Here is a 230443-nt window from a genome sequence, read left to right on the forward strand (position 1 = left end):
CTCCAGGGCCGCGCTCCCTCCAGGGCCGTGCTTCCTCCAGGGCCGTGCTCCCTCCAGGGCCGTGCTCCCTCCAGGGCTTGCAGCCCTCTGCAAAGCAAGTAGGGGCAGGCCTGGCCTGGGCACCATGGGAAGAAGAGGGACTTTATGTTACCCCTGAGCAGGGGCTGGCCACATTTCCATACCCTGCCAGGGCAGTGCTGGAGGCAGTTTTGCTTTACGGTTGAGCTCGCACCTGAAACCACAGCTCCTAAACAGCCTCAAGCCTCGAGCACACCCTGCTCCTCAGGGTTCCTGCCCCTTGCTCCCCTTCCCACCGCCTCATCTACTTAGTCGCAGACCCAAAGTCTCTCCCTTTTTAACAAGGCAACCCCCAAACTGCCTACCCTACCTCCCCAACCCCCAAACAAAACCCTGCGGGGGGGACATGCTGCTGAAATCCAGCTCCCTGAGACTGCTCTAGTGCTCACAGAGCCTCTGGGGGGTTACAAGCCACCTCAAATACAGCAGGAGGGAAACAGCCCTTGCTGCTGCTGGGGACCAGTGCCCCGTGGAAAGCTGCAACTGCCCCAGTCTGTCCGCAGAAAGGCACGGTCTGTTAGATGCTGCGGTGGGAGGGAAACAGGTCAGCTGGAGAGGTATGCAGACAGGGGAGCGGGGATGGCTGGAGGGGTGGCAAGGCAGCAGGAGGGTGGCTGAGGGCAGGAGGGGAGAGGAAAGGCTGGAGGACAGGGAGGAGAGTGGAGAGGGTGATGAGGTGCAGGATGACGTGGGAGATGTAATCTAAGGCAGGGCTGTCCAGAGCCTCCAGGCTGGGAACCAGGTGATTGAACACGATCTGGGGGAAGCAGATGCCTTCACAGCACCTGCGGTGCGGCCCCCACCCAGAGGTTACAGAGCTCATTAGCTCGCTGCCAAAGTGCTCTGAATCAATGCAACCCACGTGTGAAAGGCTGAACACCAAAGGAAGAAGTTTGCACAAGCGTTGCTCCATACAGTAGTGTTGACAAGCTGGAATAAGAGACTTTCTCTTCTTCCTTACCTGGTGCGATGCTGGGACAGCATGGCGGGGGTTTATGCTTCTGTTTTCCCCAGCAGGACCAGAGGCCTGAGCCGGTGGCCGGGGGGATGCTAGTCCCTTGGCACGGTGTGAATGAGTGATGGTTTGCAAAGGCACCTGTGCAGCTCCGTGGCCTTCTTCCCGTGTTCAGGTAGGGGCTGTGGGCAGAACAGTATTTTCCCAAGCGTGCTCAGCCTGAGAGTCAAGTACTTCTCTGTCCTCCGTAATTTTTTTGCAAAATGATTCTACCAGAAACATCTAGCCCAGGAAGTGATTTCATGAGGAAACAGCCAAAGATGAGAATCTGAACCAGATAAAACCCCAGCTCATTAGCATAGGATTAAGCACAGGATTTGCCCCAGCTTGATAGTGTTATTGTGCTTGTAATTAAAAGTCTTTTTTCTTCTGATGGCAAAGATAACATTCTAAGTGTGCCGACCATAATCCAAATCAGTCTTCTGATTTATACTATATGCTATACTTTAGCCTGCATATATCCTGGAACACCAAATACCTCTGAGAAATATATACCATCCTATTGCTGTCAACAAAGCATCATTGCTAGTGGCAAAAATTCACTGTTTACGTGTTCAGCTCATGTTTTTTCTTTGCTGCTGCTGGATATCACAGCAGAAACTGATGGTAACCTTTTCAGTGTGGTGGTGGCTTTGCCAGGAGAGCTCATGACCCTCAAATATTTTAGATCATGTGAGATCGTGTGTAAGGGACAGAGAAAAAGGAGATTCCTCTTCTCTGTAAATTCTACTTCTTAAAATTTCAAAATCTGACATTACCTCCTACATCACCCACATTGTCCAGATCCCCTCCACCCCATCCAAAGCAACCAATAGCCCACAGCACCTCCCTCCTTGTCACTACGAGTATTGACAGTATAGCTTAGGAAGAAACAGAGAGTATTTACAAAGTAAAATATGAAGTTTCTACACTGGCAAGTGAGGAACCAGGTGGGTTAAATTAATCTCTTGAGGTGCGTCCCACACTAAAGGATGAGGCCATGTCACACTTTCTTCCCAAGGGAGACTGTTAGACACTGCACCTGCTATGCTGAACATGGCACACCAGTCCTAAGGATCTCATCTTTGGCAAAAAGAGCTGTATCACCATATTGCCTTCAGCATTTCCAGGGAGAGCAGACAGGGAGCCACTCTGAGGGGCAAGTCAATAACTGCCTCACCGCACAAGTAGAGATAGGGGAGATAACCTTGGTGGGAGGCTCAACAATAGCCAGGGCTGGCCCACATCCCTTCTCTCTGCCCCTGTACATGCTCTTGGTTGCCTCTGGCAGGCCCTGTTTCCTCCTCTTGTGCCAACCACCTCCCAGCAGGCAGGGGAATAGGTCAACCCAGTTTCCCAGAATAGAGACATATCCTTCTCCTTCTGTACCACAACTAGCTGCTGTCACCTTTGGGAGTTGTTATCCTCCCTGCACAGGAAAAATACAGTGAAGGGAAGAGGCTTACGTCCCACACAGGTTTAGGAAAGAGCTATCTTCTAGTCCAGGGGAGCAGAATGTGAGCCCCACTGTCTCCAATGACCACTCCAGCTCAAGAAAGCAAAACCTGTAATGCTACTGCAGATTTCATGGCCTTCAACAGCTACTGATAAGACATTAAAAGCTACTTCAGATAAATCAAACTAAAAAATAGCCCTAGATTGGCTCATGGCTTCAATACTTATTAAGAATTTATGCCTGCCAGTCCAAAGTTTGCAGTAAGAGATGTTTCTTAGTGACCAGGGAGTAGGTATGTAAATAGTGAATTAGCAAAATGTCCGGATGACACAGAATTTTTTAGGTTACTCAAGACTATGGGGAGCTACGACATGTTCCAGAAAGACTTGACCAGACAGCATGATGGAAGATGAAATTCAGTGTAGACATGTGCAAGCTAATGCACACTGCAGGAAATTAAGTTTTCATACATGCCAAGGGACTGTGAATTAGTGATGAGAGGCATTATGGTGGACACACAATGCCTTCAGTGAAGATGGCTGCTCAAAGTATAGCCCAGGTCAGAAAATGAATGAGGGAAAATTCAGCTATCTAAAGGTGAGTGGGCTGGTACTTACATTGGAGAAACCTTCTGGGTCAGGCTGGAACATAATTTAAAGCTACCTGGGAATGAGGCAGCTCTGGAATCAATTCTCTCTCTTTGCCTCAGCCAGGTCCTCCAGGGTTCACGTTTTACACATCGAGAAGGTCAGAATTAGTTGTCAAGCCTTGTAAAAGATCTGGACCTCACTGAATTCTTTATCCACCCATGAAGACCTTGAAAAGTGATAGATATCCTGACAAAGGCTCAAACTTGGCAATTAAATTCTCATGAGCTGGAATTAGAAAAGGTGTCCCACTTACATGAATAGATTGCATAAATTGTATTTGGAAATAGTTTCAACAGGATAGGTTCCCTGGGTTTTGCTGTGAATGAGCTAAATGCTCCCTCAACATAAAGCACTATTGCAGTATCACCAAAAACAAATCCCCCTTACAGTGTGGAGTGGGAAATAGAAGACCTTTTTTTTTTTTTCCTTTAATACAATAGGCATAAAACAATGGCTGGGAATGAAAGCCCTGTAAATTAATTTGTATTATAATTTCTGCAACGCCTTTGTATATAAATGGAAGTTATGTACATAATTTATGGAGGATGGTATACGTGAATTTGAGTCTCAGACCCCTTCAAACACACTCGCTCAAGCATGATGTGTAGAACACTAACACTCTCAGACAGTGTGCAGATTGCAGTAGTAAAAAAACCCCTCGCTCTAATGCTGTGTCTTACAATAATAAATGCAGGAATTAGAGGTTTTTACCTCTCTGTAAATAAATTATGCATATGTAGTTTTAAATTAACCAAATTAAATGATTAAAGACACTCCATTCCTTCATAAACTTGTCTCGGGAGTAAGGAATGCAGCATACAAGCAGAGGTCTCTGGTTCCTCTGAGCCTCACTGTTTCATTTGAAGCAATCTTAGATGCACTTCCTTTCCTCCCAGCTTTGCAAGGATAGAAGGTGTTTTATTTCCCTTCAGCTAATTATTTTCAGATAAATGCAAGTGTTGAGATTAGAAGCACCACTTTTGTTTGCATGCCCTTGGTGGGGTGTTGCAGGTGCTGGAGAAGTACCTCATGGCTCCTCAGAAGTCAGCCTGTCCACAACCACTGGTTCCAACATTTCTGCCTCTGGATTTAACCAAGGGAGTCAAATAGGCGCAGCTCTTCAGGACTGGGCTGGCAGTGTAAATGGACGACATTCCCGAAATGCAGGTCCATAGCGCCTTCTCTGCACAAAGTACCATTGTGGTATGTCGTGGTTTAACCTCAGTCAGTCGGCAACTGAGCACCACACAGCCGCTCGCTCACTCCCCCTCCCCCCGGTGGGATGAGGGAGAGAATTGGAAGAGCACAAGTGAGAAAAACTCATGGGCTGAGATAAAAACAGTTTAATAATTGAAATAAAATAATAATAACAATAATAATATAATAATAATAGTAATACACAAAGCAAGTGATGCACAGTGCAATTGCTCACCACCCGCCGACCGATGCCCAGCCAGTCCCCGAGCAGCGGCCCCCCCGGCCAGCTTTCCCCAGTTTATGTACTGAGCATGACGTCCCATGGTATGGAATGTCCCTTTGGCCAGTTGGGGTCAGCTGTCCTGGCTGTGCCCCCTCCCAGCTTCTTGTGCACCTCCAGCCTTCTCAGTCGGTAGAGCATGGGAAACTAAAAAGTCCTTGACTAGTGTAAGCACTGCTTAGCAACAGCTAAACCATCGGTGTGTTATCAACATTGTTCTCATCCTAAATCCAAAACACAGCACTGTACCAGCTACTAGGAAGGAAATTAACTCTATCCCTGCCAAAACTAGGACAGGTATTTTGTCAGTGACGACATGATTTGTCACGGTACGTGGCAGCATGGTACATGGTACCATGATTCACACTTGGCTACAAACGTTGCCCATTTTAATGTGGGAGGGAGTTTAGGCCATAGCTCAAGACACTCATTTCTTACTAATTTCCTGAAATGGCACTGTAGCCTAAACTTACCAGTCTCAAGGAGAAGAAACTGCAGAGATTGGAAGAGTGTTTCTTTCCCAGCATTACCGGTGCTGTCCTACCACCATATTACCAAACAGGGCTTGACTCTGCTGCATCCCAGATATCAAATTAGTTTGGTTCTTCCAGGGAATCTCTGGACAGTATCTATTACTCTCAAAGCACTTAGCTCAAAATGCTGATCTTTTTATAGGTGGAGAAGCAGCCACAGAAAAACACAGCACCTTTCTCAAGGTCAGAGGGTAGAGCAGTGGAAGAGCTGGGACACTTGACTCTCAGTGTGCATCCCACTCCTGAGCAGCACCACCTCCACACGCTGTGGTCATTTCATCAGCTGAGCCACTGCAAGGTGGTGTTTAAACTTTGCTCAACAACCCCGAGTAACTTGGTTCCTAGACAGCTCAAGCATTTACAGATGTTAAAACTTCCCAAGGCTGTGTTATCAGAAGGGTCTGCTGAAATCTGCACGTTAAAAAAAAAAATCAGGAATGTCCACATAATATAGCTTTCAACTGGATTTTACACATCTCTGCTAGAGGAGTACACAAGCTTGTCGCTCTGTGTAAAAATGTGTATTTTAGTGCAACTCTCTCCACACAAATCAGCTCAAATGCTGATGCTCGAAGCAGTGTGAAAGCAGAAGGAGTTTAAGTGAAGGCAGTGCAGGTTCGTCACAGTTCACAGAGCTTGCTAATATTTCTTCTTTAATTGCACCTGTAACCAAACTGTGCTGATACATGCTTTCATTCACTGCATTTTGACTGTGTTTTCCCTTGCTATAAAACCAGCCCCAGCTTTAACGAGTTGCATGTAAGACAGCAATATCTCTCAAACCATTGGTGTTTTGGAGAAGAACCCCGTTTTCAACAGCAGAAGGAACTGACTCTTCACATCCACATCAACAGGGCTTCGGGAAGCAGCTCCTAAGTACAGGCAGTGGGATCAAGAAGCATAACTGGTTTTAAACTGTAACTTTATGAGTTTATGAATGGGATTATAGATAAATATGAAAACCAGTAGCTTCAGGGAACCAGATTTACTAATACAGAGGTTTCTGCCCATCCTCAGTACAGTAAGCATGCCACCCATCTTGGAATTAGGGTAGCTGTTCCAAGGTAACTAAATATTAAGACTTCTATGATTAAGACACAAGGTAGTTACAATGGACTCAAAACAAAATGAAAAGAGTTATTTTGAACTTAAAAAAAAAAGTATTTATTCACTCGGTTTAAGCTTTGGAGGAAAGTAGGGAGCAATTTTCATCTCAGAGTGTTAATAATGAATCTGCTTGATCCTATGCAAACAAGGTTCAAACTTCTTCCAAGATATTTTTTTAAATGCTATATAAATCTGTCATTGAGATCCTTACTGCAAGTTCCTGAGTACAAATACAGCCTCATGGTGAAATGAAGATTATTAGCTCATTTTGTTCATAGCGTGAACCAGGGGTTTTGGATATTAATGGAGCATATACACTGGAAAGAGTTGTGATCTTTCATTTAGAAGTGTTCTCTTCCAGAGCTTTACACCTCTCACTAGCTGACTTGTCATTAGGATTTGGAACAGTGGAATGTAATGTTCACACAAAATAATGACAGGCCGTTAGGCTACAAGCTCTTTGGAATTTGTTTCTAGTGTGATGGGTCACCAATCTGCCTGTGGCCTCCAGCATCAGTACAATACAAATAATTAGCATCACATTTTCCTTTTCCCAGCCGTTTGCAAAACTTACTAGTGTGCATTTTCAACATCACAAGAAGCTGCTACAAGCTGACATCCATGTGTGCACACCAAAATGTGAATCGCGTGGCTGTAAAAACCAGGAAATACTTCACACTTTTAAATCACCTAGGTTCTTGGATTCTGTGTGTGAAGGACATATGTGAAGGACAAAGACTACAGCATCTGTGACAGCAGGTACACAATTGTGTGGCTGGAAGAAAACGCAGGAAGAATTGAGAAAAAAAAAGTCTGAAAAACAGAGGACATGAAAAGCATGGCTCAGAATGGAGAGGGGTGTCAGGCCTGTATCCCACTCAGATCAGATCCCACTCTTACTTGCTCAACTTCAGGTCACTCATGGCCATGGTCTTTTCTGCAGGTGAGCTTCAATACAGCAACTCAGGCAATAACACAGGGGTTGTCTAGTGGAGTTAAAGAGGAACTAAATGTGTATGGGCTGAGCTTAACCCTCATCTTCAGTGGGAGGTGAACAGGGCCTAATCCCACTTTTTGTGTCACTTCACAATGTGTTAGGAAGCATTGGAAACTGAGGGAGGGTAGGTAATAATCCAGGCCAAGCTACTTTCAGCAAACACATACAAGAAAATATTTGTGTAAAATTAATCTAAATATTCTATAACATTGGTAGAAAACAGAGACTTTAAAGACTTTCCTCACTCATCAGAACTTTCCCATTCTCCTTTGCTTGGTCTCTACCCATTTCCCACTCCCCAGGGAGTGCTTCTGCAGTGCAACTTCAGTCCTTAACTCCAGAAACCGCTTTAGGTGAGCAGCTCCTACTTGTCCTGGTTTCAGCAGGGATAAAGTTAATTTTCTTCCTAGTAGCTGGTACAGTGCTGTGTTTTGGATTTAGGATGAGAACAATGTTGATAACACACCGATGGTTTAGCTGTTGCTAAGCAGTGCTTACACTAGCCAAGGACTTTTCAGCATCCCATGCTCTACCGACTGAGAAGGCTGGAGGTGCACAAGAAGCTGGGAGGGGGCACAGCCAGGACAGCTGACCCCAACTGGCCAAAGGGACATTCCATACCATGGGATGTCATGCTCAGTACATAAACTGGGGAAAGCTGGCCGGGGGGGCCGCTGCTTGGGGATGGGCTGGGCATCAGTCAGCGGGTGGTGAGCAATTGCATTGTGCATCACTTGCTTTGTATATTATTATTATTATTATTATTATTATTACATTATTATTATTATTATTTTATTTCAATTATTAAACTGTTTTTATCTCAGCCCATGAGTTTTTCTCACTTGTGCTCTTCCAATTCTCTCCCCCATCCCACCGGGGCCGGGGGGAAGTGAGCGAGCAGCTGTGTGGTGCTCAATTGCCGACTGACTGAGTTTAAACCACGACACTACTGCCCTTCCAGAAGTTCCCAGTTGTTAAAACGAGATCTGACTTAGCCTTCCTCTGTCACCAAAGGCCTGCCACCCATCAGTTCTTCATACAAGCATGTTTAAAACCTGCATACATTTTGAGACTTGTAAGTCAATTTGAAGGTTCAATTTGTCTTTGAGACTCCACTCACTCTTCTCCATTGTGAAGGCTTGCGCGGTCCCTGGTAAGAAACCATACAGCTCTAACACAGCTTGCGAACGTCTCTGCCCTGACACAGCCTGACTGAGCAGAAGCATTTCTTTCAGACCATTTTTAGGAGACACGTGCCTCAAGAATTGCCTCGTGCAGATGATCCATGTTCTTCCTTACTGAATGACTGTACAAACTAACTGCGGAGCATGAACATATTTAACAAGAGCCATAAACACCCATGCTGTACAGTCCTTGTCCACAGTAAAAAGTGAAAGTACCTGGAGAGACAAGTTCTGATTCAACCCACTATTGGGAAAACTGAATTTGGAGCTGAACTTCACAAACTTTGCAAGCAGTTCTGTACTGTTGTTTTTCTAAAATTATGACTAAATGTGAAAAGTGTGGAGTTTAGCAATCTCTGTTCCAAAAAAATGTACTGGAGAACATGTCCCTATTTTTATCTACGTAAGTAAAAATATTCCAGAAGACATTAAACTTGACTATAGAGCTTCTTGTCAGAACATGGCATGCAGCACACGAACTTAGGAAGATTAAAAAAAACCCAACACTGGACTTACAGAAATAACAAAATTCATCTGAAAAAAGAATTGAAGATGACATAACAATTTCAGGCACAATAAGCAAAGATAATCACGGAGCTCTTACATTCCGGTCCAATTGCTAAAATGGGATCATGAAACCTGAGAATGTTTTAATGCGCCTGAACCCAAAGCCAGATGTCTAGAAATCAGAATACAGGCTCCACCTGTGAACTGTGGAAACTATCATCGATAGTAGTGATTCAAACAATGAGCAAGGAACTCAACGGGAGATTCAAAGAAGCACTAAGACAAAGAGGACTACTGAAACACTTTGATATTTGACCAGGCAAAATGGCAATTAAAACCATAAATACCACCATAAACAGCCTTGGTGTTACAAGTACCAGCATATATTCCAGTGGAGGAATCTTTGAAGAGTGCTGAAAAATTAGAGGAACACAGAGGGGACACCTCAAAATGACACTCAGGCTGGAGGAAACAGCTTACAATGGGAGGCTTTCTTTGTCTATCTCATCAAAAGAAGAAGCCTGGGAGGTAAACTGGATTATTCCATACAAGTATATTCACAGAGGGAAATTTCCAGGGACTAGAAAGAGAGCTTTTGCATCCAGCAGAACAAAGCAGTACAAAATCTACCATTAGGACCTGAAACAATAGGAAAATATTTTTTTTGAATGTGAGAGTGATTAAACGTCAAAACAAGCTGCAAAGAATAGCAATGCAATCACCATCTTTTCCTATCTTTGTATCAACATTGGATGCCTTTGTCTTAGCCAAATGCACATTATGGACATGTACCGGGCAACTGGATATAATTGAGGAGGTCAGAGTCACTGATCTAGTGGACCCTTCCAGCCTTAAGGTATAAATCTAGAGTTGGAGTGGTTACTCCTAGTGCATTCTGGAAAGGATATAGTAGCTTCTGCTTGTGCTTCAGGGCTTTCATCAATCTCTTTAAAGGATCAGGATAAGGATCTTCACAGAAGCGGTTTCCCAAATCTGCAGGTTCCTGAGCTACTTGCCCTACATTTCCATTAAGCATCAGTAGTGTAGATCCTGCCTCCTTGTGCTTCATCTGTCTTTTTCATGGTCTTTTCAGCTACCTGGACCGTGCCTCTTCAGACATGTCCCTAGCTGATAGCAACTGACTGGGTTGTGTCTGCAAGACTTCTCATTCCTACAAAATTATCCAAGATTCAGAGTTCAGCTTGTTTCTATAGGTGTTCCTCTGCAGTCCAGGGTTAGCTAATGAACACCTCGATTACAGCATTTGTGAGAGACGATTTACATTTTTTCATTAAAAATGTCACTGGAAGTCCAGTCTTCCCATGCTACAATATTTGAAGCCACTGCCAACAGCATACACGGCTGATATTAATTAAAGTAGAAGATGACAGCACTTGGAAAATGAACACTTTTCTCTACTCAGATAAATGACCTTTAACAAGTGCTTGTTCTTTAGTTAGACTAGGTCATTACTAGAGATTACCAAACATTTTCAAGAAAACTGGAATCTCTGACTCATCTTCAGCTTTAAATTTGAATGCTGAAAAGTGATGGAGACTCTTCTCCATGCGGTACACAGTGTTGTCTACCACTGTCACTAGCTTGCCCCACCACAACAGACAGCTCGTAATCCCCGAGTATCATTTTGCTCTGAGCAGCAGGAGAAGGGAGGTGGTGAGCTTCATTTTCTCCCTCATAAATACAGCCTTTCCTTTGCTGTGCAGAATCAGGCTTGGGAAGATTGAAGACGACCATCCCCTGGCAGAGTTCCTTTTATCATCAACGCACAGGTTATGGAAAATGGAAGAAAAGTAAGCTTGCAGTCTGTGATGGTGGCACGGGTTGCAGCCATGACCAAAATACAGGCAGAGTAAATTTCAAATAGCTGCACGGCTGCACCTAATCCCTGGTAGGGGTATCTTCTCTTCACCATGGCTTCCCTCCGGGGCAGTGAAACTGCAGTTGGTTGTGATCTGAGCTCCCAATGCCATGGTTCTTCCTAGTTTCCTCTAGGGTGCCGTCCTCCTTACAACACTGGAGTTCCAGAGTGTTCTGCTGGAAGAAATCAATTTGGAGAGACTCTCTGTGCTCGTATCTCACACAGTTGCACACACGAGTTCATGGAACTGAGGGCAAAGCTGCAAGCATGACACACACCATGCGGAAGAAAGGGCAGTCACTGTTCCAGTACTTCTGGACAAGATGGGGTGAGGGAAACAAAAATCTCCCATCCAACTGCTTTGTTCAGAGGGGAGGGCTTCCCACCACACTCCACAGCTAGTGGGCTCCATCAAATCCTGCAGCTTGCTCCTTTCTGTGTGAGACATTAAATGGAGGTGCTGGGCATACACCGTGCTGAGAAATTATGCTGCAGTTTAAGACAGTCAGAACAGAGGGCCTGCTTAGGAAGCAGTTTGAAATTATTGAGAGCAGCACTTCACATTTCCACAGCAGAAGCCTTTATAGGCTGGAAGTCTCAAACCTTGATCACTTTCAATTGAACCACTTATAAAAAATGTGCACTGCTGGAATATTTTAAATGACTGTGTGCAATGTGTACTGACTGAACATTAGGGGCTTCAATTAAATAACAGTTCAGAACATAATGAACTGAAAAATTTCACACTCTCTAAAGTGAGATAAGTATGAAGTGAAGGAGAGAGAATTAAGAAATAGTGCTCTGCACGTGGTACCAGCCACTGCCTGATGAGATTCAGGCAGAAACACAACAGAATAGCTTGTTAATTAGGGGTTCTTTCCAGACCCTTCAGAGGGCACAGGAAATGGTCAGGTCCTTTTTTAAAAAAAAGGGTGACACTACTCGTGCTGAAATCAGGGATGCACCTACCCTGTGAGTTTGGCTCGGTCATGTCTGAAGTTAGGCACTCCTGGATGCACATTTAGAGTCAGCTGTTCCCTGCTGTGGGATGAACGGATTGTCTGGAGCCCGTGTCTAAGGTTCTGGCCTGAGATTCAGCTAACACCAAGTCCTTCTGCAGTTCTTACATTTACTAATGAAATAATCTTCTCCTGTGACCCACCTGAGCCAGACAGAAGTAGTACAACGTCTGAAACTCTGCTTACAGATATGGAGGATGATGCAACGAAGACTGTCCATGCTGTAGTTTTCTCTGCATGTCAATGAAAGGAGAAAGAGGGACAGCCATGGTAGAGATCCTGCACCACAGTGTGAGGCGCTTGCTCCAGAACACTGTAGCATGCTTTACAAAGGAAAAAACTGGCACTTGGAGTGCCAACATACTGTGGTTTTGGAAGCACTGACTTCAAACAAGGGCTATTCTCTGTTTGTTCCGTGGCTGGTTTGTTAGCTTTGGAGGTAAATCCCTTTACAGACTTCCCATGATCTCTAAAGTACACTTATTTGGTTTGAAACGGAACAAAATGAGATCTCATTCCAATAAGTATCGTATTTATCCCTTTACCAGAGAGAGGGCACGGGTGTCTTTAGAGATCTTGCAAATAGGAAAGATGTTAAAAAAATCCCAACAAACCTAAACAAACAGGAAAATTGACACACTTAGGCTTATTAGGCTTAACATTTCTGTGTTTGAGGTTACGTTTACAACTGACTCATTACTATTGCTCTATCTGTATTATTTTATCCCAGCCTTTTCAACCACCTCAGCGGCACCTGCTCTATGCTCGTTCTCCTCCTTCATATTAGTAACTGGTGAGGTCCTATAGTCAAATGCCAGCTGACCAAAGCAGCTGCACTCTCTAGGAGCCTGTGAAGGCTGAAGATGATGAACAGCCGTATCAACCTCTACTGATGTTGGTGTACCACTTACATGCTCCATTTTGACTGGTAACTAAACCAAAAAGGTCAGAAAGGTGAAAAGCATGTGGACCTTATTTAGTGGCTATTTCAAGTGGTAGAGAGTTAACTCAACGTGCCAGCAAGTGTTCCTGGGGATATCGAGAATCAGGTGGGAGTCAGGAGCCTGCATTTATTCCAGTTTACTTGATATAAACCCAGCATATGAAAAAACTGGAGCAGACTACAAAAGCCATTTATAAGCATATGTGGTAAGTTTAATGATTTAGGAGTTCTACAAAAATTGTAAGTATGCTCTGATCTTCAAAAAAAGGTTTTCAAATAAAATAAAATAGGACAGAAACTTATGCACACTTCCTCAAGCTCCATATTGCCAAACTGATGAGTCTGTTATCAAAGACTCGGTCTGACTGGTCTTTGGAGGAATGTAGGAAATCCAGCTCAGACCACTGAACTTCCATTTTGTCATGCATAGAAAAAGCATCAAAAGCAATGCAAAAACCTTTCTCCTTAGACAACTGCGTAATTACCTGCCCATGGGATAAGATTCTACCTTCCCTCCTCAATTTGAATCTGCTTGTAATCTTAGGGCTGAGGGCTAATTATCTTCTTAATTTTGTCTATTTCCTTTAACAGAAATCTGAAGCATTAAGACCAATGCTTTGCCTTTTCAAACTCCTCCTGAGTGGTGGGTTTCTTGTTTTGTTTGCTATAGCACGAAGTGTCAGTGGTCAACTACGTTTTGTTGGGTCAGTTTGAGGTTCCCTGCCCTTCAGACTGCTCCTGGTCCTCCTACGTAGAGAAGGATGAATGGGACTGTGGCTGGACGAAAAAGCAACTTTCCAATCCAGATCCAAGTTTGTTCTTCAATTTGCAGCAAAATTCATTCTTGACCATTTGCAGCGAAGGACAAAAAGTTATTAAGATATTGATCACTTTGAATATTTTGCTTCAACATTTCAAAGAAATGGGTTGAAGTCTTTAAATCATACTAGCTTACACTCTTAAATAAAAGGTCATTTCAAACCCAAATCAGAGGTTTTAAATTTAAGTGGCTTTTGTGAACAAGGCATGCTTTTCTTCTGGCTCTCACGTTTGACCATGAACTGTGACTGGGGCTGTCTCCACATGGTTTTTCTGTAGGCTAACAACATATGAGTTTATGAAGCAGGTCTGTCCCTAAAGCAGGGCACTACCTGGCTGGTGTTTTTCATGGGACTCAGCAATCTCTGAGATTTCCACTCTTTTGTCAAATTTGAAGCTGAGCAACAAATTCTTAACACTTAAGCCTTAATCAACTTAAGAAACAAGTAACATGTAGGGAAATGCAGAGAGATCATGTCACTGCCCAGGTTGTGTTTCTTTAACAAATCAGCCTTGAAACATCAAAATAGGGATGCTTTGACAGATTCAATCTTTCCAGAAGTATTCTACACGTGGAAGACGTGCTAAATCTCACCCTTTCCTGCAGATATGTGCAGTTTAGACCAATACCTTCCTGAGAGAACATTTTGTCACTAAATCAACCAGCTATGCCTTTCCCTACAGCACCGTTCATTGCTTTGCATATCTGTATCACAACTACTCTTTACCTTAAAAAGCCTTTAGAGGGTCTCATATAGAAGCTCCACCTTGATTTTGTCATCTATATTTGGCTTTTTATATCTTGGAAATAGGATGACCAGACCGTATCATTATGTGTTCTTCAGTGCTTTCCAAGCTAACACTTTATTTGCATTTGCCATCACCGAACCCAGAGAAGAAGTCTCGATCAGAACAGGTACAATTACACCTGTGAATGCCAGCCTGTCCTTGGGGGAGGCTTAGCATTGCTGTTACAGCATTACTTTCTTCCCGCAATCCATGGCTAGGGAGAAAAAAACCCCATTGCTTAATGATCTTCCATTTCTAAAGATGAACTGCTTATTTTAGTAAACATTTGTTCTAAAAAGTAGCAGGCACATTTTTTTTCTCTTTCTAGAAACAATCTTGTAGTTTGTTCACAAAACTATTTCACATGATCCTGAAAACATTTAACAAAGGCATCTCTCGTGACCAGAACCACACGTTCAGGCTCTGCCACCCTATTGTAGCCCCTTCTTCATCTCAGAAAAGTACTGCAAAAATTCAGCTTTGTGAGAGCTGCGAGGCATTTGGAAACCATTGGGAGAAAACGTGCCATGAAAGTGAATGTCCTCACTGCTTGATGCAAATATATGTTAAGCAATAAAATCCTTGTTCCTAAATAGGCTTGTCTTGTTTTGATATTCAAGGATATGAAAAAAGACACACACACTTCTCATTTAATCCTGCCAAGATATAAAGCTTGCCTATTTTTATATAGTTGCCCAATATGGACAACAAAAATAGCTTTCTTAATAAAGAGAAAGAAGAGGAAAAGGCTAGCTCATTTCTTGTGATGCAAAATCACGAGGTCCACCTCAAGACTGCACATCATTTTTAGGCTGAAGTTCTACCTGTTGAACCTCATTTCACTGAGGAGAAATGCTGCTCCTTCTTGAAACTCAGCTTAAGATGACTGTACTGTTCTGTCAGAGACTATTACTACTCCCAAAAGTAAAATCTGAAGAAAAGATTAATATACTTTGCCGAGAGTAAGCTGGATAACTATCATTGTGCTGCATATTTGCTTCTCATGGCAGATGATATTTGATCATTTGAAATGATTACTTAGCTTTAGCTGAAAATCTTTTGAATCAAGTGGCTATAAATCATCTGTCCCTCAAGTATTGCTACTAACTAGTGAGCATTTAGACAGCATTAGCGCAGGCTAATAACTCCTTTCAAAGGGAGAAGGGGCAGAGAGTATCACAAGTGTGTGTGCGCGTGTGTTTGTGTGTAAAAACCTCTGGGGACAATGCAAGAGTTTTTAAAGCAACAGCTAAACATCTCCCATGAAAAATAAGCCACGAGTGCCAAACTGTATTGCAGTATTTTAAACTCAAAAGCCACACTTTTTTTCCAGGGGAGAAATAATTTCATCTAATCTTGAGTGATGATATTAGAATATGAATGTTGTGCAATTACATTGGTGCATGTGTTAATAGTGCCAGATACCTCATACCCCTGTACTTGAAGTGAGCCTCTTCAGAAGCCCAGAGCTGCAGCTTCCACAAAACAGGACTGACAATTTGTGACAATATCTCCATTTCTAAGGTTTGGCTAATAGTACTTGTACTACTTCATGAAAAAATTATACAGGAAACTATTATTTTCAATACACAACTTCTTATTCTTTGAAAGATTTGTGTGTCATTCCCGCATTAAAGTGTTCAGCATCAACCTATAAAACTGCTGCAGCAATACTCCAGGACTCACAATCTTAGTCAATACCTAAAAACTATGCGAAAATGTATGTGAAAAATAGGTTTCCAAAAATCACTCAGCACTGACATAATACTAAAGGTGCAATGATTTTATTAACATAGAAAATAACTACTTCTGATTCATCTGCAAACACTTTTTCAATGGGTGATACAATTTAAAATTAATAAATATGCTGTTTGATGGATATTTTTCAGAGGTTTCAAAAACGACAACATAATTCAGCTCTAATTTTTAAGTGACAGCTTAAGAGACCCAACATACCAATGTATTCTTTAGGAACTGATGCCACCACACAGAACCAAGGGTTTATTTTTATCTAATCCTGTGGCTCATTGAAATGCAGATATTATTAAAATGCAGTAGAACTAGGCTTTGGCCATCTGAAAACACCACCACCGTTTCCTTATTCACTTTTTGCTTGTTTATGTCTTTCAGCTGTGGCTAGATGCTGCTTTAGAGCTGTGGGAAAAATCACATGTATACATGAAAAAAATTAAAGGGACAAATTATGGATTTGCATAATTAGAAGCTAAGGTAGAGTAAGTTAACAGGGATGTTAGTGGAAATGATTTTAAACAGCTTACTGTGATCTATACTTTTCCTGTAGTCTGTTTTACGCTATTCCTTTTACTTCAAATCCATAGCAGTTCTGGTCCTTTTGTTACTAACCGTTCAATAGTATCTTGACAGCAGAACTACATCTTCGTTCTCATTTAATAACTATTTATCATTCTGTATCTGCCCATTTTCAAGAAGGAATAAAGTTAAGTGTTCCAGAAATTGGAAAAAATTGAAACTTGACCTTTATTAAGTGGGTTAATTGTCACAATCTCAGCATGTATGAAATTAATGACCAAAAAGTGGAACTTCAGAGTTTCAGAAGACTAGGTTAATGTCCAAAAAAGTCTAAACTCTGACCTTCTTGACATATGCCAAAAGAAACAGCCACCCTAATAAATTACTACCTGTGTGCAATTACAATAAACCATTCCTAGCATCCAATCACTTGAATTAATTGCTGCAAGGCAGTGGGGCTTTCTTACAGATATTCAGGTTAATCTAAAAATTCCTTTGCAGTTCATAGGAGGCTGTTTGTGCACGCCTCTTTCAGTATGGAGATTCAGTTTTAATATTTCATACCTTTGCACCACAAATCTGTATACAACCCCACTTATTAGCGCTGAAATTAGGAGCCTTGGCTGAGTTACTAACAGCACAGAAAGTGGTGAACCAGCATGGAATAATGCAAAGGGAAATGAATTTGCTTTAACCCATACCATGAAACAATTGCTGGATGCAGGACACCTATGTAGTTCCCAAATTTCAGCCTTACAGAGGAGAAACAGACAACTTTTGCAAATATGACAACAAACGGCAGAATATTTAAATCAAACAGCATTCACAAAAAGAAATACTCTATTTGCATGGAACCAAGTCAGCAGCAGAACGCAAAACCTGCTGACTTCCATGCCACCATGTCAAATAGATGAATTGGCCAGGAGGACAGCCAGTATTTCTCCTATGGATAGCAAGTGCATCTAGGGAATGGGTAGGTGCCCCAGCCTGACACAAAGCAAGAGGTTACCCGGCCGGTAACATCTATAAGTGAAACAAGGCACCACGCTGGCATTAGGCTACTGTTGGTCTTGTCACACAGAGGAAGAGCAGTGGGATGCTACAGAGAAACTTATTTTTTGCACCCGTTGATTCTATTTGGAGGACAAATGACTTGTATGTTCAGGGCTGTCAAGTTGGCCCAGTTTCCAAGAACAATATATGCTTAATATTAAATAAAATCAAAAGTTTTTAAGTTCAGTTATGTAATTCTGGTGGTATCTGAATCTGTGCATAAGTAATGCTGATTCAGTTGGGAAATCAACATTCCTCACACACACAGGATTTTATTCCCTATCCTCATGCAGATTTTAAACACCTTTCTGAAGAAGCAAAGTCAAGTCTCAAAGGGCTACGGATCTGTTTCACTCCAGTTCACGTAAAGCTGCTCAAAGGCACAAGTTGTGGTGGTCAGCATTACCTATTTTGCCACGTCTGAACTGGATTTAACTTGAAAATGATTGTCTAATTTCTCCAAATTGGGAAGTTAAAAATAATAATTCTGCGTTGACATACCCAAAAATCTTTAAATAATAAAAATCAGAAAAACAGAAATAAAAGGAGGTCAGAGCGCAGTTAACAGAAGGAATCACCTGGAAGATGGAAGGCTCGGGTTCAAAAGCCTCTTCTGTGCTTGATCAACTTTCTATAATAAAATAGTCCTATACACAAAAATATTATTTGGACAAAGGTCCCCAAGTCTAGACACATTACGTTTCAGGTGAGTGTCCTGAATACAACACTATCTTCTATTTTCATATTGCTCTCTGTGGCTTTGTCCAATCCTTCCATGCTGGATTCATAAAGCTTTTCCTTACCCCCTCGGTGTTGAGTAGTTCTCCCACAACGGCAGAGGAGCAAGTTAACGGACAACAGCGACTCCAACCCAGACTTCACTCAGGTTGCCCTCAGCACTGACAACAAGGCAAGCAGCCACTTACATCTGTTCTTCATTGCCAGATTAACACATTACAACAGTTTGTAATTCATACGCTTTCACCTGTTCCTAGGGAAAGTGAAGCCCTTGTCCAATTGTGAAATGTACGGCTTGCTTAAAAATCCACAGTAATTACAGTACAGTATTTCTACTATCCTCTTTTTTGAACACTCACTGAAATAATTCCTAAACTTCTTATCCTTCAGGATAGCAACCACTGCCTCCGAGACAAGCTAGCTAGTGTTCAGCTGTCCAGCTTTTATTTTCCACTTAAGAACATCTCCTTGCTTTCCTCCCCTATCTAGCGTAGTTTTTCATGATGAAAAATGGCACCAGCTCCAGCTGTTAAGGCTTCCTAGCATGAGAGACAAAGGCAGAAGTCAAATGCTTTCTGGTTTCCAACCATTCCAGTACAGACTGTGCAACCCTTTCTGGGCAATGCAAACACTGACGACCAATGTGATTGCTTTTGTAAACTGCCAGGTCCAGTTCATGCTGCTACCAATGTAAAAAAAAAAAAAAAAAAAAAAATTATTTAATTTGTAAGTGAAGTTCTATGTCTATGTACACTGAAAATAAAGGCCACTGTTAATGACTAAAGACAGCATACAAGGCAAAAATCGCATTTTGTTAGAAGTCCATGAGTACCCTACACCACCCAATGTACACCGCTACACAAAACAGCTTATTCAAGCATATTAATCCAGGAGTGTAAGTACTAGAGCACTCCATACTCAGCAAAAGGCTACAAAAAAGGGGAAAAAAAATGGGTGTTTTGGTTTCTGCTTGGTACCATAGGATAGGCGCTTCGGACTTTGGCAAAATTGCAATTTGTGGTTTTCACTAAACAAATTATCATAGATAGATTTCACTTGTATTACTAAAGCTCAAGTTTATGGCATTTACACAAACTCTATAGCAGTCGTTCAGTTTTGAAATACGTTGAATACACCAGTGAACCTAAGGAGACATAAACCCCAAAAGAATACAGGACCATTTGTGGCTTTTTTTTCTTAAGTATGGGTTGCAATTTATTTATTTTAACTGAAAAATCCTCCACATGGTTTCCAAACTTGTGGCATTTGTTAGGAAATAGATGTAGAAACCGAGAAATCCTAAGGAAGCTCTTCTAACCATGAGTCACCAATTTACATGCTGTTCTTTGTACAGCAAGCAATGCACTCGAAGAAGGAAGCATGTTAGAAACTGGAGGTTTTTAAAAGACGTGTAGATGAGGCGCTTAGGGACATGGTTTAGTGGGCATGGTGGTGTTGGGTTGACGGTTGGACTCGATGATCTTAGAGGTCTCTTCCAACCTCAATGATTCTATGATTCTATGATTCTATTAAATATAGATGGTAATTATGTGAAAATCATGTGGTCATATCTGACTTCAACAAGGATCAGTTAAAAATCTTCTAGAGAAAAAGGAACAATGGGTGTTGCTTTATCAGATAAATTTGGTAGAGCGATGTTTTTTCTGAACACTCCTGTTTGGCACAGAGTACGAGAAATAGCAAGGACTGACTTTCAGTCTGTAAAATCAGAAAAAAGAGCAGTGGATTTTGGGAGCATCTTTACTGCATCAGACTGAAACACTTCAAATTACCTTTCATAATTACTTCATGTGCCTTTCGATAAAATAAGGGTGATAGAAGTGGCAGCAGCAGATACTAAATAGCGTTTCTAAAGACGTGAACTAGAGAAGAACAGTTTGCGTAACCTAAAGCTTCCAGTGTACCTTTAAAGAGGCAAGTTTCTTGACTCCATGATGATCATTCCCCTCTAAAGGCAAATTAGCCTCAAGAATGCAGCTACTGTTGAGTTGCATAGGTTTTCTGTCCATGCCGCCTTTTAACAATGTCCAAAGGAAGGAATACTTATTTTAGCCAAGATGCTAAAACACAACTTATTTTAGCCAAGATGCTAAACCATCTTACCTCCACAGCCAGAAGGCTCTCAGCTCTCGTGTGCTCATGACAGCACTTAAGCTAAGGTTGAGTTTATATACTTTACAAGCATTTTTTCCAGAGTGGAGGTTGCTGCTCAATTTTGTACATTTATCAACAGGGCTCTACGGACATCGTCTTGCAGTATAGAGCCAAAGTAGTTATAGGTTGTTAAGGAAACGATTAATCAGTAGGCAGGTTCATGCAAAATTCAGAAGGGCTCTTTTTCCCCTCTTTTGTTTTTGGAGAACAGTCCGAGAAATCCAAGTGATGTCTTTCTTACAGGAATACTTCAGATAGCTAGCTAAACAGAAGCAAGATTTGGCATTTAGCCTGGGATTAGTGTGAACAGCCTCTTAACCAAACATTATGAAGAAAGTTAACTTTAAAATGCTTTGAAAGGTCTGTTTTCATGACAGATGGTAATAAGGGCTCATCAGTGCCAATTTTTTTTGTTTCCACCTCAGTTTTCAAAAGCTTAAGTTTTAGGTTAGTGCTTCTGAGAAACCATTACATGCATAGAGGAAAAATGCAAATTACAAAATTAGATTACTCACTATTTTTATTGTGTACAACGTGTTTTTCTAAATAACGCTAACACGAAGAGTAAGAATTTGACCGTGTGCTTCATAGACCACTTTCCCTTTCTGTTTACTAGAATCCCTCTTTTTTATTTGCCAGCTATTTCTCCTTTAATCTGTACACCTGGACAGTTATTCCTCTCTCCACAGACCCCAAAAGATACAGCAGTCAGGAGCAGGCAGAGGTTTTGTTTGTATAATACACTCACTAGGGAAGACATGGTAGAACTATATTTTATTCAAGAAAACCCACACATTCTGTCCTGTGGTGACCACAGGCTTTGCTAAGCCATAGATATCAGCAAATACTGGAACAAAATACAGTGTATCAGATTGAATCAAAGCATTTAAATTCTGAATTACAGTTATAATTTTCAGGGAAGGCTAGTTTCAGGATTGCATCATAGTATCTAGTACAACGTTGTGCAATGTAAGTGGCAGAAACAGAAATGGAATATTGGTCCTAATAAATACCGAAATGTAACGACTTTTGTGTGACATTTAAACTGTCAAGACAACAATTCATAACATTCTACCAAAGGCAGCGTATAGTTACAAAAATACTGGTCCAGCATCTTGTTAGTGGTGAAGCAATATCCAAGGTGCAATGGCAACGTGCCATTCTTAGTGAAATATTTTTTTAAAAAACTATTTTTTCTATTTTCCCCGCACTGATACTAGCCAAACACCAAAACTGCTATGACAACCTGAAAGGAAGTCACTACTTGTCATGTGTATTGCACCAAAGATTTATGCAAGAACACATTTTCCAAGCTGCAGTATAAAAGAAGCAAAACCTAATAAAACTATGAATATGCCAAAAGACATTTTACTGCAGCTGATCTCGGATGAGCAGGTTGCAACATCTATTGAGCTTTAAACAATTGTCCAAGCTTGTCCATCCATTATCTTGAACTTAAGGATACAAAGGTAAAAGACAAAGTCCTTGAGGACAGAATTAAATCACTTTATACTCCTCTCCATTCACCCACAAAATAAAAATATTCCACCCTCCTCTCCTCCCAATACCCAGGTAATTTCAAAGTCGATCCTTGGAATTACCATTGTTCTGACATTGCACTGTGCTAGGATTGTATTGTTTCCACCTAGAAGTTAAAACATACAGTATGAGGGTGACCAAAACTGCTGGAGACAGTAGACCTGCTTAACTTGTGGAGGTACCCCAAGAAATGTGCATCAGACAGAGACGCAATCTGAATGGCAAAGCGTACTGCAGACTTGGCTGCGGTCTGGACTTGGGCCAAAAATACATTAGCCTGCCTGCCATTTCATTCAAGAAAACAGCATCAATCAATATCTTAAGCAAAAGATGAAGTTGAGTAAGATCAGGTAACCATGTCACATTCAGTGTTACATCCAACAACACAGAAATGAAGGAGTAGCAGACAGGAATGTTAATCATATTTTCCTTTTAATAATGGTTTAGTCAAAAGTGTAGCTTTGAAAATCTCTAGCTAGTTGTGAAAACCTGAAGAAGCTGGGAAGTGACCTCACTTTGAACAGTACAGTTTAAAGCTACGGCTTGGCCTATCTGCTTTCAAACTCTCCAGTAGTACTGCCAACCTCGTAAATAAAAGGTACCGCCTGGAAATAAAAAGAAGTCAGCCTTTAAAAGTTGGTGAATGTTGTATTGTAGCAGCCTAACTCTGACTGAAGAAGAAAGATGAGATATTTTTATACAGTAAACAAAAGACAAAGTAAACTGAAATCTTCAGAGATCACTTTAAGTGTATATAATTTGGATTCTCATCAACATTTAAAACTACCAATCATAAGGTTGCCACCTTACCTTTTTCTGGACTGGCATACCTGATTTTAAGCAGGTTTTTCTCCAGTCTCCCAAGTTTCTGATCCTCTTATCCAGTTTTCTGCTGTACTGCTCTCCCACCTTCATGCTGAATACCGAGTCAGTCCTGCCTTCTGCTTTTCTTGGCAGGAGGCAGAGCAAGCTTTTAATTTCGGTAGTCAGAGTGACAGAACAACAAAAGCACAGCAGATAGAAGAGCTTAATTCTTCCCCAGGAAGAAAATACATTTGGTTCAACATAGGGCTGCAAAATCTTCCAAAGGCACCTCTTTCCCCAGTTTTTGCCTGAAAGCAAGATGGCAATCTTAATTTAAAAGGGATGCTAAATCTTTTAAATAACTTAAAAATTCATTTTTATATAAAGCAGCAATAACATTTTTCTCTGCAGAAAGAGAAATGTTAACAAAGAAACACACCAACATAAATGCACTGTTCATAAACTTCAGCTAATTTAATTTCACAAGAAAGTAAAATTTTAGGACTATTCTTTAACCTCATCAGTACTTTCTGAAGAAGATTCTTTGGCATCTTCAGTCTCTCTGTTGCTTTTCTCTTTATTTAGATTTTGACTTTCTGATTTGGTGCCATTAAATAGAGAGTTTTCACCATTTACAAACCCATTCTCTGTGACTTCAGCATCAATAGCTTCATCAATCTTCAAGTCCCCTTGCTCTTCCACATCTTCTAGGTTTCTCAAGACAATAGGGAGTCTAGAGTCTGCCACAGTGTTCTCCAACAAGGCAATATTGCTCTCTTCATATTTAGGAAGCGGAGCTCCATCTGCCATTTGTTTGGTATAATACTCTCGGCTAGCAGCTGCACTCTTTACTGCTTTCTCCAAGATCTCTTTTTCACCTAAGCGCAATTTGATAGCCATTATCGCATGTGAAGTAAGATCATGGGTCTCCAAGAAGGACTTATCATCCTGTTAGAAAAGCAAAAGCAAGTTTGTTAGTAACAACCAAAGCAATAAAAAAATCCCGCAACTTTTCTCTCTATGCGTTAACAGTAAGTGACACTAGGTTCTTCAGGCTGAACCAAATGGACATAGATGAATGAGGGGGTCTGCATGGAGTCCCAGTGAAATTTGTCAAGAATTCACAAAGAAGCCAAAAATTTCTCCACACAGATCAGCCTGCATAACAAGCAAAGTCAGGAGACTTCACAAATATATGAAACATGTAGGTTCACTTATACGCTCGCAATAGTAGCACATTTCTTTGCAGACTGGAGAATGCAACTAATAGCAAGTTGAAACTGATTGCCCATTTCACTTGCAGAGAAAAAGCAGGTAGCCTCTATTTGGAGAATCAGAGAAAAAATATATTAACAAAATTACATTAACAAAATTTTCTTTTTTGCAGTCTTACTTGATTTTCCTTAGGTAATGCAAACCTGTTTCTACACTTTAAAAAGTACAGAATGAATTATGTACTAACATTCAGATTAAAGTTTGTAAAGTCAAGATGGGGGACAAAATATCTTTCCCTACAATCATAACACAAAACATTTCAAGCATTTAAATTACATATCGTGACAATTTTACCTCCACAGTTGTTTTATAGGTTTTCAAAAGAAGGGATGCTCTAGCTTCTAGGAATGTCCAAAGTTTAACTTCATTGTCCCAGCTAACGGGAAACTCGGAGTTCCCCAGAGTGAAGATTTTGTCAATGGCATGCTCGCCTATCAAGTGTTCCTTCAGCTCTTCTGCAATAAGTATAAAACCAATCTGTTAAAAACAATCTCATCATTCACTTTGTCAGTTGATAAACTGCAGAAAGATTTATTTTCAATAGTATAGCTTTGAGTAGCTAACAAAAAACCCTCTCCTCAAATAAGAATTATCAGATATGCTGGTTATTTCTAGGATTCTCCTCAAAGAGGCAACTGGAAGTCTTGAGGTTAGCAGAAAATGGACCTTCTGCTCCACTCTGAAATAAAGATATTTTATATACCACAGCCTCTTAGACACAGCGTAACTCTGTGACAGTGAGATGGAATGTTTTCTATAATACTTGATAAACAAAAGGGAGCAATTCTTTAAAGAGTTCAGCAAACTTTTTGCTAATAAAAGGAACAGGCCAGAGTGTGCAAATAGCAATGGAATTATTTTTCCTATTCTTTTAGTAATCTTTTTCAGTAGCAGAAACTCCCTATGGTTGGTCAGAAGAGATATCCATCAAACAAACCTCACACAGAGTAGAAAATGTTTAATCAGCTCCTTGACATTACACAAATTCCATTAATCTTTTAATTACCAAATTTCACTCCTGCAAAACAGCTATCACAAAATTCACGAACCACTTGCATGTAGTTTCTCAATAAAGTTTTCTTATACAGTATTTAAGACATATGAATAATCTGAGCACAATCATGTATCAGAGTAATGCAATTAAAATGTTTACTAGCTATATTTTCTTCTCTGAGCCAAAATTCACCCCCTCATCAGCATCCTAAAATTTTCTTTACTTGAATTTACTTCCCTGAAGTGGTCAGGCAGTTAGACTAGATGATCGTTGTAAGTCCCTTCCAACTGAGTTATTCTATTCTATGCTAATTTCTTAGTAAGTTCTAAACGATGGATGACAGGATGCAGTGAAGGCATGACACTAAATAACATACGTTGTTTTTATTGAAGAAAGCAAATAGAGCACACGCAAAAACTTAACTTCAGTATTCCTACTGGTATTAAAATCCACATCATCCACACAGCATCCCTAACTGCAAGGGAATTCTCTCACTGTCATGAAAAACTGTCACATCTATAACCTCCAAAACTGCATCTAACCAGCAAGCAACTATTACAAGCAATTAATCAGAAGTTTCACATGCACAAATTAGGTGAATATTTATTAATTGTACATATATTTTCCCCATAAAACCCCCTAACATAAGAGAAACGCTACAAAGACAGTTTGCAAATACATAAGTTGGTTTTAGATTACAAATTGCCAAAATATTGGAAATACTCAACTTTGAAATGTCTCTTCCATATTTCTCCTACAGTACAGAATATTCCAACTCCATACCTAGATGATTCTAGCAGTGATGGCTAATATGCTGTGATTTTAAGCATGTTAACCCTGTTCTGTGAACCATTTTTAAACCTAAGAACTAAAGATCAAGCTCCAAAACTCACTCATTCACAACAGCCTGGGAGATTAAAAAAAAAGAAAAAAAAAATTTGCATCACCTCATGCTTTAGGAATTCCAGAAACATCTTACCTTCACTCATACAAAACACTCGAAGGAAAGCCAAAAGCTGGGCAGAGATTGGAGGCTCAGTGGAGTGCAAGGCAAAAACACTAGAACTAATAAAAGAAACAATCAAACAGCAACAGTAAATGCAAGTTCTATTGTCATACCTTTAAGGCCTTTTATGTTGAAATAAGTTCAAAGTATACAACAAATGCACTGTTACAAAAGTAACTTTTAAAAAATTAGTTAATACTAGTTCAAACTGAGGAAGAGCTTCCTTAACCTGTATCTGAAAAGAATAATTATCTCTACAATTTTACACTTACAATTATTTTTATACGGCTTTCATAATAAATTCATGAAAATGCAATGTTTCACGTTTGCTGCTCCTAACAGTACCCTCTGGACTGAAAAGACTAAAAGAAAATGCTGTGGTTCACATACTGAGCATCATAGTATGTCTGCAAGGGATAGGAAAGAAAGAAAAACCACAGATTGCTTCAAATTAATCCTCGCCCTGTTTTTGCTCAAATGGTTATTAAAGCAAAGGCTTTTTTCCTTATATATGGTCCAAATTAGATGACAATATAGCTCAGAGAACTTCTGTAAATATTATTACAGTAACTTTAATTTGCTATACAAACAGGAGAAATATTACACCTAAGAAAACTATCACAGAACAGCTTCATATATGCTCTACTGGGCACTATATACTTTGGAAATGTTTTAAAAAAACCCATGGCATTGTGTTTTACTTACGTTGGGATACCAGCACGAGCTAAGACCTCTGCCTTCATAGCATACAGCCTGTCACTTTTACTCACGCCAAGCTTTATTTTCACTCTGTCATGTGAATTATTATCAAAGAAAAAACCACTGTGGATCACAAATTCAGCGTTTGACCGAGTGCCATAAAAAATGTAAATCTAGAAGGATGAAAAGAGAAGTGAAGGGACAGGAAAAAAGCTTAAGATCAGCTCACAAAACTGACATAATTTGAAAGTTATTTCCTGAAAAAGTTACTATTCTGAGTACAAGGTATATTTGGTTATATAAAGAAACACGCTTTGTTTTCTGGTATCGATTCAAATGCTGTATATAGTGTGGCAATATACTTTAGACGTAGATGTAAACATATCCCTGTAACAGAGACTTTGAAAGGAGAGAAGAGGTTCTTATTCTATACTTTAAAATAAAAATGCTTTTTCTCACACTGTCATAAAATATCAGTATATGGAAATAAGCTTTCAAAGATACTGTGCCTTTTAAAGGCTAAAAAATCTGAGACAAGGAGGGCCCATTAAAAGAAACAGTGTTTCTGGGGTCATTTCCCCCCCCATATGTCCACCCAAAAAAGTAACCTACACTGCTGATGGATCAACTTTGCTTTTGTTTTAATGTTACCTTAAGGCATGGATATACCAAAGTATATCATACAGAGGGATTTGATCTGTGTTCAGCCAGTATTTATTTTTGTGTTATACTCTGAACTCTTTATCTAAAGCAAATAGGTTACTTTAATTCACATTAAAAAAGAAGTTCCTAAATATAACCTGCAAAAAGTGTTTAATTCAGGGCTAGGCTGTATGAAGTACATGGGACAAGAGCTCAGAGTAGCAATTGTCTTCTCCCGCATCAAGAGGATGTTTTCCCTTTTTGTTTGATAACGGAATTGTCAATCGAAAAAAAAAGTTTCAACAGTTACAGAACTCCCTTCTTAACCTTAGGATACAGCAATACTCTGGATACCTGTAAGCTTCCACTCCTCTCTAGCTGACAGAGAAAGGCACAGTGTTCTCTTAAGGGCTCAACAACACTAACGATGCCATTTACTTTCTTTGTTTTCAATTTTAGATTAGAACTATTTATCCTAAGCACTAAATGCTTAAATGTTATATTAAATTATAGTAAACATTATACTGTAACACACTCGTAAAATGAACAAGTGACCTGCCTAGGTATGTTAAAGCAGTGGTTAAGGAGAGAGTTGCTAACCCTCTCAAGTTTTAAAACCACTGTGATACATCTCATATTAAACTAAAAGTCGCTTATGTGTAGATTATACAGTACGCTCTCACACTCTAAGACTGTTTTACAAAAAAGCCAATTAAACACAATGAGAAAGTTGCTTTATTCAAGGCCAGTGTTTGATAGATTCTGTGGACTTCTGCTGCCTCACATTCTTTAGTAGTAAAAGCGAGGATCATACATTCTTCCTGCTGAAACTGTAAGAAATAACATCTGCACAGTATGTTAAGAGACTGAAGCATTATATAATTAAAGTGCTTTAATGATGTCAATAACAGTTAAAGTTTGCACAGAAATTTAAAAAAAATCTGATAAATAGCAGACGAAGTGAAATTACTAAAATAAAATCGAAATAGAGGAAGCCTCTATAATTGAAATGGAGAGAGCAGCCAGAACAGCTATATGACACATCCATTGCCAGCTGTGGAAAATTATAAATTGGATCACTTCTGGAAAAACTGTGGACCCCTTTTAACTCATCATACCAGTATTGGAAAAAACAGCAAATATTTGACTACCATAACCAATTCTAAGAGCAACACAAAAAATATACAATCACTGTAAACCCCAGCATAGCAATGAGGATAAATACACCTCTGGAAAGACATACTTAAAAAAATTTTTCAGACACATCTTTGTTAAAAAAGAAGGTAACAATACATAAGAAAAATGAAAATCAAAATATTATTAAGTGTAAGACTGGCAAAATAATACACTAAAGGTAATAACTCTGAGACTGAGTTACAAAACATTTCAGGATGTTTCACAGCCAAAGTCTTTTACTGGCCATACTGACTACAGTTGCACAAGTAGTAGGAAAAACCGAGTGCTACTACACTTGAGGGCTTAGGCTGGCTGCTGACACAGCACAGGAACCCTCCTACCAGAGATTTCCTACACTCCTGGAACCACTGTCTTCAGTGCATCAATAGTTTTAGCACTCATTTTTGTTTCTTAGCAGTTCTGAACAAAATACTGGATTCTGAGCTGTTTCTCGCATCTTTGCAAGACTTGCCCTTTGGTACTTTCGTTTCAGGATGAAGGGGCGTGTACATGTGTGCATGCCTGCGTGAAAGGGAGGGACTATATTTTTAGGTCCTTTCTCATTTTCACTAAGGATGGGAATGGCAACATGGGTAAAATGACTGGCAACTATACTGCATTTAACCTCTTGTTAAATGAAGACTAACAAGAAACAAACCAACAACATTTTTAAGAAAGACTGTACCATTTGCTATTGCAGACAAAGTGACACCCCACATCTAAAATATATTTATCTTTGGTCCTTTGGGTTATGGCCTTTTATTAATCACATCCAGAATACCAAACTCAGTGTCCGTGTATGTGCATTTACCAGAAATTAAATATTTCAACTAGTTCTCTAAAATATGAGGAATCAAAACTCTCCTAAAGTTGGGGTCTACCAAGTGATCGAAAATATTTTATTCTGAAAAATGTGCACTTACTTAGTTTGGTAGTATTTTCACACAAAATTAGCTCAGCATAATAAAATTCAAATGTAGCAGGGCTTAATCCACACCACTCTGCTATTAAAATTTTGTAGGGAGTTACCAAGCGTCCACAAAACTTAAAGAACAATTATGTGGATAATTGTTCACACTACCTTACCTGTTCTCCAGCCTTGAAATCTTGGAGCGCTACACATTCACACCGGTCATCTTCTAAATTGTAGCCTGTAGTGATCTATCCAAGGAAAGAGTAACAAAAGCACCTTTAGAGTTTTATATTTATCTCCTCCACCATTGACAAAACATTGTCGTATTGGAAACAGATATTAACAATAGCAATTGCATAGATTTCTTTCTCTGCACAATATGATATAGCTGGTAGTAATTGTTTTATGATTCCTGAGTAATCTCTTTTTAAAAAACCTCTGCATTAAAGAAATCTAAGGGAAGAAATAACTTACCTGAAGTGAACGGAAGGTTCTGAGGAAAGTACCCTCCCATAGACCACAGACAATCCTGTGCTAGAGCCGGCAGCTTCTTATAAAGTTCTGGAGTTTTCAGTCACTCCCATGAGGCCCAAGGGAGCAAGGCACTGACAGCTCTATATGCTGTGCTTTATCCTTCAATTGCCAGCACATTTTGACCTCTCAATGAAAAAGGATTAGATAACCGTGGATCTTTAGGGTATACAATCTTCAGAGAATTATAATTTACTTGCAAATAGTCCCTTTATCTAAAGTTAAGTAATACTCTTAAAATGCTAAAAGGATTTTTTTGATGGTAGCAGGCAATGGAAGAGGATAAATTCTCTTAAGAAATCTGTACTTCTCCAAAAAGAATTACAAAACTGTAAAGTGGTCACATGAACAAGTAAAGCTATCCTAAAAATGTAATACTTTTTAAAAGTGACAAACAGCATGTTCTTGAATAGTATTACCAAAGATGCAGGCACAGGTGCAGCCGCAGGATGGACCATAAACTGCTGAACAATCAGGAAGCAACTTTTATGGTAGGTATTCTGAATTCAGTACTGACAGAGCTAACTTATGGAAAAATACGCTCTGGACCTGGGGAAAAACCTAGAAGCCAAAGATTCTCAGCCTTTGTAAATGAAAACATACTTCTTTATAAGCTGACTTACGTGTGAGTTGTGGTATACCCTGATTCCCATCTTGGATGCAGTTTGTCCGAAGACAGAACTCCATGGATTATTTTGACAGCTTGGTTGATGGTTTACATGTTAATAGTTTTACGCTGCTTGCATCGTCAAGCGTGCATTTGTCAGCCAAAACAGTGCTTTCAAAGTGAGCATGGGGAACTTGTCTATGATGCAGCAAATCCAAAATGGCAGCCACAAGCACGGGCAGCCTGGCCCTGCGGAGGCTGGCAGAACTCCTCTGCATGCGGATGCCATCACTTCAGGTCTATTAATAGGTTTGTGGTATGTTGAGATCAGAAGAGAACACGAGAGTCATGCAATACGGCCTACTGGAAAACACAGGCTGTAGTACTTAAAAACACAGAAATTCCTGTACATTCACTATGCTGGACTGAACAATTTTTAATTAAGATCTCTCGTTTAGAAGATTATCTAACCCTGAATTGCAGGTTGCAAGTGCTAGAGGATTTACCTTCGCTATGACAAATGTACCTTCCAAGTTCAAATACAGTCATCTCAGGAAAAACTGCAACTTCCATTTAAAAAAGGGAACTCTTGACAGCACTTGACCCGTCCTGAAATTTTCTTAGCGTGTAAACTCAATGAAATACTTCTGAATGTGAAAACTCTATTCCAGTTCTTGAAATGCCTGTGGAACAGGCTTTCAAGGACTGGGGAAATTCCAGTATGTTAAGAAAAGGATTCTGTCAGTTTAAGCATGCTTCACTAGAGTACTGCTAGTTTTGGGGATTGTTTTTTCTTTTTGCCTTTTCTTTTTTAAAAAAAAACCACACCAGCAGCACTTCTGAAAGGCTTTTCTATAAAGCATAATGGAGTGCTAGACTCTTATTTCCTCTTTCTTTTAATAGCAGTCACGTAAGAGAATTAACAGGGTGTTTACTTCTCTTCCCACATGATAGCTGACAAATTGCATCCCTTCAGTTTCATTTCTGAAGCAGACTGATACATGAATTTCAAGTTGTGTATAAAGCATGCAATAGTCTGCTTGGTCAGTGATTAAGGATGGACCCAGCCCAACAGGCAGAATGTAGCTTATTTAAAGCTCTGGCAGAACTGGTAATCAACCTCTGACTGTCAAAATACGATCCCACTAAAGAATAACAATGAGAAATGCATGAAGACAACCATTTTGATATACTTCTTAGAGGCAGGTTGATCTAATTAATAGTGTCAGAAGCAAGAAAAAGCTGGATGGACCTAGCTCCAGTTAAAACCCAAAGAACATTTTATTATCTAGCTCATGGAAAGGGAAAAGCTGGATGGACCTAGCTCCAGTTAAAACCCAAAGAACATTTTATTATCTAGCTCATGGAAAGGGAAAAGCTGGATGGACCCAGCTCCAGTTAAAACCCAAAGAACATTTTATTATCTAGCTCATGGAAAGGGGCCCCGTGGAATAAAGCAAGAACAGTGATCTATAGTAGCTGATTGACCCAAGAAGTATTTCAGCACTACGTTTGGAATAGACTAGACAGGGGCGCATACAATGCCATCTTTTGTTTCATACTTTCTGCAATGAAGAACAATTCCCTTCATGTATTTTAAAGGCATGTGCTATGATTAGAGCAAACCCCACCCTCATCTCACTCTACAATAATATAAACTACAATACAATTACTTACAGTTATCTTAGCAGTTTTTTCCCTATTTCTAATAGTACAAGGAAACTAACACACAGCAGAAATAGGTTTAGTAGCTTTTCTTAGCCCATTATCAATATTACAGTTGTCTATCTTTCCTAAATCTATACCCATCTAAACTAGTTTCTGTAGAAATATGAAACAAATGAGTAAAGTCTGTATATACACACAAAATATTTAAGTTCAGTTCAGCACGCCCCCGCCCTTTAGGATACACTTCAGCATAAAAATGCTTCCAACCCTGATATACTACTGCACTAGCAGGTTTGGCTCCAGAGGCTGGCTCCATATCAAATCCATTGTTAAAGAGCATAACAAAAATAAAAATTACTTTATCAATTTAAATAGAAGTTTGAATGATTAAAACAACATAACTAGCTGCTCTTTTAATATAGGCTACTTAATTTTTTCCCTTCCAGAACCTTAATTCTCTTCCTCTTTCCTCTAATCCCAACTTTGAAGGCATTCATTAAGAGTTGTCTAATGAATACAGACAAGTCTCTGCAAAAGCATCTGAAAGAGATGCCCAGCAGGAAAAGGGTACAGGGAGTACTGATACTTGCAGCTAAGACTTATATTAAAAAAATATACATTTCTGAATTTTAAGCAATTTTCCTTACATTGGAGACTCTCACACAAGCTTTATTGCTAAATCAAAGTTATGAGATTGCATAACAAATAGTGAAAGGCAAGAATCGCTGTTAAAGAACATGTAATCACCTTTTAATAGGGAAAAATAAATAAATAAAAAACCCCAGACACTTGCAACTTTGTAGCCTAGCCTACCATGCTATATTTGGTACAGTCATAGTAACAATAAATTAGCTAAATGTCAAGAGAAAAACAACTTGCTTTACAATTTGTTCATTTAAACCAGGCTTTTCTTATACCAACGATACTAACACATGCTGCTATCCCAACACTCGGGTCAACTCTCCCACAACAGAACCCGATTACTTGAATAGTATGGTCATATTCACTGCTTACAATAAATACTACTATCTACTGGAAACACAATTAGAGCGTATGAATTTTGAAGCGTACACAAGACTGGCTAAATAACATCTATAAACAATCCTCTTACGGGTTTCCATTTCCTCACTTCAACATTAACTAGCTTGTTAATGAAATCAAGACCTCATCTTCTGAACTAGCTCACATAAGCCAAAATGTCAGCAGGTCTGACTTTCTATATACATATGTCACCTTTTAAATGTTTAATACGCCCTAAAGTAGTATTTTTGCATTTTGTTTCTTTGATGTAGTAACAGATGTACTGTTTTTGTTGAACTAGGCTTTGTTCTTCTTGTTGCTGTCTCCATAACAAGGCTCTTTGGGCATGGTTAGGAGAGCAGGCAGATATTTCTTAGTTGCAAATTTCTCACCACTTTCCCTAGTGGTTCCTCCCTACAAGAGGCAACCACCATCATTGTCTGCTTTCGATTCTCAGAACAAATCTGTCCAGTATTGTCAATCTTTTTCAGCCCATCAGAAACAAAACTCCATGTCAGAAGAATATTCAAACTTGGCTGGAAAGAAAAGCATCATGTAACTGAAAACTTTTAAAGGCACATTATGTGTGTATATATGTAAGAGACATAACTTTATGCAAGTATGCAAGCACTTCTAAACTCTTCTCTAGATGAAGAAAGTTCTCCCTGAAAAGCTATTGTAAGACATTTAAGAAAATGACAAATCTTTCTTTCAGATATTAGTTTTTTAGGGTCACTTGGGAAGATAAAATACCTGTGTTAAGAACCATAATGAAAAGTGTTATTAAACTGTTCTACAGCAGTTGAAAGGCTTAATACTTAAGCCCTAAAGCCTTTCAGCAACACTGAAGAAATCCTTACCAGTCCATTAGTATGATTACACATGTCCCATAAAGGTATTAGAGCCAATGTAACTCTGGAACCATCTTCTGTTGGAATCTGGTTCTGCCGTGTCATAACAGAGGAAACTGCCCATCTACAAAAATTAAAAACATTAGATGGTCAATGTTCAAAACAACATTACATGACTGGCTGCAGTCCAACCTGAACCAATCATTTAGGCTGGGAGTTTCCAAACTTAGTTTTCTTAAAGATCACACTGACTATAGTAACAGCAGAAGGCGATACCACTTGCAGGAGAAGCAGCAGCTCCTAGATTTCCAAGACATGCACATAGACCAGTTCCCAAATCAGGATGGCAATCCCACCCCACTTCTGCACTCTTTGCAACAGAACCTTCATACCTTCCATTACCTCAACCAGGATCCACTCCCATGTCACCTTCTACTTCCCCAACCCTACAATGCACACATACCTCTCACCACACATCCCAAACCTGGGGGCAGATATTCCTGCAGGCTTCAGAGTAGTTCACAGCTACTGCTTGGCAGCAGTAGCTCTCATCTATGTGCAGACACTTGTAAGAGCCAGGATGTATTTTTCCCCTCATTCCCTAAAAAGCTTATGTACTACATGAACTGGAAACCAGTGTCATCACCTGACACATGCATGATATTTTGGTAATCGCTTCTCTTCAGTTTGCGAACTTTTGGCTTAGATCAGTATTGCTAAATTTTCTGCTTAACAGAATAAAGAGGAAAAAAAAGCCCCAATACCCCAAACAGATATCCAGGTAAAAAGAATGAAGAAAGTATAACATAGTTTAGCACACAGACATCATTCAAAACCCTTCAAACTCAGGTTAAGCAAAGGCAATGCCAGCTACCTATCAAGAATCTCCAGAAAAGCTGAACATTTCAGTACATTCTAAAATTTCATTTTTATTTTATTTCAGACAGAGGGAAAAAGAATAATCTTAGTTGCACTATGTTCTGGCCTTAATACATATGTTTGTGGTGGCTTTTTTGGGGGGGGTGGGGGGCGGGAGGAAGAAACGAACACCACCAGAAGGTCAAAATAATTTTAACTCCCACTGACTCCACTACTAACAAGTATTTAATATACAGAATTAGACTTTCAGAAGGATTTTTTCAGAAAGACTAGAGATTGCTTAGAAAGATACCATCGAATTGAAATCTACTTAATTTCTAAAAAAGCAAGTTAAAATTGTGGATAATTCTAATATACAAACACTGTTTGAAACATAATAGCAGTATGTTTCTTTTTAATTGTTGTACTTCATCTGCAAAATTTTAGACCACTTCACATGTAAGTTGGCGTGTTTCTCTGACCCTATAAGTGAAGGAGGCATGCTTTGGAAATCCCACTTTCATAGACTTATCCAGAAGTACAACTAGGCTAAAAAAAATCCCTGTAAGACTTCATGAATGCCTTTTATTCATGCTATTTTAATCACTTAACAGAATTAAAGCTCTCGTTATCTTAATTATTCTTATTTTTATCTTAATTATGTCACCCCCTATAGCACCTCCAAGTGACACTCATGCTTCATGTGTACAGCTTAAGTTCTCCAGCTCTCCTGTTCAACAGCCAGTATAAATATTAGTTTTTACTCCTATGTGCTGGTAAAGCCTTTTAGAAAAAAAGAAATTAAAAAAAAAATCCCAAAACCCAAACCTCCTGCAACGTCAACTGAATTTTTTTAAGAAACAATGAATTACCTTACTAATCTCAGACTATGTGTGCCAGTTGGCTAAATAACTGCTCATCATGACTATTCCTTTGTAACAATTAAAATCTGCATATTTATTTTACTTTCTTCTTTATTAAGAAAGTGTATTAGTATCAAATCCTACATTTAACATTTCAATAACAATAGGGCTTTCCCACCAATGAAGCATTTCCAGGGTCCCACAGTTCACTGTATTAAAAAAAAAAAAAAAAAAGAATTCAAAGACAGACCAACCTGTAGTCGTCATAAGTGAAAGAATCCTTTAAGGGCAGTTTGCTGGCATTAGGATGGGTCTGGGAAATGCAAGTTTCAGAAAAAGGTGAAAAGGGAAAGAAAAGCGAAATCAGAAATCAGTCAGCAGAATTTCATTATTTAGCTGCCTAACAGATCCTAACAAGAGCCAAATGAAGCAGGAGGCGTCCAGCCGCGCTACAGAGGGATCATCATGCTATTATGCTCTCATACATCACTGTCAACTTAATTTGTTGTGCCCAGCAGCCGCCATAAATCTGTTTCTTCATATTTCAAGACTGGAACCCACAGACATCGTACAAAAATAGAAAATTTAAGGTGGACTGAGTATGTGAAGGTGAAACAAAAACCCAGTCTGTGGTGCAGGGTGGGGGAAAGAAATCAGACAATAAGCACATATTAGGTTTCACTAACTTCCACATTTTTCCTTTTCTCTGGGATATCAGTAAGGTATTTCACAAATGCAAGTAAAAATTATACATACAAGATTTTCAATTTTTCCTCGATACCTGTAAAGGTTTTATTCAGTATGAGGTGCACTACACCTCCGAAATAAAACAGATTAAGACATTTAAATAGTTTTGGTGACAAACATCAATTAGATAGTACCTACATTAAGTCATCTACACACACTCCCATCTAAAAGTGGAGCAATGCCATTTGAGAATGCATACAACGTAGCTGTCATTAACAAGCACAATATTTAGATTTTAAAAAGGCTTTAAGAAGCTGTAATACCTGTTACTTTTCTGATCAATTAACTTATTAAAAGTTTCAAAAATACAGGTAGCTTAAAGCCCACACTCGCACACTTTCTTCAGAACTCTGTCCCAATTCATAAATGGAAAGCCATGATAGCACAAATTTTAATCTTCAGGTTCAATTGGGTCTCAGAGATGAACTGAAGTAAATGATCAAACGGTTATTTCAGAAGATACAAACGATTTTTTGCATAGCTCTATCTTTGCAACACTCTTAATGCATGAAGCTCCATGTAGTATGCAGTTTTTTACTCTTGATGCATTAGCATCACAAGTGCATGGTAATTTATCATTTCTCACTGTAATGTACTTGCTGGCACTGTGTGCAGGACAGTAGGGGATGAGGTAAAAGTGGCTCAAACCGTAAATCAATTACAAAACAAAAGCTTGTGCTCAGTGCGCAATTTTAGGCAAATTATATATTACAAAAGAGTGCCAATTGGGTGTGAGGTCCCAGGTGTCTGTTCTCCCTCAGCCCCTCCAGTTAACCCTTTGGATGGACTTTCTCTGAAACATGACAGAAGCGAATTCCAGCCACTGCTGCCCCTTCTCTCATTTCTTTTTTTCTTTTTAAAGCACCCTACGTTTCCATATGATTTTTCATTCACGTCGATGATAGATATGGTCACTGAAGAACAAATTCCCTCGCATTTAGTTGCAGCAACACATTTTACAGAGTTATTTCTTCTCGCAAAAACATTCAGCACAAAACCAGAACTGAAACCCAAACCAATAAATCTCAGGAGGTATCTTCACTGCAGTAGAACAGTTCAGACTCGATTCCAGAAAAGAACGTAGCCTTCAACTGGAAATAACAATTCTTAAAAACAAACACCGCCCTATATTACTTCTTTATGACAATTTAGTTTTGACTTTTATTGCTAGCATCATTAACCTGTTTTACAGTAGCTTGATAAACTAAGCAGGGCAAGTCAACACCGACAGCGAGACACACAAGCCTATCGGTTTCACTTTAAAAATTTTGTAACATTTTCATCTGTTACATTACTATTGGTTGTGAGAAGTCGGAATCCCATTCCGCACCTGAAGTTTTAAAGAAGGTATTTTACACGAACGGAGACGTTGGGATCCCTTAAAAACCCGGACCGTCACCGTTCCGGTTCTTCGCAGACCACGCGCTTAACTTGCGCGAAAGCAAGCCCCGCTTAGCTCCGCTGCTCCCAAACCGCATCTCCCGGCGCGTTCCCCGCCCGCCCGCGAAGAGGCCGCGCCGCTGCCGCGGCCGAGTGGCCGGCGGTGCCGCGGCCCCGCGCAGCCCGCACGGGCCGGCACTGCCACCTGCCGGTGCCGCCGCGGCCTGCGCGCCGCCGCCCGGCCCCGGCCCCGGCCCCGGCCCCGGCCCCGGCCCAGCAGCCGACGCCTCCTCGAGCCGTGCTGCCCTTCTCCCCCGGCTTGGGAGGGCGAGAAACACAAAGCCAAAATGAAGCTCCTCCCTGGCGGCCCTGAGGTACCGTTCCAGCATTCTGAAGTCCTACCTTTGGATAACTTACCTTTAGTGCAAATGAACGCTGCCTGACTTCAAACTGAGGGTCTGGCAAGTTTATCGCAGGAGAAAGACCCCGGGTATGCAAATAGATAACCCCTGTCCTTCCCCTCTGCCCTTTTCGGCTTCCTCCCTCTTCCCAAACAAGCACTTTCAACGCAATAAGTTATTCTGCAAACGGCAGTAATTACTATGGTCGTAACGCACTAAAAGTAAAAAGGCACTACAGCGACTACGAAGTGTAAAAGTGATTTTTACAGACTAAACGCAATGCATGTCCACAGTTCCTACTAACGCTCCATACAGGGAGCGGCCAGCCAACACGCTCAACCCTAACTCGGAGCAAATACCTATAGGAAGCAAGATACAGACATGCTGCCATTGTCCTCTCCGTGAGAAAGATCTGTATTAAACCAGCAGATTGCTGTGAGGTTAATTGTTCATTTGACATAAGTAGCCCCCTCTGTAACGAGTCAGCTTGAACACGCAACCCATGGGAAAGATTCTGGATGCCACCAAAGGCTCTGTAACCCTCCCCATTTGTAAATCTGTGAAACTTAGGGACTGCCCCTATATGGAGACCATCCAGACATAGTTCACATAAAACCACTAGTAAATTACAATAAAGGACAAAATACATAGTCTTAAAAGACACAAGGCAGAATAAAATCCCAGTGTACATCATTACCATATTTATAACATCCCGTGGTACGATATTCTAGTAGCTATTTCAAAGTTAAGATACGTCAGCATATTTGATCATGTTAGATTTCTGACTTGGACTATTTTACTACGTAAGTTAAAAACCCTATAGATTACAAGAATCTGAAGACACACAAAAAAGAACAATATTCTGATTAAAAAATTGATTTAGTATGCAGCTTCTCTTTATAGTCCCTTGGTAAAAATGAAATCTCCCTAACAAACACTTAATAAAACCTGTCAATATATCTAGAAAGAAAAATGACACAAATGCATTAAGTATTAAATACCCTTGAAAAAAGTCACATATTCCATGAATTTTTGATGTACTATCTTGACATTAATGTAAAACCTTGATATTTATAATTGACAGATATTTAATAAAGTATAGAAGATGACTGCTGCACAGCATGCAAATTGCTCAGGCTGATCAAAAAAGATACAGACATATTTAAACTAAACAAACACTTAATACGTAAAAAAAAAATCAGATCTAGCTTTTACAGGTTCACGCAGCTAGGTCTCTACAGATTAGCTTTGAAATGTGACATTATCCACTACACAAACCCTAATTTTAACTTATCAAGTCTGTATGAAGTAGTTTCAGAAAGTTAGGAGGGGAAGCTTTAAATAAAAAATGGGAACATGAAAATGTGAATGTATTCATTTAGATGCAGGTCCTGACATTCTACTGAAAGAGTTATTATAAAGAACAAATACCATCTATTTAGTTACCCTTTCTGTGAAAATATTGTCAGAGCTGGCAATCAGGGTGATGACCACTGCAAAAACAAATAGTGGCATGCTGAATTTCATTTTCCTCCTGATACTGCTATTCCTAAAAAAAAAAATAAAAAAAAAATGCTTCTTCCCCTTCAGTGTTCCAAGCCTTCTTTGAGACATTTGGAGGATATCTCAAAATAACCAGAAATATTAAAAAGTAACAGTGATTGCTGCCAGATTGTCTGCAGCCACTGCGGAAAGAGACAGACTGTTATTCTAGTCACCTAAAACACTATCAGACTAGAAGCCAGTTACTCAGTATGGCAACCAGAGAAAAGGCTGGAGGGGGGGGGGGAGGGAAAAAAGACACTTTCAGACATTTTTCTCTTTCTGGAAGCAGTAATATCCAGTGGTTTGTGTCTCACGTTCAATGTCTCACAAGAAAGCACAACTCCTGATGCCTGCGTAGGGGCCTTTAGCACTAATAATTTCTCCATCCTATTTTTGGATGGACATCACAAGATAATGATTCTCAAGTCTTATCAACTACATGCTAGAGGACTCCCCCACTTTTGAGAAGGCTTGTTTTTATTTGGACAGCATGAAGGCTTCAATTGTAGAAAGGGTGGGTGCCTTTCCAGCTGAGAAGCCATCATAACCTTCACTTCTGCTATCCAGCCTACAAGGGCATTACCCTCCTGTAAAAGAGTGGCCAGACTATTAGAGGCACTAACCCCTTACCCCATTCAATCACAAAATGTCAAAGCTCATTTATCAGAGCTCCTAATCTTGACAAGGAACTTCCATTAAAATTAGCTTAATATTTGTTTGTTTACCAAGTGATGCAAAGTACAAGTCCTACTACTGTAACATGCAATAAAATGTCTGAGTAAGTTAAAAAAGTACAAAAGTTTACACAGTGTTAAATTTGTGTTCATATCTATGGTACTAGATGTCCTGAAAAGAATTGATTTATTTTGGTGTGAAGTCATATTGGCTAGTATATTCCTTCGTACCATTAGCCATTATATACTCCGAGTAAGAAAAAAATTAATTGAATCACTGGATGTGATAAAAGTTAGTGGGTTGGTTTTTTTTAAAGACACCACCTCTCAGCTAAGATAAGCTGACCATCGGAGTAATCTACTACTCCACTGTAATATATAACTAAAAAAAAAAAAAGAAGAAAAAAAAATCCTTGTGTTTGTTGGTTTCCTGAGTTTGTAGACACAGAGATGGTTGGATTTCTGTGAAGAATATTTCAAGTACTCATAAGTCCAAAGCAAAGTTGTGGGCAATCACTACCTCAATATTACTAAATCAGATTTCAACATTCTCAAAAAACTCTTGTGTACCGCTTAAGTAGAGACAGCTCCATTTCTGTCTCAGGAAAGCATCATACCAAGTGTTGAGATTATACTGAGGCCATCACTCCACCCCCCTCCCAGCCCCCAAAACACTAAGGGTACTTCAAACAGTTACAGCCAAAACCAGTCCAAGCTTCCACCTTGTTAACTTTCATTCGTTTGAACATAAAGCCCAAGGGTTTGTTCCTTTTGACCAAACAATTTTTTTCCTCCCCTTCTTTGCAGATTCTCCCTTCTTTCCAATGTACTCATTAACATGGAGAGATTTCGTTATGAGCCTTGTTGGATGCTACTTGATGGTTTCAGGCCAATGTGTAGGTGTACAAAAACACAAACACACACACCACACACACACTTTCCGGGCCAGAAGCAGGAAGATCTGTCAGCATTTGCTGGTTACTGTCCCTTTCCCAGCTCTGGAAATCCTTTGAAGCAGCAGCCTTGAAGAGAAACTCCTCTCTGTGGAGCTGCTGAGGCTTTAACTGCCCTAAAGCTAAGTAAAATAAAGAATTCAGAATGGAGGATCCTAGCGATCTACAGGGAAACAAGAATTCGCTTCTTCCATTGGACATATGCTGCCAAACGTAACAAGGGAAAGCCAGTTCACTGTACAGGACAGGGGCAATGCCAAAGATTATTTTACTTTGTAATAACAGTTTATAACTACAGAGGCATGCTCTGGAATTTTCAAACAGCCCAATTCATGAAGCACTAGGAATTACATCCACAAACCTGTGCTGTTATATGACTTTTCTAATGGAAGAAAGATCATCCCACTTTGCAAAACCTAACAGAACAAATCTTAAAATTAAAATGGTACCACAGGATTGAAACTTATTAAATCTAAATAACATTCTTGCTTATTCTTTATGCCAGCAATTTTTATTTACTTTCTGCCAATATACACAAGAAAGCACTGTTCCAGACTATTAGGGGATTCATGCAGCGGAAGCAGAGTGAAATGACTCCTTCTGGTGCAATGGAATTTAACTGCACAGTCCCTTTTTCTGTACCTTCTACCTGCAAAAATTGTTCTTAGTTAATGAGACTGCAGTGGCACAACAGACAACTCAAACCATGGCATCAACTACTAACTCAAGGGTCTGAAGGACTGACAACCCCACTTCACATGCAAAGTGGACATCAGCATTTGGCTGACGGAGTACACAGAAATAATTTTGAACTCACTGCAAACAAGTACCCTGCCTACAACCCTGTGGCATCTCCTTTATTAAATAGAGGCAAGACAGTGATGGACTTTTTAACATCTACTTCTTGATCACTCCATTTACAGAATACTTCTTAATATACAGAATTCTAAAATACTAATCTTTCCCAGAAAAGAAGGCACTCAGATATGACATTTAAATTAGTGACCAAGTTTTCTATACCTTTTGCTGTCCTTTCAACAAAATCAGTTAGAGCTGAATACAGCCCCACTAAGGGCTGAACAGATGAAGCGGGAGAAGCAAGCTGGCCTGAGACGGGACATGTTTTGCAATAAGACAGCCTCCCCAGTCCTTCCCATCCCCGTTCACGTAACAGAAAGACACACTAGGTCCATTATCTCCTGTGGTAAATCTCTTCATGAAATAGGAGTTAAGTGTATATGTTTAGCCTTACATTGATAGGGTCAGTCCATAGTACTTCATTCACACAGGTACTGTAAGATAGCTACAGTAAGGAGTTTCCTTGCAAAGGTCAATGCCTGCATACTAGGACCTATCATTTACTCTTCGGGGTCTTCCTGAGGTACAAGGTTTACCTTGATCATTTTGTTTAGTGCAACATGTGCACTATGTTCATACACAAATTCATCACACAACTCTACTATTAATTCAGTGAATCACAAGCCACAAAGATGGAAAGCCTGAAGTGAACTGCTTTAAAAGGACAGGGATAGTATTTCCTATTCACAACCACTCCACATCCAAAGAATTTCCTAACAAGCATTAATATTATGCAGTATGGCCAAAGTTTTGTTACCTGTGAATCAACTACTCAAGGTTACAGATAAATCATACCAGGAGCCACTTAGGTGGAAGCTTGGATCATGATCATCTTATAACCAAGGTACCGCACTGCACAACCGGCATGGCACGCGGGGCATGGTAAGTCCCAGAACCAGATGTACTGGGACTATAGCGCACACACATCCAAAACTAAAAACTTACCGCTTCCTCTTCAACTCTCATTCAAACCATAGTACAAGAAAATAAACTTTGGTTTACTTAGCAACATATCAATCTCCTACTGTGTGGAGTATTAGCATTGGGTCTGACTGAAGAGGATAATCCACTTTGTAATTTAGTTAAATTACTAATTTTAACAAAGATAAGTCCCCTGTATAATTTTGCAGTGCTTAAAGAATACATCCTTTGAGTATTCCATTCTAAGAAACATCAGCTTGTTATCATATTTTAAATTTATGGAACATTTGTAACTGCTGTTATATCAGGAAAAATATTAAATCTGCACAATAAGTACAAACTTTATATGAGAAAGTATACTTGTAAGTGCATGATGATCTCCTGATGTCTGCTGAGGCACCCACTTCCACAGAAGACACAGACATCATCTCTGGGGATAAACTCAACTGCCCCAGAAAGTGCAACTCAGTTAAAAAATAAAAATAAAAGCAACTAACAGAAAAGCAAACAAAAAACCCTCTCCACTCTGTTGGCTGTAAAAACAGATGCTTGTCTGCATTCTCAACTAGGAAAGTGGTTGAGAACCCTATCTTCCAAAAAAATGCTTTAAAAGCCCATAATACTAACAAGAGAACGTATTATTCCTCCCAAACGTGGTTTAAACTGTGCAGACACAAATTTTGTTTAGCACTGGCATATACGCTTTGAAGTACATCTCTGTTTCTCTAGAGGAAAGAGGGCATTTAGGCTAGTATAACAGAATCCAAACCATTCAGAATATAAAATAAATTAAAACCTACTGATTAGGAGATCTTAACAATGAATGTCCAAAGAAAGATAACATCTATATTTAAAGTGAAAGACATGTTTTATCCTGTCTGTCCTCCTCCAACTTTAAAATATTCTGACTCTAAGAAATAGCAGACACCAAGTGGGACGTGCCTGTATTTCAATCTAGGCCAGCACAGTCCAACTGGCGCCCATCAGCTGAATCTGGACCACAGGATGCCTCCATATGGCCTGCCACCTTTTCCTTGGAGGAGATAGGGAACAGCTGTTTGAGGAGCAAATGCTGCCCGAACAGCCAAACACCTCCTCCTGTGTCCGGCTGGCTCCAAGCCCAGAGCTGTCGCCGTGTTCCTGTGGAAGGCAAGGAAGGAACGGGGGAAGAAGGCAGCAGACCTCCTACCCACGCAAGGACTTGAGCTCTTCATTTGTCTGAGGCGGACAGACACAACCCAGCGAAGCCTGTAGCTGCTTCTGTGATGGAGAGAGGCAGCCACAGGAATGGCCCAACGAAGCCCCAGGATCTGCCGTTGCTGTCATCATAGCCGGGGGTGGGATATACCAGAAGTGACACAAAAATCAGGAATTTGGCGCATGTTTGAGAAGTCTAAACTACCTTACGGTAGATACACTAAGTGGCACAGTACAAGCATACAGTCAATCTTCAGTTTGCTGCCAGCAAAACAGATTAATACAATATTTTGTCCCTCACAGAGAGGAAAAACAGAAAGGCGTAAATATATTCCATTATTAACTGCCTATTGATTTATTATTGATCAAGCAGAACAACTCAGGCGTTGAAATTCAGACAAAGCAAATTAAATAGCAACACTATTTTACCTTTGTAACTGCCCACTCAATGGAATTTTAAATCTCTCCTTAAGGTGACATATATAGTAGACAAATAAACAAAAAAGAAAGATTTTATAAGGTTTACAACTGTGCCATCCTTCTTCCACCCATTTTTTACAGTGTCACTGACATCACTTCTGAAAAAAGCTATTTGAATGGCATGCCAATGAGTATAAATCAAGTAGGGGGGAAAACCGAGAACCCTAAGGACCTACCTGGTACGTGATCAAAACTGCATTCTGCTTCCAAATACATTTGCTTTGGACTGCATATTGGTTGAGCACTTTAGAAGCATTAAAATATTCTCTATTATATCAACTTAAAAATAATAAACAACTTCCAAACATTTGAACAGTTTAGAGTGTTTTAAAAAGCAGTATACTTGTCTGCATTCCACTCAAACATTATTTAGCATATGAAAGTTAAATGAAGGTATCTTAAAGCCAAGTACAGAGAGACACCAGACATTCTACTTCACGCTGACCTGGAAAATCATATGCTTATTGGAATAGGATAGATGAGAAACAGTACAGAAAAATAACCTAAGAGCAGCGTAAGTCATATTGAAAGTATCATCACAACTTCAAAAATTGGTGTTAAAATTAAGCTAGAGATGTGAAATCTCACCTAATATACCCAATATTGAAGAGTCAAATGTGATACCAGACTTTAAAGATGCTATAATATTATTTTGAGATTTAGAACTTAATGTGTTAAAACATCCTAACTAAAATGATATTCCAGTGCCCAACAGCTAATAACTGGATTTTAGAATTTCATTCACGCTAAATCAATTAGTCAAATTTTATATGAATAATAAATCAAATTTAGTATCTGATCAAAAGGGATTACAGCCTCCAGGAAATTAAGTTCTCTGTCCAATAGGGCACACAAACAGATCAAAACATCTTTGGATAGATTACTGCAAGGATTTTATTCACAATGGGACTACAGTAACACTTTCACAAGCACTGTCCAGGTGTCAATACACACTAGTCAGAAAACTGGTATAAGAGTGTTCCTGTGCAACACTGGATACAAACCAGACTACGGACACTATCTAAAAGTATTAATGACTTCTACCAAATAGATTCTATTAAAAAAAAAAAAAAAAAGGTGTGATTCATGGGGCAACTTCTGCCTTCTTGAGTTACAGTAGCTTGACAGAAGGCAAAGAAAGCATTTGCAAGTATTTGCTCATTAACTTAGCAAAGAAACATAAAACTGAGTCAGAGAAAATTAAATGTACTTGCTAAAATGTTACTTAAACAGGTGACTTTGCTTTCTCCATTTGGTTTAATTCTAAAATTCTTACTTACCGATCTCTCTTGTACTGGGGAGCCCAGCACTGGACACAGTACTCTGGGTGTGGCCTTACCAGTGCTGAGTAGAGGGGAAGGATCACCTCCCTCAACATGCTGACAGCACTCCTAATACAGCCCAGGATGCCATTGGCCCTTTTTGCTGCAAGGGCACATTGCCGGCTCATGTTCAACTTGGCCCCCAACATATTCATGGGATTATTCCACCCCAGGTGCAGGACTTTGCACTTCTTGTTGAACTTCAACTGTCAGCCCATTTCTCCAGCCTGTCAAGGTCCCGCTGGATGGCACCTTGCCAGGGATCGAAGTGAGGCTGACAGGCTTGTAGTTTCCTGGGTCCTCCTTCCTGAGTATAGGAGTGGCATTTGCTTTCTTCCAGTCCTCAGGCACCTCTTCTAATCATCACGATCACTCAAAGATCACTGAGAGTCACAGAATACTTTGGGTTGGAAGGGACCTCTAAAGGTCATTTAGTCCAACCCCCCTGCCGTGGGCAGGGACAGCTTCAACTACATCAGGTTGCTCAGAGCCCCGTCCAACCTGACCTGGAATGTTTCCAGGGATGGGGCATCCACCACCTCTCTGGGCAACCTGTGCCAGTGCCTCACCATCCTCAGCGTAAAAAATTTCTTCCTTATATCTAGCCTAAATCTACCCCCCTTTAGTTTAAAGCCATTCCCCCTTGTCCTGTTGCAACAGGCCCTGCTAAAAAGTTTGCCGCCATCTTTTTTATAAGCCCCCTTTAAGTACTGACAGGCTGCAATAAGGTCTCCCCAAAGCCTTCTCTTCTCTAGGCTGAACAACCCCAACTCTCTCAGCCTTTCTTCACAGGAGAGGTGTTCCATCCCCCTGATCATTTTCGTGGCCCTCTTCTGGACTCGCTCCAACAGGTCCGTGTCTTTCTTATGCTGAGAGCTCCAGAGCTGGACGTAGTACTCCAGGTGGGGTCTCACCAGAGCAGAGTAGAGGGGCAGAATCACCTCGCTCAACCTGCTGGCCATGCTTCTTTTGATGCAGCCCAGGATACGGTTGGCCTTCTGGGCTGTGAGCGCACATTGCTGGCTCATGTCCAGCTTTTCATCCACCAGCACCCTCAAGTCCTTCTCGGCAGGGCTGCTCTCAATCCCTTCATCCCCCAGCCTGTATTCATACCGGGGGTTGCCCCGACCCAGGGGCAGGACCTTGCACTTGGCCTTATTGAACCTCATGAGGTTCACACGGGCCCACTTCTCAAGCTTGCCCAGTTCCCTCTGGATGGCATCCTGTCCCTCAGGTGTGTGTCACCTCACAATAACATCGGCCAGCACCCTCAGCACTTGTGGGTGCATCCCATCAGGGCCCATGGACTTGTGTATGTCTGGTTTGGTTAATTATTCCCTGACCTGATCCTCTTCCACCAAGGGTACATCTTCATTGCTCCAGCCTTTCCCTCCTGGTGTCTGGGACCTGGGATACCTGAAGGCCAGTCTTGCTAGTAAAGACTGAGGCAAAGAAGGCATTCGGTACCTCAGCTTTTCCCACGTTCTGTGTCACCAGGTCCCCTGCCCCATTCAGCAGCAGGCCCACATTTTCCCTAGTCTTCCTTTTGTCACCTGTGTACTTATAGAAGCCCTTTTGGTTGCCTTTGACATCCCTTGCCAGGTTCAATTCCTGCTGGGCTTTAGCTTTCCTAACCTCATCCCTGGATGATTGGACAATGTCTCTGTATTCCTCCCAGGTTACCTGTCCCTACTTCCACCCTCTGTATGCTTACTTTTTGTGTTTGAGTGTTGCCAGGATCTCCTTTTTCATCCATGCAGGCCTCCTCGTATTTTTGCCTGACTTCCTGCTCATTGGGATGGACTGCTCTTGAACTTGGAGGAGGTTATCCTTCGATATTAACCATGTTTTCTTTCTTGGGTCCCTCTTCCCTCCACAGCCTTATCCCATGGGACTCTTCCAAGCAGATCCGTGAAGAGGCCAATACTGCTCTCCTGAAGTCCACAGCATTTTGACCTTGCTTTTTGCTCTGCTCCCTCCTCTCAGGATCCTGAACTCCACCATCTCATGGTCATTGCAGCCAAGGCTGTCTTCAACCTTCACATCCCCAACAAACCCTTCCTTGTTTGTAAGTATGATGTCCATGAATGCGAATAGCACCTCTCCTCATTGGCACCTCTATTGCTTGGGTCAGGAAGTTGTCATCGATGCCCTCCACGAACTTCCTGGATTGCTTATACCCTGCTATGTTGTCCCTTTAACAGATATTGAGTGGTTGAAGACTCCCATGAGGACCAGGGCCTGCAAATGTGAGGCTGTTTCTAGCTGTCTGTAGAAGGCCTCATCCACTCCTTCCTTCCTCCTGATCAGGTAGCCTATAGCAGACGCCCACTACAATGTCATCCATATTGTGTTTTTTACAGATAGCTAGCTTGCTGGTGCCCTTCAGAAAAATCTGCAATCCCCCAGTGGTCCAGAGACTACAGGCTGAAAACACTGTCTAAATCAATGCCAAACTGCCATCCTGGACAGTTCTGCAAAACTGATCCTTTTTCCAGCACGTGAGAGGAAGCTACATACAGGTACTACTTACACGTAGAGTGTCACTGAATGCATACAGCTGGCTACCATGGCAAAAGCTATGGCCAGCTGATGGGCTCTGCTGGTTTCAGAATTACCACTTCAAAGATTTTAACAGTTAACTAAAATTATCATAAAACTGTCTTTTAGTAAGGCAGGTAATAACAGCCTTTACTATACCTGGGGAAAAGATACAGCACCGCTTCAGACCCATAGTGTCCAAAATGTAAATAGAGTTTAGGCACTTCCACCTTCTCTAAGAGCACTCCTTGTCTTGATGCTTTGTTTTGATTTAAAAAAACTTCTCTGTAGTAGACTACAAACAGGCACGCAGGTGCAACTGAAAGTCAAACATGAAGACTACTGCATATTCTTTTAAAAAAGGTTCAAACTTGGTTGCATTTTCTTTAGGAATATAATCTCACTGTGAATGTCTGTAAACTATATGGCTCCCTCTTGTGCCTATTAGACAACATTTCAGTGTACAAAAAAAAAATTTAACATTAAGCCATAAATATTTGGGCTCTGTTCACCCTTCGGTAGGCGTGCAATGCCCATAAATGTTAATGGAAGTCACACGCATACCTTCCAGGGGAAGAGAAAACCTGCAGTTCACAAAATTTCTCTTTGGAACAAACTACAAAAACATCTTGCAAACTACAAGTCTGCTGCAATGAAAGTACTCTTTTGACCATTCGCTGTATTTTGATAGCAATGCAGAGGCCAAATACACCTTTAACGTACATCTGTAAGAACTTTTAACTATTTTTTAGTTATCAAATTACATATGTTTAGAAAGGTGTCAGTATGGTTTATAGAGCCTGGCTAACATGCTCAAGGGTTTATTTTTGTCTACTCAACATCCCACCTGTTTCTGCTTATCAAACCAGACTACAGTTTAGCTTGCAACAGCTGTGAAATTCATAAATCTGCCCATTCTTCATGTGTATCCAGACTAAGCACTTGGAGAAAGAGTTAGAACTGCAGCATTCTGAGAAAGCCACCCTTATGGAGAAGCTAGGGAAATAAAACAGACCAGCACTTGTCAAACAACGTTTAAAACTGCACACCTATCAGAAGCCAAATTATTTTAATAACAGTCTAGCAATCCTATTTGTAAAGAAAATGAAGCATTTGAAGAAATTATTTGTTAACCCTTTTATTCCCCCAGTCATTAGAAACATTTTGCAGACTAAAAATGCTGCAAAGGAATTAAAATATTTTGCCTGCACAAAATATTCCCTTTTTCAGTGTCTTCAAACAAAACACCTTTTATTTCAAGATGCTACTAGTTTTACTTTCTGCAGTAGAATAGCTATCAAGAAAGTAAATGCAGTTATATGATTTTTGTATTACAAAAAGTGTATTTGTAAATTTTTGAAAATATTAGTCTGCATACCTGAAGCAATATCAAATTCCTGGTTATACAGGACAGCTTTCACCAAAACACTTATGCTAAAGCAGTAGTAGTACTGAATGAAATCATGGTATACAAAAATCTAACATTCACTTTCATAAAGATTGCAGAGTACACTGCCTTCTTTAATAGGAAAGTGGTTTTGCTTTGCTTTTTTTCATTTACATGATGAATTTTTCTCTCCCCACCTCTTCTTTCCTCTTCCATATGCTCATGAATTACCCTTAGCACCAGTATTTTGTGGGTCAACTTTGTTCATAAAATGATATGAGTGCATGCAAGATGATACTAAAATTCATTTCAGCTTTTCTGAATAATGAAAAATGGTACTTTGTTGTAGGGAAGCAAGAGGCTTTTTTTTCCTCTATGAACTTTTTTCCTCCACCATTTCATAAATTACAAGCTCTTATTTTTGAGAGCAGAAACAGAAATCAAAGAGTTTTAAAACTTTTCCATGAGTTTTCATTAAAAGCATTAATAATAGGTACCCAGTACATTCACTTGGCACTCCTGGAGCCAGCTGAAATTATATATCTTCCTAATGTGACATTTACTGAATACTTGTAAAGAAACGTTCAGCTGAAATTGCAGTTATGTGGCAGTGCTGAAGCATGGCACCAAACAAGCAGAACACACCTAAGATTTACCTAATCTTTATTACCACTCATTCTCCAAAGAACAAGTAAATAAAGCAAATGATTCCTACCTGATCTACCTTCATGCTCACTTTCAACATGAAACAACAGCTGTATTATATAAGAACATAAAACAAGCAATAAAAGCATTTGTCAGGAGAACAACAAAAAAAAAAATCTGGTCTAGATTTCTGACCACAAGTGACCAGAACCTACATTTTAACAGTTCATACAGAAGGCAACAGTACAATACTAAACACTTTCTTGGGTATACTAATATAAAGCTCAAAGAGAAGATAGCCATTTATTTAAACACTATTTCCACACAGGTTTCCCATTGCTGCAGATCAAACTGAACTGAATCAGTCTCAACAAGATCAGACTGAGAAGTCTTTCTCCATGAGTTGCCATATCAGCTTCCATAGAATTGCAAATGTAAAACAGAAAATTTAACAGTGCAGAATATTAAAGGCTTGTTACCATGTACAGCACATCACCATCACTGGGGTTCTAAAGACAGTCTTTCTTTGCTCAAACTGTAGCCTTTCTTAACAGTCAACAGCATGGACCTTCATGCAGAATATAAATTATTTTTTAGTGAAACATTCTTTTGACCACATTAGCTTAAATGCTACACAAATGATCTTTGATTAGTTTTAAGAGACAATAAGAGAAATAGCGTGTATTTGCCATCCTTAAGCAGATTACGTGCCACATGAAACTTTCATAAACAAAAAATGTTTTTGTCAAACATTTAAGTTGCTTCTCACATAACAGATATCTCATGCTTCAATTGATGTTACACCACTGCATTTTACATAAATTCTTCAGTTGTGCTTGTATCACTTTGATATCATTTTACATGTATTCATCAATCACTGACAAGCGGTTCTGAAATACTGGACACATGGCAGTCAACATCCAGGGTTTCATTCCAGATCTCATTTCTCTGTAAAACTGTATTTCAGGGGGGTTTTAATTAATGTTGTGACCACATAACCTCTCACATAATACGCCTAGTGCAGGATTAGTCAATGAAAATGATGGAACTAGTCATAGTGATAGCTTAGCTATCTGATTAAGTACTGCAACAACATGAATAGCAGTTGGAAGAATTGGATAATGTTACACAATATTCTGCTAGTAACTCTTTAAAAACAGTAGAACTATTTAGGGGTAAAAAGATATTCTAAAGAAATAAAATTTAGGAGTTCTGTTTGCTCAGGCAGTATACTTTGAGAAAAAAAGTGAAAAGCTGGAAGGTCAAGTGTGGACTGGCAGCCTAGAATAGCACATGGCAAGAAAAGAGAGTTGGCTAAACTATCGTTTCCTGAATTGTGACACCTGGAAGGAAGAATTTTGTTCCTTCCTGATATTAAAGCCATTGTTCCTACCCTACTCCTTGCCTCAAAATGAGGTGCATCTTCTTTGGTTTTCACCCAATATTTTCAATGACTTTAGTTTTCAAAGTGTATCCCTCCTTATACTTGGTATATTGACACCTTGTCTGAAACATGAAGTTCTTCAAACACCAAACAGCTATGCAAAATAATTTAACTTTTGTTGACTTAAAACAGTTAATAGAAAAGCTTTGGAACTCTGATAACGTTAAAGGAGAATAGAATTGCTTAATGTCTTCTGACCTCTCCTATGGCCAAAAAAAAAAAGTCCCTAGATCACACAATTGTGGAAATTCAGCACATAGAGTCTCATGCTTTTTACACAGATTGTGCCACAAAAAGCTTTGGATGTTTGGAGATTGAGCACTACCGTGACAACAACACATCACCGTTCGCTTACAACATCAATTATGTCTAGACATCAGTCAGAGTAACAATTCTATCTTAGAAACTCAATTTAAATCATTACTTCAGAACATGATGAAAAGTTCACCCTTCTCAAGCCTCCCCATACTCAAATTGTTACCAGATGGGTTTATCTTTGTATTTGAAAGCAATCAAAATAATTATGTTAAATAGAATAGAAAACAATAGGTAATCCATGGTCATTGGAAATACAACATATACAATGGTTTTATTCTATGTCAATTAACCATTATAATTTTACTTTGTTTACTGCAAATTATACATTTTTCAAAGAGTCATAGAGGCATAGGTTGTAGATCTCTGCAGGTCACCTAGCCCAGCTTCCCACAGGCAAACTTCTGGAGTTTGGCTACCAGTAGCAAGTTGAAAGCAATAATTGGATCATCCCTTATCTCCTTTTCCTCAGAATAAACAAATCCAGCTCCCTCAGTCTCTCCTTGTATGGATGAAGGGCTGAAGCAAATGACATCTTAATAGCCCTCCCCTGATCTCATTCCAGTTTATCAACATCTCTTGTACTGGTGGGCCCAAAACTGTACAGTATTCCAGATGAAGCCTCACCCAATGCCAAACAAAGGGCAGTAATCACTCCTCTCAATCAACTAAATACATTCTTACATATTCATAAGCCTACTGAACTGCCAAATTTTAACAGCAGTTCAAAAAACAGCAGGAAATTGCTTTAATGGTTCAAACCTCTAAGAGTAATACACTTGCTCTATTATTTAGCATCACTATTTTCACACCTTCCTCAACAATCATCATGAGAACAACATATACTATATGCTACATTTAAGATGCTTACCTGAATAACTTTGTAGAAATAGGCATACTGTCGCGCTGTATTTTTATATTGGCTAAAAACATCATGTATGGCCTGAGTTGACTGAAGATACTGCACTTCATCTTCTTCAAAATAGAGAGGAGTATCATATTCAGTGGGGAGTGTCTGGATGTAGGGCAGCCAGAAAGAGCTGGGGTTGGCTCGCTCACAAAGAAGATGGAATGCCAACGTTATATTGCCCATGGCTTGAAGAATTCGATCTTGAGAATACAGGGATCCTGAATTAATCCAGAAAGGTGAGGCACTAAATTAATTGTCCATGGAAAATATAATCCTATGTTCACTTTAAATGAACATGATGAGATAACATGTAAGAATTTTCAACAAAAAAAAAGTTTTTCAGGTTTCTAAAATATTTAGCTGCCCACATTGTATTATGCTGCAAGTTATTTGACACAGTAAATGCCTCATGTACAATTGCATGATGTAAGTCATGAAGAAACTAGAACAATACTCTCAGTACCTCAGAACATTTTATCTCCAAGTGTTATACAAGCTACATGATGTGTTCAAAATAACACACACACTTCTGGAGATATCGAGTGTGCTCAGCCAGAAACAAAGAGGAAAATTAAATTCTTTCCACTGACACTTCAAGCTTCTAGGTATTCCAAACCTGATGGTCGACATGATAAGCAAGTCCTGTAATAAAGGAGATCAGCTAAAAAAAGAAAGTCTCCTACTGAATGATCCCATACATATCAACTTCTTGCTTAAGAACTTCCTTAAGCTCTTACCTAATACTGAATTTTTAGCTGACTCAACTGTCATCAACAGTTTTCTAGGAACCCATAGAAACAATTCTTCAGCCTACAGAAAGGAAAAAATGCATAGATGGTCAGTTAGCATTTATATGATATGCCAAGTGTCTCAAATATACATCGTCTTTAAATTACAGGTTTTTTCTTTTTTTTTTTTTAAATTATTCTGAATCAATATTCTTCCTTCTCTTCCACTGCAAATTAAACAAACATGCTATGCTTCATATTGCGGTAACCAAATGTTCCAATCTGCATTACACAAAGCTTAAAATAAAGACACTTAAGTTTACAAAATAAAGTGCTTCAGTTTGGAACTGCTAATGTGTAGATTGCCCACACAACCTCAAAACTACCAGATACATTATATTGCTATTAATTACGTGATCAAATATTTTCTCCCAGTCGAGGTTTTTTCACATTGTCCATTCTTATTTTAGAAGAACTGTTCAGGATTTTTACCAACCAGTAAAAAATAAGTAAAATAAGTAGCCTTATTAACCATGTGCTACCAAAGCCCTAAAATTAATATAATATGCTCATTTTCTAATATTCTTTCTACAACAGCTGATTGTTCTTCAAAGCTGTTTCCCATCTGTAAAATGGGAATGGAAAGAGGCAATCTTGAATGCTTACCTTTTAACTGTTATCTAACTGTGTGTGTCTATATTCCTGACCTGATGATCAAAAGATATTCTTTATAATTATCAGGTAATTTTGTTTTTTTCATTTTCACTGGAAAATAAGTATTGCATAACTCTTTCTGAGGCAAAAAGACCAGTGCTTTAAAAGAAGGGACATGAAAGAAGAGAGAGATGTGACTAAGTAGTTAGAAAACATGGAAGAGAGGGATACATCAATGGGGTAGAGTACTCTGGTGATTATGTAAAGAGTATAGGCAACATAAAGAAAAAAAAAGACTGATTAAAAATTCACAGTACTAACCAATAGTCATCAAAAATAATACTAAATTTTATCAACAATTTTATTTCTCAAGTACACAGAGCTGAGAGCGTTTCAGAACAGCAGTTTCATAAGCAGTCAAAAGAGGAAAGGGAAGGTGGTGAGTGTTTCAGAGCTCTGCAGCTACATTCCAAACACGATTTTCTAATCTAAGTCAAATGTTCACATGCTCACCTTTATCTCTCTTGTTGCTTTCAAACCAAACCCCTCCTCTTCAAAGTTAGCTATTTCAAAACCCTCTGTGGATGCTCCATTTTCAGTTGCCCACCTTATCAATTCAGGGAAATAGTCATCTCTTTTTCCATCAAAGACAACAGACAAACCTATATACAAAATTTATTAAAAAACAAATGGAGAAATAAGAGGATCTAGAAAGATAAGGAAGTTCAATATAAAAGCATATGTAAAAAGCTATCTGCTATCCCACAGCAGTTCTACTTTGAAGTAGCTGAGTCAGAACTGGTCTTTGTTAAGTGTTACTCAACAGCATACAAATGTCATACCCAATTTTTGTCAACTTAAATATTCTGCCAAATTGGCTTACCAGTCATCTTAAAAACACAACCACCTAAACTGAGCTGTGATGAAATATGAAGCTCCCCTCCTCTTTCCCTGTTAAATAAGCTGAGCAAAAATATTTCCCAGCTTAATACTGATGATAAATGCAATCACCACAACATGTTAATACAGACCCAAGGAGGAATTTGAGAGGCAAGCTGCAATTTCATTTATTCGGCACTGGAAATTATGATAAGCAGATCTCAGGCTCCTTCTCTCACATACAAGGCAGTTGCTTTCTCCTGTAGCACAAGGATCTACTAAAATAACTAAGGTCTGGTCATCCTTCTGACATCACAAAGCTCGTCCACATTTTTACACTTGGCTTCTCCAACAGGCATGTGGTCCACTAGTGAAATCGCAACTCTCATTCATTTCCTCAGCTTTCTCCTTAACCTTCATCTGATTTGAACCTATGCATTATGGTTCCCAGCTATACTCTGCCAGCTTTTCTGTACCTCTTTGCCTCTGTGTTCTCTTCAACCCAAACTCTAGTGTCAGATCACATTAAAAGTGTCCAAACACCCCTGAAATGCTCAGGCCATTTTATGAGTGACAAAATGTCATCAGCAAGTTGCTTACATACAGAGATATTATTAACCTTTTAATCTAAAGATGTATTTAAGAAAGTAGCATTAGTGTATTTGAAATCTTCCCCGCCTCCAAATCACGCATTTCAAGCCCCAGAACCAATCAAATCTGCAGTTAACATAAAAGTGCAAGTATCATCTAAAACTATAGTCTTTGATGATGCAGTATAAAAACTTGATATTGATAAAGTATTTTTTTGAATGCAACGAGAATGTGGTGCACAGTGTTTTGGCTTTTTTTTAAAAAAAACAAGCTAGCATTTCTCCTTTATTTCATAGTCCCTTCAGTATGCTATTTTCTGTGGAATATATTCAGAGCTAAGGCCTCACAAATCTAATAAGACTAGTTGCATAGCTTCTGCAGAACTTGATAGGTGTTTATACTGTCTAGGACTTTGCTCTTTTGATTTCCAGCATTGACTACTGTATAAGGCTACTGGAAGCTTTTAACATCCAGCTTGTATTTGGAACCATTCTCTAAGCATCTCTGAAATTCTGCCTCTGTTCCTCATATATGATGTGGTCCAATACTTCCCACATTTTTCCAAATTAAAGAGAAAAGCAGCTCCTTTAAATTACAAGCACTATTGGGGAACAATTTATTTTTATACTGAACAAAATATAGTTTGAAATACTATACTGATTAAAATCTATACTGAAAAATTAGCTTTATTTAAAATTTTGCTAATGAGTCAAACAAGAAAAAATTTTAGGAAGTAAAAATATTCAGTTTCAAATTAAGAGTTTTCTATAATCAAGATCATTTTAGTTCACATTATGCAACCCAGTGTTCTATTCAAGAAAAGCACAAAGTATGACACTTTAGGCAATATATAGTCATTTGTACATCTTAGCGTTCCCAAAAGCAATTTATACTTCCTTTACTAATTGTTTAAAGCTCTTATTAAGCTAGAAAACTATGTAGTATAAATTACTACGTTCCATTAAAAACTAGTTTAGTTTTTAAAGACACCATACTATTCATACTCACTATGTATGTAAAAATGCTACATTAAAAGCCATTTGTATGTCAACAGTGCTGTGCTTAGTAGGTTTTGCATCTTTCAAGGTAAAAAATATGTCCTATTAACATAATACGGTTATACTAATTCTACCACTTCTGCCAGCAGCCATTTTCCCCATGAATGTTTCGATCTTTCTGGCACAGAAGAAAGATATAGTGAACAGCCCAACCCCAGCACTAACTCTGTTCTTGTTAACCTGAATTACATTTTACCGTAACATATGTATTACATCATAAAAACCAAGACATGTACCACACGTTCATAGAAGCCATAGGACAGCAAAACAATGAATCAAGTTCACCTCTACAGAGCTACAGGATGCAGTCACTCAAAACAGTATCATTTATTCTTCCATATGCCCTCTGCCAATAACTGATGTTCAGAGGTTTAAAAGTCCTTTATGAAATAAGATTCTGATGCGTTAGTCAAAATTATTAAAAACAGGTGTGAAAAGGACATTCCAAGCCTTTAAGTACAGCCTTTGCTTTTTCAAGCAAGTACATGAACCACTCAAGCGCCATTTTAAATGCAGTCTGGCTTTTTTGTTATCACCATGTAAATATCAGAGAAGAAATAATTGTTATTTCCCTGCCATTAAAATACAACAGCCATAAAAAAAGGTTAATTTTCCTAAAAGTACACAAAAAAGCATTTTTTAGAGCATACCTCCAAATAAAAACAAAGCTAATATGAAAATAAAGTATCAACAACAGTGAGTTGTTGTAGAACATACCAGAGGAAAACTGTTCTAATCTGAAAAATAAGCATACCTTAAACTTAGGAATATTGGCAATAAAACTCCATATTAACTGTGGTACCATAAGTATTTCTTCATTTTAATTATGTGCTTGATTTATAGCATATAGATTTATTAGCTGATGTATTTATTTTGTGCATTTATATATTTTTATTTTGTCATAATTTAATGTCATGATGTTGAATTGCTGAAACTGTTTCCATGTCCAGTAAAGTGTTCAGGTTAAAATAAAATAGTTATAAAATCAAATTTAAAATGTTCAGATTTATAGAGGCAGAGGGGGAGACTATGCAATCAGGAATCAAAAAGGCCTATTATTCTCAAAGGATTTTTACTTCTAGTCCTTCAGATTGTCATCTCATCACAATCTCAAGCTCTTTTTTCTACTTATCGAACAGAATTATCACAGGATCACCTGTCTGTGATATTAACTCAGAATTATAAGTATTAAAATGCTTAATGCCAGTGGTCATGCCCACCAGAATATTTCAGAAACACTTGCAAGCGTAAAAAGCAACTGCATGTCAGAGAATTAAGATTTTTATCCCATAATAATAGGATTGCATAATATTTATATAGTAATGACAACAAATATTCCTTTTAGCTGTCAACAGACAATTCTTTAGGCAAATCAATACTCTGAGCCACCCTTATCTTACAGTCTTTCACATTTACCTTTTTGCTTTTTGCGAATTTTCTCAACAAGTGAACGAATCTGTACATATTCTTCCCATTCCTTACCAGGACCTGGGGTAGGACTGCTGCATTCTGGAAATAAAAATGCCAAATAAAAATGTTTTAATAAAGAGAGTGTGTGTGTATATATATATTTATATTTTAACATCAGAGAAAAGGTCATGCTTTCACAGCAACTTTAACTGAACCTTAGTATTACTTGTCCTTCAAACATGTTTACATGGGAAACACTATAATCTCCATTGTTATAAATATCCCATTCTTTGAACTGTAATTATTAGACACTTTTAAAATTTTCACAGTATAACTTGCCTCAAGTTATTTTATTTTCTTTTTTTTCTTAATATTCTTTCAGATTTAAGAAATTCCAAATGTTTAAAAAGCTAGGAAGAAAAAAAGGTAAGCAACCAGACCATTAAGTAGATAGTCTCTCAGATAAGACAAACAAACAAAAAAAAGTCTCTGTTTTCAATAATCCAAGCAAAACACTCTGTTTACATTAGCCTGCTTGCCCTCATTCTTGCTGTAATGAAAGCAGATGATAAGAGCACAGAGCTTACCTTAAGTAATTGAGAAATTTGCTGGTACATATATTTGACCTGCCTAGTCAATATTGTTTTCATAGATGCATGTGTACTGGAAGGACAAGCAAAGGAATACTTAGGCAAGCTTTAGCTTTAGATTATATCCACAGCATCTCTGACAACATTCTAAATGCCAGTGTGTGGATTTCTTGATCTAAGCTGCATAAATCCAAGTGGACAGCTGAAGATTACCTTGCTCAACTGATATGAAAAATCTTTGTGTTTAATAAAATATGGAAGCTTGACAAAAAGAACAGCTGATACTCGTCTTTGCTTAGAAAATTAGATCTACGTTTTATTTTTGGTAGCAAAGCAGAGGCCAATTGTAGCATAAGCATCAAACTGCTCTGCCAACTCCTTGTCTCTTCTTTGTGAGCAATGCTAAAGAAGAATTCTAATTTTTCTAACGCAACATTTAGATGTGTCCAGGATATGAAAATTTGGACTTGTGTTTCAACAAGAAGTGTAGCTCAGCACAGTTACTAATGACAGTAGAAAAAGTGAACAGTATTTTAGCATCATCGTATGAAATTATGCTCTGCTTTTCATATTTACTAGAAATAATGGATAAGTTCCAAGTTCCTCAACAAGTGAAACAACTTTTGGTCTATACACAAGAACTAAGCACTACAAAAAGTTTCCAATCAACAACAAAATTTTTACTTAAGCAACAAAAATATCAGTGCAATTGAACTGAGTTGTATTGCTGCTTTCCACAGTTAATTTCTCTACTCTGATATCACTTCAAAGTATTGTTCAAATGATAAATAGAAACAGTGCAATTCTTGACGTTTACAAGAAAAACATTTTTGACAAAGCTTCAATGTCAAGTTATCTAGAGTAGGGTTTTTTTAATCTAATCTCCCCCAGTGTTTATGCATGTGTTGAGATGTAAAGCCAAAAGCTGCCAGAAAGATGGTATGTCCAATACATACACATATAAATAGGCCAATAACAGTATATACTGAGATAGATACTGTAAGATACATACTATACTATCTTAAGCAGGCTGAAATAGCAAGCTTGGCCACTTACAGGAAATTAATAGAATTCACTGGCTTCAACAAGAGAACGTTTTTGAGTGGCCTGCACACCACCCCTTTTCCCAGAGAGGCATAAAAACGAAACTTACTTTGCAATAACTCACTAATTAGATTCAACATTTCCTTTGGAGATACTGTCGCTGTGGCTCCTGTACCTGACTTCTGAGTTTTTACTCGGCTCTTCTTCCCCATCTTCCAACTAAAACAGATTAAGAAGCACACTGTCACCAACTATTAAGAAACAAAATACAATAATGATGAATGGACAAGATCTTCTCTTATTAGTCACTTAAAAAAAAAGAGGATGAGGAGTTGTTTCTGGCACATATATACGTGCAAGTACTATTTGCATGGCCTGAATGTAAGACAACCATACAGTGCAATCTGAAACAATATTTCATGTAGTTGCACATTAATTACCTCAGGGTAATTAGAAACTAGAAATCTTAGAGAGAAAAAAAACATTCAGATCACTTGCAAATTCATTAGTTGTGAACAAATATTATGGATACTGAAGTATCCATGCTATATAAAACCAGGTTATTTTACCTCATCAGCTCCACTGCAGACATCAGCTGAATTAGTATTTGTGACTGCACTAAAGTAGTAATTCAAAATGAATAGAAAATTAGTATTCAATTTCAAAATAAAAATCAAAATATCATATGTATATCTTTACAGCAGCTTCTTGTGGTTCAAGATAACTAGTTAAAGAAAATTTATTTTCAGTTACCACAATAAATGGAACATCATCCTAGGCTGGTTTTCCAATATTCAGAGCCCTTTATTTCATGGAGGACTTAAATCACACAACATCTACTGGAAGGGCAGCATAGCAGGGCATGAAATATCCAGGGAATTTCTCGCATGCACTAGGAGCAATTTTTGATGCTGGCACTGAACAGGCTCCTAGAGGAGGGTTTGTGCAGGATCTGGAACTCATGAATAAGGTAGAACTGCTCATGCATATGACGGCCAACAGCAGCCTCGGATGCAGTAATTGTGAAATGGTAGTGTAAGACCTTGAGGAAAGAAAGGAAGGAAAGAAGCAAACTAAAGGCTCTGGACTCACAACAGTGGAGTTGGGGCTTGCTCAGGGAATAGTAAGCAGAATGCCCTGGGAAGCTATAAAGGAGCCCATGACAACCAGTCATCTTCCTGAACTCTCTTCTCGGAGCACAAAAACAAACCTTCCCAACACGCAAGAAAATCAGCAGGCACAGCAGGAGGCCAGCTGACTGTACATGGGACTCCTCACTGACTGAGCTCAAATGAAACAGAAACATATGTAAAGTGGAAGCAGGGACAGGCAACTGGAGGAGAATATAGATGCGCTGTCTGGGCAAGCAAAGACTGAATTAGGGAGGCCAAAGCTTGTCTGGAGTTGATATTGAAGAGAGATGTGAAAGGCAAGAAGAAATGCTTCTACAGGTACACCATCAGCAAAAGACAAATCGGGGAAAGTGTAATTCAGCTGCTAAATGCAGCAACCTAGTGATGAAAGGTACAGAAAAAGCTGAGGTACCCAATACCTTGGGCATGGTCTTTACCAGCAAGGTCTGCTATTAGGCTTCCCAGGTTTCCGCATCTAGTAGCAAACCTTGAGGGAGAGGAGCTATCAAGTTAAAGGCTATTTAGGTAAGCTGGACCTACACAAGTACGTAGGACCAGATGGGAAACATCCAAGGTACTGAGAATGCTAGCTGATGTCACTGCAGGGCTGCTGGCTATCATCTTTGAAAAGTCATGGTGATTGCCTATGACGGGAAACAGGTAACTTAAAAAACAAACAAACAAAACCCAACAGAAAAGCAAGGTGGGGGCAGAAGGGGATAGTGAATGCAGGGAACTAGATAGTAGTCAGTCTCACCTCATTTGCTGTAGAAAACATAGAGCAAGTCCTAAAGTGAAGCTATTTCCAGGCATGATGGACGTGAATGTGACTGGGATCAGACAACAGACTTCTAAAGGCAAACCATATACAACCAACCTGACTGCCTTCTGAAGAAATAAGTGGCTCTGTTGACCAGGGAGAATCAGTGGTTGCCAGTTGCTTTGACTTAAGCAAGGCTTTTAACACTGTCTTCCATAGCATCCTGGTTGTCAAACTGAGGAGACATGGACTGAATAGGTAGACAAAAAATTCCTTGGACCATGAGGTTCAAAGAGTTGTGGTCAATAATTGTAAGTCTAACTGCCAACTGGTTAGGCACAGTATTCTTCAGTGGTCAGTACTGGTCGACACCTTCATCAGATTTGGACATTAGGACAGAAAGCATCCGCAGCAAATTTACAGATGATATAAAAGAGAGAAAGCAGTCAACATGTTGGAAGGCAGGGCCACCATTCAGAGGGACCTCAACAAACTGGAGGAAGTGGTCAACAGGAACTATTATAAAGTTAAACAAAGGCAAATGTAAAGTGTCCTGCATTTGGGAAGGAAAAAACCCTATACAGCATTACAGCTGCAGACTGGACAGGCAGCAGCTCTGCAGAAAAGGACTTGGAGACTGCAGACAGCAAGTTGAACATAAGCCAGCAGTGCACCCTTAAAGCAATGAAAACTAACCGTAGTTTGAGCTGCATAAGCAAGAGCATAAACAGCACATCAAGGGAATTAATTATTCCCTTCTGCTTGGCACTGGTGAAGCCACATTTAGAGTGCTGTACAGTTTTGGGCCATGCAGCACAGGAGGTACTGGCAAACTGGAGCACGTCCAGAGGAAGGCCTTTAAAATAGCAAAAGGGCTGACACATGAGATGAAAGACATGATGAAGGAGTTGGGTTTGTTCAGTCTGGGGAAGAAAAGGAGCCCACTACTGTCTTCACCTATGTAACGGGGAGTTAATACAGAGGGTGGAGGCAGATTCTTCTCAGGCAAGCACAGCAAAAGGTCAACAGGCAACCGTCACATGATGCTGCAAAGGAAATTCCAAATAGATATAAGGAAACTCCTCACCATGAGGGTGGTTGAGCACTGGAACAGGATAGAGTTTTAACAGTATCTCCAAGAACCTTGGAGAATTTAAAAATTTGACTCAGCAAGGCCCTAAGCAACGTGATTTAACTTTGAAATTAAAGCAGAAAATTGAGCCTCTCAATCTCCAGAGGTCCCTTCCCATCTACATTTTTCTATGATTCTACGTGTTACTGCAACTGATGTTTTCACCTCTATATGGGCAGCCTATGTTGTCTATATGGTATATAATATCTTCCTGTACAGTATAGAAGATTCTATGTCCAGTCACTTCGCAGTGAGAGGGGAGTCAGACACATTCAGATAACTTCAGACATCTGAAAGATTTCAACTGCCCAAGTTATCAAGATCACCTCAGCCATAGCAGCTTTAAGTTACTCGGCAGTGTGTGATAAAATCCATAAAAATGCTAAAAATCACTGTACAGAAGTAGTACTTTGAATTCCAGGTGTTCTGAGCACTCTGTTATATAGATAAGAGGGATCCTTTTATCCTTGGTCAGTGTAGCTAGCTTACTCAAAATGAAATGTTTCCTCTCGCACTCTATCAAAAAGTTTTGTTCTTTGGCAGCTGGTATTAATATTGGAATATATTGATCAGCAGCTGAAAAGCTGCTTCTCCACACTGACCAAGGCTAAACAATTGCAATCCATAAGTTAAGTAACTGTATACAACAGTTCATTTAAATACAAATGCTATACATTAAAAAAATTCTAGTGGGAAAGGTACATAAATCGATGGGCCGAGGCCAACTGTATGAGATTCAACAAGGCCAAGTGCCGGGTCCTGCACCTCGGCCACAACAACCCCATGCAGCGCTACAGGCTTGGGGAAGAGTGGCTGGAAAGCTGCCTGGCGGAAAAGAACCTGGGGGTGTTGGTCGACAGCCGGCTGAACATGAGCCGGCAGTGTGCCCAGGCGGCCAAGAAGGCCAATGGCATCCTGGCCTGTATCAGAAATAGTGTGGCCAGCAGGAGTAGGGAAGTGATCGTGCCCCTGTACTCGGCACTGGTGAGGCCGCACCTCGAATACTGTGTTTAGTTTTGGGCCCCTCACTACAAGAAGGACATCGAGGTGCTGGAGCGTGTCCAGAGAAGGGCAACGAGGCTGGTGAAGGGTCTGGAGAACAAGTCTTATGAGGAGCGGCTGAGGGAACTGGGGTTGTTTAGCCTGGAGAAGAGGAGGCTGAGGGGAGACCTCATCGCTCTCTACAACTACCTGAAAAGAGGTTGTAGCGAGGTGGGGGTCGGTCTCTTCTCCCAAGTAACAAGCGATAGGACGAGAGGAAACGGCCTCAAGTTGCACCAGGGGAGGTTTAGATTGGACGTGAGGAAAAATTTATTTACTGAAAGAGTGGTTAAACATTGGAAGAGGCTGTCCAGGGAAGTGGTTCAGTCCCCATCCCTGGACGTATTTAAAAGACATGTAGATGAGGTGCTTAAGGACATGGTTTAGTAGGCATGGTGGTGGTGGGTTGATGGTTGGACTCGATCTTAGAGATCTTTTCCAACTGATTCTATGATTCTATGATCTGGCTGCTTTCATTTTCCATTAAGATTAGCATGAACAAGAAACTGCCAAGCCCAAGACTTATTTTAAATAGTAACTTTGAATGATCAGGAAGAAAGTTAAGATTAACATTGTTAACTTATTAATTCAAAATTAAAGGAGCTCAAAACTGACTGAAAAGACACCACCTCATAACAAAAGGGGGAAAAAAAAAAATCTAAGGCAAACCTATAAGGTGTTTTCAAAAAGGAAGGCAAACAAACCAAATTCTTCCATCTTCCAACACTAAACAATGCAAGAAACAAGACTATCCCTGAGTACATGGAGACTGAAGTCCTGGGGCATAACCCCCCGCCCCCAATTTTAGCACTCTCTAGTAGATATCAGAGGCTCAAACAACCCATCTGCACAGCTTAATTTTATCAGTCCCCCTTGAGTTGCATAACTTTCCCAATAGAGTTTCTACCATGAAAAGCCCTCATGTGCAGGCTGGTAAGGAGAGATCCTGCAGATTCAATGTGGGAATCACACTGGCTAGTCACATCCCTTGAAGTTTGTAAATGAACACTGGAAATCCTTTTGAGAGACATTGCTCCACTACAAGCAATTCTATCTGATAGGAGATTTTATAACATTTTTCAGCTCATATGAAGCAGGGAGTAACGCTTATTGAGATCCATGTTGAATTTATAATAGTACAAACTGGAAATAGGATCAATATAAATGGCCCACCTGCCATAATACAGTGTAAGACAAAGACATCGAAGAAAATACCAACAAAAAAAGAACTTAAAGTTTATTTTCATGGTCTTCCCATTATAAACCTTTTCCTTTTTTTTCCTAGTAATTTTCTCATACCACTAAAAAGATAAACGGAGTGCTTGGTACAGGAGGCCACCTTCACAAAGACTTCATTTGCACATCACCTATTCACTTGAGCGTTCCCCTCTCCCATATGCCATTTATTTTAGACCCTTCTGCTCTTAAGAGAAATCAAGTCAGATGGGTCTGTAATGAATCCAACAGCAGGTTTGGGGACAGAGTCCAAAATCTTCAGGGCAAGAACAATGCAGTTCTGTGTTGATGCATACAAATGGTTTTCTACATTCCCTCTAAGCACAATCCCCTGCACCTGTAGAATCATCAGAAAATTAAGGCACTCACACAGTGTATTCTATGTTACAAGTTATAAATTATGATGACATAGTTTATATCAATCAAGATGCTCATAAATATTAAGATAAATAAGCTGAACAACTGAAATTATTTTGAAGGAGTTGGTTTCTCATTTCTAAGAACAAAGTATGTTTATTGACCAATAAATTGAGGAAGAGCAGTCTAAGTAAATGTTCTGTGTACACAACTACCAAAATACTGTGGGCTTTTTTTTTTTCTTTTAAGTTGTATTTAGAGGAAGAATCTGCTTGGAGTATAAACATCCATCAGTAGATTTTTTATAAGAAAAAACCCAAAGACAACTGTGCACATATTATATAAGGAGACATGACAAGCGCCACCATGCAATCAGAACAATGATACACCGATTCCTGAAGCTGTGTGAATATGGTACACGGTTAGCACTACATTTTTAATTTTCCCCATATGAAACGTTAGCAATGAGAACCTATTTTTGCAGTGAAAGCATTGCCAAGAGCTATGTCTAAAGATAAAGCTGATTTTAGATTATGTGGACTTCAGCTTCCCAAATATGACAAAAAGAAAAATTTGAACAACATTAAGTATTTGCATTACTATCATCGGTGAATATTGTTTTAGAGGCAAAAAATAATCTCTAGCTGAAATCTGTTCTATGCAAGTAAGAAATTCAAGGCTAATACAAGATCTTTCTCAGCTCCTACTGCTCAGATAACATGCAGCAAAAACATCATAGGAAAAAACAAGTTCGGTGAACACAACTCATTAGATTGATGGCACCATAATCAGAAATGCATTTTTTCAGTAGGATGCTACCAGTATATGAACATGAAATAAGCTCTGTAAGTATCTTTGATCTCTCCTTTGATGCATGTATCTTGTCTAAACTATTGCTTCTTCGTCATCAGAATTTCTATAGAGAAAATATTCTGCATGCATGATTAAATCAGCAAGTCTATCTCACACAAAAAAGCAAAACCAGCACACTGATGTCGTGAGATATCTTGTTATGGAAGTATTTCCTTTTAAGGAATCATCTGTCTTAATCAAAACTGTACTTTTTTATCTAATTCCCAATCAGAAAAATAGGTCTCCGCTTCCTACATTACTCATCTCCATTCACTGCTCAGTTACATGAAACAGATAAAACCATTTAAAATCTAATGTGTCTGACAGATGTATTGTTTAGTAAAAGCTGTAATTTGAAAGGAATTGCTGCTATACATGGTTGTCCAGAAAACATATTCCAGATACCAAACTAGCAGAGCAGCCTCATAAAAAATCACATAATGTATTTTATATAATATATAAAAATAGATCATGAAACTTTTTTCAAAATTTCTGAAAACACAACATATAATCTGATTTCACATTTGGCAAAAAACAGTTTAGTTGAGCAATGCTCTCTACCATATTTAACCAGCAAATGATGAGTTATACTGATAACATAAGACCCAATATGGAGAAAGTAAATGTGGTTCCTTTATGGAACTACTTTTTGTAATTAAAATTACATCAGTAAAATTATAGTTCATGAAAAAGATTTTACAGTTAGGTTTCAATTCTACTGAAATCCCTGAAATTCCAAAAAGATTAACTTCAGAAAAAACAGTATTTTTTAATTTGAAATAAAATTTCAGATATGAAGCATCTTTTTTGCAAGTGACTGAAACTATTGTTTAGAAAGAAAAAGTATAAGCCTGCTTCTCAACACAGCAATGAAAGGACAGCCTGTTTGCCAGTACATGCATGACAACAGAAACAGCAATATAAAAATATAGCTGCATGACATGTGGAGAAAAAAACAAAACAAAAAAATCCTTCAGGACTGAGATGAACAGCAGACTTCATAAATATCTGAAGCAGCAACACACATTTCAGTGGAAAAGTGGTTTGGGCTTTTTTTTTTTTTGCAAGTTTGCTTTTCTGGTTGTCTTCTGGTGAATATTTTTTAAGTACTATGCCATGTTTCCTTTCAAGTGAACATTGCTGAAAATTCCTGAAAGCATTCTGCAAAGAGAGAGTATGCTGACAGCAATGATGAATAAGCTTGGTAACACACAACACAGCCACATTTCCAAATATAGTGTATCAGCTGGCTTGGCAAAAAGAATCATGCCAAAACTGGCAGTGAGGGGTGTAAATGATCCATCTCCCCCCTCTAATACTGCTATCAAAGAGCAATTGTGTTGTGTCAGACTTTGAGCCCGTTTCCGCATCACACACAAATAAAATTTTAATGAGCTGTAAAAAAATTCCCCCCCCCCTTGACTTACAGCTTTAAAAAGTGAGCATGTTCACCTAACAGCTTTAGAAGGTAACCATGAGAAGTCTGTACAAAAATCCCAAAAGTACTAAAGAATTGCCACCAAGTGCATGTGTTTGCTTTTGTTTTGGTTTGTTTGGGGGTTTTTTTTTGGAAAAAAACCCCACATGACTGCTAAAACATTTTATTTAAGAAAGCTAATACTTATGGTATTAGAGAACTTGACCACATCACAGGATCACCTTTCCTTATGGAAACAATGCCAAGCTTGAATGATAAAACATGGATCTTCCCTAACAATACTTCAGAAAAAACAATCCATTTAATCATTAACAAAAACTCCCAGCTTTTCACATTCACATGACCACCAAGAAGTTCATTGCAGCACTATGTAGAGCTGCAGTTAAATCTGATAGGAAAAAAACTATCATAAGGCACTATAAAGGTACCCACCTCTCACTCATTGGGTAAAAATACAAGCTTTCAACCTTTGTTAGAAAACTGTGAATATAATCATTGTGCTAAGCAAACACCATATTAATTTTTAAGTATTTAACTGTGTTAGCTTTAAACAATTTATCCTACATGATGCAGAATATATGAAGTCCTATTTCTTCTGGATGTGCATCTCCCTTTCTTATACAAACCTTTTCCAATGGTCCCAGAATCCTTGCAGTGCTCTCAGTTACCCTCCTCATCTCTTCCGGGACTCCACATTGCTTTCAGTTCCCTCCCCACATGACCTTACAAGGCAAGCAGCATCTTCTTTTGCAGGTTTTGATATAACTGCGCATGCTGGGCAAAAACATCAGCACACACATTGATTGACTAACAGGCCAAGCAGATAAACTGTTCTCAACACAGCTTTCCCTCTAGCAAGCAGACCAACTTATGTTTGAGTTCTCCCACTCTGTCAAACTTGATTAAAAACGTCCAACAAGTTGATGGGTGAAGCAGAAAGAACTGACTGGCAGACAGACCTGACATGATCCTATAAGCCTTATTTGCTTCAGCTATTACTTTTTACTTTACAGAGTAGTAAACCAGCTTCTCAAAAACACGCTGAGCTTTTACAATAACAACCAAGTTAGGAATTCCCACAGCAAGAGTTATCCTTTCAAGTTTAACTTTGCTTCAAGGACTCAGTATATTTCCAATGCAGTATCTTAACATTGTATCTTCTTTAATTCAGATCCTTGTAGATGCTAATTACATTATGTTCTCATTACATAATAGTTCCCACCCCACGCATCTTCTTGGCATATACTAGCACAGAAGGTGAGGGGTGCAGATCTAGAATCAGTATTAGAAGGACAGATATGGGTCAACAAGGGCAGACAAGGAGAAGACGAGGGAATTCTCAAACCATGCAAAGAGCACGGAGAGGTGAGTGTAGTAGGTGGTTGTGGGATATGTTCCTTGGCTGCATCGAGAGGGAGGACAGATGAGTAGGATGTACACAAACCAGGCTTGCAATTTTTTTTTTCCTAGTTTGATTGCCTAGACTAAGTCATTTTCCCCTCTACTTCAGAGGGGGAAGTGTATCATCTCTTGTATCAACATATGTTGAGCAGCCGGGGTCTTAAGGGACAAGCTTAATGCTTATAGGCAGTTGACAGGAGTTCTCCAATCTGTATGTAGGAGAACACAGTTTTACACTTGATATGACCAGGTTTACGGGGAATGTGATCTTTTGCTTCCACTGATCAAGTGTTTTTTTTTTTCTCCTAAACTTGAATCTTATGACTGCGGGTAAAAAGATAAACACATTTTATAGCAAATAGAAAGCATGAAAGCAAGAAGTGTAAGAACAGTGTGGGTGGAGGAAGAAATCTATGATCTTTAAGAAATATTCAGTTTATACATTTACAATGAACACTATGTTTGCTTGTGAAAACCACCTACCTCATGTCACTTGGAAACCACATTAACACTCTCATCACTCCTAAGGTATTAATCTAGATGTTCCCACTAAATAAACGACTAATTAGTTACTGATTCAATCCCTTTCCCCCTCAGCTCTCAATCTCTCACCTTCGCTGTACTACACCCCTTCTCTTCTTGCTGTTGATTCTCCTCTCCCACCACTGCCCTTTCCTTTTTCTTCCATTTCTTCATTTCCTCTATAAACTAGCCCTAAAAGCTCTACTAAATACGGTGTCTTACAGTTCATTGTGTTTGCGTACTTTCTTTCTCCAGCACGTTTCTGTTCTTCTATTTAGGTTGTAAGCTCTTTTGGAAGTGGGACCTCCTGTGATTATAGAGTGCTTATAACAAGACAGCTTTTTTTGTTTTTAAAACAGGATCTGAAGTATTACCATAACACTGATAATGCTGACAAAAATAACCTGCAGAAAATACTAATAAGATTAATGATAGAAAAGCCCATACTGTTTCCACTTTGTATTTTAAGTGAATGCAATCGTATGTAAATTTATGTTTCCCAAGAACTCCCTTAGCCATAACCCACACTATTTCATTCTTTAAGAGCTAGCTTTGATACACTTGCTCCTTGTGGCAAGATGCTGTACTCTGAACCAGTCCAATGCACAGCCCAGCAAATAGAGTGCCCTAGGTTCTTCTGCTCTCCCAAAACAACTTGCACCCCTGAAATGCAGTTCCTTCCTGAAAGTTAAGACTGTAAACTCTCTCCTATATAAAATATAACTGCCATGCTTAGATTTTTCATCTGATCTTCAAGTCAAGAATGCTGTCTCCAGCAGCAGCCCACAGCTCCAGACATGCGTATTCTGCAGGACGAGGGAGATCCTGGCACACACATATATTGGTTACACCCTGCAGTTTTCTTCCAGTTCCATCTTATGAGATTCTGCTTACCATTCCTCCCTCCTTTTCTAGTGTCTGCTCCCCAGATTCAAGACACCATAAAGTCACAGGGCTTCTTCCTCAGTCTTGATTAAAAAGAATTCACCACATCCCCCAGTATCTTCCCATCTCTAAAGAACAGCACTGAGCACCATCCACCACCTCCTGGAGGAATAGTGAGAATAGAGGTTGCTTTGCTCTGTTTCTTTTCAAAGTCTACAGTTTTCATCCTCATCTTAGTCATCATTATTTCTCTTCTCCCCCCAGCCTGTCTTTTACCAGAGGAAAAGTAACAGTGGCAGCAACCAAGAGAGGGTACTTAGAGAGCTACAGGAAAAGCACGACAGAGGGATTTTTCTCCAGTATGTTCACCCAGCTTCTTGCGGCCCAAGCTGCACCGTAGTAAGCTTCCCTTCTTCATGAGGTTGTGAAGTTACCCAGGTCAGCTTCTCCTACTGCATACAGAATTTCAGTTTTATTTTCCTTTCAAAGGCCTGATTTAGCCACATGACCCATTTGTAATGGGACTCCACACACTTCCTCTCTCAGGTAAAGAGAGTGAAATAGGTTGTCCCTGTCACTTCTTAACAAGAACAGTCTTCCTGAGATAAGCTCTCTGCAAGCCTCATGTTTTTTTGATTCAGGTATTCCTCCCCACACCTTTCCTCTTCTTTCACAATCAGTTAGCAGATGGATTTTATCCCATTCAGGAGGTAGGTAACTTTTAATCTCTACCTCCACTCTCTGGGCTACTTGCTTCTCCCAAACACCTATCTTCAAGAAATCTACCAAGCACAGTGGCTGTAAGCTCTGCTATTCCTTAAAGTAGGAACAGTATCATATCAAAAGTACAATCATCTAAAATTAACCAATTAAGACTGATTAAGAATAAATTCTTAAACACTGAATGAGCAAAAACAACCGGGGGGGGGGGGGAGGGGGGGGGAGACCAGTACTGAAAATGTTTCTCAAATTTTCACTAATGAAAAGAACTTACTGGCAAAAAAAATCATTAGAAACATATGTCTATATTCTTAATGCTTCCAAATGAATGCTTTATTTCTCTTCCTACAGGATGGGTTTGAGTACAGTTACAGTATATGCATTTGTCACTACTTTAAAAACAGGTAATGTCAGCTAAGTAATGTCAGCTAAGTACATCAAAAACCACTGTGAGATAACATTTTTGCTTTTGTACTTACACAGAAAAATCCAGTTCATGCAAAGCATCTTTTTCAAAAGATCCTACTTTTACTTAATTCTACAGCTGGGCTGTTTACTAAGGCATAAGACAGTCGCATGACTGACTTGTGTTTCAATAAACCCAGATGTAAAATACATTTTGATTGTTTATGAGAACACCGCTTACATATTTTATGCTCAAAGAGCTGTTTGCTCTGACTGTGTAATCCCAAAAGCAACCCCCTCAACATATACAAGAAACTTTAAAAAGGTTTGGTCCACAAAAGGAATGAGATTAGTTGTTGTCAAGGGCTACCCTCCCATCACTCACGTAAGAAAATTTCCCCAAACTGTAAAACCATAAATACAGAAATGTCAATACTGCCCCAAATATTTATTAGCTAGTATGTCATAGCTATGCAAGACTTGTAGTTAGAAAGTTACCTTGGTTTAACCTATTATCCTGTACACATACATCAGGAAATAAACATACTAGACAATGTTTAATTTCAAATGTTCAAATGCTAAGACATGAACTAATGACTACATGCTACCTAAGCCTGTGATTTGTAAAGATCCAAAAATTCCGTAAGTTTCCAAAATAGCTCCTGTGATAGCTTAACACAACATGTTCTACTTCCCATTGCAACCTGCCAACAATGCTCAAAATCACTTTAGTGCATCATTTCAGGCAGTGACTTCTTGAACCATGCTAGCATGCTCACAAACAGTAAGTGTACTTACTTCACAGGGTAAATACAGGATAGTCACTAAAACTACTTTACGTAAACCTTAATATCAATGATGACTTACGTGATCAAGAGCTAGGACCTTTTACCACTGTTCCCTATACTTTGCTTAGAGACAGACAAAGTGACAATGGTAAGAAAATCAGTCATTGCTGATGACTATGAAGTCATGAGTAAAAGTTAAAATTCAGCAAAACTAAGTTAACAGAGGTGCAACAAAACAGTACAGCACTCACTACATTGCTGCAAAGTGAACAACTAAGACCAGAAGTTCAGTCCCCATTCAAGACAGCAGACATGCTTTGAGATATTGACAAAGCCTTGGATGCAATTTAAAACTTTAGGATGATGGTATCTAACCACACATCATTTCAATGGGAATTGGTTTTTTTAACCCAAAATGTACATTTCACATGGGTCAGCCCTCACTGCAACTGCTTCTTAGTCACTAAGAATCATAATTTTAACTACCAAAAAAGAGGCAGCACCTCTTTAAAGGGGTGGAAGAACTTCTAACAAGAGGTTAATCCATTCCTACATGTATTACTTAAAAAGAGTGTGAGTGTGTGTAACATCAGAAGTATTTTGTATGTAAATTCTCTAGGATGCACAAAGAAGATGCATATTGGATATATATCACTATATATTACTGCATCTGCTTCACATAACAGCTAGGGCAGAAGAAACTGAGCCTGGCTGAATAGCAGAAAAAATTTCTTGGGTATCACTGCATAGATTTTTTTTTTTAAAGTCCTTTTTAATTGCATTATAGTCAATGGCATACATAATAGTAAACTAGGCAATAACATATATTCCAATTAACTGGACTGTCTCCAAGGAAGAGATTTAAAGCTGAAGATTCTTAATGCCAAGGACTACTGTTTAATTGCAACAATAATTCCACCTAACTGGAACGCCCTCAAGCAACCTAGTAGCAATTGGGCCCACGATTACTTCTATGCACTGAAAAATTCTCGACCCGTTCTGTTTATTTTTCGTCTTAACACCTTTGCCTACCCTCTGCTTTCTACACATATCGCAACTCCAATATGATTTACTATTGCCTGTTAGGCTGCTCCCTTTCAATCAGGTAATTACGTAGGGCCATCATACTGACAACCCACATCTCCAATCACGGCATAGGCAGCAGATCCTATAAAAGTGCTCGCCACAGTTTCTGGGCCCTTCTAATATAACTAATCCACATGTCAAAATTTCTCCTCCAAGCAGCTAGGTGATGCAGATGTAACTGTACATCAGATATGCCACGTCTTTTCATTCAAAAGGGCTTCCTACCCACACAGTCCTTGCAATACTTACATGAAGTGACAAAAAAAATTCTTGCAAATTTCTAACAAAAAGAAGGAAGGAAAGATGATATCCACAGCAGAAAACAAGTTTCTACAAGCTTTAAGACCTGTTCTATGCTATGTGGCAGCATATGTGATTTTTGCCCTCAAAATGAGTTTCATTATACAGTCATGTGTTGTAACAACTTAAATTGGCTGAATGCTTCAATACCACTGCTGGAACCAAAAAAACCCGCTTAAGAACCTATATTTGGACACTGAAATGACACTACCCAGAGTGCATGATTAAATTGTGCTTGAAGTTATAAATATCTGAATTCAGCTACAGTTTTGTGTTGTTTCCTGGAATACCCTGTCCTTACAGAAGAGAATCTAAGCAGTTTTAAAATAACTGCTGTATTTTTCTCTAGCTAAGACTGAAGCACAGCTGTTCCATCAAGCTTCTGCCCACAGCATATTAACTCCCTAAAGGTGTGCTCAGAGATGGTACTGCTGGCACTTCACCCTGACCAGTACAGAAGTGTCCATTCAATGCATAATCAATGCCAAGGACCTCCAGGCTGCAGCCAGGAACCACAGTACAAACTAGTGTGAAGAAGAAAAAGATAACAGTATGGAGAATTCCAGTGGGAATTTGTGTGCCTTTTCTTAACCTTTCTAGGACACATGGGAATATCTACGCCAGTTAATGTGCTTGCTGTTAAATGATGTTGTGTGCCTTGTACAATTCTGAAAGTCACCAGACAGCTCATGTTGAAAGAGGATTGAGTTTATGGTAGCCGGGAGGAAAAAAGAAGTTTGGAGTGGTCTTCCACCTCCGCGAGAGCATGCTGCACTTTTTCACACCAAAATAGTACACCTACCTGTGTTCCTGCTGCAGGTGTGGAGTGACATCAGCTATCAGTATATAAAAAAATATCACTGGTCATTCTTGGAAATAACAAATCAGCATTACTATCATTCATTCCATATATACCCATGTGAAGTTTGAGGAAAATTGAGCTCTTCGTTATATGGTAAGGTTGTGCAATGGTTGCCAATGTGTAAATTGTAGCAGTGCACAGATTTACTGCAATGCAAATGATAAAAAGAGCAGCTCCAGAGTATTTCTTAATAGCTGAAAGGAAAAACTTTCCCAATAAAATTATTACAGACCTGCCCTGTAGCAGGTGCTAATGATTAGGGGCTTTTTTTTCTGGGGAACCCTCACTGAAGAGACCACAGCCCTCAAGCCCAGTTACGATTACGCTTCAAGATACTGTAATTTTAATGTCCTTAGAAAACACCCATGGCAGACCAAGCACTCAGCATTTCTAAATCCCAAAAGAATACTATTTTTACAGTTTGGAGAGGAACTTCTGACAACATTTAAGTGCTATGCACATTGTAAAAAAAAGAATTTAAGAAGCTTCTGCTATGAATGCCTGATAAATGATGTAATTGAGGGCTTAAGAACAGTTAGAAAGCCTTCCAAACCCACTTGCCTTAAGCCCACTCCCTATCTAGTGGTTAAAATGGTGACTATTCTAGAAAGTATGACTAGAAGTTTCAGGCAAAATACTAGCAGTTTTCTGACGTTTTTATTCTAGACCTTGAAAATGAAGGAGCAGGTTCCTCCAAGCCCCTTTTTATCTCCTGGCATTCACAGTCAGCAACTTGAGCCCTTAAGAGTCTCCTCCATGTTTACTTGAACTAGTGACACTGCAGTGGTTTGAAATAAGAAAGCTTTTAACATAGGAATTTACTGGGCTGTCAGGAACAAGAAACATGCAGCAATATTAAGTATTACTTGGCTTCACCCTGAGCTTTCAGATGTTTGATATAGTAATAACCAAAATGTATACAGACCACAAGGCACTGTAAACTACCATCAGCTTCTCAGAATTTTAATCCTCACAATTCAGAAGAACTATGGTAGAACTGCTTGGTAGCACTTTTTTTTTTTATGTTTGCAGGTGACAAAACAGACCAAAGCAGAAATATTTTGAACATTTATTTTAGCACACACAGAGTAAATACATTGCCCCCTCCAGTCCCAGAACACATCCGGGAAGGCCACACCACTTTCTGGACAAAGCCCTGTTCTCTGTATTAAGGGAGAATGATTGAACAGCATCTTTTCACAAGATAACTGCCTCAAGTATACTAATGCACTGTTAACATGCCTGCTGAAAATCAGTTTTCCTACCCTGCCTTGTTTTGATGCAAACCACTAGCCATGCCACCAACCTATCCCTCTGACCCCTAGGCAGACCATGTACCAAAACCCAGAGTAGGGCTGACCAGACCCTACAAGTGATATTCCAAAGTGTTCAGATAAGGAGCTGCAACCATTTCTATAGTCCCCCTACGAACCCCTAGGAAGCCTGGGTATCTCTTGCCTCTGAAGTCTCAGTTTAGAGGGGTCAATGTTCTTATTTCTAACTACCTACATTCCAATTTTCCTGGGGCTACCTCATTCCTGCACTGCCAGCATAGATAACCCACTTTCCTCAGATTCCAACAGTTTGGACCTTCAACAGTCCCAGGCCTCTGGAGATGCAGCACTTACCAATCTCATCTTAGACCTGCATGGCTTCCTGTGCCGCAGCAAGGAGCCACAGCTCAAGAAGCAGCTTGAAGGCCTGGTGCCACAGCTAGAGGCCTGTCTCCTTCACCAGGAATACTGCTGTTTCTTCTTCTCCAGTAAAGGACCATGAACCGCACATTGCATTAACGAGCAAGCCACATCCGAAACACTTGCAAGATGAAATTTATATCCATCAGCCCAGAGTGAAAATTTGCTCCTACCTCATACTCTCAAGAACAAGAGAAAAAGCAGCAGAATGACTCCTGACGAGAGTGGCTGATACTGTTAATATTCTGCTTCCCAGTTCTTGTAGCTGAGTTTCCCGCTTCCACAAACAGAACCACTATCTACTAGTCTGGCAAATTTCTAGATAGAGACAGATGACTTCCACTCCAACCAATTCTTCCTTATAGAACACAAAGGACAAACTGAATATGAACACCGTGACTATTATCATAGAGAAGCCGCTCCTGACATCTTGCTGCATGTGATATTGGTAAATCTCTATCCACCAGCAAAAAATGCATTCTGGGAGCAGCAGTACTTTCCAAAACTAGACTGCTCACGTCCTATGCCTTAGGCCAACGTGTCACATACTGTCAGCGCAGAAGTCTGCAGAAACGTGCTCAAACCAGCTTTTTGTTATTAACCTGATCTGGCATTTCTGAGAGTTTTCTGGAAAAGATACAACTTTATCTTTACAGAAGGTAAAATGTTCCTCAAAGTTGCACAGAATTTTGCTTTCCTCAAGTACAACAGTAAACCCTGGTAAAACAAATTAAAGCTGCATCACTACACTAACTTCCCGACTTCAAAGTAGGCATATACTGTACCTTTAAGACTATGACCTTTGTTTAAGAGTTTGCAAGTTTTTGGCTGTTCATATCATTATATGAAACTCTGCACTGTACCTCCAAGCCACTTGCATAGACCAACTACAAGACACCACAAAATAAAGTGAGCAGTTATCGCATTAGGCTGTTGTTTCATTTTAGTCTTCTAAATGCCCAAACTCAAAGTGCAATGGGACAGGTTTTTTATATTCAGACATTGATTCAAAGATTTAATAAGCCAGAGAAACAGGCTGTACAAGCCAGGCATCTTACAGTGGCAGAAAGAAATCACAACATTATCTGTCATTGTCTTGAAAGCAGGAATTCTGTTTTTTAATAGAGCATTGAGGAATGCAAAAATTGTAATTTCATGAACCCTTATAGAGCTCACTATTATTCCCAAGCATCAGCTAGGAACAAAGTGAGAAATAACTGCTTGAATGCTGACTTTTAGAAAAAGGGGCAGAGAACAGATACCAATCTGAATCTGACAACCACATGAAAACCCAACAGTCATTTTCTGCAACTCTAAGCTTTAAAGTTATATCAGCTTCTTCGCTGTATCAGCACACAACGCCTCTCAAATTGGTCTGACAACATCCATTTTACTTGCTCCTGACTGACAGAATCAGGTGCAGCATACTCCAGAGGGAATGGATGCTTCTCTATTTTAAGGAGAGTTAATATATTAATATGCTATCAACGCAACTCTGCTTAGCAAAGTGGAAGATTAAACGTTGTTGCTGGTCATCCAAAGTAGACAGCCATTTTTCCTTCTTCACCAGCCAACCCTTGCTACTGTCTGCAAGTCTAAAAATACTATTCCAGCAAGCGAAGTTCCTTGAGGAAAGAAATTTGTCCATGCATAGCTCAGCTTCCTGATGAGACCCACTTTATTTGGGGAAGGCAGCTTCCAAAGAAAAGATTATCCAGTTGCAAGATCATAGATACATATAAGACAGCCTCCAAACATTAAGACATACCAGGAATATCCAAACCCGGGCAGTATTACCCTCCACAGTGAGCAGTAGTAGTTACAGAAGTGCTGCTGGCTTAGAGAGGTTAGCAATGGAGTACCACAAAAAGACTGTTGAAATGTATTAGTCTCATCAAGTTCCTGAATACCAGCAGCTCTAGCCATGCCACCTGGAAGCTCACAGACCACCCAGATGCCACAGCCTGTACAAGGCAATGGAGCATTGATTCAGAAGGGTGTGAGCCTATTTTGAAAAGTCAATTTATGTAAAAAAACCCCTAAAAACTGGACAAATGGGTCACAGGCTTTTAGATACACACCAGTAGCTATTTCCTAGTAACATGTTCAACAAAAACAACCTATGCAGATGCATTAAAGAAATGCTTTTGTATCAAGGGTTCAATTGGTAGAACTTAATAAATTAACCTGTAAATAGGCACAGGGCATCAGCAAAGACTGGAAGATCTGAACATTTTATCACTGGTTTTGAAGAATTAAGCACCCCAACTTTGTGAACATTAATATCAACCTCTATTCCATTCCATTAATAGTCAATGGAAAAGCATATTGGCAACAATTCATTACATCCCAATGAAAATCTGGAAAACCAGTTTTAAGAACAGAATAAGGTGTAGTGTCTATCAAAGCAGTAAAACAGAACCATTTTGACAAACACTGAAATGCTGCCTACGCAGGTATTAAAAATGTAACAAAAATCATCCATATGCCTGATCAGAACACTTTCACCTTTAGACAAAAGTTTTCAAAGTGATAAATCATAGTCTGTTGTATTTATTAAAAAAGTAGCATCAAATGCTCCAACAAATCTTACATAGCTTCCCGGAACCAGAGATTTGGTACAAGAGGATAACTCGGTATTTGCTAACGTGGGCATCTGTTCTTGGTTTCACAAAATGTGCTCTAGTGGCCTACTACTTTCACCTCTTCTAAGAGCATGCAATTGATGGATGGAAAGAAAGCTATTCTGCTACCACTTCATCATTTTTAAGATCTGTAAAGAGGTGAAACTTTCAATGATTACTTCCTCCAAGCTCAGGAATGGTCCATCCCTACATGCAGGATGTTAAGCAAAGGTGGCAGGAGGCCTGCATGAATGAACAAGATGCTCCTGACAAAACTCAAACAAAGAAACAGAAGGGGTGGAAGCAGGGCCAGGTGACCCAGGAGGAAGCAAGACACTGTTTGAGCATGCAGGGATGGGGTTAGGAAAGCCAAAGCCCACTTGGAGTTGAATCTGGCAAGGGACATGAAATACAAGACGGACAGTAAGAATGGCTTCTACAGGTGCATCAGGAGCTAATGGAAGGTAAGACTAGGCAAGGTGTGAGCCTGCTGCTGAATGGGGCAGGGGACCTGCTGACAAAGGACACAGAAAAAAGACTTTGGTACTCTATGCCTTCTTCACTGATAAGGCCTGCTTTCAGGAATTCCAGGCCCTGAGACCTGGTATAAGAAAGACTTATCCTCAGTGAAAGAGGATCAGGAAAAGAAACATTTAGACAAACTTTAAAAAAAACTCAACACTACTCCAGGTGTGGCCTCACCAGTGCTGAGTGGAGGGAAGCTGTTGAAGCAAGGAAACTTGGAAACCATTCCCAAACATATGAAGGGCAAGGTGATTGGGAATAGTCAGCATGGATTTCTGAAGGCAAAGTCATGCCTGAACAACTTTGTAACCTTGATGGGAGAGCAGTGGATGTCGTTCATCTCTACTTTAGTAAGGCTTTTGACACTGTCTACCATCACATCCTCATAGACAAGCTGATGAAGTACCAACTAAGTAAGTTGACAGTGAGGTGGACTGAAAACTGGCTGCACTGCTGGTTGTGATGTCAAAAGGTTGTGATGAATGGCACGAAGTCCAGCTGGAGGCCAGTCACAGTGGTGTACGCCAGAGATTAATACTGGGACCAACACTGTTTACCATCTTCACTGATGACTTGGACAATGGGACAGAGTATACATACAGATTCACAAATTATATAATTGCAGACCTCCTTTCAGTGCAGTTTGATCACACTCTTAACAGAAAGAACTGAAAAGCAACTTATTAGAACTGATACAGTCTACAGTCCATCTTCAGCTACAAAGACAATTTTGGCAGACATTAACGCCCTAGCTGAAAACCATGGTGGTTCAAGCACTGCTGTCCAGGCACTTCCAGGACAGGTCAGCCAATTCCTTCAGAGATATTGGGAAGACATCCAAGAAAATACAGGAAGTAGATACTAATCTGCCATCCCCTAATATATAACATAACAGCCTTTAACTTTGGGCTCAAAAAATCCTTCTGAAAAGTAAATCTCTCAAATTAGAATTTATATTCTATTTTGATTTTTAATAGAATATTAGCAGCTACAGTCTCAGAAACATGCCTTTTGCTTTATGTCTGCCTTATGTATTACTTAGACGGGGTTACATGCTCTGCTTCAGAGGATTACATGCTCTGCTTCAGAGCATGTAAACACCTGTTCGCATGTACTCACTGGAGATAAAACTGATCTCAAGCACAGTCATTCACATCTCGGCATGCTTCAGCCCAGGCTAGAAAGACAGGTGGAATCCTCCCTGCAGCTGACAGGTCTGCTGCTCTACCCTGGTAACAAATCCCAGAATTGAAATGCAAGACTTCGGTGCTAATTCTTCCTTACTTCAAAGACAGAAAGCACGTTAGCAGACTTGCTGAACAGTATGGGAAATGGTAAAGGACAGACAGGGATAAATAGATGGAGCAACTGGAATAGTCATTTGGTGGAAGAGATGCAGGCAAGAGCCAATGTAGGGCACAGTAGCTAAAAACAGAAAAAGGGAGCACAGAAGGTTACAGCAGAGGAAGGGCAAGAGCAAGAGCAAAGCAATGTTAAAACACTCTTGGGCACTGAACTTGCCTTTTAATTACTACAACACAGGCCTCTTCAAAGTCTAGCTCCAAATACACAAAACTAAAGCCAGACAACACTAATGGGGCATTTTTACAGTATGAAGGAGAACTCCTAGTGTACTTTATTTAGATTTGAGAGGTCCTTTCTCACATTTTACACTCAGTCATTTCTCATATTTTACACTAGTCTTGGTTAAAACATTATTAAACATCTAAAACCAGGCCTAGGAAGCTGAAGTCTCTCTAATAAATTAGCTGGCAATGGACAGCCAGAATTAAATTAATAATCCCGTTTGCTATAAAAAGCTGTACCATCACAGGTTTGCCAACATTAGCACAAGTCTAAAGCATCTGGAAGAGAAGGAAGATTGAACCACTGCTGTATACACTGCATGCATCTACCCTGCAAAGAACAAACTTTATTAATCTCATTCCGGTTTCAGGTTAAAGAAAGAATGATGGTATATAAATATTACTGTGTTACTGGGAAGAAGCCACTCTGCAGAGTAATATCAAAAGAAGTCACTAAAAATCAACTAAATGTTTATTTGATGCACTTAAAAAACACCACCTCCAACAAATTTAGCTAATTGTTGGGAAGCAACTTCCAAAGACATTTAGTCTTTAATTAGAATCAAAGAGAACGCGTCTTGACATATTCTGACTTGGGATGCTCAAGATACTCCTAGATCTACTAAAAAAATGTAAGTACTGTCAGTTTGACATTATTCCCACACACACATTGCAGTTGAACCTAGTTAGATACTAAACACAAGACTGCCTCATAAATTAAATATAAACTTCTGGTAAGAAATTATTAATTTGAAGGTAACACAAAATGCTAAAGGGCAAAGAAAAACGGCTACATCCAAGACAACATCCCAAAGAAGTGTATTTCATAATTACTATCACTTATCAGCTTTCTAATTCTGAACTATTACATTAATAACTACAGGATTCTCCCTATGTCCCCCTACCTTCTATTAAAGCTTTCTTAGGCAGAAGGAGTGCTTCTTACTATAAACACCTCACTGATCTTCTAGGGAAGATAGCTTACTAGCTGCCCCACAGGAATCAACTCAAGCTCTTCCTTAATGATTAATAACTCCCCTTGCATCTCTTTTGAACCAGGTCCTCAGACAACTATTTGACCAGAAAAGAAAAAATATTTACTCTTTGCAGAAAAGAAGCAGTAAATGGACTGTTAAACTCTACCACTTTGCCAACCTACTTTTGTAATTTCATTTCTTGTTTGAGTTTAGCTCCTCCTGAAGACTCCCACAGACTTTTTGTTCCAAATTCCTTTTGAGCAGAATTAAAAACCTAATGTACTGTTTTTATTTGCATGTCTCTAAATATGCTCTTCATTTAGAAAATATTAACCTCACTTTATAAAATAGAACACCTAATTGAAAGTGAAGCAAGTCACTCCGACTTCAGTCATCAGCATGGACAGACCTAACAGAACAGCCCAGGCCTCCAAAAACACTGGATGCTTAAGCCACGGGCATCGCGATGTGTCCTTTAACAAGCACTGAACACTGTCATTCTGGTAGCAAAGATGCAGATCCCCCAAGATCTCTAACACCCTTAAACTGCCTCTTTCTTTCAGAGAGCAACCATTAGAACACTCATTTGCTGAAAACTACCCAATGCATCAGTTTAACAGTATAACCAGCACCACGATGATAAAGTATGTAATACTTTAGATGCAGTAGACATGTCTAAGTTCATTATATTTATTACAATAAAAATATCATCAAGATGTACACTTTTCCACATGCAGAGAGACATAATATGGCTTATTTTTAAATTATGTACAATATTTAAATCAGAAGTCTATTTCAAGACTCAGATCTGACTTCAGCTACAGATCAGGCCATCTCTAACTGGGAACAGTAACATACAGATTACAAGTGATTTCAGCGCTTGCAGCATTTCTTCCCCCAACACCCTAAATCTATTTCTAGGCACACCATGCCAAGGATGCATTTCCAACTGTACTTCAACATATACTTCAATCCAGCTTGCTAAACATAACTGAAAGCTCTATTAAAGCACAAGCTGGCATGCTTGAATCTCTACCATATTAAATTACTTAACTGAGCAAAAATATCGGGAAACACCCCCGCCTTTGTGCCCATCACGCCATTCCCTCCAACAACTTGTACACTGGCTTACTATTTCATAGCAGGAACCAGACACCGGACATGCAGAATGCTACAGCTGTTTACTCACCTACAAAACACTATGTTTCGCTTTACAGTTACAAGCTTACAACAACTGAAAGCAGAAGACACTTGTGAGACATAAAGCTAACATTAGTAGCAATTTTCACCAAACAAAGCTGTCACCTGAAAAGACAGGTGCTTACGTTACATGCTCTTAGAAGGGACAAAGGCAATTTGCTTTCAACTTTATCTCATGAGCAAGCTTAGGTTCCAAGGACAAGTCCATCCAAAAGAGCAGATACCAAGCTCGGGAGAAGAGCAGCCTTGAACTAAGCTGCAAGGGACAACTTCCAAGAAGAAGAACTGAGCTTGTCCTGACAGCTAAATATTGCCTTTGGGTAAAAACTCAAATGCCACTTTAATTCAAAATTTAGGAAGTTGCTAAGAATGAAAGACAAATGCAAAGCACAGCCTCAGCTTAAGCAACTCTCAGCAAGTGCTGCTGGGTAAGAAGGAAGATGAGGAAGGGTTCACAAGAAGTTCCATCTCAGCAGCTGCTGTAGTAACAGGGGGAGGCTGAAACACCTAGGCTGTTTCAGGAGTAACACCCCTTGTAGATAAACAGTTTAAATGATTTATTCTGATTTTAAAACCCACCTTTTTTCCTCCAAAAGTTTAACCCCTTTACTAAAGCAGGTGGCAGACCGGGTGAGAAAAGGAAAGAAACCAGAGCACTCTTTTCCTGCCAGAGGAGGACTCTGAGAAGCCACAGAGCAGCAGAAACGCTCCTGAGCCAGACCCCGAGAGCTGGAGGTACGGGAGGCTCTCTGGAAAGCTGAAGGAGTAGGAGTAGGGAGTATTCAAGATGTGTCACACATAAAAAAAGGAATTACATCACGGGGAAAGCAGTTTTAGGCCGTTTGTTTTACTCTGGTTTCTGATCAGCCTCTCGGGGGGATGGGACAAGGGAAGCGAGCACGAAGACGCGAGTGTCACCGCCTCGCTCACTTCAAACCCGCGCGGACCGGGTCGAAACGAGACCGACCCGCCCACGGCGGGGCAGGAGAGCGAGCCGGCGGCGGGCCGCGGAGCGCAACGCCAACCGCCTCCGGCGGGTCAGCGGGAGCGAGGAACGCCGCGGCGAGTGGGCGCCGGGCGCCGGCCCCCCGCTCCCCCCAGCCAGCGGGACGGAGGCTGCAGCTCCCCGGGGGAAGAGGCGGCGCTGGGCGGGCGCAGCCCCGCACGCGGAGGGGCGTGGCGCGTGGGCGCCCCGCGCGTGGGGCAACGGCCGCCCGGGCCGCCGCGGCCGCCAGGCGGGGGAGCAGGCCGGGGCCGCGGGGGAAGGAGGGGGCGGCGAGGCCTGGGGCGGCGAGGCCTGGGCCCGCGGAGCGTGCCCCGGGGCGGTGGGGGGGGTCCGGAAAGAGTGGCGCCTCCCGCGGGAAGGGAGGCGGCGGGGCCGGCCGCGGCGGGGCGAGGCCCCCGGGCGGGCTGAGAGGAAGGGCCCGGACCCCGCCGGGCCGGGGGGGGGGGGGGGGGGGCCTGGCCGAGGGGCGACCGGCTCAGGCAGGGGAGGGGGCCTCGGGCAAGGCCCCGCCTTACCTCCCGCGCGGCGGCAGCTCCTGCCTCGCCTGCTGGGAGCGGCGCGGAGCCCGAGCCCCTCGCGCCGGACGCCGCTGCCCGCGGGTGGGGAGGCGGCGGCCGAGCTCGCCCCAGCCCCGCACTCCCGGCCCGGCCCGGCCCCGCCCCCTCCCTCGCCCCGCCGCCGCCATTGGCCCAGCCGCGTCCAGCCGGAAGGCCCCACCCCCTCCGGGACCCGTGGCGGCCAATCCCCAGCGACCACCCCTTCGCCTTCGCTACCGGTCTTAAAAAAGGGCATGGCGGCTCCCCCATTGGCTGGGATTTAACCCATGCCTTCAGATTCCTACTGGCTGTCACGGCTTGCAATCTTCTCCCTCCGGCTTTCTGATTGGCCTACTCCAGGACTACGGGCGCACGTCGCCCGCCTGCTTCTCGCGCTTAGCAGCCGCTGAAGGAGACGGGATTGGCCGGGGGGGTGGGGGTTGCCGCTTCTCATTGGCCGCTAGGCAAGCAGGGGCTTCGTCCTCGCGCGCTGTGCCCTTGTGACGCCGATGTGATGACGCATGAGCGGCCTGGCCTGCTTCCCAAGATGGCGGCGCGCAGGGCGCGGAGGCTACGCTGTCGTTAGAGGCTCCGCGCTCCGGTGGGGTTTCCTCTCCCGCGCGTGGCCTGTGAGTCTGCCGCGCCCGCGTGGGGCCGCGGGGCGCCGGCGGCCGGGGCCGCCCGCCCCCCCCCCCTCCCTCCCGGGCCGCCCGCTGGCGAGAGCTGGGGCCTGAGGAAGAGGGGAAGGGAGCGGGGAGGCCGGGGCGGGGAGCGAGCGCCTCCCCGGGCACCGGCAGCCTCGTCTGCGTCGGGCGGGCGGGCCGGGTCTGGGAGGAGCTGAACGCCCGCGCCGGTTTGGGGGCTGTAGGGGACGGAGCTGGGCTCTCGGTCGGCTGGTTCGTCTAAGGTGGGATGTAAAAAAGCCGGGATCGAGTTCCTGAAATCTTCTCTGTATTAGCGGCGTGCGTAAAAAGGCAGAAGAAAAACTTTCGTCATTATTTTCGGTCGTTACGGTTTGGATTGGGATGCTTGAGGTGGTTCGTTTAGGATGTCTTCGGGTTGACGGTTTTTATTCCTGATTTTGTATTCGGGAATGCTTTCGCTGCTTATAGAAGCAGGTCTCGTCGCTTCGGGCGATTTTAGTGTTAATTGGGTTTTAAGCTGTTCAGAGCGTTAGGAAGCAAAATAGTTTGTAAGGAAGAAGAACCGTAACAGTTGTAAAAAATAATGCTTTCTTGGTAAATATGATGGGAAGGTGCGGTCGTGGCCCGGCGCTCTTGTGTTGGTTCTGGAAACAGTTTTAAGTAGCCATTTACTTATTTGTGGCAGAGTTTGGATTGGTCTGTGACCGGTACCATTAGTTGTGAAGGTTCTTCCAAAACCAACGTGGAACAAAGACAGTTTCCTTTATTCTGAAAAAGAGAAACTTTTTGAAGTTGAGCAATAGGCTCATTGCAGGCATCGTTTTTCTGGCAGTCATGTGATCTTCCTTCCGGTTTCAGAAGGGAAACATCTGGAAAATTAACAGCTTAAAATTAAGAGTTTTAAGTTTGGGTCGTCTTCTGACTGTTTTGCGTAGAGCAAATATATTGCATCATATGTTAATGACTATTTGTTATGCGAACCTTTGCAGGTGACCGCGGTAACTTGTGCATAGTATCCGTAGTTTATTGAATTACAGTAAGAGTGGTTTTGTGCCTGAAAGAAATAAAGGCAGCAAGACAGTCTTCGTTCTGTCTTTAAATTGAGGCATGTCTGAACATCAGTCATAAACACCAGAAAGTTGCCTGCAGAGCTTTGTGATGTAAATATACATACACGAAGTGCTGGTAAACACAGGAAGGTAGCACAATCTCTGAGTGCAGTCAACTGCTTTGTTTTGGGGACGATTTTGGATGCCACCTTACCCTACAGACTCACATCAGTTGTCTTGATCTTGGTATGTGAAAGAACACTACTTTTGTTACCTTTTTTTCCTTCAGGTAATACAAGTACAGACCACTTTACAAAGCTTTTTGCCAAGTGGTTGCTGCTATCTTACCACCCAGGGATATTCGGGAGACCAAGTGGGTATTTAAGTTGCCATTGAGACTGACCTAATGAATGTGTTTCCTAGTTAGGAATAGTGAGTTGGTCCCTCCCCCCCCCCAACTTTTCAAATCTTGCTGCTACCATCACTGAGTTGTTTTTCCTTATTTTGTGGACAAAGTGGGTGAAAGTTGTTCTTCCAAGAAGTAGCAGATATTGTTGATAATGCATTCTTGAAGTCTCTTTATTAAATAGGTAATAGCAAAGATAACCTATGTCTATTTCTTTGAATTGAATTTGCAGTATATGGGGAGGATAAGGGCAAGGTTAAATATTACTTGTCTTTGAGCGTAGAAAAAGTCCCTTCCAACGGGCAAGGCTAAACACTATTCCTCTTTACTCATCTTTGAGTAGGGGGGAAGTCCCCTCCATTTTTAAAGAAATCCTTTTGTCTTTTCGTAAAGGTTCTGAAGCGACTATCTGAAGACTTCCTTTTTGAAAACTTAAAAAGCAAGAACAATTCTGTTTTAATAAATGAAGGAGAATAAAGAAAATTCCAGCCCTTCTGTGAACTTGGCAAACCTGGACCATACAAAACCATGTTGGTACTGGGATAAGAAAGATTTGGCACATACACCGTCACAGCTAGAAGGGCTTGATCCAGCTACTGAGGCACGATACCGCAGAGAGGGGGCCAGATTCATATTCGATGTGGGAACACGTTTAGGGTTGTATCCTTTAAACTCGTCTTGGTATGAAATGTCTTTATGAATGGGGATTTTCAGAATAAAATGTACAAGAGGTGTCATGTGCTTAGTTAGCTGTTCAAATGTTTCTTAATCATTAGTCAGAAATCTTTTTGAGTTTACTTGCCTTTTGATGTAATGTGTTCCTATGCAATTTTTATCCATTTGTTGGATAAACAAGGTTTCAAGTGAACCATTTTGGCAATAGAGAAGTAAGGTGATACGGACTTGCCAATTACGGATAACTTTTGGCAGTTACAAAACTCGGTCTCTTACTACATGAATCTACGTAACTTCTCAAATTTTGAATTTTGCATTCATTTTTCTACATATTTTGCCTCTGAGGCTTCTAACCTCTGCCTCCCCCCTCTTGCATTTTGGTGTTTGTTTTTTTTTTTGTTTAGGTTGGGATTTACAACTTTGTATATATTAGTAAGTTCTCCCCACTGTCCCACTCTCTCATAGACTGCTGCTTAAACTTTTTGCTTCCTATATTCCTATGCTGTTTTTAATCTCCTCAGTTCTTTGTTTAATAAAACCTGGTGAAGATGAAATTTTACTCTTCTCCTTAAAGAGAAGAGTAGGGAGCATGTTCAGATTTTATTTGTATTTGTAGGTGTGAATAGTTAGTAACTTTCCTCCACGCCAACACTTTAATGTGAAGTGGTGATTGTTCTGTTCCTTCATGTACGTACTGCTGGTTTTGACCTTCTCTGAAGCAGGTACAGTTTAACACGAGGATGACCTTGCATGGATCCTCCTATAAACATGATCGGGACTTTGCATGCCTCCAATAAATGCTTTAGGTATCAACTGCATCTGGGCTGAATCATAGTATTTACACAGCCTTAAGGGGTTTTGTGGCTTTTTTTCCTAAAGCTCCTGTTTTACTTGCAGTGTTTTCTAATGGGTCACTGAACGGACAATTACTTGAGGTACTTGATAACAGCAGAATGTATCTTTTCCTTTGTGCATGTTTGGTTTTAAATTTGTTTTATGTCCTGTTTGAAAGTCCTTATTCTGCACCACAGACATTATGATACTCTAGCAACCGGAATAATTTATTTCCATCGGTTTTATATGTTTCATTCCTTCAAACAATTCCCAAGATATGTAAGTATTTGCAATATTGATGACTTAATGCAGTGATTGCACTAGGCATGGACTATTTGAAATGGTGATAAGTCACTTGGATACTACTGCTGGCCACCACTCTGAATGATGAAAAATAAGCACTATGTCTTTCAATCATTACAGCTTAAAATACACTGTTGTTGCTTGTTTACACATTTCTATTTATGGTTAGAAACATATTTATATTGACATTGCAGTTATGTCTTGCTGATACTGTTCTTTAGAAAGATTAACAGCTATACTTCTGGCACTCCTGTATTGGCTAAAAGAAAAAAAAAAAAGTATACCACCATCTTAACACTGCTTGACAGACAATGCTGAACCAGGACAAATTCTGCTTTGGGTTTCTGACCTTGAAATAAAGTCATATAAAACAGACAGTCCTCCAAATTCTGTATTTTTCCTTTGAGAAAGTAAAAGTTTAAATTAACAGTATAATAAAATTAGAAATTAATATGCGTATTAAGTCTTTCTTGGGAAACTTCTACAGAACTGTTAATGGAAACTGACAGTGCTTTTACAATGCTATACTGTATTGCATATCTACATGCAGACAACTTTTTGAAAGCACTTTCTTTTTTAGGTGACAGGAGCCTGCTGTCTCTTCCTAGCAGGAAAAGTTGAAGAAACACCTAAGAAATGTAAAGATATAATTAAAACAGCTCGTAGCTTGCTAAATGATGTACAGTTTGGACAGTTTGGAGATGACCCAAAGGTAAAAATAGCCATGTTGAAATCGATTTCATCCTATCGTACTCCAGCAAAGTGACATACATTCATTAGAGCACTGGTTGATTTTCAGTTGTTCTAAATTAAATTATACGTTCAGCATGCATTTATGGCTCTTTTGGTTAACGTGGTAGGTAACTACAAAAATAATTGTTGCTAATACAAGTACCTTTGGGAGCCTACTGGGGTAATTGTTTGTATAAAAAGTTTACATCTGATTTCATGTAAACCCTGATGTTATTTTGCAAATTAAAGTAAATTTGAGTAATTCTGATCAGAGCTAGAAATGTCATCAAGACATAAATCATATTTGACAGTGTTAGTATCATTTTAGGAAGCAATCAATAGCAAATCTTAAGTCAAGTAAGAGAACTACATCTCAAAAGTATTGAGATGTTTCCTGTTGAGGTTATTTGACTTAGCAAAACTATGCTTCTCTCAAAATTTGCTTATTATAAATAGCAGAAGGATCTGAAACTTGGGAGAGCAGCATGGTGAGAGCTTACCTTTTTGTTGTGATTTTGTATATTTGGCACGTTCATGCTGTGTCTGGTTCAGTTCTTTCCTACATGGAAGAAAAGGAATTTTAAACAACACATACCCCTCTTCTGACTCAAATAAATGTGAAGAAAAAGTATCTGGGTTTAAAAGAATGTTTTAAGTTGGAGAGATTTCTCTTCTCCTTGGAGACAAACCCTAATCAAGCAAAAGCAGACAGACATGTTTGCCGGGAGATGCTATGTAGTCATGCTTTATACCAGCATAAAATATTTGTGAGTAAAAGAAGGAATAATATTGTGGTTACCTTGGAACATTCTCTAGGAAGAAGTGATGGTCCTCGAAAGAATCTTACTACAAACAATAAAGTTTGATTTGCAAGTGGAACATCCCTACCAATTTCTTCTCAAGTATGCCAAACAACTCAAAGGTAAAATATTACAGGGTGAGCAAGTAATGCCTGTTACTAATTTTCAGAACTTAATTTACATTGCCAGTGCAAGAATATTCTATTCCAAACTGTCCTTCCTAATTTTATTTCTTACAACTTTTCTGATTGTTTTTCAGGAGACAAAAATAAAATTCAGAAACTGGTTCAAATGGCGTGGACATTTGTCAATGACAGGTAAGATACTTCTAGGAGACCGTTGGAAAGTGAAATAGTTACTGTTGCTTACTTTATTCTGGGATTAGATATTTCTTTGACAAATGTTTGTTACATGTTTTCTGCTTGTTATAGGTTTTCTTGATAGTGTTCATCAGTTTTTCTTTCCATCATTACCATGATGGTTCCATTGAGCAGGGAATCTAGGATGAATATAGAAGTAGACCATTAAGACCTTTGCAATTTTGTGGTAATGATTTACTGCTGCATTAAAAAAAAGTTACTGTTTGAAAGGGCCAAACCAAATTATAGGTCTCCAGGATAGAAGCTGGCTTATTGCCCAATCTGAGATATGTGGCACATTCTGAGAAAAGAATTCACTTCCCAATTCCATCATGTTGGTCAATATATATATATTTTTTTTTAAAAACGATATTTTGGTAATGGTAAACTAGCCATTAAATTCAGTGAGGAATATAGTTTTTAGCGCTAGATTTACAATTTCTTGAATAATGGATTTGCAATACAAGGATGACATAAATTACCAGGAATGTGTGTAGAAGTACTTTTCATGTGTAGTGTGGTATTGGAGAAAAGAAAACCAAACAAAACAACTCGATACACTTTAGTCGTCTTAAGGAGGATTCTACAGAGCTGGGCAAGTTAATTCACCAAGGATGGTTAGATGTAGTTTTTAATTAGCAAATCCTTAAGAAAATGTGTAAGTGGCCTGACTGTTCAGAAGTGCTAAATACATTGCTTTCAGTCATACCTGCAGCAGTAGAACACCATTAAAAAAGAGGTGCATTTTTATTCATATGCCTAATTTGAAGTAGCCCAGTGTGGGTTCAGATTCTGTAGATGTCACCTAAACTCTCCAAATTAATTTGAGCAAAAGGTTGCTTAGTGTATTTGGATGTCAAAAGATGTTTACTTCAGCTGCTGTCAGTCTTGTAGGTGATGATCTTACAGGTGGAACAAAAATACAGCTTGTCTGTCACTGTTAAGTTTGTCAGGGAAAAATTCTGTTATGTATCCATCAAACTTTGGACACTACTCTACTTGGAATTAGATGGTGTTTAATAATTGAAGAAATGTAATAATTAAAGGAAATGCACTTCAGGAAAACATTAGTATGAAGTTGGAGTGGTTGTTTCCAACAATACTTATCTCTGTTCTTGAGAGGCTGTCCTGTGCTTACTTAATAGGCACCATATTAGAAGTGTACTTGTTTTCTAGGATCCTGGGAAAATATTTCTGTACTTTGCACTACAGGCCTTTAGAATAGGGGGTTCTGTTTTTATGCAGCCGCAGTACACCCCCCAAGTAAATGTCATGAAAGTAATAATAAGAAATCAGTGTTTTAAGAGCTAGTTCTTGTGTCTTTTTTTACTGTTTACTGCTGACCTGATTCTGCCAGTGTTTAAGTATCCCATTGGCCTTCAGTTACATGTAGCCCACTGGAGAGAAAATGGATTTAAACCACTGTCTAGGCTGCTATTTTGAGGCATTTAGGGACATAATGAATTCATCAGTGAATTCGCAGAAACTTAGCTGGCTAGCTGGATCTAAAATTGTTTAAGCAGATCCTATGTTACAGAATCTATGGAAAAAAAAGAAAGAAAAAAGAAAAATTTTGTAATTTAAAGTTAATATCAGGAAACAGTAACTTTGATTATGACAGGAACTTACTCGGTTAACATCAATAATACCAATAATATCAGTTATTTTAGCATTAGCTTTAACAAAGGCTATTCAAGAGATAACCTTTTACAGATTATACAGCTTGATCTAAAACTTGCATCATGCTTGACAAGTTGCTTTACAAGTTCACGTTGGCTGTTCTGTGGGATTTTTTTTAGTACTTGTTTACGTTTTATTGAAACACATTTGGAAACTCTAAAATCCAAATGTGGGCATCATTCCCTAACCAGTGTAATGCAGTGACAGCACGCTTGTGTGGCAACGGACATGAACACTATATTTGGTTAACACTACAGGTGAGACTACAGTGGAATGTAGCTGCCCATGCTTGGAATATAATGCTGTCTTTTCCCTCTTCTTCCACACCCATATAGTGTTAGGTTTTCTATTTTTAAACTCCGAACTTGATGTTCCTATGCGGTGTATTGCTTCTGTAGGCATATGCCCTCTGTATTATCTGTGTAAAATTACCTTGTTTCATGATAGCAGTAGTGCAGAAACAGTTTAGTTTTGTAAACTCTTTTGTTTAACAAGGCTCTTAATTAAAATTGTCTGAGATGTTAAAGCGTGGTGGGATTTTATACCCTGTTAATTATAGCTGTCGTACATCAAAGTGTTGGACTTTGACAATCAGAATTATCTTCAGGGTTGTGTTTTGTTCTGCGTTTTTTATATTCCAGTCTCTGCACTACACTGTCACTGCAGTGGGAACCTGAGATCATAGCTGTTGCAGTTATGTACTTAGCAGGCCGTTTGTGTAAGTTTGAAATACAGGAATGGACATCGAAACCAATGTACAGACGATGGTGGGAGCAATTTGTCCAAGATGTTCCTGTTGATGTTCTGGAAGGTATGAAAAACATTTGCCACAAACAGAGGAGTATTTCCTTTAACTGTGTGACCTAGATCATAAGTAAATGCAAATTGCTTTCTATCTAGGTTTTAGTCAAAATAATCGTGTAGAGTATGAAACTCAGGTCATATGTGCTATGCCTTAACCGGGTTTTTAAATTAAACTTATTAGACTGGCTTAGTCTGGAAGCATATTTAGTTACTATGATTAGTATTCTGGTCAATATTTGCTTTACGACTTGTTTAGTTTATAACACAGCTAATTAGCTGCAAAGTTGTCCTGGTGTGTGTTTTCTAACTTTTTAATAATTCCCTTCTCCCCATTTTAAATAAGCAGCTCTACAAACACTGGAACTTATGGAGCCTGGTTTCCGGTGGTTTTCTCATTGATGATTGACCTCTTTAACCAAATTATGCTAGGTCTTTTTTTTTTTTTTTTAATGGCGTACCATGACTGAGGAACAGATGATGGGGGATGAATTCTGGTGTGTGTGTGTGAATTCTCATAGGGGATGAATTACAGATCTTTTTCATCAATACAGATATCTTAATACTATTCCCTTTGTGTGTATATATTCTCATATTTACCTGCTGGACAGAACCCCAGGAAGTTCATAAAATAAAGCAGGACCTTTCTTGACTCTTTTTAAGTAAATTGTGGTTATGTGGCCACTAATTTGTCTTCATTAAAGTTTTGACTGACTTACCCAGTACAAGTGTTGGGCTAAGCATACTTCTAGGTCCATAAATTGCTTTAGAAACCACCTTTAAAAATTGATGCTTGTCACAACCTGGCATTGGGTTCTAAGGAATTTTTAGGTGAAATGTTATGTGTTGCTGTTCAGGTGGTTTAGCCTTTGTTGCTCTTAGAACTTTTAGGTGAATACCATACAGTTCTGATGATTTCTTAAATGGTTACCTGCTCTGTATTATGGCTTTTTTCAGAGTTCCTTCAGTTTCAGATAGATCTTCTGCTGAATCCTTGTCAAAGAAGGTTGTAGAATGGGAATCTCTCCAGTTTCTGCTACTGCATTAGTGAATGCTCATGGAAAGAACTCATTTGGCTTTTCTAGAAAGGTTTTCTTTTCCTTGAGTGCTGCTCTTGCACCTGGTTATCAGTTGGTCCTACATGTTTTCTTACAAACCTTTAGCTCCTAACCTGTTGGAAGAAGAATTTAGTACTAGTCCTTTACTTAGTTTCCTGAAACTTTTTTGACCAGCCTAACTAGACGTGTGTTTTAACATATAATCTTCTTTCACTCACTTTCTTACTGTATTACTGTCCTGTTGTTACACAGTTACCTGGGTCTCCAAGCACACAGTAATGACATATGGTATATTAATACCAAGACACTTTGTTCTTCTTCTGCAAGGTGTGCATATACACCTACATATTGTTCAGCATAGGCAGAAGAAACTCAGAAATGCAAGTATAAATTGAAAAATAGTCTGTTTTAAAAAAGTCAAATCTGTGGTCATTATAACAGTGAGTAATACTTGCAATGAATTTTTCTGAAGTTGATGTCCAGTAAAAAGCTTAGTTGATAATTGTGTATTAAATGTACACTTGTTCATTATAGGGGTATAACCTTTTGGATTTTTTTTTTTTAAAGACATCTGTCATCAGATCCTGGATCTATACTCACAGGGAAAACAGCAAATGCCTCATCATACTCCTCACCAGTTGCAGCAGCCACCATCTCTTCAATCTACACCACAGGCACCTACGGTACAGCAATCCCAGCAATCCCAGAGTTCAGAGCAATCACAGACTCAGCAGCAAAAAGAGTCACAACAGTCAGCACAACAACAGCAGCAGCAGCAGCAGCAAACACAAGCACAGCAATCTAAAAAGCCCTCTCCCCAGTCAAGTCCTCCTAGACAGATTAAAAGACCAGCAGTAAGTTTAACTTTAACTTGTGTTTTATTTTCAAGCTGACCTGATGTCCATTTGATTTAAAGGCTGCAGTGTGCAGCAGACTTGTGTTTGCTTTAAGAATGAGCCTGGTAATTAATTTTGTATGGAGACTTCCATTGGCTTTATGGCAAGTATGTTAGTGTAGAATAGCCTTTACAGTTTTGGCATACCACATTCTTATTCCACTTGAGGCAAAACCAGTGGAGAGACTTTTAAATCAGCATGAGCTATTAAGGTTCTAACTGTTCGTGGTTCTGTGCTACCAAATTTCATTGTTTTCGCTATTAAGCAGGCTTCATTTAGGGAAGGTCTCTTGTGCCATACTTGAATGTAGAGATGTGCACAATGCTCATGAATACATTATTTGACTCTCTGGTCTTTGATTACAAATGTAAGAGAATGGTGGCTTCTAAAAGTATGTCAAAATTCTTAGAAAAAGTCTTTCAAAATAATCTAATAACAGTAGAAGCCTATAAATTCATCATACATCAAAGTCTCACTTTGTCTGTATTATTACCTCATCATTGAAAATAAGAAGGTACATTGGCAGCTGGATAATATCACAAGTACTCCCGAGTGCTTTTCCACAGTCATCAAGTTCAAATGAAGTTTTCAGACTTTAATCTACACTTTGTGTTTTTTTATTTTTCACTTGTAAGTTACCAAAAAAAAAAAAAAAAGTGTTAAAGTGTTACCCAAATCTTCTTGCATGTACTTAGTAAGAAGAGTGTTTTCAGAAGTAAAATCTTTGGAACAAGTCCATTTAGGAAGTATATTTTGTACAGCTTTTACAGCTTTTGCTCTAACTTGTAATTAATGCATGCCCAAACTAGAGAACAGACATCAAGGGGAAAAAAAACCCACAAACAAAACCAAAAACCCAGGAAGAAGCAACAAATGATAGAATGAAATGGAATTGGAAGAGTGCAGCATCTTCATGATAGCAGCCTCGCAAAAAAGATAAATATGTAACTCTGTAAAACTTTGGTCTTATAATTGCAAGATATAACCTACTACTAGAGGAAAAAATCTGCACTGAAATACATAGTTCCTGCACTGAACTGTAGAGTTGTTCAGGATAGAAAGGTGATAAAATGTGTTAATTAGCTTGAAAATTGGGAGAGCTCTTTACAGGTAGTATGTCTGTCTTTTCATACTTTTTCTGTCATCAGCACAAATTCTGCTTGGGTTGTCCGATCTCTAGGGCGTGGAAGTCTTTTCTTATTTTTCTTGTCCCCCTGTACTCAGCACTGGTGAGGCCGCACCTCGAATACTGTGTTCAGTTTTGGGCCCCTCACTGCTAGAAAGACATTGAGGTGCTGGAGCATGTCCAGAGAAGGGCAACGAGGCTGGTGAGGGGTCTGGAGAACAAGTCTTCTGAGGAGCGGCTGAGGGAACTGGGACTGTTTAGCCTGGAGAAAAGGAGGCTGAGGGGAGACCTCATCGCTCTCTACAACTACCTGAAAGGAGGTTGTAGCGAGGTGGGTGTCGGTCTCTTCTCCCAAGTAACAAGTGATAGGACAAGAAGAAATGGCCTCAAGTTGCTCCAGGGGAGGGTTAGAATAGATAGTAGGAAAAATTTCTTCACCGAAAGGGTTGTCAAGCATTGGAAGAGGCTGCCCAGGAAAGTGGTTGAGTCACCATCCCTAGAGGTGTTTAAAAGACGTGTAGATGTGGTGCTTAGGGACATGGTTTAGTGATGGACTTGGCAGTGCTAGGTTAGTGGTTGGACTCGATGATCTTAAAGGTCTTTTCCAACATAAATGATTCTGTGATTCTTCAACAAAAATGCCTGGGACGGTTTGGCACATCAGTAACTAAATAACAATTTGGATTTTTCTATGTGTGTCCATGAGATTCTAAGTTGTTATGAATGCTTGTTCATTCATTTAAGGCTCTACCTTTACAGCACTACTGATTTCACACCATCCCATGTGTTAATGAACTACCTCATGGAAAAAAGTGATGCCTTTTGCATGAATAGTATCTGTTGTTCTTTAACAATCGCCTCTGGTCAAGCCCTCAGAGCAACTTACCTTTTCTTGAAATTAAGTTTGAGGTCCATCACCTAATAAATAAGGAAGTGAATAGTACAGATAAAAAGGTAAGTCCTGGTGCACTGTAGGCATCCAGAACAAATATAAAGCAAAGGGTGACTCAGTAGGAGTTTTGTAGAACAGCACAAACAGCATGAATTTGAGAAAAGCAGATGTGATTATCTGAAATCATTCTTTTTCCAGAAAGCAGTCTAGGAGAACAAGATGTGTAGTGTTTGAAAGATGTACTTGGTGCTTCTAAAGTGTTCTTCAGTTAGATGTACCATAAAACTTACTTAAAATGTTTGCCTCCTTCTATAAATAGGGCTTTGCATGACCTCTCCTTTGGTTTGTACAGAACATAAATACACTTTGCTCCTGGAGGCCAGATTTTCCATTTACATGAAGGTAATGGAGTTGTAAGAGTTCTACTGAGCCAAGATACTTTTAAGCAGCTGAGGCATTGGCCCATGACTTAGAGACCCATACCAGAATCTGCATATCCTCTACATCTCTAGTGGTGAAGAGCACTTGAATGTTCAGTTGACTTCACTAAAAATACACTGGTGAATCATTAGAAGTAAATAGTATATTTAGTTTGATTAAACTAGAAATTATTAGTGGGAACAATTTTAATGCACGTAGAAACAGCACTAAAAGAACAGTTCCATTGTGGTATGGATTGAGCTTATTATGAAAGTATTAAATAACAATCAGCATGCTAATAAATAATGTTGACCCTGGGATGTCATGGCTGGAGCAATACAAACTACAGTGCAGTAGAAGGACCAAAAAAAAGCTCATCTCTGTTTTAGCAGCTGCCATTATTAAAGAAGTGATTTAAATTTTTATAGGCTTTGAGTTTGTTGCTTCTTGATTCCTTCCCCCCTGCATGCCCTCCCTCCCCCCCCCCCCCAGCATAAATACAGTTTAAACTGACGTTTGTTCTTCTGTCACAGGAGCTATTTGGCTCCCGTTACTTGTTCCATTCTAATGGTGTACCTCAATGACATTATTTTCTGAATGTTGCTCCATGTTAACAAATGCACAATAATTGAATTGCTTGCCACTTGCAGTGATCAACTGACTTCACAGAGTGAGTGACTTTTGGAAATGTTGCAATAAGTAGCAGAGACTTGCTTCTGTTTGAAAGTGCGGGGAGATCTGATGTTTGGATGCAGTTTTACAGGCAAGGAATTTAGTGCTAGAAAATTGAGAAAAGACTACCCAAGTAAAATGAAGGCAGCAGATGGGTCTGTGAGAGTCACCAAGAAAAGTATGTATGTTTGGAATGGGAAGATAAAGATCGTCCTTAAAAAGCAGGAGAGCAGATGGAAGGTGGCTGGAGATGAATTGAAATGACTATGAAAGGAATATAAGAATGAGGTAGCCTCAAGCAGGCCTTGGGTACCTTTGTATTGGACAGCAAAAATCTTGAGAATACCCATCAGAATTAAGGAAAATTCATTGTTCAAGTTGAAGTGAAATGTATGTCCATTCTTACTGTGGAAAGTAAAGTGATGGGAACTGAGCAACAGTTCATGAAGGTAAAGCCACTAGAGGTAAATAGTGCCTTAAAAAAACCCTTTCATTCAAAAGACAGAGAATCTATGTACCGTACCCCTCTGATTCTTATCATTAATTTTAAATACATTTGTAACTAAGCTTAATTTACTTAAAATTTCAGTTAGGTTTTCTGCTTTTCTCAAAGACCATCAACTAGCCATCTCAGTTGGGCTAAGTAAGCTGGAAAGATTTTTCTTACTCCCTTGTCTGTGATTCTTTAAGAAAACCACAACAAAACAACAACAACAAAAAAAAACAACCAAAAACTTGTGATTGGAAGGATGATGTGAGGTTTTGTGGGTTTTGCTCAGTGTGCATAATTTTCTTTTTCTGGCATAACATTTGGCTTTTATGCAATGCTTTCCATCTGAAGGCTTCTGAAATGTTTTGCACTGAGCAACACTTTCACTGCCCTCCTGTCCTGGTAAATAAAGCATAAAGGGCTGAAGTGATTTTGGCAAAGGTTGAATGATAGGTCAAAGCAGAATCGGGAACAGAGGCCAAGTCTCTTGCTTTCAGCTCAGTGAACAGTGTACAGGACCATGACGTATGTGCAGTGGGTGATAAATAAATTAAACGAGATGTAATACTCAACAGCGAGAACAGCAGCAAATGCTTTATCTAAAATAGCTGCTATTTTTTCAGTCTTTTCACTCTGCCAGTTAAGCTCGGCTTTCCCAATGTGATTTGACTTTGTTCAGTTTGTGTTGCATCTGTCTGAAGAGATTGGACATTATTAGCCTCCTAATAAAAATATAGGAACAAATAAAGGCTTTGTCCTGCCTCCTTTCAGGGGAGGGAGGAGGAAACTGGTTCCGAGTTGGAAACTGGTTCTGGTTTAGTCAGATCTGTACAAAACCTCTTCAGCAGGCTTTAAGATGTTTCCTATTTTGCTCACTTGTTACCATTTTAAAATGTTTTGTATTTTGCAATGGTTTTATTTCCATCTTTTTTTTTTTTTTTTTTAAAAAAAACAGGCTGTATCTCCAAAAGAAGAAACAAAGACATCAGGTAAGTGTTAATGTTCTATTCATATTGCTTTCATTTTACTGTTTTAACCAGAATAAGTCATTTGCTGACATGCGCTTTGTTTGCTTACAGGCTTGGCAGTTCTAAACTAGTTTGATCCTAATAAAGTGTCTTTAAATATATACTGCAACTATTTTTAAAATGTTCCTAACTGCAAAACTTGAAAAAATGGAGTATAACTGTGCTCCAGGAGTCCCTTAATACAGTCTATTCAGTAGAAGTCTTGCTAAACTACTCAACTCTCAATGTATAACTCCATGCATCATTTGGGGTAGTTCTTCAGCAAGCTGTGGGACCTTGAAGTGACTGAAAGTACCATGTCATTAAATAGCTGCACTAATAATAAGTCTGTTGGTAATCAGTGACATTTGTAATCGGTTGTTGGCATGGCTGCCAGTAAAAGGCATTTTGTATCAATATATAATCTAGCTTAAGAAATGCTTCACTGCAGTGATCGCATCTAGTTCTTTTCTTTTGTTCGTTTGTTTGGGGTTTTTTCCTTCATTTTGCTGGTTTTGGAACAATGTATTTCAGGATAGCTAGGATGGGATTCTGCAACCTTTCCTAAGCAAGTCTGGCACTTCTCCCTCTCTGGCTCTGCAGATAGATTCCAGAGAGCTGTCTCTTCTCCCTCCTCTCTCCTGTGCAATTGCCATTTTGTTTGATTTCTAGACCCACGTTCCCCTAGCAGAGCATAGTTCAACTTCTTCTGAGATTTGTTTAACTATTTACAAGTTACAGTTTTGTGCTAGAAAATGTACACGTGCTCATCTTCACTTACGTACTGTTACTGGGACAATTTGTCTCTAGTTACAAAATACATAGCTTGAACTTGTAGGCATGTGTTCTTTTGGAAGACTTGTATGTGATACTTGATGCCACTTTATTTATACGAAGGTCTTGATTTTAGTTTTCTTTATTAAACATACCTAGTATATATGATTTCCACTGTACTTTTGCATAGTGTAACATGATATGATAATCATTAGCATGAGACCAGAGTTGGAATTTGGAAAATATTGCAGAGCAATAGCCAATTAGGAACTTCCCAATGTTTTTTAGAACCACCACCACCATCTAAAATTCCTAAAATTGAAACTTCACATCCACCAATACCTCCTGCACATCCGCCTCCAGGTAAGCTTTTATTTTGTTAAACACATTTACTCTTGCCGTTAATTGCCTTGCTTTTCATTCAGATGGTGGTAACGGTGTGGGGGCAGGGGCTGTTGCCTTGATTAATCAGCTTGGCAAGTAAAAGCATTAGGAAGAAGCTCTAGAGAGAGTTTCATCTTAGTAGCACAAGCTTTTCCAGACAGAAGCAAAAAAGTCATGATGGAAACAAGACTATACTAGGTGGACAAAGGCGAAACAGAGCTGTGACTGTTAAAGGCATAGAAGACTAAAACTTACTGTCACTAGCAGGCGCAAAAAGGGACTTACATCCTCAAAGGGATGGCAGATGCCGTATTCTATTACTAGAGTAGCTTCCACCTGTCCTATAGAAGTCCTCCACGTTACATTTTTAGTATAGAAATTCTGCAGGTGTGTAACTTTAAACAATAAGGGTGATACTTTCTTTGCTGTGTCCCAAAAGAGGACTTTCATCTGCCAGAGAACTTTTAACACTGCACACATGCCTTATGTTTGCAAAATAAACTGTACTGTTGTAAAAATGTGCTTCCAGCGCCTTGATGCATTAGCTGTCCTTCCAGTGACCCTTAAATATGACATAAATATTTTATAGAGCATGGTCCATAATGTAACTATAAGATGACAGTTTCTAACAGGGAACCACCAGAGAGAAAAACAGTGCTCTGAAATATAGTAGGACCATTTTTCCCATTTGTTAAAATCTAATTAAGAATGAAAAGGTTCTTCTAAATATCACGTTCATTGTTCCTTCAGTTGTTAAAGCTTGAATGCACATTTTGCATCCAGAATGATTCTGAAAATGGGCAAATGGGGAAATTATTGCCTGTTACAATTTAGGAGCTAGAAGTCATTGAAATCATAGGTACCACAGCCAGCATACCCACCTTGCATGATCTAATTATGTAGCTGTCCTAGGGGACAATTTTGCTGTTAAAATTATGACTGCTTAGGTAAGATAAATCCTATTTAGGCAGGTAATGAATTTGTTTCCCTTGTTATCTAAAATTTTCCTCTTAGAATTTGTTTTATACAAGCAAATCATTGTATAAGCACTGAAACATTTTCAGAACAGTCTTTAGAGGCCAACTCTTGTCTTTTGGGGCTCCGAGGAAGAATCAGCTGAAAACTAAGAATGTTTATTGACCAAATGAACAGAAGTACTAGAAGGTGGATTTATCTCAAATTCCATTTAGCATCGTCAGTTTAGTTGTTGTATGTCACTGGAAATGACTGCCCTATATCTGCTTCTAAATAACTTTTCTTACTGAACAATGTTTTAGATGTTTATATATACAAGCAAGATGGATGTCAAGATGCCCCAAACTCTTTTTTGCTGGGCATTTAAATACTGACTGTATGACCGTAGAGAGATGTTGCCATTAGGTCAGTCGTCTTATTGTGGTATTCCTTACTTTATAAAGCCTGCATTAAGAGGGGGAAAAAAAATACTTTAAGATTCTTATTTAAAGAGAAGACAGCTTAAAGCATGTTCTTCCCAGAAATGGCCAAGTATAATTCTGTAAAATTCTGACCTTTTTATGAACTTCCCCAGACTGTCAGGTACTGAGTTCCCTGAAACTAATCAGTGCAACAAAGCTGATCAGATTTCATGTCCCAAGCAATCTATCGCACTTTCTTACTTACCCTCTGGTTTTCTTTCATTTGGTAAACGGGTTTAGAACTGAGTGTTAAAGACTTGAGACTTTGGCCTGTATTCTCAAATAATATTTCCCAACATGGGAGTCAAGTGAAGTGCAGAGGGTAATCCCAGGCCACCTCCTGGACTATAAAAGAGGCAGAAGAGAGGCCTGGACTAAATAAGATTGAAGCACTGATCAAAAGATTTTTGGTATCTTGGGTCCCATGACTTTTTAAATCTGTTAGTTGTGATTCTGTCCATCTAGACTGCTAATTTCTGCTGATTGTAGAACAATATTTAAATTATAAGAAAACAGTAATAAGAATGGAAGATGTATTTAACTTTTAGAATGGGAAAAACTGAACTTGGAGCTTTGTTATGCAGCTTAGGTATTTTCTAGTGATAGAAGGTCTGACTGGATACCATATGGCATTCAGAGACTTAGAGAATTGAGTCCTCTTTTGATATGTTAACTGGAAGAAAAATACCAAGTATTCAGAAGCTGTTATTGCCACTAGCCTTCAAAAAAATAAATGACATTTTCTCTTCCAGAGCGCAAGCCTCCTTTGACAACTGCAGTTTCAATGGGAGAGGCAGAGCAATCTACTACTGTGGACTCAGTAGATGTGCCAAAGGTCCAGATTCCTCCCCCTGCTCATCCTGCCCCAGTACATCAACCTCCACCTCTGCCGCATCGTCCCCCACCCCCACCCCCCACCAGTTATATTACAGGGATGTCTACTACAAATTCCTACATGTCAGGGGAGGGTTATCAAAGTCTTCAGTCAATGATGAAAACAGAAGGACCAACTTACGGAGCTTTACCACCGGCCTATGGACCACCAACTCATCTACCGTATCATCCTCATGTCTATCCTCCCAACCCTCCACCACCAGTTCCACCTCCACCCCCTACTTCATTCCCCCCGCCCAATATTCCACCTCCTACTCCTGGATATCCTCCTCCACCTACATACAACCCTAATTTCCCTCCTCCAAGACTGCCTCCAACTCATGCAGTACCACCTCATCCACCTCCAGGGCTGGGAATGCCACCAGCTAGTTACCCCCCGCCTACTGTTCCCCCAGGTGGACAGCCACCTGTACCACCTCCAATTCCACCACCTGGTATGCCACCTGTAGCAGGACTTGGACGTGCTACATGGATGAGATAGCATGAGGTACTTTGCACGATATCCTTTATGTTGACTAGGCAGGAGTAGCTAGCCAAAACCTACTTTGTAAAGATGAAGAGGAGGATAATTTGTATAATTTAGATGAAGAAATGAGGCAGTGAAATGACAATTTAGCTGATCTGTTTGCAGTATTGTTTATGGTGAGTTATATAGGCTTCTAGATTTTAATCAGCTTTGCAGTATCTATTCTAACTTTATACATTTGACTTAAGTTTAAATTGTCTTGAGTTATTCCAGCACTGGATTACTTTGTACTAGCAAAACCAGCCATATTGGCTCAATTATATCAGTAAGAAGAAAATTTCCTTCTAGAAATCAGTGCCTATTTTTGAGTATCAAAATAGCCAGATACCATGAAATTTTATCTATAGTAAAACTTCATTTTTAGTAATAATTAAACCAACACAATGTCAAGCATAAAAGCTACTTTATTTAAGAGAGATTCTGAATGCTAGCTGACTGGAATCATTTTGAGGTGTTTGCGTTGCTGATATTTTTGTTTTGGAATGTACTGGTATCTTAAAGTATTGTATGTTTACACCTATTTGCAAATTCCTGTACATAATATATATATTTTCTAAGTGTGAAAGTCTGAATGTAACAGCCTACTGTGATGTACATCCTGGTTATAAATGGGACTACTTTGTTCACATCTACCCAAATAAAATTGGTTCTGAATTTGGTGGACTTCCAGGTTTTTCATAGTAGTTCAGAATTCATAACTACGGTACTTACTGCAAGATATTTCAGCAGTGGTCTCCCAAATCTTATTCATCAGTTTATTTAAAAAGAATGTATTTTATTTTATTCAACTAGAAGTATACACTATCACAATCAATCTCTTACTTCATTTTTACTAAAATATTTCAAATGAATCAAAAAAATCTGTACTATTACTTTCCCTCCCCAAAAAAGCCAGAGTGGTTCAATAATAGGTAAAAACGCGTGCTAAGGTCTAAAGAATTTTGCTATATACACAACAGCAGGTGCTAACTTTTCCAGTTCTTTGTAAATAATATACAGAAAATATAGCAGGGCTGTAAGATCACAGGTTTAACAGAAATCAAACTTTAAACTGATTTCTAAAGCAGCACAAATAGACTTTCCCCACATTATGAAAAATATACAATTTTATCACTTTACAGTCATGCACTTTGAAAAAGATCAGTAGTACTCTTCCCCCACAGTTTCTAAAAAGATAAAAGGTCACTTTAACACTGATTTCGTTTAATATCTAATATTTGGATAAAAATGTGCCATTCTCAAACAAGGTTGTGCTCAGCAGTCTTATCAAGGTGCAAAGAGCCGACTGAAGCTGGTTACACCACAGCATTTCAGCAACTTTTATGGAAATGCCATTCACTTCAGCCACTCCAACAGAAGTCAAGGATGCGATTTTACCTTCCTTAAGCAAGCAAAGTCCATTTGCAAACAATGGATGCTTTCTTGGCCAGAGGATTGCAGAACCCAGGGCTTCAATCTTGAGGAAATTAACTTGGACTGTTGCCCCAAATATATCAATGTAATGGCCGCTATTTCAAGGGATGCTCCCCTCCAACTTGATGTTCAAAGCTCCTCCGGTAGTTTTCACTGAAGACTTAGCGCACAGGTAAGTGAATTTAATTACGCATATAAAACATCTTTTTAGACAACTGAAAATTCAGCACCCAAGTCATCCTGTAAAGTCATTGAGTGTCATTTTACCCCAGGAAGATACTTCATAGCTCAAATGGAGCTAAGTATGAAGAGTAGCAAGCCTAAAATCCCCCCAAAATAACACCCCAACGTACAGCACTGTCATGTTCTTGTGCAAAATCAATGATGCACGTCTTACATTGAAGATTTGTGCTGCCAAATAGAATCTTAAAGAAACAGGATATACCCTAAGAGCATCAAGACTCTTCAGCTGAACTACTGGCTACCCTGTAAACTGGCTCTTCAGGATTTGCAGTGCTAATGGACCTCAACTGCACCGCTATTTCCCTTGTAGGTGAGATCCGCAGGTGGAACAAAACAAGCTTTGCTTGAAGTCGTTGAACAGATTTTGAGAGAGATGTGATAGCAGGGAATATCTGAATGAGAATTACATAGCTGGTGAGACTAGTAATCTGATTAGTATAGCTCTTGTCTTGTTGAGAGGACCTGCTAGTCTAATATACTCCTAAAATAGCAAGCACGTCAACACAATTAACTCCCTACAAGTGCTGGCAACATTTGCATTGCTTTAGTTAAAATTCACTGACATAAATGAACCTTGTTCCCAATATGCTTAAATCCTCTGCTTAATCCAGTGATGAGATGCCACCAAAATTAAAATGGGCTTTCAAGCAGATAGATTAAAGTAACCCTCTATTCGACATCAGATGTTAAGGAAGAATGATGCCTCTGCTTTACATCACCTTTTCTGGTACGAAAATCTCAAGGTATAAATGTACAGGAGGAAGACAAGTAATCAATGGTGACTAGAAACTGGAGGTCAAAACAAAAAGCAAAGAAGAGGAAATCCGGGATCCTCTAAAGATGTCCTATTTTAAAGGAGACAGACAAACTCTAGAATGGATTTTTCCAGACACATTGGATGTAAATATTATTAGACTTACAGTTAGCTAGCTCAGCGTTCACTGACTGAGCAGTAGTAAGAAATAAACTACTGGTGAGTGTGTGAGTGAGAGCATGCGTGTGTGTGTTTTGGGGGTGGTCTTTGGGGTTTTTTTCAAACAACCTACTCATCTTGACTGTTACATTTTTATTTCTGCAATGAATAATGAGGTGGTGCTTACCCTTACTGATTACTATGTATTTTGGTTGTATGCCTTCTCTGTGTTTTTTACTGGTTACAGATCTCGGCTCTGACGCTCCAAATTACCCAGGCAGCTGGATTATTGTATGCCATGGGACCAATTACCTTTCATAACTTGCAGCATGGGCTCCTGGGTATTGTTATCGGTGCTCCATGTTAATACAATACCACAAGTCAAGAACTGAACTGGTAGAACAAATTAATTTAAGAGGAAGAACCTGTCCAGCTAATTCAGCTGTCTGTAGCTGTGACTGATTCTTACGGAGAATAAAAAGAAAGTGATGGTGTTTGAGGTCACTAAATCTTCAAACTAATCACTAAAATCGATACAACTTTTGAAGAGGAGGCTTTGATCTTTTCACATGCCTGTCTTTAAAATTATTTTACATCAATTATTTTAATAACCAAGCCCCGCTTCCTTGGACTGTTGGGAAAGAACATTAATAAAATACAGGGACAGCTGCTGTGACAACTTGGAAAAGAAGGGGGTCAAATTCTTACAACTATACAAGCAGCTACTCCACAATAGCAAAATATAAGTCCAATTGTTTTATATACAGCTATTAGAAGAAGGAAAAACCCACTTGTTTTGGTTCATTAACAAAAATAAAGCTTGAATGGCAGGAAGTAGTCTCACCCGACAGCCCGTGTTAATGGAGTTTTTATTCAGCTCTGCAAGGTGGTTGTTTGGTTACCTTACACAGGAACCAGTATAGGTGAGGGCTCCAGCAAGAACATTTTAAAAAAAAAAAAACCCAAATCTTCCTTATGTGAAAGATGAGCTGCTTTCGAAGATCCTGTGAAAGCCGTAAGCACTGTTAGGACGGCAGTTTCTGCTGAATTATTTTGTAGTAAAAGCTTTACAGGAAAAGTGTTGCCATATTTGTAGGGAATACTGGTGTGTGGCTAAGTGACTTCAGTTCATTCACATTACGACTGCAGAAATCTTGTGTTATTTGTTCATGAAAAATAGTTCATTAACAGCTGATACGGAGTCTCAAGCCTTTCTGTACGCTTGTGTGATGAGTACCACTGTACAATGTACAGAGTGGTACCAGTGTTTTTGGATCACCACTCAATATTGTACACAGCACCTTGTGAAAACAGTTGCATGTCATTCTTCAAAATAAGGACCTCCAAAAAAGGTGTTAGCAGCTCAGGAGCTTGGCAGGCAGTAAGCCAACAAATTCAAATTGCTTTTTCCTTGGAAAGTGCTGCCTGGAGCCACTAACCCAGCTATGAATCATTGACAAGCGGGTGGACCGGAGCGATACAAACTGTGACTTCTCCACAGGTTAAGGGTTCTTCTTGTTCCTCTTAGAAATTCTCTCGAGTTAGTTAATTCTACAAACAGACCATTACAACAAAGCAGGTTTGAACTACGATACAAATGATGCAAGTCTGGCATTATTGGATGGTTACCCATTGAACAGTAGTTCCAGAGCACCACAGCCTGGAAATCAGGCCTTTAGCTGCCATATTTACACTATTGTTACAAAAAAAGCAAAAAAAAAAAAAAAAAAAAAGCAAAAAGGAAACCCTGAAAAAAACTCAACCCCAACTCCCAAAGAACAGGCAGCCAGAAACGCTGAGCTCTGCCTCTTTAGTCTTCACAGAATCAATCGCGTCCAGCCTCCGGGACAGTGTTCCTACAAGGGACCCTTGAACTGGTTTCCTGAAAGATGTTGCCTGATGGAGGGTTTGGAGCTCGCAGCATCACCCAGCTTTCGCCAGACAACCTGTAAGAAAAAATAAAGGGGTAAGGGAGAGAAAGACAGGAATTAAAAAAACCCAAAGCCTCCGATGAGTTGCAGTATTTTCATAATTGCAGTCTGAAAGTTCCTAGAACTGGGCTGTAATTCTCAGCAGAGCCACTGGATGGCATCTGTGCACCAGTTTCCAAGGGAAAAACATTGATGCATTTTTCTAATTAGTCTCTCTTGAAATAAGAACCATTTTTGCCTGGGGTAACAGTATAAAACAAATACACTAGGTTCAGAAGTTAAGTTCAATGGTAGGTCAACCCTGCCATGCTTACAGAAATGATGTTACCATGAACAGACAAGATAATGAAAAAGATAATGATTAAAATTTTATATACATATATATATATGACTTTCTAAAAACATACATTTTATCAGTCTAGGTCCACTGGGGTAAGAAAGGCTATTTTTTAAAAAAATAAGAAACTGCAAAGCACTTCACAGCTGCCTTGAGTCTACATAAAATGAATATTTAAAGAAAAAAACAGCTGATGATACACAAACAGAAATGAGTCCATTTGGGAGGATGAAGTTATGGCGTTTTACCTTTCCCCCTGCAGGGCTACAAGGGAATGTGGCATTAAGCAGACAAAAATATCCTAAAAAGCAGGCCCTCGTTCACTCTGGTTTTGGCTTTGCTTATAGGGATCCAGCAACCAAAGCGAAGTGCCTCGGCCCTTGCCAAGGATGCTTGCAGTGATCTAGCTCTGCAAGAGGCACTTGTGTTCTTTACACCCTCTTTTTAGGGTTGAGGTGGTTTTCAGAATTTAAACAGAGGGTTAGGCTCCTCTCTGCTGCTGCGGGGCACTAAACGATGCCACCTGGGCTGACTTCCAATGTGGACTTCTAAAAGAGAAGGCTCCATAAGCATCCCCCTCCCTGCTGTGGGCACTGCTGGTACTGTTGAACAGCACATCCCCGGCTGCAGGTGACATGCAGCTTGAGCCATATTCTAACAGAAATGCCAAACTCTTTGTTCAAAGCCAAAGCGTGGCCAAGGTGCTTTGAAGCTGGAGGCAGTGCCACAGCAGCAGACACCACAGAGCAGAGGTTTGGTACGAACACTCACCGTACAGGACGTGGCAAGCTCAGTTAACAGTGTGGTTGCCCAACATGTTGGCAGTGCTAAAAGCACCCCACACACCATGATGCTGTTCAACAGCTTCAGACATGAGTATTCTCCCTCTGATGTTATCTAATGGTTTAGGCTCAAACCCATTCAAGATGTACAGCTTTAAAGACAGCAACCAGTTGCTGCTCAGCCCAATCCGAGTCCCTAAGGACACACTTGGAGTCAACTGCTAACAGGACTCTCCAAACCAGGGAGAGCCCTTTGCACAGCTCTTGGTCAGCTAGACTAGCTACTCTGCACCCTTGAAGGCAGCAGAGTGGGAAGTATCTGCTGAGCAAAGGCTGCTCCATGCAGTGAACGAGGCACTCGGGTTACTGATACCCAAAGCAGTGGTCAGCAGAGCCTCCACTCTTCCCTTGTGCCTGTGGATCCCGCATCAAACAGGGCTTGTACGCAGCAGACCCCTGCTCTCTGTACTTCTAAGACCACAAAAGAAACCCCTAGAGCTGCTGAGAGGAGTTATTACATTGCACATTTCACGAACAATCGCCTTCTCCTTTTCACTCAGGTCTTCTTCATAGTTGTCTTGCATTTGCCTGTCCAAATTTTCATGGACCTCAAGGACCTACAAAAAACAATATCACAAAAGCATTATGCTCCTCAAATAATTAAGTGTCCCTAACAACCTCATTAACCAGTAGTTAAATTGGCAGGATTCACAAAGCCTTGAGAGTCAGAGCACTGCAAAGACGAGCATGACACCAAGTTGGGTGCCTCCATCCTCTCCCTTCCCTGGTGATGGCATGCCTCTGTCCCACCACCTGCTGTGGTGTCGTGTGGCTGCCACCACAGTCCTGGGGGACCATGTGATAATTGGCAGCGACTTGCCTGTGCCCACAAACACATCTCTTCAAGGAAGGCTGCTGGTGGCCCCACCTTCCAGGCAGCTCCCCCAAGGCAATCCCCCGCAACTCATGCTCCCTCCATTCCCCTCTTCCGCAGGAGCGGAGCTTCTCCACTCCTTTCTGCTTATCCGAGTCATGGGGCAACTGTGGTCAGCCCAGGCCAGCAGCTTTTAGGTCTAACAGGGTTTTAGCCATCAGGGAAAGAGGCAAACAGGTTTGTACCACTGAAAAGCAGAGTATTACCCACAGCTTAAGTGTGTGGTCTCCAATCAGCCATGAACTTTTAGATCTTAAACAGACACGGCCAATTTCACTCACCTTTTGGCTGAAAATTGTTTTTAACCTATTTAGTTTCTCAAGGGAACCCCTCAGAAGCCACGATGACAGTGAGCAAGAGACAGGCTGTTAGCACAGAGCCCTGGGACTCAAGAGATACCGATTTGATTCCCAGCTCTTACCCACTCCCTCTTCGAGCTGGATGCAGCCAGGCTGCGAAGAGGATGGGAAACGGGGAAAAAACAGTATTGCCTCCCAAGACCCTGCGTGCTGACCGCAGCCCTCTGAAGGCGCCGTCCCCACCGAGTGCTGAGTGCCGTGGTGAATCTGGGTCACCCTCTCCTTGTGCCACAGACGCCCTCTGAAAATGGAGATAATCACCTCGACTCCCCAAGCTTTACTTTAATCTCCGTCAGCACTGTTTCCACCCACAGCACATGCCCTGTAAAGGTAAGGGAATAGGTGGCCCTTGGCTGGGGCTGGCACACACGCGCATCCCCTGCCCACACACCCACAGCCAGGATTGCAGCCACAGCTACAGGGTAACATTTACCGGCTGTTCAATGAGTTCAGCTGGTACAAACGCTGATGAATACAGGCCATACCTACAAAGTGCTGGCGCCAGGCCTGTCTGCTCCTCCACAAGCAGCTCCGTTTTGCTGTCTTTCCTCTCATGCCTGGCTACAGGCAGCGGGCCCAGGTACATGCCTGCAGCACACTGCCTGCAGGAGCCTCTGGAGGAGTGAGGCATCGCCTTTCCTTTCCCTCCTGCTCATGACTACGGGGCTTTTCCCATGATATTAATGGGAGGAAAGCACTGCAAAAATGGAGACATGGCTGCAAAAGCATAGGAATAGCCTGAAAGGGAGGGGGGAAAGGATTTGAGACTCTCCAAGGAGGCTCTGCTCTGCAGCTCGGAGGGCATCTCCAAGCGGGCTTTCCCGGATCTGGGAAGAACCAGGTTTCATTGCAGAGATAGAGAGGTTACAGCTCCAGCACTGACACCCCAGACCTGACACGTCCAGTGCTCGTGTTTGTGGGCCCCCTGGTTGCCACTCAGCCTGGTGGCTGGGCCACACTTGCAGATTTGCCTTGGGAAGACAAGTAAACATGCTCTGAAAGGAGCTCAGGACACTGCAAAAAAAGTGGAAACATCCTGCCTGTCACTTATTTTCTTAGATTTCAGGTTGACAATGTTTGAAAATGGAAAAAATCTGATTTTTAACGTCTTTCTTTTAAATAGCACTTGGAGACATGCTCCCCAAGCACAGATCCCCAGGCCACACATGGCTGGTAAGACGTACGTCTATGTGGTTGCAGTGTCCCACCACGTGCTGCCCACACCCTGCACCTCTGTAGCAGCTGGGAGCCAGCCCCAGCCCCCCACGTCCCGCCTGGGGCACGCACCGTCCCGGCCACCCCCGCAGAACACCTCCAGGGAGACAGTGCCTGGCTGCGGCCAGGTGGTCCCTCGATCACAGAGATGAGGCTGCCTGGGGCTAAGGGCAGCCTTCGCTTCCCACTGGAAACACACTGACCCACAGAATACCCCCTCCAACACATCTGCATGCATTCAGATAGCTCCTCTGGACAGGCATGTAGCACAAGTTGGGCATATCACAGCGCAGGACTGCCTCGAGATCTTACTGCTGCATCTGTGCTGACCCACATACCTCACCCAGGGCCACTGATGAGCAAGATGGTCAGCTCCATGTGCCGCGTCAAAGCTCCTGGAATCACCCAATGCCATCAAACAGCACGTGGTCTTAGTCACCTCGATACATCCACACGCATATACAGCTGTACAGCAGGTGTATTTGTGTGCGTAAGTATTCCTACACCTCCTAGGGAAGTACAGAGCTAGATTCAGTGCAAGGATGGGCTTCACCCTTTGCTGAGGTAGGCAGCACCGGCTGCTCCACAAAACTGGATACCAGGGTAGATTATCCTCTGGTCTGCCTCAGCACAGCAATCCTGCAGTACTCAAACTGTGTTACAAACAAAAATAGGTCATTCTCCTAGGGCCCTTAACCTACTTCTAAAATGTACCAGCTAGTTTAACCAACATAGCTGGGACCAATCTTTGCACAAATAAGAATTATCCACATCCTTTCTAAGAGGAGGGGAAGGGCAAGAGGGATGCAAAAGGCATGTACGTGCTGACAAAGAGAGCATCTATTTTTTGCTAAAGAGAAGGCAATTAATTATTGATCCAGCTGGACTTGCCCATCGAACTCGTTCATCTGGAGTCAGTGTGCCTCTGACTCTCAGCTGCAAAGGCAGCAGCCTGCAGGATCACATCCCCGTGTGGAGCGCCAGGGCTGCCTGACTGGCAGCTAAGCACCGTCTGTGTCCACAGGGCAAGTGTCAAGGACAACCATGGTTTAGATTAGTTAAAGATCACGTCAGCTCCAGCCTCTGCCTTCACCTGCCATCAATCTTGTAGGCACAAGAGTCTCAGCGTACAAAAATAAACTGTTTTTCTATGACTTGCGCTTAAACTAAAACCGCATTGCCTAGTCCAGGAGGTGTGGAAGGGTGGTGCAGCCCATTTCTGTCAGTGGAAATGTCTTTTAATGGTGTAAGCCAGGCAGAGCTGGAGCTGAAAGCTGATCAGACGGAAGTTATGGTTGTATTTAATTTCTGAATGACTTGGGACTCATTTACCCTGGAAACTATCCTGCTCCCCAGGCCCACCCCACGTCTGGGTAGGCACTTTGTAAAGATGCGTTAGCATCTTGGGCATGGGAAAAAGGGATTTGGAGGGATAAAACTCAACGGCCTATCCTGGAAAGGCATGCTGGAAAAAAATACACTCTGAAGAGTGAAATCACCTCCTGAAGAAAGACAGGAAGGCCTCTTAGTGCTGACCCAGCCCCAGCCATTCTCAGATCCTGCCAGGCGCCGCCTCAGCTGTTTAGAAGGACCAGGTTAATGTTCTTCTGATTACACTGCTGGGGACTATGGACGTGCCTTCACATAAATTGTCTATGGCTTAGCTGAAGTTCAAGGACTGTGGATTCAGTGTGGATCTAAGAAACTGGGGTATATCCTCCTGTGACTTCTGCCACATCCCAACCCCGCAGCCTACAGAAAACAGACAAGCGTACCCCAGGCTCAAAGCGGCTCACGCCATCCCCTCCTTTTTGCTCTTCGTCAAGCTGCACTGACAGCACTTGGTCCTTTGCAGATGCACCAGCGCTATGTGATCTCCCTGGGTAAAACGCCAGCCGGCGAGAGCAGCCTGCTCTGCTCGGGCACGGGGCAATTCCCCGTGCAGGGGAATGGGGCTGGACTGGGTAACGCTGCTCTTCTGCCTGGGGATGCCATCTCCTGAAGACAACCTGCATCTCGCTCTCGATGAGCACACTGGCTCGTCTGGTTTTCTCCCTGCCGATACGTAAACTGTGAGGAACACCTCGGGTATATTTAGTTCTCCTTCATGACTGCACTGACGTCTGTGACCAAGGCAGTGCCACCTCAAAGTCACCCAGTCCATCACATCCACCTCCCTGCTGACTTGCTGTACTGGCCCCGCATGACCACGCAATGCATATTTAAAAAACAAACAAAAAAACCTCACCAAAGAGTCGGGATGACTGCAGTAAAGCTTTGGAAGGGAAACTGAAAGTTGAGGTAAGCGTTTCTGTACCAGGAAGCACTCTGAGATTGAGGGATGCTTTCTGAAGGGTGCAAGCCTCACTGATTTTCTTGATTTATAAGTCAACTGGACAAAACATTGGGGAACACAGCATCCTGCTTCGGCAAGGGAACAGTCTATATGCCCTGCTAGGCTTTTTCCCTAGTTTTGGCAGGGCCAAATCCTGCCTTACCCAACATCAGAAGGAGTGACTGATCACCTGCTCGATGGCTCTGCGCACATGGGAGAGGTCCAGGCTGCTGCTGCAGGGGGAGTTGGGTTATAGGCTAAATGTTGATCTCGTACATTTGTCTCCTCCTCACCTCCCCATGTCTTTAGCAGGTTTGCTCAATTCCTAAGAAAAGTGCTTTGATGTTCAGCGAGATACTGAGCTGTAGCATATGTACCTTTTATTCTCGTTAGCAAAAACAGCTGTTAGGAGTGCCAACCTGTCATCTTGTTCCTTATTTAGTAGGCGCAAATAAACAAAAACTATTTCAGAAGCAAAAATAAAGAAAATCCCTAAATGTGCTCAAGGAAGAACTTAAGCTAAATGGCAGGCAACGCTTCAGCCACATAGCTAGTGTTCAGCTGCCAGAAAAAGCCAAGGAAAAAGCCTAGGGGACATTACATAGATGGGTGCAGACGGAGGCAATCCAGAAGCCCTGCAGATCTGTGCAAAGTACACAGCCCCTCAGTGACCTTTGCTTGGGCACAGAGCCGCATCCTTGCAGCCACACCACTTCTGGCCAGACTTGCATTCAAGCAGCCTGCAAGACAAGCGAAGCCAACTTCCAGCTGTCCTTGCCTTTCCTCGTGGTAAGGAGCTAGCCCGCTATAGCCGTAAGGACTTCTTTACACAACCAAGAAGGGTTTTTTCTAATATCTGATGTGGTGTAGCCAAAGCACAAAGTCTCATTTGTAGGCTACTCTCTTCTCCTCCTCAAGGGAAGGTCATGAGCTGTATCACAGCCAGAGAGGGTCTAAGCTGGTAGCTGCATCCAGTTTCCCACATGCAGGGGCTGGCACTGGAAAAACTGCCCAGTCCTGCAGGGTGCAAATAAGACCTACTCCATATGCTACAGCATGCCGTGGCCAAAAAATGTTATCTTCTACCCAGTTTAAGATCCGCGGCTGGAGACCAACAGCCACAATTTCACTGTGCCACAAGAAGGGAGGAGGAGAGATTAAGACCATGACCAGTTTCCTCAGTCTTTTCAATTTCCAGCTGATCCTTGGAAATGGGCCACAGGATGGAAAAAACCCACCTTCTCATCCCTCCTGTCACACGGACCTACAGGAGAATTTCCTCCTTGCTTCAAATTTGAGAATATTTTTAACCCTGTGTGTGAGCAGGACACATCACGTGAGATCATTTATGCCCCGTGAGAAGTGACTGCTATGCCACCTGCTTCCCGACCCCAGCTGTGGCACTTTTCAGGGTTTTGAAGACAGACAAACGTACCCCACCGGCCAAATTATGAAACTGCAGAGGAGAATTTCTTCCAGCCCTTCCTAGTGATCAACAAAGCTCTGAAGTAGAGGATTAATAATAATAATAATAATAATAATAATAATAATAATAATATGTGCAAACAACCAGTCATCCAACTTCCTTTCAACTCCTTTATATGCACCATTGCGCCAGATCTCCCAAACTTAATTTCCAGTTTCCAGGAATCTTCCTCATTAATTTTCCAATCCTTTCCATAAGCTTATCAAACTGCATCTTAAAACCATTTATGCCCTTACTAAGAAATTCAGTCCCATAACCCCTAAAGTAAACAGGAACCTAATTTCCCTCCAGAATATGTTCATAATCAATTTATAACTATTTGATCTTGTAACTTAAAAACATTATCAACTCTGCTTAATATTGTCCCTCACTACCACCTCACCAAGCGCAATGAAGAGCAGGAGCAGAAAGGTACGAACCCCACAGTTTGGGAAGAAAAAGCCAACAGCAATAGTCTGGACTGCAAGAGGGGTTGGATGATTAAATGCAAGCGAAACTGGATTAGTACAAAGTGTCAGAAAAACAAAGGTATCACAGGAGTCTGCAACGTTCTGCAAGGCCTCGGTTTAGCAGATCCATATGCATATATATACAGGAGAAATGTCACCCACAAGTGCAATGCAGCATGGTACAGGATGGAGCACAACAACTTTCTGATAGCACAGAATCATTCGCAACAAGCAAAGAAGAAACTTGTCCGGAAAACACAGGACAAATACATGTAGGCAAGTGAACTGCCACTTGTGTGGTCAGGGCTCCTTTGGAAACTACTAAAAACTGTACTAAAGGTATTTTTTAATCCTTGGCGGTGCTGGACACCCTTCTCTTAAGATCCAATGAGAGTTATACAATCTGGGTGTATAAAGCCTCAAGTAAGCTGAAAAATCAAGATTTTTCAGCTTGAAGGATCTTTTATAATTTAAATTCAAATTTGATCCAAATCAAACCAAACTTGTCTTTCCTTTCATAATTCCTCACACCCCATAAATGCATAGAAGATGAACTAGAGAAATAGTGACACTCAGTATCCTCCCGGGATCTTGCAGCTGCCCAGCAGAACCAACATCCTTGCCAGCTGCACTACTGCTTCTCCTGACACTTGTTAGTTTTACCACCACCACCTGCCACATCTGTCCTGGAGCCAAGAGACCCTGGACAGGCACAAAAAAGTAAGCTGAAAATACTAAAAACTAGAAAATTTAGGGAACTTGTAGATCAAAGCTACAAGCAACATCTGTGCTATTTATTTAGCTGTCAGATGTGGAAAGGTACAAAGCAAGGAGCTTTGTAAGCACCTTGTGTCTCCACACAAGTCTCCAGGTCTAGGACAGTCTAAGCTAGTGCTGATGCCACTGCTGGACCTTTTTTTCCAGCTATGACCATGGGGACCTGAGCTCCAGAGTAGCCATCCAGGAATCCTCCTTTTATTCGGTGAAAGCTTTTTAACCCTGTACAAAATTTTTCACCTTCAACAAATCCAAATCTATAAATCAGTATATTCCAGCCAGAGCCTAATTTAGGTAGAGACTTTCCAGCCATCCCTATGGCACCTTGGAAAGGACTTGTGCTTTGGTGTCCCTTAGATACTCAGAAGTAACTTGCTTAACTAGTTAAACATGTAACACCAGGGTATTACATTTTTCCTGCTCATGGATGGTCACTAGGGCTTGAGAACTGCTGTGAAATCACGGTGCAGGTTTTCTCCTTTAACTCAGCTAGCGGTGTCCCATGGTTTTTTTTGCCAACGGTCCTGAGTTTAATCCCCACTGATGACGCACATATCTATATGGGTATGATGCCATGGTTTGCTGTGTATTTACATAAAAAAAAGTCTTTCTCCTTTGAAGACTGCTGCAGGATTTTCAATAACAAAACATATGTAGGAACTGCAGTTTTTGTGTCCCTGTTAAAAACAGCATTTCGGTCACCGCTGTCACCCCAGAAACCCAGTTTACACAGGACTGATGAACAGAAAGGGTAACCAACACCTTCAGCATCAGCAGCTTCTGTTGGAGGTTTCCCACCCAAAAAAATAGTCATGCATGATCTTGCTTAACTCCGCAACTATTTGAAGCAATGATTATTCATCATGATATAGGTGCTGGTTACCGATAATCTGCCTGAGCACTAACTTTCTATTTCTAGCTGTTGCATTTCCACGAGAAGAGGAAATGTCCAGTTCTGCCACTTCGGTGTCTGTTGCACCACACTGCACTGTACTGCACCGCGCTGCACGGCCGTCTGTGGCATCCTTACCTTCATAGCATGCACAACAGCCTCTGGTTTCTGACCAACAGGGACATATCCTGCTGCAGGAGAAGATGCAAGATCAGATGTCATGCGAGTTGGTCCCTGTTGAAATAAGAGAAGATACGCTTTAACTCCCTTTGGGTGACTTAAGCAAGGAGGAAGAAAATATCCAGAAAATTTGAGCACTAGATTCTCTCAAATTCAGTCCTGCAAAGACAAAAGACACCACTACCCCTTCCTCACAAGTCACTTGATTTAATGCCATTCAAGCCTACCATCACTCAGTCTAGATATACTCAGGCAGGAGATCATCCTGGTTTAAAGCTAAATTGATTCAAGAAACATTTTTTGCTCACTTAGGACAACTTTGTACAAGGACAAGATCAAACGGTTCTCATCCTTCTAGCCAAGGGAGCAATGCAAACAAGACGATTTTCCAGCATAAAGCAGTCATTTCTAAGAAGCTGCATTCATGAAAGAAACAGTTGGCATAACTTCATTGCTTTTCTGGCAACATTTTCACATAGACATCAAGTACCAATCTTCAGCTACAGAGAAAATTGTGAAGGCAACCTTAAAACAAGCAGATGTCCAAACCTAATGTTGGCTGGGTTTGTTTCCAAAATGCTGGCCAGTTCTCCTGCATGAAGGATCCCATTGGGAAGGATGCTGAAATTACACTTTACAAAAGATTTCTACTGTCCAAACAGCCTCGTAAGCACTTTTCATAGGGCTTTCCTTTTTTAAAGGCATCCGACTTGAATTATGAGAGAGACAATATCTTTATTCAGTGAGATGCACCCTGCCTGTCCCTAATATTTGTGCATTGCTTTGTAGCAGTGGGAGAAATCAACAATGAAATCATTGACAAAACTCGTATTTAGTCTTTGCATCCTTTAGGAAACACAAAGAATGATCATACTGGGGGCCTCTGAAAGCAAATCAGGATGGCAGAGCAGCATGTAGCACCATCGCAGGAATGCTTTCACGTACAACACACGAGGCACTCCATTCTCATCTTTTCCACGTTTAAAAACACAGCATGTTTTATGCTTCATCTCATCGCTTTGCCTTCTAAGCCAAGGCCAGCAAGCTAGTCATGCCAGAAAGGAGGACCAATGGAGGAGCACTTTGCCACCTCTCGTTCTTCCAAATGTCTTAAGTTGTGAGGGCCTTTTTACTAATAAAAGTGTTCATGCACATACATTAAAGAAAAAGATGGGCCAATCCATTAGGCTACAGACAAAAATAGCATGGAAGGCATAGAGCCTTTCATGCCTTGACCACTGATCTGTGCTTAACCCATGTCATGACCAACAGCCATTGACTCATAACAGCGACCTTCATGAACTGAGTTGCTGGTGATGCAAAAACTTCCTTCTGAGAGGTAGGCATCTCAGAAAAAGGAAAATTAGACTTAGTAACTCCACAATAATTCTCCAAGGAGATTTAACAGACTGCCAAAGCACAGAAACCAAGAGACACTCACAGGCTGGGCATGGTTCTGGACCTGCTGGCAGAGGGTTACAGCTTGCTGGAGCTGTGGCCACCTGGGGACATGTCCTCAGCCATCCCGTCCATAACATCACACAGAAAAGGCAGAGGCTGGGGAAGAAGCACCAGGGACTGGGTCCAGCCAGTCTACAGCTACGACTTAAGACTGCAAAATGGGTTACAAATTTCTCACAGGGTTGGTAAATGCAACAGAGTCCTTCCAGAATCAGCCTCCCACAGAGGTCAGGCACCAATACATGCATAATTCCTCTGGTTTCAGCATGAAAGCTGCCTTCTTTCCATAAATGACCAAGATCACGACAACTGAAAGCAGAATATTCAGGAGTTTGTGGCCATGAAACATACTTGATACGGATTTTTCCCTACGGCCCTCTTTAGAAGAAACGCAGGAAATACCAAGCACAGGTCTAACATCCAATATTTCTTCTAAGTTGAGAGTAATCTGACAAAGTAAAAGGAACTCTGCTGGATCCTGCTGCTGACAACATTTTAAATACAGTTTTCTGACCAGAGTAGATCACGCAGTCTCCTGTATGACAGACAGCGGCAGGTTCTCCTCACAGAACTGAAGTCACTAATGAGCCACAAAGCATTTCCATGATTGTAATCACTCTCAAAATTATTACAGAATACAAACGAAACCAGAATGAATAGAAAGTAATGTTTTCTGAAGAGCTTGATCATACTTAACCGATCACCATACTGACAAGATAAAAGTAATCTTGCAAGCACGGTGATGCACTGGATATATCATATCACACAAAAAACATTCAAAGGGTCACCTTCCTCCTCAGATGAGTGGCTGAAATTCAGCAAGGACAATCAGCTGAGCTCCACCTGAACACAGGTAGAGAATTTGACTGAAGAAGAGAAAAATAATGTTAAAGAACGAGGGATGCAGCAAAGGAGGTAGACCAAAACTTGCTGTCAGAGTCTCAGTAACAGGTGACTTCATTTCTAAAATAGGCACAATCCTTGATCCTTAGCTTGGACGCCAAAGCCCCCAGCCGACTGAAACAGATGTCCAAATTGCTGAGTGCAATCGTCAGCAATGGCGAGTGCACCAAACAACCATGCCGCTGGCCCGCTGTGCCCCAAGCCACAGAGACCTCCCCACCATGTGAGACTGTTACTACAAAAGGCCAAACATGCACGTGAAGAAAGTGGGGGAGCAAGCAAGGATCTCACCGACATCCCCGCTCTTTGCACTGTAGGATGCAACAAGTAAAAATACCCACACTGCTAAGGGTGGCTTAACATTTATCATTATACTTAGAGCTCTTTGTGCAGTTGCACCCTTAGAAAAAGCTCTTTCCAGACAAACAAAGAGTCAGAGTTTTACAAAGGGGGGTGCTTCATTCCCACTGGTTTCAGTGTGGTTCACAAAAAAAAAAGCTTCAGCCAAACTCCTATCAGCTTCCTGCACGGAGGCATACATAAAGGAGGCCAGAAAAGAGGGGACTGTAGTCAGCAAGGAAAGAAATGACAACATATCCAGCAGGATGCATGGCCAGCCTTTGGAGGATGGAGGAGAGGAAAATGGGCAGAGTTCACCGATAGTGTTAGCTGAAGAGGAGGAAATGGAAGGAACTGGAGATAAGGTCAAGGTTGCTGGACTGGAAAACTGCCAACAGTGGGAGAGAAGGGAGGGAATGGGAAGAAAGAGGAGGATGTGCATTTTACCCAGCAGGAAAACAGTTGAGATGAAATGTAGGGGAGGGGGAGCCAGAGATAGGAGATTGGAAGAAGGGCAGGAGGGCAGGAGGGAGGGGGAAATCTCAGGAAGTCAGCGTTAAGGTAGTAGCTGAAATCACACAGATGGACTCCTCATGCCTAAAACAGATGCATTTGGAAACTGTGGGTAAGAATTACCACAGCTGCACCCCAGCACTCTAACTCAGCTACTCTGAGGACCTCCATCACTGCAGAAACCCATGCCCTTCCCGTTCCCTATAGCTGACATTTTCACAGCCATGGGAACACGACTGACTCAGCACCCTGACGGACAATAGTAGCAAGGTTAATCTGGTTACATCCTAAGAAGCAGAAATTGTCCATATAGGCAAAAAGCAATATGGTGTGTTTTGGGGCATGCATCACTCGATTTCCTCTCCCTGTCTGGTTTGTCAAACATGCACTCTCTGTATTAGATGGACATCTGGCTTTTCCACTTGCTAGGTTTTCATAGCATTTGGTAGCTCAGAGATGGTTCACTCCTCATCCTCAGACATGTGGCTGAGATGTCACATAATTATATAAATGAATGGCGCTAAAAGATGGCTCAGAAGTCACCAAAAAGGATGCCATTATATTTATAATAAAGCTGTTGAGAAATGCCATCTTGATCATTTTTCTAGTTTACTTCTGCTGAGGCTGAACCTCAGCAGAATGAGAAGCTGAGTCATTTCAAAATGCAAAGTTTCTTATTCTCTTTGGCCCCAACTAGCTTTGGAGTTGCTCCAGGCTTACAGTAGCAGAGATGAGGCTGGAAGTTAGCTTGTTTAACTCATCACTTATACAAGGAATTTGTAATTCAAAAAGAAAACAACTGTACATCTATGTCATGGTGTCAAATGATCACCTGGGTAGAATTACATCGCACACTACCTTCTGTTTCATCCACAGCCACAGTTACGCTGCCAAAAGAAAGAGCTGCCCAGCAGTGAGATTACCAGCCTAATTCAGAGTGGGGGGCTCTAAGTTATGTATCTGATGCATTGGAGTTCCTGAGCGCTTGGAGGAAGCACCTTATCTTCCCTGTGCACAGGGTTTGTTGACCACTGCACCTCTGAGACCCAGAGACCCTTCTCCAAGACACGTCTTTAAGAAGCACAAGTCCCAAGGGAACAAAGGCTGTGGAGCCGTGCGTGATCCATCCGATGCTTCCTAGGTAAGTTGGTGCTTTTGCTGCTCTGCAAACCATTGTGGCAGTTCAGAGCATTCGAGACGGCTGTAGCGTGGATCTCCGATGAGTTCAGCCCTGGAAAGAACAGCCCTATCTCTGCTGCCGGGACGGATCTGGCACCGCAGTGTCCTGAGAGGCTCCTGGTGAGGCTCTTCTGCATCCCTCATGGGAGGCAAGTGCCAAGTACCCACATACCCAGCCCCTCTCCCAGTGGGGGAGCTATTCATGCAGACAGCAGCACTGAAGCACCACTGAACACATTTCCCTTTCAGCCCTCGCTTGCTCCTCCATTTCAAGCAGATCAGAGCTGGATATTTGCTGGTGTCTGTGATGGGACCAACGCACTTCTCAGAGCTTACTGTTCCCACGTAGCATCAGCCCGCTCCCCATCCCACCAGCCCCACATCGTGCATGCCCAAACCACAAATCCACCAGAGAAGCCCAGTTCTGCTCAAGACACTCCCAGAAACCTCCCACTGGAGCCTGCAGGGCTTGTGGTTCAATCTCCAACTCTGTAAGGAGATTCACAGTCCAGCTGTATCATTAATAGACTAAGAAAAGAGAGAGGAACTCTGCAGTCTCTCATGCCAGAGCATCCTTGAAGCAATATGCTATGCACAGGTGATAAATCCCCCAGTTCTCTGTTGCCAAGAATGACGCTTGACCCAGTGACAGCTTCAAATCCAAAGCAGAAAACAAACCAAATTAAACTAGCCCCATTCACTGCCCTGGCCTAGAACCCAAAAACGATCAGCAAAGCAACAGCACTGCTGTGAGAAAGAAAATCCGAAGACCACAAATACTGCCAGTGATCCTTTTTCATCTGACACCAAAAAATGATGAGCAGAGGCCTCAACTTGCAGCTGCTGGAGAATGTCTGCTGCTCTATATCAAGCCACGATGGCATTGCCAGTGTCTAAGACCAAGTTGCCTAACGAGTCCTTGCTGGCTCTATCTGGTTGCATGGGATGTGGTCCAGCACAGATGCTGACAAGCACCGCCATCAATACTCCATTCCTACACGTTTGGAGGAACAAAATTAACAGGACTCTCTGTAATAGGGCACGCTGGGAACTCCCGATAATAACACACCTCCTCAGAGGCAAAATAAGGCTTAAAATATGAACATTTCTTAATAAAAGTGGGAATGCTTTGGAACCCAAGAAGAAAAGAGCCTAACTGGGGACGACAGGTGTCTGCTCCTTTAGAGGTTTTGGGTTGGAAACCTCAAAAAGGAACAAAGAAATTGCGATAAACAATTCCTCCTTGATTCCTCCAGGGATCTGAAAAGACATGAGACCTTGGTCCTGCCATCAGTTTTCAATCTCCTTCTGCTCAATTATATTCTGTCTTTTAATGACATCCTTTCCTACCTCAGCTCCAAGAGAGCTATTCCTGATCTGCAGAAAGACTGCAAAAGACTAAGTTTCAAAACCCAGAAGAGAACGTCATGCTGATTTTACTTCACCTAACAGCCACAGCCCAGCCACTGAGGATGCTTCAGACCAACGTGGAGCGTGCGAGCAAGCGTTAATGCTTCTGAACCTCACATCTTCTCCTTGCCTTCTATTAATTTTTGTCTATCATTTCAAAAAACAAGCAGACATTTAGGATTCAAACCCGATTAAATAAACCACACTTTTCTAACGGCATACCTCAGACAACATTAAAGCTAAATGGAGTCATATCAGACACTATGAAGTTTTTATTGCCGAGACAGAACAAGGAAAATTACATTATAGGCAGGCACTGCCAGACAACTCACAATAAAATTCCCAGGCACATCTATTTATCTTGCAGTGATTTTGTTTGCAGCCTGCTTACCCAGGTTTGAATTATACTTGGACCCTTCCTTAGCACCCATCACCATCCAGGTGTTTTACATAAATAAAGGTGCTGACACCACCCTGTAAATTAGGAACTGTTAAGGGACAAGCAGGAGGCAGTAACATGCCCACAGCCACCTGGAAAGTGGGTGGCAGAGCCGGGCAGTAACATGGAAAGGTGCTGTGTGACTGCAAACCCCAGCCCCGGCGTGCTGGCAGGATGGGGGGCCCAGCGTATTTTGGTTTTGTGAATGTGCTTGTGGCTGCAAAGTTTAGAAAGCGCCTGGAGCAGCTCCAGCCAGAGACAGCACTGGGGGGCAGATGGGAAAACCAGTGGCAAAACCAAGGACCGAGAGCACGGGGCCACTCTGGTGTGGGAGAAGGATCCCCGGACCCTCACAGGGAACGTGCCAAAGCCCCGAAGCATGGTGTCCCCATCAGAAATGTGGCATAGGCAGCACTAAGGGCAAGCACTGGGCTCACGCAGACAGTCGGTCCATTCAGAAAGAGAAATCTCCCTTCACACAGAGATGAGCGGCATCCCCGGGAGATCACACAAAAAAATATCTCCCGTTACCACCAGCCTGAGAAATTCCCTGAGCCCCACAAAGGCAGATCAGACCCCCTCATCGTTTTGCAGCCCGGGCCATGTCTCCCGTCCTCCGCTGCCTTGCAGCTGCAGGGGGGTTAATGGCTGAAACAAAGCAACGGTGCCATGCGCTGCTGAAGCGTGACATGACTCCAGGCTGACATTTCGTCCTCCCTTCCTTCGAAGCCCCTTCCCTCCCTGCTGCATCTTCTCACGCCCGTGGCAGCTCTGCCATTGCCACCATGCGTGGTGCTCCTGAAGGGGTCTGGCTCCTTTCACAGCCCCGCAGGGACAAGGCTACCTGAAGGCACCCTGGCAACAGCACCAGGGCTCCTTGCTGGCTGCAAGAAGGAGATTTCCCAAAGACACGAAGAAGCGACCGGCACCGGCTCCTCTGCAAACCACACTGTGCAAAACACAGCCTTTTTGCCACCCTGCTGCGGGCGATGCCAGACCTCTCGTGCCTGAGCGCGGGACACCCTCGCCAGAGCCAGGGAGCACCCAGGTCCCTTATGTGTCCAGTCTGCCTGGTAGATGATCCAAAGCAATGATGACACTTGGTTATTGTTATTCCGTGCCTACTGTGCAGAAAGCCTGCCAGCATCCAGCTCAAAACAAACCACCCGCTCCCCCCTTGTGCACTTAAATGGCTGCACGGCCCTACGTTCCCAAAGTCACAGCGGGCTGCCTTGCAGCTGCGAGCACTTGACACCCTGCCACCAGGCACAGGAGAAGGAACACGTGGGAGATCCCGCAGATAGATACCGGCTCCCCAGCACAACATGGGTCCCGGCTACCAGCGGGAGTGAGTGCGGGAGCCATCAGTACTCCGTATTAGCATCTTCCCTATCAAATCAAGGGACTTTATTGCAGATGTTAATCTCCTTTGGCATTACTTAATTTGCTGCCTTTAATCACAGATAGCAGCTGGTCATGTAAACATTCAAATCCATGAATTAACCGCTGGGTCCACACAGGAGTCAGGCAGAGCCCATCTGTACGGCTCAGCCACCACCTCCTGCACCCTCACCGCCTCCGCTGCATTCACGGATATCTACTTAAGTAACAAAAAGGGCTTACACAGCCCTTTTGATTAATAAAGAAACAATTTAACTGTTTCATTGCTTTCTGAGCATAAATATCAAGGACACCTGACAAAAGAATAGCTCTTCTCCCCGGCAGGCATGACACAGCGCTGGCTGTACGGGCTGTGCTGGGGCACCAAAGGAAAGGGAGGATTTCAGGGACTGCCCCAGACAGAATAAACAAAGTCAGGACATTGTTTGCAACTGGATCTCATCTACAAACAGGAAGGGTGTTTTTTCTCAGCACCGCGCTAACGGCAGATCACAGCTCCAGCCCTGGGAAACTCCTCGGCGCATGCAAAGCCGGTGAGCCAGCTTCCTCCGGCAGCGGAAGGGGAGAGGAGAGCGGTCACTGTTCGGGTTCACAACAGTGAACCAGTGCAGAGCTGGAACGGGTGCACGCTTGTTAAAAAGCCCCACTGACAGCTTCAGCTGCCCCCTCGGACTGTGAAATTTTTACCAACATGACATATTCAGAGCAGTTTCAGCCCGTAACTACCTGATACAAGCAAACAAGAAGTCTGACTGCTACGGACAGAGCGAGCCCATGCTGTACCCACAGATAAAGTGCACTAACTCCGACTGACTCACAGGGGCACTATCAGCGTAAGTATTTTGAGAGGTGCTAGTTCTTTTAAAAAAGGAATATCAAGCACATTTGATTTCAGAAGGAAACAGTGGGTATTTTTAAGACTTTCCTGATTTTCAAGAAAATCTGATTTGGGGATGGCCCAGGTGAAAGCCTCTGGGTGGGTGGAGGATGCACACAGAAGCGGGAGGATACCTGCACACATCTGTATTGCCCCTCCAGGTCTCCATTTCAGCCTGGCTGCCCTGGCCTGTTGCCGGCTAAGCAGCCTCCTCCCAGGCCTGGGGCAGAGCGAGGGACTGCCGTGCCCCTATCTCTCCCCCGACCCATTGCCAGCCCCACACAAACGCACGTGACAAGTGAGCATGAGAACCTATAGCAGATCCTCAAAGCAGATGAATTTTTCTCGCCTCCTGCGGTACCTGCAAAGGTGGATTATGGATATGGCCTGTCAGTGCCTCTTTTGCTCATCAAATCCCCAAACTTTGTCATTGCCAAACTTTGTGCCAGTTGGCTGCCATGGGGAAAAAAGCCACCCGCCGCTCAGGGCCACTGCAATAACTGCTAATGAAGGGCAGCTGCCTTCAAAAATGGATCAGCTTGTTCTCAGCTGCTGGTAATACACTCTGAAGCTTCATAATAGCGCTCCCCAGGCTGCAAATCCCAACAAACCTTTCATTTTACTTTCCCTTCCGCAGCCGCTGTTGCCGCAGCAGCAATACGGCTGCCTTGAATTTCTCTCTTTGTCTGCTCAATAGCATCCTGGTGGTATCAGTGCTGCTGGCGGGAAGGAGCTGCCTTCTGCCGTGCTCCTCAATCATTGTTTCCCCCTGCCTAAAAAGGGACCGTGGTCGTCACCGCTGCTGGGGGAAGGCGAGAAACAGGCCTGGGGTTGTCCTCTGACACACGCTGGCAGCGCTCAGCTCAACTGACAGCCACGGGGATGGGCCACAGGGATGGGAGAAGGCGGGGGACCACCGGGGCGCTGCACAGGATGGGCTTGGTGGGGCGACCGAAGGGGCTGAAGGCATTTTGAGAGGCCGCGACACGATGCTGAAGCTGCAAAGAGCAGTCCCTGGGATGCCAGAGGCACCGGGCAGCCCAGGGATCCCTGCGCCCCAGGGGCTTTGTGCAGCAGAGCGAGGGGCTGGGGGCTCCATGCTGGCGGTGGCAGGGTTGCTGTGCTGTGCAGGGACACCTCGGGGCCATACTAAGGTCCCCAGTGCTCCAGGTGACTCTGCAGGGGCATCAGTGCCCAGAGGGCTCCCCTGGCTCTTCTGGGTGCGTCTCCTGGGCACCACAATGGGAACAGTGGTCTCTGGCCATTTCAAACTTGATTTTAAAAGTCAGGTTGGCTTAAGAAGCAGATCCAGTTCTCCGCTCTGAGAGGAAGAGATTTATTCCCACGCAGGCTGAGGAAGGGACTAGCAGACTTGCTCTGGATCCCCCAGTGAGACCTGAGACCAGGCTTGGGCCACAGCCACGTCTCCCTGCCTACACCAGGCTGGCGCAGGGGCCAGCTTGGTCCTTCCTCTGCAGGGAGCTGAGGGAGAGATACTGAGTCACCTTCTCGCTTTTCTTCTGCCTTAGCCCTTGTATCGAAGAGGATGGAGACCACCATCTTTCCAGCCAGAAGGAAGAGACAGGACTGTCACTGGGGCTGGCGTTTAGCTACTATGTGCCCTCGTATCACCTCCCCTCGCCACCACTCTTGCAGGCTCAGGAGACAGCCAGCGCGTCAGCCAAGGACTCTCTTATCATTCCTTCCCACCCCATCTAACAAGCTCTTTACACCTACAGACCACAAACACTTGGGTTTGTTTTTATAATAGCGTGCATGCCATCTGGCAAAACGAAATACGCTTCTCGCAAGTATCTCTACAAGGCAGAGCTACGAAATGCAGCTGGTTGTGACAGCGTGGTGGGAATCAAGGGAAGGAGCCAAAGAAGCCGGTGCTGCAGCTGGGCAGCCAGAGCCATCTCCCAGGCTTTGCGTCCTGCATGAAACAGGCACTGGAGAAAAATGCAACGAGAGGCAGTGCCACGAAGCCAGGGACTTGATGGTCCTCTCAGTCGAGTGCTCTCTGCTACATAACCACACTTGTCCTGCTTCTTTGCGTTTTTCTATGGACCTCGCTGTTTTTGGAGTAGACTTAGGGAGGAAAATGGAATTTTCTCTTCCCAGCCTGGCCTGTAGTCTAAACTCCTGAGAGCTGCAGCTTTGAATACCCTAATGGAAATCTCACTTTTTCCAGAGATACTTATTGTAGTCCCTAGGGGTGTATATAAAGGCCAGGCAATGGCACTGTCATCACTGTCTTCTCAAAAGAGGAAGCTTTGCTCAGCCTTCGCAGAGCATATCTGCAGGCGCTTTCTCCGGGGACTCCCAGCTCCGGACCCCAGATGAGCACAGGTCCCTTCCTCCAGCCACCACCTACAGCACCCGCAGACGCATCCTCCCGCACCCAGCTGGGGCACCGTTGGGAGCTCCTGCTCCTCAGCAAGGGGTCACACAGAAAACTACCACAGTACAACCTCAGTACAAAAACTTAAGGAAGGGGAAGGTGATATTTATTTTAACCTAAAACTGATTTCTCTAACGTGTCACTCACACCTGCACACCTACAAACTCACACTCATGCATTCACCGAAAGGTAGATGTCCATGTGGCATGGTCAGGGTCACTGTGTGCAACACAGAGGACAAGGGACACCCACTAGCAAGTCCTAACAACAGCTCTGGCATCCCTCCTCATTGACAGCAAAGAACTGGGTTTTGGACACATTTTTCACATGCTTTAGGAGTCAATGGTTATTACAGGCTGATCTTTATCTCAGTGTCTTGCTTACTCACCCCCCATAAACCCTAGGAAAGCTGCTGCCTGTTGTCTCCTTTCCCTCATTTTGGGCACCTTATCTAAGCCTTCCTCTTGGAACCACAGGAAGCGCAATGGCACATCACAGTGTAACCTTGCTCTCATTATCAGGGAACAGGTCTTATAGCGATGAGCCATCTATGCTGCGGCCTTATCACAGCACAGACCTCCTGGTCCTGATGCAAACCACACAGCCCGCCGTGTTTACCCATTTGTTTGCTGTCGGCTCTGTCTTTGGTGATCAGCACAGGCCATCCCTGCATCCCTTGTTCTAGCGTTCCTGCTGGTGTTTTCACACATACTTTTCCATTCACATTCCATCCACACTAACCTTAATATTTCCATTACAAACCTCTACAGGTACTTCCACCAAAGGCAGGATTCCTATTACAAATCACATGAATGCTGCTAGTAAATTTTAAGTCTAAGCCGGCCCGGCTAGCTCCGACTGCTAGCAACAGGCTGGTTCACATTTAATGGTGTTTTATGCCAATGTGGATAAATGGCTCCTCCAGGCAGCTGGCTTATGAGCTTCTCAAGGTGAAGGTACCTCCAACCACAGGAATGTGAGCAGCCCTCAGGCCACCTTCCCATGCCTGGGCACTGAGACGTGCCTGGGGCACAGCCGCAGGGCAGCAGGCAGGAACGTGAAGGTCTGCAGGGACTGTGTGTCCACGTGGGCAGCCAGAGCACCCAAGAAGAGGCCAAAGGGAGCAGGAAAGAGACAGAGATGCAAGCTCTGGGCTGTGCCTCAGCCACCGCATTCATCCTTGGCTGTGCTACCGGGGCCTTGAATGCTCCAGAAGTCAGCAGCTGAGATACCACCTCTTGGAAAATGAATTGCTGAAACGTGATTATTAGTAACAAAATAAGAGCCTTGTCGCTGTGGATGGAGAATTTCCTTTTCTACCATACATTCTCCCCATGTCATAAATGTAATTCAGCAATCATTAGATGTGACCAAAGGTTAAGCACTGTGTAGGGTGGCTTTACGGAGAGTGAGAGACCTGAGAGCTGACACTGAGTGTGGGCAACTCTACCTCCCAGTCTTCACTCATCATTCGATTAATGCTGGAGAAAGCCCATGAGAGAAACAAGTGAACTCTCTAGCAACACTATACTGTTCCAAAAATTAAACACCACTTTTTAGTGTCCACCCCTGGAGGATCCTGGAGCACTTAGTGCTGTTTAGCTTAGTGATAAAGAACTGCCTGAAAACCATGCTAGGGAATGGGTGGTTTCCCACCCAATTCCTTCAAGGGAAATACTGAGGCACGGAGAGGTGAAAAGAAGGTACATATGTTTGCAGGAGAAGAGTCCCTCCACAGTGGCAGGCACAGCTCCCAGTCCTGATTCACATCACTGCACCTACAGGGCTCCTCCTCCCCCTGCAACGGCAATTACCCAAAACCGCCATTATTCTCCCGAAACTCTCAGTGTTACTGAAATGTAATTTCCACCTCACTAACCAGAGGTGAGACCATACAACCGGGCAATCCAGACTCCTTGGACAATGCCAACAAGCAAAACTGAAAGTCAGTAACTCCCACCTGGTACTGTTAAACTCCAGAAAAGCTCTGAGCTGGAAGAGTTTCTAGGACAGACTGAGCATCCCCTTCTCTGTGCACTCCAGCCGCACATCTGAGACTCCCCAACGTTACTCCTCCAACAGCTTCCTGCCGTAAATCAGAGTGCTGCTAATCTGACTGCAATAACTCATCCCAAGTGCTGCCACATCCACATGGATGAGCCACGAAGGGAACACACGCAGTGCAGGTAAGACATGATGCAACATGGGTGAAAAAATCTGTTCTAGCTACCACAGAGAACCAAAGTACTGAAGACACAGCAACAGCCCAGGCTAGCACATGCAAGCACAAGCCCTCCAAGGATGCTTTGGGATCATTTCCATCGCTGACACCCAGACACCAGGCTGGCCACTGGGTCCTCAGCAGTGCACTGCTTACAGGTACCTCAAAGTCAGCTCCCATGCCTGGGACTTCATCTGCTTCAAGGCTGAGCAGGTCTGGAGGATGCCGGCAATGGGAAAGATCAAGCCAGCCCAACCAGCTTGCCCTGGAACCTGACCCTCTCAGTCCAGGGAATGGCAGGTCCCACAGGGAGCTGCTTGTTGCCACCTCCTCTCATGCCTCACTCAAGAGTCCGAGCCCGAGGGAATCACCCTCACCCCCCAAAGGACAAGGGGAGCCTCTGGTACACCATGAGATGATGCTGGTTTGCAGTTCCCAGGGCTGGTGAGTTTGACCAGCCTGCTATCAGTTCAAGCTAATATACGTCATACTTTCCCTTGCAGTGGCCAGGAGCTTGTAGGTCAGAACTAACCCCCTGGGACTGCTTTTCCTGGATATTTGGTAACCACTGCAGACCACAGAGCAAATCTATAATTCACCATCTGCATGATGCACCACTGACTAAACAGTGCACAGATTGCAATTACGAGTGTCTTTCAATTCTGCGTCTTGAGCGTGCACCGGTGTCCATGATCCAGGATCCATTAGAAACACCAAACTGTTTCATTAACTGAGGTACGTCAGGGCCATGGAGAGCTGGAGCGAGGCCTACGTGCAAACTGTGTGACAGTGAGGGATGTGCTGAGGAACTTCCCCAAAATGTTGCACAGGCAGTGACAATGATGAAACCCTGAATGGATGTGACAGCTTTGGAGCCGACACCAATTGTCCATCACTCGCCCGTGTGAAGCCTGTGCAGGCACAAAGAGGAACAATTTCTCACAAACTCATGCCTGCTGTCAGACAAAAAGGCTGCAGAGAAAGTCAGGTACGTCTAACTGTCCACTTTCTGGGAGGTGCCTGAGACATTCAAAGACATCTGCATGAATTTGTGATCGTTATCCTTCATCACAAAAACAATATATCATGTCAAGCCACAAACCAAAGGGATTTTGGTAGGAATAAGTAAATAAATGGCTACATAAGTATCCCAGACAATGTGGAGTTGGATCCAGAGCCTGTTTTGTTTTTTTTCTATCATCTTGCCGCAAAGAAGGCAGAACACAGCCAGGGTGACAGATGAAGGTGAGTGTCAGGCAGCACCCAGGCCTCTCCATAAATGCCAGGTGCCACCTCTTCCTTAAGGAAGGAGGGAAAGCAGGGATGAGTGGCCGGGAAGGGCTCCAGCAGGCAGCACCATCTGCCACCAGCCCTCACACAGCCCCGGTGAGCTGCGGGGGCAAATTCTTAGGCAGAGAAGTCTCCTGCCAGCTCCCAGCCCAGGCACAGCTCCTCTGCAGAAAGCTGCTGGCCATATCCCAGCCTGACCCACAAGATAAACATAAAATTGTGTGTAGCGGTGCTCCTCGGGGCAACCAGCACAGGCCGACTGAGCGTCCCCCACCTGGAACCAAGCTGGGGATCAAAAGCCTGAGCACAAGGGAAGCAAAGCAAAAATCCCCAAAACCGTAAGGCACCAGCACAGCCAGACAAACACCTCCAGGCTCATATGTCTCTGCTCTCCTTATAAAGTCTCCTGACTTTATATATGGGGCACAAAGTTAGAAAAGTGGATATTCAGCCCCAGTCTTCATTTCATTTGCGTGGTTTTGTAGCTTTTTTTTGGCTGGAGGGTCTCCATCCATTCTGCAGTTCAGCAGGGATAGAAAGGGGCTCTGCTTTCACACTGGAGTTTTATTTATGCAAACTTTCTTAAATTATTATTACCCCTTTTTTTACAGCTCTAAGAAGCACACTAAATCTACAGAATGACTTGTACCCAAGCAGGCAGCCAACGTACAACTGGTCCTACAGTACCCGCAGCTCTGCTGACCAGTGCCCTGGACACGGAGCAGAAGACATGGGGCAGCAGGGAGGTCCCCCTGGCTGTGCTGCCATCAGGCTTTTGCTTACGTTCACGACACTCGCAGCCCACTCACAGCAGGACTCCCTGACTGCATCTACGCTTTTCCTGCAATCTGGAAAATGATGTCACCAAGCAAATGTAGTATCTCAGGCAGTCAGGCAAACATCTGGAAGACAATATCTGGCAGGACTTGGCCTCCTCGGCCATGCCTGGCACACCAGTGCAGGAGGAGCCCTGGCACAGCAGCACAGTATCCATCTTTTGCAGGAGGCTTTAATCAAGATTCTTCTGTTGTTTGAGAAGAAGCAACGCAGGTAAGTCTTAGGAAACATAAACCTCATTTGTGATACAGAAGAACCTGCAATGAAAGTCCTAAAGAAGTTAATCACTAAAGTTTAGTGCGACCACGCACTGCCAGACACTCAGACACTTGGCAAACCATCTTTTGCTCATCCATGACCAGCTTTCTGACAGCAGGCATACAGGGCATTTACAAAGAAGGAGCTGCAGGTATAACAAGACTCACTCTTGCTTTAAAAGATGCACAACAGTGACTGTCAGTTAACCGAAAAACCTATGCTGGGAAGTTGATGATTCAAACTCAGGTAAAGATCAGTGTTTCCAGGGGCTCCCCATCCTCCCAACAGCTGCAGGTTTCAGCTGCACGTTTGCACCACTGGTTTCAGGGTGAATTCTCAGCTGGGAGAGCTCCCCCGTAATCTTCATGTGCCCCCCTCCAGCCATGTCCACTTTTGGGGAAACCCACCTGTCTGTCTGTATAGGTAAGGAAACGTCTCTTACGTTTTGCAGGGCGTCTTGATACTGTGGCAGTGAAGAGAGCTGTGACTCAGAGTGGTACGGGGACAACCCTTTCCTCAGAGTCCTCAGGTCCCCTGTGCTGGACTGCTGCAAAGACAACGACAGAAAACAGACAGTCCGTATTAACGAGAAGAAGGAAAGCTGTGCCCCTCCTGCTGTATTGGCTTTTCCCATGACCGCTTCTGTCCCATGACCTGTTCCCATTACTTCTCCCTGCAACAGCAGTGACAGTGAACATATTGTCATAAAATGCTTTTTCTATGCCCATACCTGGAGAAAACATTTTCAAGCAGTTGGAGGTGAACGTTCAAGGTCTACTCCATTAAGTGATACAGCAAGAAGGCATATTTATTTTACCTAAGTTCCTATATGTTCATTAAAAACATTTGTTAAGATGCAAATGAAAAAATATTTGTAAGACTTCAGATTAAATCAAAATCAGCAAAAGAAATCCACCAGGAGACATTTTCTAGATTTTTCTTTTTAAAACACCATAGGTTATTCCAATCACCTGCATGTGGAAAGCAATGAGAGTTTGTAAACAGTGCTACTGTGATTCACCTAAGCTTGCAAAATGTGTGTGACAGAACAGTTTCTTACTTGGTTATAAATTTGCATGCACCCAAAGGTCTTAAACAAAGTCAAATAAATAAAGGTAGTCTGTATGACCCTAGAAACGAGATAAATGCAATCAGTAGTCTGTGCTCAAAGGGAGAAGCAGCACTGGGTGTCGAGAGTACTGAATAATCTCTCTGGACAAAGTTTCTGCCTCATGTTATTAGTTCTCTCTCTCTGTGATTCTGAAACAGGACGGTCCTAGAATGAGAGGAGTTTCTCATTTATAAAAGTACACCCATAAAAAGCCAATACACAAGTAGCCAAAATCAAAGGTCTGGGAGAAGATTATATCTTTTTATTACCGATAAACATCCTCATTAACTTTTCATATTTTTAAGAATATCAAGTGCACTGTCCTCTATTTTAAAGCTATAAAATCATAACCTTTTAGATTTTTATGCTCCATTAAGACTTTCGACCTGCATTTGCTGCAGAAATGATGTTTTCTACTTCAAAAGAACCAAAGAAAAGCCACTGGTGCAATAAAATTTAACAGGAAATCTCATAAATCAGCTCAACTGTATATAAAAACCCCTCAGTAACCCCAAAGGCCTGACCATAACCAAGACTTTGGGGACTGCGGCCGTACACAGATCTTTGGAAATATGGAAAGTTCATTTCCATTTCTTGCTCCCATTTAGCAGAGAAGAATTGGTGCATTCAGAGTGGATACATAATTTTCTATCAGCGTCAGAAACATTTTCTTCTAGCTACATGGCCTGTTTTAGGACGTGTTCAGCTTTGGTTTCATTTCAAAATGTTGTTTTATTAGGTTAAAACATCTAGTGTGACCCAGTGCTTTCACAACCATTCTGGCACGCTCACCCTATCAACTTTCCTTTTATAAGCTGTGAAGAGAAGGGCAGTTTTCAAGAAAGCCATCATGAGAAATGGATGCTAGTCCTGTATCACTCAATCTGCTGGGAACTGTTGTGCCTCACATCGAGTCAAGTGATACGGAATGACTTCAGCATATTGGATGTCTGGGATTCCCCTGAATTTACAAGGTGGCATCAGAGAAGATGGTGGCCTATATTTCTTTTGCATTTCACAATAGAGAGTCAGAGACAGAAAGATCTGAAGGAGATAACTCCTTCTGAAGCTAAAAAGTGACTGCTGCAAAACTGAGTTTCCTTCACCATGCCTGGGAGGTATATACTTTCAGAGGAAGGTTAGCAGGTCACAAAGGCAGATGATGCGAAGACTCTTAGTTTACTGGCATTGTCCCAGGCATGTGTTGTATAGGGGTCTCTTGGTGGTTATCCTGAAAGGATTTTACCCTGGCTGGTTATGCTTCCACTGCCCTGCTGTGTGCAAGCTCTTCTTCACTATTGTATGTGCACGGGGGGACAGCAACCTCCTGGGGAGGACCCGACACTCTGCTACCCACTCCTTTAGTTTGTCAGCTCAGGAGCTCATGCACCCTTCCCTGACATCTGTGACGAACGGGCTCTTGCATGGGCAAGGGAAAAGCAGAATAAAACAGCAGAGTGAAAATGTGAGGTTGTAGCTTTGTGCTGGAGACCCCAGAGGTCACAGATCTCCTCCAAGGCTCTGCTCCAGAAGGACGTGCGTTGCCTCGCCAGTGTTTAGAGGCCCTGGATTGCTCAGACTTTCGCAAACCACACTGAGATTTGCAAGATGCCACATGCTTATGGGGCACCAGGAGTGAAGAAACAGGCATGAGAAAGAGAGATCTGGTGGACATTCGTTTGCATCCCAGAAACTTGTTCTCTTGCCCCCAGATCTGAACGGGTTGGTCTACGTTAGACATAGCATGTGTTTCATCACACTACAGCTTGTCCTCATAGAAAGTCAAAACGCCTCGCCCACCAAAGGAAGTAAGGCAACCAGACCTAAGCCTAGCCAACACACAATACCATACTGCTGTGGCTAAAAATACGCTAGTTTAAATTGATTTAATTTAACTGCCCTATGCTCCTGCCTGGAGCAAGAGTCTGCATTAATTTCAATTTGGCTTAAATTGGTTGAAATCGTGTTGGTAAATATACAGATACAGTCAAAACTCTGCTCTAACAAGTGTTTATAATGGATTAGTTCTATTGCTTTTTTTAAGCAAATCCCATTTAAGACAGTGCACTTGTGTGTGACAAAACTATTGTTAGGTTGTTTCAGTGACTGCTGATTATGAATCTGACCTAATGCATTCAATTTGATGGAAAGATTCCCACTAAGTTCAATGAACATCAAAACAAGCTTTTAATTAAAGAAAGGAAAAAGGAAAAAAAAATAAAAGGAAAAGAAAAAGAAAAGCCATCTAAGAAATAAAAATGCTAAACGGAGATCTGTCCAGAAGAGGAATGAGGTGTTTGGGCCATGGGGTAGGTTTGGTAGGGCAAGAAGAATCTTCATCTGCCATTATTTATAACTCATCTGTGTTGGAGTTGGCCAAAGAACCACTTTTTCCTACCGCTGCCAGCCATAAAGCCAGTCCCTTTCACGAGAACACCACTCAATGCAATTTGCCCTCTACATTTTCTAGAATTTGTTTCAAAATGTATCTTACTCTAAGTATTTTTTACAACAGCCTACCAATCACCGTTCTGCACTATTTATTTTCCTTGCACTAAAAGCAAACGTGTATTTCTTCACCATAGAAGGAAAACTGCTTTTTCTTCCTTTTTTAAATTAAAATGGTGCAGTGACATGTATTCATCAGACCTCCCTAAATATTTACACATTCATTGGGCTTTGCTATCAATGTTAGAGCTAACCAGGAAAAGAAAGTGAATCCCTCATTAAAAAGCAATATGACTAATGATGCATCAGAATGAGTAGCCATTACTCCACTTAAACCTAAATTAAAAATCCTGGTATTTGCATTGTCAATTCACTCACAAAATGAAATCTCTTATTACCTTACCCAATTTTCATTACGGAGACGTAAGTGGATCCCAAATTGCTTTTCTAGTCCGAATGGCATTTTAAAGTACAATCCCTGATCATCTCTGTTCATCGTCATTGTTGGAGACTATCTCAATTAATGGGCAACATGTCTATAATAAATTACCCTTCAGGTAAAATCACTTCACATTTCTGGAGTTTCAAGGAATTTATCAGCAAAATCATTTTCATCTGAACTAAAATTCCATGGGAGAGTGCTGTTTCGATTGAACTTTTATTGGGAATGTTTTCTAAGCTGAGGAGCAGAGAGAGAGGGAGGGACACTAGTGATAGGACGAGAGGAAATGGCCTCAAGTTGTGCCAGGGGAGGTTTAGATTGGACGTGAGGAAAAATTTCTTTACTGAAAGAGTGGTTAAACATTGGAACAGGCTGCCCAGGGAAGTGGTTGAGTCACCATCCCTGGAAGTATTTAAAAGACATGTAGATGAGGTGCTTAAGGACATGGTTTAGTGGGCATGGTGGTGTTGGGTTGACGGTTGGACTCGATGATCTTAGAGGTCTTTTCCAACCTTAATGATTCTATGATTCTATGACACAGAAAAGGAGACCAAGAGAGAGCTGAGGAGTCTCATAGTCAGTCTTTACTCAACCTGATCAAATGTATAACTTGCATAACCTGAAATACACTTGTCCCCAGCAAACGCCAACAACTGGCCATTGACTACTCTGGAGTAGCTCTTGCTCTTTTACTGTGAATTTTTTTCAAACACTAGTTTCATCCAAATGTTAAAAAAAAAAGGAAAAGGAAAGGAAATAGAGAGAAAGAAAGCAACTCCTGACTTTCACAGCGGTATGAAAGCGCAAGACCTCCCCTAGGCCTAACTCAGCATCACTCTACATGGTGTTGCCTCCCTTTACCGGCCGATGAGCACGGGGACGAGTCTGCAGACCCGTCTTCAGCGCAGACCTGTGCTACACACTGCCAACACTGACAGCTCCACAGTGGTCCCTCAGACACAATAACTCTTCATTATCTGGAAATAATGACATGACATTTATTGCTGAATTTTAAAACCAGGCAGAACTTGAAGTGACCCCGGAAGATACTGCTCTTGGACCAAAGCCCGAGATCTTTGTCAGCCCTGTTATGAAAGAAATGGACCTAGACATGCCCCTCCTGGCAGGGAAGGGAGTTTTGCCTACTCATATCAGTGAGAAAAGAATAGGACCAACAAATCAGGTTTTTAGTAAAAACAGACTGCAAACCCAACTTTTTCTCTCTCTAGAAAACAGAAGCAATTTGATTATTAACATGGGTGGAAAATGGTATTTTCCATAAAAAATAATGTTATCGTTTTAAATACTTTAGACAGAAATTAAAGTCTTGGTGCTTACCAAAGCCTAAAATTACATTTTTAAAAACATCAGCAAACACTTGTCCCTATCAAAGCTTTCTATCCTGCTAGCAGGGAAAAGAAATGGTGGCCTCTGACTTTTTGACCTGATGTGCTGAGTGATTCAATTTGAAAATAACACAAATAACACAAGAAGATGGATGGTGTTTGTGGTATTTTAAGGTCAAAGTACTAAGAAGAAACATTTATTTTCCTTTCCGTTTCTGTCCACTAAAGTCAGATCAGTGCAGTGGCCAATGTTGAACCAACTGTGAAGATAAAGTGTTGAAAACTTATAGAGAAGTTAGACAAATCATCTTTTCTGTTACCCTTCAGTGTTACTTGGGACAAAAAAGAAGACAAGGATTTAATTCCAAGGCACTTTGGTGTAACAAAATGGACCATTCTTAACAGAAATTAAATACAGAAAGACAGAAATTTACTTGACAGATATTTCTCAGCATTTATGAAAGAGATAAGCAAAAAAAGAGATAAAGCAAAAATCCCAGAACGATTGCAATTAGAATTATGTGCTGAACTGACCGAGAAAAATTAAAAAGCGACACTGTCAGCTTCCAGTAATTAATGAATTAGCATTCAAAACAGGGTTGTTACATAAGTAGTCTTTAATTGAAAACACTGTTTTCTCCTTTCGCATAAGTTCTAACAGCTGAAGGCTGAACAGAGGTTAAAAATAAAAAATTAATCATAAATGATCAGTTTGACCCTGCGCCCTGTGGAAATATTAAAGCCTTTAAAAAGAGTTACAGCTTCCCTTCTCCCCACGGGCTGTGGGGTCACCTTGGAGCAATTTGGGTGTCTACACACGGGCATCCTGTGCCTGAGTGTATCCAAGGCACCCGCGGAGGCTTGGCAGATGTGATTAAGAGCTGCTGGAGACCTACATCCTTCTGGTGCACGGCAGGAGCCAGGAGGGATAGCCCTGGTGGCACCTGAGGACTACGTCTGAGCACCTGCGATGCTGCTCTCGTCACTTCTTTGTAACTCATTTGTAACCTCCTGCATTGTGAAAGCTTCCTCTCCTGGTCCACATGCCATTTAAAAAAAAAAAAAACAAACAAAAAACAAGCACCAATTTGAAGGCCGGGAGTCCTACAAAGCCCCTTTTTGTTTGCCTCTGGGGGGGTCCCTTTATAAAGGGATGGAAAAATGTGTCCAGAATGAAGAGGAGAATCCAGCATACATGAGTCACCAACAGCAGACTTCCCAGAGGACTGTCATTTCAGAGGCTTTATAATAATCAGCTTCGTTTTCCTACAACGCAGACCCACCGGCACTAAGCTCAAGAGACAGCAGATTACACAGCACACCACTTAAATTTATGAGTATTATACCTGCTATTCAACATAACATTAGAAGAAATTATGTATCTTAACATGAAATGCAACTAGATGGAAAGGAATATTGTGACGAACTCAATATAGGCAATAGAAGATACCCTTATTGACACCAGCTGAGAAGATTTTCTTTGCAGAACTGAATAGGCCACACCATCACCCAGCCCTCAGAGACAACCAATTTCCATTTTTTAGTGGCTACTCCACCCTTTTACGAAGCACAGGATTTCCTTTAGCTGTCATTTAAACATCAGGGTGAACATGGTCCTTAGCAATAGGGCAAGGGCATCCCATCCTGACCATGTAAGCCCATAAGGATTTGGGCTTATGATCTGGGTAATTCTCTATATGAAAAAAAGTCTGTAAGAAAAAAATGTCATTCTTACTTCATATTCTAGTTTTACCCCATAAATCTCGGATGTTAGATGGAAAACTCTGCTGAGACCTTGGCTTTTGATTATATATATGTGTGAAGAGAAAAAGGAGGAAGGTTTTATTTCAGTCCACTGGGTCAGGCCGCCTTCATCTTTACGGACTCTTGTACTGCCCATTACCTGAATTACTAGCCTGTCACTGTAATATAAATTCTTAAACCTACCGGCAACAATTTTCTAAATCATAATTGTTCCAGTAATTGAAACTGCCTCAATTTTGACACTCAACAACCCATTGTTTGCAACCGGGTAATTAAATGGAAGGTTTAGCTCAAAATCTTTTCCTGTTATTTCCTGCAGCAATTCAGCTAAGAGTACCAACTTCTCTCCAGGCAGGTAAATGGCTTTGGTTTGAAGTTGGTCAAAACTCAGATGTTACTAAACAATGCCTTTTGCAAAAGTACAGGAGGGAAATAAAAAATAATTAGGGGCTTATTTAATACATTAAGACAAGTAAAAAATGGAAATCGCCAACATTAGCATGTGAAAGAACAAGCAATCAGAGCCCCAAAAACCAGCAGCAATATTAAAAGGCAGCCCCCGGATCCAAGAAGCTGTTTGTGGATGCATTAGCTCTCTCTACCTTACTGAAACTTCGTGGCAAGCTGTTGCAGTCAGCCAGCTAGAAGGGAACAGAAGAACATTATACATTTGGAAACTTAACAGAAAAAAGTTATTTTATCATCTTGGAAAAAACTCCATCTTTACCACAGATGACCAAAATAAGCTGGTCTTACATGCAGCGCTTGACAAGATAATGTTATTATTTGAACTTCAACCCCTTTTCACATATTAATGAATGAAGTCTTGCAGAATCCATTATTATCTGCACAAACATTAACATCTTACTATCCCAATTTAGAGCATGGTGACCCCACAAACGGTTGATTAAGCTTGATCACCTTACTCTTATTCACAGCTACGGATATTTTACCATACCCACAGGGTTCCATGGCACTATCAGAACACACCACTCCGTGAGAACAACCTGGCCCAAGGTATCCTTACTGAGTCCAGCAGAGCAGTGATATTTTGCTGCGGTAAAGCAAAGCAGAAACACATCTCAAATAATGTGAAGGCGATGCTGCAAAGCGCCTGCCTTGCGCAGCTCTCACACGGGCACCAGGACAATGGCCCCGGTTTCTCGTGACCTCAGCACCACACACGAGTGGCCCTTTCAGGCAGCCTTGTGTCCCAGTGAACACCCCCTACCACACAAAGATTTCCTCCTTATCTCATTAATTCGTGTTTTAGGGTCTCATGCACCAGGAAGTTGAGGGATGGGCAATTTCACTGTGTGAAGCTAGCAAATAATTGAATTAAGGTTCAGTAATTGCAGTTATCACTACAAGACATATTCAAGCAGAAATAAGCTCAGCAAAGCACATATTTGACTTTAAGTATATGTGAAGAGTCCCATTAGCTTCAACAGCATTTATCAGGCAAGCTGGAAATTACACACATGAGAGTGCAATAAAAAATCAAAGTATTGGATTTTGAAAGAACTCTGCAAATAAGAAAAAAAATTAAGGGATGAGATTAAAACTATTTAACATCTTCCATGTCATGTAATAACATGAGCTTTCTGTAACAGGAGGGATTAAATTCCTTTACACTTGTGCATATCCCTGTTGCACATGCAGTGCATCCAGGGGTCATTCCTTAGACTGGTGACAAAGGCTTTAGAGGACGATGTTCTGCCAAGACACCTACTCTCCCAGTTCCCTCTCCAGTATTCAGCCAGCAGGGCACAAGCGCAGCCTCAGCCAGTTTCATCAGTAAAGCCATTTTCAGTTGTTCATGTGGAATTGGAAATGGTACGACCCTGAGAATGAGGTGCACAGCCCTTGTACAGCAGCAGCGCAGGGAGCTGTAAGGATGCATTTGGACATTGTGCCATGGCTGGACCTCAGCCATTCGCAAACACAACGCAGGAACGAGCATCCCCACTTCTGCCTATGCTCTGACTTTCCCCTCATATCATGAGCTGCATTCATACAAGCTGGAGGGGCAAAGCAGCAGATTTCATCTGGTTGCAATGGTGACAACTGGAATTCTCTATTGTCAGGGGAGCTAACACTTTGGGAAAGGCTTAATAAATCGCAGGAGACAGTCAGTAAGAGGCTTAGCAGATTTTGCTGTGTAAAACCACTCTTGGAAAAATATTTTTATTAGTATCTCAGTGGGGTACGGGCAATAAAAGCAGTGCAAGTTTCAAACCTCTCCGTTCTCTGTAGCAACTGAGGTAGGGAACTTTAGTACACTGTTAATATTCAAGAGTGTCTGTATTTTTTTCCTCTTGTTTTATATCAGCAGAGAAAGATCAACCCTGTAACTCATGGGAGACTCAGATAATCAGCTCAAACCAATTTGCAGTATATAATTATAATCACACAACTGGCAGGCTTTGCTCAAGAGAGAATATGGCACAGCTGAGATTCAAGCATCACAGCCTATAACCCAAATAGAAATGCAGCTCAATAGTTAACAAAGCCAAATGGAGCTATAACCATTGACATTCAGTGTAGCCCCTGTCCAGTCTGTGGCTTGTATGCAAGTTTAGGAGTCTCAGACTAATGGAGCGCATCTGTGGCTCATTAGCACCAAAATCAGCCTCTTCATTAGGGATGTCAATGGAGAAGCTAAGGAATGCTGCCCCAGTTCCACCAGGCAAGTAGATGTAGATGTGGATGTAGTATTAAGCACATGAATAAACTCACTGGACCATCCCCTGGAGTCACCTTTCATTTTCTCCTAACTGCACTCTGGGCAAGGAGGCCAAAGGGAACCAGCGCACCTCCTCCCAAAAGCTCAGCCACAGCAACGCTGCTGGGGCTGCCTTCAAGGCACTCCCCACATCCCATGAAACGAGGGAGCTGGGAATGAGGAAGGCAAAGACCTGAATCCCCTTCTCATAAATCAGAAAAGGTCCCTTGCAGGCTTTAACTAATGCTGGGACTAAGCTGGCTGTGGGTTCTGCTGGCCGTCTCTCTCTTCTTTTGAACAGCGCTCAGGGCAGGATGGACACTCAAGCCCCTCTCTTCTTGAGGACCACTCAGATGTTCAAAGCTCTCTGCTGAACCAGAACTCGAATAGTCAGGAAGAATCAGTTACAGCCAGTCTTAATTTTTATGAGATAGTTTGAATATTCTTTAAAAGTCTCCTATAAAGATTTAGATTTGCATTTTTGGCTTCATGAAAAGCAAAACAAAACTGAAAATTTTGTCACAAACTTATAGTTTGGGGTAAAGCCGCTTTTTTTTCCAAAAGCAAGGAATGATTAACATCCTTCCCATACTTCCCCAAGTTGTTTTCAGATATCAGACACTGAATTTTTCTTGAGCTGGTCTTGAATTTGGCATTGAACTTACTGCAAAAATCTGTTTTTAAGCCTCTGCAGCTATTGCTTAGTTTCCCCTCGAAACGTATTTCAGTCCTTCTCAGATGGACCGATCACTGAGAATCTGTGTAATCTGAACCTCTCTACCTGTTACAAAGACACAAAATGCTGCTTCTTCATAGCCTGATCTAACTGCAATTAAGAGCTTTTTCCCTGACCCTGTCCTCATATACAGAAAAAAGTGGAATCTAGTGAAATTACTACAAAGCTGGTTAAGCATAGGATATGACTAATCCCACATTTCACAGCTGGAGGTTAAACTGAGCCTCATTAAACCCAATGTTCTTGCTTATCCACAACAGAAACAAATGGGGCATGGCAGAGCTTTGTGTGTGTGCGTCTCCCTCACACTCACACTCTTACATAGAAATTCAGCTCCAGACCTTCGAAAACTTTGAGTTGTCGCAAGAAATTTTGTGATTGTCTCAAATTCCTAAGATTCAATAAACACTGTATGTTTCTGTCTATCTGTTATTTGACTTCTGGATTCAGAACTTCTTGAATTATATTTCCTAGGTTTTTGGGGAACTCCATTTATATGGGCCAGGTGACATTCTCGTAAAATCCCTTGATTCCACAGGTGACAACCCCCAGAACACACAGTACACCATCCAGCTTTCATTACAAGTTGCAAAAGCTTATTTCTGTCACTGATCCTGCTTTTTAGGTGTGCTCCTACCGATGAATGGGAAGTGAATACCTAGATAGTATTTATTTTGGTAGGTAGCAGCCCAAGACCCTTATGTCCAAAGTCAACAGAGGGAACTCCATTGTCTTAAAGGGCTTGAATGTATTTTGGATGCAAGTCTGAGACATCTTTGAACTGCTCTTATAAAACTGTACATCTCTTATTTGGAGGGGAAAAAACATTTTATTCAATAAATACATATTGTTTACTTAAATCTCAAGTCCACTTATTTGACAGCAAATTGGTCAGATCAGTCTTGTAATTTTAAATCATAAAAGAAGGAGGTGAAATGAAACACACTTGGACATAGATTGGTTTTGCATGCTGTGATTTCTTGAAGCTTCTGCTGCCACAGCTAAGGAAGCTACATTTGGGGGATTCTGTTAACATTTTTTGCATTTACGCATGTAAGCAATGCAACGCAATTAGAGGCCTAAATCAAAGTTTGGAGAGTGGTCTCATGAAAGGTCTCATGAGAGAAGGTCTCATGAAAATCTGGTTCTGCATAAGCTGTACTCCAAAATGCATGGAGTCCTGTAGAAAGTCTCACCATTGACTTGAAAGGAATATTGGATGAGGCCCCAAATATGCTTGTCCGTTTTGATTAGTTAAAATTAATATGCGGCTAAACATTTAAACAGCGCATAAAAACTGTAATGTAGAAAGCTAGGGCATGTCCCCTTCAGTATTCTGAATTTAAATGGAGACCAAATGCACTGGAAAGCTTTCATGTCTGAGTTGCTCTCTATTACAAAAAAAATCCAATTTCCCTTGTGAGACCTTAAATTAAAGCAATTATACTTATCCTCCTCACACACAAACAATAGCTAAACTTTGGGGAAATAAGACAGGTTTGTAATTTTGTTCCACTTGTGGTGAGCATGTGCAACGCTCCTGGCGCAAGCCATGGCCTCACAACAAAACTCCGGAGCCGCAAGGAGAGGCCCAAGGACTTCAAGGAGAGGCCCAAACATTAAGACCCTATAGCAACTCTGAGAGCTGAGAGGCAACTCCACAAGCAGGAACTGTTAATGGCAGGTTTTGCACAAAAGCGACTGATAACAAAACAACAGAGGAAATTGCACGCCGACTCTCCTGGAGCCAGCCAGCATATTGTGGGAAATTTCTTTTCCTCCTCTCTCCTCTGCTCTTCAGGAAGACATCAAGCTCTCCGCTGAACAGCATTTACATCTTTGTTCTTTGCAGTACTAATGATTCTCAGGCTCTCTTCAGTCCTGGGGTCCAGTTTTTTCCCCTTCATTTTCAGAACAATATGCTAGAAACTGCCTGCTGAGTGCATGTTTGTGCCAAGTTCACATTTGCCTACAAAGAACTGAGGCAGCCTGTAGATGCCCTTACCATGGAAGCTCCTAGCTCAAAAACCTCAGCTCTGTTTTAATAGCAGTGTTTACAGGCATTATTTACTATCATTTTACTATCTGTACAGCTGCAGCCTTCTTTTAATTAAGGCTAAGCATGCAGTTTCTTAAAAATAAGACTAAGCACAGTTTTCAAGACCTTCCAGGGGTGCTCTAAAGATCTTCCAAGAACACTCCAAATCCCAATCAGCTAGCAGGCAGATACTGAAATGCTGTGAAGTGCTGGTAATACTGAAGTCTGTTTGGCAATTTTAATTAAATACTCTGATGTTCCTCATAAATCCCAAGGGTTGTCCACTCCCTAGAGAAGAATTTTTTGCATTTCTGCTCCACACCAGGGGACCTGAAATTTTCCCCTAAAGATGCACCAGGACCTCATTGTCAAATGTCCAGTTACTCAGAGTCTCACCTGCCCAATACATCTGCTCTGTTCAAAGCTGGGCTTTTTGAAATAAAGGTGTGCAATGTGCCCTGGGCATCTTTGCGCAGGAAGATGCCTTTGGCATTACTGTTCTGAAGGGAAAAGCCAGACACAGCTCAGCAGAGACTATAAACCAAACGAAGTCCCAACAGCCAGCTGATAGCACACAGGACTTAGTTATGAGGAGAGAGAACAGGGTGATGAGCCCACAAAGCCTATAAACTTCAGTTTTAGTTAAAAGTGCCCAATCCTTGTCATTGTACAGAATGAGTTGAAAATGCAAAATAATGTGAAAGAATGGCCAGAAGTTTGTCACTGTTATTATCTCTAAAATGTATGCGTTAATTATAAAACTAACCAGAACTGACCTTTGGAGCTCCCGAAGCTCATAAACACGGGGTTTCTCTAATCTTGAGGGGAAAGGGTGTAATTACAAATTCATTTTTAGTTTAAAGGGCAGTGTGAGGTGGCTTAAGGGGTCTATTTTCTGCTTGGACACTTTCAGCTCAGAGGAACAGAAAGCAAATATGGTCTCCTGTCTCAGGGGTTTTATCTTAGTAATGGGCACTCTCCATAATGACAGAGAGGAAAAACAGGACTTCTCCCACATGATGTTGCATAGATTAATTGCATGCACACAGCAGAACTTAGTGTACTTCTTCCCTGGAGAATTTGAGACTATAAAAGTGATGCCTGTGAAGCTCTCCAAAGCCAACACCCAACATTCCTCAGAGCTTACGTTCATCTTCGTTACACCTCGACTAAAACTTCCAGAAACCAGCTACACTTATAAGAAAGGCTGACACCGTCAACCCCAGGACACTGAGGTCTCCACCTGCTCTGTGGGGTCTTTGCCACTGTGGTTACACCACAGACGCCTTCCAGCAGCGGCGAGCAGGCACTGAGAGGCCTTTTCTGGTAGTGGCATTCACTACAGCCTCTCCCCAACCAATATAAACCAGGGCAACAAAAGCTGTGTGTTGTCAGAATTGCTGCCAGGGATTTTGCCAGCACAGCAATGCCATCCAAGAGCATGACTTTCTAGTTAACACGGCCATGCCAGCAAAACATTACAGTGTAAACCCGAGTCAAAGAAAGGTATGAAACTGGAATCGTTTTTCCTCAGAGAAAGGAGAATAGGAAGAGCAATGATTACTGATGGGTTAGCAATGTCAGAAGCAGCTCATTTCCCAACTGAAAATACACATCTCCTTCCCTAGAAAGCAAAAGAAGTCAAAAAAAAAGAAATCCATGTACGGCTATCATAAATAACATCCACTTCTCCATTTACTTTCCTCCCACTGCAAAGTGTGGCTCGTGAGATGGTACTTCCTGATCTCCCAAGGGGAGGAAAAGCTCTCTCCATTAATCTGTTCAAATGAGTCACCAGAAAAAGTGTGAATCCCAGCACGCCTGCGCTGTAGGTAACACGTACAGCGCAGAGCGGCCGCCTCGACACGTGCTGGAGAGCTCTCGCCTCTCTCACCAAGATTGTCTTCCGAAGTGCTTACAGAGAAAGGAGAAGTCGGGAAGCAGGAGAAAAAGTGCAGGCTGGGGACCCCTGCACCAACTTAATTCCATGCCTGAAGGTGGTACAAAGAGACCATCTCTCAGCCCAGCTTCACACCCCAGATGCCGAAGAAGATAAAGCAACAAATCTCACTCAGGATGCACCAGCTAGCAAAGGGGCATTGTGTCACCGGCCACTGTAATATAAATCCTCCCGTAAAGCTTTCGGTATCATTTGCAGCACTGGCCTTCTCGGGTTTCTCTGGATGAAGCACTATTTCAGCTCTATGTTTAGCACTTGGAGAGAAGCCAGGAAGACTTCCATAACCACCACTGATTTGTTAATCCCTTAATGCACAGGCACTGTTTGTTACTTAGGACGTCAGGTTTCATCACTTCTCAGCACACTGGTGATAGAACTTCTTGACACCAGACTGCAAATATTATTGCAATGTCAGTACTCCCAGGGAAAAAGCCAAGCCGAGTTAAAATGTGACTTTGGTGTTGACAAGCCAGTTTGGCATTGTGGAGTTCAAATGGCCAGGATCACCTGGCAACTTTAAAAACAGGAGGAAAGTTTGCCAGGATTCTTTTTGACTAGAGTCTTATACCAAGATCCGCATGGTAACAGCTAAACACTTTCCAATCAGATGAAGCAAGAAAAAATACAGTAAGTGGATTATACTTTTCCAGGAAAGTGCTGGGAGCAACGTGTACATATGCATGTGAGTTTGTGCCTATACAGATCTTCCTCATATTTCTCATTAAAAGAGAAAAAATCCAAATCTAGGTTTGTAGCATCACAGCTTTGGAGGCGATGCAGCTCAGTATTCCCAGGGAGTTCACCCAGACCATGGCAGCTTCAACACTTCTCCTGTTGCCCTAAGGAAAGCTGTCTCAGTGCTACGATAAAAAGTGGTATTTCCCGAGTGCAATCTGAAATAAGTTGGATCCTGGTCTTTTTGGAGGGCACAGGGGCTGCACAGAACGTCAGAGCCAGGCTGTTGTCGGTGGCTGCTGCTGCTGGGGAGGTGGCTGGCGCTCTCCAGAGCACAGAGCTATTTTAAGATCATTTCCCTCCCTCCTGGATTCGAACGTTTGTAGCGACACAGACTGAAAGGTGAGGACACCTGAGGACAGTTGTGCGCGTGGAGGAAAAGGCACAGCCTTCCCACCCAGGACAGCACAAAGGTGAAGGGCTGATGCGGGGGGCTGCTTCAGGCTCACGCATCCTGAGACTAACTGGACTTCATCCTCCCAGTGCAATAAGCCCAGGCAGCTATTCAGCCCCTATTAACTCACCACCCATTAATTACCAACCACTTTTTTTGACCTCATAAGGCAGATCTGATGGAGTAACATGCTCGGCTGTGACAGAACGAAGCTGGGACAAGGGCACATCGAGCCCGTCCCCGAATCAATGCATATCCCAACTGCCCACGCACAGCCCATCTGCTCATCAATAGCTCCAATTAAATAGTCTCGGGGTTTCGACTGCCACCAGCTCTCTCATGGGTTGGGAAAAAGACAGAGGGAGTTAAAATTAAATTAGCAATTGTTTAATACATGAAGCCAGTCAGTAGCTGTTGAGTTGAGCACCCTTTTGGGGTTTTAACCCTTCGGTGCCCTGTGAGTTTTGTTTCATGTCTAGCAATGCCAATGAGTACACTGGAAATTTGCGGTAATCTTTAAAAAAACCTCACAGTCAGGTCAAAATGTGAAATTTCAGTAAGCATAGAGCCGTCTTTTCAATTTTTTTTTTTTAAACAGGAATGTTTTAGAAACGTGATCCTGAAGCAGCCTATTTTCAGACTTGGAGAAATGCAAGAACAGCACAACATAAACTGGCAAAAAGGTATTTAAAAAAAATAATAATAATTAGGAGGGTTTTTTTACTTCCAGTCCTTATAATTGGAAAGAATCTGGAACAATATGACTGTGAAACTCAGTGCTTGAAGTAAGAAGCAAAGTATAGAAAAAAACCTTTAAAATGCCAGGGAGGTAGAACAGTCCAACAGTGAAAGGATGCAAAGAACAAGAGAAAAAGGGTAACTCTTCCAATGGTTTAAATAGACAGTGTTTCACTGATTTCAGCAAAGCTGCCCCTGTTTACACCAAGTGCTGTGTTTTACGGGGGATCCAGGGGACATACCAGACAGAACGACTGTTTTCTCCTGCTGCTTGACATTCCTATATACAGATAGGTAAGTACCAGGAGTGATCAAAAGCCCAGTGGCACGTGGAGTAGACTTTGAAGGGCAGATGCAAGTAAAAAGTGCCAGTTTTAAAGAGGTCTGTTTGGTTTTAAGCAAGATCTCAAATAAAAGCTGGGAGCCAGCACTGCACAAAACTATTCCCCAGGCTGTCCTTTGAGTACAGCCTCCTCTTTCAACAAGACAAAAGTCAATGTAAATGGGCAAGCAAGACAAAATCCTACAGCAAGGGCACAGGCAGTGCCAGACCCTCGCAGCATCCCTGAGAGCAGCAGTGGATCAAGGTGTTCTGCAGGGAGGCGTTAATGCATCTCCAAAACACACACGGACACTAACAGAGGGTATACTTTTTTCCCCCTCTCTTTTTTTTCCCTCTCTTTTTTTTTTTAACAAAAGGAGACCCAATTCTATCAGTGGGGGGTTGATATGAAAAGACCATTATGCTCTTCCCCTGGTCCACCGAAATCCCTTGTGCATTCAAGTGGGCAGTCAGACACAACTATACAGAAACAGGAGAACCGAGCCACATGAATATCTATTAGGCAATAAAAAACCTACCTGGGAAAGAAGCTTGTTGTCATCCTCCAGCAGTTTCACTTTTGTTTCAAGTTGCCTGATATAGTTGGAAGACGAATCTTTAGGAAAAGAGAAAAAATATGTTTAAGCTTCTTGTGTTACAGGCAAGTACTGTCAGACAGCGATACGTTTTCCCCCTCCCTGGAAGGTGAATTTAGGAAAGACCTAATGAATAAAACCGCAAGTGTATAGGGTGAGGAGGGGATTCCAACAAAAGCTTTCTTCACTAAAAAGCTGAGATTCAGCAACAGCAATATCTCCTGTGAATCCATATCAGTGCAACCAGGTTGGGGGGTACAGAAGGAAAGTGAAGTTGAAATACTGTGTTTCATAATTTTATAAAAGTAATTTCCTAGCTTTGAAAGCCATTCTCATTCATCTAAAACGCACCAAAATACTCAACAACAGAACAAGATGTTTCCTTTTACGTTTGAATAAACAAGCCCTCCACACACGTGCCTTTTTCTTTCAAAAACACCTGAAAAACTCACAAAAATAAGCCGCTGGCACAGCTCTACAAGGAGGTCACTGCCACAACTGCCAGTGCTGTAAAAGGGGAAGAAGTGTATACAGCAAGGCCACAGAGCTGCAGCATGCACACAGCCTGACGTGCACAGCAAGTGCCTACCCCGGACATCTGTTTTGTCTGGTGGGAGCACGTGACACTAAACAGAAAAAATACCAGGACAATAAAATACAGAATAACCTCACATAAAATGGTAATATTCAACCTGAAGGAATGTAATGGCCAGTTTACCATTGCAGTAAGACAGCAACACCAGATAGGGTGACTTGGTGTAGAAGATAACTTGCCGGACAGCTCTGTGGGTGGCTTACTGCTCTCCAAAACATCTGGTTTTTGTTTTGAAATGTGCTTTGAAGCAACACATTTGCAAACTTCACAGGGAAGAAAATAAAGGAACCTGGGGAAACCTTTTCTCCTTTTTCATTATAGCTTAGCAGTTTGCAATAGTTCCTTCCATCCATCTGGATGTTTGCAAAATTTCTCCTCCACTTGTAATTTTGGTGGCAGAGGCTGTGAGTTGTTACAGCAGGAGGAAAAGAGTTTTGCAGCTTAAGCAGATGAAAAAATCCAAACATTTTCCGCACTGCTAAAAGGGCTCTGCAGAATGGAATTATGTTTTACCTCACTTCATTTATTATGGCATGACTGCAAAAGCCACTGTTCAACCACCGGACCTCCCACCGAGCGTGAATCGGTGAGGAACCGGGCATTAACGCAACCGCACCGATGCCAGGCGGTGCACATTGCCGACTGCCAGCGCCTTTTAGGATCAGCCCCATGATGGTTAGCAGGCACCACTGGCTGCATCTCCGCGCACACAAACACACGCCCATGCACACGTGTAAGGTTTAGGCTGGCTCCGCGCTAAACAGCTTATCTTTGCCTTTGCCTGTAGCTGCCGAATGCACTCGGCACAAGCCCAAATGCCGTTTCTTGGCCACTCTGGGGGCAGTTTTGCAGAAGAGCTAGCATGCAAGCTACAGCTAATCACTGAGAGTGCTTTGACCATTCAAGAGAAAAATTGGAATATGCTTGAAAAAGTGTTGCCATAGACAAGTGCCAAACCGCACATAAAGGAACAGCGGGACGGATCAGAGTCAAGTGCCCATCTAAAGCACAAACACTCTCAGAGGAAACATGCTCACTTTTTTGTTTGGATTGTGCTTTGTCCAAACCTGGGAAGTCCAAACAAGTCCTCATGAAAAAGGTTAAGACGACACCGTAGGAAGCTATGTAAGTTCAGTGAACTGTTTAAGCGGTGGGGAGGTTCACAGCAATATCACCTTCAGCTGCAGGGTTCACAAACTCTCTCTGCCCAACAACCACCCCAACGTGGGAGGAGTCTCCAGGTCAGAGGAAAAGAGGGCAAACCAAGTAGGTTATAGGATCAATCCATAGGACCTTCCCCGCAAAGGCCTTGTGCCAACAGCGTCATGAATTTAGTCATGCATATCAAAAGGTAGCGAGTATAATGCTGCAGAAGATCGGTGCTTAAGTCAACAAGATTTCAGCATCAGCTTGAACAACTTCCTGAATTAGTAACGAACCTGTCCTCCAGCAGGGTGAGAGGGGAGTTTGAGATTCTTAAATACAAAGCCAGGAGGACCACGGACCCTTTGGTCTGACCTCCCTCTGTGCCCCAAACCACCACACTTCCTTAACTTACCCCTAAATTCAGTCCAGTAATACCCATTTGGCTAAACAGTTCTCGGAACAGTCTCCAGCTCTGTCTGAGGACAACCAGAGACTCCACCATTTTCACTCCTGTGCTGAATACAACAGCCTCCACAGGTAGATCTGGTCAGATAAGGTGTCCTTCCCCGCCTGCCCTCCAGCTTCACTGGTAGCCTCATGCTGCCAGGGCAGCAGCAGAGCTGAGTGCTTCTACACAATGAATACAGTGATCCTGATACAGCAGGTCCTGATTTTTATCTCAAAGTATCGGGGCATTCAAAGCAGCTTCAAGGAAGGATTCAAAGCGGTGTCAAAGGAGAGGCTCAATCCACACCTGCCTGGGAATCAGAGATACGCCTCTGGACCAAGCACAGTCCCCGCGTACATAAATTGCACAGACAGCAACACTTGCATAAACAAGTGTAAAAATGCCAGATAATGCTAAAGCAGATCTCGATGTAATGCCAGTAACAGACACAGGCTCCACAAGAACCACAGTTACTCACTAAGCCTGTTGCCTGTTAGCAGTCCAAGCCTGTTTCCCAAGCAGCAGGGAGCCTGCTATACACAGTGCCCCCCCTCACCTTTGTACTCTCTTATCACCACTAAGTGTTTATATTGTGGACCACCACACCACGTCATGTGCAAAGAACACCAACCAAAAAAAAAAGCTTATGGGAACTATTTCTGATGCAGACAAGCCCTTTTTCCCAGTCCCGCACCCACAAAGGGCAGAGAAACTGCAGGAGGTCCTCTCCAGCAGCTCTGCGTTCAAGCACAGCGGGAAGTTACCCAAGGTGGAGGCTGACAGCCTGAACCTCATGAGCAACCTCTTCAACATGTGTTTGTGGCAGATTCCAGCACTGCTAACAGCTACAGGAGATTAAGGTTAAGTGGTTGAATGGTGACACAGAAGCTGTTGTGTTCAGGCCCTGGATACTACAAGGACTGGCTGGTTGATGGAAAAACTTGAGCATGGCTGCCAAAGAAAAGGAAATGGGGAGAGAATTATTTCCTCATTGGTTTCATATCCCTTGCAAAAAAAGGGTACTCCTTGGGAAGGCAACCCCTACATCCCCAGGAGCCAATGCACGCCACAGCTACCTCCAGCCTTGAAAGGTAGTTCTGAGATTTGCTAGAATTCTTCAAACACCACCGTTCAAACCATGTCCAAAATCTGATCTCAGCAACATAAAATATATGGAAAAAAGAAGAAAAAAAGCAAATGAGCTGTTTTGTGAGCAGGAGATGCTCCATCTCAGGCAAAGGCTGAGAAACAGTGCTCAGAGCCGTCACCATCCTCACTGTGCCCTCAAAGATGAACCGTCTCCATCTTCTGGACCTGCCTGTGTTGAGGTAGGTGCCAGCTGAGCCATTTGCATCTTGATCTCAGTTTAAAAAATCCCATAACTCTCACGACAGCAGGCAGTAACACTGCCGGGCTGAGCAGCAAAACCCCAGGCTGGGTCTCTCCCACGTTAGATCAAGAAACACATTCCCAACATTTTTCTGCCTCTGACCTTCCCCTTATCAGTGAGTTTCCCTCCTCCCCTGCCTCCCCCAGAGCCATGGGGCGAGGACAGCCTCGCTGACCCACCCAAGAGAGGTGGTAGAGCTGGATCACTGACAGCTTGGACCCCCTCATCCCCTTCATTAGAAATTAAACGAACGGTCCCCATCGCCTTGTCAAAGCCTGCTGCCAGCTGTGAGGAATGTTCTACCTCCATCAGCCCAAATGCCTTCTCCTCAGTGGAACGAGCGGCTCCCAGACCTGGGTGCTGGGGTGCACCCCCAGTACACCTGCCTGGGCCACCACCTCGTGGCACCAACTTCGAGTCCACCCACACCTGCTGGTGCCTCACCAGTGACCCGATACTTCGTCCTACCCTGGCTGGACAACCACGCCGCTTGGCTCTGTAGAATTGTGGCACAGTGAAGGGGAGGTACAGTATCAGGGAAGCAGACAAGGATGGTGGTCAAGGCCACACGGTCAAGGATAAGGTTTTTGGGAGAATGCTCTGGCACTTGCTGCCACTTGGGATGCCAGTGGGGCCAACGTCCTCCTCCAGTTACTCCTCGCGGCCACAAGCACCAGGTGCATGAGCAATGGGTGCCTTAGTGGACCAGATGACACCAGAAGGAAGGAATTTCCCATCAAAACATCTCACCTCCCACCCAACACCCTCCCTGTCGCAGCCATCACACTTGGTGCAGAAGAGGAGGTCGGGGAGAGAGACGGTGTCATGCCCTGCCAGGCTGCTACCCGCAACAGCAAACCAGATGAAAACCATAATCACCATCAGCCATCGCTTACTTGTACAATGTAAATGCTTCAAGCTAAATTTTCACAGAGCCGTAAAACCTGAAGCCCTGTTTCTTTACAAAGCCTTTGAAAAACTAATTGGATGTAGCTCCGCACATTATCTCCACGAGAGGTAGAAGAGTCACATTCCAGCCCAGGAAGGAGCGTTACTGTTATTATCCACCCTCCTCAAGATTTACTGTCTTAAAAAATATACTCCATCTGGAGCGGGGTGTAATTCAACTTGGATGTAATCTAGCTGAGTAACTTTCCTCCACATAGATAAACCACTTAATACTCATTACAGCTAAATTGAGGCAAGACAAATCACTCTACCTTGTTTTAACTCAATGGCCTCTGAGAGAGCAGGGAACAGCTGGCTCTTGAAGCTTTTTAAAAACATAAATTAGAAACTATTTTAACAATCAAAACAATCTCTCAGCCTGCAGAGCACAGAACAGTGTCATTTTAAAAGACACTTGGAGACACTGGAGCCTTTCCAATCCTCATCTGAGATTTCAGAGGAATCTGTCAGAGGGTTAAATACAATGAATTATACATCTATTTTGACAGTAGCAAAAGAAATGTTTTTATTTCCTTGTATGCCATTTCTCCAAACCATGAGTACACAGAGCAGAAGTCTGCATGGTAGCTACATGGTTGGGATCAAGACGCTTTTATTTAAGACCTTTTCATAATGAGACCTTAGCACTTAAATGAATATAAGAAAAAAATGCAATCCCTTTACTTAGGGCAGTTCACAGCAGATGCAAGAAAAGGTTAATGCAGGTGTCTGTGAGATGAGGAAGCTGTGGAGAGCCCTCTGATGGGACTCACTCACAGCGGGATGGTGCCTACACCCGGCCTGGGCAATACGGAACAACCCGGCACGAGCAGACTTGAGCCAACAGAGGTGCCTTAGTTCTCTTCCACGGCATCACGCTGGGGTTTGATTTGTCTTTTCAATGTCTGCTACAAAGAGGGGGTTACGCAGTGTCCAGCTGGGGTGCTGGCCGGCAGGTCAGGACCATGGTGCCCCACTCCAGCACTGTCCCTGCGTGCACCACGGAGGTGCCCCACACCCCCAGCAGCGAGGCTGGGCACCCACTGTCTCCCGCTGCGTTTTCTCCCCAGGAGCTACTTTTACTAAGTATGAGTTAAGACAGTAAAGCACAGTTATATTTTGTCAATGTCCTGCAAACAAGGCTCTTCCTCCCCTCGTAAAAAACAGCAACCCTAAAGGGATTCTCCCAAATCCAAACCCAAGGAGGAAAGACGCAGGAAGGAGTGATGCTCTGCCAGGTTTGCACCTTGCGGCCAGCTGCCTTCTTCTTTGCATGATGGGATGCTGACATTTTCGCTTCCTCCCCTTCCACCAAAGATCATCTCATAAAAAAGACCTTCACCTGTGCTCAATAAAACATTTTGCTGTTTGTCGGCAGTTTCGTTATCACACCTCTGCTCTTCGGCACCATATTTCAGATTCGTATTGCTCTGCTGGTTTTGCTTCTTGACACAGACAAGCAGGCTGAAAAATGGGCCAGCAGTTACATCTTGTAAAGAAGCTGATTTATTAAGGCAAAGGGCTCTTTCAGAGCAGCTAGGAAGCAGATGAAACTCGTATCTCTTTATATATTGTCATTAAAGGAAATTACTGAGAGAGGTGGACAAACCCACCACCCTTGCTTTCTCCTAGGCAGCCCCCATCTTTCTGTTCTTACCAGCAAACCCTATTCCCAATGTCCTGTTTTGGACTGGTGCACAAGGCAAGTTTTCACGTCAGGCTTAACTCAGCGGATGGCTCAAATGTGAGCAGGGACACCACAAAGCCACGGCTTTACTTTAGTTTTGCAGGTGCTGCCCTCTGCTACGGCACCACCAGGGCTTTTGGGGCATGCTCCTTAGTTCACCTTGGCACACTCAGCTCTGCAGTGACTCTCACATGGACTCAGGGAGAAGCCACTTCTTCCAGCACCTGGAGGATGCTGCCAGTGTCCGAGGGACTTGGCCCCTGTCCCCACATTAGCCCTTGTCCCCAGTGAACAAAGGCAGCACTCCAGCCTGAGTAGAAGTGGCACCCAGGCTCCAACCCAGCTAGTCCCCGCTGAAAATATCACTAAACGCAGATGGGAAAGCATGCGAGTGGATGGGAGGGCAGGTCTGCAGACTAAAGGCAGGTAAAAGCCAAATGAAGTATTCCAGCAGTGAGATGAAGAAGCTCACCGACATAGACCTCCTTCTCTTCTCTCAGGTCCAAAATACCACGCTCTGCTAACCCCAATCCCCATGCCTCTCCAGTAGGAGCCTGGGTGCAATTTGGGGTCTCCCTTGGGACGTGGTAAGAGAATACGCAACAACAAGGTCTATGGCAGCAGAAGCTTCCAGCCTTTTGCAGCTTTGCAAGATATTCTGCAAGCAAACCATACCAGCAAACCATACCAGCATGCTCTACCTCTCACCCCACCACCTCATTCAGGGAGGGAGCATCTTCCTCCACACTCTGCCAGGCAGTGTTAAAGAGGTAGCAGGAGAGCACTTAACAAAAACAGAACTAAGGCCAAATCTTGATTATTTCCACAGCTGAAGTGCTACAGCACACTTTTACTGAACGGACACTGCCTTAGACTATGCTAAATAAATAAAAGGCCCATGTGGAGCATTCAAAGCCACCCATGATAACGTCCGTCTGAATAAGACTGGTAGGATCAGGCCTCATTTTTAAGGTGCAGGTGATGGCTCTGTTATGGAATAACTATTCAAATACTAGTCAAACCAACAGAGAAGTGCATTGTCAGTCCAATCACAAATAACAAAGAAATCTGGTCTCAGACTAATACACATTTATTTTAACTCTCACAAGCCGGTGGCTACGCACCTGTGCAGTTGTGTTGCTGCAAAGCGCTGCTCTGGCAGGATAGGACATATGCCACTGCAGCTATTTAATCAACATTTCATAGCAAGCCTGTAACTACGAGCTCTGAAGTTTTTCAAGACTGCACGTTCCCGACTCAGTTCCAGTTCATTAGGCCTGTCTGGGAGCTTAGCAGCCTCAAGTCGGTCTGTAACAGTCTGATAAGGCCTCTCCTGACTTCGGCTTTTACAGCTCACTACTGCAACTTCCAGCCATGACATCATCTCCGTGCACAGCAAAACATCTGCCCGCGACGACTGTCAACAGGAGCTCAAGAGCTTCTGATATCTTATCGGGATTTCATTAGGAGGCAGCTGATAGGGAAGGAGGAGCGTGTGCCTGTGTACTGCAGCGCAGCCAGGAGAGAGCTGCCTCGTTGCATCAGAAAGTGGCCACCAGTTTCTCCTTCCTTGCTTGGGTGACCTTTACATTACAATCTTTGCAGGGGCCATCCTTTTATCACGGCATAGCACAGCGGGAACCACTGGAGATCGCTTGCATCCGAGGATGTCTAACCCACTCAACCCATAAAACCTGCTTAATGGGAAGGTGATAAAACACCTCCCAGTCCTGTACTCTGACACCACGCCTCCCCTCTCCTGAGGGGGACAACCCATAGCTGCTCTTCTGCTGCTGGGAGTGGGCAAGGACAGACAGTGCTGCTGCAGCTCTCCAGGGCTTTCCACAGCTCTCCTTGTAAGCCTGCTTGCAGAGGATGGCACCTTCACCGGATTGCTCAGATGCACTCCCCACCCGATGTGCTGCCTGCATGACAGACCGGCTCAGCCCTGATTATTAGTCACTACTGTTTGTCCAGGTTTCCTGGGGAAATCTTTCCTTCTATCCTCCAGAGATTTTGAAAGTAAACAACTGAGGAAAAGATTGTGTTTCTTTTACAAGTCGTGTTTTAATGCCTGACTGTGGGCATTGTTCTGAGAACAACCAGTGTGGGGGTTTTTTGAGCTTCAGTCTCAGCCCGAGCTTTCAAGCAAGAGTGGACTGACTGTAATTAGATGCAATAAGTAAACACAGTGACAGAAATATTAATGTCCAAGACACGCACAGCCAGACAGTCTTGACTGGTGTACAACGTGTAACAGAGGAAAGCTGATTTATATCCGCTGCAGCGCTCTTGCCCTGTGCACACGGAAGCCTGCACTGTCTGAGGGAGCAGGTGCTCTCTGGATCAATTCCAGGTCCTGCAATATCTGCAACACCCATCACAGCTCAGTGACACCGGGCACATTTCAGGTTTTCCTTGGCCTCTTTAAGAAGCCATTTGCTGACCAACCACATAGACGTACTCAGTGAAGAACGGCCTGAACGCAGAAAGGACAATTCCAGAGAAAGTAGGACAACATTCAAATTGCAGGTGGATCAGTGATCCTCTCTTCCAGACAGTGTGGTACCAGCACTTCTCTATTAGTGCTTACTGATTGATATGAAGGGAGACAACAAAAGATGCAGAAGCCAGAGGAAGGACAGGAGAAGATCAAACTGACTACTGGATGTGATGCTGCACTCATGAAAACTTGCAAGAGAGGAAAAGATGAGTGACACCAACAGACTGGAGGCTCTTTGTTTGACTGCCTCATGCCTTAGTCAACGTAGCTCCATCCAAAAAGCTTTTGCTTCCCAAGCTTCTTTGCTTCAGAGCTGCACTGCAGCAGTGTAGGATCTTCCGCTGTCGCCAATCCCAGCAGAGTAAAGCCACAGCCCGTTGACCAGTGCCAAAGCAATGAATTAGGAGATCATTATAATCTTCCTTATCCTGTACCTCTCTACTGTTGCCACAGATGGGCAAGGGCTGATCTACCACAGTATGGCCTAAGCAGGACCTTCCATGAGAGTCCAATTTTAGATACAAAGAGGTAAATCCTCTGCTTTTGATAGACCCATGGATTGCTTCTTGTTGGTGCGATGGACTCGTTAACGCACAGGAAGGCATGGCCGGACCCTCCCCTTGAAGTTCGGACCCTACGAGCCAGTTGTGCCAGACTCTTCCTCAGGGGAAGACAGAGGTGAACAGAAAGTTGTGTTACCAGCGCTCGTTCGGGGAGCGGAGCTGCAAGTCACTCACCACTAATGGGATTCTGCAGCTTTAATGATTAGGAAAAGGTTAAAATAACCTGCCAGGCACCCTCAGCTGTTTAAGCCTCTTTTCCTTCCTCGTGCTGCTTTAATCTTGGTAGCACGGTCACGTGACCCAGTCAAAAAAAGCCCCGAAGCCGATTAGTGGCTTTCCACTGGCTACAAATGACTCAAAACATTTGGGATGGTGGTGATGCTTTGGAAAGAGGAGCCTGCTTTGCTCTGTGCCCTCCTTTTGGGGGCACCTCGACAAACACTGCAGCCTCCAGAAGTCATCAAGAGGGTACGGTCCCAGGGGAAAATCCCTGAAACCAAGGGGACGGGCCGCACTCATTTCCACCTGTATCAATCCAGTTACATAATTCCTCCCTCCCACCTCCAAACCCAACCTTTCCCACCTGACTTTGACTACCGCTGCGGTAGCCGCTGTCCCTGTCTCTACAACAGCAACCAAAGGCTAAGCCCATTGCCAGCGTGCTATGCTCAAAGCCTCTGCTGAGGTCAACCTAAACTTTTGTGGCAGCATCCTTCGATTCCTCATACACAAGTCCTGTGAAAAAGTATCTTGGGGGCTATTGCAGTTCATAAACTGGGCACGAATCAGTGTCATGCTGGGACAAAAGGAGTGTGTGGGATCATACTGTGATGCAGAGCCCTGTATGTAAACAGGGGAATAATCCTCCTTCATCGGTGCTATTAAAGATCTTGAATAGGGATCTGTGTCCAGTTTTAGGCATCACGCTTCAAGACTCATGCAGACTAGTTGGAAGGAATTCAGGAGAGAAATAAGGAGGATCAGAGTCTGAAAGCATAATCTAGCAGGAGAGCTTGAAGGAACCCAGATTGTTTAGCCTGGCGAAGAAAAGACCAAACATAGATGTAGTAACAGATTCAAATATGTAAATGATTGTCAAAAAAAGATGAAGTGAATAAATTGTTCTCCATGTCCACCCAGGAAAAGCAAGCTCTCTAATAACAGGGATATTTAAGGGCTAGAAGAAATTGCCTTGGGAGGTGGTGGAATTGCCATGATGACAGCTTTCACAAGCAGATTAGAATCATAGAATCACAGAATGGTTTGGGTTGGAAGGGACCTTGAAGATCATCTAGTTCCAACCCCCCTGCCATGCACAGGGACACCTTCCACTAGACCAGATTGCTCAAAGCCCCATCCAACCTGGCCTTGAACACTTCCAGGGATGGGGCACCCACAACTTCTCTGGGCAACCTGTTGCAGTGCCTCATCACCCTCATAGTGAAGAATTTCTTCCTTATAGCTAATCTAAATTTACCCTCTTTCAGTTTAAAGCCATTACCCCTTGTCCTATCACTACATGCCCTTGTAAAAAGTCCCTCTCCAGCTTTCTTGTAGGCCCCCTTCTGGTACTGGAAGGCTGCTATAAGGTCTCCCCAGAGCCTCCTCTTCTCCAGGCTGAACCACCCCAGCTCTCTCAGCCTGTCTTCACAGGAGAGGTGTTCCAGCCCTCTGATCATCTTCGTGGCCCTCCTCTGGACTCGCTCCAACAGGTCCATGTCCTTCTTATGTTGGAGGCCCCAGGCTGAACGCAGTATTCCAGGTGGGGTCTCACGAGAGCGGAGTAGAGGGGGAGAACCACCTCCCTCTACCTGCTAATCACGCTTCTTTTGATGCAGCCCAGGATACAGTTGGGCTGCAAGCGTGCATTGCCGGGTCATGTTGAGCTTCTCATCAACCAACAACCCCAAGTCCTTCTCCTCAGGGCTGCTCTCAACCCATTCTCCGCCCAGCCTGTATTTGTGCTTGGGATTGCCCTGATCCATGTGCAGGACCTTGCACTTGGCCTTGTTGAACTTCATGAGGTTCACACGGGCCCACCTCTCAAGCCTGTCAAGGTCCCTCTGGATGGCATCCCTCCCCTCCAGCTTGTTGACTGCACCACACAGCCTGGTGTCGTCAGCAAACTTGCTGAGGGTGCACTCAATCCCACTGTCCCTGTCACTGACAAAGATGTTAAACAGTGCTGGTCCCAATACCGACCCCTGAGGAACGCCACTCATCACTGGTCTCCACTTGGACATCAAGCCGTTGACCACAACTCTTTGAGTGCAACCATCCAGCCAATTCCTTATCCACCAAGTGGTCCATCCGTCAAATCCATGTCTTTCCAATTTAGAGACAAGGATGTTGTGCAGGACAGTGTCAAATGCTTTGCACAAGTCCAGGTAGATTATGTCAGTTGCTCTTCCCTTATCCACCAACACTGTAACCCCGTCGTAGAAGGCCACCAAATTTGTCAGGCACGATTTGCCCTTAGTGAAGCCATGTTGGCTGTCACGAATCACCTTATTTTCCATGTGCCTTAGCATAGTTTCCAGGATCTGCTCCATGATCTTGCCGGGCACAGAGGTGAGACTGACTGGCCTGTAGCTCCCCGGTCTTCCTTTTTTCCCCTTTTTAAAAATGGGGGTTATGCTTCCCCTTTTCCAGTCAGTGGGAACTTCACCAGACTGCCACGACTTCTCAAATATGATGGATAGTGGCTTAGCAACTTCCGCCAGTTCCCTCAGGACCTACAGATGCATCTCATCAGATCCCATGGACCTGATCCTTCAGGTTCCTTAGATGGTCTCGAACCTGATCTTCTCCTACAGTGGGCGGTTCTTCATTCTCCCAGTCCCCGCCTTTGCCTTCTGAGACTTGGGCGGTGAGGCTCAAGCACTTGCCGGTGAAGACTGAGGTAAAAAAGCCGTTGAGTACCTCCACCTTCTCCATATCCCGGGTAACCAGGTCTCCCGTTTCCTTCCAGAGAGGGCCCACATTTTCCCTCGTCTTTCTTTTATCCCCGACGTACCTATAGAAGCTTTTCTTGTTGCCTTTGACATCCCTGGCCAGATTTAATTCTATCAGGGCTTTAGCTTTCCTAACCTGATCCCTGGCTGCTCGGACAATTTCTCTGTATTCCTCCCAGGCTACCTGTCCTTGCTTCCACCCTCTGTAGGCTTCCTTTTTGTGTTGGAGTTTGTCCAGGAGCTCCTTGTTCATCCATGCAGGCCTCCTGGCGTTTTTGCCTGACTTCCTCTTCGTTGGGATGCATCGCTCCTGAGCTTGAAGGAGGTGATCCTTGAATATTACCCAGCTTTCTTGGGCCCCTCTTCCCTCCAGGGCTTTGTCCCATGGCACTCCACCAAGCAGATCCCTGAAGAGGCCAAAGTCCTCTCTCCTGAAGTCCAGGGTAGTGAGCTTGCTGTGCGCCTTCCTCGCTGCCCTAAGGATCTTGAACTCCACCATTTCATGGTCACTGCAGCCAGGGCTGCCTTTGAGCTTCACATTCTACATCAGCCTCTCCTTGTTGGTGAGAACAAGGTCCACCATAGACAAATATCTGTCAGGAGTAGTTTAGGTAGAGCTGAGTCTGCCTTGGAGCAAAGGGATGGGTTAAGTGACCCCGAAAGTCCTTCAGTTCTGTTTTCCATGCCTAACCTGTACAAATACCACATAAGATAATCTGTAGCTATTTCACTTAAATTCCAGAAAACAAGCACCACAATTATTTGAAGGCAAAAACGAAATCACTAAACAGCCTTTGATTGGCATGTCAGATTCAGTAATCTGAAACCATCCATGCATTTTGGTTTTCCATTACCAGCAGAAAGTCTCACCTAACTGCATGGTGGCTGGCAAAGAAGAAAGCAGAGCTGGCAAGAGCATGTGGAGAAGAACAAGTGGTGGGGTAGGGCCCTCCAATACTAATGGGATGTTTGCAATAAAAAGGTTACATTGGAAACAGTTGGCTGATTTAAAATACAGCCAGGGATTTCAAGAGTTAGTACCCCCCCAAAAAAGACAGTTCTTATCTTTAAGAGCTATCGTTTCCAGCTTTTCCACAGAAATTCACAGTTCTAAATCACAGAAGGCCAACATGCACGAGGCTCGGTATGACTATAGTAACAACATATGGTCTCTAGCCAAAAGAGCTTAAAAAAGAGGAGCTCAGTGAATGCAGACAAGCTGGGGAATGCCAGGAGACCATGTGGGTTAGGAAACTGCCTCAGCAGCACTGACAGTCCAACTGTGGTCAAGGCTTGTAGGCACTGTGACAGAGGAAGGGGCTGGAGAAGGCTATGGAGACAGCCACGTCCATGTCTACGAGTCTTAGGGCAGCACAAAAGGAAGTACAAACGTGCTAATTTGAAAACTGAATATGTGGGGAACGGAGGCCAGGTTGTCCTAAGCTATTTTAATAGTCCAGAAACCCCCATAATGAGCTGCTACCTTCCCCAAAACAACCACATGGTCTTTCAAGATAGGAAGGTAGCTATCAGAAGCCCAAAGACTCTTGAGTTTGCACTAGTGAAACCAAAATGAGTTTTAAATGAAAGTCAAGTTGGGTTCGGAGCCCTTCGTCACTCTGTCACAGCCAGAAAGCTCTGGGAAACAGGCTGATCTGAAACGTTTGCACACCCAACTGCCCTGTTAGTTACCTCTTGCAAATCCACCGAAATGAGTGCAAGCGTGTCCCAGAATCTGCTCTCTGGTTTCCATTTTGCACTACTGCCACTCCACCTCCCAGCAAGGAGAAACAGTGAGCACCCACAATCGGTATTTTTCTCTTCACACTGACCAAACTCATCACACTGACCAAAGCTGCGCAAGACATTTGCCCCCAGATCTGAATCCACCCAAACACATGCAGATTTGATCCCACCCTTGAAAGATTTGCGGGGGTTGTTGCAGTTGCAAAAGCTTCACCATATTTGACAAGACCTTTGCTGAAGTTTTTCCATTTTTATGGCAAACTTCTAACCATCAACGGTTCAAAAGCCCATGGGAAAGACATCAGGTTAATCCAAAGCCTTGTGAAACATAACAGTTGTGAGTGAGTTTTGCTTTGAAATTTTAGGTTTGTTTGAATCCTTCAACATTTTCTCCTGGATAGATTAACATTACCTCCTAGGAAGAAGCACTGCCAAGTTTCAGATGGCTATAAATCTTACATTCGACATTGTACATACAAATGGGCTGGTAAGTTTTATGCAGAAATTCCCACTGCTTTCGAAGGAATCGTGCTTAGAAACTGATAGCACAAAGCAGTCCAGCTGCAAAAGGGCTCTCCTGAGTTTATAAAACTACTTCCCAAGCAACCTGCATGGGGAAAGGCAGATTACCAGATAAATTGATGGGGGTTTTTTTTGTTAAAAGGGTAGTTAAGAATATATAAATATTTGCAAAAGTCTTTCTTTGCAAACATCAAGTTGAAACTTTTGCAGGCTCTGAAAATGCATTTCGGATTGTAAATCTGCTCCTCCCTTTTGCTTGGGAAGATTCTTCTGGACAATAAACGCAGCGAGCCCGGGACAGGGCTGCATAATTATCCACTCCACACAATGGAAACCAGCCTCTCCAATGCGGTCCTCAACCATCAGGAATCCAAGCTGCATGATAATTAAAACTCAAAAATCCTCTTCCGCCACGTCCAGAGACAAATTAAACTTTAATTTCTACTCCTCAAATACCCCCACCATGTTCAGGGAGCCCCCTATTTAAAAAAAAATCTCCTAGATGCAAACGATGCCCTTCTGAGTACCGACAGGAAAAATTTAATTGGCAGCAAGAAAAAACTAATGATTAGGTTAATGAAAAATAGGCTCTATTGACTTGGGCCACTCGACCATTCCTGATGAGGGTAAACAGCCCCCCCCCGCCCCCCCAGCTCCTTCCCTGCTCCCCTCGCCTTTGTCTGCCGTGCACGGCAAGGCTGGGAGCAGGAACGCATTCAAAAGCGATGCCTCGGTGGGAAAAGGCTGTAGTCAGATCAAAGTCCTTCCACCCAGGGGCCCGCTGGAGCCCAACACTTGCTGAACGGCCTCCGTGTGCCCAGGAATTCGTTATCCCCCCGACCCTGGTCCAGGCTGCCCTGCACCCCCTCCTTAGTCCCAGCACAGGCTGCCCCCATCTCTCCCCAAGCCTAAAAAAGTGCAAGGTAGCAAAGGTGTTAAAAATTGCTGGCCTTTTTCCAGCGAAAAGCATTTATCCAGTTATGGCTGCCATTTACGAACTGGGCAGGATGGTAACAAACCTCATTCCCACACCTGGGGCTGGCAGGGGAGGGCTCTTGCCCAAGTGACGAGCAAGACGCGTGGTTTCACGGTGTCACCTGCTCTTGCCACGCTCCTTGGGACGAGGGCTGGTTGGGAATTTTTAGGTAAAGCAGTTTTTCATAGGAGAATGCTGATTTATCAAGAGAGCGTTTTTAACACAGGTGCATCTAATTTCATGCAATTTTTAGCTCAGGATGACATTTCTGGTCAGACCCTCAGAGAGAGAAAGGGAGAAAGCCTAAAATGGCCCAGAGCCCATGGCTTAAGGCAATCGCCAGGGAACGTCTAAATCCCTGCACGCTAAGCTCTTCTGGAGTTGGGGATTGTGTGCATCTGTGTCAAAGACACACAAATTTCTATGGCCAAGGATACGAAGCCTGGCTACACTGCAGGCAGAAACCCCACACCCGGCCCTATTTGCCAAAAATAACTGCAGTTGTAGAGCCAGTGGCTCCTTCCAGCTAGGATGGGCACCTGCACAGGTCTCAGCGTTCACCCATATTTCACTTTTGGATCTACATGTATTTTGCAATTAGCTGGTTTAATGTGCTGGTCTCTCCCACCAAGCCACTGTTTCGGGAAGCAAAGCTCTGCTGCAGTCCAGAGCACTGAGGGGACCCTGCTCCCTTCCACCCGGTCCCCTCCGATTTGGGGTATTTTCTGAGTCGGTTCTTCTCTCTTCCCCTGCCCGGTTCCTCCTTTCCACCCAGCAGCAGAAAACCACTCAGCCTCGTGCCCTCCTACTGCAGACCGTAGTTAAACATTACATGCTGCGATTGCCTAGTAATTTAACTCACTTTTGATAAACACATTCCAATGGCAGTGTGACTGTGAGAACAAGGTGTGCTTCTTCCCAAACACCTTTAAGGACTCAGTACAGACAGGAAAAACAGCCATGCGTAAAAATTATAAAGTGTGCATAGTTAATTCACTGTACAGCCCTTCGGTGTCAAGCTGGAAGATGGCATGAATCCAATCCCTGCCAGCTTTCACCTGAGATAAAATTCAACCAAAAAAAAATAATCCTGGGTCACAGAGGAGCCCCTTTGTGCCATCAAATTACACAAACAGAGCAGAGACGGTTGCCCATGTTCTTACACAAGGGTGGAGGGAAATCCTCGTTTTGGAAAGCAGCGATGCCCCACCTCCTACCTGCAGCCCTCTCCTGCCTGTACCCACTGCCCTGCCGCGGGAGTTTGCAAAATGAAATTAAACAAACAGGAAAAGGGCTGTCGAGTGTAACGTGTTGGCTATGCCGAACCGGCGTGTGCTTTGTCAGGGCCAGCTGGGAGCAGCAATAGGCCAGCCAAAAATACACTATATCCCAAAACTGAGCAGAACAGAGAGTCCAGATACCTACAGCGAGTGACACGTGGTATGGCTTAAGAATCTGAATACAGTAAACGTATAATTAATGCCTGGGAAGAAAGGCTAGACAATACCTAAGCATTTCCTAAGAGCACAATGTCTATAGGGAGTAGAAGCAAGATGGAGGAGCAGATTACAATGTATCACTGGGCTGGATTGAAATAATGAGACAATAGGAAACAAGATCTGTTTTAAAAGAAGTTAATAGTACAATGTTACTGCAATAAAAATAGGATAAATCATTTAGAAATAGCAAGTCAATCCTCGGATAAATCTCCCTGATAACTGTGACTCCCTCTTGTCCATGCTACCACGCTCAGCCAGGAGTTTTAGGTAGCGCTCTACAAAGCTGGTCCTTGCCAGCACTGACCCTTTCCAGGGGATGCTGAGCAACCCCCGCTGCAAGGGAAGGTGGCTGGGAGCATCCCGCAGGACGAGTGTCCTGGCGATTAGAGCAAAGCAGGGAACTGCGCTGTCACCTTGCCTGGGGCAGCCAAGGACAGCCCAGGCATTTGGCCACCGAGGACAATAAAATCAATTCCACAACGATTCCAAGACCAGGCGATCGGAGGAGACTTTCTGCTCCCACAAGCCGAACAAGTGCTCGTACGGCTTTGCAAAAGGACTGTGCAAACCTTTACTATGTTTCCCTGAGGTTACATTCAGAAATTGAAACTATGCAACGCAGCCAGCTTTCCCTGTTATTTATTAACAGGTTTATTACCTCTCACTCAAGCCCTTTGGACTGGCAGCTGACCGCTCCCCGCAAGGCCAGTTAACACGCACTTCTCTGGGTCTCCAAATTGGCCTCCACGGCTCGCTCTTGGCCTCGCCACTCCAGCGGCACACAGTCGCCCACAGGATCCACTTTGGCACGTTGGCCTTCGAATGCATATTTTGCATTTCGGCCTTAAAGAGTGGGTTCTCAGCAGTAAGCCACGAGCGTGGACCCCTGCTCGCTCCATAGTGTCACGTCCAAGAATCAGTTCTGGTTACACACATCATGGCAGAGCTGGGACAAAGGGAAGGGATATGGAAAGGAACCCTGACACGAACATCTTCCTTCCCAATCATGTGTAGCCACAGGCACCTCCTTGTCTGCTCACTGCAGAGGGTCACCTGGGACTCCTCTGTGCCCGCATCTCAGGACTATCTGAGAACTAGTAGAGGGAGAGAAGATGACCTTATTTCCACAAAATAGCTCTTCATTACACCCACAAAAGAAAGACTACTAAGCACAGCCATCCTTTCAATAATGAGATGGGCTCATTTTCTAGGGGTGCACATTGCATGGAGATGGGAAACAAATCATCGCACCCAAAGATAAAGGGGGTTGTTTTGGTTTGGGCACAAGTATGTGGAAGGAAAATACATGGACATTCAAGGTAACGCCATTCATAAAAGCATAGAGATGTTTCAGATCATCTAGCACAGAGGTTCCCAAACTATTTGTTAGCCAATTGCTCCCACTCTTGAGAGCTCTGTCCTATGTCCTCCTCCCTCCTTACAAGCCAGGCAAGTATTTAGAAAGAGGAAGGGCAACAAATTTGGGGAGTACCGTTCAGGGCCTGCCAGAGCCCTGCCTCACACCAGGACAAGCCCCTGCTGCCGGCTTACCAGTAACATCTTGCTTTGGAAGACAGCAGCCCCCAGCTCCCCTGAGTTCAAACCTCAGCTGAAGACCCTGCCCTGCAGAGAGGCAAAAGTCCCACTGACGGCCCCCTCCATCCCTCCCAGAAATGCACTGTTCCTAGGGGGGGGTCATGTCCCGCCAGAGCCCCCTAAAGCCGCTGATGTCACCCGTCTCCTCTCCCCAGCCAAGTTTTTCTCACGTTCTCATTTTAACACAACCCGAGTAAGTAAGCGCCTATCACTTCCCTCGAGAAACTGCCGCAGCCTTATAGCTTTCACCTTGAGGAAACGTTTTCTGACGACTTTCTGCTTTGCCTAATTTCATCCCATTAATCCTAGTTATACATGCTGGGTCCACCCCAAACCACGCCTCGCCCACCCTACAGACATGGGGCTTGGTGAGCACATCCCCACCGAGGCTGCTTGCCTTCACTGCCAGAAAAGCGGGGACCCGACCCTCACACTCACTGCAGGCTCAGCCTCTGCAGGCACATGAGAAATGCCTGGGAAGTCGCTTGCATGGAGGGATTTGTCCTTTCCCCTCTCCAAACATCCCCTGAATGTGTTTTAAATGACAGGTCGTCCCTGTCTTTCTCTAGGAAGTGCTTTGCAATGCCGATTTCCATCCCATGAAGGCACAGCCTGTGTAGCACTATTTCTGTTGACCAACAGGAATTTAATCAACCAACAATAATAAACTGGGTAATACTCAATTGTATGAAGCCGCCAGTCAGATGAAAGGATTTACAAAGGCTGGATTGATCTCCAAGCCCTGGCAGCTTTCCCACGGTCCCCCTCTAATCTGCGGAGCCAGAGAGAATACGTGAAAACTCCGAAATCCGGGTTTTCCTGCAGGGTGTTTTAAGTTCAAATAAGTCTCTCGACTACAGATCTGTATTTTTTTTTCATGTCTCCCTGCTCTGCGGCTGGCTCTTACCTAACCCTAAAGGAGCATCACACCAGGGCAAAGCCCCCTCGGAGACAGCCAGCTTATGTAACCGCTAATGCCATAAGCACTACAATGTCTTTAGTGACAAAAAGGCTCAATGCAGGCTCAGACCAACGGCAGCCAATTCACTGTGGAGAATTAGAGAAAAAACCCATGTTACTTTGGGAAATCAATCAGCATGGCCCCCATTGCTTTAGCAGATAGCATCTTTCCAGAAGGTATGGGAACATCTTCTGGCATTGCAAAGCATTGGCAGGATGGTGTTTGCTTACTTAGGGGAAGAAAAGAAACGTTCCAGGCCACCTTTTGGCTGCAAATGCCCTCGGGGAAGAGCAAACCTGAGGCTGTTCCTGAGGGTGGCTGCTCGCAGAGCAGCGGAAGGATCTCACTGAGGTATTTGCACGCGTCCCCCTCCAGGTCTGCGCTCGTGCAGGCTGCTCACAGCGTCACCTTCCTTCTGCAGAACCTGCCCACGTTTCCAGCTGGAAGTCCTGCAGGCCAGGGCCAGAGGAGGGTGACATTGGTCACCACTGTGGGAGCCGATCCATTTGGGGTGACACTGGTCACCGCTGTGGGAGCCAACATGAAAGAGGGACAAGAGGCTAATTCAGGCACGCTGCCCCCCTGCACACGCAGGGGTCCACCGGCGTCACGGGTCTCCTCTTCCAGCACCTCGGTGGCTCCCCTGCAACACGCAGCCACCGTCACATGGCTGAGCAGTCCCATCCCACACGGTTCAGAGCACTGGGTGGCTTTGGAAGTGGCCTATTGCTCACATTATCCAGGCAGTCACAGTATTGCTGGTTTTACAGCCATCTCCCCACAAACGAGGCGAGCATCTGGGTTTGGGGGCTGAGCTGCAGGAATTGGAAGCAGCCGTGATGCTGCCAACGGTGGCTGCACAGGGGCCACCAAACCCGAAGGTAACACGCCTGGCTTAGGAAGTCCTTGAGCTGCAAATCACTGGTGGTTGGGCAAGTATTGTAGGGAAACACGTCATTGTATGCGATCATCACATTGCCCTAGTTTTAATTCCCCTGGGCACTGCTGGAGATAGGACATCAGGCCAGGGGGATCTTCGATCCAACCCAAAGCAGCCGTTGTCACAGTTTTAAGGCTATTGTCACCTATGCTCATCACATGGCTCAGAAGCGCCAAAGTGGAGGAGAGGACCAGAGCAGCAGCGTGTCCATTGCTCTGCCCCACATCCAGCCAGCTTGTAACCACGCTGACCAGCGTACCAGGGAGATGGGGGCAGAATTATAAGGAAAAGAAAAATTAAATAAACACGAAGAAGTACTCAAGCAAGGTGAGCAACACAGCAAAAAAGAGCAGCACTAACCAGCAGTGCAGGCAGGCTGGCAGTAGCTGCTTTCCAAGGGTCAGCTGCAATATCTGATTCATCCACAATCCAGCCACATCCCTGTCAACTGTCATAGCATAGCACCTAATGAAAGACACCTTAAAAGCCCAGCAGAGTAGTAATTTTACTAGGAGTGGTTATTCAATCAATTGATGAAGAACGAGACTGTCTGGGAGGGCCCTGCAAGCAGGGATGCCTCCCTTGGCTAGGAAGCAGCCACGTGAGCAAGCTGAGAGCCCACAATGTGGGCATCGGCTCTGCTTTATGGCCAGCCGTGGTTTGTGGTAGGAAGAAAACAAGGACAAAGATTTCCCGTAGTGGGAGGAGGTTTGGGCAGAGGTTTGGCAGCTTTCACCCCCCAAGCCAAGGCCACTGTTTGGGAGGTCACAGTCCTCTGTCCACAGAGGTATTCACCACAAACACTCATCAGAAAAACAAAGGAAGCATCTCTACGCAGTTGTGAGCGATCCCCTCTCCATCCCCTGCTTCTTCAGCCCTGGGGAGAGACCAAGAAGGCAAATCTGGGAGTCAAACCTCCATCCCACCCCGGCCAGCTCACACCACCACCACAGGCTGGCTCAAGTGAATAAACACACAGATATATACAGCACCTCGCGGCATGGCAGGGCCCTCCCTCCCCTCCAATCTGCACTAATCTCCTCTAGCGTCTGTGCTGCAGAAGATAATTTAGAGGCAATGGCATGCTCCCGAACACATCGCCTCTCTCACACAGCAATTAAATGTACATCATTGTCTGGCTGTCCTGTATCCTTGGGGCAGGAGGGATTGTCATCATCTTAAAGTCATGATTTACAGAGGTAATAATCATGGCACCAGCCTCATTACATGCCAACTTTCGGGAAATTAGGTGATAGATATTATTCATTAAGTTGCCACATGATACCCATATCCATCCATCTGTTACAGCTGAGCTAACATTTTGGTTCAGAGCATGCAAGCTAATGGCTTCTTTAGGAAGGAAGTAGGCACTGTCCTGAAAGGCAATGGGGAGAAAAGAGTAAGATTGCAACTGGGTAAAATCAATTTACAAAAAAAATTTAAAAACAGTATTAAATTAAACAGAGACCTCTCAGACCTTGGAGGCTTCGTGAGTACCCAGCAGCAGGACACTCAGGCCAAAGCAGAGCAATACACAAGTCACAATGTCATGCTCGAAAATGGCACATGCAAGGCAAAAGCTTCATTCCTGGTGAGCTCAGCCCAACCAGCTGCACATGCCGCAGAGCGGATTAATACTATTTTGGGGTGCTCCATCAGGCTGCTCCGTCATACAGAGTTGCCCAGGACCCTCCAAGGAGCTATTCAGACTATGCCCAGTGCCGAGTGTCCGGGGTGTGGGTTGCTGCTCCCCTTGCAGCAACCAGGACAAGACTGCACAGGGGGTATGTTTGCCAAAGCCCGGCTGCCCTTCACCATCAGAGCCCAGGGCTCCTCCCGCCACCCTCGGCTTCTATCAGGAGCCAAGACCGGGCTTTGACAGCCCCAGAATCATGGAAATATGCTTCCCTTGTCCCTATGCCAGACCCCATCTGAGGGGACAGAGTGTAACCCTCCTGCCTCCATACTCAAGGGAGCGAACGAGGAAGGTGCAGAGAGGAAGATGCTGGAGATCTGGCTGTCACCCAGTGCTGGGACAGAAACCCCCCGCAAGCGCACAAGAGTGCACATCCCAGAAGAACAACGAGGGCCTCCGGAGCTTCTCTGTTTCTCCTCCAAAACCACCTATCACCCCATTTTTCCCTCAACAAACACTGAGATGGGCATTTTTAGAGAACTCATTTTCAGGATGATTCACTCCCAAGAAGGGAGAATGAAAAGGATTCCTGCAAAATACTGTTCATTTTTATCTTTTTAGGGAAGGCTGTGTTCTTGGGCACAGAAAACAGAGGGTAAGTGCTGAGACCTCAGACAAGCACAATCCTACATTGCACAGATATCCACTCTCAGGTATTAGTCATCTTTAGTTAAATAATACAAATGGATTCCCAGCAAATTGCTTGCCAGAAGGAGGAGAAAAGTGAGTGCTAATGGTGCTGTGCTAGCTGGTGCCAGCCTTTGATATGACGGCTCTGCAAGTCTGACAGAGGCAGAGACAGAAAGAGGTTCGTGCCCATCAAGCTACAGCATGCCCAGAGGCCCAAATTTATCTTCTCTAACCCTATTCGACCCCTTTAACAAATGCTTCCTCAAGCAAAATGCATTAAGAGGTACCACGAAAATGAAAGGGTTTCTCATTCTTACTTACTCCCTCAATGCATAAAAGTGCTGTTTTCGGCCACAGAAGATACCAGAGCTGGCTAGGAATCCCAGATCTGGGAAATCCTGCAAAAGGGATGGCAGGAGGGCAAGGACTGGAGTATGGGGGAGGCAGGGAACGAAAGCCTGGGAGCTGGCAAGTCTACGTTATACTTAAAAGCTTGCCACTAACGATGGGTAAAACATAGGGGGTTTGTGCCCATCCAACTGCAGGCAGCTGCCTAAAGCGATGCTACCCCATGGTGTCCCATGATGACCCAGTGACGCACAGCATCCCTGGCTGGGGCCAACACCAGGCAGGAGGGGACGTGCAGCTGGGCATGGGGAGCCCACACCGGCCCTTGGCAGCTGCCCAACATGAGGTCAGTCGAAGCCGCTCGTGAAACCACATGCCTAGCGCTTCATCTCTGAACCGGAGCTAATAGCTCCCCGCTGGTTTTTCCCCTCCGTAGCGCAGGATATTCAGGTAAGCGGAATGAAAAGTGCAATGTGTTGTTAAACAGCAGTAATTCAGTCAAGGTAGCATCCCAACGACGCTGGGTAGCAAACCTGTTGTCTCCGCAGCATTAACAAATCTGGTACTGCCAACAAATCTGGTACTGCCAATAAGCTACATAGTACTTACAGCACTTCCCCCACAACTTGATAAAGTTCTGGGTACCAGGCTGGCACTGCCGGGCTCCAATGGTGCTGTACAACCCCCCCCCACGAGCTCTGCCCTGGGCCTCCCCATCGAGAGGAAAAATGTGAATAAACTACATCTCAATAAAGCTAAGCAAAGATTCCCACAGAGGTAAGGAAGTGTTACACCCTGGCTGAACAGCTCAGTAACCTGAGGAATGATAAAAAACCAGTGCCTAGAGTCAGTCATACATCCACATGCTTTGCTGGATCACAGCTGTGCGTCACAAGCCTTCAGCACAGCCACGAGCAGAGTCTTCCTCGCCTACCCCCAAGCCCCGTGCTTCAGGCAGCAGGTTGTCTTCTCCCCGCCATTCCCCACATGCCTGGCACAGCCAGCGGGGCAGGGGCATGTCCTGCTTGTTAGCACAGGCGAGGTGGAGGACGCACAGTGCTGCATGTCCCCAGCAAGACCCCACGTGCTCCTCAGCACCGACGTTCATCTTCGCTCAAAACAGCCCAGGGAGGGCACCCCAGGTAAAAATGCTGAGCAGAGACCTGCGAGGCAAGATGGCACGGTGCACGCCAGAGGAGTTACACTACCCTTTTTGTGAGCCAAGACTGCCTCAAATAGGTTTCTCTGTAAATGTAACAACCAACCGGGAATTTTAAGGTGCCCTTGACTATGCTGCTATAGGTCTTCTTCCAGTGTACTGCACTAACACAGGTTCCAGGTGGGAGCTGAAGGGTTAAGAGTCATTTTGCAGGGCTGCCTATGACATCGGTAGCATATATCATGAGGTTAGATACTGTTATTAGGATGAAAAGGACATAATGATACCAGAACTCAGGATTCACACCGACAGATTTGTGTTCCTTCAGGACTCAGCAGCATTTGCCTTCAGCAACAAGATGGCAGGGAAAGCAAAAGGTTCAGCAGCTGAAAGGGATGAAAATATGAACATAGACTAGATTTGAAGATGTTTAAGCCAGAGATTAGGAAAAGGAGGTATGAGATTCAGGAACAGCCTTGCATTACAAGCACTAGGGGCAAAAATTTCAGAAGGCAGGCAGAGTCAAGTGGGAGCGCTCGTTATGGCACGAGACTGCATTCACCAACCCCAAAGGTCCCTTCTGATCTCATACATCCTTTAATACTGATGCATTTTGCACATATATATATATATATATGTACCACCACCATGTCGCACACAGCATCAATGTAATCTTCATCTAAGGGGATGGCCATACTCACTGTCCTTGTTTTGGATGTTATAGCATTCCTCCCTCATGATAGTAAATCTGGTATAATTAGGTAAGGCATAATTAAAAGTAGATTCCAGCCAAATTAATTTGCAAACGTAAAGATTCAGTAGCAAATTCAGCCCTGGTTTAATTCTACTGAAGCCACTGAAATGACCTCAGGGATGAATTTGGCCAACTTGAATCAATGAGCTGTGTGCCTTACAAAGGGGTAATGGGTCTCTTGGACAAACGCGATGATGCAGAGATGGGCACGTCCAGGATGGAGGCAATGGATAAAAGTGCCTCTTGGCTTAGGATCCTCTAGCACTTCAACCACTGGGTTTACCAATGGGTTTGGTTAGGTAAAAAATTTAGCTTCAGCTTTTCTACAAAATAACACAAGTAACAAACTCTCCTTCAGGTCACTGCCACAGTATAGCAAGTGCTGGGTGGCCCTTGGGAATGTGAGCTTTCAGACAGATTAATACAGCTTGACTGAAGAAAGGAAGATGACAGACACTACTTAACAGACGCCAAGCTGGGCTGATCCTCGAACTGAATTTTCTTCACAATCTCACGGTCCCTTGATTGTAAAAGTCAGTCCCCATTTAATGAAGTGCAAATACTTTTGCTCTTGGTAATTACTTTTAATTTAGACAGTGGAGAAAGGGTAAATATTCACTCTTTGGGTTTTTTTGCTTTTACTACCATTGTCTTCATTTTTTTAAGAGGATCTCAAATATTCAAATGCCAGAACCACAAGTTCGGTGACAATAACTTAAATAACACCATAACAAAATACTTTACAAATATTATCATGTTCGCATGTAATGACTGGCAGTTTGTTAAGGTACTATATGCCTACGCAGTGGATTTGTGATCACCAGAAGAGGTACAGGGCCTTCATTACACAAAGCCCTTGGAAAGTTTATCATAGGGAGTTTACCATAGTCACTGGGTCATCCTTGACTTTTAAAAACCTTTTGTGAATTATAATTATTTATCTGTGTTTTTGCCCATAAAGGACACCATCAAGGGCAAGAAAGCACAGATATAAAACAGAAAATGTAACTCTTCATCCTTTTCCCTCTTGGCCCCCGAATTGCTGGTCAGTCTGTTGCACAAGAGCACAAACTGGTTTATTTCATTCAGACCGTCGGTGTGCCGGGTGCCGCCAAGGGGGCAGAGCCAGGGGCGCGGGGCGAGGCAGCTGCCTGGCTGCGCTCTGCCTGCAGAGCGGCTCTCCCAAGCTGCAGGCAGCCCTGCCCACAGCATCACCGCAGCGGGGAGCAGGCAGCCCCATGGTGATGCATGTGCCGCCATCAGCGCTCGGGGACCCACAACCCGCTGCTCTAATTTTAGCACTCACTAACAGCCTCGCTAGCATCTGGGGAAGACATCTGCCGTGCAGACGCAGGCCGCCGGCAGCCAGTGGCAGAGCCCCAGAAACAACAACAGCAAACCCCTGGTGAGATCCACGGAGGGCAACAGCACGAGGACACAGCCGAGAGCTGCACCTCAGCTGACGGGCACATGGACAGCAACGGTAAGAGGAGAGAAACGCTGGCCCAGAAGCGCAGGCAGGCTTGCAGCTGGAGGGGGCAGGCACAGCCAGCACCCAGGTCATCCCCGCGTGCCACCCCAGGTGCATGCAGAGCCCACCCCTCACATCCCTTTCCCCTGGAGAACAGGGAACTGCTCAAAACCCTGGTCAAAAATTATGCACTCCCAAAACCTTGTCTAATTCACCCACTGCCTCTTTCCCCAAGAGCAGAGCTCCAGCCGTCCCCAGCTGCCAAGAATAACACAGTTGAGAAAGGGATGTTATGCCGTGCACCAAGCTATTGGAGAAAATCCCACTTTTATCTCAGCAAAACAACTTTCCCTTTCTACCGCTGGCAGAAAAAAGACCGTCCCCACCTATCTGCATTGCATAATCCAGCTGCAGCATCTAAAGCAATGTTTACCTGGGAAAAAGATACTGGGCAAATGCTTCATGCCTGGTTCCCAGGCTGCAATGGATGCAGCACTTGGAAACCAAGAAAACAACAACAGTGTTGGGTATCAGCCAGATCCGGGGATCACCAGTTTGGAAAAGCAGCCGTCTGGGAAGACTATGCACATTAGAGGGCCAATTCGACATGAGTGCTGGGGAGATAGGCAGGACGAGCCAGTCAGGCTTTTCCACTGCTGATAGGTGTGATCCCGCAGCAAGGTTTCTCCCCTGCCATCGCAGCCCCCGAGAGACACCAAACCTGCTCTCATAGCACCTGTCTGCACATCAGCACCATGCCCTGCACCTCCCAGCCCCGCTGCCCTCCGCTTGCCCCGGGGCAGCTCCTCACACCCTCCTGCATGGTCACCCAGGCTTTCATCTGCTCAGCATCAAGAAGTCAGTTCAAAGACATCGATATGAAAATGCTGGGAGTCCCGAGCCCCAACAGGATGAATCCACCAGTCCCTGCTCAGACAACGTGCTCACGCAGCAATGGGAAAGTTCATGCATTTTATTCCTAAGGGGAGGAATCTTAGCTAATATTGATGCTCATTAAATTAAAAAAACCAACCCAAAAACTCTTCGCAAGGCTAGGGGGAAAAAAAAAAGTCCTGCTGTCTTGGGAAATGTCTTTCCCACTGGCTTCTCCTTAAGGATTTGGTTTAGGCTTGTGGGAACGTAACACATTAGAAACTCGCCCATAATTTGCATGCCCTAAACAGCAGGGAGATATCATGAGATCTGGTATTACTGAGATTTCTTTCCTTTGGCAAAACATATTCCAGAAGATTTACTTGGAGAAAAGTTCACAACTTTTACATTAATTACATACAATTACAACTAAACTGTATGCGCCTAGTGAGTGAAGAAAGGGCACAAGATGACACATTACCCTGTGGTTTTATTATACTGGCTTTGCTTCCTTACCTCATTTGCAAAATTAAGGTTGGTCATAATCCTTCCATCAGTCTTTCCTGAAAATTAGGAAGGGACCAAACCAGATTTTCCAATTAAAAAAATCTTCCCACAGTTTCAGAGATGTGAAAATGGATTTGCCAAGTATTTCATCTGAAGGAGCTTTCTGAAGTACCAGCTCAGCATCTGAATGTTGAGAAGTTTCTTTGCAAGTGATTTGGGAGATGCTCCGGTGAATATTCCCCAGGAATACACAAGTCCCAAGTGATCCCTTTACACTTCACCCATTCGTCTGTGACGGAATGAGAGGGAATGTGGGTCAGAGGGCAGACAAAGTTAAAAATCTTTGAAATATGTGCTTTAACAACAGCATTATTTGAGAATGCCTCTTATTTTCCTGCAAATGCTCAGCGGTGGTAAATAGGTGCAAGATGGAGCAAGAACACAGAAGCCTGCGAAGCCCTCAGAGATGGGGACCACAATGCAGCCACCTCCAGTGCCTCCTACCAGCCCCTTTTTGCCCTGAGCTTGGCAAACTCAGCCCAAAGAGGTCCTCCAAGAGAAATGCTGAAACCCTCTCCAGGCAGGTCTGAGCCACCCATTGCCATGCAGGACCTTAAATGGGATAAAGCAGGTGTTTCTGCTTCTGTGGGGAGGAAAAAGGCTCTGTAAACCCAAAATGCAAACAGCAAAGCTGCAGAGAGGTATGCGAGCAGGGTCTCCTTCCGCAGGACCAGGGAAGGAGAGATGTTCCCCGTAGCATGCCGAGTGTAGGGGACCAGACACTCGGCACCTCAGCCCACTAAAACTCACCGGTGGGTGGCAAGCTTTAGGAAATGTGTCCTCCTGGCTCATAATGCAGTCTTCCTTATTTTTAAAGCAATGGTCTACCTGAGCATGTTGGCCTTGGAGCCGGGTGTGACACCAGCACCTGGACAACCGGCAGCAGGGTCTGAAGTCCCATTTTGCAATGCCCAGGAAAGCCACCACTGCCCAAAGAGCTTATGGTTCAGTTGTACACAGCAAATGGAAGAAGCCTTGCTATCCCCATTTTACAGATGGGAACCGAGATACAGAGAAGCTAAGTGACTTGCCTAAGGTCACACAAGAAGTCTGCAGCCAATGCCAGTCCCACAAGACCCAATCCAGCATCTTAACCACACACCAGCTCCTCTCTTTCATGTGGTGACTGGTCTGAAGCTTAAGAGCTGCTGACATTTCGCAAGGCAAAGCCACATCCTTGAGCCCTTCCTTGGCAAGTGCCCCGCAGCAGCTGACAACTTTGAGAGCAGCAGTGAAGTCTCATGCAGCAACTGGAGCTCATGGCCCATATTTCACCCCCTAGAAAAACCAGCCACTCGGCCCCAGCCCTTGCCCTGGCCAATGCCAAGCTCTCCATCACCTCCTCTCCCTTACCTGCAGGCTGCAAACTCAGAGCCAGCTGTTGCCATAACAGACTGTGTTGCCAAGGAAATACAGCAATATGTTTATCAATAAAAAGTGTTGGGTGTGCACAGCCAAACCAGTTAAATTTGCTGGGGCTGGAGCCACTCCCCCTGTTCTCCAGCTCTCCTAACCCACCTGTGACTTTCTCCTCTGCGGCTTTAGACATTACCACACACACAAGCAGAGACACAGAAAGACTTACTGGCCTGTGGAGCTTCCTCATTCCTTCAGTCCAGCATTGCAACAGGCTGCCCAGAGAGGTTGTGCAGTCTCCAGCCTTCAAGGTTTTCCAGACCCAACAGAACAATGCCCTGAGGACCCTCCTCTGACCTCATGGCCAACCCTGCTTTGAGCAGCAGGTTGGACTAGAGATCTCCTGAGGTCTCTTCCAGGCTGAATTACCCTCTGACCCATCCTGGCCATTGCTCTGCCTCCCATTGCTCCCTCACTGCCATTAAATGCTCATCCCCAGCAGGTGGTGGGACTCGAGCATCTCAGTCCCCATCTGACCACCCCCATGGGGAGCATCCCCTTCCCTTGCTGCAGCTCCATGCATGCATGGATGTTATTACCCACGCTTACAGCTCTTGACTCTGCAAGAAATGGTAAAACCTGGTATGGAAAGGTAAGAGCCAGATTTTGTAAACCCTTGTCAAGAGAAGTAAGCCCGAGTTGTTCCTAGACGTGGAGCTGGGTGCAACTGGCCCAAAGTTAGGGAACAAAAACCAGAACCTCAGTCTTAACACTGGAGTTAACCAAACCACACTTCTTGAAATCCACCATCCTACAATTCCCAAACAGCAAACAAGGAATATACCCAAATCCACAGCAAATAGGAAACCCCAATATTGACTTGAAAAATGAAATTCAAATGTTTGAAGAAAAGATTTTAAAAGATCTAAACGCATGATCTAATCGAGCCTGTAAAAATTTTGAGGGCAGTGTTACAACTTCAAGAAAAAAGAAGAAAATAATCTATCTGTAAAGCTCCTTCCCTGCTCTAGGATACTCTCCAACACACTCTTATTCTCTAGTATTTGCCTTGAGCAGTGGGCAGGAAAGACTGCTACCAGCAGTGCCTACCACACGCTGACTTCTCCTACCTACCGCTCTGTTTTCTTTTAAGGCTTGGATGTTTTTAGAGACCTTACAGGAGACCTAGGGGTTTCCCCCATATTTTTGTTAAACAAAACTTTAAAACCAAGCTACTTGAGTGCTCGCATTCTTCCAAACAAGTTCACATGCACCTTCAAAATCAGGAAGAGGAAATAACCTAACTCGTGAAACAGGCTGAGATTTACTTTATTTTAATTATTAAAAATGACAGTGTTAATTTCAGAGCCTTCAATAATTCAGCCTAATTACCCAGGAGACAAAACTGTCAGACCGGACCCTGTAAAATATGTATAAACAAAACAAAACGTATCAGCAGCAGGCAGAATGACTGATTCTATTACCCTGTCCCCAAATAAATGCCACGCTGCCAAGTGCTGGCACGGCTGCAGGTAATAAAAGTGACTCTGAATGTTTCAGGAAGGAACAATGCTCCCGCGTGCAGTTAGAAGCGGGTGACAGCATCCTTTCTTCCATTCAACTGGGGATTTTTAAAGCCGTAGCTCCTCAGCCCCTCCAAATCCTTTTGTTCGGCAAACAAGGCGCCCTGCACAGATGGCACTGACTTGTGAGACAAACCACTCTGGATAATTGTTTGTCCTGGCCGTGAGCAGCAGGAGAGTGCGTGGAGCCAGGGACCGTGCAGCCGCAAACCACCCTGCAACGGGCATCTGTGTTTTCCCCCGCCTCGCAGGTCTACATACAGAGTGCACAGGGGCGAGGAAAGGCTGGGAAAAAAGGAAGCGTGCCCTAAAAAAAAAGCTTATGTACCAAAAAGAGTTGAATTAGTCGTGACAGCAACACACCCGGCATCTTTGCTCTGCCTTACACAGGAAACCTCTCAGGCACAAAGGAGCGCATCCCGCTATTTATACAAACCACTGCCTCCCTCCGCGCCAATCAGAGCCCCATGCTCACCCGCGTTTCCCAGCGTGCTTTCTCTTGTTGTCAGTGAAAATGGACCCCTCCGTTTCATCTAATTAATTTACTTCTTCTCCCAAGCACATTCGGGGGGGAGGGGAAAGAGGTAGGAGAGCCCAGGGACAGGACCCCAAAGAAATCTGCGTCAGCTTCTTGCCACTAGACCGTTCCCCAGAAAAACAAATGCCAAGTTAAATTCCATAAGCCACCATAACCACCATAAACACAGATTCCTGCAAACAGAAATACCATCAAAAAAAGGTCACATCAGTAGGAAGGGAGACCTGGTGCTTGGAGCCAGGCAGAGCCCTGCCTTCCTGCCCTTGCTGCTCTGGCTCCCGCATCTGGAGGAGATGGACCTGTGATGCTGCATCTCCATTTAGAAAGACACGGGGAAATCTATCCCTTTTATTGATGGTGCTGTTGTGGAATTCGGTAAACGGATAACATGCTCAGTATCTACTAGCATGACTATAAACACAAAAAAGGAAAGGAAAAGCCTGCGGCAAGACTAATATTAATACCCAGCCATGTCACTCTCAATTAAGTTCATATCTAATGAGCGCATTTTTTCCTTGCACTGTCCACTGATGCTGTAAGCAATGTCCAATGAAAAGCATAAAACACTGCTTCTGGAAAGCAATGATCTGTACTGGTGAATTTTGAACCGACCAATTATGAACATTATTTTTAATGGAACAAGCAGGATTTCTACTGACTGTAGTCGTCAATGCCAGAAAATGTCTGCGTCCACAAAATGTCCAGACACACTTCTCTCAGACTGCAACCACTACTGCATTACTTGATTTTCTAGTACTATTACCTCTGTAAATATATACATATATATAAAATGTAAATAAATCTCCTGTGCACCCTAAATGACAACCATTCTCACTCAGTATTGCTATTGCACTGTAATCGCCTGTTTTCCATGAACATCAGCTGTTTCTCCAGATTGCACAAGATCTGAAACTAAGTAGTCGAATCTATCCGAGCAGCACTCTTCATTATTAGGTAGGATATAATTTTGTTTTGTTGCCCTAAAATCAGCATTGTAGCATTCAAACATGGAAAACCTTACATCATCCCCCAAAAGCACTTATCTGCTCCCTGCAGAAGGTGTGGCAGGGAGAACCAACAGCAATGCTGGGCAGATCTCAAGCGAGTAGAGCAGGATAGCACTGCGGCGAAGTGAACAAGTCCTGACGCACAACTTTCCCCAGAGGAGGTTACATTACACCCAGATCCACTGCTACAGCCTTCATAGAATCATAGAATCGTTTAGGTTGGAGAAGACCTTTAAGATCATCAAGTCCAACCGTTAACCTAGCACCACCAAGTCCACCACTAAACCATGTCCCTAAGCACCACATCTACACATCTTTTAAATACCTCCAGGGATGGTGACTCAACCACTTCCCTGGGCAGCCTGTTCCAATGCTTGACAACCCTTTCGGTGAAGAAATTTTTCCTCACGTCCAATCTAAACCTCCCCTGGTGCAACTTGAGGCCGTTTCCTCTCGTCCTATCACTAGTTACTTGGGAGAAGAGACCAACACCCACCTCACTACAACCTCCTTTCAGGTAGTTGTAGAGAGCGATGAGGTCTCCCCTCAGCCTCCTCTTCTCCAGGCTAAACAACCCCAGTTCCCTCAGCCGATCCTCATAAGACTTGTTCTCCAGACCCTTCACCAGCTTCGTTGCCCTTCTCTGGACACGCTCCAGCACCTCAACGTCCTTCTTGTAGTGAGGGGCCCAAAACTGAACACAGTATTCAAGGTGCGGCCTCACGTGCTGAGTACAAGGGGACAATCACTTCTATAGTCCTCGTGGCCACGCTATTTCTGATACAAGCCAGGATGCTCTTGGCCTTCTTGGCCGCCTGGGCACACTGCTGGCTCATATTCAGCCGTCTATCAACCAATACATATTCCCACAGGCATCTGTCTGTCCCTGGGTTGCGCTCCATGACAAGGTACAGGCACACCCTCCAAATCATTTTAATGAAAACTAGTTGTAGAGAGAAAGTTGACCCACCTCCCCAGTCCAGTTCACTTTGTAGCCTTCGTAAAATTAAGCTTTGGATTGACTACGTTAATGTAATTCATGTTAGTCTGCATGGCTGGAGACCCCTGTAGGCAACGTGGAGCTCTGAAGCATGGCGAAGGAGAGCTGCTTTGCTCCCAAGAACAGTCACCTCTCCTCTCGTGATGCCCTGATACATTCCTCTCCCTCCTTCCTTTTTTTCCAGGAAGAGATCACTTAATCCCAAGGACGTTACAGCACATGGCTGGCTCTCATCCCCTCCCAGGGAGCTCTGGAGCATACAACCATGTCCAAGAAGCCTTCTATATCTCTTTTGCATTGAGGAGACCCAGGAATAAACCGGAGCAGCTTCCCACCATCATACAGACTTGGTGCTGGCCTACCCTTCTCAGTCAGGAAGAGCACACTAATAATGGGTGGTTAAACCCAAAATACATATCAAAAGCCATCCTAGCCAGTGACAGACCTACTCAGATAGGGGCAGCAACAACCTGAATGCGAGTATTGAAGCCAGGTACAGGCCTGTCCTTTCCAGATGTATCCACGGTTGTGCCTACACTGTTGGCCTGGCTTGCTTCACAGCTTTGGTCTGCCTCCATCCAGCACTTCATCAACAACATCCCATCTTCTGTCCAAAACCAACAAACAATCAATCACAGGCCAAAGCATTAATCCCAGCGGGGTGTTGAACAGAGTAGACAGATCATGTAGATCTTCCATCCTCCTTTCCTTCTACTGCCAGCAGTCTCTTACTACTTTTTCCCTGGTTTAGTTACCAGGTGTTTCAACACAGGACAGTGAAGGAGCAGAGAAAGAAAGACGCTACTAAGGTACAGTCCATTTCTCAAAGATTTTAACACACGGGATGAATTCTCCATGAGGATTTCCCTCCAAAACATTTAACAAAGAAAAACATTTTTTTTTTTCCTCAGGCTGGACCTGTACTTGCAACAAAATAAAAACTATCTCTTGGGGTGGGAGAAAGGGCAGAAGAAATGTTCTGAGTCAGTTCAACCTCAAAGAAATAATGATGTTGTTTTAAAATTACCCATCCTTCTGAAGTCAGCCGGCCAGAAGTGATCCTTTCCAAACCTATCTGCTTTGTTTTTTCTCGCTGGTTTAGCGAGGTTTTAAAGGAGAGGGAGGACGGAAAATAAAAGTCAACATTTTCAGGAGGTATCTGAGCCCCACCTGACCACCCCCATCCACACGCTGCAATCTGATACAATCATTTTATTACAGCTTCAGCTCTGCTAAATCAAATTTATCCACCAGGCCATAAATCTTGCCGTGTATTGGAGCAGATCCCTGGTTTCAAGCTCCAAGAGATGCTTCACCCAAGCAATTAATGTCCCGACTCAGTTATTGTTTAACCCGCGGTGTGGCAGGGGGAAACAAGTGGTGCAAACGGCAGAGTTTGCATGTGCAGCTCGAAATGGCAAGTCAGCAGATGATCGAGACCCAAATGTTTAGCAAGTACGAAGGAAGTAAAAAAAACATTTGTATTCAACAGCTCCATCGAGTCTGTACAATCACTCCAAGGTCGAATCCACACGTGAACTGCTGAACGATCAGTCACGTGTTATGAAATTCTCCCTCCAAAACCCTCACGTTTTAAGACTACCTGGCAGAGACAAAAGACCTGGCAGGAAATCAAATCTATTTCACAGGGTAATTATCTTCCATCCTTTAAAACTGTTGCCAGTACTGAAGAAACGGGAAATTGGGATTATCGCCTCAAAATGCTGCAAGAACAGCCCTGAGTTCCCTTGCAACATCCCCACACCTGGCAGCCTCGCAAGGCTGAATGCTTGCACAACTCCCGGGGGTGGCACGTAGCCCATGTGTTCAGGGAGGGGAAAGCACAGAAGCGGCATCCGTCAACGAGCAGAGAGAAAAATGCATGGGGGTGTGATCCTGAGCTCTGGGAAAAAGGCTGGAGGGCTCCTTTAGTCATTCCTTTGCCACCGGTAATGCCAGTTGGGACACGGGCTTGATGCCCGGCTTTGGACAAGCGGCTTGGCTGCAAGGTACCTGTTGGCCATGTTTTGGGAGCCTGCTTTGCTGAGGTGCCTTTACCATACATGTGACTGTATGGTAGGAGGTGGCTTGACGTTGATGCTGGAATTCCTGGTCATTGCAGAGGAGGACAAGGTAACTTATGGCAGATTGGTGGCGAGGAAGGAGAGGCTGGTGAGCAACCAGTTTTGCCGCTGAAGAAAACATGCTGGGTAGCTGGCCCCTCCCATGCAACTGCTTTCTGTGAGGTCTATTTTGAGCCCAGGCATAAACTGTGATTTCAAGGCAGAGGAAGTTCCTCAACCTGCATCACACTAAGACAATAAGAATGGTCCCTTGGTTTGGTTTCATTGCACAAGGTCCCCCCACCACCACCACACTCCAACAGTTTCTTATGAAATCAGCTGAAACACTAGGAGTAAAGAAAAAAAAGTAATTCCTAAAGCAATGGCAACCCGCCAAGTTTTTAAAGAGGCAAAGCTTGAGAGGCTCTCTGGAAACTCAGGTAACTCGCTGCACGAGCCAAGGGGAGAAATGAAGTGCTCCGCTCCCTTCCCTCAGCCTCCTTTTTTTCATGTATTTCTGCTTGATAGAAAAGATAGTAACAATAAAAATGGAAGTCAGGACTACAAAAGCAAGGACCTGCTCATAGATACTTCAGGGACCCTGTAGGCCTGCCAACAAACTCAGCCCAGGCTGCAAACTCCGCTGGAGCTCCAACAACCCGCTCAGACACGTGGGAACCTCAGAGGCACCGGCCCACGCGCCAAGGAGGTTTCTCCCTCTCTGAGGCCAGGCCATGGAGCACGTGCGTCAGTTATGATGCTTTGCTCAAGGAGCTTGTTATTCCCTGTAGAGACCGACACACTGAGCTCCTGGTGACCAGCAGACGGCCTGTACGAACTCCTCCCTCTCTGCTTGGCATCGCCCTCGCACAGCCAGCTGGTTTGGGGCATAATGCTTCAAAAAAAGGAAGCAGATTGATTTGACAGACCACTGGGGAACAGTGGCTTCTCTGCAGCCTAGTAAACATGACCTACAAAGAATGACTGAAGGAACTAGGTTGCTTAGTCTAGCAAAGACTGAGGATAGACACGATAACCATCTCTAAAATACATGACAAGTAGCTGGAAAGAAGTGAATAACCTGTTCTCCTTTCCCACGGCAGATCGGACAAGGCGAAACCAGACCTAAATTGCAATGATGAAAATTCAGGTTAGAGGTTAGGAAAAGCCTTTCAGTTGGGAATGACAGTGCCACACTGGAAGTCATTACCTGGTGAGATTATGGAATTGCCATCTGTGGAGGTTTTCAAGACCAGGCTATAGAAACATCTATTTAGATATGAGCTGGTCTTGTCTTAGGGCAGAAAGCTGGGCTAGATGACCCCTGGAAGACTCTTTCATGTCCTGTTGCCACTTACTCAATTAGTAACAGTGGTTCACAAGTCAGTATCACAATTTTTAAATCAATTGGTTGCTTTGAGGCCCGTTCTTGACGTCCGCAATTTCATGCTAAGCCCAGTCCTTCCAGGACTACTGCTCTGTAGGTCCCAAATTCCTACCAACAAAACAGGCGACCACAAGAGCGTATCTGCTTCGCATGTTGGCTTCCACATAGCAGAGGAGGTCCAGAGCAGCTGGTCTTGCTCACAAGGACAAGATTTCCAAATGATGGCGGGGCTGGCAGAGAATCACACAAAACTCTGGAGTGCAGCCCTTGCTCTCCTGAACTGGTGTCCCTCGGTCAGCTTGTCTCCAATACAGCCCCAACCTTGTACACACAAATGGAGGGAAAATCTCCATGAACATTTTTGTTGCCAGCCACCTAAGCCTGCAAGCTGACTGCTGTAATCACAAGGGTGTATTCTGTCTCCTTGTACATGCATACACTGCACAGATATCTAAGACACAAAACATGACAGTTAACCATCGGGGGAAAAAAAAACAGTGTCTAAGCAGACATCAAGAACGTATCAACCTTTTGAACCCAACTCTCTTGCGACATGCATCTGCCTTAGATTCACCCCAGAGCAGACAGTTTCCAGTTAAATTGATGCATGAGAGGAGGCTCAAGCCTCTTCCACCTCCCCATGCTGAAGATCAGACACAAACATGGAAGGTCCAACCAGGCTCCTGGTCAAAGACAACAGAGGTGGGCCAGGCTGCGCTTCCCACCACAGCACAGGCGAGCCCCCGGTCAGCGTTTCAGCTGAAACGTTGGCTTCCCTTCCAGCTCCCTCTCCCTGAGGGCATCATTTCTTCCTTCCAAGGCATGGCAATGGCCAGGTCATATTGGAGAATACACATTTCTGGAGCTGAGGTGCCAATTCAGCCCACCAAGCTGAACAACCTCCTCCTTAAAGCTCCCATTCAGAACTTGCATTGCAGCCCCAAACACACAACCATCACAGTGGCACAGAAACAAGTGTAAACAAGCCACTGGCATATTTTAATATGCCCTCAGAAACCAGGTACTGTGTAAACCAATAAAGGTCTGGCTTTAACAAGAGGGCATAAGGAGACATATTTAGCATCTTACTTTAATTCTTCTAAATTGTAAGCAGTTTTTCAGCTATATTAATTCTTTGAAGCGAGTGGTTCTCCCCTAATCATCCTGGTTTATATTTACATGATGAAGTGTAATGATGCATCTCAGGAATGTTGTGGTATTGGTTAAATTAACTAAGACAACTCTGGCTGCAAACTGATGAATTTTAATGTGTCAACATCAGATATGAAAATGCAGTTGTGTGGGTCTCCGGATTCGCGTGACCATACGGTTCAGAATTCTAATTAATGCCTTTGGATTTCATTTCACATAACTTACAGCTATATTAATTCAATATTTTTTCAGAATTTTGGAGAAATGTGTATTTTGCCAAGCTGTGGGTTTTCAGAATAAGTGGTTTCCCCTTTTCCTGACAACCTCATCTTACCTCCACGTGGACTGGCAGCCTTCCCAAACCAGAGGTCAGCTGGAGCTGTTCCTCTGCCCCAACCAGTCTGGAGACACCCACCTTGCAAGAGCCATAAAGGTTTATTACTAAAAACAAACTCGTTTTCAAATCGTTATGTGCTGTGAGCAATCAGACAAACTCTCCAGGAGGAAATGCAATCCAGCCTTCTGAAACACAGTGGTTGTGACGTGCAGGGATAGCACAGACCCTGAAGCCAGGCACTGCTATCAGCACTGCAGACCATTGCCATCGTATGAGCACTGACAGAAGATTTCCAGCTCCGTGGGGCGTTGCACAGTGCATGGGTTTGCAAGTTCCAGTTTGGGGACAGTGATATTTTCTCTTCTTCATCTGACCCCATTTCTTAATGATCCACATTCAAGATCTCCCTCTAGGCAACAAACAACATTTACTTGTGCTTCTCATTAGTTAAACCAAATCTAAATAAAACGAAAGTGCAACCCATATTCATTCCAGAACTCAAAGCAGATCTGGTCAGACATACATGCCATCCACTGTTATTTTAGAAAAAATATTTCAGCACAAAAACTAATAATGCTCAATATCTACATGGTGTGAACGAAGCAACTACAGCCAACTCTGTGCCTTTCTGAAACACATGCAATGCTTTCAAAAGTCAGGTACATCATTAAGAACAGCTCACAGTAGCCTTGAAAGACCCCCACGAGTGACCCTGGCAGGCACTGACCTCATGCCCAGTACAAGAGGGCTTCTTATCTGTAAGCACATCTTAGCACGGCTACATTCATGTAGGATTTCTTCTGACATTATAGAGTTACACACTTCTCACAGCATGGCAGGGAAAGGATGGCCGTGAGAGGTGTAAAGATTTAAGACGTTTCTCTTATTTTCCTTCACAAGAGCTACATATAACTACAGGCACTACCAATTTAAGAGCTCAGCTCTGCAAGAACTAAACACGCTCAGCTTCCCGTCCACAGTGTCCTGCAGGGGGAAGGTTTTAAAGCATCAGACAATGTTTGTTCCCTTTTTGAAAGGGTCAAGAGGATCCAAGATTGGGATTGCCAGATCTGCAGTTTCCTGCATCCCTTACTTCAGAGAATTGCTAGGGAAACACTGATCGCAAAAAAAACAGTGCAAATGCAGAATTACTGGTTGCATTCCCCAAAGTGGTATTACAGAAACACTGGTAAGGGCCAGGCGATACAACATGCAGTGACGATGTGTCCCAGTAGGTGCTGGTTGTCTCCACTCTCTAAATGGAAATGCTCTGGAGCAGGCACAATGTTTTTGTTGCCACAATGGTCAGTCCCTGCTTTATGTCTGAGACTCTGGACATTACTCAACTAATATAGCAAATAATTCACCAAAACACCAAAGCAATGCACCTGATTCTCAAAGAGCATTTAAGTACTCAACTCAATTTTCCTTCAATGGGTATGAGGCACTTAGATGTCGCCGAGAATCTGGGCTACAGACCTACTCTCCCGAAACCGGGTTATTTCCACATTCGCACAAAAGGGGGTAAGAAAACGTCAGAAAGCAGGAGGACAAAAGGCCATTGCGGCTAAAGCAGGGACACAACCAGAGTCCAGCAGCTGCTGCTTTTCGCCTTCTCTCAAAGGGACTGAAACTGCATCAACACAAGCCACCAGCCTCCCCGCTCTCCCCGAGTGGGAGACACTGACCTCCACCTGGCCTGGACCAAATCATTAGCACCAGCTCTTCACTGGCCACCCTCTTCAGCAAAAGAAGCGGATGAGAGAAGAGAGCCTTGTACCGCAGGGACCCACCGCCTGCCGCTGGGGGACACAGCAGGGGCTGGGCACACCGCCTGGCCCTCAGGCTCCTTCCTAGCCCCCTCCCCAAATCCAGTTCCAGATCTGGCACCTTGCTTCTAGAGGGAGGCAGGTAGTCTGACTTCAGCAAAATAAATAAATAGATCTGTTGAATTTAAAAGGTTCAAACTCCCTCTTTCCACCCCGAAGTGTAGAAAACCGCCTGCATGGTCATAAGCAAGGACAGCTTTTAGCCTGAAGCTCCAAATCACATTAAAAGCCAGTATTATAGTTTTACAGGGACAGAACAACGGTGGGAAACAAAACCCCCAGAAGTACTGAACAGAGCATTTCTGAAGTGAAAGAGCTGCACAGTTTCATCTCACAAACCTCTATAAAAAGATGTTACTAATGCACAAGAATCTCTCTCTGTAAATGCTGCGTGACAAGCAGTCAGGTAGAGCCGATGAGCACTTACTTAACAACAAAACCCCAGGAAATATTAAAAAAAGCTCAGACTGCAATCCTAATCCTGCTACCAATCTTTTGCTTAAATATTGTTATTATGTAGTTGTTATTTGCATTATAAGCCTAGTCACAGACAACAAGCCTTGTCTGAGCTGTTGTTCAAACACAAAATAAACATAGGTTTTTCATCCCCAACAGACTGGAGACATCACAGCTAAAGCAGGGACACACAAGGAATGGTGGGAGCCTTGCAAAGGCTGCCTCCCCGTTTCTGCTCAGAGATTAATTGCACCAAGTGCATCTGATCCTGCACTGGTACCCACCGTGGTAGAGCATCCCCATCTCAGGCTGTGATTAACCATCCCACTTTCCCCGCATACACACCAGGGATCTGCCTATGTTCTCCTCGATTTGTGCATAACACCTAATTGTTATTTCTCCTCTGAAAGTGCCTAAGGACTCCTAAAGGGTTTACAGCCCCATTACCTCAGGCACTGTAAAAGCAGTGAGCCCAAGGTCAGTTCCCACCCACAGATACAGGTGGGATTGTGTACATTAACCACGGTGGCCTCCAAAGCCTCAGGTGGCCCCAAAAAACCTTTAACTCAGCCTGAGCACAGCGGCCAACAACTCACCCCGCACAACTGAAGGAGAGAGGTTGGTTTCTGCTGAAGCAAAAATAAAATAATTTCTGAAAAAAAAGAAAATAAAAAAGAAAGAAAAAAAGAAAAAAAGAAAAAAAGGAAAAAAGAAAAAAGAAAAAAGAAAAAAGAAAAAAAAAGAAAAAAGAAAAAAAAAAGAAAAAAGAAAAAAGAAAAAAGAAAAAAGAAAAAAGAAAAAAGAAAAAAGAAAAAAGAAAAAAAAAGAAAAAAGAAAAAAGAAAAAAGAAAAAAGAAAAAAGAAAAAAGAAAAAAAGTTATTCCCAGATCAAATTAAATCTTGTTCTAAATGGCTGTTAAGAAGGAAAAGTTTGCTTTGCGTTCCACATTTGCATGAAAGCAATATAGTTTTATTACAAGAGATTTCTTTTTTAAGGCCCTGGGGCTTTTGTACTGGAGCTTCTCGCCCCACGGTGGGACAGAGGCATCAAAGCAGAACGTCACAGACAAATAAAGATGCAATACGCTGAAACACTGCCCTCAGAAGAGGGAGTTGGACATTCTTCAGTTCTGACAATGAAATACTGTTTAGTAAGGCTTGCAGAGCCGTTTCCTAAAAAATACAAACTTTATTCAAATCCCAGAGCAATTCATAAGCCTGATGCTAACTGCCACCCTCATATAAATCACTGACTACGTTTTGAGAGCAATCTCATTAGCTATTGTATAAGGAGCTCACATACATATTGATGAGTGCTGCGGATCACTCCCTACCTTCCCACATCTTTTCAAATAGGTGAAACATGCAAAAAGAAATCTTCTGTAGGCTTTGAAAAGACCAAGAAGCTTCAGAAAAGGCTTCTCGTCACCATTTTTTTCAAATGCAGGCCAAAAAAAAAAATCCACTGAAGTCTCTACTCTTTCATGGAAGAGATGGCAGCTGTATTGCTGCTCTCTTTTTTAGTACTCAGTAAGGGGTCCTTTCTCAGACAAAATCCCTGATGATGCAAGGGGAGTTAGGAGGCCAGACCCTGACCCAGGAGACCATCCGCTCCCTCCAAGGCAGACGGATCCCGCAGTGCATCCTCAGGCAGGGCTCCTGCAACCGCCTGCGAGAGAGGGTCCGCACACCCTGCGCTCACGGGGAGCTATGTCTGACCATGCCTTTGCCTTGCATTTATTTTCTTTGATCTTGTCTACATTTTCCTATCTTCTAGACTCGTTTGCTGATGTTGTTGTTCCTCCTCCTCCACATCTTCATTGCTCGCTGCTTCTCTCCCTTCTTTTGCTGCTGTTTTATGCTTTATTTTCACTTCAAACGTACATATTTAAACAAGCACGATCACAATATACCCATTCCTCCCTTTACACCAAAATACAGACTCTTGCCCCAGCAGTTTGATCGTTTGGCTCCAGTCAAGTTAGGTGAAGAGTGCATCCAAGCAACCTGTGAGCATGGCTGATTCTGCTTAATTAGGGACCTGCTCCATTGGCAGATCAGTGGAGTCACTAAGCAGCAAGGGCTGGTCCCACACTGTCAAGAACAGCAACTTCTTCAACCAAGCCACCCAGTTCCAAAAATGCCACTTTTCTGCCTTGTCTGAACACACATAAGTTGCATCGCCATAACAACGCCATGCAGCTGAGGAAGAAACAGCCCCTTCCCTCCTTGCTCTGATGCCATCACGCCAGTATACACATGTGTTCACCACCACTCTCTTCCCACTGAGAACAAGCTGCAGTGATGCATGACATGTTCCTGCAGCTAAAACTACCCCTGAGCCAGGAGTAACTACACGGGTTAGGGCAAACAAACACAAGAGGCAGGCACCAAACCCACAGAGCCGGGTATGTCCTGCTGCGGCAGCACACCCAGACACACCTTGGGAGGCTCCCATTTCTCCACCTCCCAGCCCTGGCAAGCATGTGAGAACAGAGCAGGTTTAGCTCCACGCGCTCCTCCTCCTTCCCAGCGTTGCACTCGCTCCCGGCTCCCCTTCCAGAGGAGCTCGTTTTATAATGAGCTGCAGGGACACGCCGCAAGAAGAAACCCAGAGGCATCAAATGAGCCAAAGCTAAAGGCTGAGGACTGGGGGCTTTTTTTCGGTTCAACCCTTTTGAGGGCATAATGACTTATTTTTAATTAAAAAAACTCCAAAACTAAGTAAATACACCCAGTTTTTAATGAACCGGGGCAGCTCTGCGACTTAAATTGTAACCATTTCAGCAGCCTGACCAGGCACCCAAAACCAGCACTGGTAACAGCCCTGTTTCCCACCAGCAGCAGCAGATGATGCGCTATTACAACATGTCGAGACATTAAGCAGATTAGCAGCAGCAGCCTGTTTGAACCCGTTTTGCCGGCTTGGCTCCGGGGGAAGGCTCAGGCCACGGGAGCAGCCCCAGTTTGGCCCCACAAGCACAACTTCGGAGCCCGGCAAGTGCTAAAGTCCATCCGTCCGCCCATCCCAGAGCAGGCCACGGGCACATTTTGGCGGCTCTGCGGGGTGATTGGCTCACGATCCCAGCACATGGGATGGAAATTCAGAGCTTGACAGCCACCCCTGATGTACATCGACCTCTGCATGATGCAAACAGGACCATGTTGCTAAAGATTTCAATGCAGCCATCGGAAACCCATTGCGGGTAACCCCCAGGGCTGACTCGCTACCTCCAAGCAAGGACCATTTAAACGCCTCCATCTGCACAATGGGGAACCGCTGTTATTTATTGCTGCCAGCGGGATCAGTCCTGCACGAAATCTGAAGGAAGACAGGGTGCCCAACTCAAGTAGCTAACAAGCGTGCTGCTGCTTTGTGCTTTTATGAAATACTTATGGCCTCCCAGAAAGCATCAGGTGGAATGGAGAAAATAAAAACATCCCTTATCACTCAGGGTGCTTTAGCAGAGATTAAAGTCAGAGGCATTTCAAAGCAGGAACCCAGGCTGGCAGGGGAATCTGCCAGAGCATCCCTGACAGGCTTGGAGGTTACGGACAGTCTGGGGGGTCACCCTTCATTTCTTTCATTACAGGGGAGAAAACTCTTGAATATTTTTTCTTCTGTTGTTACCCAGGGCCATGCTATGGGAAGGGATTAGAAACACAGCTGAAATTCTTCTTTCCTACCTAGCACTGAGGAATTGAGCAGCCCAGGATGGATCCTTTGACTTAAATATCTGTTTTTCCAACTCTGATGTCTGCCTTTCAAGACCCTGGGTGCAGCAGAATTAAGGCTCTTTATTGCTCAAAGCAGAGAATGCCTAATCAAAGCACAGGCTAACTCTCCCCAAAGCCACATTGCTCAAGACAGCTCCAGAAGCAGCCCTAAATCCAGCAATAAAATAATCAGAGGCCTCTTCCCAGGTCCCAGCACCAAGCATCAGAGGAGGCAGAGGGCTAGCAGGAGGTTAGCCAGGTCTGTGCGGCAGTCTCCCCCCAAACCAGGCTGGTTTGGAAAGTAGTTCTGCTCCAAAACAAGGGTCCTGGTCCCCCCGTTCCTGGCAGCCTTCTTCCAATGCCACAAAGATGGTCGTTCGTTGAATGGTGTGTGCGCTGGGCATACTTTAAACCTCAGGCAAAGTCCTCCACATGCTGCCATTCCTCACCTGCTCTCCCTCGCCCCGGCCCGGTCTCTTCCACAAAGAAAATAAAATCAGAAAAGGCTCCGCTGTGGTGAAGAGGTATAAATGGATACGAAAAGTTTTGAAGGAGAGGCCAAAATTTGGATACTCTTCCCTGTAGCATGCCTGGATGCAGAGCATAATTTCCAGCTTCCAACTCTGACAGCGCTTATTCAGTCCCTGCACCTCCATCTCATCCAGCACAGCTTCAACAGCCAGGCCATGGAGGATATGGAAAGCCAGCTCAGGCAAGAGACAACTCAGCTCAGCTTGCAGCAATGAGGGGTTTTGTAGGTCCAACCGCTGCAGATCCGACTCCCTGGCTTGCTCTACAAATCAACCTTTCTGTGTTGGATGGGCTCTGTAGCAGAGCGAGCTTGCTTTTCCTTCAGGTGCTTGCACAGTCCTGTGAGCAAGCTTAGGAGATGGCTGCTCTGAGAGAACTATAGCTCCAGGAGCATTTTCATTAATCAGTTGTCTCATCGACAGCAGCTGCATGAAGCCTTAAAGCACAACTGGAAAGCAGCATCTTGGCACTTGCCTTGTGGCTTCCTAGAAAAGTTTCCCTTTCCACCTCCTTCACCGCAGGAAAACCTCACTTTCCACCTCTTAGAATAGCAAAAGTTGTGACTGAGGTATTCCTGAATGAAGAAAAACAACACCCATTCCAGATAAATAGCTTCAAGGATTGGTTACGCGAGGACTTTTCTGAGCATCCCCACCGAGGACTTTTCTGAGCATCCCCAACAAGGGCTCTTCCAAGCATCCCCAACAAGGGCTCTTCCAAGCATCCCCACCAGCGGTGAGGGGCTGGAGCAGTATGGGCCACCAGGCAGCCTGCCCTGCCTGCTCTGCCCTTTGCAAGATCCAACAACCCAGCAGCTGAAGGCCCGTGTCAGCCTGCAGCGGGGCAGGCTCCTCTGGCTGCGGTGACACCAGTGCTGCCTACAATGAGCAACACTACCAGGAAACAAAAGTTCAAGCCAACACAGCCCTGCAGGGTTCAAACTGCTGCCACGTATTTCCATATAAGGGCTATTTAAATGCAAAGGCTAGTAACCATTTCTTTGCTGATCATTTTGCAATAGGATAAATACACTGGTGAATATGAAGGGAAAGCGAACAAAAGGACCCCGCTTTGTTTCCCACCCTTTTTAAAGTGGCATATCTGGATTCATGGCTCTTTACCTGGGAAGGACACCCACGCAGCAATGGTTTCGCCGCAGACTGTACAAAGAAAGGAAATTTGGAATGAAAAGTAAAAAATCTGCCCTAACCTATGAACTCCGGCACTCAGGAAGGTCCCGTAACGCGAACGCTTCAGAGCACTTCTTCTCTCTCTTTGAACACCACGCAGCAAGAAACTGTCTGCGACCAAGAATTTCTTCTAACTCTTAATGGCAAACAAACAATGCACGCTCACTATTTTTAGTTATGACCTCGGATACTTCACGACTTCAAAACATACGCTTAATTCACACATAAGCAAGCAAGAAAAATTACTCACAGGCAATGAATAACAAGTGTTTGACATTTAAATGTGACTTATTTGTAAGAGTAGTTAACATTTGTATTAATTAAGGCACACTCGATGCAAGATTGTTCTGTGCTGTTCATCCTAGTATATATGAAGATTGTTGTCTGTCTCAGAAAAAAAACGTGAAAATTATGTGTAATTACCTGCCTGTACTTTCCACCTGGGTATCATTAAAGACAGCAGAATGTCATTTAATTTTAATTCAATATTCTTGCTGAAAAGCTCACAGAAATATCAAGTCCTGGATGTCATCAAGATCGCTGGGCTTGGTGCACAGAAGCAAAATACCTCTACAAATCCTCTGGTATCAATGGATAGACAGCACTCTACCTCTTTGAAAAAAAATCTACCAGCTTATCACATTTTCAGGAATGCCCATGCATTTAAGCCCAGATCTAACTGGATCACACAGATATCTGGATTGGTCCTTTGACCTGCCTGGAGCAGAAACAGTGGTAATAAGGTTGAGGCACAAATGGCAGAGGGTGTGCTTCAACCTGGGGTCTGTACCAGGGAAAGCAAACTAAATGAACCAATATTCCCTCACCAGGCAAGAGCATTTTCTGGATATCTATTTTCCATTAGAAGGAGATGCTCACAATTAGGATGAGAGGAAACAGCTTCAAGTTGCACCATGGGAGGTTTAGATGGGATATTAGGAAAAAGTTCTTTACAGAAAGGGTTGCCAAGCATTGGAACAGGCTGCCCTGGGAAATGGTTGAGTCACCATCCCTGGAGGTATTTAAAAGACGTGTAGATGTGGTGCTTAGGGATGTGGTTTAGTGGCGGACTTGGTAGTGTTAGGTTGATGGTTGGACTCGATGATCTAAAGGGTCTTTTCCAACCTAAATGATTCTATGATTCTATGATAGTTAATTCTAGTTTAACAACATTACTTTCAGTTTTGTAGCTGTGAGATTATTACCGGAGCGAGCCCACCAAAGATGATGGGACCGAGGCCCTCAGAGAGCAAGCAATGCCACAAGTTATTCTTCAGAACGGCAACCACGCTTCTCCAACACCCAAGCCACATACCTTTCAGAAACATAAACTTTCCTAAAGAAAAGGGCTTCTACTGGCACAAATAAATAAATAACGATGTGCCTGCAACCACCCCAGCTTTTAATTAAACAGCAACTGAATAAACAGCTCAGAAGCTGCTGCACCAGGATGGCCGTAACCCCGCTCCCGCTGCTGCCCTTTTGGCTTTGCGCTCCCGGGGTCAGATTCTCGGCATACCCTTCCCTGCAGCCCTGCATTTTGTTTGAGGCGGCACAGGCTCTAGTTTCGCTGGGGTTTTTTTGGTTTGTTTTTAGCGTAAGGGCAAGCAGCACGCCTGCCACGCACCAGGCTGCTGGCGGGGATTTCCTTACCCTCCCTGGGACTGGAGAGGTGTTTGGTAGAAACAGTTTCCAGGACATCAGAAAAAAGGCAGAAAGCTTCAAAAAGATATTACATTAACCTCAAGAGTTGCTTCCTACCATCACTCATCACCTTCTAGGCGAGACCTTTGTATTTATAACATCTGTAAAAGGATCTGTGGCCAGGTAGCATGCATTCATCAAGGGTGCAACTCCACCGGCAATGAATTTGGCCCCCCTCCACCCCGACTTTGTCCTGACCAAACACAGCTCTTGCCTCGAGGAAAGAAAAACCCATAAAAAAAAGCACCACACCTTTGTAGCCTTATCTTTTAATGCAACACAGTATGTGTTGTTCTTCGTTTTATATTAACAGCTCAAGTTATCAAGGTTTTCCACCCTGGACTGCATTATCAGATCTCCCTCATCCCAGTATTTTGAGGAAAAAAAAGACAGTGCTATTGAAATGCAAGCACTTTAGAGTGAATTTGCATTGTTCCTAGGACAGCAGGGACAACGTTTAAAAAAAAAACAACCCTAAGATACCAGGCATAATTTTCACTTCTTTATTAAGCCAAGGAGCTGTTAAAGTGCAGATTTCCCCTCTGTGCCAATAACACCTGGTCGTACATAAGAAACTAAGCATTTTTACTGTAATGACATTTCCATTGACATACATGCAGGCATTTGACTACATTTCCAGAGCGGTGGAATATTATTCAGTGAGGGAACACAGATAGGCTGGGAGGTGAGAAGGGGTAGAGGCAAAATTGCAGGCAATTAGTATTGTCTTGACATAACTGTAATTTGTGAATTTGCAAAAATCCTCTTCTAAAATGTTGGTTAATTTGATCCAAGATTAATTCAAATGTGTCTGTCGCATTCCTGCCCCCACAAACACAGACCAGCACGCCCACGAGTGAAACCCAGAAGAAAAACGATGCCAGCCCCCTCCGCCCTGCGCATCCATCCCCGCAGTGGGCAACCCCCTCCCACGCCACCTGGGGAATCGTGGGCTCCCCGCAATCTGATCAAGGGCTGATGCACTCAGCGAAGGAACAAGGCAGGAGACTTCAAGCGACTAACAATGCTCTTCAAAGAGAAAAAATGTTTTCCCATGGTTTAAAATTACCATCTGAACTTTAGTAGAAAAGTGATAGGGGGGCCATAGCCAGAGGTACCAGATAGCATTACCTGGTCCCCTGCCATACAGGAATGTAAACCGCAGTCCCATCACAGGTAATCCACGTTCTCAAAATATACTGCTGACCTACATGCCCAGGTGCCCCATCACGTCGGTGGTCTGCTTCTTTACAAGAATGCAGCTGGGATTTCTTTGCTTTCAAGTCTGCCCTGCTTGAGAGGCTTTGGGGGGGTCCCACCGCACACGTGAAATGCAGAGAGAGGGGCTGGGGCTCAGGGGGGTTTACAGGTGAAGCCCACAGAAGGGGTAAGAAGTTTCTTTGACAAGATAAACAACAATCGCTTCCGAACAGCTTAGACACAGGATACCACTTCTCATGCGAATGTATTTACACTTAAATAATACATCTCTATGACTAAAGGCAAGGAATAATCAAAAGCTGACACTGCAGCTGTGCACCGCAAAAGTAAACCTCCTTCAAAAGTGGAATGCCAAAGGGAGGAAAGCGAGAGATACACTTTGATTTATAGGTTACTTTTAAAATTAGCGATGGGGGAGTTCCCCCGGTAGCCCTTGAGAAGGTCTCTGTTTATTTGAGGAGCTCACAGGAGCACAGCCACGGCACAGCCTCCTGTTCAGCCCTGTAACCCAGATGGAGCACGATCTACTGGATCAGTATTTATTTACATTTAAATACAAAAGGAAGGCTATTCAAACAAAAGTTGAGAGTGTCCAGCAGATAATTAAGTATGCTAATGCACAAATCTATTTATACAAGAACGAGTGTATTGGTACAATCAAAAGGCAGGTCATGGTTTATAGTCCATTCCTAGTATAAACAAGCTCCAGAAGTGCCCCTCACACCAAAATTCTACTTAGGGGATAACACCCTCTCCCTCGTGAAATGCTGACAAGTGCAGGATTTTTGCAGTGCATCTGCAAGGACTGCTTTTGGGCTGCTGGATGTGTGCATTTGCCAGTGCTTAGCGCTGGCTGAACAACCCCCGGGCTTTGACCCGCTCCCCGTCATGTCCTCCCAAGTGCCCAAGCTCTTGGAGCCCAGGCCATCCATCCTGACGGAGCTGTCAATGCTGGCGGCACGCAGGAGCGCACCAGCAGGCATCACAGAGCCCAAGCAACTTTTTGCTGTAGGAGCTGGCTCAACTGTTTTAATGAAATCACAGCTTATCTATTTTTATTGTTCTCTGTATACCTGCACTGTTTTCCTGTACATAAATTATTCTTCACTTCCTTCCTGAAAGAGCTATTATTCAACAGCATAGCCTCCATTAACTAGTGTATCACATTCCTCCAGAGGTCCATTAGAGCAATGACAGAATGCAACACCAACACAAAAACACATGCACAAACACTCCCTGAACTAAACCCTTGCAAGGTAGCCCTTTTGAGCAGAAGAGGCAATACATATAGAAGAGATCATCAGCCTAAGCCAGGACACGGTGCAGAGTGTGGACAGATTACTTCTTCCAATTTACAAAATTAAAATACGTGGGCTGTAATCATAGTTCTGCTTGTTCTGGACATATCTAACCCTGAATGGTCAAAGAGGGATATTGCTGGGATTTCTTCACAGATATTGAGGGGTCAGGCAGGGCTTGCTTTGGATTCTCTCTCTCTCTTGAAAGCTGTTTTTATTTAATTTTAATTCAAATTATCTGAAGCAGCCTTCTCACCTAACCCAAAGAAATAACACTGGACTTGTGCTTGAAAACTGTCCTTCCTAGTATTTCAAGGCAGAGATACCTCTTTATCTATGGATGTGTTTACACAGTTCTCTTGCTAATGTTGCACAAAAAGTCAACTAAAAGAGTAATTCCACACCCTGGCTGATCTGAAGTAATACACCAGCTTTATAACACATTTAAAATAGTTGTTTTATTTTACAGACATGTTTTTTTAGATTCTTATCTCACTTCAGCCTCTGTCCCCAAAGCAGCTTTCGGTGGATGATTCCTCCACCCTAAGAAAGTTACACCGACTTCCAATACCCACACAAAACCACCGGTCTCTAATTAGGAATTCAACTGCATTAGTATTATAATGAGCCCCAGAAAGCTGCCTGTAGGCATGGATTTATTTAAGTAAGGCCACGCTGTCTGGAGATTAGTGAACAAAGTATTCCCCCGGCCCCCCGGCGAGCACCAGGAGCCCCCCATCGCCGCAGGTGGGTAAGGGGCTGCACAGCAGAGGACAGCAACGCTGCCGGCTCGGAGAAAGGAGATGCCGGCAGGCGGTGAAGAGCACGCTGCTCAGTAAGCCTCCTCCCGAGACACGTACGCTCTCTCACAAGGCAAATACAAGTTATCTCAAGTACCTATTGCTTGTGTTGTCCTTACTGCCAAGGAAGTGGGTGGGAAGAAGTCACACCACCACCTTCCAAGACAACAGAGCAAACAGGGAGTTCCCCTCTTCTGCTGCAGAAGGCTTTAGGCTTCTCTTAAGGCTTTAGGTCCAATCCTATTCTAATCAGCTCCAGCAGAAGTGTATGGCATAGGAGGTGTCTACTGCAGCAGTAACATTGCTCTGGAGCAAAACGTACCCCGGCTGCATCAGGGGCAAGCGGAAGACAAAACCAGCAGATATGCAAAGCCAAAATTTGCATCAGCCCAGGAAACCTTCACATGGACCGCCCACCACAGACAAGCAACGGAGGTGTGGGCAGAGCGAGCTCTCCCCGCTTCAGTTCCTGCTTCACCTCCTCCAAGCACCCCCAGAACCAAGTTTAATCCTACCCTGAGGGAAGGTGATGTGTGAAACACAAGGTTGGTAGAATAATATTCATTTTACACCTGCAGGGAAGACACCCAAATGGCCCTGGACATGCCACCTGGCACCAGACATGCAGTTTGTATCATTGTTTGCTGTCCACAGATTTTAACCTCAACAACTCGGGCTCAGTCCCACATTTGCTCACAGCAACAGAAACTTCCTCCTCAGATTCACTCCTCTTTAGCCAGAGGAGGGGACTAGTTAATGCAGAGCTTCCTTGAACAGAAAGGGAAGTCAGTGGCTCCTCTCCAAAACTCTGGAAGCAAAAGACAGACAACAAGCCCTGGCTGGGTGATAAAAGGGAAAACAATGCAAAGCTGCAGGGAAGTTCATACAGTAGCCCAACAAGGTGCTCTCCCAGGGCCGAGGGCCCTCACCTGGGACCTACCGAGGTCTCACCTACAGCTCGGCCTTGGCCAGGTCACTTCCCAGTTCTGAATGGACCGTTGGAGAATTTAACACCTCCAAATTACCTCTTAACAAACTGGAGAATTTAACATCACAAGGACAAGGTTTTGGTTTCTCCTAGGAAATTTCTGTGGCCTGCCACCTCTTGGGGGTAAATGTTATCCCAGTGATACTTCTTCTCTTACAGCAAATGAAGCTTCTCACCCCTTTTCACCCCCAAATACAGAGCCAGGTGTTCCAAAATACAAGTCACAACACAGTTACAAAGGGCTAAGAGAAAACTAGAGAAGCAGGAATCCCAAATGGGTTTTGCCTGCAGGCAAGGGGCAAAGGCAGTGATATGCAGTAACTTTAACAACATCATTTTACAAGATTAAAAAAAAAAAATAGGTCACCCTGTCACTACAGAGATTGGGTGGGATTAGTTTAATACCAGTTTGTCCAAATAAAGGTCAAAAAGAGCTCCTCTGGTCAACAAAGTTAAGAGGGTATGGCTATTAGCAAGCTGGTTTCTTAGATCATATTTGTGTGGTTGTCTACGTGGGTCTGAAGACAAGGCAGATGCCACCCAAGAGAGTCCCAGGATAAGGAAGTTTGCAGTGGCTCTTGGAGGCAGACTTCCAAGCCAAGGATTTAAAAGTTAGGGTCGCATAGGCTTGTCTGGATTTGCAGAGTGAATCTGCCAAGCATTTCAATGCATATATTTGTAACACAGACCAAGATCTGTGTACAATCCAGCCGGAGGCTCCCACATTATATTTAAAGGATGGCACCAAGCAGCAGGTCTCTGCAGCATGTCGTGAGGCCAAAGCTCCTCAAAGAGCAATCCTTGGAGGAAATCCAATAACAGAGCATACCACAGCATCATACTTGCTGTGCTGACTTAACCCTTGGCCTATGGTGATTCATCTTTGCCTGCAACCTCTAACATTTTCCACCACCATTCATGCAGACACATTAGTAGGATTCAGCCACAGCCTAAAACATCCAGCATGGATCAATCACCATGGGCCAAACCCATCTAAGCTTTTACCCTGGGCCGCAGGAAAGGGAACCCTGTCCAAAAGAAGATGAGAACAACTCAGAATAGTTCCAGAGCACCCAGGAACAGCCTCAGATGGAAAAATGGAAATATGGAAGAGTTTGTTTCCCCCTTAAATACTCCACTTGACAAGTTCCTTCGGGCTGTAGCCTTCACCTTGTTTTTGTCAGAAAGGACCCATCCTTGCTCACTGCAAATACTCTTCTGATCAGCCATCGCAGAAGTTAAGCTGGGTTTGAAGACAATTGTATGAGTCTCTCCCCAGTTCCACACTTTCAGTGCCTGCCTCCCTGCCCCAGCATCCCCACAGCAGAGGCTGATCAGAATCTGCCCTAGACCCAGGTTACCCAGAAACTCCCTATCATACTGTCTGCAGTCGCTCCGGCTCACTCAGACTGAATGGGTGCTCGGTCTGCATCAGCATCCCAGGCTTCAATGCCTGGAATTAGGCTCTGCAGATTAGGCAATGTGCTGAGGCTTATCTCTGTGTCTAATCACTAATAAAGTTGCAACCCGGTGCATTTGCACCGTATTAGGTCTCACTCAACAACACCGGCTTTAAAGGTCATCTGCTTCCTCCAATCACTGCCAGGTTTACTGCGGCGGGCATGCCTGGCCCGGCAGGTCCCGCTGCCGCTCCCACCGGCTGGCCACCGCCAGCAGAAATCCAATTACGGGCACAATGGTCCCAGGCCACCGAGGCTCCCGGGCCCCTCCACGCTCCCGCCCCGGCGCCCCCTCCACAATGGCTGCTTTTGTCTCAGCCTCGCTATTGTTCGGGATTCTCTCGCATCCCTGGACACGGGATAAAGAACCGTGTTTGGAGAGATGTTTATGAATGAGGTCTCAGAACACAAGGGTGCAGCAACACAGGGCTTGACCGTGGACAAAAAAGGTCACCATTTCTAAAAGCCACATCGAAATGAAATCATTAAAGATGCAATATGCACTAGCCAGGAACGAAAAGTTACGGGAAACCTGGAAATAAGAAGTGAAATCCTAGTCCTTCCAAAGTCAAGGGAAGTTTTGCCACAGACCTCAGTGCAGCCAGGGTGTCTCCCAAAATATTTATACTAAGTAAAATACCTAGCAGATCCCATTGCTTTAAGCCACCGTTTTGAAAAGATTTTACATCGTATTGATTTCCAAAGGGGGAAAGAAATAATTTTAGTTTAATGAGAATGTTTTCTGATTAAAAATGTAGCACATAGCAGCAGTAAGTAGTAGGATCTGCGCCAAAGAAACTAGGTGAAAAATACCAGCTAATAAAAATCTAAATCATTCTCCTAATGTCAGAGAAAATACTCTGTTCTGATCTTCAGCTGGTGTAATGAATACTTTAAACTAAATTCATCAACAGGAAAGACCTACATCTCCTGTAAGACCTGTAAGAGTTATGAGGATCTTCCCAACTAACAGCCTATGAGACCAGGTCAGTTCTGCAGTGCAAAACTCTGAGAGAGCTCAGGCAGCTGGCAAAGTTAAGCTCAATTTCTAAAACACCTTCAGCATAACAGTACTACGAGTGTTGCTAACAGCCAGAACACAGCTTCCTTCACACAACCAGACCTACCAGGGACAAAGCCACCCGCAAACCCCATTCGTCACATTGGAAAGTGCCTCTTTGTGAGGCTCTGCTGAGCAGATGAAGATAGTAATATTGTGAAACCTTTCTAGCCTTTAAAGAGTAGAGGCAGACATATAATTGCATTCAATGAAACATCATATGGTAATAAGCAGCAAAGGAATAGCCAAGTATAAATCTCCCATTCAGTAGAGTGTCACATGTATAAATCTATTTACCAAGGATTGCTCTGTAGCACCTACCATAATAAATCATCAGGAAAATGCCTTGTGCACCGCTAGCAGAGCAGGGATTCGGAAAAGCAGGCAGGCTATTTTTCATAAAGAGGCATTGATAACTAGCCAACCTGAGAGTTTGTTACAAATATCGTATTAATTGCACTCTGCTTATTTGGTATGCTTGCTTTGGCGCTTGGGGGGCTGGGGTTGATTTTTTGTTCCTTTTTTAAACCACGACTTTCCTCTTTGCAACGAGAACACTGATAAACATAGACTGTGGTACTAAGCCAAAGTCCAGGAGTCCAAAGGTCCACTAAGCCAAAGTCCAGGGTCCAAAGTCCATTCACTGAAGGAACTACAAAGGCTTCAAAAGACTGGATCAGGTCGCAATTCATCATCACCGTTTACAAAAGAATGGTATTCTGGCCTAGTTTCTGATCAATGTAAATGTTTTATGTAGGCTAATCCCAGATAAATAACTGTTTTCTTGCCTTATCTAGATCTTTCACTATACATTATGGGCTGTATTAGAAAGATTAAGCACTGCACAGTCAACTAAGAGCCTCTTTGTAGGATGCTCCAGCTCCCAGCTCTGCAAGAATGCAACGTCACATACTGAAATATCCTGTGTATCTGCATGACTTGCCAAAACCTCTTGCTAATCACCTGAAGTTTGTTATTTGTAGCCATGCGCAAACAGCGTTTCAGAAAAGCTTTTGTTCTGTGCTGCATTCCTGAAGTAGCCAGATAAGTAAAAAGGTCAAATGCCAATATAGCATTTAATAGACCAGAATCAGGCTAAAAACACAGGCCAGTCATATGGAGCAGCCAACTGCTTTAATGCCATTTAATTCAGTGAAACACACGTCTGAAGCGCAGCAATACACTGAACACAATTTCAGCGCCAGAACACACGGTATAGTACAGCTGTCATACCTCTGGGTCTGTAGATGCCATGGTAGAAGGGAATACTGATATCCCAGAGACTGTCTTCCCGAAATCATTCGGGTAACGTACATTACCGTACACTTCAGATCCTTCCTTCCTTCTGCTTATGACCCCAGCTGCCATTCATATGCTTAGTATCAATTTGACAGAAATCAAACAACCCTCTCCATGTTCACATGGTCATAACCTGCATAGCACAAGACCGCGAGCCAAATTCACCCCTGGTATAACTCAGCTAACTGGATGTAAAAAGCTTCAACAAATGGCCTTCTTCAGTGCGGTAACATCTCAAAATCTGAGACGAGTTTGATCTACATGTGTAAAGACAGAGAGTAAACAAAGCAGTTGCTTCTGAAAAAAAGAAAATCTGTACCTTTTTTCAAGTGCCAACTAGCTTATTATTGCAGTTTCCATCGTGCCAACAAAATAATAATCAACCAAATTTAAACCTTCCTAGGAAACTCCCCAAGACTTTTCTAATAAAACTACTGTAGAAAATACAGGTATGTTCTCCTGTTTCCAATCCTCACCACTGAACTTCCACTACAGTCACCATCCCTCCCAACTTGGGAGCTCAAAAACAGCTTCAGGAGCCCCTTACGCTCCTGGCTTGACCACCTTGGGCAAAGAGGGAATATCTGAGACCACAAATGCTGCTCACCCTAACAACCAATTCTGCTAGTAGATGTATATCCATATCATGAAGACCACCGCCTCCACAGCTAGAGCTTTACAGCTGAGATCCTCACTGGTCTCCAGTCCTTGAAAAAGCACTGAGGTCTGGAAGCAGCTTTTCAGGTTAGGAATGTGAAAACAGTATGTGAAATGCCTGCTTGCATATGCTCATCCTAAAGCTAAAGAGGGACTTCTCCCTCTAGAACCATCTTTCTGTCAACTGTCACCAAACACTGAATTCACACACAAAATATTTATAAAATTTATCTACAACCCACACAATGCTCACGTTGCAGAACATCCCACTACAAAATCTGTATAAATAATGAAGACATTCTGGGATGAACATCTGAAGAAGCTGCTAGAGAAAAATCTGTGTGTGCCCATCACAGTGCCTGATCCCACCTACTTTGCAGGGTGCTTTTCACAGGCATCACTCTCACAGCCCTTTGACACAGGCAATTATCTGCCCCCAATCCCGGCTGACCTCACATTCCTTACCCACCTGCAACTCCCATGTAAAGATAACAGGAGTTTTCATTCACACTAGCTTAGCCTCTTTGTTCTGGGCGAGGAAACGATATTCATAATGCCCAAACTGATTTCATTCCAGTAGAGGATTAGCTTCAATCTCTGTCGCTGTAGAAGGAAAAGGCGAGCAAGAAATTACCGTCAAATAATTAACAATGCTTTTCACTTTACAATGGATACCCAGAGGTTTGCAAAAAACAACCCTTTCGCTGGATTGAATCTGCAGTAGATTTCTGAGCCTGCCTCAGACACACTTAGAAAGCCTACTGAGTCCTGCAGATAAGGCCCAGGACTGAGGGTCAGAAGATGAAAGCTCTGTTGCCTGCTCTTTGCATACTTAGGCTAGTCAACATCCAAACCATAAAAAAGGGGAATAATGCTACTTCTCAGGCTTATAAATATGCTATGAGGCCAAACTCATTAGCGTTTACAAAGCACTCCTAGACTCCTTGTCTGGAAGGAGTTATACAACCATAAAGTATTATTCATGCTGTTCTAAGGCAGAAAAGTACGTATTACTGCAAATCCAGCAGTAGCTTTTCATGCACCATTAAAGTTTACTACACAGTCTTAATCTAATCATAAGCACTTCAGAACCCAGATCTGTCATTCGAAACATACAGATCAGACTTCATCACTGAATAACCAACTGGGTCAACTACGTACAGCACAGGACACACATGCTGTGTGTTTTTTCCCTCATTTATCCCACACATCAACAACTGAACCATTTGTATTTTCAAAACTCCATCATTATTGGTTTTCCTGCCATCTTGCATTATGTCTACTCAGGATTTCAACAGGTTCAAAACTCAGGTACTAGATCTGTTTGCACATTTTTAAAAGCTAAGATGGGAAGAAGTGCAAAGTTCAGGTCTACACCTCCTCCAGCATTTATCAAGGAAACTGGTCCCTTCAGGCAACTTTTTTGCCCATTGTTATTCTGGGATCTCGTTCACTTGCAATTCTGAAAATGTATTCATAACTAGTGGTAGACTTGCTTTTGACTTGCTGATCAAAATACAATCTTTATAGCTCCAGGCACCATCATCAATGCTGTGCTGGAGGGAGCTCAATCCAGTTCAATGAAATTGGCTGTGAAAAATAACAGCTGGCTCCCAAACCACATCTTTGGACTCATTTACTCCATCTCCTCCTTTGGGCTACATCCCTTTGCAGTGGTCTCCAACTCCATCTTGAGCTAGGCAGGCAACTCTTCCTGCCCACTCCTCACCCACAGTGAGGACATCTTCCCCCCCAGCTCAGCACAAGGGCTGCATGAGGGCTTCATCTGAGCTTGACAGAAGCCCTCCCCCCAACTGCCCTCTTGCTCTCTACCCTTCTGCAGTAGGTCCAGGAGGTCAGCACCTCCACAGCCCCCCATGCCGGGCCATGGACTGCATGCTCCCAGCCCTTCCCTCCAGCTCTACAGATGTTGTTCTCAACAGAACAACGCTGTCCCTTTGTGTTTGATATGGTTTTGGTTTAAACCCAGATATGAAATCTCTCATTTAAAAAGAAAAGGTCAAATTCAAATACCACCATCCTTAAACATACCACAGTCTGGGAGTTTTACCCTTTAGATGACATTCCTTTTACAGGGCCAGTTCCAAGCCCTTCCCAAAAATATTGCATTTGCTTCACTTTGAACTGCCAAATAAAAAAATAAAAAAAGGACAGCCCTCTAATTTTTATCCAAATAAGGCAGAATGAAAGGACAGGACCGCAGATTTTCCATCGGAAACCCTCCCTGTCCAACCTGGCCAAGATGTTATAACGGGCTGAAAGGAAAAATAGAGGCCTCTCCAACAACTGCATCAGCTGCTGTTTACGTGATCTGTTCCTCATCTTGCAGGACTCCAAGCAGACTTGTCTCCACAGCTGTGGGATCAGAAAGCTCACTGCACCTATGCTGTCACGGATGGAGAGCATCTACAGCTCTGCAGTGACGCTTCCTCAAGTACATAGCCCCATGGCTAAGAAAATTAGTTAGTCACCTCAGGTACTTCCAAGAGCAAAGTCTGAATCTTGTCCAGAATGTTTAATACTCTGAAAATGCTGAGTACTTGTCCTTTGAACAGAAGATGCCCTTCAGGTATCCCAGATGGATCGCCAAAACCAGAGATGCTCCGGATCGCTTGCCGTTGTGCAAACTCTTGACCTGCCGCTGCAGAGCCAAAGCAGGACTGTGACCTGCACGTGCCACCTCTACGTACACACCCACCCTCAGCTCTCACTTGCGTTAGGCAGCAGATGCTATTGCATTACAAAATGCTTCCTTTACTTAAAAAAAAAAACAAACAACAAAACACACAGAAGTGGATAAACACATAGCTTTACATCTAAGCACAGATTAAACAACATTGCTAACATTGCTGTTTAGAGGAACGTTCTTTTAAAGAACAAATTTCCAGAGGATCTTAATTATGCTCCTAGAGTTAACAAAAGGATTTGCATGATCCAGTTTCTCTTCCTTACTAGATGCAGTGATGGATGTGACTGAATACAACAATCCGCTTAACCCCCCAGGATCTACACCCATCATTTTAAATAATTAAATAGCATTCATTTGGGGCAACCCTTTCTCTCCCCCTCCCCACTGCTTAGCTTTACATATAGAAAACAGTGTACAAGGCAAACAACAAACAGGAATATAATTAGTCCTTTCAAACCGAGATGTTGTTTAACTTAACTAATTGAAAAGAGAGAAAGCAAAAGCTCACACTGTGTGGCTAGCGGCGAAGCCATAAAATGTCACTTTTCTGAGGTTCATACTCCAGTAATTATCTTTTATACAAAGAACAGTGACTCATAAATCTGCTTTTTCATAAAAATCCAGCAAAAAAGTCTGCAATAAAAGAGCTTCCCCCTTTTTCTTGGTCAACTTGAGACTGAAACAAGGTCTTTTTGAGCTGTGGGAGTGGAAAGTCATTAGGGTTTCAATTCCAAATGAAAATTAAGGCTTTTAACTTCCCATACTACTCATACTGACAACCTTTCATACATAATTGCCTAGGAAGAGTTACTGTGGTCTTGTCACCCTCCTAATGATTCAGTGATACGCTGACAAATAGATCCTCCCTACAAATTCCACTACGCAAATGGGAATAAAAGCTGAAGGTGGTTAAGAAACATTGGGTTCACACCCAAGAGTGACTTTGATGACTTTTCAGTCAGGGCTTGTTAGGAGTTACCAAATTATCAGCGTCAGAAATGGAGCAATCAAAGGATCAGGTAAGAATTTAATTGCAAAAAGGAAAGGTGTCTTCACCAATTATGACAAAGACACCGCTGCTTTGCCATGACACGGAGAGCAACGTGACAACAAGGACCTGTCCACTTTACAGTTGTGGTTCTTCACCTCAGCCGAAACTGCACTAGGCTGCCAGATAAACAGCATTTTAAATACACATACACAACATGACACTCAACTGTGCAACACAGATGGGATGAGCTGAAATAACAACAAATGCTTTGCCCACTCTCTGAAAGATATCGAGGTAACCTGTTGCTGTGACAGCAGCAGCATCTTTCTGCACTTGTCTCTGGCTGTGGAGAGGCAAACGCTGCTCTTTATCTTATTTTGCTCCTTGTCCTCTCATTTGGGAGAAGAATTATTATTTGACAAATTTCTATTTTTGACAGTTGGCTGGAGACTGTCCATACTTCATCATCCTGCTGTCCCAAGAAGTATATACAATACAGAAAGAAGCACCCCAACACGTAAAGTGCTTTTATCCCAGTAAAGTTGAAACAGGATTTGAAGCAACTCCAAAACTGGGAATTAGAAATGTTTGGAGTTACTATAAAGGCTGCTCCTTCCTTGCTAGATCATTATAACTCAAAACCTGCATTGTTTGTTATCACTGGTATCATAGCAATGGTTAGAGGCCCCATCTGAGGTAAGGGTCTAATTCTGTTGGGCACTGTATGAGCATGTTATAAATGACCCAATGAACCACAAGAAACTTAGAGAAGACAAAGGAAACATATTATCCTGGTTGTATAAAAGGAGAACCACAGATCACATCATTTACCTAAGACTACATCAGAAAGTCATGTCACAGTGAGAAAGTGCACCAAATCTGCACCCCAATCCAGTACTTTCAGTTGCAAAACCATCCATCCTTCTTTTGTTATTTTAAAGCTTACACCTAAAACAATACAGTCTTAACTGACCTGGTAAAAAAGAGGACTGTATTTTTACAAGAGGCCAGGAGACAAGCATGGGAGACTTCCAAATAAACTGCTCAGAATCCAGGAAGCAAACAGCTACACCAAAACCTCAAAAAGAACAATTTTCAGAAGATGGTTGAATACAGTCACACGTGTAGCTACATCAACATGGCCTGGAGGACTGAGAGTTGCAGAAATAATTATTTTTCCTGAGATGGAACCTGCAGCCACTCCAGAAGATATGATCTCCAGAAACAAGGCATACATTATCGTGTTTCAAGACATCAGAAAGACATGGACCTGTTGGAGCGGGTCCAGAAGAGGGCCACGAAAATGATCAGGGGGATGGAACACCTCTCCTGTGAAGAAAGGCTGAGAGAGTTGGGGTCGTTCAGCCTAGAGAAGAGAAGGCTTTGGGGAGACCTTCTTGCAGCCTGTCAGTACTTAAAGGGGGCTTATAAAAAAGATGGCAGCAAACTTTTTAGCAGGGCCTGTTGCGACAGGACAAGGGGGAATGGCTTTAAACTAAAGGGGGGTAGATTTAGACTAGATATAAGGAAGAAATTTTTGATGCTGAGGGTGGTAAAACACTGGCACAGGTTGCCCAGAGAGGTGGTGGATGCCCCATCCCTGGAAACATTCAAGGCCAGGTTGGACGGGGCTCTGAGCAACCTGATGTAGTTGAAGCTGTCCCTGCCCACGGCAGGGGGTTGGACTAGATGACCTTTAGAGGTCCCTTCCAACCCAAACTATTCTATGATTCTATGATTCTGTCAAAGAGGAATAAACATGCAGGCTTTAAAAACTGACCCCCATCTTTTAAGAGGTGTAACAAGCAGTTAGGAGGAAAAAGAAAAACATCGCAAATGTTATCAGAATTGGAAGACAGAAAGCCTGCTGCACTGGCTGAAATACTCAACTGGTTTGTAGCCTCAAAAATAAACATCACAAAGAAATGAATGAATGAATAATTAAAATAAAGCAAGCGAGTACATAGGTATACATAACAGCAAAGGACGGGTGTATCAGCAGTTTGCACAGGAGCAAACGATTGACTTACTCCCATGCTGGGTTTGAGTTGCAATCAGGAAAACGAACAAGGGGACATTTTATCAGAGTTTTTCACAATATGCCATCTTTGTGCGATGCATGAGCCGCTGGTGAAGATCATATAACCTATAACTACATATCACATTCAACAGCAAACAAGCTTTTAACTCAGTGGAAAGGGATTAAAAGCTTCGCAGATCCAAAGCATAGATCAAAGTTATATTCAGCTGCTGGGAAATATATAAATATGAGACTGCAAACCCCAGTAAGGGAGATTAGAAAAGGAAACCAGGAAGACAAAAGAATACTCTGCATCATGAAAGTCCTTTAAGATTGTAAATAAAAATAAGATTTTCTTAACACCTTTGTAAGGAGCTGAAAAAGATTCAGCATCAACCAAAATGGGTTATTTTTTATTACTGATACTCTGCTAGCATCTGACGATGGTACTCCGGCATAAAAGAGTGGATTTTTTTGTAGGTTGTCCTGGAGCCATTTCTAGTAGATCCTACTAAAAACAAAAATGGGGGGAAACCAGTGAAAACATCAACATGACAACAGTAAATAGCTGCATGTATATAACCAGGGGTAGTCTTCTGGCTACACAAAAATCAAGCAGACTATTATTTAAATAGGCCAGATTATGTCCTTTTTTAGAGATTAAAGACATTACGAATCTCCTTTGCATAAAAGACCAAAGCAAGTGTAAAGAGTCCAAGTCTTAACTCCATTCAAGTCAAACAGCGTCCCCACAGTAACTTCACTGGGCAGTGAGATGTACCACACTACTAATCGGTCCATGGCCTGATACAAAGTGACAGCCATCCTTCAAGGAGCACAGTGTCACAGGAGTGGCATTTGTAGGCCAAGACATTATTGATAAGTGTCATAGAGTGAATGAGGTGTACTTTAGCAAGTAAAAAACTCCAGATGAAAGATGGATGCCAACCCTCCAGAGGCTGCTTAGCACTTAATGGAGAGTCAGAAACCAGGAATGCCGGGTTTAACCTTGCATTTGTGATGCGCAGCAACCTGTCTTCAGATGATCCAGGATGGAAGATGTGGGGAAGGCCAAACATTTTTTAAATCTAGTCAACCCCACTAGATCAGAGACTGACAGCAAGCCACCTGCCGCATTGGTTTCCATAGAAATATTAAGCTTTGGGGACTGGAAATGCTGTAAGGCTTACTTTTTCTTCTTTTCTGAAATAATGGTTTGGTTTTACTGCTTTACTTTGAGTGGTCCTTTTGCCTGCTCCTTTCCTCTCCACGGGTCTTCCGCAGCAAGAGGACAGAGCAGTGCCCGCTGCACAGTGTTCCCCGCTGCACCAAAGTGGGGCTCTCAGCACCACATGGCCCCGTTTCGTTGTCCCAGGAAGGCAGAGGCAGGTCAGACACGGCTGCCAAACCCCCAGGTACAGGCAGCCCTGGAGCACCTTACTGCCCTGGGGACGGTTTGAACCAGCAGCAAAGTATCTCCTCTCGTGTCCCAGCCGGAGCCCTGCTCCATCCACTTGCTCCACACACTACTTCCCCATCTCCCACAAACATTCAAATGCCGCTGACCCCCCTGCATGCAAATGAAGCCCCAGCAGCAGAGGAGTTTGGGGATGAAATGGGGGGGAAGGCAGCAGCATGCAGTCTTGGGCATCACTGCACGGAGCTGGAGGACAGAGCAACATCTGAAGGGCTTTTCAGAGCACTCCAGCTTTGATTGAACTAATTCTGCCAGCAAGCCAGGGTTGACACAACCACACAAGACAGCTAGCGTGCCACCCCTGCGACTGCAGTTTACAGCTGGCCAAAGCCCTGATGCCATAAGCCCGGCACTCGCCGACAGTGCTCCCTCCGCTAGACAGCACAGCCCTCTCCCACCACACCCACCCCAGTCAAACAAGAGACATCCCATCCTACAAGCCTGTAGGAGAAGCCCATGCAGACGATGAGATAATTCACATCAGATTTAGGATGGCTTCAATCTCACCACAAGATCCCTGGAAGTGGAAGGTCTACAGTCACTTGCTAAGCCAGGCGACACGGCCGCAATATTGACAGTACTTAACACAGTGCTTTAGAGTGCCCCAGTCTCAAATCTAACCAATAAATAACCTGTAATCTACTTCACAAGGACAATCTTTCACAAAGACCCTTTTCAGGAGAGTCCCTGAGCAAGGTGAACATTTGGCACCACCATTGCTCAGAGATGTAAGAAGTCAGTACAAGTAATGAGCTTCCTGAGAGGGGCAAATAGCAAGGCAAGAAGCAATTTAAGGGAGGGAAGAGTATACATATACCTGTATGCAAGGGGACCGAAGTAACCTGGCATAAACAGTCTCAGCCCAGACATGAGTCACTAGAAAAGTGTTCAAAATAACCTGTACAGCAGCCTTCAATTGCCATGGTGATAAACGTTTCCCAATGCCTAAGAGCAGCTGAGTCCTGAACTCTACACACCTCATTCACTAACAAAAGCACTCATTATATTAAAAAAAAAAAAAAAAGAATTGTGGCCATTTTAAGCCCTCCTCAAATCAAGGGCTGATTTACGCTCTCGTTTCAATGGGAAGTACTGTGCTCACCTCGCTGTTAATTCAGAAGATGGAGCTCACTTGCTTTTTGCTTCACAATTCAGTAGGCAAGGGAAAGAGATTCTCTGAGACAGTGTTACTTTTTCTGCCAGGAGTTATCTATTTGCAGAAGTGGGTCAACTTTCTCTTGGTGGACATGTTAGTGTGTGAGTGCCTAGCAGCGCTGCCTGCGAATTTCTGCCCGCTCCGCATGCGGAGGAACCTCTGCACGTAACTATTTATGGCAGCCAAGTGTTTCATGAATTGCAGCAAGTTAACCACAAGGGGATGATGACATTTGGCGGCAGGGCAGGATGAATTCTGGCTGGCAGACAAAAAGTCAGGTTAAAAATACAGAATGCAGAAGCAAACCCAGCCAGTCGCTGCTAATTCGCAGGAAAACTGGATGTGCAGCCCCCAAAGCTTCCCTCTTCCACGCGAGCAACATTGTGTGTTTTGCAGCAGGATGCATTAAGGCCTGACTGTGAGCATGGAAAGGACTTCAGCCTTCCTGGGGCCAAGCGTTTTAAGTGTATGTAAAATGGGCTCGTAATTTTTTTCATTTGCTTCATTCCACACCTTCTGATGCATACCAGACATTTTTGCCAGTTTAAGCACCTCATCCCCATCTCACCTACCAGTGAGATCAGCCATTGTCCATCCTTGTGCTCCCAGAGCATCCCCAAAGGGCAGCCCCAATACAGAAGGATGCCACAGGGCCAGCCTGAGGGGACAACATCAGCAGACCCTGCTATGGCTATGTCTGTGTGAGATGCAAGAAAGGCCACAGCCATGCCGGGGCAGATAAAAAGCCGAATGCCTCCCAGGGTGGGCCTCCAGTATCACCCAGGTTGCATGGATGTGGTCAGCCTTGTCCCCACAAAAGCATTAACCCTCGAGCTTTCAGATGCAATGCTTCTGTTAGTGTTAGTGTTCACGCCCCTCATCTCCACACACCCCAAGTGTAACACCTGCCAAGGCTGCATTTTGGGTTCCCATGCCTGCTGCTTAATTAGATCACCATTTAATTTGATCCTCAGCTTTATATGATGAAATGCCTCCAGAGGACCAAATCATTTACATGTAACCAACACATTTATTCCCCTTATTTTGATTGCTTTTGACAAGTGTAAGCGGGTAATTCCATCAAAGGCCCATAGAAAATTGCCTTTTAATCAATACAAGTTTTTTCCTTCAACAGGACAGCTGAGAACAAGATATCTCTACAGAAAATTGAAAGAGGAAAACAAATTTGAATGCACTACTATGGAGAATATATTTCCAGATATGGCCCAGTTTTAGTACCTAGTTTAAGTGTCTTCAGCCTTGTTTTCAGGGACACCAGCTACCCTGAAGTTTGGGAGCCTAGCGGGCTGGCACGCTGGCAGCACCCCAGCAAGAAGGCAGGAGCAGGCAACGACAAAGATGCCTCAAGTGGAGCACTCCACTGAAGCCCCTTGGACGAGTGGCCAACGACTACTGGCTACGGTAAGCTCAAGCTGTACCCTTAGTGTCTGAGACCTCAGCATTGATAAGCCCATTAGCAGAACTCATTGAACTTACAGGAGAGATGGAAACAGGTGTTTCTACAGAGGTCATACATCTGGTGTACCAGCCCAGGGCAGGTTTCCTGGCTTAATCAGAAGGAACCTGTACTAGCAGCCTACAGCATCAAAAATATCGACAGGTTAAATACGGCAGTATCAAAAAAAGAAAAGTTAAAGCAATGTTCAGAGAATGAAAAGGGCTCTTGGTATAAGAAAGATATTACTTGGCCAAGTAGCCGAACCTCTGCTTAAGCATGGCAGGGGCCACTGAGCTCTGAGAGGTTCTCCATCACAGAGAACAGGGCTTTCTCTGAGCCAGGCTGCTGTGCCCAGGCAGTGTGGGGACTGCAAGGGGTGACATCTGACTGCTCCTGAGAAAGGCGATTTCCTCTCTTTCACCAGGGCTAGCACAGCTGCACTGGAAGAGTGGACAATGGTCACCACACCACCTTGAATAGGACTGACCTCACCCGACTTTAGATGGTTGCATATGAACTAGCCATCCAGGCTGCCTCCCCAACAGCAGAGAGAAAGAGCACTATTAGCGTACAACTCCCTCTGAAGCAGACATAATTGACATAAATCATGACACCAAAGTGCCTTTCTCCACATGGCCGATAAAGGAAGCCCAAGGGGACGCAGATGTTAAAGTCTATACTGGAGATATCTCAAATTAAATGGGATGAACCTCACCCTTTGCTTCTGCCCCTGCATCTTCTCATCTCAAAGGCCTCATTAATACGACATAGTAAATAATATGTATATTGATTATAAATATGCTAATAAAAACAAAGAACTTTGGCCTAAAGGGTGTGTGAAGAAGAGGAGAAATAAGTACAGGGTAGCTGCACATTCAATCAATACCAACCCACAGGGAACAGCCATTTCTCTTTGCCACCATTTTAACTGTAATATATCATACCCTCTAGGTAAATATGTGGACATTTACAAGCGGGAATCAATAGAAGCAGAGATCTTCCCACCCCCTCACCCAGAGAGACCATTCTTCCTCCGTTGGAGCAGACAACAGCAAGAGGCCATAGATTAATATCCCTGCTACTACAGGCTATCTGCCATATCCACGGCTTTCTTCTGGGCTTCTCTGACCACTTTTTAAGTGTTGGTGCTTTTAATAATTAAAAAAAAAACCAAAACCCAACAACTGTTCACGTTGATAAAGAAATGCATTAACATTTTACCCAACTGAAATAAAGCAAATGCCCATTTTGGGAACCCAGAGCAAACAGCTTCAGTGGAAGCTGAAGGAGAAGTTCTAACAACAATATTCAGTTGATGGGGGGAAAAAATTAAAGCCTGAAAGCTTTGCCTGCATGCACAGGATTTTGTCCCAGGCACATCACCAGCTAGTGAGTCTGTATGCCTCCAGGCTGGCAGATGGATAAACAGTTGTCCCAGTCAGATCTAGATAAGACTAAAACCAGTGGAAGCCGTTGCCCTGGCCTCAGGGAGCTTCGAGTCACTCCTCCCAATGTTCCCACATACCTCACAGTCCAGGGACATATCCTATGGTACCTGAAGGCTTTTTCCTTCCCCCAGGTCGTGTTAACATCACCCAATGTGGCTGTCTTTTTTTTTTTTTTCTTTTTTTTTTTTGAAACCTTATTCTGGCAGGAACCAGGCAGTAGCAGTGCCCATCACTCCAATGACGCTGCCTAAAGCTGGACGGGCAGAAAGACTACGTATGCACACAGAGACTCCCGCTGTGCATACACAGGAAAGCCAAAGCACTCACAAGCACAACACAGTGACTGTGCCTCGATTTCTGTCCTGGATCTGTGGGTAGATTTATGGGAACTGTGGCATATCACTCAACACGGATGCAACTGGCCAATTCCCATCACGTAGCTTGGAGATGCCCCTGTCCCGCAGCCCAGGTCCCAGCTCACACATGGAGAATGGAAACACCATTTACTTTCAGACCAAGCAGACTTCCTCTTGGCTCTCAGCAGAATATCCAGAGCTGCATAAAATTACATGTGTGATTTAGTATTAGCTGCATTCACACTATCAGTTATACTTACTACCTTGTCTTCTATGAGTGGATAATTAATCATCAGGTTCCAGGTATCAGCTTCCAAAAAGCCAGTTTATAAAAGTAAACAGACTTCAGGGAAGTGAAGGGAAGATGGATCGCAGGTTGGTTTAGTTTTTTGGGTTTTTTTAAACTCATACCATTTATACTGAATTCATGTTACAAAACTAGAGTTCATCACCTCACATTAGGGTGGGTCACTGGGGCCAATAAATCAAGCCCTGATTTACCAACTCACTTCCAAAGGATTGCTGAAGAGAAAATGAGAAATATTTAATCCACCTTTGCTCACTAAGATTTCAGTAAAAAGCTACCTCCCTAGGAGCATTTAACAGCAGCCATACTCTTGACTCCTTTAGAAAAGCACTAAACAAGTGAAGCAGTCCTGCTTAATACCTAGAAAAGCAGAGCACAACACAAAGCCCCACTGATACGACTAGCAGGGGCAGCACATTTCAGGACTTTCCAGCTTTGCCGTACACAAAAGCGCTCTAGCAAACAGCTCACCACGCCTTGCCCCCACCAGTTGTCCAGGGCTTCTCCTGTGTTCTTACTATAGATGCTAAATTCTGCCCTGCATCCATTTGAGATCCCCCTCCACCCTCTGTAAGAAAGTATAAGAGGGCCATTCATTTCCGTATTAGTTGAGCTGGCCGGGCAGTTTCTGCTTTATCCACCGGTTAGTTATCCAGTGTTTTAAAGACATGAGACAACAGCAAACCAGACTGAAGTTTGCAACCTAAAAATGAAAGGCCACACTTTCTCCTCTTCCTCCCTTCCGTTTTATCCCCGGGGAAAAAAAATCATCAGGAAAAGAGTATAAAAAGGCTGAGATCTAAGCCACATGGACGGAAGGCAGAGACGGCACCAGGAGATGTGGAAGGATGCTCGTTGCCAGGGCTGCTCCGTGACAGCTCCACTACCCACTTGACTCCTGGGTTTGTTTTTCACGTTCACCTGCCCTGCTCTTCCACATTGTCACAGGCTTAACAGAATTGCGCTTGGTCCCAGGCAAGCCCCCCCTCCCAGACTTCTTGCTGTCAGTCAAAAAAGGGGCCTGATAAGCTTTGCATTTGCATATGTATTGAGAGGCATTTCCAAAGGCACAGTCAGGGAAATGGCCTTGCTGAATACCGATGCTATCTGAGAACGACAACTGTTCAAGTCATTTTACAGCTTCACTACCTAAGTGGAAAGATCCGGCTTGTTTGCCTCTTTACAAGAATTATTAGCTTTAAAAGGGCTGATCATATCTGTCCCACCTTCAGAAATGAAGCCACGCAGGTTCGCCACAAAGAGCTAGCTTCAGTGCTTCCCACAGAGACCATCTTCCACAGGTATCCCAAAACCAGAAGTCACTAAAACCTAAGGTCACATCTAAAATGCTTGAGCCCATACGCCTCCTTCCTATATAGGAGCAGAGGCACGCATGGAAACATATACATGTGCAGATGCTCTACCACCCCTCCGTACGCTTACCCTACATAGGGTAGGACATGAGACTCAGCTCTCAGTCCTCTCCAAATGATGCTGCTGGGCACTGTCCCGCACACAGCGTTTGAGGATGGCAATGAAGACTGAGCTCTGCAAGCAGAGACTTTCCTCTTCACGCAGAGAGGGATGACTTGAATCCCATGCAAAGAATCCACAGTGCCTCACACCAGGTTTAAGGGACAGCTGAGGCCGTGGTGGTGTCCCATATGCACAAGAGCCCTGGGTTAACAGGAATGAATTCAACTGGCTTTGTCCTAGTCAGCTGTCGATACCTAAAAGGGATGCGGTCTAAGGTTCACAAACCAGAACTGCAAAGCCCTTCTGTCCCAAAACAGCAACGGCACATTCAATATCTGCCAAGTGCTCTCCAGGCCTCTGTGCAGAGCAATCAATGCTTTATGAAAATAAAGTCAAGTCACATCAAGAGCAGGAGCTATCTGCAGATTTACAAACCAGATACTTCTGATTTACACAGCACTAGGGGGGAGAGAGAGAGAGAGAGAGAAAAAAAAAAACAACAAACGTTTAAAGATGCTTGCTGAACCCTGCAACATCTGGTGACTGGATCACCCTTGAAACCAGCAATCCCTGTCTACTGGGTGAGGTGGCCAGAACATCTCCTGTTGTGAGCGGAGACACACAGCTGCAACAACAGGCAAATTCATGGCAAATTCATGAACTTGAGAACTGGGCTGATCAGTGCTGCGTGCCCTCAAATCTCTTGGGGCGTAAGGACTTGCCATAGATCACCAAAAAAAGGACCAGCACTCCCTGGTCCCAACAGGACCACCAAAAGCTCTGGGAGCTGAAGGCACGGTTATCTGGTAAACACATCCACTACTGACACCATTCAGAGTCAACCTCTGGAGGAGGGGAAAGGGTACCCCTACCAGAAGATAGTCCTCTCTGGTTGGAAAAGAGGATTAAGAACATTAAAAGGAGTCTTATATACAACAATTAATTAGATTGGTGCCTGGTTTGATTCCTGTTGAACCCTCTTGACCAAACTACTCCTTCTAGAAGTCAAGTATTTGGTCTTGGTTTCAAAAGACAAAAAAAATCTCCATTTTAAAGACATTCCAATATTATTATTTTAATGCCTGATCACTATTAGACAACAGGAGAAACTTTGCTTGAATACAAACTGTCAGAGGAGGCTTGGCACGATTTCACAGTGGAGCTCGTTTCTAACTTTAATGACTAGGCTGAACAAAATTGTGAGTACAGCGTCCCTTTGAGAGCAGTCTCTTCTCTACAAACAAACCTCCTGTTTCTGAAGCAGAGCGGGGGAGAAGCCGAGTTGCACCTCTCCAAAGCTGCTCAGCATGACAGAGCCAGCCTGCCCTGAGAGCCCATGGAGCTAACAGGTGATGCTCTGTGGGGCAGACCTGCATTTTCATCAGATGCTTCCCAAATCTCATCCAGGCTCTTTATCAATCTTATCAAACTAGCAAACAAACAAGCCAAACGTAAACTGAAACATTTAAAGGGGGAGAGAGAGAGAGAGAAGGAAGAGATGGAAAAATCAGTGTTTATTTAACCCTGAAAACTCAGGCTGGTTTTTGTCAAAAAAACCCCAAACAAACAAAACAAAACACCAGCCCTCCAGATAAAAAAGGCTCCAACCCGCAGCCCCAGACATCGATAACACAGTCAAGGAGCACCACCCTCACCCCGCTGCACACAGGTGCCCCTCCCCGGCCCCCGGGGCTGCTCTTCCAAAGAGGTCGGTCACCAAGGATGGGCAGGGGTGGGGATGGCAAGGACTCCCTTCCCCCGGCATCCCTCGCCCCATTGCCAAGGGGGACCGGACCTGCCAAGGGGAGGTGGCACAGGGCAAGGCCGGCGGCACCTGCTGCCAGCACAGCTAGGAGGGGGAGAGGCTCACCGTTGAGGCCGTTGGGGATGCTCCGGTGGTGAAGGGGCGCGGACAGGTCATCCATAGACCTCCGCATGGCCCCGGCCTTGCTGTCGCCGGCCTTGTGGTGGTGGAGGTGGTGGTGATGGTGGTCGGGGCTGCCCGCGCTGCCTGTGCTGGAGGTGCTGCTCCCGTCCCCCACGTCCCTGGTGGCCGAGCCGCCGTTGAGGTTGGTCAGGCTGGCCTGGCTGTCGATGGAGCTCCGCGAGCCGGCCCCGCTCCGCTCCTCGTCCAGCATGAGCACCATCTCCTTCAGCTCCACGTTCTCCCGCAGGAGGGTCTCCTGCCTCGCCTCCAGGTCCTTCAGCTTCTGCTGGTACATGCCCACCTCCTTCCACATCACGCTGGCCGTGTGCCTCCCAAAGCGCTGCCATTCCCTCGACAGCTTCTTGCCTTTCTGCCGGTCGTCGTCCAAGAAGCAGCAGAGCTCCCTCAGCTCCTGGTTGTCGTCCTGCAACTTCTGGTTCACCTCCTTCAGCCCGCGGATCTCATGCAGGTGGAGCTGCAGCCGCCGGTTCACGTCCTTCATTAAGTTGCCGTGTTCCACCATTAAGTTCATCTTTTCATTCTCCACTTTCCTTAGTCTTTTCACCAGCTCTTCCTTGCTCCACCTCAGCATCTCCTCTTCCGAAATTTTGCTCAGGTCTTCTTTAGACCCTTCCAGGGAATTTTTTGCCATCATCTGTGCCTAGGCAGCGTTTGCTCTCACAAGGTAACAAATGGTTCGGGTTATTTGGATTATTTTGTTCGCCTGATTTCCTGGGACTAAAATTCACTGCAGCATCTCGGGGAAGAAATAATATAGTTCTCCGTAGAGCGTTGGACAAGGAAGAAGAGCAACGCCGGACTGGAAGATCTGCTCCCCAACAGACCCCATAATAATAAAAAAAACCCACAGCCCAGAGGGGGGAAAAAAGGGGGGAGGGGGGGAAAGGCGCCCCCCACAAGGGGGCTGGGGGCGGCAGGGAGCCGGGAGCCAAGCGCTGCCCCGCTCCAAGCGAAGCCTCCACAGGGGATCGGCCAACTTACCCCGGGCAAAACAACTACGCGGCGGCCGCCCCCCCCCCCCCGTTCCCGGGCGCTCCGTCCACTTGTCCTCCCGCCCCCCCGCCGCCCCCCGCCGCCCGCCGCTCCCCGCCGCTCGAGACCGGGCGCCGCGCACCCGCCGCCGCGGCCACTGCCCCGCTCCGCCGCAGCTCGCCCGCAGCCCCGCGGCGACGTGGGGCCGAGCCCAGCGCGGCGGCGGCCGATGCCGGTGCGGCGCTTCCGAGGAGCGGTGGGGGAGCCGGCGCCTTCCCGGAATGGCTCAGCCCTCGGGAGGGAGGGAGAGAGGGAGGGAGGGAGGAGGCGGGCGGCAGCGCCGGGGCTGGTCCCACCTCCTGCCGGGCAGGGAGGCGCGGCCCTGCCCCAGCCGAGCCGAGCGGCGAAGGAGAGCCGGCTGCTGGCGGCGGAGCCGCGCCGAGCCGAGCCGAGCCGAGCGCCGCCCTCCCCCGCCGCCCCGTTGGCTGCCGGGCTGGGCGCTGGCCGGGCCCCGGTGCGCCGCGCCCGGCCGCCGGCTCGGGTTACCGGAGCCGCGGCCGCCGCAGCCAATGCGGGGCCGCCTGGCGCCTTCAAACGGCAGGTACAAAGGGACGGGGCCGCTCCCTCCCTCCCTCCGCCCGCCCTGCCGTGCCCTCCCCTGCCTGCCGCGGCCGGCTCACCGCTGCCCCCGCCCCGGGTCTTCCACCCCCTTTTTCCCTTTTTTTGTTGGGTTTTTTTCCTTTTTTTAAAGAAAAACTACCGGAGGGAGCACCAGCCCGGGGAAGGGTGGGGTTGGACAGGCAGGAAAACGCGCCCGCCGAGCGGCCCGGGGAAGCGGCGCCGGAGCGGCCCCGGCCCCGCTCCGCCAAGCGCGGGGAGGGACTCGGAGGCGTGGGCGGCCGGCTCGGGCCGGGAGTGGAGCGGGGTTTCACGGGGCATCTCCGCTGCTGCCCCGCTCCCGCCACGGGCTTTGTCACCGGGGCCCGGCCCCGCTCCGTTCTGCGCGGCTGCCCGCCCTCCCCCTGGGGCGGCCGCCTTTGTCCCCGGGTCGCTCCTGCCTCGGCCGGAGCCTGCAGGTTGAAGGAGTCGGCCCCAGCATCCCTGCCGCCTCTCTGCGCCTGGGGCCGGCATAGCCTTCAGACCTCGGCCCCACGCTGTGGTGTGGGAGGAAACTGCCCTGAAGACGCAGATACCGCTTATTCCTCGGTAAAATCTGCCCGGGCCCTGATGGTCCTTACCGTCAGGAGCACGCGTGCCACCATCACTTCTCCGCACGTCAGACAGAACCTGGTAAACGGTACAGAAAGATCATGAAGTGGATTATCTAGGCAACATGTAGGCAGATTTCCTATATACTTGTATCATATCCCCTGACTTTTAGTCTAATGTACTTTTCCTTGGGCTACACTATCTCTCTGTAGGCTGCTTTTGGCCAGCATCACATTGCAAAAATGAAAGATGCACCAGGACAGAGCAGTGCTGCCAGCTATTTCCCGCATGGGTGTCCTTAAAAAGCCAGCTTTGTGTTCCTGAGGAACCTTGGTAAATGATTTGACTCCAGTGTTAACCCAGTGCAACCTCAGATTTCTGACCACACTGGAAAGCTGGTCAAGACACCCTCTAGCTATAAAGAAACATCAAATCCGATGCCAGAGCGTGGGATACGGAGCAGATGGCCTGTGCATGGAGGGAACATCAGAACGGAGAGGGATGGAGGATTGCAACTTCTGCCTTTTGGTGTTATCTTCCGAAGTCTCAGTCGGTCAAGCTGCAGTTTCTTAGATGTTTTTCTGCACGAGTGTGTGCTCCTTGGTTTCTGAGCCCAGATATACCCTCGGCAAACTAGGACAACTGCCTGTTCCCTACTGAAGCAGAACAGCAGGACTTCCCTGCTCCTGCTGGAGTTCATCCCCTCCACAGGCACTGTTGGCCCTTCTCTTCTCCCAAAGTAGCTTTTATCCCTTCATTATTAGAAAGGTAAGAGGAGCTTAGGACAAAGCGTGGACACTAGTTCACTTCATATAGGATAAGCAGGTGATGGATCCCTGGTAACACGCTGCACAAACATGTGAAGAGGACAGTTCTCCCCTAGCACATACCCACAGCAGGGTAGTTCCCTAGAGAGGAGGGAATCATGCTGTGCAAGCCAGCAGTGAGGTCTGCTCCCTTCAGGGGGGGATCATTCCGAGCAGGTAGAGCAGGGGCCACCAGGGACCAGCTGTGCTCTGACCTGGGTGCCCACCTTGGTGGCAGCTCTCCAGAAGGCATAGTCCTGGCCGTGGCCGGTCAGCCCCTCCTGAGTCAGCCCTTAGGACGTGGAAACCAGCAGGTGTCTGTGCGAAGAGGTCACTGCTCCTGGGGTCTGGGACCCCTCTGACAGGTCCCAGACGGGCTGTGGCCAGCACAGTGCGTAATCAGACTGTGCCCCATCTCCTGCTTCTCACCACCCTGAGTCAGGCCACCAGAAGGTAGCACCCTCTGTAATGGGGCACGCTGCCACTGCTCACGTCTGCATCATGTCGGAGGCATGCCTCGGAAGGCACCCAGGCGTTTTCTGAGCCAAGCCTTTTATTTACAAGGCTTTAATCACATCCTTCCCCACAGGAAGCGGAAAGCGCTTCTCCCAGACCCTCCCAAGCGGTGATCTGACGAGCAGATCCCCAGCGGGTGTGTGGGGGAAGGAGGAGCAGAGCAGGGGGACCCTGCAGACCAATGGTTCCTCGCTGGCCAAAGTCAACAGGGGAGGAAAAGCCTCTGGCGGCTGCACCACAAACACAGGTGCAGCTACACCGTGGCAGTGCCCAGCCCAGGCAGTGTACTGCTGGGCCTCACTGATGTTTGCTTCATCTTTTTTCCAAGAAAGGCTGTTTTTTCTAGATGAAACCTTGCAAAGTCTGAGCTTTATTGATGCTTCTGCAGAGACTGAGCCCATCAGACAGGGGGGCTCCTCAGAGGAAGCGAGGAGATTATTAATATCCACAGAGGAAGTCCCTGTGATGATTAAGACTTGCTTTTAATACTCAGTGAGTATGTCTGTGCTTTCGGAAATGTTAATGGCACAGATCCACCGTGCTGCCATCCACAAGGGGTTTGCTGTCATTCTGCTGCCCAGGTGGCAGTTGAAGCATGGTGACCTGCTGTGCTTGGGCATCCGGAGGCCTGTATGCTCTGGAGGTGGCATTGAAGCTGCCGGGTGTCCAGATGGCATCTGGTCCTGACGAGTGCCTAGTGAAAGACTCCTCCATTAGCAGTGAAGAGGGTGGGATGGGGTCAGTGGGTTTGAGTGAGCGAGACCTGAATTAAGTGGACACCATGCATCGTCGCCTGTTCTGCTCCCTTGTCTTCCTTTCAAGGCAGACCTTGCATTGCAGTAGAGGAAAATCCCTTCATCTTGGAAAGGCAAGGCAGCAGTGCTAGAGCAGAGGGGCGAAGCTTGGAGGTATCAGAAAGTGTCTGTGGCCCAGATGATCTATGGGCACAGTGGATCCGAGGGTTGGGATGAGGTAGGTTTTTAAGTGCTTTGATACCTTGGAGGGAAAGGACTAGGTCAGTGCAGTTTTATGATCAATAGCAAACCCAGTGTTGCAAGCAGATTTTTAATCAACACAAATAATACATAACGTCGGAGTATTTTTGATGGGTTTGTGATATTAGTTTTAGTGAGCAAACCCCATTTCCCGGTGGTGTTTAGAAGGCGTTATGATTTCCCCGTGCTGATTTAAGATGAAGCGTAGGAGAATTTGGTAAACAACACGCTACAGATTCCCTTTTGTTACATCTGGTCATGGGGCCTTCTGCAAGCTGCCAGTCAAAAGCACTTTTAATACGCATGTCATCTTAAGCTTTTGATGCCCATGTAAGACAGCATCAAAGCCTATCCCTTGCATTGAATCAAATGGACACTTCCACCCTCTTCAGTCAGGGATGAAATTTTAAAGCGAATTATAGCATGATAAGAATTTTAGAAAAAAAACAACCTACTGGGTAAAATTGCTCTTGATGTTAACTCCTGAATTCAGCAGGTGACACAAAGAATGAATTTGGTCCCTGATACAACACAGCAATACACAGCCTCATTGAAGTCTTACCAAAGCATTCCCTCTACAGGGCTACGTTAGTATTACAAAAGACATCACCACAGCTCAGGTCTGTGCTACCGCCTCCCGCCCCCCCCCGCCCCGAGAGGGGTGGCTCTCCCAAAGCCCACTCATCAGGTGGTGGGAGTGGGCGGAGAGGCAGGAGGAATCCCAGTGGGACTCTCCCAGGACCTTGCTTTTCCAAGGCAGCCTAGGAAGTACACACTGCTGCGTGTGCATCGAGGCCGTGCTCCAGCTTACACGCACCGAGGACCCATCTCGTAAAACATGTACTCCATGAATCATTTACACGGGTTATAAAACCTCTGCGGCATTGGTATTTTCTCATAAATCAGCGCCAAGGACTAACCCTTAATTAATGTTTTGAAATACATTATCCAGATTGCGACAGTGGAGCTCTGTTTTGCGCAACAAAGCTGTGCGATAACAAAAAATGTGCAATGCTCCCAATCTCTGCTATCGAGATAGGTACTTCACTTCTAGCCTGATTAAGCAGTATTTTCAGCCAGAACATTTTTCCAGGTAGCAGCTACCTGAAGAACTGTCATGTGTCATTCTTCCTTCTTTTCCCAGATCAGCTGAACCTTCCTGTGAAAAGCCTTTATCCCTCCATTTGCCCATCTGGCTGAGCTATGAGGAAAAAGCAGTCTCTTAGAAGATTATGCAGCACTCCTTAATGTTGGCTTCTGGCAATATAACTGGGCCATCCAGTTCATTCACTCTCCTTATGAAAGTAGTATGTTTTAGTGGAAGGTTTCATCTTGTGTCCGCAAAGCCTTTTTATTTTGTGCCCTGAAACTGCTAGTAAAATTCTAAAATGCACCAACTTGTTTGAAAGCCTTCAGGATATTCAGAGAAGAATTATGGTTGTGACCAGCAAACTCTTTGCCATGCCAGAAAAACAGGTCCTCCAAAAGGCATAAGCAGTAGCCTCTAAACACTGCTACAAAGAGCAGCATCCAAACTGGAGACCAGAGGAGACAGAGAGCTGGTCCTTCAAGACAGGCATGGGAGGTGTGTGTGCTCAAGGTGTGCCTTAAACTATAGCTATTTTCCAGTCCCATTTCAAAGTGTCCTGCATTCACCCAAGAGGTTCACATTCACATGTTGGGTCCAGATCTGCTCTGTGCAGGCACCCTTATAGGGCTGTCGGAGCAATACCAAGTCAGATCTTTTGTCTTGGTGGCAGCTACAGAGTAGGCATACATGGTATGTTTGAGTCAAGTAGAAAAAGCCCATAAAAATCCCCTCACCCACAGCATTCACCAAAGCTTCATTTTCATGGAAGTTTCTAACCACTTCTTGCAACGCAATGGAATTTTTTTCCCTCATCCCTAATCTGTATGTTGGTAAAGGACTGGAAGCTAAATCCTAAGAAGCAATAGGCATATGCTGCTCCTAGCTGGGAGCTGCAGGTGACTGACACTTCCCAAACTCATACATAATAGCTAGACCAAAATTTCACTGCTAGTTTAGTGTGTGGTGGAGATCCAAATTCATTGTGCAGTCAGAAGGCTACATACAATATCAGAGCAATTTTTTTCCAGTATTAAGAAAAATCTTCAAACTCCTCTT

General features: G+C 43.6%; 3 protein-coding genes across 12 annotated transcripts; 1 reads left to right on the forward strand and 2 right to left on the reverse strand.

Moving 5' to 3' along the window:
- Window positions 1–21424: 21424 nt before the first annotated feature.
- On the reverse strand, window positions 21425–86246 carry SETD3 (SET domain containing 3, actin N3(tau)-histidine methyltransferase). 5 transcript variants are annotated; one of them, XM_076345414.1, is made up of 13 exons: window positions 86161–86180; window positions 60899–61008; window positions 59162–59254; window positions 55731–55879; window positions 54573–54645; window positions 53797–54053; window positions 36370–36428; window positions 34404–34518; window positions 29891–29965; window positions 26993–27159; window positions 26261–26346; window positions 24582–24742; window positions 21425–23960 (listed from the first exon to the last, which is right to left on the reverse strand). In XM_076345414.1, exons 2-13 carry the CDS (start codon window positions 60999–61001, stop codon window positions 23517–23519), a joined length of 1782 nt encoding a protein of 593 aa, XP_076201529.1. In that variant the 5' UTR covers window positions 61002–61008; window positions 86161–86180; the 3' UTR covers window positions 21425–23516. The 5 variants fall into 5 exon arrangements, 4 of the variants coding, with proteins under 4 accessions (XP_076201529.1, XP_076201531.1, XP_076201532.1 ...); XM_076345416.1 differs by lacking the exon at window positions 86161–86180 and adding an exon at window positions 85835–85893; XM_076345417.1 differs by lacking the exon at window positions 86161–86180 and adding an exon at window positions 84893–84912.
- Window positions 86247–86346: 100 nt separating this feature from the next.
- On the forward strand, window positions 86347–105376 carry CCNK (cyclin K). 5 transcript variants are annotated; one of them, XM_076345420.1, is made up of 12 exons: window positions 86347–86484; window positions 87838–87921; window positions 88348–88614; window positions 89661–89742; window positions 90347–90478; window positions 91315–91420; window positions 91558–91615; window positions 93979–94148; window positions 95764–96050; window positions 100648–100681; window positions 101762–101836; window positions 104046–105376. In XM_076345420.1, the coding sequence occupies exons 3-12, from the start codon at window positions 88418–88420 to the stop codon at window positions 104666–104668; spliced, it is 1764 nt and encodes a 587-aa protein (XP_076201535.1). In that variant the 5' UTR covers window positions 86347–86484; window positions 87838–87921; window positions 88348–88417; the 3' UTR covers window positions 104669–105376. The 5 variants fall into 5 exon arrangements, with proteins under 5 accessions (XP_076201535.1, XP_076201534.1, XP_076201536.1 ...); XM_076345419.1 differs by lacking the exon at window positions 87838–87921; XM_076345421.1 differs by lacking the exon at window positions 87838–87921 and having other exon boundaries at window positions 86347–86456.
- CCDC85C (coiled-coil domain containing 85C) lies at window positions 105100–224639 on the reverse strand. 2 transcript variants are annotated; one of them, XM_076345425.1, is made up of 7 exons: window positions 223722–224639; window positions 151790–151866; window positions 142205–142243; window positions 134934–135038; window positions 118918–119013; window positions 110851–110949; window positions 105100–109228 (listed from the first exon to the last, which is right to left on the reverse strand). In XM_076345425.1, exons 1-7 carry the CDS (start codon window positions 224431–224433, stop codon window positions 109139–109141), a joined length of 1218 nt encoding a protein of 405 aa, XP_076201540.1. In that variant the 5' UTR covers window positions 224434–224639; the 3' UTR covers window positions 105100–109138. The 2 variants fall into 2 exon arrangements, with proteins under 2 accessions (XP_076201540.1, XP_076201541.1); XM_076345426.1 differs by lacking the exon at window positions 142205–142243.
- Between the last annotated feature and the right edge of the window lie 5804 nt (window positions 224640–230443).

Source organism: Aptenodytes patagonicus, chromosome 7 (assembly GCF_965638725.1).
Source record: "Aptenodytes patagonicus chromosome 7, bAptPat1.pri.cur, whole genome shotgun sequence".
NCBI lineage: Eukaryota > Metazoa > Chordata > Aves > Sphenisciformes > Spheniscidae > Aptenodytes > Aptenodytes patagonicus.

What these genes read in the sequence shown, in the direction of transcription:
- SETD3 (XM_076345414.1), bottom strand. Translation starts at nt 61,001, where the DNA reads ATGGGGAAGAAGAGCCGAGTAAAAACTCAGAAGTCAGGTACAGGAGCC. An exon ending in AGCTAAAAATTCAGTATTAG is followed by an intron (nt 54,054 to 54,572) that starts GTAAGAGCTTAA and finishes GGATTAATTCAG; the next exon opens with GATCCCTGTATTCTCAAGAT. An exon ending in ATTTCAAGGCTGGAGAACAG is followed by an intron (nt 27,160 to 29,890) that starts GTAAGGTAGTGT and finishes TCATCCTTCTAG; the next exon opens with ATTTACATTTTTTATGGCAC.
- CCNK (XM_076345420.1), top strand. Translation starts at nt 88,418, where the DNA reads ATGAAGGAGAATAAAGAAAATTCCAGCCCTTCTGTGAACTTGGCAAAC. An exon ending in TCAAACAATTCCCAAGATAT is followed by an intron (nt 89,743 to 90,346) that starts GTAAGTATTTGC and finishes TTTCTTTTTTAG; the next exon opens with GTGACAGGAGCCTGCTGTCT. An exon ending in TGGACATTTGTCAATGACAG is followed by an intron (nt 91,616 to 93,978) that starts GTAAGATACTTC and finishes TTTATATTCCAG; the next exon opens with TCTCTGCACTACACTGTCAC.
- CCDC85C (XM_076345425.1), bottom strand. Translation starts at nt 224,433, where the DNA reads ATGATGGCAAAAAATTCCCTGGAAGGGTCTAAAGAAGACCTGAGCAAA. An exon ending in CATCCCCAACGGCCTCAACG is followed by an intron (nt 151,867 to 223,721) that starts GTGAGCCTCTCC and finishes CTTTTCCTAAAG; the next exon opens with ATTCGTCTTCCAACTATATC. An exon ending in CTGTTGTGCATGCTATGAAG is followed by an intron (nt 110,950 to 118,917) that starts GTAAGGATGCCA and finishes TGTTTTTTGTAG; the next exon opens with GTCCTTGAGGTCCATGAAAA.